The 275,482-nt window shown below is 32.5% G+C and overlaps 7 protein-coding genes across 13 annotated transcripts; 4 read left to right on the top strand and 3 right to left on the bottom strand.

The window, feature by feature from the left end:
- Positions 1-2,161: 2,161 nt before the first annotated feature.
- LOC126777293 (stress-associated endoplasmic reticulum protein 2) lies at positions 2,162-5,034 on the bottom strand. Its single transcript, XM_050500305.1, has 3 exons — positions 4,884-5,034; positions 3,795-3,909; positions 2,162-3,056 (listed from the first exon to the last, which is right to left on the bottom strand). Exons 2-3 carry the CDS (start codon positions 3,879-3,881, stop codon positions 2,949-2,951), a joined length of 195 nt encoding a protein of 64 aa, XP_050356262.1. The 5' UTR covers positions 3,882-3,909; positions 4,884-5,034; the 3' UTR covers positions 2,162-2,948.
- A 51,704-nt stretch (positions 5,035-56,738) lies between these two features.
- LOC126777231 (ethanolaminephosphotransferase 1-like) lies at positions 56,739-69,240 on the top strand. 2 transcript variants are annotated; one of them, XM_050500221.1, is made up of 9 exons: positions 56,739-56,988; positions 58,442-58,510; positions 58,928-59,129; positions 61,384-61,537; positions 62,784-62,892; positions 63,982-64,139; positions 65,565-65,745; positions 67,647-67,823; positions 69,145-69,240. In XM_050500221.1, the coding sequence occupies exons 1-9, from the start codon at positions 56,932-56,934 to the stop codon at positions 69,208-69,210; spliced, it is 1,173 nt and encodes a 390-aa protein (XP_050356178.1). In that variant the 5' UTR covers positions 56,739-56,931; the 3' UTR covers positions 69,211-69,240. The 2 variants fall into 2 exon arrangements, with proteins under 2 accessions (XP_050356178.1, XP_050356179.1); XM_050500222.1 differs by lacking the exon at positions 56,739-56,988 and adding an exon at positions 57,228-57,235.
- A 549-nt stretch (positions 69,241-69,789) lies between these two features.
- LOC126777179 (eyes absent homolog 2) lies at positions 69,790-113,175 on the top strand. Of its 3 annotated transcripts, none has more exons than XM_050500139.1 (15): positions 69,790-70,026; positions 92,520-92,742; positions 98,244-98,281; positions 103,195-103,535; positions 104,114-104,228; positions 104,884-104,988; positions 105,499-105,643; positions 106,002-106,155; positions 107,639-107,738; positions 108,189-108,360; positions 108,541-108,630; positions 109,036-109,247; positions 110,112-110,234; positions 110,379-110,500; positions 110,949-113,175. In XM_050500139.1, the coding sequence occupies exons 2-15, from the start codon at positions 92,671-92,673 to the stop codon at positions 111,128-111,130; spliced, it is 1,971 nt and encodes a 656-aa protein (XP_050356096.1). In that variant the 5' UTR covers positions 69,790-70,026; positions 92,520-92,670; the 3' UTR covers positions 111,131-113,175. The 3 variants fall into 3 exon arrangements, with proteins under 3 accessions (XP_050356096.1, XP_050356097.1, XP_050356098.1); XM_050500140.1 differs by having other exon boundaries at positions 69,790-70,174; XM_050500141.1 differs by lacking the exon at positions 92,520-92,742 and having other exon boundaries at positions 69,790-70,174.
- A 944-nt stretch (positions 113,176-114,119) lies between these two features.
- LOC126777220 (intraflagellar transport protein 52 homolog) lies at positions 114,120-119,428 on the top strand. Its single transcript, XM_050500203.1, has 9 exons — positions 114,120-114,232; positions 115,233-115,450; positions 115,916-116,051; positions 116,537-116,685; positions 117,025-117,173; positions 117,356-117,503; positions 117,740-117,843; positions 118,068-118,209; positions 119,204-119,428. The coding sequence occupies exons 1-9, from the start codon at positions 114,120-114,122 to the stop codon at positions 119,371-119,373; spliced, it is 1,329 nt and encodes a 442-aa protein (XP_050356160.1). The 3' UTR covers positions 119,374-119,428.
- A 648-nt stretch (positions 119,429-120,076) lies between these two features.
- LOC126777194 (transmembrane protease serine 5-like) lies at positions 120,077-124,887 on the top strand. The gene is made up of 7 exons (XM_050500162.1): positions 120,077-120,888; positions 121,078-121,225; positions 122,594-122,755; positions 122,846-122,939; positions 123,139-123,297; positions 123,730-123,800; positions 124,644-124,887. The coding sequence occupies exons 1-7, from the start codon at positions 120,150-120,152 to the stop codon at positions 124,825-124,827; spliced, it is 1,557 nt and encodes a 518-aa protein (XP_050356119.1). The 5' UTR covers positions 120,077-120,149; the 3' UTR covers positions 124,828-124,887.
- A 1,758-nt stretch (positions 124,888-126,645) lies between these two features.
- LOC126777156 (nucleolar protein 4) lies at positions 126,646-266,205 on the bottom strand. 4 transcript variants are annotated; one of them, XM_050500085.1, is made up of 15 exons: positions 266,128-266,205; positions 265,022-265,629; positions 199,882-200,016; positions 198,345-199,190; positions 135,403-135,454; positions 134,990-135,064; positions 132,549-132,676; positions 131,578-131,748; positions 131,220-131,465; positions 130,749-130,895; positions 130,040-130,284; positions 129,789-129,869; positions 129,459-129,532; positions 129,275-129,364; positions 126,646-128,573 (listed from the first exon to the last, which is right to left on the bottom strand). In XM_050500085.1, exons 2-15 carry the CDS (start codon positions 265,538-265,540, stop codon positions 128,347-128,349), a joined length of 3,036 nt encoding a protein of 1,011 aa, XP_050356042.1. In that variant the 5' UTR covers positions 265,541-265,629; positions 266,128-266,205; the 3' UTR covers positions 126,646-128,346. The 4 variants fall into 4 exon arrangements, with proteins under 4 accessions (XP_050356042.1, XP_050356043.1, XP_050356044.1 ...); XM_050500086.1 differs by lacking the exon at positions 266,128-266,205 and having other exon boundaries at positions 130,785-130,895; positions 265,022-265,678; XM_050500087.1 differs by lacking the exons at positions 134,990-135,064; positions 266,128-266,205 and having other exon boundaries at positions 265,022-265,677.
- Positions 235,726-237,200, bottom strand: LOC126777237 (uncharacterized). The gene is made up of 2 exons (XM_050500233.1): positions 236,777-237,200; positions 235,726-236,697 (listed from the first exon to the last, which is right to left on the bottom strand). Exons 1-2 carry the CDS (start codon positions 237,116-237,118, stop codon positions 235,993-235,995), a joined length of 1,047 nt encoding a protein of 348 aa, XP_050356190.1. The 5' UTR covers positions 237,119-237,200; the 3' UTR covers positions 235,726-235,992.
- Positions 266,206-275,482: the final 9,277 nt, after the last annotated feature.

Genomic DNA, 275,482 nt, shown 5'->3' with positions numbered 1-275,482 from the left:
AACCCACATAATTAATATATATGTTAGGAATATGACAAAACTATAAAAAATAGTAAAATTTGTCTACGATCTCATCTTGATATCTTTCATATTATTATTTGTATTGACAGTCCGCCTCAAGGCTACGTGTGAGCAAGGTTTGTATTAGTTAGCTCAGTGACAATTAATTGTTAATAGTATGTAGTGTATAAACAAAGACAAATAATATTTATAATACACTGTAGTTAGGAGATTCCTTGACCCCTACAACAGCGTTGTTAAAAAAAGGCGCGCGCTAATTTAAAAACCGCTATTTTTTTGGTGGACAGAAAGGTGAAGTAATTAATGAATTGTTAGCGCGACTTGTGATTTTTTGAATGTAATAAAATGTGTTATTTGGATTTTTAAGAGTAATTGCGGGAGTTATTATAAAAATACCAATTCGGGGTTTTTTCTAATTCAGTTTCACTTCTGGATTCTACTTAAAATAAATGAAAGATTTTCTTTATTTTATTACGAATAAAAGTTATGATAACATGCAATTAACAAGATTTTTTTTAATATTTGTTACAAGGTCTGTTTAACTCACAATTTCAAAATAAAACATACGCAGCGGTAAGCAGCGAAGCGATACGTCCTATGTGAAACAGTAGGAAGTTTATATACTCTTTAGTATTTATGTTATATTCATACCAATAAAGACTGGTGGTGCTTTGTGTAAGCTCATCTGGGTAGGTAGCACCCACTCATCAGATATTCTACCGTAAAACAGCAGCACTTGGTATTGTTGAGTCTCGGTTTGAAGGGTGAGTGAGTCAGTGTAATTACAGGCACAAGGGACATAGCATCTTAATTCCCAAGGTTGGTGGCGCATTGGTGATGTAAGCGATGATTAATATTTCTTTCACTGCCAATGCCTATGGGCGTTGGTAACCACTTACCATCAGGAAGAAATATTCATTCAGTTTTTGATTTATGACATTTCAAATACCTTTGTAAACATTAAGAAACTTTTTATTTATAAATAACGATAAAAAGTATTGTCGAATATACTGCAGTAGCTGCAAGTTTGAAATTTTTAATTTCAATCGAGCAATACCTATGTTAATTAATTTCTTACTCTACGTATATATTTCGTATTGGTAGTAAAATATCCAATAAATTCGTGGTTTACTCAAAAAAATTAATACTATTTTTAAATCTGGTAATTTCCTTCGCTGTGAAATCTATTAACTATATACATGAAAAACTTTAATATAATTCGAATTATACTTACTGATTTATTGACTTACAAGCCATTGAATTAGCCTAGCTAGGATAGCCAGTGCTACTTAATGACCTGACTGAAATCAACGACATCATGTTCAAATATGTATTTTTTTAAGAAATAAATAAATAATTAATTAATTATAATTCATGGCTAACCATAAACAAAAATTTAAACATGAATCCGAAAAGAATTTCGTCTGAATGTTAAAATAATTCAAGTATTAAACGATGCTGTTGCAAATTGCTGTAACAGTACAGTAACAGCCTGTTAATGTCCCACTGCTGGGCTAAGGCCTCCTCTCCCTTTTGAGGAGAAGGTTTGGAGCTTATTCCACCACGCTGCTCCAATGCGGGTTGGTAGAATTCACATGTGGCAGAACTTCAGTGAAATTAGACACATGCAGGTTTCCTCACGATGTTTTCCTTCACCGTAAAGCACGAGACGAATTATAAACACAAATTAAGCACATGCAAATTCAGTGGTGCTTGCCCGGGTTTGAACCCACGATCATCGGTTAAGATTCACGCGTTCTTACCACTGGGCCATCTCGACTTTTTTTTCTCGATATCTTCGCCGATTGTAAATTGTTAACAATGAATCGCGTTAACGAATAATTTATAAATACATAAAAGTAAAACATACATGAAATTAATAGTAATAAAAACATATTATTACTTGTACTTGTACTTGCATGTAAATTTGTAAACAGATTCGAAAAGTAACTGATTAGTGAGCGATTTTTAAGTATTAATGTATAAGTTTTAAGGTTTTAGTGTGTACTGTCTTTTACATATTGTAATTTTTGTTTAGTCCTCGAAGTTCTTAAAATTATGTTAGGTGGGATTAATTAAATATTAAGCATTCATCAATTTATAGACACATCAGTATTTATTTTTAATTAAAAAAAACACATTGACAAATATACTGTATTTAAACAAATAAATTACATTTAAAATTAAAAATAGAACCGACAAATAATTTCATAACGATGGCGCGGATTAAAAATAAAATAAAATTTACTAATATTATACAAAAAAAATAATAATCCACAAAACATAATTTTGCTGAACAAAGTTATGATGTTGTGCGTCTTTCTTAAATTGGTCTTATATAAAATAATTCAGGAATGGAAAAATAATTTCATTAATATATCGAAATGCTTGGTTATATCTTAATATTAAGGCTAGCAACATACTGGGCAACTTCATATGGTAAACTTCAGCACAAACAACCAAAAATAATGGTTAATTTTTGATTTAGGGTCTTTGGATGAGCTAAAAATTTATACAACAAAATTGCCAAGTATGAATCTAGTCTAATTAAATTTACACTATACAAGAATATAGTACATTTTAATGTTTTTTGAGATTATATTTAAACCTGCGCTTAGACTAAACACAATTAGATGCAACTATGAAAGCTACATAGGGGAGATGCGCAGTCACCTTGTAAGCTTAAACAGTTTGTTTGACAAAATATTTAATCATTACAAGGGGTTGTGGTGTTTTGTAGAAATTGTGGCACAGTATATGTAGAGACGTAAAGGATGAAACATTAAAGTCGACAAACAAATACAGTAACAGCATTATATTTAAAAGACATTATTTACATACTAACTTCATTGTTTAAAACCATGTAGAGTATGCCACAATTTCTTATGTTACTAAAATTATCAGTCGGGAAGGAAATCACAGAGGGTTTAGGCCAGTCGTATGGACTGTATGATTTGGAAGACAGCAGAACCACAAACTACAAATATGAAGAGAGCTAGGAGCCATGGTGCTACTGGATATTGATCTTCCTTTTCCTGAAAATAAAAAAATAAAAAACTATTTATAAAAAAAGGTACCTGTAATTTTTAAACCATATTACAAAGCTGTTAAAATGATTCTATATTTAAAGCTAGCTTCATTAACCTATTTGCAGATTTGAAATTAAATAACTTTTCTTGGACTGGTAATGAATGACTTATTTTGATATTTTTTTATTGTTAAGTTATATTTAACTTTATGAACAATTTGTATTATTTTTAATTCAAAATCACTTTAAATCTATCAATTTATATTTATAATCTAAAAATACTAATTATGAAGAAGATTTGTTATCAATGATAAGACAAAGATTGATTAATTTAATCTGCAATATAGAAAATATTTATTTAAATTAATAAATTTTAGGTGAAATAAATATGATTTACACTAATTTTAAAACTTATATATTGTATAAAGCGGCAATCGGAGAGTTAGTTCCTAGTTAGTCTTAAAAACCAGCTTGTTGAAGTAGTAAAATTCAGCAAAATATATAAATAAAATCACCATGCAAATTCAATACCATTATTATCATGACCTTGCATTTCAAGTTAGTTCACGCTGTTTGCATTATATGTGAAAAATATTTTGTTTCAAGTATGTATATTATCCGTGACGATTATTTATTTCCATAGTGTGATTATTTATAAAAGTCAATTTACTTAAAATTTATTAGTATAAGATAATTTATTTTAATAATAGTGAGATAATATTGTGACTTTTTACATGATGTTTACCTTTGTGGTTTTGGGAACATTGCCCCTCATTGTGATGTTTTTGCTGGCAATTTCGTTGGCGATACGCATTCTCTGTTTAGGTGCCATTGTTCTAAATAAATCAGTGATATTTGTCCTGAAAAAAAAATATACAAATTATAGCATAATTATTCACTTTTTGCATCATTTGTGTGTTGTGTACACATAAATCATTTAATAAAACACTGTCATATTCATATTATTCACAAAAGTGCCGAGAGCAATAATTATTAAATGTTTTTAAATCACACAATTAATGCAACCATACTATAATGTGCGAAAAATTGCAATTTCACCTATGAAAAAGCACATTAAATTTACACAAAGCAATAATAATTGACAGTTTAAATATATAGAAGTATTTTAATATATAATATTTATTCCAATAGTCATAGTTATTTTAAGTTAATAGTGTACCACTAATGTAATTGTCCTAATCACTTTAATGGATACACGAACAAACAAAACTAAATTACCCAGGCAAATAAGCAATCAATAAGATAAATTGAAGTGTACAGATAATATTTCGACAATCTCAAATATTTTTAAAAATTTGAATTCAATATTAAACAAATATGTCGATGGCAGAAAAGTAGATACGGACATCTGTATTTTTGTGAAAGTGCTTATTTATTATATGATATATATATAAACATTATATATCTTATTTTTAATATGATATATGATATTTAAAAATATTATAAATCTTATTAAAAGTACTTTCACAAAAATACAGATGTCCGTATCTACTTTTCTGCCATCGATGTAGTACTCTACATGCACAGCTGTTAACTATATAGGTAATAAATCGAGCATGAAATAAAACTATTACAAGTCATCACATAATGAAGTTTAACAATATTATGCACTGGATTTGTATAGTGCCGTAGTTTATAAGTTAATTTTACAGTAGATTAAGCAAGTACATATCGAGAATATGTTCTAGATTTTTCATAACGTAAATATTATGTTTTCAATTTGATATGCTGAATTAGCAATAATTTGAAACGTAACTTAAACGTTCCTTTCAATAAAACGCAAGGTTGTTATTAATAATTGAAATATACTTACAATTGTCTTAAAATTAAAGGCTCTAAAGCCGAACACGCACAAGCTCACTTGACACGTATGTAAAAGTGAAATATCCAGCGAAGCAATATTACAAAAAACGTCAACACGTCGCGTCGGTACGTCACTTGAGGAAAATTTCTATTATCTATCGCGCAAGCGCTAGCTGACACGCGTCAGTTTTGTGCTGCCATCTTATTGTATACACAATTGTATTTTCTTCTTTCTTCTATTTGTAAATAAGAAATATTGTATATTTATTAAACATAATTATTGTCTATTATAAAGTATAATATAAAATAAATATGACAATATTATATATACACATTAAAAAATAAGTGTTGGTTAGAAGCGCCATCTACATAGAACGGTTTCATTTATATGGGTAATATTTTGGCAGTTCTCTGCGTTGTATTTCCTTATTTTTATCTCTAGATGGCAGTAAACGTCAATACATTGTTTTTTTCTTAGCTTAATAGAATATAAAAAATGACTATCCCAACTGCGTCCTGCACATTTAAACAGTGTTATTATTTCTGTGTTCCATACTGCGGCAATTTGCATTATGTTGATATCATGTTTATGCTCTGAACAACAATTAATTTATCGACAATTTTTTCGAAAAGTTAACTATCATTGAATAGTCAACGTTGCTAATGTAGCTAACGCTTTCGAATCTGTTTATTATTTGGCATTACAATATAATAATAATAATTAATAAAAAATGATGTAATATTTTAAAATGTGCAGATTTAATAAGATAATGTGATACCTAATGAAATGTAAAAATGTACCATTTTATACTTTGCTATATATAATAACATAAATATATATAGCTTAGTCTATTTTCGTATTTTCACTCGCACACATAAGACAGATTATCATCAGAGTCATGCAGGTTTTCTCTGGATATTTTCGTTCGCCAACGAGCACAAGTTCAAAAAAAAATGAACATTTAGTGTTAGGGCTTGAACCTGCGCTCTTCAGTTTAGATTCACGTGTTCTAACAACTGAAGCTCCAATTCTCCAGAAAAGGAAAGGAGAACTTGGAACTGCTACTAAATGGGATGTTTGCAGACTGTTACTAGGAAGAGTGAGTTGGCTATCATTCGACTGTTGCTTTTATACAATTATTGATGTTTCTCGATAATTGGGATGACGCAAGATGTAGGGTCGCAGTTCATGCCGCTCCTTTCGCAAGGCTAGTGTAACGACGATCGTCATTACGGAGTGACGTATAAACAGTATGTAATCAATAATAAACATTAAAAACTGTAACTATTTATATTGTCCTGTTATATGAATTTGATTATCAGCGATAACCAATTTTTTTTTACTTAGTACCTAATACTTCTGGCTCTTTATACTTACATAATTGAACGGCTTCAATTAACTGTTTTTTTTTAAACATATTTGACAAACAAGACAGTATTATATTGTAAGTAGTTGTATTTTTACTAAATAATACAAAGTTTTTCTTATTTTGTTTTGTTTTAAAAATTGAACTAAAATATACCTACTAGGCGAGCCGTATTAACATTGTTAAATAATTTATTTAGACTGAAATTCTGCAGAGCTGCCTACTCGCCAATCCATTCATATCATGTTATATGATGCTCCATTGAAATTTGTCGTCAATAATAATGCTAAGTAATGCAATATTCTCTACTGGATCCAGATCATCTCTCAAATGGCGTTGGCGTGGTCGGTAGATACATGCCTTTGGCGCCGCCGTGGGTTCGATTCCCACTCAGGACAGACATTTGTGTGTATAAACATGTCTGTTTGTCCTGAGTCTGGGTGTAATTATCTACATAAGTATGTATTTACAAAAGAAAAGTAGTATATGTAGTATATCAGTTGCCTGGTTTCCATAGTACAAGCTCTGCTTAGTTTGGGATTGGGATGGGCACGGTGGGAATGCCTATAACACTACCCTACTAGACCCTGGGATCAATAATGCCTATAGGACCATACGGGCAAACCTTGGGAAAGGTCCGCAGGGGCTCCATAAATTTTTATATTTCTCCATTTTACGAGTAAATTGCAATGTATCAATCTGTCCGCAGTCAGACTCGTACTTGGTGGATTTTCGGGTGGCCATGACCACAGTCTGTTTTGAGAGCTGGATCCACGCCTGGAATAGAGAGTGAAAAATCGACTTTTTCAAATGGTCTTGTAACTATACAATAATTTGAACTTAACTATATGGGTAATTGTGTAATGAGTTATGTATAATAATTAAAACCACGTTTAAGTTATTACACGCTATGCCATGATTTGAATAATAATAATACGTTTATTTATTCTCTCCCACGGACAATAATGTTTACATTTTTTTAAATATATATATAAATACAGTTATATGTGGGAGACAGGAGCCCACAACTAGGTTGCCCTGTACTAAGGGTCTCCTGGCTCACCCTCTTGGGTAAGGAGCTATTTGAATTATTCATAACTGACACAACCCCTGACGAGGTGGTTATTGCCCATCTTCCTCAGTAAAATTTAACGCACAAATAGGTACTCGGTTATTATTTTAATTGGATCTGTAGTTTCTGACTGATTTATACAAATTTTCATTTTAATTTTTTAAAGAGTAAGTACCTACTGAGTTTCTTGTCGGTTCTTCTCGGTAGAATCTACATTTCGAGCGGGTGGTAGCGCTTGACGATTCAAATGTACTTGTAAATTTCTATTTGAATAAAATATTTTGATTTGATTTGAGATTATAACTTTCAATCATATAAACTTTTCAGCTTTATTATATAAATAGCTGCCTGTTTCGACTTCGTGCGATAAAACTCATACAAAGTTAAGCCTCCTTTTTCCCACTTGAAGTTGTATTTCAACATAAACAGAATTTTATACAAATAATTTTTCTTAGCGGATGCTTACGTTATAGAGTTAACCTATGTTCCAAGTGTCAACTTTTTAGACTCAGTAGTTTTGGCCATCCGTTGTTATTCAGTCAGGATTTATTGTTTTATAATTATAGTTTGGTTTGTTTTTCGTTGATTTTTACGACAAAATACATTTCAAGGTCTTAAATGGTTTTTAAAGTTGGTACTTGATGCATTTTGCGAATGTTTTTTGTTAAATTTTAAGTAAAATAAGGGTATAGATATATGGGTAATATATAAAGATGCAAATAACACAAGTCGTAACATTTATTATTGAATGTTCAGTGGTATATACTTGGGTACTTATATCGTCCACAGGTTCGAATCCAAATACGATTTTTTTTTTATTTTTAAAAGTGCAATGCATGTACCTATATACCTAATTAAGTCCGTTTAGGAAAATTAGTTTAAATAAGAAATAAATAGAAAAATTTCATGTCATACGGGAAACACAGTTTCTTATGTTTTGAAGTCGGTTAATAATAAACAAACATTTACTTTTAACATAATAACTATAAATATGTACGAAGGCGTTACACCACAAGAGGAGTCAATAACTTACATAACATACAATTTATAGTTTATTCCTTTAAAAGCTAGATAGAGACAGCCACATCACAATGAAACAATAGAATGAGACGACTATACTGAGGATGCCAGGACATAATAGGTGTCAGCGGGTCAACCAATCAGATGATTTTATTATCCTGCGAGGGTGATCCTTGGATTCCGATTGGTGGGATGAGATAACGCCTAGCGTCACGCCTCTAAATAAAAGCCATTTGAAATCGAATGTCGAAGGGAGACGGTTATTAGCAGCGGACAGAGAATGTATCTATTTAGAAATCAAACCTTTCCCGGATTGATTGCAATGTTTGTGAGGAAATTATCGATCCGTATTCGTTTATTATGTGTAGTCAAAGAAGGATGACGACAAAACTTTTTTTCGAAACGATTTTTTTTAATGGGTATTTGAAATTTAGATCAGAAGGTTTTTAATTTGAATATTTTAAAACATTACATATGTCCGTCATTTTTTTTTAATAAATAATATCAAGACTTGTTTATGTGCCATAAATCTTACGGTTATGATATGAATAAAGTCTAGAGGTAATTAGTATCGAAATATAAGTACCGACGTAATTGTTATCGTTATCCGAATCAATTCCAATTTTAATTATCTGGTTGATAAATGGTTACTTGAAGATAAAATCACAAACGATAATCAACATATTATGGCAACACTAGTATTTTAAAATTAGCGAAGTTTGAAAAACGAACTATGTTCTTAAAAAAATCGGCGAATATTACTTTAAATCTTGATGACAATATTATGATGTTTTCTAATAAGAATATGACTACAAATATATTAAGTAGGTACGTTAGTAACAGTTAATCACATACCGTTTTGTTAGAAATAAAACTTATCTTAGTAAATGACTGTAGGGTAGCTGACAGTTATGTATTTTCCATTTAAGGAGATTTAGAAATTATGCCATTGTGTTATTCCAGTGTGGTTCGGTGAGAAACATGTCAAAATGAATTATATAGTAACGAGATTATTTATAAACACAAATTAAGCACACTAAGTCAATAGTGCTTGCTCAAATTTGAACCCGCGAGCTTCGTTTCCACGTGTTCTATCTACAGGACCATCACGGCTCTTCAGTCTGCCATCGGATAAAACATTAGGTACATAAAGAACCTCTTTTAATTATTTAATTTTATATGTCCATGTATGATTCCAATTAGATATGCCTTTAATGTATTTATGCAACATAATACCATCCATATATTGCTAGGTGATAGGGTGTTGTGCATGCCCGTCTGGATAGGTACCACCCACTCATTATATATTCTACCACTAAACAGGAATACCGAGTATTGTTGTGTTTCGGTTTGAAGGGTGAGTGAGCTTGTGTAACTACAGGCACAAGGGACGTAACATCTTCCTTCCCAAGGCTGGTGGCGCATTGGCGATGCAAGGAATGGTTAATATATCTTGCATAAGTCTATGGTCGGTGGTGCTCACTTCACATCAGGTGGCCTATTAGCCCGTCCGTATAACAAAACTTACCACAGCTTTTGACGAGCCGGTTGGCGTGGTTGGTAGATACTTGCCTTTTGACGCCGAAGGTTGTGGGTTCGATTCCCACCCAGGACAGACATTTGTGTGCATGAATATGTCTGTTTATCCTGAGTCTGGGTGTAATTATCTACATAAGTATGTATTTACAAAAGAAAAGTAGTATATGTAGTATATCAGTTGTCTGGTTTCCATAGCACAAGCTCTGTTCAAGCTTAATTTGGGATCAGATGGCCGTGTGTGAAAAATGTTCCAGGGTTCCACGGCTTCAAAATTAATCATGCTCTACTGTACTGATATATAAAGGTTATTGATCTCTAATATACCTACTTTTAAAAACTTTAAACATTTTTACAATCACAATTAGCATTTGTTGGTTAAATCTTACAACTGATTTTTTAGCAAGTTCCACCCAACCGATGAGCTGATATTTCGCACACCTTTGCTGCTTTATGCAAGCATAAAATAAAAACTTGTTTTTAAATGGTTTTCATTAATTGATAATATTTTAAATACATTTTAATTTAATAAATTAGCTTAAGCTTAAGCATTATTATATTCACCGACGGTATTATTTAAAATCGAAATTAAAATCTAATATCTCCTTTACCAATATGCTTGTATTTATGTACTAACGTCTTTACAATATAATAAGCATTATCCATAGCACAAGGATATATTCAGTACTATTTTCCGAACGCGGTTTTGCCCGCGTGTGGAGAAGGGCAAATCCATTTCTGTAACTCAAACAAATGCAAAATTTCATGATGATCGGTTGAAGTAAAATGTGAAAGAGTAACAAACATAAAGAAACTGGCTTTCTTATTTATAATTTTAGTAAGGATTTATGTTATAAGTCGTATATACTTGTAGGCATGTAAATAGTTAATGTGAAAACAAAGATCATAAGCTGGACTGGATAAAGTCTTTTGTCTCTGGCATTGCAAATAACATGGCTGCGTGAAGCCGGGTAAAGGCCTTTTTTTCTACGTGAAGGTGGGGTATGTGGGACTTACCGGCGCCGAGTATGCGCCGGAATACCCACTAAAAACCAATGGTACCCATCGCGATGCCTCGATCCGCGTAAGGCCTATGCAATGCAAGTTTTATTTGTTTTTTTCACCCTATTCCACTATTGGGCTAAAGCCTAGAATCTTGGAGACTTGGTGTTTGTGTCACCCCATTATTCCAATACCCGTATTAACTGCTTGATAAATTGTAAACAGAAATTATAATTATACACATTAAATCGATGACGCTTGCCATTTTAACTCGCGATCATCGCTTTAGATGGACCCTTTTCTTATCACGAAAACTGTGGCCTAGTTAGTTGGTTAAAGCACCCCGGTGTGGTGTTGAGTTTTTATGAAATAATCGCGCCTCTGCCGCTACTTTTCACGGTGTTCATATTCAAAAGCTGCTAATCATAGAATTTTCTTTTGTCTATTTCTTCATAAATGTCAAAAATATCACATACCAACAAGTTATATTTTAGAATGGAATTATTTAATAAATAAATGTTACAATTGTTCTATTTTGAATATGTTGCCTCTAGGGCCCCCTAACCGTCAGGGGCCCTGGTGCCTGCGATAGCTGCGCCAGTGCACGAAACTATCTTAAGTGTTCCTATCCACTAGATCTATCATAATCCAATCGTTTCACTCGGCTTGCATTGCTTAAAATCTGCTGCTGCTGCCAGACTCGCGTGTTACTTAAATACGTGAGAGTTAGCCATTTATAATTACCCGGCTTAATAAAAGAGCATTCAGACCGCCCCTATCCCCACAATGGTTCAGGATGCGCATTTATTCGTAATACGATATTTTATTAGTGCATTGTTTAAACAATTGCGTAAGTGAGTACGGACTATGGCTGCACCTTGCGGGGACGGTGTTATGCGAGAGAGACAATATTTTGTTTCATATTTATTCATACCCGTATAAAATTTATATACAAGACGTTTATAGTCTATACTTAAAGCGGTTACAACTATGAAGCGCAGCTTTTATAGAATAGGAAGGCGGACGAGCATATGGGCCACCTGATGGTAAGTGGTCACCAAACGCCCTTAGACATTGGCATTGTAAGAAATGTCCACCAACCTTGGTAACTAAGATTTTATGTCTTTTGTGCCTGTAATTACACTGGCTCACTCACCCTTCAAACCGGAACACAACAATAATAAGTACTGCTGTTTTGCGGTAGAATATCTGATGAGTGGGTGGTACCTACCTAGACGAGCTTGCATAAAGCTACTTATGTGATAATGTTATATACTAAGACAATCCCCGAATGCGCTGCATATTCTGGTATAAGTTTTATTTAGGTTTATTGGTTTAGTATTTTTTTAGTTAGGCTTATCTAATTATTAGTTATTACTAATATCTCATGAACAGTGCTGTACTTTGTATTTTGTATTTATAAAATTATTACTTTTTTCACTATTGATGCGGCATCTTATTAATATGTAGCATAGGTAAAAAGGCAATGTATAAAATGTACATAACAACTATGAGAATGTCGCTGTATTTCATGTATTATATAAATAAACACAGAGAATATATGTTTATAGTGAGTATTGTAAAATTTTAAAGTGGTAATTTATAAAAAAAAAACTATTACTAAAACACTTTTAAGATACAAAATATAAATAAAAAACTTTCACGTGAAAATATATAAGTACCTACGATTAATAGCTAACGTATAATACCGTCCAGTATTCAGTATTGAGCGGCATACGTTCCGCGTTAGGGGAGGTGAGGTATCGAGTTACCCCCACCGTCCCTAGTTTGTATAATTTTAGATGCACGGGTAACAGGGATGCTGTTAGTTTAGATGGGAAATACTATGACGATAGCATCTGTCTGAATACCGTTTAAGATAGATCTTAGTTAAATTGGATTGTATCTTTGTTCGTATCGGTAATGCTTGTATTGATATGTCTCCTATTGTATGTTTGTGTGAAGATGTCCTAATGGATAGAGTATGGTTTTAACAGATTCAAATCTGTTAGAACTATTGAGTTTTTATAAGTTATTACTTTTATACATCTTGGGTTGAAGATAGCTACAAACAGACTATGCAGAAAAGATTAGAAATGATTAATGATTAACAATTACAACGTGTAATCATCAATCACGATTACATTTAAAATTTGGTATTATATATATTATATGATATAGATGTATGTCCAACGGCTATGCCAACTCATAAATATTCATGAGAGCATCTAGACTTAACATAAATATAAACTAATCTATAAAAGAAATGGCTTTAATATATAAATAAATTTAAACAATAAACAAAAAATTGCCAGCTAAAAAAATACAGAGCAGTTCACAATTCAATTCAAATAATATTTTTGATTAAAAAAATGATCGGCCGATCGACACCCGCAGATTACGGCCCACACAGATTTTCACACATCGATAGTTAATAATAAACCATTAAATTGGATTTCGGTTAATTTTCCGTAGCCCGTGTGGTCGGTGCGAGCTCCTTGCATTACGTCCGACCTCTTCACAAGGCAAATCAGGCAGAATGAATGAAAAAAAAAAATAATTTCGCGCGTATTTTATGGATTTTTAAGGATACGTTTTGTTGATATTCAGAAGATATAGGTATTTTTTTATTTTTTGTTAATTATAGAAATTATTATTCGTTATGTAAAATTGTTAATTTTTTGTATTTATCTATGTAAGTAGGTGTACAAATTTTTATGTACTGAATATAAGCATATACTTAACCAATATTTTTCTTGTGGCTTTATAATGTTGATTTTAAAAAAAAGTATACGTGTTAGTAAAATTTTGATTATTAATTTTCTTAAATACGTAATTAAGTATTAAGATTATATAAGTTTAGGTAAATATTCCAAATTGACACAGTTTTGTTCTATTCCTTTGATAGTTTGTTATTTTAAAAGTTTCTGTTGATTCCGATTACGTGAAACTTCTTCATTCGGAGTTAATACGTAAAACGTAAGTAAACTTTTTAGGCCGTCTGGACTAAGTTATTTACAATTGCAAATGGCGTCGCTTTGGCGCCAAAATGCCGACCCTGTCTATGGGATAATCCGTATTTGTTGTCTATTGTTAATTTTATTTATTTTTAAAATACTCACGCGCGTTTGCACGGATTACATTGATTACTGATGAACGTTTCGAGATAAACAAAATTGTTTGTTCGTTTTGTTTCTGGTTTTATGACACCAGAAAAGCGTATGACGTGGTTTTGTATTAGACAATACAACTGTTATTATGAACTAAGATAACTTAAAAGATGCTTTTTACAAATCCCCGAAAGTTATATTTTGTTGTTTGTTAAATTATTAAACATTTATTTTTTTATTCATCGATAAACCGATTATACGGTATAATCGGTTTATCTACCTACCTACCTACACATATAACTTAACTATTTCGAATCGGTGGTTAAATTAAAATTCCTTTAGGAAAAACAATCAATATTACTACAGTAACAATTTTACTTTTTTTTAATCTCTTGGAATTTACGTTTAAGGATATATCTGTATTTTTTGTTGTTATTTATATTTTTAATGTCTCTTTAAAATCGTTAAAAGTGTTAAGATATGATCTCAAAACTTCAATATCGGCTGACATTAAAAAGATTATCCGCTTGCCCGCGTTTATCTCTAAATCCTACGACAATAATTCAAACATTTTCGCTTTTAAGAACTTTCTATGCATGTGCAAACATTTGCTTTTGTTCGGTCAGTTCAGTCATTTGTATGGAACTGCTTTTAAATTGCTAGATTTGATCCACATGTGTAGCTGTCGTTTAAAGGTTTATAATAAAGTAAAATATTTTTTTTTAAATAATTTAAAGTAGGTATACTTTTTTCTTTTTTACTTAAAAGAAAGCAAAAGTTAATCTCGTTCCGGTAAACGTTTTTGCGAGGTACGGCCAGTCGGCGCCGGTCGCAAATACGTCCTATAATAATATCATTGACTTCACATTTTAGCAGAGGGTAACTTTATGTATTCACAACAAAAAGAATTTACTATGTTTTTTTTATTATTCAACTAAAACTTTATATATGTCATTTTAACAGGAAGCTAATTAAGTGATGATTTGTTATAGGTTCAAAATAATAAATATTGGTGTCAAAACAAAATAGTTAATTAATTGTCTATATCAGTTTTCATTATCTGTAGAAAATTAAAATGTCTGTTGCTTTGTATCGAAGTATTCAAAAACAGTATAAGATTTAAATAAAAAAGTATACTGCGTGGAATTACTTCTTAAAAATTTGGCACAACATAAGTACATTTGCCAATAAATACTTAGAAATTTAAATATACGAGATAAACGTCTATAAACATCATAATTAAATAACGTAGATAACCGTGCACGACGCTCCTTGACGTAAGATTTGGCGCCAAATAACAATACCACCATTTTGAATTGCATTATTATCAAATGTAACGGACAACTGAACTCATTCTATTTGAACAAAGATACTTGACTGAAAAAAATACATCTCTATTCAGGGGATTTTGAAACTTAAAAACTGTACATAGAGTTTTATTTAGCTTCTCGGTTAGTCACTATCACTTTTATTACACAATCTGTAAAGGTATTTTTCAAATTGATTGCATGTAACTTAAAGCTTACGTAATAAAGATCAAAATCGCCTAAATATTTTATAGTTCTAAATATATTTTTTTTAAATTTGAAGTAAACTTCAGTATCACTTTTACTCAGTCAAGAGTTCACGAGCGGTTGGAGATGAAGAAAAGTGTCCTTTTAAGGAATTTTTGAATTATTCTGTACTTCCATTGTATTATTGCATGTTAAGGCAATTTGGAACCTGATATCTTATTCACTAAGCCTGTAGTTGACATTTTTTTAAATATCTCCATTATAGATGATTCTTTAAGTTTTTCTGATACTTTTTGGTAAAAGTACGTGCAATGTGTGTGTACGAAGCGTAAGAGATACCCATCTACATATCTAAACTGTCAACTGAGCAAATGATGACGATATCCTACTAACCGAGGCTACGGAGGCGACCAACAAATACAAGGCCCTAGATGTGTTAATTACAAGTGAGTGAGCAAGCACAGTTGCACTCTATATTATTTTCTTTTTCTTATTATCCAATTTATTATGAATTAATATTTTATAATGAAATATGATTTTTAAAATTAAGTCGAATTTTAAAAAGTTACAATATCACTGTCTCATTAATGATCGTCAGTACGGGTTTCGACCAAAACGGTCCACAGGTGATCTTCTAGCGTATGTAACACACCTATAGGGTGAAGCTATTGACAGGCATGGGGAATCGTTGGCTGTCAGCCTCGATATCTCCAAGACTTTCGTCAGGGTCTGCCTGCTCAGCTTTGCACTTGGATTGCCAGCTTCCTACACAAGCGTAGCCTTCGTGTTTTAGTTGATGGTTGCGCTTCACAATTCTATGTAGTGAATGCTGGGGTCCCCCAGGGATCTGTGCTATCTACCACACACTTTTTTTTGCATATCAATGATATGCTTTCTTTTGGGAAGATATATTGCTATGCAGACGATAGTCCAGTGATAGTGGATACCATGGACGCGCAGTGGCTGAGCGAGCGGAAATTGAGGAGAGGCGGGAGGATCTTGTCATTGAACTCGATAGAACGTTAAAACTCATCGTCAAATGGGGCTGTGATAATCTTGCGGAGCTTAATGCCAAGAAAACACAGGTATTCGCTCTCACGGCGAAAAAGTCACCACTTTCCCCTCTTCCTTCCCTCTGTGGCACTCCGCTGGTGATACAAAGCAAAATCGCCATGCTGGGGATTGACGTTCGCTGCGACCTTAGTCCAAGGGATTACATCGAGGCTGTTATAAAAACAGCTTCACGGAAATTCGGAGTTCTGAACAAGGTGCGGCGTTTTATCACGCCACAACAACTGTGACTGTTGTACAAAACATAGGTACGGTCTCGCGTTGAATATTGCTTACACCTTTGGGATGGCTCCACTAAGTACCTACTAGAGGCCTTGGATCGGTTGTAGCGATGTGCGTTCCGCATTATTGGCGACGTAAAGGTCACAAACACCCTCGAGCCTTTACAATTGCGTCGAGAGACAGCAGCGCTGAGCGCTTTCTATCGACTGTATGACGGCGAGTGCTCTGAGGAATTATTCTTTCTAATTCCTGCTTCCGCCTTCGCCGCCTAACTATGATATCAATTCCATCGCGCACAAAGAAATTTGGCAACTCCTTTATTTGTCGCACTTCCAAAAAAATTTAATTCTTTACCAGCTCACATGTTCCCCTCTTCTTACAACCCGGGTTCCTTTAAAAGAGTCGTGAAGAGGCATCTTGAGGGCCGGCAAGGCGGGGGTGGCTAGTGCAGAACATTCTTCCCGACTGTACTGGCCGCCGTCGCGTTTGGACTCTACTACCACTTAACACCAGTGATCATGGGGTAGAGTCATTTGCACTCCCGGAAAATATAAAAAATAATAATAATATGTCATTATATATATATACCTATATACGTTTAGGACAGTTATCAGAATAAACAGTTATGTAGGTATTATAACTTGGAAGAGTTTCAGCGAAGTAAAAAAAATCATTCGTCCATGCAACGCGTCGGCCTGTCATTTGCATCGAAAACATAAACAAAGAGGAAATATTTTAATCTTTTAATTTACGCCACAAACATGGGGCCCATACAAGGTTTCACTGTCGCCGTATATTTTTCACTGTTTTCCTTTTGAAGGGGTTGTGAAGCCGCACAAATTAGTGGCTCTTGTCGTCGAGTTAAAAAGTTAAGTTATATTGTTTTACGGCTTCTTGTTTAAAGTTCTTCATGAAGAAAATACGAACAGGGATGAGTATCGTGTTTACTTTTATATTTGTTTGAATTTCATTGTTTTATTTTTTAAATAAAATTCTATTTTAATTGAGCGATTTATTACGTTTTCGGTTTTGACGTCCTCTCGCTATGATACGTTAGTTAATAAACATAGTGGTTGTTGATAAGTGTTTTATAATACATACACGCACAAATCGAGCACACATACACACATACACTCATACCTACACACATGCGTTCGGTCGCACACACAGATCATTTTTTATAATCCCTTATTGAAATATTATTATTTATTTATATAACATTGGAAAAAAAGACAAAGAAATATATTTATAGTTAGTAGTTTATAATATTATGTATTTAACAAATCAAATATATAATATGTGTGGAGGTCAAGGTAGCTGTATCACAGCATAATTATATAACATAATATTTGAATATTTTAACAAAAACCCTATTAAAACTTAGGACAAGTCATAAATGCATAAAATTATTTTCAACTAACATTATGCATAAAAAACTTTCAATATTGGTGTACAGGTTAAAAGTACAGGTACAAAAAAGTCAAAGCTTAAACTTTCTCGTCTTCGCTTTAGCTGTTTAAAAAAAAAGTAATCATAAACAGTGAGCCATCAGACGTAACAGGTTTATAGTAAAACAGTTCGTAGCGTGTCCGTACCGTCACGCCTCGCTATTGAGTGTCGTTTTACTCAACTCGTAATATGATAGATTTTGTCTCGGTCTGTGACTAAGAATTAGGTAGTAAGCTGAATAGGCAAGCTACTCTAAGAAATGGTCTGTGATAAAGTATTGTAAAGGAAAATCTCAAGTCAATTGTACTAATTCCTATTAAAATTTAGTCACTGAGTAACATGTCCAACCTGAAAATCTCAAATTCACCAGTTTTCTACCATCAAACAATTTTTTTTTGTATTGCTGTGTTCCGGGGTGAAATTATAAATATAACAGACGTAGACGGAGACGACTTTTCATGGTGGTAGGTCCAGCATTTGGGTACCACTCATGCTCTCATCAAGTATTGTACCGCCAAATAATAACAATCAGTATTCTTGTCTTCCAGTTGGAAGGATGAGTAAGCCAGTGAAACTTCAGGTATGGACAAAACATACTCGCCAGGCCGGTTGGCGTGGTTGGTAAATACTTGCCTTTCACGTCGAAGGTTTGTGGGTTCGGCTTCCACCCAGGACGGACATTTGTGTGCATGAACATGACGCTTTATCCTGATTCGGGGTGTAATTATCTATATAAGTATGTATTTACAAAAGAAAAGTAGTACATGTAGTATATCAGTTGTCTGGTTTCCATAGTACAAGCTCTGCAAAATTTGAGAACTTCAGATGGCCGTGTGTGAATCCCCACAGGAATCCCAGAAAAAAATGGTTTTCAAGGAGGGCGGTGCATTGGCAGATGTAAGGAATGGTTACTATTTCTTACGCCAATGTTCATGGGCGGTAGAGACCACTTACCTTCATGTGGTCCATTTTTCCGTCCGCCTGTCTGTTATAATACCATGGTTGGTGGCGCATTGATGATGATGAAGAGGTTTACAGTGCAAGTGTCTATGAGTGAAATGACCACTTATCTTCATTCTGATCTTTTTTTACCTTTCTTAAATAAAAATAAAATGCGATTGGGTCTAGTCGGTTCTATAAATTGTGAACATTCATCAACCGTTACTTGGTAACATCTCTAATGAAATATATGCAACCTGCTGTGGAGCATTTTGACGGATTCTTTAAATCTTTGCCAATCATTTGACCAGAAACGTGCTTACCTCTTATTTGAAGTTTTCACCGCCTTATACAACTCTAGAGGGCGCTCTATGCTACGGTAGCGGACCCGCGGTCTTCATTATAGGACTCGTTTGCTCCAACGAATGCCAGGGCAAGGTGTCAATAATGAGTGTTATATAACTTTTTCGTTAAAATTACATTATCACAATAAATAATCACTATCGTTCTTAATTTAAACACAATATTAAAATACACTTTATTAACGCAGGCTCGTGTTTTTAATAATTATGTTAAAGGATTGAATTGATTGTATTTATATTGTTATTAGGTAAGTACGTGTATATGAAAATAAATAAAGTTTCGCATCGCATGGAAAGGTAGAAAAAAGTTCTTATATCATAACAATATTTTTGTTAAATATCAAATTTGCATATCTACATGGTTTTCATCATAAATCAAACAACTGTTACTTGCGTTTTATTATGAAATACGACTTGATAGATACATTTTATTTATATGAAGTTAACTTATTATTTATACGACTATAATGTAATCAACAAATAAGTATATAATATTTAATAAAACTTTCAAATTATTATATTATAATTAAAAGAAATCTGCTTATTATTTTATATTTAGATAATGTTTCATCTAATTATTTACCGACGGCACTCTTTCCGAGGTTACTATATTAAAAATAAATATTTAGCATTCTTTTTTTAATATACTACGTTTTTTTTCTTGCATTGTCTTCCAATTTCTAGCTCTATTCAAAATTTAAAGTCTCAAACTCATCAGAAAGCTAGTTAAAAATATAATTGCGAAATTCACAGACATTGTCCGAATTGTGTGATAAAATTCTTTCTATTTTTTTTATTTTCTATTATTATTTACTATATGTAAATAAAATGGGTTATCACGAGCTGTGTCTGTTTCAAGCTTATCAGCTATTACAAGCAACAACAACCCGTGTCTGGATACATCAACAAACACACATAGAATGATGACCCAAGTATACTAGAGGACTAGAACTGCCGTTTGATTATAAAAAATATTTCTGCATTTATATGTATTTTTGTTAAGATTGTATCGCGATACGTGGTGTGAACCATTTGTGTTAATACGCCGCGCTTTAGATCAAAGCCGTCTGTCTGTGTCTATTACATAAACTGTTCCGTAAGAAGCAAATTTGACACTCGATGATCGATACGATCGTAAAATCTTGTCTATTTTGAAGCGTGTATCGTTTTAATATTCAACCGCTAAGCCGGTTTAAAGAGAATGTAATTACCCACAAAGTGGTCCTAAAATTCAATTAATGGTTTCATTAATGATTGGGAACTTCTAATAATCTCGGTTGGTTGCTTGGAACTTTTAGCTGTTTACCATGCGACATAAGACATAATATTTATTGATAAAAAAAAAAAATACTTGAATTATTTCATGAGTCTTGGTTATGTTTTAATTTATCCTTACTTAAATTTATTTTTATAAATGTAACATATAAGTAACTTCTCTAACAGTAGTTTAGAGAAAAAAATATCTTTAATGTAAATAGGAACAAAAATTTTGGTTTGTTTTTGTTCGTTTGAGCGTTTGTTTGTATGCCCGCCGGTCCATTGTTCTATGAGTTAATCTGTTTGCTTCCATGTTTGTCACCGCGACTTCGATCCCCAGCGCGGTCAATACCGCTCCACGTAGCCCGTGTTTGTCTTTGTGTTCCGGTTCTTACTGAATTTTTGGACATTAAGATGTGCTACGGATTAGAAGATTAAATATGTTTTTGTTATCTGTACATATTTTTAACGTTTAATAAAAAATATAATCAAAAATATAGTTATTACTTTTAAAATAATTATATTTAAAGTTTCAATGTAAGGAGTTTATTATTCAATATATAATATCAAATATAAATAACTTCATGACTAATAATATAATAATTTATAATATAAATACGCGACTAAATGTCTTAATAAAAATATGTTATATACACGCATGTTATGTATGATGACCATACGCATTAAAAATTTCAAAAAGAGAACAAGACACATAAGTAGGCGAACAGTATTACATTAAGTATATATAACATTTTAATTGAATTACGACATAATTGAACTAATAGGTTGAGATACTTGTATATCTTAAATTGTATTAAATATTGATAAAGATGTTATAATAAATTATATACTTATTATTTAATATTAATTCTATATTTGAATTTCAGTTTGTTTTTTTTTTTTATTATTAGTCACGGGTATTAAAATGAAATGCTTTATATGTTCAGGCTACATTTTATGCACCCGTCAAGATTAGGTATTTTTAAGTGCGTGTACCTTGTGTTTTGTTTGTCAGCTCCAAACTGATGGTGTTTGTATTGGATTGAACGTATTATATTATTTCAAGTGGTAGTGATTTGTGGACTTAACTGTAATGGCTATTACGTTCCGTGAATGTTTAATTCTTTTTTTTTGAAATAACGCATTAATTTTGGCTAAATTAACTATGACAATTTTTACTACATAAGCCTAAATACTACGTGCTACCTAAATGGCCAAGAGATCAAAACACGATAATCTTAACCGATGATTCCGGGTTCGAACGCGGACTGGTACAATTTTAAACTCAAATTGAGCACATGGGACCTCAGTGCTGCTTGCTCGGATTTACACGGATGGAACACGTGACATCTCTTATTTTATCCACTGGACTATCTCGACTTATTATTATTAGTGTCTAATATTTTTTTTTATCTGTGTGGCTTAATATGTGATTATCTTTGCTATTTTTACGATTATCGTTGAATTTTGAACTTTTATTGTAATGTTTGGTATCACTGAACTAAAATTTTGTATAAAGAAACAAGTGCCTGAATCACGTTATCGTTTGGTTCAATTCAACATAGGTCTTGACTTTTTGAATATAGATTTCGCATTTTGTAACACTTTTTGTATTATAGCAATTACCACGTACTTGTAAGAAATGTCAATTGGAACTACGGAAGTCGTTTTTTGGATCGCGATTGTACAGCGGTAATAAAAATACTTACTGCCAAATAAATAATAAAATTTTTACTGGTGGTGGTTTTACCTACTCATCAGATATTCTACGGCAAAACAGCAGTACTCGTTATTGTTATTCGATTTGAAGGGTGAGTGAGCCAGTGTAATTACAGTCACAAGGGACATAACATCTTAGTTCCCAAGGTTGGTGGCGCATTGGTGAAGTAAGCGATGGTTGACATTTCTTACCATGCCATGTCTATGGGTGTTGGTGACCACTTACCATCAGCATATGGGCTATATGCTCGTCCGCTTACCTGTACCATAAAAAAATGAACTACTTAATAATAGTTAACTGGTTGCCATTAATGGTTGGATTTCTTCTTAACATTATAAGATTCATCAATAATTGAAATGAATATTTGCCAACTAACCGGTCAATTTGCACTGTACATATATAAAATTAAACGATATTTACCAAGAAGCAGGTGGTACAGCAAATATTTGGTCCTTTTTAAAAATGTATTTCGTCTGTAAAGAGTAAATATGAAAAAAGTTTAAATACATTACTAATGAGGTTTTAATGTGTTGCCTACTGACCATTGTTAAAAAAAATATTAAGTTGCTATATTTGCAAAAGGATTAAAAAGTAAATAATTTTTTTTTACGTAATTGAAATACCTAAGAGTAAAATGAAAGAATATGAGAAGTAGCCTCTTCATTAGTCTTATACATACTGTACAGATATATATAAATCGTTTTTAATAATTAGCTTGATGACAAATAAAGCTAACTATTGCTTGTAGTAAGTCTATATACGAATTATTTAGTAAAATATAGGTATGAAAGAAAGTGAAAAAATCACTACACCTCTTACTCAGTCCAGTTTATTTCAAGATGCTTTTGTAATTAAATGTTGCATTTAAATCTCGCCTGAAGAAAGATTAGAGAGACTAGCTCACTAGGCCCGGACTTAATACATGGTTTCTAGGCACTTTGACATTTGACAAATTATATATTTTTGGCTGGAAGGGCCTCCTCGATTGGGTCTCTACCAGCCATAAACAACAATGGCGCATTTGCATGCAACTTTATTTTATATTTTTCTGTAAAAGTTGTTATTTTTGTAATCGAGTTAATAAAACTCTACTGCTACGTGTAACTTTTTTGTAATTTTCATACTTTCAGTTTAACAGAAATCAACTTTTAGCTAAAGCAAACTTCGTAGTTAATCTGTCTCTTGTGGTTTGCCAAGCTTTAGATATAGTCCTACTAGGATACCAGACAATAATAGAAGTCGAGGATTAGTTTGTAGTTTGAGCAGACCACATAGAGAACGCACGAATTTTGGTGCGAAACCGGAAATTCGAAATAGCTTATAGGTGATTTGCAAAGGCTTCGTTATTGGACAGCCTAGACTTCAATCTATACATTTACCACAAACGAAGCAATACTATTTTGATTAATCAAGCAAATTGTAGAAGTCGTAAAATTTCATTTTGTAGTTATATCACTCACTTTCTTGCAGAATCCAAAACAGAACGACTGAAAGTAACAGATAGATCATTAAAACATTTTTATTATATAAACCTGACGTGTGGGTTAACAGCAATAAATATTTTTGTTTTTTTTTTTAAACATTTTAACATATTGCATGCATTATTGTACAAATAAATAATTGTATATAATCTGTCAGAGTAAACAACGTCAATTCATTTAAGCTCTCAGCTTATGTTCACCTTAATGTCCCGTATAAACTCGACGAATATTTTCTCATTAATTATAACCTTTCATATAAAAGTAAGCCACGTGCCTCTTAACACATCTCTTTTGTTAGCGTCGAACAAAGCTCTAGTTTTATATAATCTGTGGCGTTATCTGTTTTATGTCTGTATTCGATTTTATACTTTAAAGCAAAAATGTATAAAGCGTAAATTTAATTAACTAATTAATTACCTCTCTCTCTCTGTTCTCTATTAAAATAATAGGGACATTTTCAGCCTTTTGCAGTGATTAAAGATTGTTTATGCTCAAAATTAGAAAATATGCCGTGCGCTGTGTGTCCTGTCATACGTAACAAGGTCACGTGACTATTATAGTTGGTTCATTTATATGAAAGAAAATAAGTAATTTATTATATTATTTTAATGTAAATTGATCTCGTATGACAATACTAAAAAATACTAAATTTGTCAAATTTAATTAAAATTAAGCAAACAAATATTTATTCTAAAATATTATAAATAATCAAATTCTTGGTAAAATTTTTTAAATAAAATAATGACTCATGAACTTGAGACTTCCTTTATATATTTTTTTTAATTTAATTTATGTAAAGTCTGGTAATTATTTTATTAATAAAGTGACAATTTTGTACCAGGCATCCATAAGTTAAGAGACGATTAAAATAAAACACTCGTTTAAAACTGCTCCAATTTCCACAAAAACCAGATGCACTGTAATTCGATATACAGGCTGCGTTTTTTACGTGTATTTTCGTACGCTTCCGCCCTCGTGGAATTTTTTCGACGAAATTTTTACCTTATTTTTACTTTGTTTAACATCATTGAATGTTCTACTTGAATAAGAAATTTTAGGATGTATAACAGTTTCGCCTTTAAGTACAAGGATTTACGTCTTATTCTTGGGATAGGTGCGTAATATTGTGGAAGGTATTGATCAATACTGCGAACATAAGTTACATTGTATACCTTGTTTTAATAAGACTAAGTATCTTAACATAAGTATGTGTACACATTTTCCGATACGCATATTGTAGCAGGCAATAAGTATAAGAATATCACAAAATTAAAAACAATATTAAAACCGAATTATATTTATAACGCTATGAAGAACATTATAGGCTTAGTTTGATCCACAAGTAGAACAGATCGTAGCATGGCTTTTAACTATTAACTGGTTATTTTCTACTGGGCTATATTGTATTGTATTACTGTATTTGGAGCAAGGATAATAACTCAAGCCGGTAGCGTATAATAAATACTAACAATACCAATATTAAGAAATAAGAGAAGGCATAATAATGTGACCCATTTTCTTGTTTTGCTTCCTCCTCTAAATAAAAAAAAATCAAAGAGATGCCTAGCCCCGGAATCTTACACGTATCAACCGCTAGATCGGTGTCATGTTCAGTTTACTCAGATCCCGTGACCGCGTCCGTTAGATATCATAGCTTTGGAAGGGTTTGAAGTTATCAAGACAGCTATTTAGTAAAAGTGCGAGATTACGAATATAGAATTCAGTCATTGTGAAGTTCGCAGCATTTGTTTTTTTTTACATTTTAGCGATCATGACGACTTCAATAAAAAAATACAATAATATATCACATAAAAACAGTTCATCTTTGTTTCCTATCCTTTAAAAATCCTAGGACGATATTGAATAAATTAATGAATTTCATAAAAGTATCATTTTATAATGACACTAGTATTATTTTATTAAAATAGTTAACATTCCATTTTTAAAGTTTACTAAGCGGTTTTTAGATAGTTACTATAAAAATCGCTTTTAATTAAACAAAAATATAAATAGACTTCCACTTTGTGCTACAACGAGTTTTTATCGTCCGCTAGTTAATCCTTATATATAATTATTTTTTGTTTCCTTCCCTACACTGATTCGATCGTGTGACGACCCGTTGTGGTCGCTTTTGCGGTCGCGGTAAGCCTGCGTAACTTAGAACATACTGTATATATTTTTATATAAGTTCAAATATTGGAAAATGATCTCTAAATTACTGTCAGTAAGATTCAAAATCATTTCTTACGAATTGACATCGAATCGATGTCAGTTTAAGTCGATATAGCTGTTTGGTTTTTATGATACCCTAATGTAGTGATCTAATTACATAAATTAATTTAATTAAATTTACTTTATTTTGGGTATTTAAAAACTTTCGCATTAATAAAAAAATTCATTCTTCGCATTATTTATATTTAAATTTATAAGAAAATATTTACGTATTTTTAATATTGATTATGTTTTTTCACTCATCGGAACATATTCGGCTCCCGAAGTATGCACAGATCGAAAAGGTTGTGGGATCGTTTTAACATTATGCATCTGTTGCTCCCGTGCTGTATCTTCATATACTTGGCATAACTCTTCATTCTTCATAAAAAAAAATATTTTTTAGGAAAACACTGTTTAAAATCCGAACGTATTGGCAATGTTCCGCACGCAATCGGTTAAAAAAGACTAAACCTTCTAAGCGTACTTCTACTTCAAGGTATTTTGTACTATAGCGTTCCTGGCAAAGTCGACTTGCTTTCAGATTTCAAACACAGTGGTAAATCTCATGTACTTATGAAGATTATGTTACAAAAGTACTCTCTTTTCCTTCATTCTTATCATACAGTGGGACGTCAGTCGGAGACGATCGGAAGAAAATCGGAAAAAATCAGGTCATTTAAATTAAAATAATAAATATAAATAGGAAATTTCTATCAATAAGTCTAACGCAATGATTATATCCATACCCCACGACCAGTCAAATTAAAAATCACAATTATGCGCCACGCGCCGCATGATGGATTTAATTATTCGAAATCCGATTCCTTTCCTCGTTACGATAATAGCATAATTTGACATGCTCGTCGGCTATGCGGCCCTGGTAACTATTACCTATAAATTAAATGTGATGTGTCAGTTTGGAAAAATATATATTTAATTGTAAGTTAAGAGGTAAGAAAGAACGCGTGAATCTTAGTCGATCTCTCTCGCCTTTATTAATTAAATAATACTAGAATTGTTCCGAAACCATATTTTCGTAAAATCGCGGGATGCGGTTTTAATGTGCCCGCATCTTCCATCGTTTTTTAAGTATGTTGATAAAACAATAAGCAACCGCTCTGACAAAATTAACACACAATCTACTGTTAGAGATCATTTATAAATAATGCGTATTTTTTGCAATTTAAGAAAAATATACAATGATGGCATTTATTGTGCGTAATGCTATGTGGTCGTTATATCGTGAATCGTCTCGAGTCCTCCCCAAACAATAGGAAGGGTCTGTTTGTTTCCATTGCCCCTTTTAATAGAACAAACAGGGTAATGGCTGTATTGACCTCCATTTTGGGGCATGATTTGGTTTTTAATTTGATCATCCATTAACGAAATTTATAGCATTGCATACATTAAATATGATTTTCTATGCTATGACTATAACTGTTTTAAGCCACGTACACACTACCAATATTTTTATCATATAATTTTATCAACTCAACTCAATATTTTTTAGCAGTTTTTTATTAGTATGTGAGTAACTTCTGCTAGTTATAAGATTACTTATAAAATTATAGCAGATCTTAACAATAATACTTTTTAAGCTGTGAATAGACTCAATTTTATTACCCTTTTTAAGAAATAAAAACGAAAGTAGTTCAGTTCTTATATTTTGTTTAAATCAATTTCTTTTATTGATAAACGTCAAATCTTTTAAAAAGTTAACCCTTGAGAAAATATGACCCCTATTGTGCATCAATAGAGTTAATTTGGTGACCTTCTGAAGTTAATAAAAATACAATTGTGACTCATTTCATTCTAAAGGAATATAAAATATGTTGAGGTAAATTGGTAAATTATTTATTTAAGCTTTTTTTATGTGACATTATTTTGTAAGTTGACATTCTTGAAGCGATCTCAATAAGTTTTAGCTAACTTTCACAGCTATATTTTTTTCGCCAATCCTCCCACAATGTTTGTTTTCCCCAAAGTACTAGGGCGGCAAAGAGCGAGGGCGGTCGGGAGTGGTCCGCAAACAATCGGCGCCGGCTTGCCGCGGCCACCTGCCTGAATGATGAAGATGACACTTTGCTTTAAAATTTTATATTCATATACGTCATAAAAATCATTCTATAAAGTGACATATTTACGAGACTATTATTATCATTATAATGAATACATGTGTTTTTATTAAAATTATTCAAAGATCCCTGTACAAATTTTTGATTACCGAATATTGTTATAAAATGTATACCAATTATTATTATACAATTAAAATTAAGGTGATTTTATTTATTTCCATTCAAATTTTAAATCCACGTGTTCAGCATGTTCTTTGACATGTCTGTTTTTTTTTTAAAATATAAAGTTATAACATTATCTATCTGCATATATATGTATGTATATTTCTGAATTTAGAATAATGAATTCAGAAACAAAATAAAAAATGCAATTAAAATTTCACTTATAATCAGATGATTGATATGAATACAATAAATATTTAAAATTAATTGAATGAATCTTTGTTATAAAGGCACCGCCAAGAAGTTATTGCAAACCGTAAATGCTCTACATGTGTACATATGTAAGTGTCATCCATCTTGTTGATTCTAATAATAACACCGACCTAAGTACCATTGGTCCAATCGAGAATCGAAGATTGAATGAATTTTGATAAGTCATATTCTGTAGCGAATGAAAATTATTTAAATTTAAAGTAATAATGATATTTTAATTGCACCTCATATTTTTTGAAATTTGAAAATAGAATATTGGGATTCTTTTCTTTTATTGTAACAACAATGTAATTTAACATAATGCCATTCACTTTTCTGTTTCATTTGCACGATGTCTGCATCGAGATTAACTTCTATATATATAAAAACGGCTGTAAAAATAACGGAAGTTACTATAAGAAGGTCAAATAGTGTAATTGAATTTAAATCCAGTCTCACAAAATCGAAATAAATATTACACATTTTTTGGCACTAGCAACTTCATATTCTTAGTCAGTAAAATCTATTTCAATAATATATAGTATATAAATTAAGTACATTTTTTTAAAACTTGATATGTTAACTTGTACAATAAAAAATTGGTGAAGTAATACTGTTCTTCATGTTATTTTTAATATAATCAAAATTGTAAAATCTTACAATAATATGGGTAACATTTGTCAAAGTTATTTGTTAAAGTTAACCCTTGAGAAAACGTGTGACCTCTATAAATACAATACAACAATTGACTTAATTTGTGACCTTACGGAAAAATCCCCTTGTAGTCAAACTCACGACCCAAATATTGTATTCTCAAGGAAAAGGGTTAACAATTTAATTCTTTTCGCCATTACCTTTTTGGGTAAAATTTATTATTATTGCAAAAATGTTTTTTGGTTAAAATAAATAGCGATATTCATACCTTATATTTTTTTAAGCTAAGTTTATTTATAAAATTGCAAAAAGTTGTTCTTTGTCTCTTTTATTTCAGTAACATTAACTTGAATTTTATACGAAATGTTATTAATTTATGGTATGGGTATAGACTACGACGGAATTATTATTATTACACAGAGAGTGCTACGTATATAATTAATTACCGATTACGTTGAATCAAATAATAAACTAATATATACTAATTATCCGGAAAAGAACCGGAGTCACCGACATAGCTTGCAAAATTAGCAGGCTGAAGTGGCAGTGGGCTGGTCACGTATGTCGTAGGACCGATGGCCGTTGGAGCAGACGAGTCCTAGAGTGGAGACCGCGAATCGGCAAGCGTAGCGTAGGGCGCCCTCCAGCCAGGTGGACCGACGACCTTAAGAAGGTGGCGGGCACCAACTGGATGCGGAAGGCGGAGGACAGGGAGCTTTGGCGCACCTTGGGAGAGGCCTATGTTCAGCAGTGGACAACGATTAGCTGTTGATTGAAATAATAGACAATAATAATATGGCATGTGTCGTCATGTTGGTAAATACGAGTAATAATAATATTGTCATTTCCATAATTAAAATAAAATTAATTGGTAGATTATTATCAGGTCATAGAAACACAATCTTATATTCTTCTAGACGCGTTCAAATGAATGTAATAGTTAAGTGACGCGTGTTGTCGTCATTTGATCAATTTAGAAATGACGCTGATAACGTCAGCATCTCGTTCAATTAAAGTGAAACAAATAGTTACATTGTTATCATTCATTGATCGTGATTTACAATTGAAATTATAATTAAATGTTTCACATTTCGTAACATTTCGGATAATGATGATTTTATTATTTCGTACTGGTAACACAGTTGTAATTTATATTATTTTTATTATACTATTAGTTGTGATAGGTATTAAGTTGAATTTAGAAGAAAATCTCTTATAATATAGAGCTATAACAATAAATATTGAAATAACTATCCATGCGTGAACAGTCCGCTAGAAAGTCAGCGATATTCGTGGGATCATGGACTGCGGACTGTGGTGAGCCGCGAAGCATAGCATACCTGATTACCTAGCCTAGTGAAATGTATCTGAGATACTATATGATATACTTATATCTATAACGAGTGCTAAATATAAAGTCAGTTAACTTTATTATTATATACATCAAACTGTTCAACTATTAATGAAGTCTCCTGAAATTCACTTAGTTATAACACGAACAAAGCCCATAACGAGACTAGAGCTATCAATTTATATTATTTTTTTATATAATTACAGACACAAGGGACATAAAATCTTAGTTCCCAAGGTTGGTGGCGCATTGGCTATGTAAGCGATGGTTGACATTTCTTAGAATGCCAATGTCTAAGGGCGTTGGTGACCACTTACCATCAGGCGGCCCATATGCTCGACCGCCTTCCTATTCTATAAAAAAAATCCAGATAGGGACAGAAAACTAAGATCTAAATGGATGATCGTGGCTTCAGCAATAAGTGAGTTTCCGTATCCTTAATTTGTGCTCCCAATTGATATATTACCACGATTAATGAAACCATAGTGAGTTAAATGTTGTGTCAAATAAAATGCGTTTCTTCTGTGGAGTAGCGTGGCGAAATAGGTTCAGAAGCCTTTTCTTACGAGGAGACAATACCTATTCTCATCACCGAGATATTTACTAAAATTACCTATCCTATCAAAGTTATGATAAGCACTATAAAGACTATTATGAAATCGACTTTTTCGCAAACTATAATTTAACTTTTGCTATACGCGTAAGTCTTGCTACTTGATTTTTTTGCGATTGCGATCGAATTTAAAAAACACTGTTGGTGCCGGTAAATCAGCTATGAAACATAAAAACCATTGGGGCTTTTAAATCTTGAAGATATCATGAAAAGAAAAATCTTTTTGTACGAGTTTCATATACAATCGTTAAATAATGTTTTACGTTAAGGTTCATGTTACTGTGAACTGTAAAAAATGGGATTTTTTTTTTAAATATTTGGTATCGTATGATGTAGGTAACTAAAAAATCAATTACGGTCCATACTTTTAAATCTTTTTTTATATTTAAGAATATATACAAATTTTAATATAAGTTCGCATACCAAAAAAATATTGCAAATAACACGTCAAAACGACGAGTCCGTCTCGTGCTCGTCACGTAATCATTTAAATAATCCCGTCCCAAATCCGTCTAAATCCCAGTACATTATGAGATACAGTACTAGGAGAGCATGGCGTAGCGGAAAGTCGTTGACAGCTGATTGACGTCTCACTCGACCGACGGCGGGCATGTTTATCTCATTTCTTTTTACCAATTTAATTTGCTATTTAAAAATATATAATATCCACTAAGGAAGTGTATTTAAGATTTAAAATTGAATAATATTTGACTTCAACGAGTTAAAATTAAATTTGGTGAACATTACTAATGTATGAATGACTAACAAGACAGAACTAAAGTAAATATCGTAGAAACGCACCAGCTGTGTCCGGTGGCTTGCTTTAGTTTTAATTCTAAATGGGTTTTAATTAAATGTGGACGTGACGATGTTACAAATGTGTATAATAATGCAGGTGTTAACTCATATTTCACACTTATTTATGTTTTGAATACAACAATAATTTTAGGTACTTATTACTATTTCTACATACTATATTTCTACTTTTATTTTAAAAATGACTTTTATTTGATTAAAAAAACATAGGTGTCTTAATACCTACAAAACGCTACCTACCTACAATAATCAATGCTACTAATAAATAATAAATAAATATATATTTTCAAATTAATGAACAAAAAAGAATTATAATAAAACTATCATATTACAATTCATTTTGATAAATTGATCTTCAAGTAATAGCAACCCTTTGCACCCTTTGTTTAAAAAATCAAGTAAATGTTTTCATGGTTTGGAAAAACACGATCCCCATTTCATATCAAAGGTCACATAATAGTTTATTGAAATTGTAAATTATTTCATTGTCACCACCTAAAGGGTCATCGACGGCACACAAAGGACCAATAATTTTTGACGTTTGTGTAAAATGTATATTGACCCTTTCTTCAATTGTTCATTGACGTGTAATAATAAAAAAAAGTTTTTTCAAATTTCGAACGTAACTCAAAACCGCAACGCACATGCGCGAGTGGGTCTAAGAAAAATAGACTTTTACAATATTCCCAAATATCGTGCAAAAATATCGAATTTCCTACATCTATTCGTTTGAATACAATTTTTCGGTCGACGAGCTACGGTTTCGAGCATGTGTTCTTGATAAAGGTTTTGTCGAAAAATAGATACAATTTTTAATGAAAACAAAGGAAGCGGCAACAAAAAAATATTTTTTTAGTTATAGCTCTTTTTTATGTAAAATCCTAGTTGTAATATCGTGCGGAATAAATACAACTATTAAAGCAGTTCTGAAATAAAAAAATAATTATTTATATATATTTTTTCGACATTCCACAGCCGTCCACATCACAATTACTTGTAAAAAAATTTAAAATAAATCACTGCTTGAAACCGTATTTTTAAAAATACTTACGAACAACACATTACGAACGTCAATTTAAAAAGTAAACGTTCTAATTTTAAATCGCTCATTAAAACGGATACGCAGAAGTGTCCTGTGCAGCTTTAACATGTTTTTAAATTAACACGAGGTGTCGAATGGCAAAAATATTTATCATGTCAAAGGGTTTTGGTTTTCTTCGCTTGTCAGGGACGGGGCGGGGCGTGTTCGCTAGATTTAGACGGCTTAATTAAAAGATAATACAAACTACTTTTATTAGGTATGGTGATTGCAAATAACTTTGATGTTTGATAGTCTTGAGGTTTTTAATAGAATTCTATTTTATAATTTTAATATATTTATATTGCTGTGTTAATTAGGTTCTTTTTAATTATAGTTTTGTAGTGCAAATTATTTTCGTAGCATCAGCTATTCGTATATTTTTTAAACTGTCTAATTTAACAGACCAAGGTGTCTAGGTCATCTGCCTTATTTAATTATGATTTATTGTACACATTGCGGGGCGTTGCATGCAGTCATGCTTTAGTCATCCAGCTATCAACTCATTAAGATAACTATACTGTGTGATATATAAAACCTCTACTCATAATATTTAATTTGATACCACATAGCAGAAATGTTTTTTAGTTGTACTTTACAATGAATTAACAACATTAGCTTTTTATATTGTAGTTTTAATAACAGAATAGATGATGCTAAGGATATCTCAGAAAAACTTAAATGTGTATTGATCACATATCTGTCAACTTTATAAATCAGTAACACGATAATAAAATCATTATTAGATCTCTAGGCATAAGCATTTTATAAATGTAACTACAGGAAAGGTTGACAAATAATACTTAACCTTTTTTATTTTATTTTTCCCATTAACAAACCTACAAGGAGTTGACATACGCACACGCTTAACCGACTCTTATAATACTGATACACAACTACCACCAAAACAATTCGTTCATCAACCGACGGATCACACACGTTACAAAAAGGTTTTAATAAAAAAATACAAAACGGGCTCCAAGATAAAAGTCCTTTGACTTTTTCTACAAAAAAAAGGAAAAATTAAAAAGAAAACTTAAGGCCGCGCCACACTGTCTGCTATCCGGTTTCCGACATATTGGGTTACAGCTCACTCGACTGATGGCTTTACTTTTATTCGGTGACGTAAAAAATTATAATTTTCTTTATTGAGATAAATTATACGCGTCGAAGACATTTTTCGAGACCATATTAAAAATAGGCATAAAATATTGAAAAATAGTGTATGAAAAAATATAAGAACTTTTTTACACTATTTTTATGGTTACCTAGTAGTAACCATAAAAAATATGTCATTATAAAATTAAAGTAATAAATAAAAATAATTTCATTAATAATTGTTTCATATGTGCATTCTATAAATAACGGTAAACGTTTTAAACCGAAGTATTTTGACCTTTATAATTAAGATTAGGACACACACTAACACTAACAGCCTGTTAATGTCCCACTGCTGGGATAAGGCCTCCTCTCCCTTTTGAGGAGAAGGTTAGGAGCTTATTATAGCTATCACGCTGCTCCAATGCAGGTTGGCAGAATTCCCATGTGGCATAATTTCAATGAAATTAGACACATGCAGGTTTCTTCACGATGTTTTCCTTCACCGTCAGGCACGAGATGAATTATAAACACAAATTAAGCACATGAATTACGTATGAAGTACGTACCCGGGTTTGAACCCACGATCATCGGTTAAGATTCACGCGATTAAGATTAGCATTAAAAGGCAAAATCAGAATCATTACAATCTCTTTAAATTATTAAATTGTAGATATTCGATGCCTTAATGACATGTTTTTGTAGTTTTCAATCGATACAGACTAAAAAGAGAACAAATAATTTATGATACAAAAAAATACTTTTTTATATTTTTTCCCAAAAATATAAAATATGTATTTTATAAGGATATAATATTAAATTAACAAATTAAGAAACAAGTATTTTCTACCATACTAGTTAAATAATTAATATAATTTTAAAGCCCATTCTTAAAAAGGGTATCATCGACTGACTACAACAAAAAATATACAAAAACTTGACATACTTTTAAGCATTCTTTTGACTTTCAAAGTACCAGGCAACCATGAATGCAACGTAGGTGTTATGGTACATTAGTACGTATTCATTTCTGATAACAGCGTGTCAGCATTCGACAACACTGACGTAGCGGCGCCTGCTCGCCGTGATACTGTTTATAATTTATGTTAACCTGGTGTTATATTATTATTATAATAATTATATAAACAATTATGAAATTAAAAAAAATATCCGAAGACGAAATTTATAAACAATTTATAAAAAGAGCAAATTTAATCGTTTTTCACTTCACATTATATTGCCTTATTTTTATTGCCTTAATGTATAAATTATATATTATTCAAATCATCATTCATCTAAAAATGATAAACAAAATTATCGGAATGATATTTATTGAATTCTTATGAATAACAAAATAAACCTACTTATTTAATTTGGTAATTGAGTAGGTACATTAAAATCTTTTTAACTTCAAGAAATAATTATTATCTCATTATATATAATTAGGAAAGGGAAATAAAGCCACATGTCATATTGTAATGTCAAGTCAAAATATTGAGTAAAATGTGGCTCTTTATTAGTTAACAACCGAGTCTAATTTTTGTAATCTTATATAATGTATTATTTTAAATATTTCTTGAATATTTTATAGTAAAATATTTTTTTGCTCTCTTCCGTCGACATTTATACCGTCATGGATTAAGCGTTGCCAATAACAATAATCAAAGAAATAGCATTATAATAAATCAAATTAAATATATATTTTTTATTTCAATTGTAGGCTTGAAAAAAGTGTACACAAATTAAAAATATAAATATTATTACAATAATAACTCTATTATTATAATAATAATTAATTCTATTATAATCATAATAATATAATAATTGATTTTTATTTATGTTCATATTTCTTTAAGACGCTGGCGCAATTGGTCATAAATTAAATTATTCTAATAGACTTCTACTAAAGGTACCACTTTTCGAACAAAAGTGGTCAGGCTTCTTAAAGCGGCATTCTGAGCTTGACATCCGCATTGTCGAAGCCATGAAAGCAGTTACGAGTAGCTCAGAAGTTTTTATGGTTTCGATAAGGAAAGAAAGTAAAATTTGCCTAATTTTTTACATAGTTTAGACATGTTTATTTGTTTGCCTAAGAAGGTAATTCGCGAAGTGCTATAAAGTAACAAAGGAATTAGAGGTGTACAGAAAAATATATTTTTTTTAAAGTATAGACACAATACACAATATTGTATTTAAAAACCCCAGGGGCCGTGACAAATAAAAATTCTTTATATTGAGGAAATTAGTCCACAAATTCAAAGTGCTATGGAGCGAGCGACTCAGAGTATATTTACAGAAAAACCGAAGAGTCGACGTAGCTTGCAAAATTAGCAGATTGAAATGACAGTAGATCGATCACACACTTCGGATACCAATGGTCGTTGTGACCAGTGGAGACCGTGGACCGTGAATCCAATTTATTAAGTTAACACACCACATGTTCGCTCTACATTCGCGGCGTGAAAGCCGTAAACGCACCTTCAGATTGTTTCGCGGCTTCGCGTTCGCGCTCCGGCGCGTTTCCCTGTGGGTGTCGGTTTTTAGTTCCAGGACAAAGGGTTCGAGTTGGAGTAAACTTTTTCACTGTGAATTAAACCGTGGACATTTCGAGTGTAGAGGGCCATGTTTTTCGTACAGAGATCGCGGCTACAGTTCGCGACTTGGGCGAGAGATTTTTAGAGCCGGCTATAGAAAGTCTGTCTAAATGTTCGACAAAGATAGAGCTACCATAGTAGCTATCAAATTAAGAAGAAACTCGAAACTCACGGCGGAACACTATTGTGAAATGCTAGAAATGATATGCGATATTGATTATTAATATTTATAACATTTGACAGATATTATGCAACAAAATTGAAAACATTTCACGAGTGTGATACAGAGTTCTTATAGAATAGTAATGCAAGAGACAAATGTCCAATATGCGAGTTTTTGTAGTAATATACAGGATCAATTCTAACGAGAATACGATATACGTCAAATACGATCCGGAGATCTGGCTGGGTAATTGCATCATCTGATATTGAGTAATTGCTGCATTCAAATTTAGTGCATCGTAGTCGATTAAAACGCACGAATTTTGCAAATGCAAATAAACTATATGGCAATTTATGCTATCCTAATACGAGTATTGCGAATTCTTTGAAATTAATTGAATAAGTAAATAACACTTTTATGTACCGAAAGTTTCGCAATAAGGCGTCTTGCGTAGTCGTAAAAACGTAACCTTGACAATGGTGACACGATTTACATATAGATTATATAAAATTCAGAAATACTATCAAAAACTATTTAAATACCTACGTAAATAAAGTTACAATATGTATGGCTGAAAATGAAATGTATTTTTTTTTATTTTGTGGTGAAGTAAAAGTACAAATTTGAATTCCTAGTAAAACCTTATATAGAACAATATTTTTACTGTCTCGTGTACGTCTTACAATGACATAATATGTTATTGTTAGATTGAAACATCATATCAAAGCTTAAAATAATACTATATTAATAATTCCATTATTATTATTATGCCTATTTCGGTAGTATTCATTATAGTGAAAGATTTTTTAATCTTTCGGTCTCCATTTTTTTTTTTAATTTTGAGTCATATGATCGTAGATATAATATGCCTTAGTGTTTTTTAATTAAGGGAAATTGGGATTGAAAACGTCTAATGTTACTGTGTTTTAAATGTCAATCGTTGTAATTGTAATGTAATCGTTGAAAAATCTGACAATTGCAATATGATTTACTATAAATGTCTAAAGTCACCAACAATTTCATCTCATGACGCATTTACGTCTTACCGAGGGGAGCTCGCGAACAAAGTGACCTGGTAGCTGTTGCTACCAAAGAAGTAAGGTAGAGGCCTGGGTTAGGAGGGTAACCTCGATGTGGGTAACCCAATCTGAATATCACATCGGAGTAAAAGACAAATATATCACATCTGTGTGGTTATTACTCTTTGCCGTATAGTAGTAGCTTTGTCGACATTATCGTAATGAATAAGAAGAGTCAGCAATGAGCGTGGGAACGTTTGCTGTGTCACTTCACAGTTCGTTATTTTTTATTATAATCTATTTTATACGTATTCTAAATTCGAATTTTATAAATGGAATTTTTCGCTATTTCTAATGATACGATACTGAAGAGATTATTAGTGCGCCTTTTGTAAATTTGATACATGATTCGAATTTCGAAATATCCTATTGGCTAGAAAATCTGTCACTTGGGTATCTCAACCCGCATTGAAGCAGCTTGAAGGAAAAAGCTGTAAGCCTTCTTAAAAAAAAAGAGAGGCCTAAGCTCTGATTTAATCAGTCTTAGTTTGATAGCAACACATCACCAATATTAGAAACTTCGAACGCAAAAATTAATAATCCGTATTTTTCAGTAAATCGTGTTTTATATATATTTACAATATTGCTAAAAAAATATATCAATAAGGTCAAAAAAGATCACTATTGTATATCTCGATGCTTATGCTTACTAATGCTTTTTTCTTTGATAAAACCTGACAACAGCAGCTGTATAGAACGAAATTCTTTATCAGATAGATAATATAATTTTTAATCGGAAGTCTTGTGTACTTCCGCGATTCAAACGTAGTCGTATGTCTTCTCTTATATAATACTAGCGCTTTACCAGCGCTTTCGCTCGCGTCATAACTAAAAACTGCTAAGTAACAATTTCCATAGCTCTTTCTTCAAAATTTTTCATTTAAACTTTCATCCGTTTTATAACCATAGGAGTTACATTTATAAAAATCCTTCCTTAGTGCTAACCTACTATATAAAATAAGCCCGTATGTAATTTTTTTTTTATAGAATAGGAAGGCGGACGAGCATATGGGCCACCTGATGGTAAGTGGTCACCAAACGCCCTTAGACATTGGCATTGTAAGAAATGTCAACCATCGCTTACATAGCCGATGCGCCACCAACCTTGGGAACTAACATTTTATGTCCCTGGTGCCTGTAATTACGCTGGCTCACTCACCCTTCAAACCGGAACACAACAATAACAAGCACTGCTGTTTTGCGGTAGAATATCTGATGAGTGGGTGGTACCTACTCCGACGAGCTTGCACAAAGCTCTACCACCAGTATAGTATTTATATGTAATTAGTAGCCCCAGTAGTTTGGGCTGTGTGTTAATATGTTAGTCAGTTTTTCTTTTATATATACTTCGTGAAATAAGACTATGTATAAAAAAAAACTTAATTCAAAACGTTATATTTGAAGCAATATAATTGCAATCACTTGTTTTAAGTCACTTTCATTATCTTATAGTGTTAAAGTATGCAAAATTTTAAAGTTCTAGGTTCGCTTTAAAACACGTATTCCTCACGAGGTCCGCACGCGGGGAGCGTTCAATACTTATTACGATTATCATGAATATCATACAATATATACAGTACAGTAACAGCCTGCTAATGTCCCATTGCTGGGATAAGGCCTCTTCTTCCTTTTGAGGAGAAGGTTTGGAGCTTATTCCACCACGCTGCTCCAATGCATGGTAGAATACACATGTGGCAGAATTTCAATGAAATTGGACACATGCAGGTTTCCTCACGATGTTTTCCTTCACCGTCAAGCACGAGATGAATTATAAATACAAATTAAGCACATGAAAATTGAGTGGTGCTTACCCGGGTTTGAACCCACGATCATCGGTTTAAGATTCACGCGTTCTAACCACTAGGCCATATAAATGTATTTTATAGGATATGATTGAATATGCCCCTCACGTATCCCTTGCAACATTGTCGGTTTGTTTGTCCGCAATATAACCGGGCTGTTGTAAGGATTCCGTCACTTCCACGCCGATGAGTGACGTAGTGTAATATGGAACGAACTGACGTATGTGAAAATTAAGAATAAAAAAAACTCTATGGTTTTATTTTTTATATTAATATTGGCTAAGGCAAACGGACAAATACTAAATATACATTTTATAAAAAATATATTTAATCTTTTTATTCAATACTGTTTTTTTGGTAAAATAATAATATTATTTTTGTGTATAAATAATGTTATATGCAAAAATGTGAATATTAGAATCTATCTGCAAACTGAGTCGTCTTGGGCAAATATATTGCAAAATTTAATATTATTAGAGCGAGCGAACATTGTAGATCTAAACAGAAAGTTGAGTTGAATGTTAATAGGTATGAAAATGAAGGGCATATTTATTTATTATTATTATTATATGAATGTTTCGTTTCGAGGCTCTGTCATAGAGTTATCAATATAGCCTGACAACTGTCTTGGGCTCTTACGAGAGAAGCTTATATAAAAAATATGTTTAGTAATTATTAAAAAAAAAATTCTTCATTTTAAGAAAGATCCATGCATGGTAGCACGATAATTTGATTAAATTAATGAAAAATCATCAATGTACGGTGTATTTTAGGCAAGCTATTATATAAATCAAATATAATTCGAGTATTCTAAATTCGAATGTCCGTTCCATGTGACAGCTGTCAAAACTGCGTCACGGCGTCGCAACATAGCGTCCGGTTACCGTCGCTCGCGCGAACCGTGAAGCGCGAAATGTTAAAAAGATCATTTCCGATATTGAAATAGTATTTAGAATGTCTATTATGACTAATTTCAGAAATTTTATTCATACTGTAAAGTCATAGAGGTCGTGTGTCTCGATTATATTACATATAATGTCTCTATGAATAGTCAAAAAAAAAGTAGGGCGGAAAGAAATCTGATGACCAATTTTTGTTTTGTTAACATATTATGTTATCGTTCAAATAATGGTAATATAATGATTCCAGATTCACGTTGTGCGTAATATATTATTATATTGATCAACTATTATGTTTGTTGAATATATTTGATGGTTAAAATATTTAAACTGCCTTCGTAATAATGTTTTTAATTGTGAAGAAAAAAAATAGCAATTGGAAAACTAAATTAAAAACGACTTAATTATTTCATCTGGTTACAAATACAATGTGAAATTATCCGAGCACTAGGCAACATATTAAAAAAAAACATACCTTGTTCGAATTTATCACAAAATCTTCTTTTTCATTCTGTTTTTCTTTCGAATGTCAAATCAATAACATTTATATACTTTTATCGGTAATGCTGTTGAGCTTTAAGTACTAGAAAGTAAAGAAAAAAATGATTAAGTCTTTTGTAATCGAATTTCATTATTTTAATAGACCAAAATATTACACAATAATGTTATTTTTAAATCAAAACTCGTTCCATTATTATCGATGTAAAAGGCTTAATTTAATAATATTATACCTTTGCCTAAAAATGCTTGTATAAAAAAATATTTTATTTAAAAATTTAATATGAAAAGTAACGGGCGCTATCTTGTTAAATATTTTCATAATTTTGAATCGCATCGGAAGTTGCTTTGTTGTGTTTATTTTACCATTTTAGTATCGCATAGACTTAGTTTATACTAATTACATATGACCGAATGAGACAGCTAGTTAAATGTTGCTACGTAACATCAGCATTAATTAAAATTTATACTTAATATACCAAAATGGTACGGTATGGCACGGATATACTGAAATGGATGAAAATTATAGCTGAATTTATGAGTTTAGTAGTCAATTATATATGATTAACAATGATTACAGTATAGTAACAGTCGGTTATTATTCCGCAGCTTGTCTATGACCGTTTTACCTTTTACATTCATTTAATTTCACCATACTATATATAAAACAGTTATGTAAAGTATTGAGAAAAATAATATTGAATTGCGTAGGTTATGGGAACATTATATTTGAAGGGCTTTCAATTACAGAAATAATTTGATACATATAATTATTTTAATTTTCTATATTATAAAAATATCTGTACTTAGTTTCAACAAATATAATATATATAAAATATTTAAATTTTTAGATAATAGTGGTAGTTTAAAATAAATTTATATATATTTTTTGGTTTTATCGCAACTAGCCATATTACAGACATTTTAATAATTATTTGCCGAGCCTAAAACAGTGCACAACAAAGATACGTAGGAACGTGAACTTTAAGTTGTTATAAATTTTAATAGACTGAACCGGTTTTGATGAAATAGAATCCAAACGGTACGGTAATTCGGTATTTTTATTAATTCATAGGCATTTTTAGCTGATTATGAGAGTTAAGGAATAGAGAGTGCGCTATGATTGGACACACACTTGTGCATTATATTATATTATTATTAATCCGTATCAGCCTGTGAATGTCCTACTGCTGGGCTAAAGGCCTCCTCTCCCTTTTTGAGGAGAAGGCTTGGAGATTATTCCACCACGCTGCTCCATTGCGGGTTGGTGGAATACACATGTGACAGAATTTCAGTGAAATTAGACACATGCAGGTTTCCTCACGATGTTTTCCTTCACCGTTAAGCACGAGATGAATTATAATCATAAATTAAGCACATTAGAATTCAGTGGTGCTTGCCCGGGTTTGAAACCACGATCATCAGTTAAGATGCACGCGTTCTTACCACTGGGCCATGTCGGCTATGCATTATGATATGTAGGCTTATATATGTTGGCTAATCTCTCTTAGGATTAGTCGCCGTGGCCGAAATCGGTCTGGAGGACTATATATAATATATATTATACGTATGAAGGGCCCGATAAACTCCGCACATCCGATGCGAGATAAATAATAATATTGATTTGTTTCAGTATTTTAAAATATTTTATTATTTGCGTTTTGTTTGCTATTTTTTTAATAATATAATATAAACATGTATGACTGCGTGGCTTATTCCAATCACAAGATGAGTAAATACAAATAAACTACTTTGACATTTAAATTACGTGATATCATTGGTTGAGATCTTGAATAATCCATGATCATCACTATGGATTAGCAAAAACAGTGGTTTCTTGAATGTTGGTGAAGTTATTATCGGAATTTTGACATAAATTAAGTAACTTACGTGGAATAAGTGGTGTCTTTTAAATAATGATATATTAATCAGGAACTGTTTGTAGTATATCATATACTCGCTACGAGTTTTATATAATAGCATGACATACATAAATCTAATTGTAAGGTTTTGTTTTTCTTCTCCTTCTTCGATTGGTTTATGCTATAGTTAATACGACACGAGTTCATATGACAGTTCATACGACATTGCGTTGTTGTCAAGGACAAGGAATTGTTATTTCAAGTGACTGATACAAACGTATTGTATTACAATCCGCTGCACACTTGACGCTAAAATGATTTTCGGGGAACTAATAATTTACAAACCATAACAACTAAATCCAATAAACACCCCCCGTGTCGATATGATGGGGTATAATGATGTTCACCTCAAGGGACGTTAGGGGGATACTGGGTGCTAGGCAACATTACGGTAGGGTGTCCATTTGTCGGGTTTTACTCGTTTTTTTCTAGTTTTAAAAGGTGATTCGGAGAACATAAACATTAGAAATAGTTAATTTATTCTGAATTAAACGTAACAAATCTATATTTTTCTTATCTATCTAAAAAAAACAGTATTTATGATAAATTTTATTTTCAATCCGTACTATAGTTTAATTTGTTTGTAGGACATTTATAGATTCATTATAATAATATAAAAGAATGTCTGAAAAATATCTACGACTGAAGAATTAATATCAGAGTTCGTAAGGAGAGTAGAAAAATACTTTGAAACGCATTAAAAGAAAATCCATTTCGTTCTTGTAACTAAACTCTTATCAGCAATGTTTGTTATGTAACGATTTTTTTCCCAATTAAAGCAATCAATTAATGAATCTTTAAGCAATCTCTACCAGGATATTATATCTAATATTAGGTTCGGAAGCATTCGAGTGCACTGCGTAAATATTAACAGCCACAACGAAAACCGATTTTAAAAACAGATATAGGAAATACATCGTACTGGTGGTAGGGCTTTGTGCAAGCTCGTCTGGGTAGGTACCACCCACTCATCAGATATTCTACCGCAAAACAGCAATACTTGATATTATTGTGTTAAGGATGAGTGAGCCAGTGTAATTACAGGCACAAGGGACATAACATCTTAGCTCCCAAGGTTGGTGGCGCATAGGCGATGTAAGCGAGGATTACTATTTCTTACAATTCCAATGTTTATGGGCGTTGGTAACCACTTATCATCAGGCCCATATGCTCGTTCACCTTACTATTGTATATAAATAAAAAACATATTTATATTAAGGTCAAAATTTTCTACTATATCTTCGCAACAATGAATTGCAGTGTATAATAAATACTATACCAACTCTTCAGATAATATAGTATTAATTTACGTTCTAAGAAATATTTTTTATCATGTCTATATATATTCAGAGCTTCTGGGTTGTGTCCTGGTTTAAAGGGTTAACAAATGGCAGCCCTTTGTTATAGTGTTATCGCTCTAGGGACCTCATTATTTTTACAATGTTTTAAGTGATGTAAAGGCATTTCATACTTTGCGTTTTTGAATCACTTAGTTACATTACTTTTTAATAAGAAACTATCTTTTACACGCGGTTTCGTTGACGTGCTTTTTCGGATTAAACAATTGAGTTTGGTCGCTCTCATTCATTCTTTATTCTTGGAAATATAGTTCAAACTACGTATAATAATAATATTTAAACAAAAAAATATTCGAACAATCTTTATGTGCTGTGAATATCTGTACTGACCTGGCAACCGTAATCACTGGAGTAATTTATATAGACCTCTGAGCTGTTCGATCTTTAAGAGAATGTTTTTAATAAATTCTAAAATTAGTAAACAGAATTATCGAAGAAAACAGTAAGCAATGTATTATATAGTGCAGAAATATAATAAACTAGCCAATAAAATAGTTTAGGAGATCTCGTGATGAGTTTTATTTCGCTTATCTTCTCTTCTGCCTAGCGTTTTCCCGGCCTAGTAACGCCAGGGTCCGCTTTCCTGTATCTACGCCTCCACTTTGCCCGATCTAAAGCGTCCTCCTTAGTGAGTTTTATTTCGCTTATATATATAGATAAACAACGTATTTTATTATGATTTCTAAAACATTTTATGTTAAAAGTAATTCAAAGAATAATTACAACACCGAAAAATTCATTATAGGGACAAAACATATTTTTTGCCGTCATTTCCATTCCGCCTCATTACCATATAAAGTCATTACACGGTAACATAACGTCATTAACGCCCTTCATTACCGCATCGCATCCACTCAATTACGGTCACTTTGTAATTTACAATTTGACGCGATTTGTGAGATACCATCCCTTTTATCTACCCTTGTATGTTATTTGTCATTCGCACCTCTTTTTAGGGTGCGTTTGTGATAATAATAACGCTGTATGTAGATAAAAAAGCGTTTGGCGACTTTTGTTAGAAATAATTTTAGGATAATTTATAAGATGAATTAGTTGGATTATTTGTTAAAATGAAATAAAAAAACTGGAACTAAAACTATTTTTGCCCTACGAATGTTATAGAAGTTTTTTTTTTAATTTAGTCTAAATAAGTTCTTAAAATTAATAATTTCACATCGATGCCAAAAATAAAGTTCTGCACTAATAAATACAAAAAAAAAAAATTAAATATTTTGCAAATAAAATAAAATTTTACAATATTCATTATTACAGCACCACCTACCTCATATCCTATGAGTTATTACTTACACCGTTGGTTGCCTGGAAGAGATCGCTATGTAGCGATAACGTCGCCAAAATCGTATGTTACTTTTATTTAGGCCATTTCGATGTTTTGCATTATTATTTTCTCTTTGTGGTGTATAATAAAGTATAAGGTAGTAAAGTAAAGTAAAGCAACTCATTATTTAGTAACAAATATCGACATATTTGTTACTAATTCATCACGTGATAATAAAACCCTTGACATAATCAATTATTATTATGAATTATGTCATTTACGGCGTTGTAGATTACGGTAATGACAATCCCTCCCATGGGCGTTCACGTACATACCGATTTGTCGGACATTTTCAATTTTATCCCTTGTAACCCCACACCGAGGCTCCAGGGTATAAATTAAACTAAAGTTATAACTCGATGTTGGTGGCTATAATATGATATACTTAATATATAAAGTGGCGCCTTTTTACGTTCAATATTGTTTATTAGCTGATGTCCGATAAGGATTTTTGTAATTCTTTTGTTTTTAATTCGTGCTCGATTCGATAGCTATTATTCGATTCGTTCGGAGAACTTCGAAGTATTTTTATATACATATGTATTTAAATTTATATCGATATCGAATTGTTTTACGACACGACTGATTATTATATGAGTATTGTAGAAATGATTTGACTACAGACGATCAAATTTTTTAATATAATATTATACAACCACACCTGAATTCGTAAAAATGTATAAAATTTAAATATAATTTGTTTATTAATGCTTACTCTAAAATAATTAAAATTTGAAGGAAATATAGTATAAGTGTATCAGAATATATATTTCAATTGAAATTTTCACGAAACAATATGATAGTATCGCTATGCTAAAATCCCCATTACATTAATTAACATATAAAACTCCACACTCGTAACATAACGCTCGACTACAAAAGATTTATAAACAAACCATTATATAGGATATCCCGTTACTTCCAATAAAGCTTTAATTAGTAAAAATTAAAACAATAAACAAAAGTCAGTACAAGGGCCGTTAAATTTAGACGAATTGAAAACAATCACGGTTTCCGCTAAATAATTACCGAGTTTGAGCAAAAAGACAAACAAAATGTTTTGTTATTGAAAGCTAATTTGTTGGCTTAGCGAGTAATTGGCCGACAATGTAGCCTAGGGCTGATGTACTTCGCGACGGTGAATATTATGTATACAATATAATCGATTTTTTTTTATAGGCCACCTGATGGAAAGTGGTCACCACCGCCATAGACATTGGCGAGGCGAATGATGAGAAATAATAACCTTATTCCTTACATCGCTAATTCGCCACCAACCTTGGGAACTGAGATGTTATGACCCTTGTGCCGGTAGTTACACTGGCACACTCACCCTTCAAACCAGAACGCAACAATACTAAGTATTAATGCTTAGCGGCAGAATATCTGGTGGTACCCACCCAGACGGGGAAATGGGCCTTCACAAAGCCCTACCAAGAATTTAGAAACGATAAATATTAAACTTGAACATCGATTTAATGATTTTGGTATGTTGTAATTAATCTACAAAGGGTTTTGGAAATGTCACGTTGATCTCGATTTTGTCATCCCGTGAGAAATGTGTAAAATATTTTTTTAATTTGTATTTGGCGATTTTTCTTTTTACATATCGCAATAGGCAACGTGTCGCTAAGCGTTTTGCGAGCGGACGAAAACTAAAAACCCACGAACTGTATACTTTAGTATTCAATCACACATGCTTACCAGAATGGTCACCAGTTTCATTGTTTCTACAATGGTGTAGGATCGTAATAAGTATAATGTTTTTTTTTTATGTTAAGAAAACATGTTTACACATGAATAAATAATAATAAACGGTACTTATAAGCGTTGTTTAGCGGTTCATTCGTTAAACAATGCTGTCTTCATCTTTCGAATGTCAAATCGATAATGACAGAAGGAGAGAAATCAGTGTTCAACTAAACAGACGCTTAGCAACGTTTATAAATAAGGCCCAAAGATTCTGGATTTGAATAAATCAAAAATAAATACAAATTAAGAAATCATTGCTTATAGCTTTTATTAATATTTTGCGTATATTTTATTGTAATAAATTATACATGGTTTATTTAGATTTAAAAAATAATTGAATGTTGGCACATCTGGCATGTTTCTGGCGTGTATTTGTGATGCATTTTTTTTTGAGGGTTGTCACATAGATAATTAATCTATTTGAAACAAAACAAGTTCGACTGACAGTTAACATACGATTATACTTTATATTATTCTATGTGAGCACACATAGGTTACACCATCACTCTAATAATAATCCTATCGGTTGTCAATCCATATTTATATAACAACGGTACCAATATTATTAACTAAAATAATATAAAAGGTACAAGATTTTAGATACCTCTTATAATATTTTATTTATTTTTCAAAATCCATAGCGATTTTACAAACTTTTACAACGATTTTGAAAATCATATCTTAAGTCAGTTTGGATTTTTTTATTCTTAGCCTGATTACTAAAGTAAGTGAAAAAAAAAAATTTAAACCGACTAAAAAACGGGATATTGGTAGAGAAAGATATTCCGTCAGTGAAACGTTGTCAGCCCTGATCTGTACGTGTTATCGGTTCGCTCAATGCAGTCTATATTTTCATTTCAGACTTAGACACAATACATTTCTCGATGTTAATTCGATTGTGCGTTTAAGCATGCAGACACTGTGAACAATTATTACCAATTAGAATACTGAGAATGATTATGCTAAATAGAGCAAAACTTAAATGGAATATTATCTCGAGTTATAGTTATGTCGCCAAACGTGAGGATTGTAGATTATTTAGTGAAGAAATTTAACCTTAGAACGTAATGTTTAGGAAGAAAAGGGGAAGGTTTTTTAAATATTCAAAGTTCAAAAGTTGTAAGCTGCAGTTAATTTATAAAAAAAAACCTGGTTTAGGTGGTTTTAAATCATATTTAAATGAATACTCTAAATGATGTATTTATTATTAAATTTTTTAACTTATAAACTTAATATACTTTAGATGGTTTATTACTTTGAATTTTAGTACGAATTATAAAAAAACGCTATATACACAAACACATATTTGCTTTTTATTTCCTTCTTTATATTACGATAGGACGAAAAATTAGACAAGACCGGTAAAAGTTCAGGCGCAGGACCAACGGCTTTACGTGCTTGAATGAGACAGTGAACAACCAACTTCCAAACTGCAGGCTGCTTCTCAATTATTTTTTATTCACATGACCCTGAGTTTGAACCCAAGTCCTCTGGATCCTCAACTTTATAAGCTAGATGATGACGCAGTTAATATAATCATATCTGCTATACCTTTGCCAAAAAAAAAAAATGTTTGGAAACATAATTTCGAAAAACTATACCAACATCGAATATGTTTTCACAAAGTCCCAAAAATTTACAAATTACGCCCATCATTTCGGAAATTTCAGAAATTGTTTCTCATACTCTCGAAAGTCTAGAAGTTACTTTAACCGCTTCCCATCTTATTATTTAGAACAATGATGTATTTATTCAAAAGACGCTCAGTTAAGTGTGAGCTAACGAGCGAAGCATTAGTTTAAATTAAAACAGCAAAGGCCGTTTCCATTTGCATTGCACGTGATCGTCTGTCACTTCGTCTAGCCGGCTCATCATCGCGACTGAGCGATTAATTCGTATATTGCGGTGTGATACATGAGCGGAAGCGTTTAGCAGAACAACTGAATGTTTTGTCTACTTAATTAATTAACATTTAGATTACACGATTAAGTAATGAAGTGATTGTGAATAAGAAGTGTTATCCGATAAAATATTTCGTAGATTTTTTATGTCAAATAAGCGTAGAGTTAGTTAGTATTCGTATTTTCATTCAGGAAAATAATATTTAATTTGTATTTCATGAACATAATTATGTAATTAAATTTTAGAAAAGAGTTTCATGTAAGTTCTTTTCGATAAAATGTACATACCAAACTGGTGTTAAATTTAAAGTTTAATCAAAATTGATTCTTATAAAATAACATGATAAATGATAATGACATTGAAAACTACTTATAAGAACCTTCTTTAATAAAGTACAGTATTTTGAATATGTCATTGTTTTGCTTCTTTATTTGTATTATACGTAGTCTTCCAAATAATCGCATAATACGTACGCCACCTTAACTTACGCTTACCAAATCTGACTCACAAAAGTGACTAGTTCGTGTTTAGAAAACCAGATTTCAATGTACAATTTATGAATTCTCCTAATTTATGTATCCTCTGTGTCGATAACAAACTAAGATTGATTATCGTTAGTTATCATAGATAAACATTTAAACAGCGGACATAAGGTACTAAAATGTAATAAATAATAATTGTTACAATAAAGCAATTACGATTTCAACTCATCCTATTAGTTGTTTCTTGTAGCGTTGTGTAGCGTTGGTATCATTGGCTCTGTGAACCCTTGGTTTTTGGTAATTTGCTATCAAATTCTCCGAAATTGACAAATTTACGATAGTTTTGAGATTGCGATTTTATCAGTGATTTTTGTTATTAAAATAGATAGGCAGACTGGCAAATTGGCGACCTGATGGTAAATGGTCAGAAATGGGCCACCTGATGGTAAATGACATAGACATTGGCAATGTAAGAAATATTGGCCATGGCGTACAACGCCAATGCGCAACCAATCTTGGGAATTAAGATGCTATGTTCCTTGTGCCTAAAGTTACACCGGCTCACTTACCCTTCAAAGCAACTATAAAAAATATTGTGAGTTTTTGTAAATTAGTGGGTGGTACCTACCCAGACGGACTTGCACAAAGATCTACCACTTAGTATTTATAATAGAAAGGTAATCATTCAAATCAACCAATTAATACAAACATACATAGCCAGCGGAATAAATACATTTCATATATAAATTGCAAGCATAGCTCAGTATGACCAGGATTCTAAGTCTTGGGCCATTTGCTTATCATTAGCCAGTCGGGCCGGATGGTCTCAGTCTCACACCTATTTACGCTTCCTCTTAGTCTGTCTAGTCTCCTGGTACATTTTATATAATATAGTAAAGTTACTACGAGACTGCATTGACAATAAAATATAGTAAAATAATAATAATATAATTTATATAATGTTTAAAGAATATAAAATATAAGCTGAGGATATTATCTGATTTTGTTATTGTTAATTATGATAATATTTCTATAATTATTTCTACGTATTTCTTTATTTGTATGTTTTTTTTTTCTTGGGTGTTTTGGAATAAATATATTCAAGGAAGTGTCTTGTTTTATTAACAAAAACCCTCTTTTGGTAACTTTTTTATTTCTGGAAATTAAATATAATCTGTGTTCTAAAGTTTGTACGTGGTAATTATGTAATTTGTACGTTTAAAATTGGAATTATGCGGGTTAAGCTAATTTATTTTTATAAAAAAACCTGTTTACACGTGTACTGTACACGTGATTGAAATAAAACTTCTTTAATATGTATTCGTTATCTCTATCATTCAACTTCTCTTCTTTCTGTCAGGAATTGTGCTACTTGACGCGTCTTTAAAATTTTACTCTTAAATCTCGTCCACCTGATTATCCAATAGTCGCCTAAGAAGTTTTACATCAAAGAAAGCGTATTTAAATATTTCTTTTCGTTTTTAAGTTATACTTTTTTAAATTCTTCCTGTAAGAATAAATATTAAACTATACCAGAGCAACACGACAGCGAGAAGATCGATCCACCTGCGTTGCCACGCGACGCGGAGGGCGCTATCCGACACCGGCGCGTAATTTGAAATTCGAACCGCGCCGATAATGTCTGTGTTGCCAGTTGATCTCGCCCCAAATTATCCGCAATTTCGTATAGGGATGCGCCTTTTTATGCTACTAGTTGTTTAACTTTGCACTTATTTAATTAGGGCAATTATACACGAACTAAATTATAAAGTTTTAATGAAACGATATAATATATCTAAAGTTTAATTAATAACAACTAAATATATATGTTAACCCACAACACACAGTTCAACCAACCCGTATTTGAGCAGCGTGGTGGAATATGCTCCATATCTTCACCTCAAAAAGGGACAAGAGGCCTTAGCCCAGCTGTGGGACATTCACAGGATGTTACTGTACTGTATATATGTTGAACACCTATGTATTTTTGAAATAATGTTTTAAATTATTATTTATAGTTAACAATAAAAAATAATCAACACTTAGAAACGGTCCCCGAGGAACCGAGTCGCAGTTGTAAAATAATATTTATTAATATATGCACCAATATGTTATGTGTTTTACCTACATACAAACAGACATTTCAATTGAGCAATAATGTAACTCCCTAGCACAGAGTACCTAATCAAACAATTAAACATTTTAAATATATTCAAATACTTAAATATATGCTATCGTCTATATATGAAATATATGCGTCCAGGCTTCGCACGTGTAGTATAAGGGTGTACATAAAACCTTTCTATTGAAGGACAAACATAGGAAGAATTTTTTTTTTTTTTTGCTAGCTTAAGCGGAACACCTCACCAAAGTTTTATTACAATTGGTAGTTTTGAAAATCATTTAAGACAAACATACAAAAATATCTTTTTTTATAGTATAAGTAGGCGGAAGACGAGCATATGGGCCACCTAATGGTAAGTGGTCACCAACGCCCGAGAACAGTGACATTGTAAGAAAAAGAACTACCGCTTACATCGACAATGCGCCACCAACCTTGGGACGGAACGGAACACAACAATACCAAATACTGCTGTTTTGCGGTAGAATATCTGATGAGTGGGTGGTATCTACCCAGACGAGCTTGCACATAGCTACCACCAGTACCAGTACTATTTATTAAAAAGTACAAGATATAAAAGTATTCCATTGTAAAAAAAAAAACTTATGTTATTCATCAAAGTATTTTTATATGACTTCCTCCTTTTAACAAAATCCAGCGATTACGTTTATTTTAAAGCAGTCTTAATTGTTCCATTGCTAGTAAACAAACCTTTCCTTACCAAATTCCTCAAAAAAGGTTTTCACTAAGCCTTTCTACCGCTGATTAGTAAATATACCCGTAGCTAAGTTCATGCAAGTTCTCTTACGATGGTTTTCTTTCATCGCCTAATTATAAACACAATTAAAGCACATGAAAACGCACTCGTTCTTGACCAGATTTTATAAGATTTAATTATTTACTTATTCTAGTACTACTAGTAATACTTACAAATACATACAAATGGTCATAAATATCTAACATACACACAAACATTTAAAATCTAACAACACGTGGGCCAATATCGATTGAAGTGTTTAGAATGTACGTCGTAACATACAGATATGCAAAGCTAGTTTCTATTGTCGTGCAAATAAACTTCGTCTCTGTGTAAATATAATCTGTAGTCAATACGCAGCGCATCAAATTAACAGCTGTCGGTCTGGTTGTTTGTCACGACTCGCACGGGACACAATTAATGCGCTTAATTGCACGATGCACCACTGCGCTCAATTACTGCAAGCCTGCTGCGTTTTAATGCGCCCGAATTATTTTACGACCGATTAAAAATCATGCGTTATGTATATTAATAAGATAATCGCTAAACTGAATCTGACTACACAATAAAATCCTAAATTTACGAAGGACTAGGGTATGTCTGTTTTTTTTTATTTGTAGTTGTTGAAGGACGGTCGTCAGATCATCTCTCCTCATAGATATTAGCACCTTGAGGTGTTAACTCATTGACCATAATCACAATTGGTGGTAAAATCAAAATATTATTTATTCAAGTCAGTTATTGCTAGAACTCATGACGACTCGTCATTTTACAGAATAAGTTATTAAAGCTTCCACCGGTTCGGAATTTAGATTCTACCGAGAACCGCACAATATACTTTACTCTCACCGTTCAAACCGGAACACAACAATACCAAGTACTGCTGTTTTGCGGTAGAATATCTGATGAGTGGGTGGTACCCAGACAAGTTTGCACAAAGCTCTACCACCAGTAGAGCAATGAATTACTATTATTTATCTTGCATGGAAATAAATGAAAAGAATAGTAACGATGCAGATGAAGACGAAAGATACTTGGATTATATTACTCAAGAAAAAAAAATCAGAAGTGTATTTCATACCTACGATGTGTGCATGAGAAACAAGGAGCAAGGCGCTTCGTATAATGGGCCACCCCATAGTGATAATATAAGAGTTTAGGCCCTCGCGTTGTTGTTAATGGTGAAGGTATGTATGACTTCACTCTTATAACTCCTCGACTTACAATAAATGTTGGGGTGACAAGCAGGTGACAATCCTTCGATACTCATAATGAGAATTTGGTTTTATTGTAGGGCGATGCATTGGCTATCAGTCTCTGATCACATTGAATGCGACGATCCACCGAAATCAAAGATTTAAGCTGATGTTTGGGTTGAGTCATCACTTACTGCCCCTCCACTATTAGTAGACAGCGTGAATATGCGTCGCATGAGAAAAGTCCTTTATTCTGTCCTTCTTTATTCTGCTACAAAAATTTCTTCTTTATTTTCAACTAATTTAAATATAATTACAATAGGAAGTTATGGATCAGGTAAAAACTCACTTGGTCACGGTTCGCTAACAACTAACAAGTCAAATAACAAGTTAATGTTTTAAAATTATTAGTAAGGATTGAGTACCCGACAATTTTAATTTTAATATTATCATTTTATGTCAGAAATTTCATTTAATTTATTTCATAGAAATTGAAAATCAAGCTGACTGAACTTTCAAGTGGTTAATTTGTGTTTATAATTCATCTCGTGAATCTGCGGTGAATTAAAACGTCATGAGGAAACTTGCATGTGTTGGATTTAAGTCTGCCCACATGTGTATATACCAATCCGCATTGGAGCAGTGTGATGGAATATGCTTCAATCCTCCTCAAGAGGAAGCAGCCCGGAGTCTGGAAGTGTTTACACTCCCACACCTCGCAAAGTACGTAAAGCCGTTGGTACTGCGTCTGAACTCTTTCCGGTTGTGTCGAATTGCCGTCCCATCGCATTATGAGAGTTAGGGAATAATGCACCTGTGTTTGCGCATACACTTGTGCATTACGAGTATAATATCTCCTGCGCAGTTGGCTAATCTCTCTTGAGATTGGCCGCTTTCGCCGAAATCGGTCAAGATGTTATAATCATCAACATCATGACGTAATAATGTAAAAGATAACATTATATCTTAATGTGATAAAAATACCTTATTTTCTGGTAACTTTTAATTTAGTTTAAACTGGTAACATTACTTGTAAGCTTCGAAACTGCTTGTAAAATTCTACACCAACAAAGTACGTTTTAGTTGATTAAAGCCAAGTTACTACATATATTAAAAAATATAGTTAATATAGTTTTTTTTTAATGAAACACTATTTTTGTAGTCTTCTGCTCTGTATGTAGCAAGCCAATGGAAACTTTTGAATTACGTCTCGTAGACTATCGTAGAACAAAATGCAAGCCGAACTGTTTCATGAATACAATAAAGTCAATTGATGATAACTAAATTAATCCGTAATCGCTGACGTCGCATTCCGACTTCCGGATAAACTGCCATTTATATAATATTTTTTTATTTCCAAATCACGCAAAACTATTAACCTCATTAATAAATCTTATCGAATGACTACAGTTATCTATACGATATAATGTGATTATTGACTGCTCGTTGATCCAATATACATACTGTGTTATGTATAGCTTATTTAATATCAAAAGAACATGTAAAAGTAATTTAATTTTTGTAAATTGCTTAAAATTTTATATAATATTTTGATCTCAACAAATCAGGGACTAATGTTTGTATTTTTTTTCTTTTTGGGCATGTATGATTTCCTTATACCTAAATCAAAAAATATATAATGTAGTAGTTAATTTTTAAATGAATTATTATTTGGTCCATTTTAAGGAAAATAAGTTTTATATTCCTATTTACTTACGAAATACCTAATAATAATAATAATAATATAAAAAATAAGGGTAAAGCTTGCGTTCGGAGTGGAGACGACAATTATCCCACACAGGATTCGATCCTGTGACTTGACATCGCAAGACGGCTCGTAAACCATTGCGCTATTGACGCTTAGCAAATAGTTGACAGGGCAATCACATCTCTAAAGAACATTTAGTAGTATAATGTAGAAGGGCTTTGTGTGTTCGACCTCCAAATACATTTTTACCGATGCGTTTCGGTTTCCTTTGCACCACGAGTACGTCAGCCCTATCATAAGATTAAGGGACATGACATTTTAGTTTAAATGGTTCTCGGCGAATACGTATTATAAGAATACGCCAGCATTCCTAGTGCCGATGTTTGTAGTATCCCATGTATATAAAATATATAACATACACAAATATAAAAAATACTCACTCATAAATACGAATGATTTAAATTAATTTAGAATTCTGAGAATTTATTTTATTTAGTATCTCATATGGCCACTATTTATTGTTGTCCAAAAAATCATTAAAGATAAATGATATTAAAAAAAATGATATTTCAAACTGAGCCCACAAAAGTTAGAACGATAATACCATAAGACTTTTATAAAATCAATTTTTATACTTTCAATTAGATGGACAATCTGTTCAGATGGTCTGTTGATTAAAATCGGCTCGTATGAACGCGGCTTAATATAATAATACTACATATAAATGGTTATAAATTTGATAAGTAATTGAAATATGTTTTTTAGTACTTGCAATAACAGTTAAGTAATTATCAAAACTCTTATCTGCCAGTGACTGGACTTTATTGTTGAAACAAAATAATCGTATCACGTTTTACGCCATTTATATTATAACTTCTCGTGTCTATAACTAGTTTTGAGTAAGAAAAAATAGCTGATAAATATTTCAGCAATTCAATGCCTTATGGACTTAGAATAAAAATGATTTTCGCATCTTAATATAAATAATATAAATTTATTACGGAAGTTTTTAAATATTTTTGTCTGTGTGATTCTAGTTCTACAATAAAAATGTTCAACTATAAATATTTAACAAAGGAACATTTGAAGGGATTCGATAATTATAAGGTCAGTTTATTAAATGTAATAAATATTCGGATAACATTTTATTGTTTGGTTTTTTTAATGTTTCTTGTTGGTTAATTGTAAGCGTATCTGTGTTTTATAACTTTTAACCTGTACTACAGATATGCAGTTGAATGAGAGGTTACCAAGCGTTAATGAGTTACGTATTCTGCCAGTAATTATACTGGCTCACTCCTTAATAATTCCTTAATACCAGACAACAACAATACTTCTTATATATGTACAATTGGTCAGTTATACTTATGTATGAGTTTCTATCACCAGTTAAACCATCTAAGAACTGCAGTGCTATTTATTATAAGGACTCACTTCATATCTAACATGTGAAATGTTTATAACCGACTTACGTTGATACGCTATTTTGATCTTTGTATCCTTCAAATGTTATAATTGCTACAGTCAATATCGCATATCATTTTTTAACATTTAACGATTATGTTCCGCGATAAACTTCGGGTTTTTTCTTACAGAATAGCTTTATGATTGCTTGTTTTAAAGCAATAAATCCTAAAATATATAGTCGCGATATACAAGCGTTTTTATTGCAAATTATCTATTTCGAATTTCAATGTCATGAAAAATAGCTAAGGATAGCGAAGTGCGAGCGAGCGAGCGAAATTTTTTCGACTGTATTCAAGCAACGTAGTATTTTAATCTACAACTAAACTAATAAAATTATTAAATCTTATTGTGTTAATATAAATCTGCAACATTCGTTGTTATAATTAATTTAGAAATTAAATAATATATAATATTTATTTTCATTTATAAATATTGTTCATTATTTAATGTTAAATTGCGTAAAAAGAAACGCGATTTGATTTTTTCAAATTTGTTATTTTATTTGTACAAGTACGAGGCAGAATGAATTGAAATAGTATAAATATTATGGAACACCAACTGTTCCTACCTGTAGATCAATTACAGTTTCCGATAAATAAAGTAATTATTATGGCTTTATTATATATTTTTTTAATGACGATCAGTCATGGAAAACCAAAGATTATTAGTAAACAAACGTTATAATAAGATGTTTGTCGACTGTGATACAGTTAACAATTGTGGTCCTCATCTCTCAAAAAAAAATTGACTTGTTTGTTGGTGTGGTTGGTAGATATTTGATTATTGATATTTGATGATTTTCACGGCGAAAGTTGTGGGTTCGATTCCCAACCAGGACAGACATTTGTGTGCATGAACATATCTGTTTGTCCTGAGTCTGGGTGTAGTTATCTATATAAGTATATTTACAAAAGAAAAGTAGTATATGTAGTATATAGTTGTCTGGTTTCCATAGTACAAACTCTGCTTAGTTTGGGATCAGATGGCCGTGTGTGAATAATGTCCCAGGATATATTTATTGCTATTGTTCCCTTAGATCAAGAGGTATTAGTAAAATAATAATAATAGTGTTAGATAATTAATTTATTTTCAGTACAATGCAATCGACACGAGTCCTCTCAGCCGATATGTGATGCATCCTACATGGAACTTCTCTGTTAAGGTATTCACACTCTAAATAAGAGAAAAGACGAGAAAGAAATCACTTTTCGAATATATGTTTTTGTCTCAGAAATTTTGACCACAGAGGCTCATGTCTCAAACACTAGATTCGCAAACACAGGTGCGCTTTCTATCCCATCTCATAGACCAATGGGGTGGCAATCTGGCATAGCAGAAGGCGCAGAAACAATTTTACGAGACTAGTAATCATGGGAGCCGGTGCGAACATATCATCTTATAAAGTTATTTTACAAACATTCAATTCGCAAATGTTTTACTTTGTAAATGTGCTTAATGTTAAATTTTAACTAATAATATAAATACAAATATAATTATTTGTCAATTAATAACTCTGTCAAAAGTTGTAGGTAACACTTTTTTAAATTTTTTAACAAAAGGCAGGATTCTTTTGTTTTAGTTTATACCGAAATGGATAGCACCAAACGTCCTGACATTCGCTGGGTTTCTTTGCATGGTGCTGTGTGCGCTGATAGTCCTGGCGTACGATTATGATTGCACCGCGTCGGGTCGTCCCGGGGAGAACGAGATAGAAGAGTCGATCTTGTCACGTGTTGTGTTCACTGTTTGTGCGTTTCTGATATTTATTGCTTATAATTTAGGTAAGTTGGCGTTTTTGAAGATTTTTATTACATATAAGACACAATTACAATTTTAATAGTGGTCTATCTGTATTGTTTTAATAGTTCTAGCTCATACACGACGTACTGCTAAAAGAAATAACAATACCTATAATACCATACCATATCATAGGCAAGCGTGCTACATCTTAGACCGTGTCCATGCTTAACCTCAGGCAAGTCAACGGTCAAATGCTGGCCTATTAATTGTAAAAAGAAAAAACCTCCTTTTAGGAAAATGATATGGAGCCTAATTGTGCCTTTTAGAATTTAAAACAACACATTTCCTTTTCTTCGAATAAATTTTAAACAAATCTTTGAACTCTTTAAGAAATATATTTCGCAATATTCGTTTGATTCAGTAGAAATATTGTGTAAGAACTAGATTAAACTCACTGCAGAACAAAATTAAATGTCAGAAAGAGATATTACGCGTGTCTTTTATAGAATAGTTTTGAATCATGCTGTTAGAAGATAAATTTAAATCAATTACATTAAATTAAATGTTAAGGTACCATAGATTTTTTTTTTTTAGAATAGGAAGGTGGACGAGCATATGGGCCACCTGATGGTAAGTGGTCACCAAACGCCCTTAGACATTGGCATTGTAAGAAATGTCAACCATCGCTTATAGCCAATGCGCCACCAACCTTGGGAACTAAGATTTTATGTCCCTTGTGCCTGTAATGACACTGGCTCACTCACCCTTCAAACCGGGACACAACAATATCAAGTATTGCTGTTTTGCGGTAGAATATCTGATGAGTGGGTGGTACCTACCCAGACGAGCTTGCACAAAGCCCTACCACCAGTAAAATATTGATGATTCGGAATATACAGTCTACTGAAAACAGCCACGAATAAAAAAAAACATATAGTGTATTTTTAAAATAACGTAAATAACACTAATAGAAAAGACACACCAAAAGCACTTGCATCACGATTGGAGATTTGATTATTTGAGAAGAAAAATAAAAACTCGGTAGGCTCTAATGAAGCAAATAGTAATATACAATGAAATGCATATATATCCTTGGAAGTATCCGTCCGTAGTTGCAGGACATTACATCAGTTCGTATAAATCAAAGTAGATTCATCATCACCAAGGTCGTGGTAATGAATCATCTCAATCTACGTCGAACGTTAATATGTCCACGTAATATTATGTTACATGCCTTCGTACGTATGTGATTCAAGTCTACTGAACACTTGCACTACCTCTACTATCGCCAAAATAATAACCCAATCTTTAATAGTTTATTTAATTTATATAAATGCGATATAGACCCTCGTGATAAAAATGAAAATTAAAAGATTATTTATTTAAGATAGAATTATTACATTCATTAGGCTGGAGGTTATGTCAAAAGTAATAAGATTAAAATAAAATAGTTACCACCGGTTTGGAATTTAGATTCTACCGAGAAGAACTGGAACTGAATCGATTAATCAGTCACTCAGATTGATATTGTAACGGATATAAATATGATAAATGTATATTTATTTGAATTACCAATGTAGCTATTGACTTTATACTTTGTTGAATAAAAAAATAAAAAAAGCCGAGATGGTTAGTGGTTAGAACGCGTGAATCTTATCCGATGATGATCGTGGATTTAAGCCCGGGCAAGTACCACTGAATTTTCATGTGCTTAATTTGTGTTTATAATTCATCTCGTGATTGACGGTGAAGGAAAACATCGTGAGGAAATCTGCATGTGTCTAATTTCGTTTAAATTCTGCCACATGTGTAACCCGCATTGCAGCAGCGTGGTGGAATAGCCTCCAAACCATCTCCTTAAAAGGGAGAGGAGGCCTTAGCCCAGTAGAGGGACATTAACAGGCTGTTACTGTTACTGTACTGTTTGTTAATTAGTCATAATGCTATCGGTTAGGTAAGTATGTAGGTAATTTATGTTATGATATATAAGATGATGATGTTTTATTTGATTTGAAGGCCTGATAACCGTTTTTGTTGGCTACATCAAATTTAGTTCAAGTACCAAGGCATCATAAATAGTGTGGCGTAGTTTATGTGTGGAACAATATGGTTACCGAAAGTACCGTTACGATTATAATAACCCTGGTTCACTTACTATTAGTACCTTTCGATCGAGGGTACGACACTTGTCACTAGATATAGCCTTTTTATGAGGGCCATAAAGAAAGTTCTGATGGATAATGATAATTAAGCAATTTAATAAGAGTCGATAAAGAAAGTATAGTTCATATTCAGATGGTATGGATGGCAAGCAAGCGAGGCGGCTGGGCTTGTCTGGTCCTTTGGGAGAATTATTCGACCACGGTCTGGACTCCTACATCGTGTTCCTCATACCCTACTGCTTGATCTCCGTGTTTGGAAGGGACCAATACTCGACCACCGTATTCAGGTGATTTGATATATAAACAATGTTACATAATATACTTCTGTTATTGAATATCTAAGGAATGCAAACGAGCCAATAGGCATAATGATACTATGCGTTCATCTTCCCCAATACATGTTAACAATACCAGAAATATATAACCACCATATACTCCTTAGAAAGGTCCACCTGAACACGTATTCACCAATTATTCTGAGGGTGAGTAGGTTGAATAGTACAGACTCTATTGTGATCACAGATACAGGAAACAGCATCTTAAATCTCTCGGATCGTGGCACATTAATAGTGTATGAAAGGGTTTTTACTTCTTACAGTACAACAAGGGGGGGGGTCTAGAGGTAAAGATGACCACTGATCAGGTGGCCCATTTGCTCCTTCTTTTAATATCTTATCTATCTATAAAATACTTTGATGATTACATTATTTTTATATACTTTTAAATAAATTGTATCAAATACACGAGTGCATAAAAATTTATGTAACTATACAAATCAATAAATACATATTTTTTGTGTAAAAATGTAATTAAAAACTTTGTGTGAAAAATCATGACCGCGAGATGCCTGCGAGGGTATCGAGACTACGCTACTTTTGAATATTTTTCTTTTTTTTAAAATAAATATCAAGTAACCGTCAAAACAATTTTTGAAATAATATTATTTTCGTAGACAGTACTATCGAATACAGACATAAAACAGATAATGCCACAGATTATATAAAACTAGAGCTTTGTTCGACGCTAACAAAAGTGATGTGTTAAGAGGCACGTGGCTTACTTTTATATGAAAGGTTATAATTAATGGGAAATTATTCGTCAAGTTTATACAGACATTAAGGTGAACATAAGCTGAGGGCTTAAGTGAATTGACGTTGTTTATTCTGACAGAATATTTTTGAACTTTTTTGATCGTAAGTAAATCGTTGAATTTAACGTTGTCTATGTAACGTTTGTGGTACGCTCTTTAATTCAACTTTTGTCTATATCTGTCTCTGCACTGTGACAGATATAGACAAAAGTTGAATAAAAGAGCTGAGATACAGATATAGATATTCCTAGAATCGGGAAATCCCCGTTGAATCGCAATTCCGATCTGACAGAAAAATGAGCCAACCCTCGTGTCAACAATGGAAGCAACGAAACGAGGTGTTATATCGTATGTATATTATATATATATATATATATATATTATAATTTCTTGTAACTGGAAAAACTTCAATCACCAAATCTAATATAAATGTACTTTTTCAGAGCGTACCTGATAGTAATGAGCATTGTGCTCAATTTTTATGTAAGCCATTGGGAAAAGTACAACACGGGGACGCTGTATCTGCCATGGGGATATGATCTCAGTATGTGGGTGAGAATACATGTTTCCTTAGCTAATATACATATAATACATTTTTATTTGATTTTATTTTCTAATAATTTTAATAATTTGATAAAATATAGAGCCATATTTTTTGTGTGCTTATCTAAAACTTTATGGATTTTATAATTAATATTGCAACACTGTATTTATAACATTTAAAATATCTAAATAGATAACATTTTCAAATTAAAATTAATTAACGTTGACAAATTATTATTTATAGTCTAATTATATATACTATATCCAATAATTAAAGTTTTTCCCGTATTTCATTTCCTGCATACATTAAAGATATTTGAAGCCGGCGGTTATCGCGATCAACATCTTCATGATCATTAACTTTAGTTATGACGAAATCATTTGAATCATTTAATAGTGACAAAATATATTTCAATATAAACTTTAAGATAAGTATATAAAGCTATTGTCTTAATTAAAAATATACAACACCGAGAGAGTTTTTATATTCTTAATTCGACGGTAAAGACAAACATCGTGATGCGAAAAGCATAAAATTCTACTATATATGTACATATGTATCAACACAGTGGAACAACGTGGTGAATGAAACTCCATTAGAAAATATTTTTTGCTCAACAGTGCAGACAATTAAGTGTCGTAGGAGATATAAAAAAACTGTTTTCTATAATTTCATACGCGCTGGTTTACGCGCGTATGAAATTATAAAATGAATTTGTCATTCGCTACATGTCTACATACAATTTTTTATACTCAAATGAAATATATACTGCAGTAACAGTAACAGCCTATGAATGACCCATTGCTGGGCTAAGTCCTCCTCAATTTTTTTGAGGAAACGGTTTGGAGTTTATTCCACCACGCTGCACTATTGGAGGTTGGTGGAGACACATGTGGCAGAATTTCAGTGAAATTAGACGCATGCAGGTTCCTTACGATGTTTTCCTTCACCGTCAAGCACGAGATGACACACAAATTAAGTACATGAAAATTCAGTGGTGCTTGCCCGGCTTTGTTTCCGCGATCATCGGTTAAGATTCACGCATTCTAACCACTGTGCCATCTCGGCTTCTTTATCCAGTTCATTTTTTTTCCTAGGCTTCCTCTCTGCTATTTCTGCTGGCTGGTATCAAAGGTCCGGCCGTGTATAAAGTGATCTTGTTCGGTAACGTTAAATTTGTCGACGCGTTGGAAATGACAATTCACGCCACGGGTTTGTTCACCACGTTACCTGTTGCCATATATAATGTATATCTGTGAGTATTATATTATAAATTATATTTTTTTACAGTACAGTAACAGCCTGTTAATGTCCCACTGCTGGGCTGAAGCCTCCTCTCCATTTTGAGGAGAAGGTTTGGAGCTTATTCCACCACCGCTGCTCCAATGCGGGTTGGTAGACTACACATGTGGCAGAATTTCAATGAAATCAGACACATGCAGGTTTCCTCACGATGTTTTCCTTCACCGTCAAGCACGAGATGAATTATAAACACAAATTAAGTACATGAATATTCAGTGGTGCTTGCCCGGGTTTGAACCCACGATCATCGGTTAAGATTCACGCGTTCTAGCCACTAGGCCATCTCGGCTTATATTTTTTTAAGTTGAATATTAATGCAACGTTTGAAATGTTCTAACGCAAAAGCGTTCTTTTTCTTGTGTTACGAGTTGCGCGTAAAGCATGACTGTTCTGAAGTTTAAAAAAAAATTTGTTCTAAAAAAAAAAGAATTCAATTATACGACTGCAAAAAAAGAAATGTTTTCAGGGTATGTATGTTTCTTTATTCTATCGTAACCTTTAAATGCCTGAACATATTTGGTTGTATCGTTAGAACGTTTATTATATCGTCCCGAGTAACATTGGATATATCATCTTTCTTTTCGTTCGTACATTTCGTAGGGCAGTCGTGATTTTAATTCAACGATTATTATTATTATTAATTATTTTTAAACAAGTTTATTGCACACTCATAAGGAAAAAAAGACAAATACAAGTAAAAAAAAAGTAAAAGAAAAACAAAAGCTCAAGAAAAGCGATGCTATATAAACATAATTGCGGACCTCAACATGATGCATGCAAAGGGCGGTCTTATCACTCAAGTAGTGATCTCTTACAGACAACCCTGGAATTATTTTAAAATATTTTTTCATGTTATTATTTTTTGTATAGTGTACAAGTATCAATGAACTGTATTTGAATGATAAACAGTGAAAATATAGACATAGGAATATAATATATTTATGTACATCACGTTTGTACGTTCTCGATGTTCGAATCGTTTTTAATAAATACTCCGTCCCGGTAAAAAGTCTAGATGTTTGTTTGATTTTTTTTTTTTGTATTATTTTTTATTTTATTTTTTAATATTATAATACCAAGGAAAAATAATATATATACATAACATGAAACTTACTTTTTTTTATTGTTTCCATATTTTCAACAATGAATTATTAAAAACAAGTCTACCTGTGTAAAAGTGATGTATAATAGTTTTGGACTTGGTTTATAGATAATTACAAATGCACAGAATATACAATAAAGTTGTTCATATAACAGTAAAATACAGATAAAATATGTCAAAATGTTACTGTTACGTTGCTAAATAAGGTATTTTTATACTTACCGGCATGAATAAATTTACTCTCGTTGCGCAATTCTTTTTTTTATATATTTTTAGATCATACAAGAATAAAACCGGTCACATGTACTCGTTGCCAGAATCTCTTCGACCTATTTGGGGGATGTTAATCATGACCGTCACTATGACGGTGTGGGTTTTGTGTTCACCAAACGATATCCTCGAAAAGGACCCTAGAATGGTTCTTCTCGCTTTTGGAACACTATTCAGTAATATTAGTGTAAGTATTATCTTTAAAAACAAGTAAGGAGTTGGTTGATTTGAGCCCATTCATTCGTTAAAATATTTATTTGGTACATGGAGCTTATTAAAGAAAACCACGGGCCGGTTGGCGTGGTTGGTAGATACTTGCCATTCACGCCGAAGGTTGATTCGATTCCCACCCAGGACGGACATTGCGGGCCGGCAAGGCGAAGGCGGCTAGTGCAGAACGTTTTTCCCGTCTGTACTGGCCGTCGTCGCGTTTGGACTCTACTACCACTTACCATCAGGTGGAGTAGAGTCATTTGCCCTCCCGGCGATATAAAAAAAAAAAAAAAATATCAGTTGTCTTGTTTCCATAGTACAAGCAGATGGCCATGTGTGAATAATATCCCAGGATATTATTATTATTAAGAAAAATAGTAAGTACTGAGTACCGATTCATCCGAGTAGAATCTAATTTCCAAACCGACTAAATAGGGTGCTATTTAAAAATAATTTTGCTGCAATTCTTAGACAAGTTCTTTCTTATTCCGAAAATTCAGTGGGTGATTTTAACACAATTACGTAGTAAGTGAGTGATGATTTTTACTTTAAATTAGCACGAAATACGTATACTGATTAGAATAATTTCGAATGTCACTTAACAATAAGAACACTGATATACGCTTAATTATTGCATGCATTTGAAGATTTTTTTTATAGAATAGGAAGGTGGACGAGCATACGGGCCACCTGATAGTAAGTGGTCACCAAACGCCCTTAGATATTGGCATTGTAAGAAATGTCAACCATCGCTTATAGCCAATGCGCCACCAACCTTGGGAATTAAGATTTTTTATCCCTTGTGCCTGTAATTATACTGGCTCACTCACTTTTCAAACCGGAACACAACCATATCAAGTACTGCTGTTTGTAAAATATATAATGCCTAAAACAATTTCATATTTATATATGAAATACTAATATAAATACTAAAAATACTAGATAATACATATATATATATATATATATATATATATATATATATACATACAAATGAAAGAATGTAAAGCAGTAATGTTTCTGTTACCAACTTAAGAAATACAAGAACATTGGCGCCAACGTCGGATTTGCTGACTTAAAACTTTTGCAACTGTAAAAAGACACTACAATGCAATACCGTTGAGAAAACAGCGCTATGTTTAAAATTCTTAATAAATAAATAAGGAGTAACGTAACCGTTAATGCCAAAGGTGAGCCTCTCCTATTAAGGAAAAGGATCAAATCAAGCCTGGACTTAGATAACTTAAAGTTTTTAGGCACTTTGACCCATTCCGAAGTGGTTAAAAGAAAAAAAATATAATTTTTGGCTTGGTGGCACCAAAGCAAGTCCCCTAGACCGATGCCATGTAGGCCTAGCCATCAGTGGATATTAAATATACCGACGTATGTCATAAAAACCTCGTGTTAATCGAAAATAATTCGCTTAAGATTGTGTGCTCCTCATTTTAATATATAATTAGTACAAAATACGTTGATTATATTATTTCAAGGAACCTTAATCTGTTTATTAATGAATATGTTGTTATAACGGAAATAAAGCTAATATTACTGTAATTGCCGTATACTCCTACATAAAGATAAATCGATATTTAAAATTGGAAATTGATTCATAATCAAATAAAAATAGCATAATTGTAAGATAATTTTATCGGTTATTTACTAACAATAAAATTTATAACTTCAATACTTAAAAAGCGATTCTTATAATCTTAGTTGAAAGAATATTTTTATGACGATTCTGATGTGAATACTTAACTTATATATATTTATTAAATGTTTAAATTAATATTAAAAATTCTCAGCTCCTCTAATGTATCAGCTCACGGTATTGGAGGCAGGACTTATACGATTTTTCAATAAATATTTTATTTTCAGAGTCGACTCATAGTCGCTGAGATGAGTGAGCAGAGATGCGACACAATCAGCTGGATTAATATACCTCTGATAACTGCAGTTGTGATATCATTCTACCTACCACAGTTTGAGATCACTGCGTTGTATGTGATCCTAGTATTTGCTGTAGCAGCTCATGTACATTACGGTGTTTGTGTGGTGAGCATGGTTTATTTTAACAAACATTTAGAAATTACAAGATTCATTATATACCTAGCACGCTTTACTAGGTATATTAGGAATACATAAAATACTAGCAGGTTGTAGTCAAAGTCAAAGTCAAAAATCAAATAGAAGAAGCGTTGCACTTGCTTATTGAACTGTCATAGATCTACCACCGGTTCGGAAATAAACACCTCAGACCTGAGAAGAACCGGCGAAAGAAACTCAGCGAGTTTTTTTTTTAAATATTTCATTCTATATATCACAATAAGTAATATACAACAATAGCAGAATCATATATATATATATATATATATATATATATATATATTTTTATTATTTGATTTTTTTTACATTTTTTTTAATTGAAAGTTTGATGTTATATAGTTTTACCTTTTTTAATAAATGAGTTATCGAACAGAAGGCTTTTTTCAAATCGGACTGCTAAACTATTCAGCTAAATATTGGTATAGATGTCATTAATCTAATTGTATGAAGAAAAGCCACTAGCTCAACAGTGTGGCATGATTGATGTGAAAGTCGCTCACAACCAATACAAAAATAGAACAATAAAAAATAGAGAAAACATATTTTCGTACTGACCAAGCCCATAAAACTCTTGTAAATGCTAATTATAGTACTATATTCGAGAATATTTTTAAATTAAAAAGTATTGCTAATAAAACCAGTACCGTCTTCTGTATTGCTTCTTCAGGTTGAAATTTTAAAATGGTATTTATATCCTTGGACAAAATTTTATTCTAAAATGAATAGTTTTCGGTTAAAATACATTTCAATCCTGAACTATATGTCTATTTATATAACGGAACTTGTTAAACACTATATATTTGATCACTAATGTTCTTCCGCAGGAAATATCATGTGAATGATACCTCGCGACTATTATTATCCGCGGTGTGGTATAAAAATATTTAGCATGAAAAAAGTTAATATTTTAAGTGATCGTGATAGTAAATTTTAAGTCGTCGAAATCCAATTGAGTTAAAACTTATTCAAGTAAGTTTTGAATCTAGTAGGAATTAATTGAATGTAAAAGCTACCATCGTAAAATCCGTAACTTTCAAGCACGAGATGCGAGAACAAAAAATAAAATAAAGATTATATGTAATTTAGTTTTAGCTCCACTTATAACACTATTTAAAGCCTATAAATTTAAAAATAAAAAGATAATTTTACTTTCGAGATAAAATATCATAGAAAATAATAATATTTGACCTTAAATTCAACCGACACTCTATTTAAAAATAGAAACCTAATTTTTAAAAATAGAACATTAATATATTTTTTTTATTTACAGGTCCGTCAAATGTGCGAGCACTTCAAGATTAATTGTTTTATCGTGCCAAAAGAAAAACGGAAATGATTTTCAAATTCAGTACATTTAATTAAAAACACATAGAATTTACAAGAACTCGTTTTTTCATTTATTAAATTTTGAATTATAAAAGTTTAATTAAAACATTTTTTCCATATTGTACAAAATAGGACAAGCAACCTGCCTACCCACTATCCTTTTAAAAAACACCAGGTAGGTACTGAGCAAAAATATGACACCGCGGCACAATCTAATTCACGAAATAATACGTAATTCAATACAGAATAGCAAAAAAATGAGCAACGCGACATCGTCAGGCAAAAAGCTTTACCGCCTATTCAATACGAGGGAGAGAGACGAGTATATTTACAACGTGAGTCAGCTAGCTCCGTCTTTAAATTATACGTTCTCATAGCCTTGTAGCGGCCCGGGGGTTTTGATGAATGCCGGATTTGACTTTATGCACTGTAGCAACAAGGAGCTTAATGTAATACCCTTAGAGTTCATTTTTAAATGGTTATATTTGTTAGTTTAGACCTTTTAGATTCGATTGGAAATTTAGTAATGGGGGGTGCTGGACACAGACACCGAAGTCGGGGTTTAGAATTTCAGTACAGCTTCGGATAGCTGCGAAGCACTGCTTTTGTTGAGCGTCCAATTGTTTGCCGAGGAATTCTTTTTTTTTAAATTTCCTACGGCCTATTATCGGGTGAATAACAAACCGGAATTTTATAACATGTCTTTTAACTGACAAAGCTCGTATTAAATAGTATTACATTACAAAACAGTGGACGGTTAGTGATGGTGTTTGTGTAATTATTTCATTTAATCGGGAAATGTTTGCTGAATTAAATACTTTATCGGGTAAGTGAGGTGAATGCAAAGATTAACCGGTTTTGATGAAACTGTGGTGGTGTGGTAAAACAATGGCATGGTCGATATCGTAGTTTAAAAACGCATGCAAAAATGATAAAAAACCAAATATAGCGGGATGCAGACGATACGCATTGAGGTAAACTGTTTTAAGAGAAATTTTATCTATGAATAAGAAATTGTATGGATTCGAATGTTTCTGATAAGATTTTAAAACGAAATTCCAATTTATTTATTTTTTATTATACTTATTTATTCCAATGATTAAATATATTATTGTTGATATGAGAGTGCTAAAAGTTAAAAATAGAACGTTTATTTTGAAAATAGAACACATTGGTACAATAAAATTTATTATTTGCGATATATTTTGATTAAAGATATTCAAATAAGTTTAATTTTAATACTTCTATTAATGTGTTCAAAAAATATTCTATGAGCCTTGAATATGAAAAATTTTACAGAATTGTGGAAATACATTAATCGTTTCTATGTATGGTAGTTATACGTTTACTTAAGCTATTCTAAGTAATTTAAAATTTTCATACCATTTGTTGTAATGTACTTCTTTAAACTGCTGCGAAACTTTTGAGTGCTCTATACATTTTCATTTTAAGCAAAACAGCGTGACTTGTGTTTGGTTTAATTAACAGGCTGCTTCGACGTTGATAAAATTTTAGTCAATATTATTTAATTTTAAAATAAAAGATTATATACTATTACATGACATAAGAGAGTTTTACGCTAAATTTTATTAAATCCAGCGCAGACTTTTGAGCATGATCCATTCATACAGAAAGTGTAATATTTATAATATTTAAAAACGAATACTTTTGAAAAATGACCATTTTGAAAAAAAATGTCTGTAAATTATTTGTTATCAGAAGTCGTTTTGATTTTACTTCAACTTTAATCAAAAAATCTACTTACTCACTATTTCTAATAACACCTTGGTTCCATTAGAATTCCAAAAACAAAAAAAAAATTATTCTTTTTTTTAAAACTTTTACGATATATTTTGAAACTTTAAAGTTTTTCAAATCGCAAAGCATCAGAATTGGCTTAGCAATTTATGTAATAGATAAAAATCAGTTGAAATATGTATTTAATATGGTATTTCCGTTTAAAAAGTACAGTGTTGTTTAGTGATGCATGTGACTAAAAAATATAACCACGTTTTTATTATTTTGTAATATACAAATACGACTGTGATTTATATCTATTAAAGATGAATGTATGTTGTCGTTGACCTTTTTTTTATTTTAAAGATCTGAACATCTTTCACACAAAGTTTTTATATATTATGAATAGTGTTAGCGTTCGCTTAAAAAGCGCCGTATCGGAAATTTCTCCTCTGACTATGCTGACATAATAAGATATAACTCGATATAACCTGTCATTATTTGAAAGTTGCATATAATTCCGTCCCTCGGAAAGCACGTAAAGACGTTGGGCTTAAGCCTAAACTGTTTCCAGTTGCGTCGAATTGCCGTCCCATCGGAATATGAGAGTGAGGCAAATACAGAGTGCATCTTGCACACACTTGTGCGTTAAAATATGTCGTGTGTAGTTGCTAATCTTTTTGAAGTTGGCCGCCGTGGCCGAAATCGGTCAGAAGAACATTATCATCATAAATAACAGTTTTTGTATGAACAAACGAACGAAACTAATAATATTAGTGTCATATTTATATATAAGGTAATTTCCTTTTTATCATAAAACATATTACATAAGTTAAAAATATATAAGGAAAATAAAAATATGTATTGCACAAGCTTTATCTCGGTTTTTTTTTTTTTTTATAGAATAGGAAGGTGGACGAGCGTATGGGCCACCTGATGGTAAGTGGTCACCAAACGCCATTAGACATTGGCTTTGTAAGAAATGTCAACCATCGCTTACAGCCAATGCGCCACCAACCTTGGGAACTAAGATTTTATGTCCCTTACTAAGATTTTATCAGAAGAAATTTTGTAATTAGTATAGTAACAGTAACAGCCTGTTAATGTCCCACTGCTGGGCTAAGGCCTCCTCTCCCTTTTGAGGAGAATTAGTATAGGTTATGTATCAACTACATAGCAATATATAAATATAAATTAAATAAAGTAAGCGTTACAAAGAATTTAAATTATAATTTAAAAATTCACTCAGGTCAATTACTGTTCAACGAATTCATATTACAAACATATTAATAATATTATCTTTTGCATATAAGAAACTTTGCATAAATAACATAGAATTAAACTTGTATATAAATCTGAAGCCGAGATGGCCCAGTGGTAAGAACATGTGAATCTTAACCGATGATCGTGGGTTCAAACCCGGGCAAGCACCACTGAATTTTCATGTGCTTAATTTGTGTTTATAATTCATCTCGTGTTTTACGGTGAAGGAAAACATCGTGAGGAAACCTGCATGTGTCTAATTTCACTGAAATTCTGCCACATGTGTATTCCACCAACCCGCATTGGAGCAGCGTGGTGGAATAAGCTCCAAGCCTTCTCCTCAAAAAGAGGAGAGGAGGCCTTTAGCCCAGCAGTGGGACATTCACAGGCTGTTACGGTACGGTATAAATCTGATAACTATTTTACAAATGTAGAAATATGTCATCATTTAAAAAAATGATCTACTTATGATACTACATAAGTAGATCATTTTTTTAAAACAAAATTTAGGTAAAAAGATTGTATAATCTTATTTTGTTTAAAGATTTTAAGAATATTTATATGTAATATATGAATACATAATCAAAGATTTAAAAGTACATATCGACGCTCCCATGCAAAAATACAATATTCGCGAAACTTTTAATTTTCCATTTTACAGGAAAAATCATTTTTTGTTTTTTGGTTATATGTTTTGAATATATTATGATAGCATTGATGTTTGAAATGCAGCAATAAATTATGTACTCACAGAATTTATATAAACTTATAAATTTATAAAAAAAACTGTGCTTACTTCAGTCAAGATTTGAAATGTATTGCGGTAAATTTGTTACTGCTAATCTTTGCAAGTGCTATTCTGTAAGAACTCACTTCATTATCCGTGAAATGTTGACAACCGACTACTATGATGCAAATTTTCTAGAAATGCTATGATTATTATGCTATAACAGTTCACTTAACATTTCACGACCGTTTTCTGCGAGTTTCGAGGTCTGTTCCGGACTTATTGCAGTACAATCGAAATAGTCATAAGATGATTATATATTGATAAATGTATCTTTCTCCTCGTTTTTAATTTTCCTATTTTTTTATTTGTATTGCAAATGGTATCATGTTAACGTCGCCGTTGCACCATATGTATATTTTTTTACAATTAACTGCAATAAACACGTTATCGCTACAACCAGAAACTTAAGAACTATTTAACATTAACGTTACTAAACCGAATAACAAATACAAAATTTGAAACGAAATATTTCCTTATTTTTGCCGCAAATAAATTTAGTAAAGTTCCGTACAACAAAAATGCCATGAGGATTTTTTAAACAAAAAATCGTAGAAAATGATATCCCCGCTCATTGGTGCTAAATCGGGTTTAAAAATAATTGCCAGAACATTATTGGGTTATTATATACAGTACAGTAACAGCCTGTTAATGTCCCACTGCTGGGCTAAGGCCTCCTCTCCCTTTTGAGGAGAAGGTTTGGAGCTTATTCCACCACGCTGCTCCAATGCGGGTTGGTAGAATACACACGTGGCAATGTAATTTCAATGAAATTAGACACATGCAGGTTTCCTCACGATGTTTTCCTTCACCGTTAAGCACGAGATGAATTATAAACACAAATTAAGCACATGAAAATTCAGTGGTGCTTGCCCGGTTTGAACCCACGATCATCGGTTAAGATTCACGCGTTCTTACCACTAGGCCATCTCGGCTTTTCATTATTATATGGGTTCGTCGATACAAATTTACAAAATCGAAATACATGCACACAGATATTTTACAACAGAATAAGATTGAGAAAATATCTATACGGCATAAACAGTAAATATATTTCTTTAAAGACACCAAAAGTTAAATCAACGGACGATGTTTTACCTTTCTACCGGCAATTTAGCCGTGTGAACGTAACACATAAGAAATTTTCCTGTGTAACAATATATACTAATATAAATGCGAAAGTAACTAAGTCTGACAGTTTTCAAGACTAAACCAACTTTGATAGAATTTGTGAAGCAAGCTTGAACCCCAAGGACGGACTTGGGATACTTTTTTTTACCTAATCCCACCTCTCTCCTAACGCGATTGTAGCCGCGGCCGAATTCTAGTATGTCTATATTAATAAAGTAATATATTTATTTGTCAACCCTATGGAATATATTTGAGTACATTACACAGTTCTCAAGACCTTTTATGTATGAAGTGTACTTGTAAACATACCTCGACATATTCGACTTCCAAAAGCACCACTAATGATGATAGGGCTTAATATCTTATCTTATATATACATCTGCCGAATCCAGCAGTACTTAGTATTGTTGTGGTCCGGTTTGAAAGGCCAAAGTAAGCCAGTGTAACTAAACAAGGTACATAACATCATAGTCCCCAGGTTGGTGGTGCATTGGCAATCTAAGAAATGGAAACCCCTTTCATCAGGTAGCCCATTTGCCCCTCAACCTATCAATTTTTTTTTTAAATTAAAGTTCACTCACATGTGTACCATTGAAACAGCGTGGTGGGATATACTCCAAGCTTTTTAAAAAAAAAAGAGCATTAAGATAGTATTCAACGTTGGGACATTTATGGGTTGTTCTAAATTTAATATTTAAAAAAAAACATATCGAACGAACGATGATGTTTATGCACAGTTCGTGTATTGTTTTAATTTTTACTTCTGTAGTACGGAGGTTATTACCAAATACGAAGGAATTTATTAAACACGCTTTTTACGTGCGGAATGTTTATGGTTTTGGTTTTAGAATTTTAATTACAAGTTAAATAGGAATGAACTGTAAAACGACTTGTAATTATGAGTTTTCTTATTAAGTATTAAGGATTTTATGTTTAAGGGTGATTGTACGGCGTCCTAATGGCGATTGCAATATGCTAACAGGCTTTGATTATTATCTCTTGAGATCGTTACATTGCTGAAGCCCGGGATACGTAGTGGGAGATGTTTGTCGCCCCAGATAAGCTATTTTGTGATTATTGGGCTAAAGTACCAAAAGTATTATATTATTTAGGAATATTTAAATAAAACAATGTCGTGAAAATACATCATCAGATATTCTACCGCAAAACAGCAATACTTGATATTGTTGTGTTCCGGTTTGAAGGGTGAGTGAGCCAGTGTAATTACAGGCACAAGGGACATCAAATCTTAGGTCCCAAGGTTGGTGGCGCATTGGCTATAAGCGATGGTTGACATTTCTTACAATGCCAATGTCTAAGGGTGTTGGTGACCACTTACCATCAGGTGGCCCATATGCTCGTCCACCTTCCTATTCTATAAAAAAAAAATACATATTTACAAATACATATTTACAACTTTATTATAGGTATTTCTTTTCATCCGTTTCGATAAATGCAATCTTGCAATTTTATTGTCAAATAAATTCCAGATTTTATACGAAATTAGCAAACGCCCGGCATGCGTTGCATTGCTTTATTTTTTTTAAATGAGTATCTGTTATGTGGCGCCTAATATTAATATTTTACGTTTATAGTGCTATGTCAAAAATCTTTAGGCAAATGTCAATAACGTCTGTACGTTCAAAGTTTCATCTGATCGGATATACATTGAGAACATAATATAATATTACATTTTATATATATGTATAAGATTGTCGTCAAATATTTAATGAATAAAACAATTAACCAGATATGCATTTTAATATATGTTGGAAAATTGAAACATTTAATAATAGTTAACAAAATGGGTAACATTTGAGATTAAAAAATTGAGCCGTGGACAAATTGTCAGTATCAAATAAAAAAAACAAGTATGCTCTTAATGAATACAAAGTATGTGTAACACAGCAACTATTAATTTTTTTTTAATTTCGTCCTGAATCAAATATAACTTAACTGCTATTTTATTTTTCTCTAAAGAGTAGAATGCGTAGATATAAATTAATTATGAGTGAAAGTATATCTTTAATAGGCTCGATCGGATGTATAACACAGTAGGTGTTATACTCGTAGTTAAAACCAATATACGTCAAGTAACAAAATTTAACAATATAAATATCACTTGAATAAAATGATAACAGTGATAAAAAAGAGTTATTTCAATCGTATATTAAAGTATATTCATTGTATAATAAAAAAATTTCGACTATTAAGTAATGATTACTTAAATAATAACTATTTTTAAGCCCTTGTGTTATTTATTTTCTTAATATTGATATATATGCAATAAAGAATATGATATTTGAAGAATTCTTAATTATCCTAACTCTATGCATAGTTCTAATAAAATATTTCAACAGAAACATTTTTAATAGACAAAAACTTTACAGCTTGTGATAAAAATTGTTCGAATTTCGAAACGAACATTCTTTTTCTATGAAAACAACATAACATATTAATGAAAGCTATTAATTATTGTATAATGTCATAAAGGAATTTTTTTCTTTGTAATGAATTTACTAATATGATAATAATGAATTATTTAAGGTTGTTTGTTTTGAGTCGCAAATTGTCGCTAATAAAATGTCAATTAAAACCATGTTTCTTACGTTTTATTTATCTGAAAACAATTTGCACAATAAATGTTAAACTATAAAGTTTTAGATAAAACATTAACGACTGTACCATTAAAATCTCAGAGAGAGAAAAGTGTGGTGATGTTAAAGAAAATACAATAACCTTCAAGAGTCGCAAAGCTACCGTCGACGCATGAAATACACGTACACCCACCCACTCGACACACGTATGAAATACCATTCAGACGATAATAGCTGCTAACTTAAACAATATAAGGACCGAAATGCTATGAATGTTTAATGCATAAACGATAGCGTCTGTAAATAGCAGGGCCTAATTAAGCAGAGATAGTGAAAAAATGAAAAAAAAAATAACAAAGGCGCACAGTCTTTGTCTACCGAAGCGTGGTCTGGTGGCGATTTCTGCGAATTCCATATTGTTTTAAAACCCTGCGCGTCGGGATTACTTAGCTTATTCATGCGTGTTCATGGAGTAGGGATGCTTGGACGTCGATAGGTTATTGGCTTTGGCAATTAAAGGGTTATCGATGAAATGTATAATGATGGGAGACAGCCAGTCGCGGCCGTCCCATAGAAAACGAACACCGATTCTGTAATAATTAATTTGTATTATAATCTTAATGTAACGTACATTTAGATTCGAAACTTCTGATTACTCTCGTGCAAGAACTCGAGTAGACCACGACATGACTTATTGAATAAATTATATTTCGATTTTAAATGAAAGTCCTCGAAAACTATGTGTGGCTTTTCAAAATATTTCAAATTAACTGAGTTATCAAAATAATATTTTAAAAGGTCTGTATTAGATTCGGCACTATACAATTACGAAATATACTTTACATTTCCTATATATTTATTTAATAAACTGTCTATTTCGTGGTTATTATAGAATTTTATGTGACTACTTAGACAACAATCGATATATCGATATAGCCATCACTAGCTAGCTCGTGCCCGTAAAAAGAGGACAGTGTACACTTCATTAATAAAAGGTTAAATAATGTCGAAGACGTCGTATTGGCTTCGTTCGTTATGAGATAAAATTTCATATTCTATAGTCGAATGTTAAAAATTAAAAAAAAAAAAATACACGAAGGTTACTTTTGAAAATGTTTTGCATAAATTTAATTTCATAGTGTCTCATAGTCAGTCAAAGTTTCTTAATTAGGAATATTTTTACTTATAATAATAAAGTATTAATAGGCTATTGCTGTTGCGCTTCTTCTTATCTTTAGAAGACTTGGAGGTTTGTTTACAACGCTGCTTCAATGCGAGTTGGTGGGTACACGTGTTAGGAATTCATCAAACCCACGCTGACCAGTCAAGACCTATACAGGCAAAAGCTGAACACGATGAATGAGACAGATTAAGCACAAAACCTCAAGGATATTTTCCGGTACTGAACTCGCAATCTTTTCTTAAGATTAGATCCAAATCACAGATTATATTTAAATCATTAACCGTTATCATTTAGAAATAGATTGTCGGATGTATGAAAACGTCTAAAGACGAAAGAATGACTCCATAAGACTCGTGATAATACTGTAATTGTTTTTTTATTTTATGAGAGACCTAAGACACATCAAACCAATCGAATGGAAGCCTTTCTTTTTAATTATTATATAGACAGACCGGCAATCGGGCCATATTTTCAATTTAAGAAATATTTACCACTTCGTACATCGCACTGCACCTTGGGAACTTTGTTGTTATGTCCCTTGTGCCTCTAGTTACACTGGCTTACTCCCTTCAAGCCAGAACACAACAGTGTTGCTATTTAGCGGTAGAATATCTGATGATTAGCCAGATGTGCTTGCATACCACCTACCACCAAGTATACATACACATTTCAAGTTTGTGTTTTAATAATTATCGTTAGTAATTATCAACTAAAATATAATATCAGGTATAGGGAAATGATACATCGAATCAAATCAAAATAACCGAAAGATCATAAGCAGTAAATAGACTTTTGCAAAATATTCTCGGTCACCGTGAGTTACTACAACCGATCCACTATGTAGATACCTGGTAGTGTGGTGGTACTATTTTTCTGTAGATAGAAAGAACTAGGTACAATAAGGATTCCTATTCCTTTTTTTTTTTTATAGAATAGGAAGGCGGACGAGCATATGGGCCACCTGATGGTAAGTGGTCACCAACGCTCTTAGACATTGGCATTGTAAGAAATGTCAACCATCGCTTACATATCCAATGCGCCACCAACCTTGGGAACTAAGATTTTATGTCCCTTGTGCCTGTAATTACACTGGCTCACTCACCCTTCAAACCGGAACACAACAATATCAAGTATTGCTGTTTTGCGGTAGAATATCTGATGAGTGGGTGGTGCCTACCCAGACGAGCTTGCACAAAGCCCTACCACCAGTAAATAATAAATGTTTCTGTACACTGATTGATGTTCTATTAAATACTTAATAACATTAAATTGAAAAAAAAAAATGAACGATTAGTTACTTAATGATATTTAAAACCATTTTTATTCAAAGAACACCGATTTGGAAAAGAAAATTCCGTGACGTAATAAAAAGCTAATGACACCCAGCATGTTTTTTATTACCAAAATTTTTGTAATAGTTTACAATTTCGATTAATTTGGTTATTACCTTATTTTTTATATAGCTTTGCTGGAATGCAATTAACATATCGATTTAAAATTTAACTCTTACTGCCCATGATCCCCCAGTCGGTATATAAAACAATTGCAAACAATAATTGTTACATCTATTACGCTTTAATAATACCTGCGAATCGATTTTGATAAAATTTGGTATTAAGCAAACTTGAATCCCAAGGAAGCACATAGGGGATTTTTTATATCTAACACCAACAACACCCTCCCTAACACGTGGGCGAAGCCGCGACCGAAAACTAGTTTTAAATAAAATTCATAAAAGGTACGACGCAAGTCTGGTAATAAACTTGTTTGTTATTGAATTTAAAAACATGTCGCAAGCATATCTTAGCATGCGGAACTTAGCAACTGTTTTTATGTTATAAGACACTGCTTACCAGATATAATATTGTAAATGTTTAGAAAGGAAAGTATTACAATACATATCTTAATATCCAACGTTTACAGAACCGCAGTCACAGCTAGTTTTTTTATTTTTTCATTTCAATGTAATACTAGTGCAAAGACATCAAATAACATTTTTATTTTTAACACTTCTTGTTGAACAAAACTAAGTTCTAAGTAAGAATTTGAGCGATGGTATTTATATTACAATCATTTATGTATTTCAATGAACTTGCAAACTAAATAACTATGCATACATCGTAGAAATTAAACGAAAAGCTATTTAGCACAAACCAACCGGCGCGCACGATACTTTTTTTTCGAATTTGGAATTCGTGGCCACAACACCCGCATTGTGCGCGTGCGCTGCTCCGGCACTTCCAAGAATGATTTCGTCGAACGAGCGAGAGAGCTATACAGATCTTGATGAAGCTAGAGAGAGACGGAATGTGGATATTAATTTTGTTTTTCTTTTAGTTAATCTGTGACCACATGTGGCGATTGTTCTTGGACCTTATGGTCATTCGTCCTGTCTCGTTTATTTTGTCCCTCAGTTTTTTAGGACATGGTTAGTGAACTTTTGAGGGCGTTATTTTAATTAATACGTTTCCGACTCGAGTGGTATGTGAGATATTTGATAACGTTAGATGTTTGACTCTCGTGTGGAATGACGAAAGTCAAATTCATTTTAACGAGAATTAATACTAATTGTCATTTATTACATTTTCATGATGCGTTTGAATGTATGAATGTTTAAATTTGTATATTGTCTTAAATTCAGTTTGCTATTATTTCTGTAGGCATACATAGCTTCGTTTACCGAGCGTATTGCTATGGTAGCTAAAAAGTTGCGGCAATAGATATACTTAAAGCTGTACATATAAAAATGTAATTGGTATAAATTTGATATAATATTATTAGAATGTTATGTATATATATAATAAATCATGGAATTTATTCAATAAAAAATTCACACCTCAAATCTTTAATATCGGCGATATTTTATTCCTTTTAAATTAGTTCCAAATTTGAATCAAAACTGCTAGTTACTTTTTATAAATATAACGAAACAAAGAAAGCAATTGTATATTATTTACAAATAAATTAAAATACCGATACCCTATGTAAACATTTAACTTCTGATAAATTACTTATATGCAAAGCAGTATATTGCAAATAATTTATTTGTGTATCCGGTGATTATATTACATATTATGCTAACTTGTAAGGACTAAATTATACATAAGATATTTTTGAGGACTTTAATATAATTTAATACAACAACAATATACAACAGCAACAATATCATTTATCACAATTTCAATTAAACTCAATATTTATAGCTCTTTCTCCCGAGTCATTCAAGGGATAATTGTTATAATTTTACACAGTTTTTCAAATAATATATTTAGTTCCATGAAATCAAATGATGACGAAATTTTTTTGATTTTTAATGACGTCATTAGTTATTTATATTTCGAAGGAACGTATTCGAGATTTCATTGTGTGCGGTCGTCCTTAGCGGATGCATTGTTTAAGACTCGGTATTTTCGGTCATTTATTTCGTGAGTAATCACTGTAAACATTATTTTTAATGTTGCTATTCCGGTAATTTGCTTTTTAATCTAAACGTTTCATTTGATATAAATGCTTTGATTGGTACTTCAGGATGTTTTATACAAAACTACCTTTACATTTCTTAAAAGCAACGACAGTAATTCGTAGTCAAATCAAAAACCATTAATTATTGAAAAGTATTGAGAGTTTATCTTGCATGTTTAAAGTATTCGAAAATTTAAATAACAAATTTACAATTAATAAATAGTTCTAGCGTCTTCGGTACAATGTCACAGGAAAATCTTTGTGACAGCGTGTTTTTTCTGTAAATTTATAATGCGTAATAATAAATTCTTTCCTAATTACGTAGTCGTAAAAAGAAAAAAGGAAAACTAAATTATTATAATTAGGCTTTTTTTAAACTATTTATGAGCTAGCTTGAAATAAAAACCATTAGAAAATATTTTATTAAAAACGTTTTTTATCTGTGTTTATTATAAAAAGTAATTATAAATAAAAAAAGGGACGAAACGAAAATGGAAGTAACGTTATTAAAAATACTTTAGGGTCAACTTTAAAATAATTCAAATTGATAAAAAAGTCTGCATCCATCTCGCTCCCTCTTAGTCTATCTGTCTGTCTAACAGCAGTCAGTCAAAATAATTATAAATTCATACTTTGTACCAGGAACGCAGGAATGTGTAAGAGGCTGCCTGATAAAAATCTCGGTCCTTTCAACGTCCCTTATCTCTACGTATCAGTTCGAGCGACGAATTTTTGTTAACCGTATCTCGATCTATTTATAAAAACTGACGATTTAACGTGGATTATGTTGGAATTAGACAGATGAATTTGTAGCGTTTCTTTTGTTGTTTACTGCATCTTGTATATGAGTGTTAATATTAAATACAAAAATTGTAATACCGTGTTAGCTTTTAATCATAACTAATATCGCATTTGTTTTAAATCTGTCCATTTTCTTATTATAAATGAAATATTATAAAAAACGATTTGATATGCAAAGCCGTAAACCATTACTATTGCAATCACAAAGTAAATAACTTTTTATTATTATAAAAAGCTGGTCAAATGAGCAGCTGGTAACCAAAATCTTGACCAAAGATACCGCGTCCAAAATCATTGATTTCATCCATCTCGTACTCAGCATTAAAGGAAAACATCGCGAGGAAACCTGATGTTTTGCTAAATCCACTAAACATTCAATCCTCCAAGCCTTCTTTTCAAAAGGAGGCCTTAGCCCAACTCTGGGACAATGTCATGTAAAGCATCAGACTATTATATTTAAGATGTCACGATTGTGCTTATAATTAAACTGGCTCATTCACCTCTTAAACATAATAGGACTAGGTGTTGTCATTTGACTGATTATTATCAGTACGCACCTAAACGACTTTTTACATACAGCCTGTAAGGTTGCCTTACCACTTAACCATGAAGTTCCATATATGGCAAAACATCTTCCTCGGAAAAAGTCAGTGCAACAGTCAAAATTATTATAGATACGTAGGTTAGGTGGTGCCATTAATTGAAACTAGTTATTAAAAAATAAAACAGACAATTTGAAAAAAAAAAAACAGTTGTTATTCTTGTAGTACTTAATTCATTATAACTAAAGCATATTAAATAAAGTTTTTATTGAGAAAGTGGCTTATTAAACTTTTTCGGTCTTACTTATAAACGAGCTACTTATAACAGTTTAACGGGGGATTAGTACACTGGTGGTAGGGCTTTGTGCAAGCTCGTCTGGGTAGGTACCATGCAGTCATCAGATATTCTACCGCAATACAGCAGTACTTGATATTGTTCTGTTCCGGTTTGAAGGTATTGCACTTTATCTCTCTCTGGTGATATTGGATCGTCCTTCTATCGAACTATTGTAAGAGTGAGGGTAAAGAGGGTTGCATTTTCGTGTACTCACTTAGACATGGCTAGATGAAGGACTAAGAAAACATAACCACCAAATAACCATGCCTCTACGTCATAGAACCGTCCTGTTGCTACTGTAATATTAAATCTACAATAAATAATGTCGAGATTCTCGTCTGAGTCGTAGCAAGGTAGAGTTTGAGCAGAAAACCCCTAAAAAAACCTACAAATACTAATCCCATATCTGTTTGAATTGCGTTTTATATTTGATTTCTGTTACTAAGTATTCCTTTAATTTGTCCACATAAACTATGCTTTAAAAATATTTTTAAATAGTTTTCAAATAAGGAATTGTTTATCTATGACGGTGCCTACGATAATGTTGCAAATTAATCGAAATTCAATCGCTTTAAGTCGGTGCTTTGATATGGACACCTTAGTCAACTTAACTTTTGCAAAATGCAAACCCAATCTATATTATCTTTTCTGTGTTCTGTACGGAAAACATAAAATAACAATGAGTTATATGGACAACAGCCATACTAAGCTTGAATCAAGAGATATTTTTGAAATGTTTGAGGATATCATTTTTTTTTAATTGTACGTGACCGCGCTGGTGCTGTACTGAATACATCTTAAGTTTTGATAATTTAGAATAAAGTTTATGAAGTGTAATAAGTTACAAGTTGAAGGCTATTTGTTATATTAAAAATGTCATTATAAATTGGTATTGGATAATACGATTGATCTGTAAAATATTAGCAAAATAATGAATCAATGAACTTAAAAGGATAAATTCAGTTTTGAGACGTTTTTTTAATAATTTTCTGTTTATTTTGGAACGTGAGTAAATCTTTTTTTATTTTATTTTTTCGACATGAATTTATTAAATAGTATATAAATCTAACAATTATCTTAGGCACTACTTATGTTGGTTGTTACGACTACTTTACTGTAGGCATTTTGTTTCGTAAATATTTATTGCAAAACGATGACATCATCGTGTTTGGCGTATCGCGACCACCAGGCGAGCATAGCGTAAGGTGTACTCCTGATATGGGCCCAATGTAAACAGCAAAGTGCAACGTCTAGCATATTCTGATCGCCTGGTATTTTGTTGTCACTACGGAGGCGAAAGTTGATAAAGAAAAAAAATATTTTGAATAAGAAGAAATTTTGTACCTTTTTTGTAAGTCTAACTGAAAAAACGTCTTACTGTTTATATCAGAAGATGCAGCGCGTTTCGGTTTTAGAATTAAATATTATTTAATAATAAGTAACTAGTAATAATTGTTAGCTCTTCGCTTGTTCTGCTGCCCGCCTTAAATTTAAACTATTGACGTGACAAGCGTAAATTTCATGTTCGTACATATTTGTCTTTTTTTTTTAGCTTATTTAAAATTGGAATTACAAAACGAAACATTCTCAACATATGTAACTTATTTTGAATTAAAAAAAATTAATACTTATTTGTTTAATTTTCCGTTAACCGACTTAAAATTAAAAAAAAAACCAACGTACTAAATACAAGCTACCTTTTGACAATACAACTACCAAATTAAACGAATTTTATTTAAAAGTAAACATAAAGTAAACCAACAAAAGAGCGAAGATGAATAAGACATTAACTGTGCGAGATAATACATAATAAAAAAGAATATTTATTCCCATATCCATAAAGTTTAGATTTCGGGAGTCATCCTAGTTATTCAATTGTTCGAAATTCAATTTAGCGGCGAACGGAAGGGGCGTGGTTTGTGCTGGGCGGGGCGCGGGAAGGAGATAGGACGGCGCGGATGTTCGAAATTCAAATTTCGCATCTGTCAGTGGCATATATATATATATATAGTTAGAGCTGCGCGGTTTGTAGGCAAGTTGTTCAAAAATAGAAAGAGACAGTAATGTCGGCTTTATCTCTTCGACATTGTTAGATATATTGTTCGAAAGCTATCGTTAGTTCATGTTACGAATTTATAGTATTTACGTCTACTTTATACAAAGGAATTGCAACCACCCTTATACATCTTTGAAAAACGAATAGCTTATACTTTTATACTATTAATGTAGTAATTTAACAGCTTATTAAGCGTAGCAGAAATAAAATAAGTAGATACAGATAATCTCAAAAGAGAACTAAGCATTAACACCAAGGTTAACTTACCTTCTTATCAATTCATATTATCAAAAATTTAAATAAATTAACTAACTTTAGAAAGCACAAAATTTTAATAATTTAATCAAATTTTAGTAATTTTATGGGGAATGTTAGAAACATGCGATGGTTGTATCTCGATTCTACCGACGGCTATCCATTCATGCATGGAAATCAAAACTACTAACATAAAACTATATGTTATGTTATTATGACTGCCTCGTTGGTTTAGTGGCTTGATATAAGGCCGCAGACCCGGGTTAATAAGGTAAGGGGAAAGTTATTGGGTTTTTCTGTCAGAAAATTCTCAGTAGCAGCCCGGAGTCTAGAAGTTGTAAGTGTGTACATTCCCTTGCCTCGGAAAGCACGTTAAGCCGTTGGTCCTGCGCCTGAACTCTTTCCGGTCGTGTCGGATTGCCGTCCCATCGGATTATGAGAGTTAGGGAATAGAGAGTTCACCTGTGTTTGCGCACACCCTTGTGCACTATAATATCTCCTGCGTAGTTGGCTAATGTCTCTTGAGATTGGCCGCCGTGGCCGAAATTGGTCTGGAGGACATTATTATGTTATTAAAATAATAAATAGAATATAAAGTTTTATTTATATAAAAACTACTTGTAGCAAATGATAAGATATATTTAAAAAATAAATACCGATAAGTACAGCTTTTTTTGCAATTGCAATGTCCCCGCCAAGGTCGAAATGTCATCGGAAGTAAAAACAACTTGAAAGCAAAACGGTTTTATCGCTTTGTTAACAAAATTAACGCAAACAAAACCTACTTTTACGTAATCGATGAGCGAAACTATGCTAAACAGTATCCGATACAATTCATAAGTAAATAAGTATATATTCAGATATTGCAATCTTTAAAATTTATTATAAAAACATTCAATACCTTCCAGACCTTATTATATATTTTTTTTTATAATTTTGAAAAAAGAATATATGAATGATCGTAAATTAAAAAAACAAAATTGTACACAGAATCAAACATTTATTACAATATTAATTAACGATGAACCAATCATTATTCAGATTTTAATCAATTCACATATTAACGTTTAAACGAATATCCATATGTGCGACGTTTAATAAATAAAATATACAAAACCTCTTCCGTCTGAACATTAAGTAAATCCGATTACGAGTAATTTGGCGAAGGCATCGGATTAAAATCGATTAATTTATGCCTAACGTCGCGCAATGTTATCTCGGAATCTTTGTGCCGTTTTGTCGTCGCCACCGAGTGTCATGCCTCGTTTAGCTTTTACGGGATAGTAAAAAATTATGAATACATTAATTAACATTACACAAATTACAAAATAGGGAATTTATATTTTATATGCGGATATTGCTTGTTAATAAACAGAAAAATATTATAAGTACATTTATATTATAACGTCAATTCTCTTCATAATCTTTTGAAATATATACTTAAAAGGAACTTATATTCAGAAAAAAAGTATCTCTTTATATTTACATAAAATTATATTATTGTAACTAAGAATAATAATTTAAAAAAAAAAACTTAATATTGATACAGGCATTTAAGACAAATGAAATTAGATTTAATCGACAACATTATCAATAGCGAGAAGTTTCGTATAATTATACAGTACAGGAACAGCCCGTTAATGTCCCACTGCAGGGCTAAGGCCTCCTCTCCCTTTTTTAGGAGAAGGTTTAGAGCTTATTCCACCACGCTGCTCCAATGCGGGTTGGTAGAATACACATGTGACATAATTTCAATGAAATTAGACACACGCAGGTGTCCTCACGATGTTTTCCTTCACCGTCAAGCATGAGATGAATTATAATCACAAATTAAGAACATGAAAATTCAGTGGTGCTTACCCGGGTTTGAACCCACGATCATCGGTTAAGATTCACGCGTTTTAACCACTAGGGCATCTCGGCTATGTGGACTGTATAATTATGTCTTATGAATATTTATTAACAAATTATTTTGACGTGTTGACTTGTACTGTACATTTGAAGTTTTTTGATACGATATTTTAAAAAAACGGGAGTAATTTGCCGAAGCGTTCGTCGAGATAACTCAACGAGCTTGCTCAGTAATTACAATTCATCGACTCTGTTGCGTTGTATGAAACTTGTAAGGCTTAAAATATATGGCATACTTATTTCTCTTAATATAAGAGTAAAACTTGGCCCATTAAACCCCATATAACTACTCCGCCTTTAAACGCAATACCTCGATTAGTAATAGCGCATTTACAAATTAACAGTCTTATTTAATTTATAGAATAGTTTTTATTGGTATTGATCCGTATTTTAATATTAACAACAAAAACACATATATAATAATATATACGTACAATAAATATAACTTATAGCAGTAAAAACATGTCAACTATTTTTAATCCATTCACAAATCAACTAATCCTTTTTTCTTATACAATGTAGAGTCAATTCAAACGAGCCTCCGCGATCACGAGCAATCGATTTTAATTCGATCGTAAACACTATCACATTATCGACTCGCACAGACGGCGTGACGTATTGCCATTTATTTAAAATTCAAATCGAACAAGTTTTTAAACACGAAAAAATATATTCATGTTTAAAAAAAGAACATTAAAATTAGACTGCAGAATAAAAAAATAAATACTATTGTAACATCAAGGAGGTTGCACTTTGGTTTTTTTAATTAAAATGTGTTACTTTCGTATATATATTTTTTTTAATATATTTTTGGAAGATGTGTAATTTATTTATACAAGTTCAGTTTCCTTAAACCCGCAGTAAAGTAACTTGGTGAAATAAGTCCTTGCCAACGTTTGACAAATTGTTATTACAATTTGTTTACGTAGTTGATGTCCCTCAAAATTCTTTCGCTATAAAATAATTGTGAATTTAAAAAACCAACATCGTTGCCAGTAAAAAGAAAGATGGTTTCGGCTGAGAGGAATAGAGGCACCCAATCTTAACCCATGGGTGGGTGGGTGGTATTAAGAGCCTACAGCCTCTGTCTATATCTATTCTTGGTTAAGTGAATCTATCAACCGAAGACGTACTCGTGATTAATGTTTAGGAAATGATGATTTTTTCCTGGGTGATTTCAGCAACGGCGCTTATTGTGAAGGCAGAGTAGTTAACTGTGCAGTTTTTATTGTATTGCACAGGCGTGCATATACACTATTCATTCGCTCTCATAAGTAAGAGACAAAAATCGCCTTACGTGCTTTCCGAGGCACGAGAGTGTAAGCACTTCTAATTTCTCAGATAAAACCAATGCATTGGCCTTATCTGGCCGTAGAACTCAGGATCTCGGGATCTATAGTCTTATACTACATCTATATTTAGTACATCTTTGTATGTTTAAATGAATTTACAATTTTTTATAGTATTACCTATACGGACTGCAGGCGCGGATGACCTGATGGTAAGTGGTCACCAACGCCCATAGACATTGGCATTGTAAGAAATGTTATCCATCGCTTATAGCCAATGCGCCACCAACCTTGGAAACTAAGATGTTATATCCATTGCCTGTAATTACACTGTCTCACTCACCGTTCAAACCGAAACACAACTATATCAAGTACTGATGTTTTGCGGAATACCGATGAGTGGGTGGTACCAGTACATCGCTCTATTATATGAATAAGAAGAAGTTTGTATGAGCATCATACAAACTCATGCTAATATAATAAAGAAGTAAGTTTTGTTAGAATGTTTTTTGCTAACTTAACTACATAAGAACTTGTAAGGAATAATAAAAGAACGATTTAAGTGTATATAGTGATGCATACAATATGTTTAAAAGTAAAAAGTAACTACAGAGTTTCTTACCGGATCTTCTAGATACATTCGAAACCGGTGGTGGCTTTGAATCGTATTAAATCTTTTAAAATGATTCAAAAACGCTTTTTAAAAACCGACACGAGTAAAGTACATTTCGACTCAAACGATTTATATGGGACTTTCATTAGGTAGGTTATAATTTAATAATATAAATAAAGTATATAACAGATTTATATGTTTTATATTATTGTGATATGTGTCTCATGTCAACCTCATCGTGCATCGGGAAGTAAATGTCACTGTGAACGCTTTCTGTATCTACGTCAATATCAATCAGAGTTCGCTTCCTTAGGAAAAGGGTAAGAGACACGATAACTTTAGGCCCAATTCACTTGTTACAGTACATATTTATAAAAATAAATAGTTCATTTATTTCGCTCGATGTATAAAATTGTTTGTTTTGAAAAAAATAATGTAACAAAAAATGTTCAAATATGTTTCAAAATAATATCGAGTTCATTCCAACTTAAAATAAATGAAATGTCAAAAAACTTTGATATATATTTCTTTTTATTTCACATCTTTTATTTTTACTTATTATCAAAAATATAAAAATTCGTAATAATTAAAGGACACGCAATTGAGAATAAATATTAAAATGTATATTTTAAAAACAAACCTTTTTTTAAGTTTTTATTAATACAAAATTTCATCTCAATCGGTTGTGAGGAACTGGTTTAAAATTTAGTAACAAGATTTCACCCACACACAACTACGTATAAATAAGGGTTTTAAAAAGTAAACACAGTAATGTACCATATAAACTTGCGACTACCTTTCAAAAATAATTCTTATTAAATAAAAACAAGTTTCTATTAAAACGACTTAAGATATCTTCGTAAAATAATTTTAAATTTCCCGAATGATGCTCATAACGTCATGCGTTAAAGGAATTCCAATTAGTTCTGATTATATATTACCTAGGAGACCACAGGACATAACAAGCAACGAGATTTTAACCTTTTCAGTCGTTTAGCTATTTATGTCCAGTTACAATATTCAAAAAACATTTCATTTCGCTTGGTAGAATTATCTATGAGGCGTCATTCAAAAGCGCTACGTAAGTTTCTTAGTATATTTAGGTATTATCGCAAATGGTTAGCGATCGTCTACTTATTTTAAATATTAAAAAATAAAAACAATATAAAGATTACATTAAACAAGTTTAAGTTTAAAGTTTTACTCGTAACGTTTTTGAAGTTTTGTTTTTTTTTTTATTTGACTTTTCGCAGACGAACGAATTATGCTATTCATGATTAACTATATTATTAATTTTTTTTTCTTTAAGTATGACGTCATTAGATCCCAATAAGATTCGAATAAATCATAGACGCGACAGATATTTTAAAATACACAAGGACACTTATAAAATAATTATTAATTAATTAAAATAATCTCGGTTCTAAGAGATTACAATTTAAACACGCTTGTTTTAATGATATGACTGTAGGCCCCCCGGTGTGATGGGGTCAGGCGTTCTAATTGTCGGGTGACAAAGATTGCGATTCAAATAGGACAATATAAGAGTCGTCTGTATATTACCCAAATCATGCCTTACTTTTATGATATAATTTGACTATAATAATATTTAATTATACATTCGATGACATTTTAACATTCGAGTTTACTTTATTACATAAGAAAGGTTTGCAATATAAAGTGATTGATTGAATATTTCTTGTTTGGGTGAAAATAGACCATTCATCTCGTAATCTACTGTGGTGGATAGCATCGTGAGAAACTTGTTTTTTTTTTATTTTTTATAAAATAGGAAGGTGGACGAGCATATGGGCCACCTGATGGTAAGTGGTCACCAAACGCCCTTAGACATTGGCATTGTAAGAAATGTCAACCATCGCTTATAGCCAATGCGCCACCAACCTTGGGAACTAAGATTTTATGTCCCTTGTGCCTGTAATTACACTGGCTCACTCACCCTTCAAACCGGAACACAACAATATCAAGTATTGCTGTTTTGCGGCAGAATATCTGATGAGTGGCTGGTACCTACCCAGACGAGCTTGCACAAAGCCCTACCACCCGAATGTTTGTTTCGAATTAAAGTCTGCGCCATGTGTATACATCAATCCATGTTGAAGCAGGGTGGTGGAATAAGCTCAATGCGTTTCCTCAAAAGCAGAGCCTTAACTCGTCATGTGGATCATTAACAGTAGCAGAGAGCGTAAGCCCAAAACCAACTCTACGGATGGCCACCCTCGTTGCGTCACGCGGCGAACGCAACGCTACCGTAACCCCCCACCGGCAGACCCTCACCTGTTTTAAACCACACTATTTTATAATACAAAGTAGCCTTAGATTAAACATAAACGTCGTTTACTTCTATTTCAAATTTTGAATTTCAAACGAGGAATTAATTCGAAATGACGTTTTTTTTTTAATACCAGAAGCCTCTTTATGGAGTCCTCGTCAGTTTGAGTGTAACAAATGTGGGAAAAAAACATGAAGTATTTGAACGATTCATATTTAGATAATGTATATATAGTATGAAAAATATATTGCTTGTTTGTAATAATAATGTATAAATCATTATGTATTGATTGACATAAGTGTGAGCTCAATTTTATTTTAACGGTGACCTGAGAAACTGTTTTGCACGCTGTATGTACCTACGTAGCGCATTTCACTAACCAGTAGTAGTAAGTGCGAAGAAAAATTTGCAAAAGCAAAACCACAAAAGACTAACTAGTTAATCTAATTTAGGTCAACTCCTCAATGTGAATGAGTCATTCCAACTTTCATGGCTGACTCAAGAGATCAAATTTTCAAATAAAGAATAAATAGAATCGAAGAAAAAAAAATCATGACCTCTTCAAAACCTCTTATGACTTTGCGGTTCTGCGTCTCGAGCTGTTTAATTAATAATTTACTTTACAACAGAAGCTGCTAGACCTTAAAAAAATGCAATAAAAAACATTCCGATTACGTCAAATCCGATTTGACAACTTGATGAACACGTTCCATCGACATTCGAATTTGAAAACCGTGTGGGTGGTCTGAGCGTGTAATTTTTTTCTTATATTTTTTTTCTTTTGTTTTTATTTTTTCTTTGATGTAGAGCGATGACTAACAGCCTTTCAATAACTAGCCACCAGCGTAGCGTAATGATCGATCTTTTTAGCGTGAAATTCGTAACGGATATACATGTATATCATTAAATTCTATTATTACTCCAGGGATAAAGGAATGTCATAAACTAATAATTAAGTAGTCATTTTATTTTTAGTACTCATTTCGATTGACGTTCTAATGTCTAAATGTATTTCACTCTATATTATCAATAAAATTTTAATTAACATAAATATTTTTTTCTAAGGTAACAGTGACGAATAATGGAATACAAATACAAAGCAAAAACATTCCGTGTTTTTTAAACTAAGTGTGAAATGTCTGAAAAACTTTTCCGCGCAAGAACTGTCAAAATGACATAAATAGTGAGTGAATGGAATGTTCGGTTCGGAAACAGCATGGTGACTCTGATGCCGTGTGGCTACCTCGGCGGCGCTTCACCGCGCTGCAACTTGGACCACGAGCCTAAGGTCAGAATAATACAAAGAGCCTTAGACGTAGTTGCAATTATCCGATTGATCCCCTTTTAATTTAACGCACTATACACACTGGCACATGCACTGCTTAATCTTTTTGCACGATTTTATTTGCATGCTTTTTTAAGCAATTTAATTGTGCACTGAAGCTTTTCAATTATTTTTCATGAACAGGTAATTGTAGTAAGTAAGTATAGTGGAAAATATATTCAGATGCACCTGGTAGAGGGTTCAACGTAAGAAACACCGAATTTTATCGTCCGGATACACACGAACACAAGTGCGGACAAACTGTTTATGTTTTCCAAGTTGAACGGCGTCAGATCTCATGTTACTCATTCATACGTTAATCTTTAGGGCCCATTAAAAAGTCGTAATACATCGACTGTGGTGTCGTCGTTGGTGTACCTACGGGACAGTACGTCGTTAGCCACCCGATACCAGGCTATCATAAACGCGTAGCGTTAGTTTTCAGACAAATGATGCTTGGTGATTAAATTTGGAATGCGGGGCACCATATAGGTATGATAAATATTATTTTAGGTATAATTGGATCAAACATAGATAATCATCATTTATTAAAAAAAGGTGTAAGGTTACAAAAAACCTCACAAATGAAAAATTACTCTTAAAAGTTTTAACACAAAGTTTCGACAATGGTACAATGGTGAAAATAACGTATTTTTTACTTAAATCGTTTATCGCAATATAAGTCTGAATACTTTCCCAATGACCAGTAAAAACAATGTACGCTTAAAAAAGTAAAAAAAGTAATTCATCGATACACAAAGCCACCCAGAGATAACACCAATAAAAACAAATTTGTACAAGTTGATAGCCGTACACGAGGCGATTTATCGAGCGAGATGTCTCTCTTGATAGTACTCCTTAAATTGTTAAGTTATTTAGTTCGATACCGAAACGTCGTATATCACACAATTCAACGACAATCAATATTTTGAATATTGATTTAAATGTCGTATTGTATGTACAATTTTTGTATATAAAAAGCGAATAGATACGTTTATGATGAGAAGGATGGTATATTGTTAATTTTTTTTACGCTTTATACTAACTGTTACCCTGGTACTGTTTATGCCAAATAGACTTACAAAATAAACAAAAATAAAACAAACTTATTTTCAAATCTCTTTTTTCTTAAACAATTATTAGCCTAATTTTAAATATATTAAATCTAATCTTAAGTGAATTTAATAAAATTTGATTAATCAGTATAAAAAATTTATCGTTAATTTAACACATTTAACAATTAAAATAGCATTTTTACATTAAATTAAGGGAGTAAAGTGTAATATAATAATAAAATACTCTCTGAACTGAACTGAACTCAACTCAACTAATTTATGCGATGCGGTTTAGCACTAAAACTGGTACATAGATCTCAATCGGATAACTAATAAAATATGACTGACTACATCTTCAAAGTCGCAGTAAATAAAAACAGACTTAACAAAATTAAGGATATATTTAGTTATATTGCAATAATAAATTACGTACAAATAAATCTTGAAAATGTTTTACACTAATTTATAAACAAAATAACGTTGAACAACAATAAAAATTAAAAACATACATGAACTCAACCCATTCAAATAAATCACTATTAAAATTGACATTTCACACGATTTATAAAAAAATATGTCGAATTAATATAACACCAATAAGTATCTTTCGAATTATCAACGATAAAAATAAATATCGTGGACGATAAATTTGAAAATTTATTTCTCGAGGACTCGGGAGCGCGACGGGACGAGACGAGGAGTCCCAAATCGTAAATAAAATGAGATAAAACAATAAACGTATTACGTATAAATAAATAACAGTTTTGTTCGATGTGTTTAGATTACAGGCTGCTCCAAAGATTAATTGCTTTTAATATATCATTTTATATGGCCTGTGACATGTTTTATGTAAGCTTCGGGGAATACGAAGAATCCTGTTTATATTATTATTTCATGATTTTTTATTTATCTTTTAAGAGTAGAGTACTACAATGTAGCCAGGACTAGAAAATAACAGGTCAATTATTTAAAAATATAACGAAAATCTACACAATGCTAAATAACGTAACATAATTAAGTATTATAGAATAGCTAATTCTTTAAATAGATGTAATCTATATTAATTTAACCTTAACAACCGAGATTTTTATTATTTTTTAATTTTGATAACCAACACGTTGAACGTCCCATCAATATAATGTATTTAAAAAGGAATGTATGGAGCAGCCTGTGTAACAAATGATCACGAAGCGCGCGGGCGCGTTGTCGCCGCGTAAAACGTATAAATTAAAGGCCTATCGCGAGATCGGCCGGCCTCACACCTCGCGTTATGCGCACGGTGATTTACGTCTTCTCACACGCGACACCTCCTCGGTGCTATGTGACCCTGGTGGCTGAACGTGTGTAGTTCGCATAGGTTAATTCTATTTACTATGATCAGTAGGCAAAATTTAATTCTACATTATATACATACATAAATAATTCATCATACATCATTGTGACGGTGATACTTAAAACATTAAAAATGATGATTGATGATTGATTTTTCATGGTGTTAAGACATATTTGACTGCCTCATTGGTCTAGTAGCTAAGATGTAAGGCCGCAAACCCGAAGGTCTTGTGGGTTCAAATCCCAGATCGGGCCAATAAAAAGTTATTAGGTTTTTCTGTCGAAAATTTTTAGTAGCAGCCCAGAGTCTGGAAGTTGGAAGTGTGTACAACACTCCCATGCCACGATAAGCACGTAAAGCCGTTGGTCCTGCACCTGAACTCATTCCGATCGTGTCGGGTTGCCGTCCCATCTGATTATGAGATTTAGGGAATAGAGAGAGAGAGTGCATCTGTGTTTGCGCACACATTTGTGCTCTTATAATATGTCTTGCGCAGTTGGCTAATCTGTCTTGAAATTGGCCACCATGTCTGAAATTAGTCCGGAGGACATAGACAAAAATTACACTAACAAAGAAGATGATGATAATCCTATTTATTATTCGAATACATTTAATTTCATAGACAGATTTCGCAGTTATAGTACTTCATCCTGATTCAGACGTATATTTTTCAAATAAAAATAATCTCAATTGCTATATACCTATCGCTTCTCTGCAAATATAATACTACACTACTCTTTATATAAGTATATTGGCAGTACAGTCTAATGGCAGTATAAAGGTCTAAAACAAATTCTGATTGAATGTGTGATAGGAGAGCACATGAGAGCGTAATAAGAATTAAAATGAATCTAGGATGTTTTTTTTTCTAAAATATTTGTAGTTTACAAGTTACATTACATTTGTAATGTTTTGTAATACTCCTAGGGAATCATTATCTTATTTTACGGATAACAAAATATATTTCTTTCATTATATTACAAAAATACTTGTTTAATTACATACATATAATTTTAAAATAATTTACCAACTGTTCCTTGGCTCGTTTTATTAACGACAATCAATCAATACACAACGCAAATTACCTACGACATACATACTGGACAGTCAGAAATTAATAAATGCGTCACACAGCAAACAAACTCCAATATAATTATTATTTACCTCGCAATACATACAGCTTTTTAAGATACTTTAAAAATGAAATATTTATTAACAAAAAAACACCACTTTAATATAAAAGGTAAAAATAATTAAGTAAAAATATAATAAATTTTTAAAAACCTTCAAATATGGTACTGAAATGGTTAAAATAGTTACTACAAATGTGTACCAAAAGTACCAGGCAAACATGATTTTAAAGGACATTAAAACGTGTTGAACGCTGCACAAAAACGTTTTAGTAATTGATAACAAAAGCCAATCGAAACGAATACGTGAATCGTATGAATAAAGTATATTTCAGTTTAGACCCATCTTAATATATATTCCTAAATCAAAAGAGACACGGTGGCGCCCTCTCGGTTGTAAAATAAATTCGGCTTGATTTTATTAATGTTGTTACTCTAATCTTGATCTGAGGTAGACATTTAGAAGTTTTATTATTTATAACATAAGTTTTATCTTGAATCTCTTGTAGGTTAGAAAAGTTGTGTTTATTAACCGCTATGGGTTTACGTTGACTTGTTAGACATTCGTTTTATATGGGAATTTGTGAGAACGTTTTTTGGAACTCTAGTAGAATCAATAAACAAATTTAATGGCCACAGTGATATTTTTTTATATAATAAAATATTTTATCAGAACAGCCAGGTAACTAACAAAACAACTGTAATTCTATTACTTAGCATCTTTTGAATTATTAGTACTTATTATTATTCTTGATCTTTTTATACTATTTTTTCCTTAAATAAACTTTTGAAGCTTTTGAAGCTAAGATAAGAATTTGCAACAACCTACGACGTTTACAAGACACGTGTATACATACAAGTAACTTTCTTAGAAACAAGATGCTTATACAAAAAAGATAAATCATAACGATACTATGCAAGAGAATTTACTCTCGCTCCTATATTTATGATATCCTTGTACTTTCTAAATATCCTAGAAATCAGTCATATCATCATCACCATCACTCCCTCACTCTTGCAATGGCTGGCTAGTCGAAAGATAATAATAATAATTGAAGTAATATTATTGTAATCAAATGATTAAAATTTTTCATATAAAAAATAATACCAAGGAACTATTTGGCGGTAAAATTATTTTATATCCATTAGAGAAAAAAGGTAAGAACGTATGAATCTTAACCGATGATCGTGGGTTCAACCCGGCCAAGCACCACTGATTTTCATGTGCTTAATTTGTGATTATAATTATTCTCGTGCTTTACGGTGAAGGAAAACATCGTGAGGAAACCTGCATGTGTCTAATTTCATTGAAATTCTGCCACATGTGTATTCCACCAACCCGCACTGGAGCAGCGTGGTGGAACCAGCTCCAAACCTTCTCCTCAAAATGGGAGAGGAGGCCTTTAGCCCAGCAGTGGGACATTTACAGGCTGTTACGGATTACGAAGAGAAAAAATATATGAATGTTTATTCGAATGAGAATAAAGTTTCTGTCGCATGAATTTTGGAAATAATACTTTTTAAACTATTGGATATTAAGCAACTTACTTTTATTTTATTTTGTTGGTGTTGGTTCAATTTATGAATTAATATAAATAAAGTACCCATGCATGATTTTTACGGTGAGGGGGATAAATAAAACTTTTGATGTAGCTTAAGGCATCGTAATTATAAATATTTGTCCTTTTTTGTTTAGCGGTAGCAAGCCCATTTTATACAAAAATAAAAATTTGTTGATCCTTTTGATTCCATTACATAATCATTAAACAATCCATTTATTTTTAGAGATATTGTCTTGTCTTGACCCAAACTAGATCCAGAGCATATCAATTACTGTTCTTTGTTATTCAAGAAATGTTTATAATCTACATCTACAGCTACATCGATATCTAATAATGAAATTTTAGTATATGAATACATAAAATAAAATATTTTATATTGTTACAGGCAAAGCGATCCAGACCCGATTCGGGCACTGACGTACGGTAAGTGTTAAAATATAAATAAATTAGGTTTAAAAAAACATTATATGAAAAAAATAAATATGATATATATTAGTATAAATAATATACATTACTAAAAACATAAAAAAAAAGAAAAAAATGTTAATTATACTTAAATAAAACTTAAACTTAAATTTAAGACCATAGAAATAAATTAATATAAATTAAAGATATGGAGATAGATTTTGCGGCTGTATTTGATTCCTAGATTATTTTTGTTAGATCGAATATTAATAGGAATAACTGTAAAATATATTCATCATTTCGTTGTTGCTTGAACGACTCATGCTTAAATTATTTCCTTACATTTGCATGTTCGTAATGTTGGCAATTTTGATTGTCAGCTGCGCGTGTCGTTTCGCACGTTATTTTATAGCTGCGTTCAGTTTAAATGACCTTTTGACGGGGACCATTTCGAATTGTACAGGCTATTTTATTTTAAAATAATTTTATGTATTTCTTATAAATATAAAAATGTATTAGACATTTTTTTATATTATATACATTTGTTTGTACTATACTGTTACATTACAGTATATTATATACATTTTTTAAAATTACTTAGTAGAAAATTACATGAATACTTATTTCAATTTGATTACACTTATTTCACTTAGATTCAATTTGTTCGAGTATCTGAAATGTACATAACTATTATCCCAATAAATGCTACTTCACCTTTCCACTACACCAGTTTTTAAATAAGCATCACACAAACAGTGTGCGTCACGCAGAGCCTCATTCATATCACAATAAAAAGGGTCCATAATCTGCGTGTAATCCCTATATTGTAGATACACAATTGCCGTGAAAAGAGCTACTTAGTAAAATTCCCGAATGGGACACTCCCTTTATCGAGAACTTCACAAATTATCACGCTCTGATCAAAGGAAGTGATTCAAATGCACAATAGGTTTTGTGTTACAACATGTCGATTTTGAAGATGTTCGGAGATTGGATTTAGTTTGTAATTCACTGAATATCACAGTAAAATAGTCTTTGTATTATAACTATAAATGTTCGCTGAACATTGTCAAAATTATTCATTGTTTACAAGAGAGTTATAATTTCTTATGTTTTATTACTCAAATTATGTACTCAGTGTTTTTTTTTAATTAATATTGTAAAAGAAAAACATACTTTTAGATACTTAGCGTATACAAAAATGGTAATTATACTAATATAATGTTTTTATCCACTTTCCATTAACTAATAATTATTATTATTAATGTATCGTAGTAACAGATCTACAAACAGAACAGATAAAACAAGCTATTCTTAATCTATAATCTTCCGTTATCATTGATATTTAAATCATTAGAAAAGACTATAAAAAAACTAAAATCAGTTCAAACTATTTAACGAGCCGCATTCCAACTTAGGACACATTTGTTGGGTTAATTAGTGGTTAACACGACGTTCCAAGAGTTTTTAAGGATTCGAAGGGAATGTATTAAAAACGGCTGATGTTTTGTATGTAATATAATAAATCATTTTTTACGCAATTCCGTTTCGTTACATGTTATAATTTTTTTAACGTTTTGACAGACAGGATTTAAGATATCGTATGACGCGTTAGATGTTTAACGGAGTTTATTTTTATTTTTCTGTATCTTGGTCTATGTCATCTTTGATTGTTATTGCCGGTTTAGCGTATAAATAAAAAAAAAACATTTATTATTATAAAAAAAAACGTTATAAAATTGTTAACATGAAATTATAGTCTTATAACTTAATAATGTTACAAGATAAAATAATAAACGTGAAATAATAGTAAATGGGTGAAATGTATTTAGAGATGAGCTAATGATTAAATACTTGTCTACATAATGGCGAACTATTATATAGTAAAATTTAGATGATTTTGATAACATTAATATTTGAAACATTAAAATTTTTGTGTGTATGCTATCCAATGAAAATTTGAGAATCAAAACTTAGAATTCAAGTAAATATATATAATATAGGCCTATTACTTAATAATGTTATAAGATAAAACAATAAATGGATTAAATGTAGTTGAGTTTTATAACTGAGAAATAATTTTTTTATAGAAGACAAAGTACTGACAAAACATATACCATTAATTATATTAGAGACATGAGTGTTCATGACATTTAATAAATATAATATATTGTTTGAAAAAAATAGGAATTAGCAATTAATATTCTAGCAACCGAAAGTTGACACGTGGACGCCAAATGGCGGTTGCTAGAGGGTCTACACTTTAGGATTCCGCTCATACAATCTTCAATTGAAAACAATAACGCGAGGAGTTCAAATGTAACATCTACAAACAGTCTAGGATTACTTAAACAGATGTATTGTTATAATAGTTTAAAAATCAGTAGTAAGGCTCTACCTTACGATATTATTATTTAAACGATTACATAAATTATAAAACAGTTGAATTGAGAATTGGGTTAGTTTTCATTGATTTATATAATTTTATTTATTTATTTATAATAGCACACTTACAACATACATATAAAGCATTGAAAAGATTAATTTATAAAACAATAATAGTATAACTTACATGCATATCAATTAAAAGTGTACATAGCACTTCCGGATTCATCTAATCAAATTCAAATTAAAAGTAACAAAAAATCATCAGTAATTTAAAAAAAAATGTCAAAATTAAATAATAAATAATATGACATTATTTACATATTATAATAAAAAATCAATCGGCGAAATCATAATCAGTGAAATGTCTCAATATTTACTTTCCTATCGTTTCTTTGATACGGTGGTAAGTTTACATTTAATTTAATCTTGTTCATTGACTAATCGATTGTATCGAAAATGCTCGTAAAAGTCTCTTAAAAATGCTCATCTTAATTTATATTGGATATAAAAGAACTGTGAATCTAATATAATAATAAAATCTTTTAATAATTCAATTAGTTTCAAATCAGTTATTAATTCAACTCTGTGTCATTAACACTATAACACAAATCTGTTTATATATTTCGCTTAACCTGCGGAACCCTTAGCGTTTGTGCTGCTTACAACGAGCACCTATTATTTTTTCTTCAAGCATGGAGTGTGCCGACCATTGTGCCCTTGTCAAAGGGCAGCGAGAGTTTATTGTTTACGTTTCATGTGCTTGTATAGGATTAGTCGAAATAATAATTTACATTATGTTAAAAAACCTCCTTTAAATCGAATATTTATTTAAAATTAAACAAATAATTTGTAAATCTGCCTCTCACCCGCGCTTCGTAAGAGTAAAGTGAAAAAAGGCACTTATGTAGTGTAAAACAAAACGAATATACCTAATTATAATGTTAGTTCAATTAGTTCGTTCAAACATATAAAATAACATACAATGACGATAGTTTTATCGTTATAGGTGAAAGAAGATATTTTAAATTATAATATTTAAATTAATAACGATATTAGATTATCCGGCTTGTAGTAACAACGATAAAACTTTAATTTACTGTACAGTAACATCACAGTTTCACTCACAGAACGTAAAACTAAAAATGTGTCAAGTAAATCATTGTACCATATGGATTGTCATTCTTTACTCTAGGACGGCCAACTATCAAAACCTTTGAAGTCTTTTGTTACGACAATTTAAAAACAGTTTTACGACGACTACTGCAAGTAAAAAGACTGTGAAAAAGAGCCGAAACATTAAAAAAAGCTTTCAATTAAAAAGATAGTGACAATGCTGCCAACATTAACAGCGATTCCGCTCCGGAGCGTTCTTTTGATATACGATAGTGTTGTTTTGAGGCAACTCTTGAAGTGGCGGCAAAAAGCAAAGTGACACTTGAAAAAAGGCGCGAACTAATATAAACAGGGGTTCTTTTTTCTAGACAAAGGCTATGGTGTTCGACTTCTCGACCGACTGATGAATATTGTAAATACTCATTGTGTTATTCATTATAAGTAATGAATGGCTAAAGAACAGTTTGTTTCCTCTCGAAAATAAACGTTTCAAATATTAGAAACTGAATTTTATATTAACTTCGCCGCTTCATAATGACTTTATAGTCAAATGAATTATAGATATCTATAAATTATGCTTATAATTCGTATTCGACATAAGTATTTTGAGAGCAATAAAACAGCTGGTATAAAACAAAAAGTTGTCATATCGAGCTATTAGTATATATTTCCATTAATTATATTAATTTGATTACGTAGTATATTTCACATATTTTAATTATAGGTGTGGCATTATTATTAAATTATTTATTATGTAGTGCTATTGATATCGGAAACTTCTATGAAACGTAATAAAAAAGTAGATGAATTGCAAAAGAGACATTATAAATTTGTATAGTTTAAAAAGTTGCTATTTGAATATAGAACAAGTGTATAACCCGTGACGTCACACTCCAGCTGTCAAGTGTGACAGAAGGGAGTTGATTAAATGGCGCGAGCGCGTTCATAGGCGTTGATAACGAGCTAAATTAATCGAAACACGTGTAAACATTTTGTTAGATAAATCCACTAAGTACATTATATGAGATATGAGGGGTCTGTTCAGGCATCTGCTGTTTGATTTTAATTATTACATTTTTATGGTTTATAATTTAAAACACACAGAGCGTGATTTAATGCCAGAAATCTGTATCTTAATTGGTACAATCAATTTTGTACCGATCCCGAAACATGTCTGATTGAGTTTTTAAATAGAGATATTTGTTTTTTGTAGCCGAAGTTGTGTCATAACTTTTTTACAATCGCGCTTAGAGTTGTTTATTTACCTTCCGCTTACCGAAATTAAGACATTTTAGACAAGCGAATGTTTATAAAAGACGCGTCTTCGTAAACAACTCTGGTTAATGGATTTTTATACTGATACCGTGTTAAGCCAAAGGCATTTTTTAAATATTTTGTTTTTTTTCTCAATTATGTCTTTTCGTTTAAAGGTTGTCAGGTGAAGTCAATACAAGTCCATGCGAATCGGAATCGACGTCTGACTCCCCGCCATCACTGCTACAGGATGCAACGTTACCAGCGCTTCTAGTGTCAGGAGCTACCACACTATTTCAAAACACGACGACATCGACTAATAATCCTTTAAGTTTGAACTCAGTGGACGGCTTAAGCTTACCGAATAGTTCAGAAGTGGAGAGTTGCAACTTGGCTAACGGATGCGCAACGAGCTCGTCGCTAGCCGGTCTGGCTCTACCTTTGACTTCGACTGGTGGATTGTGTTCAACGACATCGTCGTCCGCTGTCGCCTGGTTGATGAATGAGGATAGCACGGGTAAATATTAATATCATAGTACGTATATATGTACTAAAAAATCTTACGACAAAAAATTATGACAAAAGAATTGAAAGACGGAAGTCTGTCCGATCGAATTTCTGACACAACAGCCAATCTTAAGAAATATTCAATTGAATAGGAGATATTAAGTACCTATATACCTATACACAAATGTGTGTGAAAACATAGGTAAACTCTTTTTTTCAATCCAATGAGTCGGTAATCCAATACAACCGGAGAGATATTCTGTGCAGGATCATCGTTTTTTATTTGCTTTCCTAGGCCTGTATCACTTCCAAATTTTCTGATACCTTGAATTTATTTTCAGAGAAACTGAAGTAGTAGATTGGTAGTTGGGTTAGAATCAGTATTTCAGGATTTGCACCTAAAAACCTAACCTAAAAACCTAACCTATAAACTATTTAAATAAAATATATATCTCTTATCAACAGTTCAGATAAAATACTTTTCAAAGTTTTTACGTTCACGGAATCCCCATAAAACAATAAAACGATGTTACCATAAAGAGCTTTACAGTACTCTTATCCTAATTCTTATTTTACATGTGACATCAGGGGGTGGTGTCAAGAGCGAGGTGCGCAGCCCCGGGCTGTGCGAAGCAGACGTGGCGTTGTACGGTGAATCGCTTCCGTACGACCAATCCACGCTGCCTTACCAGTATTATAATAGGTAAGTTACGTATGTAGTATGTTATCCTTACAAATAATGGCACGGAATAAAAGTAGCTATAATTCAATTGCTCCTTATAACTCAATGTATCGATCAATATATTTATGTCTTGAATATTATTTATTAAAAATCAAAATTTATAATCGCAAAGCTTCGAATTATCGTAAACGAGATTCTATAATATATTTTAAATTATAAACTCGAATCGATTATCGTTTCAAAAAGGAGATTCTACTATTATATACATATTACGATAACTGTATTAATGCATTTTAAAACATATAACGCTAATGTTACCAGTTAAGAAATTACAGTACGTCACAACAAATTTTAAAATAATCACTGATGGACAAGTCTTATTCGAAACTACTCGATTCGTTTATCCAATAAGACGTTAATGAACGCTAGGGGATTTGCGAGAAGCCTCAAAAAGGAAATACATCAAAACTTTATAAGACTTAATTGTATTAATGTGCTAATTAAACTGGGCTATGTTATCAGTGGGCGTAGTTCATCGCTACTATATATTACATAAAATTGTGATGACGTAGTTGCGTCAAATTATTAATGATCAAACGAAAACAGTGACAGATATAAGAAAGGTGATCATTATTTCTTAGTTATTAAAATTATCTTAAATGTATTGCTTTTTTAGTATGCAGCAATATGGAGCCGGCGGAACGGCTTCGTCATACGTCGGTTCAACATTGTACAATCAACCATACGCGGCCTACCCGGCACCGCACAACACTAATAATAGGTTAATAAATTTTATATATTTTTTTATAATATAGGCACGCAGACTGGCTGGTTGACCACCTGATAGCACTTACTTTCAGGTCTTCGCCACCCATAGACATTGATGATGTAAAAAGTATTACTCCTTACATAAATTAATGCGTCACTGATTTTGGGAACTAAAATTGTATGTTCCTTATGCCTCTAGTTACACTGTCTCACTCACCATTCAAAGCGGAGCTCAATAATACTTATTGCTGTTTGGCAGTAGAATATCTGATGAGTGGGTGGTATATACACAGACGGGTTTGTACATAGTCCTGCCACCTAAAAAATTTCGTACCTTTTCAATTAAATCATCCTTAATATTTTTATTTACACCGACCTAATTTGCTTTGATGATGAATAAATAATATACAGTTTAACTGACACAGAAACTAGTTTCACTAAATCATATTGCCATATTTATGGATATATGCCATAAAAATTGTAATGAAATTGTAATTAAATGAAACTATTCCAACTCATTTAGATCATCATGTAAAGCTACACCGACGTATTTGAGCTATGGTGTCGGCAGCGTTGGCTCAGTACCCGGTAACTTCGCGACTCAACCATCACCGTACTATCCATCCTACAACGGTGGCCTGACGCAATCATTTACAAATACACAACAGGTAGGTAATAATGATTGAAAACAATCAAATAAAAAAAAAACAATTTCTCAATTAATCGTAGGCATCTTAAAAATCGAATATAATTTTATAATAAATTTATATTTATAATAACTGAAAATTAATATACGAGTCTTAGTATTGTAATATTTTATTAAACCGTTTTCGACACTTTGAAAACTGTGAATAGTATCGCCATCTAGCGTTGAAGTTTAAAAACGTTTACTACAAGTCAAATGAATATATAAGTTAATCACAACTTTTCAATGGAATAATACATTTTAGATTAAAAATCGATAAAATATTCAATTTTGTATTACTATTATAACATTATATCATAAAACCCATTCATTTTGTACAGGATTACAGTAGTTACGCAACAGGTTACGCCGATCACAGCGTCGCCCAATATGGCGGGTACTACGCCACCCCAAGCTACTCACCCTATGTTAGTTCCCCTAGCAGCAGTGGTAGTGCTGGGCATACATCATATCATCTTGGAGGGACTTTGTCAGGTAATTTACTTGCCTGCTTTTAATGAATTTATTTTATGAACTTTGATAGTGCTATTATTTTGAACACATCCATTATTTTTTACATCTAAAACAAATTACCTGCTCTACATCTCATTAAAATGATATTTATCGTAACGTCAGAAAACACATTTTAGGACGTAATCGTAGATGTATGGTATTGTTCATCGAGAACAGACTTGCTGATCGCTGTCATATTGGAACTTAGACATTAAATTGACATTTGACGTTTTGTTTTCATTCGTGTGCTGCTTGTGTTTTTATTTACTTCAATATTATTTTATTGTGATTATTGTGATTTTTAACCTTATGCTTTAGATAGTTCTGATTTCGTGATACTGTTTCTATCACATAATTTGAAAAAAATATTTATTCCATCGACTATTTTCAAAAAATCTAGTGTTCAACGATGGTTAAGGAAAACTTACCAAATAAGCGTAGAAAGCTAGAGAATAGCCGAACTGAATTAAAAGAGAATCATGATGATAATTCAGACTATTGGCCTGATTCTGACAGTGATCATGGTAATTAACTTATTGAAATAAAATTATTTTATTGTTCAAAACATAACCCTTATGTAAAGTTTAATAAATTTATTTTAAAACAAAAAATATGCTGATATTTCAGTTTTAAGATGTCTGATCAAGTTTATTAGGAAAATGTACTATTTTTTGTCTTTTTAAGAACTATTCCTATGAATATTGTCTCATAAGAAAACAAACAAGTTGTGTAAACTGTGTAATAATTTTTGCCCTTTGTGTCTAAAATGATTCGAAAGAAATACAAGTCTGAAAAACCATTGATGATTGATAGATCTTATCTATACTTAATATTATAATTGTGAAAGTAACTCTGCCTGTTAAGCTAGTTTGGAATGAGGCAAACTTGAATTCAGGAAGGAAGGTCACTTTTTTATTCCTAACATCTGAAAAAAAGATTGAAGTAACATGTATGCAAAAGAACAAAATATCATAACAATGTGACCTTAAATCCATTCAAATCAATTTCGTTATTTAGATCAACTTGTTATGTGAAATTTGCCCTCTTCTAATCCCTGGAGCTTTTGATGTGCGCACTCTGTGACCAAACATACTAATTGAAAAGAGGTTTATTACGTGAAATACTGGATCTATTCTAAGCTACCAGTTCTGCTGATGTTCCTTGTATTTATGTATTTTTATTAGTTACACAATAAAGTTATATATAAGAATTCTATCAAGAATATTCAATGATAGGTTATTTTAGTCATGCTGTGGTTATTTATAAATATGGCAACTGTTAGATTTAGACCTATTTTTTACAATTCTTTATTTTGTTATACTCACTGTATGTCATGTTGGTAATCCTCAAATAAATAAGCCGCATTAATGTTGCTACTTGAAATAATTGGGATTGATTCGAATGCCAAATATGATTAAATTAATAACTAGCGTAAAATATATTTGTTTATTTCTACTTATTATAGAATCTCCATCATCTATGCTGCCAACTCTAAATGATACCCCGCTGTCTCCAATTAAGAATGAGGTGCATCCAGCCAGTCGAAGATGCAGAGAAAACTCTGGGTTAGCTAATTTTAATATTTTCTAGTCTTTTTGCATTTGTACAACTAAATACTGTATTACAATAGTGATTTAGAAATCATATCATTTTTTGTTAGTATTCTGCTGTCAATGTTTGTAAAATGTTCATCTATCCTCTTAATTTTTTAAGAGGATAGATGAACATTTGACACTTATACGAAGTGGTAAATTGTATCATTTTGTTAAATACTCATTTCAAATCTACACAGCATATATATATAGATATATATATATATTACTTGTACACAATTAATTGCAGACACGATTTAATTGCATGTTTTGTCCTAATATTTTGAAATAAATCACCAGGTTTGACAACTTAAGGACTTAACAGTATGTGAAGAATGACCGGAATATATATATTATATTTTGTGGTAGAATGAATATAGTAAATAAGTAATAAAGTTTGAAATATAGTTTTTTTGTTCTCAGTGAAAGCACGGCAAGCAGATCACGGGGTCGTGGCCGTCGTAACACATCATCATCACCAGCACAACATGTCCCAGAACCTACAACAGAGAGAGTGTTTATATGGGATTTGGATGAAACGATTATAATTTTCCACTCACTTCTCACGGGCACATACGCAACTAAGTACAATAAGGTAAGTAGTTTCGTCATCTGCTGAGATTTAGTAGAAACATTAATATAATGGTGACAATTTTATTTGTGTCTGTAATCGGTATTATCTTATCATACTGATTCATTCTCTATTTTTGTTTATTTAACATTATGATAATATCATTGATTTAATTTTTAATAAAGATTTCAATTGTCTTTCCAGGATACACAGCAAATAGTGCAATTAGGCTTCAGAATGGAAGAGATGATATTTAGCTTGGCTGATACACATTTCTTTTTTAATGATGTTGAGGTAATATTAATAATTTTATCATGTATTTTGTTATTAAAAAATATTTTATATATTATCAATTGACAGTAACTCTTTTGTTTGGTACAGATAGATGTACTGATAGCTTTTTTAAATTGAGGATCCTTTACTTTGAATTTTTAGGGGGGATTGTTTAAAAAGTGCTTTGTTATCATATATTTTTATGTATATTATTTTTAATTCATCTTCCAAATGTCAAATCAAATAAGACAGAAAGATTTACTACTATTTACCTGAACAGTAAACAGCCGGTAAACAATGTTTATATAAAAGTACTTCTAGTTGTCTCTTTTACAATTTAAATTGACTTTATAATAAACCTACATAATCAATTAATTATATACCTCTATCAGTCAGTCTATGTAATATATAGATATTATGTTACAGGATTGTGACCAGGAGCACATAGATGCAGTGGCGGCAGATGATAACGGTCAAGACCTGTCCGCGTACAACTTCGCCTCGGACGGATTTCACGCGAGCGCCGCACCTAACACCGGCTTATGCGCTCCTGGTGTCCGCGGCGGCGTCGATTGGATGAGAAAGCTGGCTTTCCGATACCGAAAGATAAAGGACACTTATAATAATTACAGAAATAGGTATATAAAATGATTGTTCAGACTTTAATTATTTTTATTTATCATCAAAAATATATATTTACATAATATATGTTTTGACAGACAGACAATTATTGGCAAATAAGATATTGTCAAATTATAAAAAGTAATAAAATAAGTATATCAAAATTAATATGCTAATAAAATTTCTTGTTTGTTATTAAATGAAATTTACAATAATTTCAAATAATTATTCAGATAATCAAATATAATTTTTAAATAATATTGAATACCTTTTTTGACATTTGTTTGTTTTGTGACATTTGTGGTCATTATCAGCACATTATTGGCACCAAAACCTTACCATCTTATTATAATGGTCTTAGTTTTAAGTAAAACATATTAATGTTTAAAATGATGTTAAAATTTAAATCAAAGATATAAAAAAACCCTACGATTCCATCCGTTATGTAAAAAAACAAGTATTTATAATTGCTTGAAGTACCGACATACTTCGGTGAATCAAAATAAAACATAAGTTACAGTACAGCATTACTTACATTCAGCATTCACATTACAAAATAAAAGAGTAACTACTGAGTTACCAGTTCTTCTCGGTAAAATCAACATTCCGAATCAGCGGTAGTGCTTCATGATTCAAAAGTACTTGTAAAAGTCTATTTGAATAAAAAATATTTTGATTTTATTTGACCGATTTGATATAATTACTGAGCGTTCAATTATTTATAATGTTGCTATTATAAAAAGTGATAATTGCTTAGGTAATTTTTAATTGGCTATAAAAATCGGAAATTGCAAGTTATCGTTAGATCTTCTACTGAAATTGAAAAACTTTAAATATTACTTTTTAAATTAATTTAAAAAAAAATTATATATTACTTACAGTGTGGGGGGTCTATTAGGTCCCGCGAAGAGAGAACAATGGTTACAGTTAAGAGCGGAGTTGGAACAAGCAACGGACAACTGGCTCACACTTGCCTGCAAGTGCCTCAACATGATTAACTCAAGGTACACAAACAAACAAATATTATTTTTTAAAACATTTTTAGATTTACTTATTATTATTATAATGTATATAATTTCGTTCTTTCTTATATATTATGTATTCTATTCGTTTCGTTAATTTTAAAAACATGATGTTAATTATTGCAGAGAAAACTGCGTGAACGTACTAGTGACGACGACACAACTAGTTCCAGCACTTGCCAAAGTTCTTCTGTTTGGTCTTGGAGGCGTATTTCCTATTGAAAATATATATTCCGCTACAAAAACAGGTAATTTTTATCAGATTAAAACATAATAAGGATGGGTATTAAAAATAAAATATCATTCATGCATAGTATAAAATAATAACTATTTGTTTCTCAAATTAACTTCATTTTAACTGACTACAATTTTAAAGCTTCTTTTTGCGTTGAGTTGCGTTAGTCCCAGATTTATTTTTTGTAATATAGCTAGCTGAACAGGCAGATAAATCGACTAGTAAGTACGTGGTCAGCATCGCCCAGGAATTGGCACGAAATATTAATCTGTTCTTAAATAACCAATAAGCCAAGAACGAACCTTGGACTAGGTTATGTTATGTGCCTTGCGCCTGGAGTTAAATGGTTCATCTCAATTTTCTTTCCATTAAGTCCTTTTATTTTGAAAAAAAAAGTATTAATTATAATTGAATAATTATATGAATATTAACGTATACCTAACAACATTTTTTATTTTTAGGAAAAGAAACATGCTTTGAAAAAATTAAACAACGGTTTGGGGAGAGGTGCACATACGTTGTCATTGGGGACGGTCAAGATGAGGAAGCGGCAGCGAAAGCTAAGAACTACCCCTTCTGGAGGATATCCGGTCACTCGGACATCGCTGCTCTGTACAACGCGCTCGACATGGGCTTCTTATGATTTGCTGCTGTCCTGGTACTCGTTCTGCGTTATGACTACGACATAGATAAAGTTTTTTGTTCTGTGAATGCAGCAACTTAACAAATTGAATGCACACTGCCGGGAGCCAAACTTCTTACATGTCACTGCTGTCCTGGTACACGTGTTGTCGATATTCGGTATTTATCCTAATAATTAATTATTAATTCCTATTGTAATTTGCCTAATTTAATTATTTATTTATCACTGATTTGAGCTTTTCTTTTCTTTTAATTACTTTATTATCTAAACCTTTGGTATTAAAATTTGATCGGGTTATTTTTACATTATTAAATTATTGAATAATATATTTTTTAACAATTCATCAATTAAATGCCATATTCGAAGACATTATAATTTAAATTTCGAATTCATTGAATAAAATTTTACCTGTTTTTTAATATAGTAACTCCTTTCTTCTTCTGAATGCTTAGTACTATTATTCCCTTGGTTATTTTTAATTCTTTAAAAAAAAAAGAAATAAAAAAAAATCTTTAAAAGACAACTTTATGCATCGCTTTTAACAGTTATTATTATTATCAATCCCGTATACATCTGTAACTTAATACAAAATCATATCAATACTTGCTTAGACATAATGGCTCACATTTAAGTACACTTTTGTATTAAATGTAAATTGAGAGCTCTATTCAATAAATCATTTTCAACAGTAACATTAATGTTTTAGTTTTAAAGCTCAAAGTCAGCTCAAAACTTGCGAGAAATTTCTTTTAGATTTCTTTTGTAAATATTTATCAATTGTATGTAGAAAAAAAATATTAATTAGATTTATTCTAATTCCATTCCTACTACGTAAGTTTTTATATATACTATACAATGTACAGATAATTAATATTTTTAGTAAAAACTTTTTAGAGGAATGTTTATTATATCAAAATAACATTTTGGGGCATTTTATTTTTATTTTTTCCATATTGTTACGTTGTATCGTTAATAAATTGATTTGATCAATTCTATACATTTGCTGTAATTATAATTTTCTGTTTTAAATAACTTTATAATTCAATATTAGTGATAATTTTCTTATCACGATTATAAACTGTATTTATGTTCCGTTTATATCAGACGATGTGAACGAAAATATTACTTTAGTAAAATAACTGTCTGTATAGTCGTGTTATGACAATATACTTACGAAAATGTACTAAAATTAATGCAACTGCAACTACACGCGGTACATATGACAAATGATAAGCATTTTAGTGTATGAAACATTTGACTAAATTGTTTTCACGTAAATTCGACCATGAAATTTTACTTATATAGTAAAGAAGTTTAATTTTAATTTTCTTTTATAATATACAAGACGAGCACGATATGTTTTGTAAACTTTATTATATTAAACATTAACGAAATCCGACAACGAAAAATAAATACAGAATATGTACAACAGAATGTAACGTTATTAAAGTCCTTAAATAAGTTTTCGTTGCTAAAAAATTTATATTTATAATTAGCCATTACTGCCAAATAGCTATCAATATACTGCAATATTTTTAGATGATTTTATTTTACTGCGCTAAATCTTAAATAATAGTGCTTTTTGATACTTTCTTTACGATATCAGTTTTAGATTTTATGTACAATTTAATGTTATAACGAAATAATATAGCCATTATGATAATGAACTTTCATCGCTAAAAATAATTTTCGAGCTGAAACCAGATGTGTACAAAATATAATTTCTAACAACGAAATTTAAATGGCTTAAATAGTTAGATGTAAACGCAGTCTGATCGCGTCGCACATGTTTTTAAATTCAACGAACATGTCTTTCTACATGTACATGTATGTAGACATGTAGTTTTTAACTGTGTCTTGGAGACGAGCGTTTTGTGGAAATTAGCAATACATTATATATATATAAAATTAATTAATTGGAAATTGTAAATACAGAGTAATGTTTTAGATGTAAAAGATAATAGCTTATACGCTAGTGATATGAAATTTAATTCGAAAGTTACGATTAATCGAAGTGTAAATAAAAATATATTATTTGATGATTATTTTTGTTTTAATTATTTTTCCCACGGAAATGTTTAATCATCGTTCAAAATGGAACACGACAAAACTAATTATTGCAGCTTGTAGAATCTGATAAATGGGTACCTAGTACCTGGTTACTAAACAAACGGGCGTGCCCTACCACCGAATGAAGAGGATCGAATGATATCAAATTATTACATGAAAGAGAGACAGTAATCTTTTCTTGTGTAAAATGTTTTTGTAAGCTAGATACTAGTACTCCAGCGGTCGCGAAGAGTTAAGTGCGGTTTTCGTTCGTTATATTTGTTAAATTTCAAAAACATATGTGGTTAAATTTCCAACAAAGTTTCCACTTTTACATTCAAACATGGAGTGAACCTAACAATAACAAGTTATTTAACAATTAATTAAAATGTATTGAAAATTCAATAAAAACTCATGAAATCCTTTACTGATGCGCTTTTATCTTACTAATCAAAAGTTTAATCTAAATTTGAAGTCAACGACTATGTCTTATATATTTGGATAGACAGACGAAATCAAAATAATTTTGTAACGTTTTATTTCTGAACTGGCACACATTCCCAGTTAATGAAGAAGTTATGTGGACTCTACGGCGTCAAATGCAAACCATTATTGCAAATGAATACCTTGATCATTTATTTAAAACTGAACCGTAGATTATGTCGCTGGTAACAGGCATGAATATTAAAGAAATATTAAAACAGATTAAATATAATATACACCAAAGGCACGGATACCACGTCTGGTGGAGATAACAATACGAGAAAAAAAATATATTTACTTAAAAAATCTATTTAATCTACACACCAATGCCAACTGCCAACTTCACATCGTTAGTTGATTAGTTGCCTAGCAACGAAAAAAAAAAACAAAACAAGCGTCATTAAACTTATTGTCATGAATTTCATATAAACTATAATTTTAAATTTAGTATATAAAAATGAAAGCCGCAGATACTATTCTCTTCGATATATCAAAAAATGAACTTTTCAAGATTAATGAGAACTATAAGATGCTTCATCGGAAATTAAAAACTGCGTGGAAGGTCATGATGTGAGTTTATTTAACTATATATTTAGCACCCAGAAGTGAAACGTTTTTCTAAAAACCTTGAATTAGTCTTTATAAAAATAGAACACGAAATCATACAAATTAAAGTAAATTATTTACTCAATCACTCTTAAAAATCCAAAAAAAACATTTGAACAAGTCACGCCAATTATGGATATTTACTAATAATTAATTAATTAACAATAATAACTTTACCTTTCTGTCCATCAACAAAATGGCTGTTTGAAATTATGGTGCGTCTTTTATTCAACAACGCTGTTGTAGGGGTAAATGTATTTGCTAATTTCGGTATCAGATGTAATATTTTCCAAACCGCGGCAGAAATTTGATAATGGCGGCTGGCGTTCTCTATCCCTAGGTGTTCAGAAGTCGACTATATATTGTAACAATATACGATTTGTACCCGTGACACTTCGTTTAAGATCCACGTGTTCTATCCATTGGGTCATCTCGACTTTATATGTATTCTTAGAAACCAGATCAGAAGGGATTTTTTTTAAAAACAAAATTACAGAAAACTAGATAATAAATTTAATCAATTTTACAAAATCACAAACTATTCAACAATTTTTACTAATGAATTTATGTAACAACAATTCTCCTAATTTAATTCAAAACTAACCCTAGCAACACGACACTAACAAACTTAATCGCAATGGATTACAAAAATAACACAGTATGACACCAATCGACCGAACACACGATAGCAAAAAAAGCCCTGTCTACCGTCCACCCTCCTTTAAATACACTTCCTCCCACTACTACCCTCCTATATTCCTACAGTATATAATTATAGATATAGTATATGTGTAGGTATGTTTTATTAGTATATAATTTCTTCGCATAAAGAAAACTTTATGCGAATATAATCGCAGTGTAAACTGCACAAACGTGAACAACTGTGGATATTTTTAAAATCTGTCAATTTAAGAATTAACTCACTAACTTACTTACTTAGTTTAAATTTATTTTAAAATTTTAGTAATCGTGACGAGCTATCACCTAACATACTCCAAGATGTTAAAGTATTGGTTATACCAGGGCCACAGAACGCGTTTACAGATGATGAATTGACTGCTCTCAAGACTATGGTGGAACGAGGAGACTCGGTGCTGGTGATGATGACGGATGGGGGAGAGGAAAGGATGAACACTAACATAAACTTTTTCCTTGAGGAGTATGGAATTGTCGTTAATAATGGTATCAGTGACATATTTACCGTTTTTAGCACAATGACGAAATACAACGTGGATGTGCTGTCCCGGGTTCGATTCCCGAGTCAGGAGTTGTTGATTTTTTTTTTAGGTAACTCAGAAGTAGCCAGGCGTAAAATTTAGGCAGTACATACACTAGAGTGCACCTGTATTTCACGTGAACACTATTATATCAGTTGCACAACTAGCGCGTAGTATTTGAGACTGGTCGGTGAGGCCAAAATTCTGACAGGACAACATTATTAAAAAATATTGTAAATATGTTACTGAACAATTAGTTCAAGTTCCACAAATTAATATAAACTAATACCTAGCCTAGGAACCATTGGTTTACTTAATTGTTTATTTCTAAGGCTACATTATAAATATTTATTTCTCACGATATTTAATATTATTGGCATTTTTACAAATATCTATACACTCTTTGTATCCAGTTGTAATTTACTTTTAGATTGTGTTATACGAGCTCAATATCACAAGTTTTATCACCCGAAGGAATGTCATATATCTAACGGAATTCTAAACAGAGCTGTCCAAAAATATATCATGAAAATGCCCAACTACATCAGTGAATCAGACGATTTTTTGTAAGTATTATATCGTTATTAGATTGGAAGAAATCAACTTATTTTGCATGGACATATAATATATTTAATAATATAAAATATTTAATAATAAAGATAGATGGACGGGCAGATGGTAAGTGGTCACCAACGCCCATAGACATTGGCGCTGTTAGAAATATTAACCACTATTTATATCGCCAATGCGCCACCAACTTTCAGAAGTAAGATATTATACCTATAGTTACACGGAAAAGGGTTGGAATTATTAAAGTATTGCTGTTTAGATACCCGTAGAATATGTGATGAGTGGGTAGGACCAACCCCGACGGACTTGCACAAAGTCTTACCACCAAATGGTATACACTTTTCTGTCAATCATTGAGTACGCTCTCATTATGAAGGACATCTTACGATGCGGTTATATCAACCGTACTAAAACTACTTTAAAACTGCATTTTTCAGCATTACTGTAGGCTACTGTTACATTATTATTTTTTATATTTAAGAGAAGACCCACCAACACCTAATTTTGTGTATCCGTACGGAGCAACACTGACGGTAAAGAAACCGGCGGCAGCAATCTTATCCAGCAGTGACGTATGTTATCCTATGAAGAGACCAGTCGCTGCAATGTACATTTCAGAAAAGAGTGCAGGTGGTTTTAAAAATAAATTATATTCGATAAATCGAAATTAACCAAAACGTTTGTTAAATATTTTTCATCAATAAATACCCAAAATTAAATATTGCAGTAATTAGATCGTATTCGAATAAATATATGCACAAATACATATTTTTTAATAATCCTGTCTTTATGCATGCTGATCGTCAAATTAATTAATAATGAAAAAATTTACAAGATTTGATTCGTTTATAAATATAGCAATATTTTTTTACTATTTTATTACTACTACTGGTTTGAAAAATTGATTTCAAATCAGTAATCCCTGTTGACCGTTCTGGATTCGTAATAAACAGCTCAACTATCCAACAGGTAAACTCTTCGTCATCGGCTCTGGACATTTTTTTGCCGATCAGTATATAGAGAGCGAATGTAACGACTTCATTCGAGAACTGATCTTCAACTACCTCGGCGGTGTCGCTGATATACACTTAAACCCTGTGGACGTGGAAGATCCTGATGTAATTATACCATTTGTTTGGTTTATCATGAAATCCTGTTAACGGCTCATAATATAATATACCGAAATTATGAATTAGGCTATATTTAAAGCAATCCCAATACCATCAATTAACGAATGCAATTAAAATATCATTTAAAGGGAATAATTTCAAGATTGCAACCAAATTTTTCTGAATTTCAGATTAACGAATATCGCACATTAGGCGACACGCTTTGGTTGAGTTCCATCGTACTCCCAGAGCCAGCGAGCGTTCCGCCTCCTCGACTAGCGCCCTTACATCCACACGCACTCTTCACTTGGAGACTGTTTTCGCTAAATCTATCACATCGTGTGTAGTAACAATACATTTGCAGGAATCATCTTCTTTCAATAAATACCCTTCTTAATAAAACAACTTTTGGTTTATTGCGTGGAAATAAAATATTTTTAAAATAGACAATCTTAACCAATGATCGTGGGTTCAAAGCCGGGAAGCATTACTGAAGTTTCATGTGCTAAATTTGTCATTGTGCTTCATTTGCTAAAGTAATTATGCGTCTTGTAATTTGTTTTTCTTATTTTCAGTTCCTGAAGTACTAGGGCTGTATGGAGAGTTAGGAGTCAAACACGAACCTCTCAGATTAATAGCGCCTCAGTTTGAAACACCATTTCCGCCATTGCAATTAGCTGTAAGTTGTAGCAAATTTGAACAAATAATACACAAGAATAGCCTAAAGTGTTGTAAAACACCGAAAAAGCGATTTTAGACGACATATTTGAATAGTCTTACAGAAATTCTGCTAACTCAAAAAACAATTACTCATTGATCTATATATTGAAGTTTTAACTTGACAATAATATCTTCTTAATCCTGTATTTCCACCAGAAGTAAATATTACGGTTAATTTTAAAGGTATTTTCACCAACGTTCAGAGAACCTCCGCCTCCTCCACTGGAACTCTTCGATCTTGACGAAGCTTTCAGTTCCGAGCGGTCACAGCTGGCTAGACTTGCCAATAAGTGCCTACAGCCACTAAATGTGAGGATGGGTCAAGGTATGGTTCAATTGAATGTACTGTTCATAGTTAGCGTAATGTATGGATAGTTCGATCCATGATTACGCGTGTCACACTTTATTTCCAATCACTGCAGTGCGAGGTGGCAATGTAATGTATAATAGTGGGGCGCGACTTTGAGGATTGAACTAACTATAACTATGATCTATGATCGATCTAATATAGTCGAGATTACGACCAATATATACGATAGCGGGTAATGGATTCTATGTATCAGTTAATTATCCACATGTGTCTCTTGTCTCGGTTCACATTTGGTACCAAATACACTATAATAAATAATAATAATGTCCTCCAGACCGATTTCGGCCACGGCGGCCAATCTCAAGAGAGATTAGCCAACTGTGCAGGAGATATTATAGTGCGCAAGTGTGTGCGCAAACACAGATGCACTCTCTATTTCCTAACTCTCAGAATGCGATGGGACGGCAATCCGACACGACCGGAAAGAGTTCAGACGCAGGTCCAACGGCTTTACGTGTTTTCCGAGGCACGGGAGTGTACGAACTTCCAACTTCCAGACTCCAAGCTGCTACTGAGAATTTTCTGACAGAAAAACCCAATAACTTTTTACTGGCCCGACCTGGGAATTGAACCCAGGACCTCCGGGGTTGAGGCCTTACATCAAGCCACTAGACCAACGATCATATAATAAATATTACCCGTACTATTTATTATATGACTGTGATTTATGTATGGTATACGTGGTATACCCAACATATATATAATTACATACATGAGTCTGTAATCAACTTAATTATTCTTCTTTAATGACGAATAATATATAACATTATGAGTATTATCATCAAACAAATACATTATAAATAAGGAACATTGATACATTTATTTAGAAAACTTTTAGTAACTAAAGCGATGCGTAATCGAAGTTTATATTTTTTTATAAATTCACGTTAAAATGCTTATAGGCCTCCACCATAAGTGTATTAACCTTTGTTTATATTTCATGTCAAAGGTGATGGTCGTCAATTGGACAATGAATTGGAATATTTCGTTCGTGAATGTGGTCGCTCTGTTCGTCTCTCCCGAGCGATATCATCCGACGATGCGCCCGCCGGAAAGCAGATTTTACACCAACTTGCTGTACAACTTGCAACTTTCAAGAAAATAGCACCGAGAGATTGAAGCGACAGCCTGTAAATCGCCCACATCTGGGCTATGGCCTCCTTGATTAAGGAGATTTTTTTAGAGATTAGTGTCAGATTTTATGGTGCAATTAAACAAATAAATACATTTACGCAAATTTTCAACTGTTTTTGGATGGCAAGAATAAAGTACTCTACTCATAGGCGTAATTCTCATTTCAGATATGTAATGGCAAAGTAAACTTAATATGAAAATAATTAAACTTGTAAATATGTGGTGGCTTAGATGGTAACTATTGAAGAACAAATCAATTTGCTTTGCCAAGCAAAAATGATTACACGCGGTATCATGTATTAGCTATTACCCGACGACCGTTATATATCTTCTGTATGGTTTATCTTGGTATTTATAATTCATAGCTATAATTATTATATGGAATTTAAAATATCAATAAACAAACATATTTTGCATTATAATATATAAATTATATATTTAAATTATCTATTTTTAAAATGTTTATGTAAATTCTTATGGAAGATTTCTGTAATATATAAATTTACCATGTATGTTATAAGTATAAGCAACTAACGGTAAGTATAGGATTAATAACTACCCATTTTATAAATATTGTTAACTTGAAATAGTAAACCAATAAAAACAAATGTTATTTTTTTTATTTTAAGTGCACCAATAATAAATAACAAATATTTCAAATAAAGCTAGAAGTAAAGTTACTGTAGAACGAAATAAAACTTATCTTTCAATCAACGACTTCTTCTAAGAAATACATAAAAATGTCGTAAAAGATTTATTGTATGAACTTGATGTTGCATTTCAGTAATGCAAACATGAAAACATTACTTGGTATAGTAATTCTTCTGGCATTAAATAATACAATAAAATGCGAGAGTTTGAAAGAAACGCAGATTATAATCAAATCATTATCACCTCCGAAGAAACTGGTAAAACAAAGTAATATAAAAATAATGAATGCTAGAAAATTCGGGAATTTACACGCACTGGAAAGTCGCAGAGCGAATGTCGAGAAGAAACGTGAATACAAAGAATCTTACACTGTCTTCCCACCTATACCAGACAAAAGATTACTTGAAGATCCCGATAGTACTTATTTTGTTGGAGATGTCTTATCTGACCGAAAGGCAAGAGTTAAAAAAGTTTTACCCGAATATAGTTCAGTAGTATTCAGAAGGAAAAGATCCATCAATAACGATACAAAATTAGAGGAAATTGCAAATGAAAAGGATTCGAATAGAAGAAGAAATCGAAAAACGATTAAAGATGATCGTAAAAATAAACCGAGGCGTATAAGGAAAACCAAAAAATTAGACAAAGTAAAAAAATTGGCAAGACAAGGAAACCAGAAGGACAATATTTCGGACGTCAAAAAAAATAAACAAAAGAAGCGATCGACAGTACAGCTAAAATACGCAAAAAAAGTCAATAACACGATGAAAATACAATCAAAGAAAAATGTTGTAAAGAAAAATAAAAAAGCGAAAAGAGAAAGAGAAAACCGACATCAAGAAAGAAAAGGTAAATTCGATGTATTGTTATCATAATAAAATAATAAGAAATGTATTAGTGATTTTACTTTATAATTGAAAACTTTTAAAAGAAAAAAATAACAATCATCTACTATGTTAATTTGCGAACCAGAAAAAAACAGTTAATAGATTTATAGAAATATCAAAATTATAAGAATTTTTGTATTCGTTTTAATAGAAATAAGCAGACGCTTAATAGCTGGAAGGGACGCCATGATACAGGACTATCCGTACGTGGTTTCCATTCAGAAGGGTAACGAGCACTGGTGCGCGGGTGCATTGTTGAATCCGCGTCTCGTTATCACAACTGCGAATTGCGTTTGGAAGTAAGTCACATGAGACGTACGAATATGTTAAAAATGTTTTTTTTTTTTAATTCAGTCTAATTGCAAGCTATATCCGGTATAGTTTTCGGAACGATGAAATAATTCGGAGAATATGCTCAGGAATTACATGAACTGATTCCTCCAGCCCCTTTTTACTATCGAACGGCCAGGCAAACGCGACCAAAGCACCATAGGTACACAGGTGAAATTCCCCGCCTACGTACGAAGCGCTTTGAGTCTACATTCATCATTCGCACTGCGAAATGTTGGAATGGTTTGCCTGAGTCCGTATTTCCCGATAGGTACAATGTTGGTGTCTTCAAATCCAGAGTAAACAGGTTTCTTATAGGCAAGCGTGCTACATCTTAGACCGTGTCGATGCTAACATGAGGCAAGTCAACGGTCAAACGCTGGCCTATTAATAATAAAAAAAAAATAACCAAATTTAAATTAGAAGGCTAATTGTCAACTATATGAGTAATAAAATTGTATTGATATTGACATCTATTATAATAGACAAAGTGCATTTGACTGTTTTTTACTTAATCTATATAGTATACGTATCTATATAGTAACAGCCTGCGAATGTCCCACTTCTGGGCTAAGGCCTTCTCTTCTTTTTGAGGAGAAGGTTTGAGCTTAATCCACCACGCTGTTAATGCGTGTTGGTGGAATACACATATGGCAGAATTTTAGTGAAATTAGACACATGCAGGTTTCTTCGCAATGTTATCCTTCACCGTCAAGCGCGAGATGAATTATAAACACAAATTAGGCAAATGAAAATTCAGTGGTGCTTGCCCGGGTTTGAACCCACGATCATCGGGTAAGATTCACGCGTTCTAACCACTGAGCCATCTTGGCTCAATAATTCATTGAATCTATACGTATCTATACTATAATCAAAGGAAAAAAATAGGAAGGTGGACAAGCATATGGGCCACCTGATGGTAAGTGGTCACCAACGCCCATTGACATTGACATTGTAAGAAATGTTAACCATCGCTTACATCACCAATGCACCATCAACCTTGGGAACTAAGATGTGTCCCTTGTGCCTGCAATTACACTGGCGCACTCATCCTTCAAACCGGAACACAATAATACCAAGTATTGCTGTTTTGTGGTAGAATATCTGATGAGTGGGTGGTACTTACCCAGACGAGCTTCAACAAACCTCTACCACCAGTAAATGATTAAGAACATCTGGTTTAACAGTAACAATGGCTATAAAACTAAATGCATTACGTGTATAAATGAGCCAACAGGGCCCTACTTCTTTTCTTAATCATTTATGTACATTAACGAAGCCGTGGAAAACACGACTGTTAAGAACATTTTCAATTGATTCCTTATATTTGTGACCAGAGCTCGTAGTGTTAGTCGTATGCGAATAAGAGCCGGCACCAGACACATGGCGAGAGGAGGCCAAGTCGCAAAAATCCAAGAGGTCGTGAAACACCCCGGCTGGAGTATCCGAAGTCAACCAGATTATGACGTCGCATTATTACTTTTGGATAGAAATATTAAGTAAGACTAAAATATGATAAATCGGAGCATGGTTGTTTTTTTAAATATTGGATACACATATATATTTGTGTCTGTAATGTGCTATCCCAGGTTTTCAGATAAAGTCCACGGCGTAGATCTTCCAAATCGAGCTATGTGGCCAGCTTTTGAAGATGTTTGGGTGACCAGCTGGGGATCCGATAGAGTAATATTTAAATACAACATTTTTAATTACAGCATTTTGATATAATTTTTGTGATATTTTAATTCTGTTTCAAAGGAAATCCGTTTCAAAATTATTATAAATCAATTATAAATATTATTCGAAACTGAGTTATGAGTATTTTTTTTATATTTAAAATATTAATCAGGTAAAAAACACTAATTGCAAATAACTTCAACAGCGAGACGGTATATTTCAAGGAGTTGCTGTTTCACTACAAGTGTATCACGCAATACTGATAGACCACGACAAGTGTAACAACATCACGCAACGCTTCGGGGTTGCGGTTACGCGCAATTTTATATGCGTTGCACAGACTGGGCGACGAGCGCCTTGTACGGTGAGTGTATACTCAATATCCTTAAGGTTATGAAAACTGCCGAAGTTATATGCTGAACTATTTGCCAGCCCCTTAAGCATTAACAGTTCAACTATACTCTCAAACATATGTGAACGATAGCATATTGCAATTTAAGCTTTAAACATTTTCTACCGTAAATAAATAACTTAATGGTTAATGGCTTTGTGCAAGCCCGTCTGGGGTAGGTACGTACTCATAACGTATTCTACCGTCAAACACCACTAATTAGTACTATTGTGTTCACGTTTGAGGGTGAGGGAGCCAGTGTAGTTACAGGCACCTCGACTTATCCTCAGGTGGATCAATTGACAGTCCATTTACCTATTATAAAAAAACATAACCGAATTTACATACTATATTTATAGATGATTCAATATAAAAATAAAGAATACAAAATTGTTATTTTAACAGCGCGACACAGGAGCACCGGCAGTGAGTGATGGTATTTTATGGGGACTTGCGTCTTGGGGTATCCGGAAACTGTAAGTATAATACATAACTAAAGCATAAAATGTGGTGTCTGCGACCATTGAAAGAGAAGGGCTGCAGATATATCAATACCGCACATATAACGGTCAAATTAACCATAATTAAAGTGTATGCTAAATTTTTTTTTTTTTATAGAATAGGAAGGCGGACGAGCATATGGGCCACCTGATGGTAAGTGGTCACCAACGCTCTTAGACATTGGCATTGTAAGAAATGTCAACCATCGCTTACATATCCAATGCGCCACCAACCTTGGGAACTAAAATTTTATGTCCCTTGTGCCTGTAATTACACTGGCTCACTCACCCTTCAAACCGGAACACAACAATATCAAGTATTGCTGTTTTGCGGTAGAATATCTGATGAGTGGGTGGTACCTACCCAGACGAGCTTGCACAAAGCTCTACCACCAGTGTTAGTATTAAATTAGTTACGATCAGTTGAAATTGGCATAGCCTGGGGAGGGAAAAAGTCGAATTGCTTAATTAATGGAGGTAGGGCTTTGTGCAAGCTCGTCTAGGTAGGTACCACCCACTCATCAGATATTCTATCGCAAAAAAGCAGTACTTGTTACTGTTGTGTTCCGGTTCGAAGGGTGAGTGAGCCATTGTAATACAACATACAGGCACAAGGGACATCGTACACCTACTTAAATTATATTTAAAAAAAAATTACAAAACCCATTTATATCACTCTTGGTTATATTTCATAATTTTGATATGATAATTTGACAATTGATAAATAGCTTGAATTTAATCATTTATTTCTAGATAAACCATTCGATTGAATTGTAGCGCTTATTAATAATTTACTAAATATAAAGTACTTAATTTCAGATGTGGTACAGAACGCTTTCCAGCAATGTTCTCATATCTTGCGTCACGGTCAAATCTTGACTTTATAACGAATGCCACTCACTACTTGATGTCGGATAAACGCTTCTACCCATATCCGGACCGTTATATTCCCGTGAAAGCAGAAACTACCTCAAGTCCTGAAACAACCACTTTTACGTACTAGATTCGCTTTTCATTACGTATATTTTTTTAAATAATAATAATAATATATATATATATATATATATATATATATATATATATATATATATATATATATATATATATATATTGGTATTGGTGCCGCACATGGCTTAAACGACAATGGAAAATTGAGTTAGATTACGAAAATATTGTATTGTGGTTGTATATATTGAAATATTTTATTATTTAAAATAATTGTATATTTAAATAAAAAATATGATAAGAAATAAAACAATTTTTATTTGTATATGAGCATATTTAATATTTTCTTTTTCAAAATTGTAAAACTCACATTTTGAAATTGCAAAAATTATAACTAAATTTCTCATATCGTTTATAGTAACAATCGCCATTTTGTATTTTCTCCACATCTGTATTACTATCAAATTAATAATAATCGTAAACCATTTATACATCTCTAATAATAATATATTTTAATGTCTAACAAATTCATCTTAACTTTTTCATCATCCATTTTTCGTTATCCAACATCAACGTTTACATATTTCTAATCAACTTTTTTTATAATATTCTAATCATTATTTTTTACATTCTCCATTTACAAAGACTACTGTTTTTCTTTCTAATGCACCGAATGTTTTAGAAAAAAAAATGGAATGATTGACAACTAATTCAAAATTAAACTTACAAATAATTAAGAAACTTAATAAAAAAAATATGTATAGAAATACAATGAATTAAAAATCAATTCGTTTTCTTTGGCAATTTTTCGTATTCAAAAGTGAATTTACAATTTTATAAAAACTTGCGTAAGCTTTATTTCTATTGAGATAAACTGGCAAAGTGGAAAACGTATTGTACATCCTGTTTAGTGACTGCAGCATTTTTGACGTAACGAATGTGTGTGTTACAGTTATTTACGTGCTTTTATATAGCTTGCAATGTTCGGTTGTTTGACAAGGTTAAATGCTAGCTGAATGAACCACATCCTGTTATCCTAAGGAGATTAAATTATGCATGATGGTTCAGTTTCAACGCCAAGTCCCAATTCCACACCCAGTATTACCTCTAGACGAAGGACCTCAACGGTCATTAGCATAGACAATAAATTTTGTACAAAACTTGTTTTTTTTTCTTACTTTAATTTATTTATTTGCAAGGATTAGGTTTTAATAGACATAAGAATTTAAATTTCACAAGAATATTGTACTACTTAATAACAATATCTAATATATATCTACGCTGGGCGTGGTGAAATAACCTTCGAATCTATTATAACTGGTCTTTGCCCAATAATGGAGCATATATGGGATGCTACGTTTTTAAGTTCTCAGGTGTTAAAAATATGACGATTCAAATTTTTTGAAATACCAATCTTAGTGAAGTTTGAATGTAGAATAAAAAAATGATTATTTAATGTCAAAAAGTTCAACCAAAAGAGTATTTGTAATTATTTTGAAAATTAGCTTCATTTATTTTATTCGTTTTCAAAAGATAAAGATAGATAAAAAAGTCTTAAAAATTTTAATATTAAATAGCATTAACTATAACTGGAAAGAAATAATGTGGTACTCGCCACTTAGCTATTGTTCAAAATTTCTATGATTCGGCTCTTACGTCACATAGTCAAAAATTCACAGTCACCATTAGCAAAGAAATAAGCGTTTATCATTGAATTATCATCTATTATATTGTATGTATTAACTTATTAACGAAAACTATTGTCTATTACACTATTGCATGAAGAGAAGATAATAAGAACTGGCCGGAAATTAAATATAATAAAATTAAATTACACGAAAATGTCGAACTTATCTAACAACGGAATCGAATAACGTTACGAGGTATCTCAGAATTTAAACAAAATTTTAGGCCCAAAATCGTTTTTTTTTTCACCGAGAAAGAGGTCTGATATTTTTGTTTTTTGTTTTAACAATAAAATGTTAAACCTTATTTTGTACACTGTAAGCAATATCTAACTTTAAACCTACCTAAAGTACCTGGCCATATAATCTATGGTAACAAGTAGATATACTAGATCAAAATATTGTTTATTGTACTGAGCAAAGCGAAAACATTGGCATATTTAATAAATTACAACTAGCAACACCATAACATAAACAGTGTCTTAGATAATAAAAAAAATTAAAACTAAAAATAAAAATCAGTGTTGCAATAAGGAAATGCTATAAAAATAATAATTTTGGATGGAGCCAATCACGATACAGTGTTTTGAATAATTTTATATATAGATATATAAGAAATATATTAATCGTTTGTAAATACTACAGAACTATTAGTATAATACAAAACAACAAATAAATTCGTGCTTCTTAAATCTAGAATGCCATTTAAAATCTAACTTTAGACTCTGTTACACTAAAACTTATTATTAAAGAGAAATGTTGTATTTCGATCACCGAGATTATTTAATTTCAAATATATATCCAGCTGCCCGCTATTTACTTTTTTAAACACTAAACTATCGCACCAGGCAAGAAAATTTTCGACCTTACGCTAAAAACTCCCTGATTTTTTTCTTACATCTAAATATACACAAAATAATTTTGTACTCTTCGACGAGTTTAGAATGGCAACACTTTTTACAATATGGCAGCTTTGTACGAACGCCGAATAGTGATTTTTTTTTTGTCAAAACTCGTAAATCTAAGTGGAAATTAATTATGAATGATAAAGAATGATTTATCTATATTATTTTAGAACAACAAGATCGAATAGGACGCTTAAGCAATCGAATAAGTTTTAAATTAACTTTAAATCCAGATAATTCATATTAATTTATATTTTTGGACCTGCGTCAGGTCGCGCGAAGGACGAGATAATAATATAGTACTTACTTAACATTCAATTCATTTTTTTCTTAGCGTCAATTTAAGGAATTTATTTTAAAAAAATCATTACATTTGAAAAAAGAACAAATATTTAAAAACTTTTTTTATACTAAATTTTAAAAAGTAATTATAATAATATCTAAAATGTTCTGAGATACAATGAAGAAAAAATAGAATCCTAATTTGGAATCTACTCATTAAAAATTTTTTAGTAAACAATTCGTATTCAATGTCCCATAGACGAACGTCATAACAACACAATAAAGTCATTTTATACTATTTAAGACGATTGCAGATGCCATTCTATTAACGTATCTCAAACATTGACGCAATTCATATTCATATAATATTATTGTTAATAGAATAACAATTAAAATCGTACAATAATATGATAATATTTTCGTGATGGGCGCGAAAGTTGCAATGCAATACAATTTTCAAATCCATATCTTAGGATTTACATTGTTTCACTTCGATACGACCACAGATATTTAATTTAACTTTGACACAATAGCTGATTTCATTTTGCTTATGGTCTAGAAAGTTGTCTATTCAAACAGATAAATAACCGCCGAAATCACTTGAAATAGTTCGTTAAAATAATTTATCCGCACATTGCACATTATGTCCGTTCAGAAATATCCGAATTTGAATCCGAATAAATCCGAAAACGTTTTAGGTGTGTCCTAGGGTTGGTTTAAAAGTAGAGCCTCTAACTCGTCAGCTGATCGAAGAAGAAACGCAGCAGATTCACGATATCCTGTGATCAGTTGTCGTACAGCTCCCACTTCTGCGCCGGATAGCTTGTGGGAGAGAAGTGACTTCTGCGATCCTGATCCTGAGAGAGATGATGAAGTGGATGTCGCGTGTAAGGGCGTGGATACGGATGTTTTCAGCGACAGATCTGTTGGAGCTGGAGAAAGAGAACGAAATATTAATATATGTGTTTTGAAATAGATACTCCAATTTATAAGATTAAAATTTAATTTTTTCAATTCGTTTAAAGATGATCGCAAGAATTTACCTCTTATTTATTGCATTGTCAAACATCTAAGGATGATAATATGTGGGCTCGTCGGTTGTAAGTAAAGTGTAATTTAAAAATATAAATGGAATCATAAGAAGATTGTGTATGAAAAAGAAGTATAAAACAAATCATATCTATAAAATTAAATAAAGATGGTATTTTTATAAGATAAAGATTTTATTAGAATAGAAATTTAATTTAACAAACAACGAAAACATAACAGCGAAAACATTAGCTTATTGACAAATTAATCGAATGTTATTTTTTTTTATATAATATAGGAAGGCGGACGAGTAAATGGGCCACCTGATGGTAAGTGGTCACCAACGCCTATAGACATTAGCATTGTAAGAAATGTTAACCATCGCTTACATTACAAATGCGCCACCAACCTTGTGCACTAAGACGTTATGTCCCTTGTGCCTGTAATTACACTGGCTCACTCACCCTTCAAACCGGAACACAACAATACCGAGTACTGCTGTTTTGCGGTAGAATATCTGATGAGTGGGTGGCACCTACCCAGACGAGCTTGCACAAAGCTCTACTACCAGAAAGATTATTATTATTAGATTTAGTTAGATTACCCGTCAAATTTGGGAATGTATGAGTGTGCGCAGCCATTGCGGATAACAAGGCGCTTTGGTAAGCGGCCATTGCAGCGTTTACTCCAACACCTATAATATAAATCAATTTAAAAAATGAACATTTCGGATATAAAACAAAAATAGCAATAATAGTTTAATTAATTAATGAGATGTTTTCATATACCAGTGGGTGGAAGAGCAGTCAGTGTCGAAAGAAGAGCAGTACTGGAAAGTGCTGATGTTGGATTGGTGTTTGAGCTGCAAAAAGTATATTATGTAATAAGTAAATATATACTTATAAAGATAAGTACATAGAGATATACAAATGTTCTAGCAAAGTTAAGCGTATCTTTTATGATTCCTCCTCAACGGATAGTTTAAGCTGCTGTATTTAATTAAAATTTTCACGTTTTCATAGACAAATAGCGCAAAAAGTCACTAATAAAATTAAAAGTAAAAAATATTTATTAGATATAATATTTGCTAACTAATTTTATTAATTAATTTGTATTACCTCTGTCTCCCAAACGTTGGCGGGTTCCCGAATGTGTTCGGAAACGTAGGTCTGAATAATGGTGCTGGGGATGACGCAGGACTGAAATTATAATTCCTATTAAATTATATAGTAAAATTTTGTAAAACAAAAATTTATATTTGATCAATACTTTTGCTTCAAATAATAATTTAAAAAAGTGTTAAGTCCTGTGACTTAAAATCGTTAACAAGGTACCAGAGAAAAAAGTATATAAAAGTTGCCACGCTCACCTGGCCGTCTTGCTGCCAGTATTCCCATTGGCATTGTCCAGCTTCAGGCTGTTGTTGTTGAGCAGCGTGTTCTCGAGCGTGGGGCTGGCGGACGGGCGCGTGGTGTCGGCCGGCGCCTTGCTGTGCGCGCTCGCCAGCGTCGTGTTGGCCGAGCTCGTCACCGACGTGGCGGGGCTGCTCATGGCGCCGCTGTACAGGCTCAGGAACGACGACGCCACTGCAGACGTCGCTGTTGTGTCTATTGCCTGTGACGAATAAGGACATTTTTAGTTTAAATAATTATTTTTTAATTTTTTTTTTAAATTAATACGTGTGTTTATCTCGAATATATTTTGTCATTAAGCTTCTTCGTTACTTAAGCGTGATACCAGATTCGATACCCTTATAAAATATTTATTTGTTTCATTGCATTTAGAGTATAAAATACAAGTTTATATAACATTAGATATTTATTTCTTGTTTTAAAAATATACTTTGCCATTGCCATTGAACTAAAACATTAAACACATTAAAAATTAAACATCTGGCTCATATGCCTCTGCCATTAAAAATTGACGTTTTTCGTTTCAAGAAATAAGCAATAAATAACAATATTAGCAAGCCATATGCTTATATATTCACGTCAATTCATTAATAATTAATTCAAGTATTTATCGACATTAAAATTATAAGGGTCTTTTTTCGCTTTACAAATCGAAGTCAAACTGACCATAGGCGTAGGCACAGTGGGCATTGGCTGGCTTACAGGGTCTAGTCCGAGACGCATGCGCTTCGCGTTCAGGCTCTCGTTCTCGCACGCCTGCGCCAGGATGTGCTCCGCCTGTACCGACGTCAGGTGCGCGGGAGTTGGACGTACCTGTGGAGTAATATGTTGTACATAAGTCACTATTTCGTTTAAATTGGAAATCTAGTGAGATTCCCTTTATTGTAAAATTTAGAAGGCAGACAAGCAGGTTAGCTTAGGCCTATAAGGACTATCTATAAGGACGTTTCTGTTCTTGAACAGTGGTTACATAAGCAAAGTTAGAAACCGTATTAACGTGACACAAGCCGGGTTACATTAGTAGATCATTTTTTTGAATTTATAAGTAATAATAAATTTTTTATCAGAGTTTTCTTTGGATAAATAAGAAATAAAAATACTAAGGTATCATAAATCAAGCAGAGATCGGACCCTCACCGCGGTATCCCAGGCATTGCCAGACGGAGTGCTTCCCCCGTTGCCAGTTGTAGGTCCGTCACCTCGCACCTTCTTATTCCGCCTACAACTCTTTAAATACGTCCTTATGCGCTTTCGGGCACGTTCGGCGAACTCCGGAAATTGTCGGGTGCAAGAGTCTATTATAGCCTGAATTTTCTCCTTTGGCTGTTTTGAAATAGGAACTATTCTGTCTAAATTCTCGTCGACGAAGAGACGGACGAACATCTAAAACAAAATGACTCAATATTTTACGTTTTGTATAATATTAACAGCAGGTATATAATTTTGTGAAATTGCAGTCAAAAAATATTTTTGTATTTAGTGCAGGTAAACTTACATTAAACGCTTTTAGTCGTTCCGGGTCATGGTGTTGAGGATCAACTCTATCATCACTGTCATCGTCCGATGCTCCGCCGTCGTCATCGTCTTTTGTCCGATCTGATGATGAAGTCTCATCGTGTGTAGATGCTGGTTCCATAGGTGTTGCTGACCCAATGTGGATTGGACTCTGTGAATATTATTCTGCCGTGTTATAAAGAGATATTGGTCTTAATTAACAGTTACGAACGATGTTTCGATTTCAGAAATAAAGTTGTAAAAACGTCGTAAACCCTAAAATTAACGGCTAGATAAATGACGACATTTTTTTGTTTTTTATTTTGATATCACGTTATCATATTTATTCTTTTATCTATTACGTAGCAAAGGTTTCTTTAACTAAGAAATCATTTCATTTCTATTAACCGTTATAAATATGGGACTTCTTACAGATCTCTCAAATAATCATATCTCAGACGTGCGGTGTTGTTTGTCGTGTTTTTTATGTATCATTTATATATCTTATATATATATACATTATTTTTTCATGTGCCTGCACATTTTTATTTGCAGGCAACGTCACAATTGCACATTATGGGTTTCTATACACATTTGAACTTTGGCTCTTCGTTGCCTCGGAATGTGCCATTTGTCTTCCTTAAAGATTCTTAAATAACTATAGTCGGTTATAATTAGCTTCATAAAAATCAAACAAAAAGAAAACATCAATACAGACAACGCTGTGCTATCGTGTTCTAATAATCAATATTATATCGCCAGGTAAATTTTCCTAGAAACGTTTCAATGACAAGAATGGATGAACCCCTATTATTTAAAGATCAATACGACTTGGTCATAATACCTTTTTCGTTTGATCGTGTGATTTACCATCAATATCCCGATCCTGCTTATCTGCCTTCGATCTCCGTAAAATAGAAACCTTATAAGTATAAGAAAATATATGAAACGTTGCTCAACCTTAAAACTCACCGAGTGTCCGGTAGCGAGAGGGGTAGGCGGTTTGGGGGGCTTACTGCCCAGGCCCAGGGCGCTGTGATAGGATGCCCATAGATCAGCCATGCTGTCTGCGCCGCTCTCTGTCATGTCACCGTTACGGCCTGTAAGAAATTGTAGAGTTATTGTAGAGTTTTGTCGTCAATATAGGTAAAAACAAAATAAAATACTTAATAAAAGAATTTTTTTATTAACAAAGTATGAATCATAAAAATTAGAAATAATTGATATGAATCGAAACATATTTTGCATGTTATTTCAATTATTTGGTTTTGTTTAAATTTAAAAAAATAAAATAATTCTAAATTTTGCAGTTTATAACATATATTTTTTATCTATTATGTATTTAATATTATCAAGTTCTTTTAAAATACCTACTGATTAAAAAGAAAACAAATACATATAGAAAACTACAACAATTACATACATAATCATTGGAATTTAGAGTAAATAAAATCTTGGTATTCGTTTTATTTTCCTACATAATTGTATGCAGTCAATAGACAGTCTAAAAATTACTGTTAAAATATTGTTACATACATATAATGATAACAGTTTAAGTCTACGTTAAATTATTTAATTTTACTGTAGTGATAAGTCCACGAGTTATAATATAGTGCGCAGGTGTTTGAAAATATATCAAAATTAAATAGTGTTTTATATTAGGGACTATTTTAAAAGTGTTTTTTGCAATCAGTAATCCACGGACCTATTCATATTATAGTTTAATATTTTTATAGAAAGATTGATAGTGAACGTTTTGTACGAAAAATATTTTGTTTTTACGTGTTAATAAGTTATATAATATACAGCGAAATTTTTAATTCTATGCTCAAAGAATTTGACTGGAATAATCAAGATAACTATCGACAATTATATCGACAGTACATAATAAATTGTACTTCAAATAGCTAAATAAGGTGTTTTTAACATTAAAAAAGATATAGATTAAGATAAAATGTGAGGCTCCATACTAAGCATTATTATTTTTATCTTCCTTTCAGTTTAAAAAGTCTTTTTTATAGTGAAACATGCAATTCGAAGTTGTAGAATTCAACCTGGAATACGTATTTAACGCGAGTATATATTCTGGTATAAAATTTTTAAAAACTTTATTACTGAAATTTTAGTTGTAAATCTGTTCTGTAGTAAAGTCAGCGTATACGTAGTAAATGTTGGATGAATGCTTGTAATTAGGGCTTCACGTACAATAGCAGTAGCATGTTAGGGTATTATTACAAATTTAATTACATTCAATTACTACATTAATATATTATCCAAAGAAATAGTTAAAACTTTTTGCCGAAAATTTGTTACCTACTTCGATTTAAAAAAAAAAAAAACTTGTCGATTATGTAAATTTAGTCTTGTTCTAAAATTAGTATTGATGACATTTCATATTACACTTACACTCTGAGTATACATTCCAACATACTCGCTACCTCTTTACAGTTAAATATAGGATACACAACTCAATATTTCATTCCTCAGAAATGTTGCTTTACTGCTTATAAGGAAAACCGTTAACTTGCGTAGAAAAAGCCTTAATTTTCGTTTAAAATTATTACGTATTCATAGTCAGTCACTAAGGCGGCAGAAATTAATGATGGTGTGCAGGAGGCACCCGAGGGACCGGTGCATCTGCTAGCTAAATGTCAACTCAAACGAGCCTCGCGCCTATAAATAATTTTAGGTGCCGCAGACCGTCTACGCCCCTGGTACCTACGGCTCTCTCGATATGGCTTCGCGAGCCAGTAAAAATAGCAACGGGGCTAGGAAATTATGCAAGTACATTCAAGTAAAAAAACTGTTTGTAGATCATGTTTTAAAATATGGATTTTGTCAAGAATATCTTATGTTTGCAAGTAGTACATATGCACGCCATTTTCTGCGTCAGCTTTGGTTATGGAGATAAAATATTATAGCAAAATTCAACACAAAAATTATGACTTACACCTTAAAGAAATCTTAAAATATTTCAGAGCTTCGTCAGGTTTAATTATACTTTTTATTTATGATAGTATTTTTTTCTTCTTGAAACTTATAAAAAACGTTTGTTTATAGAGCAAGCTCAGCTAACTTTAAACCTGTCACCGAAAATAGAAATTTATTTTTATTATTTTACTCATTGATATAATTGATATAATGGTTATTGCAATAATTTAAACAAGTCACAACAAGTTTAGTAACATTTTCCGTTACCGTTTATTTGAAATGATTGTTCGCCATATTTAATTTATGGCGATGGACGTACTTTATCATTATCATGCTTGAATTACCTCGTATCTAATGCCTTACTTGTGTGAAACGTATTAAAACACCACCTATCTTTTTGCTTTGCCGTAATTGGGTCTAAAGTGTATTTGGCATGTACATGTCGTTGGCAATATACTAAGTTATTCTAAATCGTGATTTACCTTGCGCCTGGCTGTGATAATTCCATGCCAGCAACATCATTTTCAACTTCTCAGCGTCTTTCGCGTAGCCATGACCTGCACCAGATCACATTTGCCAATCAATTTTCAAATTTGGAATAATCACATAAAAATGTTTTCAACTAACAGCCAATTGGAGGGTTCTTTTGACGAGACACAATTTTGTTTTAGTTTTAAATATCGCGTGTGTCTCATAAAATACCTAATATTGATTTGATGCAAGCCAGACAGTATTTCAAATTTGGAACTTAAAATAGAAGAACTCGGTCACGATAATAATATTGTATATAATTTTATATAATTTTGATTTCTCTCTTGATTTGGCAATTATTATTGTGATCGATAATCGTAATTAATAAAAACCTGTAAAATGTTTAAATGCGTAATATACTCACTAGAATAGTTGTCATCATCGTTCATATCAGCCGGTTCTGGAGTTAGATTATCCTGTAACAAAAAAAAAAACTACTTAATAAATTAATTCATGTCTTTATACCGATTTTGTGTAAAATAATATCAATAATTTTATTATTGTGTCTCCTCAATACGCTGTTCTCCTATTCACCTCTCTCCTCATGAGCAGGATATTCTGTGATGATGTCCGGATACGCGGATAACCAGGCGAGCATGAGTTGGTTAGTGTTAAATAATTAATAAATTAGCGAAACGGCCGTCGGGCCAGGTCATCGCTCCTGCCCGCGGACGCGAATCGATAGTGTTTCAAATGGACATAGGTACCACTAAATATAACTTCACGTAAGTGCTGAACCCCTGGTATAGTTGACATTTAAGGTCTATTTGGGTCCTGGACTGTAACGCTTTATTTATAGAATTTTTCCCGGTAGCGCCAGCGAAATTATTTAATTCTTTTTCTCTTTCTCACGTTGTGTTTTAGTTGGGTTTATCTTTATAATGATTATAGAATAATACAATTAATACATTTTATGGAACATTATCGAAATTAGTTTATTTCATTTTTTACACCTAAAACAACTACATACATACATATTTATAAATATGAAAGAAACCAACAAAGTAAATAAACTTAAAAAAAAGTTAAATTATCGTTTAAGAAAATCATTATAAATCCACGTTACAAGATAATTTCGCTATAAATTATTAAAATAATGATTTCAAAATACTAAAATAACGAGAAAAATGTTGATAACATCACATTATTTAGTATTTTGACGCAACGCTCGACAAAGCCTGGTTAGGCAGCTGGTGCGGGGACGCCATTATTTTTGCCAAGCAGGCAAAAACACTGCATTTACTATTTGCTGCTTATTCACTGGCTGTTTTAGGGCTTCAACGTATTTTTAGACGTAAAACCGAGGTGTATTTTACACACTATATTTAAACGTAAATAAGAATTCTTTTTCAAGTATATTGTAGTTAAATATATATTTTGTATACGTAGACGCTTCTTGCGGTTTTGTCCACGTGGAAAATAGTACTTACTCTGTTTTTTTTTTAATAATTAAAATGCAAACAATTTTAATAGTCCTTTTATTTAGTTCGCATTTTGTTTTTTTGCGAACAAAACTAAACCTAGAATAAATTGTGTCTCTCTGTGTGGGTGTGTGTGTGTGTGTGTGTGTGTGTGTGTGTGTGTGCGTGTGTGTGCGTGTGTGTGTGTCTGTGTGTGTATGTTTTTAATTCTGTCATTTATCAATAAATAAAAGATGTATTAAAAAGGTTTACAAATTAAGAAAACCTTCTTAGTATTAGTATTCACTGTTCATAAATGAACAGAACACTATCAATCACAGATAAACGATGACTCGATGGATTGCCTAACCTCTGCTCCATTTACATGAGCATGTTAATCTGCTAAAGGCCAGTAAAATGCCACTTCACTTTGTATAAAAATATATACGTATTCCTATCGAATTCAAATTCATTTCGACAGTACTTTGTCCAAATCAAAATAATTTTAGATATATATATTTTTTTAATTTAAAAATACTAACAGAGTATTTTAAATTTACAAACATAATATATAGACTTTTCACCTGCACCCTGGTACTAAACAACATATATATGTATGTATATAAGATAAATTAACATACTTCAATCATTTAGAAAATTGGTGATGCAGAAAAACTTTTAAACACTATCCTAATGAAAAATGAAATAAATCGCATAAAGCTACATTTTAGCACGCTTTATATCACAGCTAGCGTCAACTTACGAAAACACACAAAGACTTAATTCAACAAGTGGCCGAACTCAATACAGTTTGAACATTGAGATACGTAAGATTTTGATATTTATGTCTATTGGAATAAGGTCGAATTTCGATATTCATTTAAAGACATATTTTATAAATTTACTTAAGATCCGTAAATAATAGAATCGGCGATTAATAAACAGTTCTTTCGTAAAAAAAAAGAGAAATGAAAATATTTTATTATTTGATAATGGATTAGTAAGCAGATGACTCATTGGCCTGTTGGCCTGTTGGCTTGTTGGCTGGTTGGGCGTTGGTGATAAGTGGTCGTTAAGTATTAAATAGCCAAGTAGTAATAGCCATCCCTTATATTGTCTATGTACAACTAACCAAGGGATCTAAACAGCTATCGACGTGTCACTGTTCACTCATCCTTGACACAGCGACAGTATACTAGCCGATCTGTAATTATACAAAGTATTTTATAATATAATGTACGGGATATATTATTGGTTATTTAGTTTATAGTATGTAGTCTATTAGTACAGTACAGTAACAGTAACAGCCTGTAAATGTCCCACTGCTGGGCTAAGGCCTCCTCTCCCTTTTTTGAGGAGAAGGTTTGGAGCTTATTCCACCTCGCTGCTCCAGTGCGGGTTGGTAGAATACACATGTGGCAGAATTTCGATGAAATTAGACACATGCAGGTTTCCTCACGATGTTTTCCTTCACCGAAAAGCACGAGATGAATTATAAACAGAAATTAAGCACATGTAAATTCAGAGGTGCTTGCCCGGGTTTGAACCCACGTTCATCGGTTAAGATTCACGCGTTCTTACCACTGGGCCATCTCGACTTTTAGTCTGTTAGTACAAATTTAGTTATATTTTGCAGACATGCCCCGAGGACTTAAGACGTTACGTAGTTCAGTAAATATTATTCACTAAACGAATATATTACCTTACATTTAATTTAGTTGTTATTCAAATAATAACATCGTTTAAACATAACGCTCTTATCATTTTATAATTTGACATCCATGTTCTACTTATCTATGACAAAATAAAAAAAATAGCACTTAGGATTTGTTAATGTGTCGTTCACAGTTCCCGTGCTTGTTTGAAAAAAAAAAATCATATTTACTGTCGAAACAAATATCGATTACTTATTATTTATTGTTTAAAATATTACGTATTACGAATTTACTTGAAGTATTAATTTAAATAGAAAATAATTGCGTGAAAGGACTTGCGGTCACAGCTTGTTTTTATATAAAAATAATAATTAACTCTGATGTTCCTTGTACATATAATAAGGACATTTATTACATCAATTACTGTCAATATCGATAATATTATAATGTACTATAATAATCATTAATTTTAGTATAGAATTTTAGGAAGATACATATTTTTTCCATACAACATAAGTTTTCTTTGTACATTAGTTCTATCTATAAAATGATTGTAACATCATTCTGTACAGTCAGTCAGTTGTCGGCTGTAGACAGATCATTTCCTTACATTGCATATGCATCACTGACCTTTTCAACTAAGATGTAATGTCCCTTGTGTTTGTAGTTAAGCTGGCACACTCACCCTTTAAAACGGAACACAACAATACCAAGTATTACTGTTTGGCCCACTGATTTTAATATTGTATAGTTTGCCTTATATAGTGTATGACCTTTTGAGTGTCTATATTTGAATCCATAATTATTCCGTTTTGAAGGCGCATTTAATCTATAGTGGACATAGCTGTTTGAGAATTTTTTTAATCCACGGAAGTTCTTTGAAGAATTTTAAGTCCAGACCAGAGCGGAGTTGTAAAAGTTTAGGAATCTCTTCAATGTCTTTCAGATACTGACGAAAAGGTTTCAACGATTTAATTAATAAAAACATACGAAACATGCGTTTTAAAACGTTACAACGATAAATAACTCCCTTGTGGAATAATAAGCTAATTAAATAATAAACTAAACTTATGTTCTATTATTATTACTTAGAATAATTATATTATTTTACTTATAAAATTACTAAAAGATTATAAATTACATTCGAGGTATATATTAAAACAATTTATTAGACAAATAAATACTGTTACTATTTTTAAATGATTGTTATGAAATTATATTTTGCACAAAGTTTGTAAAATTGTTTGCGAAACAAATAAATTTTTAGGTGAACAGAATTCTTAACCTCAATAAATAACGACGCTAGTCATTTACGTATTGCTTACGTTATAAATAACAAAACCGAAGTTTTGCAAGATAATCGATTTATTTATTGAGTTTTAAAAAAAAGTGAGAAAAGCGGTGAGCTGGCAGTAGTTCGAATAATAAACACTTAGATGTAATCGTGTCACCTTCTCTAAGTACCAGGTGCACATAGACAGTTAGGAGTTAGGTGGGGTGATATCGACCGTCTTAGGGCGGTGGCCAAGGACCGCATCTGCTATGCGGACACTAAATATCCGTTGACCCTTCCGCACTTATGTATACCTAGTAACGTATGCCCATTGCAATTTAGTCGGTAATTAATTACACCTCAATGACAGATAAGGTTCAGCGATGCGTGTGTACATAACGGGAATACATAATTACTGTATGTATATGGATATCGGAAGCACTATTGATAGATTATCTATTTAAAAAAAAAACTAATTTTCCTGGTCGATAAATTATGTCTAAAGTTTAAGGGACGTACGAGTACATGCTGACAAGTACAGTTACAAAAATGAACTCTAAACTATTTTATAAAATTTTAAACATCTTCTAACAATAAATTAAATAGATACTTTTAGCTTTTCAATAGCAAGCAAGCTGCAATCATTTTCGACAGTTAAGTTCAAAAGAAATATACTCCTGGATAGTGTTTTTACTCGTTCTCATCAGCTTCGCCAATTCATTGCAATTTTACGCTTTAGAGTTTTCGCTATAATTTCGTTTATGCTTTAGTAATTCATTCGGAGCTGCATTCAAACCGCTATTCCGCGACAACCTGGGATGGGTCATCTGTCGACGGGGAATAAATTGTGAAATAACCTAGTTTCCGATACAAAATAACTGCAAAATTCGGCATCCACCGCTTATATACCTACTGACTATGTACTGATACATAGCCTATGTACCGCAGCGCCCCCTCGTGGACTCCCCGTGTAGTGCCACCCCGCGAATAGTGATGTGTTTATCGGATCCATCGATACTCGATTCTCGATAGCACTGCAGCAGTGTAAATTATACAGTATTCAAATTTGTAAAAATATGAATTTTTTTATATTTTGAAATGAATAAATTACGTATGAATTAAATCAATTAAAAACCTACCTTCTTGTTACAGCTATACAATCTAATAAATAAATATATCTAGTAAAAATTAATGCAATCATTTCAAAATAGTTGGATTAAGGAAACAGAACGTTATTCTTATTTTCCTTATTGAACTTACTAGAAGTCTCCTTGAACCAAAAAGATAACCTTGTCAACTTATTATCAACTACATCGATTTCAAAAATAGAATACATATTTTTACAAAATCTAAAAATAAGTTATATAGTAATTTATTTAATAAATTACGAACAAAAATATAAATTCCCACATCAATTAGTTTTATCGATAACTGTAATCATCGCACGGTGCGGCAATCAGGTGGCAGTCAGCGTATAATCATTAAATACCCACGCGGGGTGATGACGCCCGCGGCACCACCCGGCCCGCCCGCGCCCAATTATGAAAATACGAACAAAATACATTTAAATTTCAACGTCAAAGGGTGCTCCGATTATCGATCGGATGTATCGATAATATAGTCACATCCTTATTCTTTGTTTGTCATCAGAATCATTCATAAGTATCTTACGAGCTCAATTTAAGTATTTCCTAGATATTTAATACATTTAAATAATTTATATCTTCGTAAATATTTAAATTTGCTGCTTGCTTTATCGTACGGAAATTTATGGGTATTTATGGTCTATTTTTAATTTTGTTTTCTGTTAAAGACCAATTGCGTTTTGCGTAACCTACCAATTAGTTTTTAAATTAATTGAAAAAAAAATACAATATAATCTATATCGTTTTATAATTACCATATTGTGTTAAAATTTTATCAAATAATTTCAAATATAAATATTTTATATTTCGGTATATTTGTTGACAAAAATTCCTTCACGTCCGTCAATTATTAAATGGTAAGTGATTCATATTTTATGGAAACATAAACAAAAGTAAAATCCATTTACAAGATTCAAGACAAAAGTTATTCTCACACAATTAATAATTAGTACAGTATAGTAACAGCCTGTTAATGTCCCACTGCTGGGCTAAGGCCTCCTCTCCCTTTTGAGGAGAAGGTTTGGAGCTTATTCCACCACGCTGCTCCAATGCGGGTTGGTACAATACACATGTGGCATAATTTCAACGAAATTAGACACATGCAGGTTTCCTCACGATGTTTTCCTTCACCGTCAGCACGAGATGAATTATAAACACAAATTAAGCACATGAAAATTCAGTGGTGCTTGCCCGGGTTTGAACCCACGATCATCGGTTAAGATTCACGCGTTCTAACCACAAGGCCATCTCGGCTTCTCTAGACAATATATAATTGATATATTATATAATTGATTTTATATAATGCAAAGCTATTGTCTAAATTACAAGACGATCCAGAATAAAATTAAACTTAGTAGTTTATTTTTGTATTATTATTTTATTATGCGTACCCGAATTAGAATATATATCTAACTTACCTTATTTAAGTCCTCAGTGCATACTTCTTATGTAAGAAACATGTGTTTTGTACATCGAAAATGTCCATTAATATTAAAATCCCTAGCACTTGTTACCGTTCTAGATTAAATATATTTATTTATTTAACATGCAATAACACAAGGCTTCTCTTCTGTTTTATGGTTATACATAAACTATCACGATCTAATGTCAGCTAGCGCATTATTGAATTAACGAAATATGCAGGTCTTATTACGGTTAATCCTTACATCACTGAGTACAAAATTTGATTGTCAAAGTTGAATTTTCTCTATACATATTATACACAAGAATTACTAATAGCCGTACTAGCCGAGAGGACGTTGAACGTATCGGGAAACGTGGAGATCGTGTGTACAATTCCAGTCAACAACTTTTTTTTAGTCTAGTGTTTGACAGTGAAGTTTAACATTGTGAGGAGAGTGCATTAGTCGTGTGAAATTCTGCCAAACACTGCCGTGTAAATCCAACCTGCATTGGAAACTCTTTGATGAAACTTCAAACCTCCTTGAAGAGGATAGTCATTTTATTTACTCTATATTTTGCACATTTATAAAACTTTTACAAGAAGATGAGCCGAGTTCCTCTTTCATTTGCAAGACGGTTTCTATTAATAAAATGACTTAAATAACTAAAATAGCGTTAAAGTCTAGGATGACAGATATATCTACATATAATACTCAATATGTCTTATATATATTACTTTATATATAAATATATATTTTTTGAAATCATTTTATGAAATCATAATATTTATATGTATATATGCACGACTTTGAACTTGCTACCCACAATGAGAAAGTATTATGTCCATTGAAATCCATATTTAAAAATATCTTCAGACAAGTCCTACACTACAGTAATACATGGTTCTAGATTTATAGGTCATAAGACGAATTACTTTATTAGAAGTTATATATTCAACGTTTAAAATGATCACCGACTAATATATTCACATCCTCAATATCACCCATTGGCAGAATAATTTGTGTCTAAGTGCAAATACTTGTATTTAAAAAAATAATAATTATCATCATTATTAAAGCAATCTTTAAATAAATCTCAAAATCTAAACATTTAGTCATTACCGTCATATTTTATTAATTGTTACATTTCCACGTCTAGTAATTAAGACACATGAGCAGTCGAAAGTCTGAACTAATTGTGTTTCATCTGGTTTATATACATTTTTTAACTAAAACTATTTATTACCTTATCACCATAATTATACATATACTGAAGGGAGTCATAATATATTTTAATATTACAGGCAGGGTTCTATGGAAGAAGTTATCATCACTTGGCCTACCTTTTTTAACATCATCAAATAAAAAAATATACTTTATTCAAGTAGCCTATAACTTTTTAGTCATTTTATAATTTTAATTAAATCTATTTATAGTTTATTATGGCTATTTACTAGATACCGAAACCAAAACAAAATTTTTTTGGTTGTTCGGCTGCCTGTTTGTCCGGGATAATCTTAAAGGGGCTAAAAAATAAAATAATGACACACACTGAATCCCACGCTGTGATGTGATTCATGTGTCTAATTTCATTGAAATTATGCCACATGTGTATTCTACCAACCCGAATTGGAGCAGCGTGGTGGAATAAGCTCCAAACCTTCTCCTCAAAAGGGAGAGGAGGCCTTAGCCCAGCAGTGGGATATTAACAGGCTGTTACTGAACTACTGAACTAAAATCGATTTAATGTATTTTTCTTAGATTCAATCAAATTGTATTTATATTTTAGTTTTTAAATATATCCGAAGTATAATACCGGTACGAATATAATTGTTATAAAATAAACTGATATAAAAAATAAAAAATTAGTCAAATGTTTCATCATTCCTAAATGCCGACTACAACTCACAAGAAATTAAACTATAAATATATGTACAATATTATTTCAAAATCAGTTACAAAACAAAATGATGTAAGATGTTATAACAATAATTTTGTTGTATTTAATAAAAATAAAGAATAAAAGAGTTTAGTTTCTGTTCCAATTAAATCCAGCGTAAAACTTGTGTTGAAATGGGTACCACAATAGCCCAAAGGGTCGAAAGCCAAACTGCGTCACATCGCTGCGACCTGTGTAACGTTGAGATATTTGCTGAAGCTTAAAGGTTTCAAATTCTCTTTATGACGAACAGTTTCCATTTAAGAGGAAAAAATAAAATGGCTAAAATTAAATCTTTATGTAATCATCGCTTCATTGATAATATTTAAATAGGTAGCATTTAGAACAGATATTTCAATATTTTTATTACTGCTGTCATCATAAATCATATTTTTTACTTTGCAAAAAATATTTTCCTGACTACTGAAAAATACGATGGCAAGCCCCGAATAGTTTACAAATTAGTAGATATGCAATGAAAAAAATTTACAATTTGTTAAATTTAAGTTTCATGAGAGTCTTTTAAAACCATTCGAGTCCGAGCAAAAAACAAGTATTGCGCTACGCTACGCTAATAGCTCGAATAAGGTTTTTTTTCATTTGCCATTTCCAGAACTTTTTACCCGTCTCGACCAGGAGTGCAGCAGCGGGCAGGAGTCTTCGCGGTCTTTCAAAATAAACGGCTTCCTTTAGCATTCTGCTGGCTCGGTAGTTTCGTTCGCTCTAGTATTTTTAAAGCGGACAGCGCCCCCCTGCGGCACACGCGGGGAGACCCCATCACCCCACGTACCCCTCCCCCACACCCACACACAGTAATACCATAACGGGTGCGAGCTATGACGAGATTATCTACGTACGCGTATATACCCATACAAACGTTGCCTATATACCAGTAGTACATAGGTACATAAGCGATGACTTGTGTACATAGCAGCATTGATTTACTGGGCCGGACGCGGGCTGTCATCGGTGCGATGACAATTACAACATATGAAGCAAAAATTAATCACACCAGATTATATTTATGTTAATAGAAGGCGGTAATAAATAACGCTACAATAAACAAAATCCATATAATGTTAACATATTAAAAATATTTAAAAAATTAACATTTTACTGAGCCTAGTCTTAAAACTACCAAACAAAAGATGAAATAATATCATCATTATCATATAAGATCAACTTTGGGAAGTCACATGTACGTTTTAATAAAAATAAAATAAATGACTAGATTTTTTTTTAATTTTTGTATCTAAGGATTCAAATTGAACCATTAATAGGTGAATTAAAATAATACTTTACCAATGAACAGTTTCTATGGAGAATATGTCTTTGTTTTTCGGTGTCTATTAAATGGGTGCTCCATGGAATAAACTAGCATTAATTAAAGCCATAATACTTGTTTACTGTACCAGATCCCGTTATATTCACGAGATGGTGGCAAATTAATAAATAATTGAAATGCTTGGGGGCGCTAGGTGCCTAAGAATCACGCTCGTACGCGCTGAAATGTCGAATAAGATGGTATATTCATTGACTATTCTGTATTCTTACACGATATAAACATTAAAAAAAAAATCGAATAAAATATACATAGCATATTTTGTTACGATCGAAATATGTATAATATATATATATATACATATATGTAAATATATATATATATATATATATATATATTAGCGATCATGATATTTTATATTTTAGATTTACAAAAATCCAAAAGATTAATAATCAGCGAACGATTGGTATGATCATATACATATATATAATATGCACTACTAAAGACTTATATTCTGGAATATGACCTATTCATTGTTCATAGCGCAGTACAGTTGACAAATATTTAAATAAAAAAAAAGTAGATAGGGTATAGAAAATGGGCAACGTAATGGCGAACAGTAACTATGTTTGCTTGTATCGCCAATGCCTTAGCAACATAAAGGGCCGTTGTTGCTGTCCCTTGAGCTTTTAATTACGCTGGCTCACAAGCTATTGTCGACAAATGGTGTATAAGATACAATTTTTAATAACAAGATGGTACCTTACAAATGAATCATCAACACAGCCCTATCTAACTAAGAATCTACTATTTTAATTCTAAATTAAATACTAAGAGAACATAACTACTAAAGAGGTCAATTTTAAATCCCAAAGGTAAGCCCTGTGCCAATATATTATTAGTTTTCTTAAAAGATATTCCAAAACCTGTATTTACATCCATAGTTAGTACTAATTCGAATGCAGTCAAAGGCAAAGTAGCTCGTTTATAAAATGATTTGCTTGTATGCCATGTGTATTTGCTCTCTTACAGAGGGAGGGCGACCTCGAAAAACCGAAGCGGGCTACGTACCGACGTCGTGAAATTCTCAAAGCTTCCTAGTGACTGGTATCGCGGGGAAACGCGGTCGCTCTTTGAACAGCGCTAAACTTATACAAGACGTCATTATGTGCTGACTCTGGGTTGACGGTGTATTTTGAATCTTGGGTTCGGTCGGTGCTCGGTTTGCAGAAGTATTTTTAGTTTTCTTTTTAGAAGTTAGTAGAGACGATTGTATGGCTCAACGGAATCTGATTGCCTAATCGCAGCGTAAAATATATCTATACTCATGAAGTATAAAAAAATTCGAAAATAAAAGACATTTAAAAATAATTATACGATATAGCCTTCGCTTAGTTATTTGAAGTTATCCTGTATTTTTGAGTCATATAGAGTCTTGTTACACACCCACATCCTTAAGCAGATATTTAATAGCAAGTGCTCTTTGGACTCTCGAATAGAAAATTTAAAACAGATATGTTTAATACATTAGGTATTAAAAGATGACATGATGACTGGTGGGAGGGCTTTGTGCAAGCTTGTCTGGGTAGGTACCACCCTTTCATCAGATATTCTACCGCAAAACAGCAATACTTGATATTGTTGTGTTTCGGTTTGAAGGGTGAATGAGCCAGTGTAATTACAGGCACAAGGGACATAAAATCTTAGTTCCCAAGGTTGGTGGCGCTTTGGCTATAAGCGATGGTTGACATTTCTTACAATGCCAATGTCTAAGGGCGTTTGGTGACCACTTACCATCAGGTGGCCCATATGCTCGTCCACCTTCCTATTCTATAAAAAAAAAAACATAAAAATGTAAATACTCGAAGATACATATTATTAGATCCATGATCGGTGACCCTTTGACAGTGTAATGAATGGTTAATACTTCTTACAGACCAATGTACAAGGACGAAGACGCCCACTTACCAAAAGGTGACCCATTTATCGTCTGTGATCCTGGTATAAATATTTAAAAGACGTGACTAGTTTAAAAGAAAAAAGAAAATTGTGGTGACCTTCATCTATCTATCTTTATAAAAATATATAATATCTAAAACTTTTATCTATGTATATTTTCGTTGTTTAATTACTCATAACAGTTTTAAAACTTGCTTAATTCTATATGTATTCTTCTAGTTAGAAGTACTTTCTAATTTCTGTTACTTCAATAATTTACGTAAATATTTTTCCTAAATTCAATTGTTGAATTCAAATTTATAATATTATTTATTACTAGGGATACTAGTTAATAATTAAAATTTATTTCGTACGAAAATATAAATTTTCTTCTAATTCTATTATTAAGCTCGACGATTACGGTCGTAACTAACAGTGATAACGAGAGATTTATGTAAAAGAATTGTAAAATTATTAAAACCATTAAAGCACGTGACTTGTACTTTAAGCTAGGTGTTTGTAGTTCAGGTTGAAAAGGCTTATTAATTATTATAACTCTCCTAACTTTCAGACATTTCGGATCTGAATTCTCTGAGATATGTGATGAACATTTTAGAATGATTTATTTTTTGATTATAGAACTGGTTTACGCTGATCTACTTTTACTCGTATTTTGAACTAATAATAGCGAGTTGGATTACCGTTTGTAACAAATATTTGTGCCAAAACACATTATTGTACTAAAAAGATTATACATATATTGCCATTGTGCTGCCAAATCGGAAATTTTTGTTAAAAAGGATGTTACTTACAAATAAAAAAGGCTCTCGTTTTTTATTCCTAGTCCTTATTAGTCTTTACTGCTATGATTCATACCTTCAAACACTAGGAAATTTAAAACATTATTACAAAAATCTAAATTCTATATACAGCCTATTCCAATCACGAGTGAAAACTACTTGTGGTTGGAACAAGTGAAAACTTTGACATTGAATTAACGCGATATCATTGGACGAGATCTTGAATAATCTATGATATTTACTGTGGATTAGCGAACAAATGGCGTCTTGAATGTAGGCGAGGTTATTATCGGAACTTTGAAGTAAAATTAAAGTGGATAAGTATTTATGAGGAATAGTGTTGTTTTATAAATAAATATATATATATTAATCAAGAACAGTTTGTAGTGCAAACATAGCAGAGTTATTAGCAAAACAAATATTGAGAAAAAAACATCTACGCGGAACATATTATAGCGCACAAGTGTGTGCGCAAAGACAAGTGCACTCTCTACTCACTGATTCTATAATCCGATGGGACGGCAAATCCGACACCGCCGGAAAGAGCTCAGTTGCAGGAGCAATGGCTTAACGTGCTTTCCGAGGCACATGAATGTAAATACTGCCAATTTCTCGACAGAAAATTATTAGGTAATAAGTGGGCCAGTGGTTTTTCAGTGGCCCGATCCGGAATTTAATCTCAGGACCAAGGGATCTGTGCCCTATAAGGGTACTAGAGCAGTGAGGAAGTCGTAGAAAAGTATTATTCATAATAAAAGAATACGTTTTAAGTTACCTTGTGCCTTAACTTGCTTACCATCATTCCTTGCAAGTATCCTGAGTACCAACGTTCAGGATTACAATTTATAATTGGTTTAATAATACACACTTGGTTTGACTAGTCAAAGTTAACGTGTGTTTAAAGCCTAGTCTGTAGGAATAAAAACGAATGTTCCTTTGTCCGTATAGTATGCGTTCCTAGGCCACTCATTCGATTGAGGTGAAACTATGTACAGTTGTCATTGACATTTATATGACGTTTCTTAGTACCATAAATATAAAACAGATGACGCGCAGATCGTCACGCCAAATAGTTTACAAAAAAAAATGAACGCATGGCAACGCATGCCGGGCAATAGTTAGTTTGTTATAAATACAAAAAGATGGATATTTAATTCACTAATTACGAATATACAGGATATTTTTGACGAAACGATCAAACAAATAATCAAACAGTCAGCTCTGTGTAATGTAGTGTATACATAGTACACTACGTTTCAAGGATCACTATCCCCTAAAATGTCACTTTCGGTGGGTTGCTTCGTAAAAATATTGTTTTTACTTATCCCGAGGGTGTCAGGGGGTGGTCGGAGGTTCTGGGGGCGTAATTACTTGAAGCAGACGGCCCACGGGGCAACGGGGCTTCGCTGCGGCCCCGTTTTTGTGACGTACAAGAATTCCTCTTAATCCGTTGTGTGTCGTTTGGTTCTATTTGTTATTGAAAAGTATCGTGTCTTATTTATTGTTATATTTTTAACGGTAGACTTCTTAGCAGCAGTTAGTTACATAACGAAATATCTTCTAGTATTAAACTTCGTTCGTTCGAGTTGTAAATATTTTTCAGATGGAAATACAGGGACAAAGTTATCTTTATTTTTATTTGTTTTATAACATATAAAATATATAATCCATAACGTAAGTTATGCCTTTTCTTCAGCTAGCAAATCAACAAATTAATAAAAACAATACCAGGGAATAAGAACGCAATTGCAACTTGTACAACAACCTTGTAAAACCAACAAATCGATACAGCAGATCGTATTTCCAATGCTCCAATTAATTATTATTATTAATGTTATATTATTTATTAATAGAAAAGTTCATTTTTTTTGTCTAGAAAAGGCTCAAGGATCGGTAAATAAGTCGTTACTTTGAATTATTTTTGCCTTCATACTTGTATAGTAATTTATCAGAGCCTTGAATTAACAATTAAAAATTAGTTAATTCCAGTCAAGGCGCGGGACCAAAGTCTTAATGTGCTTTCCTGAATATAGAAATGCAAGACTGCCAATTTTCTGGTTCCAGGCTATTAATGAGGGTTTCTTGCCAGAAAATCCAAATAACCTTGAGCGATCAGATACAACATAACAACTTTTTTTATCTCGCTGGAAAAACCAGGTATACTTCACCTGGTTTCCCCCAGGTGAAGTATAGTGATAGGGTATGTGGGACTCGCCGGATCCTGGAACGTCCAGTGCACCGGAATACCTACTAAAAAACCAGCGGTACCCTCACCATCTCTTGGGCGGGGGGCGTCACAGGATCGCTTGCGTATACTACCATGAATCCGACATAACCACTACACTAACATACAGTCTTCATCAGTCTCCGAAAAATTCTGGATAAGCTGTCTGAATATTATATACAGACAAAATATATACATACAGATAAAATAAACTTGTTTTACTCATTTTAAAAAGTAAAAAGTTGCCAACTTATAAGAATTATAAGACGGCTATTGTCAAACGATCCAGTTTAGCATTCAAGTGCTAAAAACAGATCAAATTCTTAACATTACAATTTCTATTTCTTAGAAAAAACATTCAATACCAAGTCAGTAATATTAATGCGACTTTCTTTAGTTAAGCCAATCCACCAATTGTAATGCAACGCACCAACAACCAATGCATTCCAAATACATTAACAACACCTACATTTTGTAAACAGGAAGACAAGACGTTGCATAACGATTTACTATATTTTATTGACCTTGGAGATGGTGCAATGTTGGAGCCAATGTTAAACTTTTAGCTAGATAACTAATAATTGGTAATTTCGCGATTACCATTTATTATTTTTGAAGTATACCTTATGTTTCTGAACTTAGTCAACAACTATTTTTCTATAACCAAAAAGTCACTTGTTTCACACCCTTAGGGGATTATTACAATATATACTTTTATTTTTATTGCAATAAAGGGGCACGATTTATGTGAGCTATGTCTATGGTGTTATTATCATAACTTGTTTATAAGTAGGCAGATTGTTTGAAATTTGAGCTACCGCCAATATATGTATTAAGGCGGAAACGATACTTAATAATTATGATTCCTTTATAAAAGAATTGTAAAGGCCTAGTGACTAAAAATGTGAATCTTAACTGAAAGCTACGGGTTTAAGCTCGGGCAAGCACTCATCATCATCATCATCTACTACTGAATCGTAATGTGCATTTGTATTATAATTCATTTCGTGTTTGGTGGAATAAGAAACTGTGACGAAACCTGCATGTGTCAAACGAATATATACCCGCTTGGACAAGGTTCCTGGAATAAGCTAACCCTCTCCTCAAAAGGAGAACAGACCCCAGCTGTGAACCATTTTTGTTTTTAATATTTATTATCATTTGTGATATTAAATCTTGGAGCAGAGAATGAATTTATTCACTTATTTTGAAGAAGTGATGACATTGATACAACATAGATGCATATACTGTACAGAGCATTAATTATCTCATAAGTGGTTATATATAGTATAACGTTTAAGTAATCACGATTATTAAAATTTAGCTCAACAAGCCTAACTACCGATTTAATGTAGGTGTGAGGTTTGATTAATTAATCACGAATTAGATCAATCAAAAATATATGTATAAACTTATGGCTTTAAATATGTAATTTAATACTAAGTAAATAATAATGAATTATTTATTTTGTAATCTGTGCTAATCCACCAATACCTAGAAAAGACGAAATATTCCTAAAAGCTAAAAATTATTACAAACTTGAATAAACATGAAAGTTAATTTTTTACTCATTAACAAATGTTTTATTGAATTTTTATTTAAACAATTTTGATATTCGATTTTTTCAAATATTTTTAATTTATTTTTCTTAGTAATAGAAAATCAAATTCACACAATATTTAGGAGTAAGGCGTTCTTAGTTGGTAACACTGGAAGTTATTATTTCATTTTTCATAACAACTTTATATTGCTTTCATGTAATTCACTGGTTGTAGGGCTTTGTGTAAACTCGTCTGGGTAGGTACCACCTACTCATCAGATATTCTACCGCAAAACAGCAGTACTTGATATTGTTGTGTTAAGGATGAGTGAGCCAGTGTAATTACAGGCACAAGGGACATAAAATCTTAGTTCCCAAGGTTGGTGGCGCATTGGCTATGTAAGCGATGGTTGACATTTCTCACAATGTCAATGTCTAAGGGCGTTGGTGACCACTTACCATCAGGTGGCCCATAAGCTCGTCCGCCTTCCCATTCTATTAAAAAAAATCAACAGAGGTGAAGTATCAAGGTAAATATAATATCTCTATTACATATGAAAATAGAATAGTTGTAGTATTTAATTATATAAGCCGATGTACGTGGTGGGTATGTAGCTGTTTTTTATAATTTTTTATTATGGAGCAAAAATGTAATTAAATTTAACCAAACAATTTTATCTAAGACACGGATGAAGATATCAGTTGAGAGAGAGAGTCAGAAAATAATAATAAAAAGAAACTGTATTGTATATTATTATAATATATAATTGTAGCACATATGTGAATTGACAACCGACTTACGGTGCTATACTATTTTGATGCGTGTTTTCTTGAAATGTTATAATTATTGTGGTCAAAGTCGCGTACCACTTCTGCGTTCTGACATTTCACGATCGTTTTCTGCGGTAAGTTTCGAGTTAATACTTACAGAATAGCGCTACTGTTCAAATAAGAAGATCAACATAAAAAATCTCCGTATTGAACGACTTATTATATATATATATATATATATATATATATATATATATATATATATATATATATAAATGAAATTTCAAAAAAACAAAAATATTCGAAGGAACTTTTTTCACGAGCCATCAAGTTTTAGCGCAAATGAATGAAAGGCAACGAAAATTAACATTCTTAATTATTACAGGTAATATATTAAAAGAGACAGACTTCATCAGTTTCATTACCACTGGAATTTATTCATCTAGTTTTTTTATTTAAACCGGGAAGATACTTGTTTTGAAACATCTGATGTTATTATAAATATCACCTTAGCACAAGCGGGTTTTGATACTCAGGGTATGTCAGGTGGTGCACGCGAACAACGGTATGCGTCGCACGCTTTGAATAATGAACACGAAAATGTTTCGAAGTCTTATTTATAGCTGCTGACTATTTCGGATCACTTCGGCAATAGTAATTAAGGTTGGAAAAAATTACTCAACATAAAAGAGGTTCAGTATATTGTTCACGAGAATGTTTTTCTAAAGTTGATTTATAATTGAGAAAAATTTCAAACGAGTTTTCCATGTTACGAATAAAGAAAACAAAATATAATCTTGATAAATTCGTATATATTAAAAAATCATATTAATACTCAGTCTAATCCAGTAAAGTCCGTACATAATAATATCAGACATAGCTCAACTATCCTATTACTTCGGATTTTGGATTAATCAGTATAAAATATGTCTTTAAATTCTTCTGAAGTTAATAATAGATATTACAATTGCTTAGAACTAATAAGAGGATAAAAAATCTTAGTATTTTAAAACAAATATATACGTTTTAACAGCACTGTGTTTGCAATAAATAATGTATGAAAGAATTAATAATTATATAATATTTTTATTTCTCAATCGTCATAAGTGTATCGATATAATATATATTTATCAAGTTACAGTAGGTATATGAATAAGAATTATTTCTATTACATAAAATTTAACTCTGATCTATGTATTGTATTGAATTACAAGATAAAAATGAATAAAAGTGCCATAAATTATACCTACTTAGAATGTTTTCTCTTTTTCCGTCATTATTGATTTCACAATCGAAAGAAGAATATTTAAAAATTACGGTATTGTTCAACTAATCCACTAAGCAACATTTATAAGTAAGACCGTAAATGTAAGTAAGTGTAATGTAACTTACGGCATTTAAAAGCAATGAGTGCAATAGTGGATCATAATATTAGAAACGAAACTTTAATTCGCTAAAGAATATACTGACTTAAGGTCATTGAGCTGGTACCGCCAACTTATTCTTATGCCAAACACCAGTACTTTGTTTTACTATGTTTCGTTTTAAAAGTTGAGTGAGACGGTGTAGTTATAAACATCGCATCTTAAATCACATGGCTGGGATCGTTGGTTGGTTTGTGATGACCATGATGCTCTGATCGATTTCACTCTCTGGACATCATTAACGAATAACAGTCAATAACGTAAGAGATATTACAATGCTCGAGTGCATGCGAAAAGACGGGTGCACTCTCTTTTACCCTCACACGCATAATTTGATGAGATAGCAAACCATACGATTGGAGAGAGATCAGGCGCGTTCTGAGATCCGGGGGAGTTAACAATGACAAATCCATCTTCTGGTTTCTACTGCAAGTACTGATGTAAATAGTTACATTGTTGCTTAACTGAAGATATCAACCACACTCTAACCTTGCTGACCCACAAATGAATAGTTCAGTCTTTAGTTTAAAATGCATCGGTTCATTTGCATGTGTTATTACAGTCAGGAACATTGAGTACTGTTAACGATAAAATTATATCCGGAAGAGAAATTACTTATTAATAATTTGATGTGAACTGTTACATGGCAACGTTTTACTTGGTCCATAAATAGGAAAAGTAATATTAAGTATGTTCACACTTCTCACATTCAGAATGTATGAGGAAACTATTGCAGAAGTCAAGTTCATAACTTAGTCTAAAATGCGTGTCTATTTCCCGACGGTGGTTTGAATCTTCAAAACAAAGAGGCTAAGAATATTTTGTCTGTAAAAGTTCAATAAAATTGTTCAAAATTCGAATTTAAAACCATAAGAAAATTAGTACGACGATTGAAGTCTGCCTTTCTTGAATTAATCCGACTGACGATGAGGTCTCTGTGCATAACTGCTATATTGATCTTGTGGCTAACTTTTAAGGCTTATCAGGCTTTGACCCCTGGGACTCAGGACCCCGTGTTGGTCTAATAAAAAAACTAATTGGGTTTTTGCCGTTCTATCGGATTATGGGTGTACAGGAACAGAAAGTGCCTTTGTGTATCACTGTATATTCAAACACTTGTATACTGTATATTTGTCAAGTCCTTCTGATAATGATCAAAATCAACATACTTTATTCAACATTAAAGTATTACAATTACTTATTGATATAAACAAATTAGAAACTACCACTGGAAAAGAAACACTCAGCCTTGAAAAGAAACTCAGCGTGTGATGAGCATCATCCATCATCCTAATGTGATCTTGAAACCAGTTTTATAAATTTGGTATAACATTAAAAATGATTTTCTACAGTAATGTAATACGCTAATGTTCGGGCGTAGACAAATCTTACCTTTTTTTTTTCACTGTGCAAATGAATGAGGGTGAATTCGAACGTGGCGAAATCCTGATATTTGACTTTATAAGCCGCACGAATGTGTTCTACATTGTTATCTTTACATTGATTTGCCAGAATTTATTATTTAAGATGCTTAGTATCACTTTTGCATACCGTGGTAACCCATAAGTATGGCAACTTTTACCCTTAGACCTATTAGTTTGTAAACTTTTAATTTGTAATTATTACTGTATGCCATCTCGGTGAACCTAAATAAATAAATAAATAAGAAGTTTGAGACGTTCGAAATTGTTCAGTGAGTAACGATTCCTAGACTAAATGAAAGTTATCTTTAAGTTATGTATGCTTGCAGTGTATTACAGTATGGTATACATCTATTAATTCGCAGTGTTATTATATGGATCGAGGCTGATGAAGAAATGTTCACCACAAATACATGGAACACCCGTTAACATGATTCAAATCAACATATTAACCGAAATTAAAATTATCGTTAAGCTCAGAAAGGCTCGGATACTACGTAGAAGAACCGTAATGAAACTCAGTAGTACTCTTTTCTTTTATTGATAATGTGTCCAGTATGAAAATATAGTAGAGCTTTGCATTTTATTGATCTTGTCAAATAACAAAAATTACTTGAATAAAGCATTTTTTAATTTTAATGACTTTAGTTTTATCTTATCTGATAAATCTATCATTCTAAATATGCCGTCGACTGTGGGATCAAGCTGTCACTTGTGCTTGTAATGACACTGGCTCACTTAACTTTCAAACCGGAACACAACAAAGCAACACTTGGTAGCAATAACGCGAGTACCTACAATATTGTTTAGTACGAAGAAACAAAATCCTGAATCGCGCTTACGTTTGGTTCGGCAAAATGTGTATAGTCTCGCTTACACTAAATTTTCGGTGTTCTATAAATATAATTTTTTTAGCGGCCCGTCTACTTTTATCACTCGTTATGATAATAATTATAGCGTTAAGATAAGCCGTAGGTATACTTTACAAAATTTGCTTTAGATTAAATTATAAAAAATAATGTACAATGGATTATTTTCTATATAATACTTTATACATTTAAACATACCTTATACCTATGTATTATCTTTGTTATATTTATTGTGGTGTTAATGTTGATACAAAGATAGAAAGAGAAATTTAAAATTTTAGTTTTTTAGTCCCTTTTCTACTTCAAAGAAAATCAACTAAATTTAAATAAAAAATCGGATATGTATTCTGTTAAACTGTTCATAATTCAATTCGAAGGGTTTAATTTTGATATAATGTTATCAAAAACAACAAACCAGCATCATTACACGGAACTGAAATAAAAGAATGAACGAAAACGCATAAAAAGGGGAATTCTAAAAAAAATCTTGTGTCACTAATGAAGCAGCGGTTCTAATCGACCCAGTAACCTCAGTTTTGTCGGTCCGTCATTTTGTCGGTTTTCATACCGTCCCATCCGTCACGCTGAATAGCATGCATCCATTCACTCATTCACTCGCTCTCTCATTCAGTCGGCCGCGGAATGACTGGGTTACTTTAACCGTCGTGTTCTTTTATATTATTTTGTACTAAACATTTATTGAGGGACTAGTTTAGGGACCGCGACTTTGTTTGTTTCGGTTTTGTTCTATATTATAGGATAATTTATCGCCCTGGTTATTATTTTATTTCCATGTACAGAAATTATTCTATTTCGACCGTAAATACAACATCTAAAAACGAAAATCCATTGGCCCTCCTCTCGTTCTAAACGCCACAAGTCGAATGTCTTCATTTAGTGTTGCCAGAGATCATTCATTTAGTGTGGCCATCAAATAAAGGCTCAAGGTCACTCAAAGAGCAATGGAGAGGGTCGACACCGTAGACCAACGACATTGCAAGGGTCGCAAAAGCCGTTAGCGAGCGATAGATGGATAGCTGATATGATGATAGTAATCCTGTTGATCTGTGTATACATTTTCTCAACTTTCATAAAATCACATCAGCATATATACACCTACTACTTCATATTTATTTAATCTTACCACTTAAATGAACCGTCTTCATGACATTGTCATTCGTTATGAACCATCCACCATATTATTTGCGAAACATGTCAAGTGTTAATCGATAAATAAAGAAAGTGAAGTCGGAGTTGGTAATAATAACAAAGTTAACTTCGAGTTATTATTACCGTAATATTTTTAAATGAATACGGTGTCTTGTAATTTTTTTATCATTTTTCAGAATCTAATTAGCAAATTAGTGCTAAAAATACGTTCGAGAATAGCTTAAGAATCGGAATAAAATCTGTCACATTCAAATCGCTAATATAGGCTGTTATCAATTAACTGTAGATAAAATTAGACGAGTATATTATAAAATCACGTTAATTATCTATACCCATACATCTATTAATAACAGAAAGGATATGATTTTTTTGTATGTTTACTTATAACGAATAAACCCAAAAACAACTAATGCCATTTTGAAAATTGGTAAAATAATGTACTAACAGTAACAGCCTGTAAATGTCCCACTGCTGGGCTAAGGCCTCCTCTCCCTTTTTTGAGGAGAAGGTTTGGAGCTTATTCCACCACGCTGCTCCAGTGCGGGTTGGTAGAATACACATGTGGCAGAATTTCGATGAAATTAGACACATGCAGGTTTCCTCACGATGTTTTCCTTCACCGAAAAGCACGAGATGAATTATAAACAGAAATTAAGCACATGTAAATTCAGAGGTGCTCGCCCGGGTTTGAACCCACGTTCATCGGTTAAGATTCACGCGTTCTTACCACTGGGCTTAATCTCCATCTCGACTTAATAATGTACTATTTGTTAATATTACTCATCATTACCCACAAAAAGTCCGCGAGACTATATGTCTATTATAGTTTACTCACAATATCTGCCTTTTGTCTCCAATATTTGTGTTAGCTTTTTTTGAAGTACATATAATATATAACATAAAAAACCAATAAACGGTTATTTCTTTTTCTATATATATAATAAATCCCAACCATAGATTTTAGGTTTCTAAGGCGACGGTTTAGTCTAGACTTAGTTGACTAGACACTTGACAGGTGGCAGACCTAATAACATAATCCTATACCTCGATGGGCGATTAGATCTAAGAGATTGGAGCGGTAGCTATTTAAATATTTGTATATACTGTATACGTACGTTTCCGTAATTTCATTTTGTCTCGTAATCAATACTTTCACGTACAAACTTCAAAAGCTTTCAATGAAGTGCCCGAATATTTCTTTATATTTTTATAATATCTTATATAATTGTTATATAACAAATCTTACCTTTCAATTGACAGATAACAATATAAAAAAGACTTTACAGATTTTTTTGTAGGTTTTGTTGTTTTTCTTCAAGCCGAAACTAAGTACCTACTGCTGTTTGGCAATAGAATATCTGATGAGTTAGTAGTAACTACGCAGATGTACTTGCACTAAGACTTACCACCTAGTATAATTATTATTATAACAAACGTGACAAGCGCTGCGTTATCGAAATCAATATTTATGATGTACACCTCATCGATTTCGGCAACGGCGGACAATCTCAAGAGATATTAGTCAACCGCGCAAGACTTAGTGCACAAGTATATCAGCAAACACAGATGCACTCTCTATTCCCTAACTCTCATAATCCGAAGCGATGGCTATCCGACACGACCAGGAAGAATTGAAGCACAGGACGTTGGTCCTGCCGTTGGACTTTAAGTGCTTTCCGATACAAGAAAGTAAACACACTTCCTGCTACTACTGAAATTATTCTACCGCAAAACCCAATAACTATTGGCCTGACGTGGGGTTTGAACCCAGGAACTTGGGATCTGCGGCTTTAAATCTAGCCTAGACCAACGAGGCAGTCATATTTTTTATACTTGTTATGAAGGACAAGAAAATTCCTACAACGATATTTATAGACTTTGTGGTAGCGAAATGTCTGGTTTCATTAAATATCAGATATTTTTAATAATATTAATAATTTCTCATGCTATATTTATGTATACTTGATCAAGGTCAATATCAATTAGTCAAAGCTGGAAGCAAACTATATCTTGAATATTAAAGGAAACACACACACATACATCAAACAGAATTACTATATATAAACAACACCTATATATTCACTAATTCTAGAAGCTATGAGATTACATAAGTAAGCCTAGGTACAGCTAACTTTAGACGTAAGGTAGGCTGCAAGGTCGCCCGGCGCCTCATTGGTCACTCCTTATCAGATTAATATGGATACGTTAGAGAATATTACGAATGCAAAAGGATGGAATGATTCTGTATTTCCGTTAAAGGTAACTCATTGAAAAGGCGTGGCGATAATGGAGTATAATAAAACGTATTCACTGTTTACATCTAAATAGCATTGGCGTATGAAGTTTAGCAGTACGTTTTCTAGTCAAAATAATCCATTGATGAAATCAAAATCATTAAATAAAAATACAATATTTTTAATTTAAAAGTGGAAAGCAGACGAACACAAGCCACTTGATATAAAGCGGTTATAACCGCCCAAATGTCAATGTCACCACACTAATCATGGAATCAAAGATTTCAGTCTCTTGTGTCTGTAATAACACCAATAAATAGTGATGATGTTAGGCGATAGAATAAACGCGTAGGTGGTACCTAGAAAGTGGGTTTACACCGAGTAAAATTACGTGTTAAAATGAGATTTAAATAGTACTAAATACTCTTAAGAGAATTCATATTCCGAACCGGTATCTTGAATGGAACTGTCTGAACAGATAATAAGATCAGATTTTCAAGAGAAATTTAAATGTTTCTTTTATTTGAACTTGAGTATTTACTAATACTAGCTCCAAACCTTCTCCTCAAAAAGAGGAGAGAAGGCCTTTAGCCCAGCAATGGGACATTCACAGGCTGTTACGGAGTATTTACTTTAGCCATTTCTCAATTACCAAGTCATAAAGACTGCAATCCCGGGACAATTCTTAGGGATAGAGTCGCAAGATAATATGTGATACCAACTAGAAGAGTTCTTCTAAACGACCACCATTAAATTAAATGTTACCCTATTTTGTAAACGTATTAACCAAGAAATAGGTTATAAAACATATTTCATTTATAAGGTACGTCAATAAATAATATAGATATTATTACAATACAAGCAAATGTTAGACTTAATGTAAATCATTGTAGGGAAGTGTCTTTATTAATATATTTCCATACAACGATTATGTCTCGAGTTAAATTTAAATAAGAAGTCTTGTCCATATTAATGTAGTAGTCACTGCGTGTCATTCGAGACTCCGCCATTTTGCAAGGCGAACCGCCCGCGGCGGGAAAACTGACTTTGGCGCCAATTTCGATGCGGCAACGTCTGCTACCCGACCGCATTCGGATGGTGACAACTTTCAAGGCTTCTTTATATAATATTGACCATACATTTTAAAACGGTTGGGCTATCATGGATGTCATTATAAATTCCTTTAATTATACCATTTTTACTGCGCTTTATAGTAGCTTGCTAGAACCTGGCCACATTATGAGTGCCATCGCGGTCAGCCTTGGCATGTTTAACTTGACCATTCACGTTGACCTCTACGACGCAATCAATCAGGCAAATCGTAGGTTCAGAATTAGCTGGTGATAGACTTACTGCCTAGTTAAGGATGCGTAAAAAATTGTTACCTTTGGTAGAACGTGTTGCAGCAGTGCGCCGGCTTTTCTCTTGGCCGCCATCTTGAATGTTTTGTTTTATAATATACACCACTTTTGTATTTGGTTAAAATTGACACTGGTTTTAATGTTCAATAAATTGACCCCATTTTTATAGAAGGTTAAAACGCTATAGACAAAAGCATTATTATTATTAAAAAATTGTAGTGCTTCGATTATATAAACATTATTTTAAAAAAAAACATAAAATAAGTATGAAAAGATGCTATCAAAATATACCTAATATAGTTGTTGCCCTTGCATCTTAAAAATGTAAAAAGAAACTACAATACGTCAACATTATATTTTCTATAAAACGTAGAATGCAGGACGAGACGACGAATAAATAACAAAATTCGCAAAGGGGATAACTCAAGTTGTACGAGATTGCGTAGGTCAGTCATGCAGGGTTCCGCATAACTTGTTAAGTAGAATATTGTCAAATTTAAAATAAGTTAACGTTCAAAGATTGCTTTAATACTGATGCTAGATATCAGGCAATAGTTTTACTCTACGGTAAGAGGACGTGACGTCTTTTTAATTCATTATGATTTGTCATCGCATACAACTAGCGCGCCACCTACTGATGTATTACATATATTGATGGTGCTGTACCAGAAACCTTATCACAAGTGCCAACAATGACTGAATTCAGTTGCGCCCCAATCGGATAAATGATGCTTGAATGCATATAATACACACAAATACAATCATTATATATATGTATACATGATGAGATTTTTAAATGATAGAGGAAAAGTCCTTGATAACATAGTAAAGGATTAATACGAAGCAGTAATTTAGATTTCTAGTATAACAATAAATCAATGTCATCTCAGAAAATCAGAAAATTCTTGCATTTAAGCGACTACCTCGCACTTGAATACGCGTTTCTTTCATGCATCTTTCTGGCGTAAGACGCGTATATACGGGTTAGACGTCGCTTCGTATATTTAATATATTCTCTTTATCACTTAAACTTCTCTATCCTTAACTCGAGCGCCGCACATACGACGCAGCCCAACAAATTAATATTTAAAAGGGTTTTCTAGCGTTTACAAAGACACGCACTTGCTTTTGCAGCCTCATTTTCAATAATGTGTAGCTCTTGCAAGGCAGCATAATATCGTCATTCTCTCTCTAAGTTTAAGTTTATCTCTGTTTTTATTAGGAAATGAAAGAGTTAAATTGAAGAGCCCAAAATTGTCACTAGGATTATCTAACATGAATTTGAAGATAAAATAAAACGATCTCCATTTTATTAATAGTAACGAAGTTAACAGAATAATTTAGGCTGATCGTTAATATTTGTTCTTAAGCGTCCCGTCTCCATTTTGCCAACGGCACTTTCTAGAATAGCTTGTTAATATATTATCACTTTCCAAATGTCATCTATGTCAAGCATACGTCGATTTTATACATATATTATGTATTTGTGAACAAAAAAGATTTTAGCAATGACGTAAATCCTATTCCGACTATGGTGTTCTTTTATAATCAATCAACAGATAAGTAGGTGGCACTTACCTAGATCTTGGGTCCTACCCAACGTTTCATTTGTAAATAGTATGACATCAATGAATCTACCATCTTTTACACGAAGTGGATATTGTGATGAACCCTAGTCTAGGGGACCAACGTCCGTTATATTCAAAAAGAGGCTATTTTTTACAAAGGGTGTGCATTCGCCCCTATTTGCACAATACTTCCCAATGATCATTGTTTGTTAAACACACAACTATCTATTTGTACCGAATAGGATGGGGTGATTACTGCACGGTTGGTTCGATTGTTTTGACTGATTACTTTTTTTAAAATACTCAGAGGTTTAAGTGTAAAATTTGTTGGTTTTTTAACATATAAAAATGACTACCAGTTAGTTTGATGTTAATTAATTACACTATGTTATTTTTTCTTGAATTTATTCTTATTTATTTAGTCCTGTATACAGAAACATTAAATTTTTCTCGCGTAGACACTTCCCACGTTACACACACAAAGCAAAATTGGCAAAGATAAGAAACGAAATGAATAAAAAAAATTGCACGTAGACTAAATTCTGAGAAAAAATGGTACTAGGAGCGCAAAGGCACCGAGGAGCTTTGAGCAGATTACATCGCAAAGGGCCTCTCATTCTCATGCGCTGCGCGATAACGGCACGGACGTTTTCAATCTCGAGTGCAGTTTTTGTGTGACAGCTCGAGTTACATAGACTACTAAAATATTATTATAGTCAAGTGTTTTATTTGTTATTAAATTATTTTGTTATTTTTCGCAAATTTGCTCATACAATAATTGCGCAACTAAACTGTTACGCAAGCCTAAATATATCTTTGAATCAGCATAATTATAGCAAGTATTAATAATATTTAACATAAATTGTGAGCGTTATAAATACCGTATATCGTAAATTAAGATGTTTTTGTTCAAAAGTGATGATGTTTCAACTATTTATAATAATAACAACTAGCATTTATTACCTCGACTTCGTTTAGATGTAAAAATTATTGTTAATGTTTTTCTTAATCGAGAATCGAAAAGTTGAAATAATCCGTTTTTTCAAAATAAAACCTCGAATGACCTTGAAATAAGGTAACTTCATTCAATCCTTATAAAGAACAAACAACTCTCAAGTAATAAGCCTACCCGCACATAATCATCGAAGTCATGCGTGAATGAACGTTTAAAATTACCGGTCGTTTTGACCAACTTTTTTGATAGGAATTTAAAACGAAGAGACGAAGGCAGCTGTGTTGGAATGGCATTCGGCCAGTGCACTAGGTATTTTCTTTAGCGATAACAGCAAGGCCACGTAATGGCTTTGGGCACGGTGGCCTGTTCTTATAACCGCTGGCTTGCACGCCATGAAATGAATTTGATCCTTCGGACTCAAGAAACGTTTGTTCATTCGTTTTAACAAAACATTTACTTGGTGACTTTATTGTGTTCCTAATCGTCACTATTGTTCTGTTGTTTTTCTTAGCGGTTTCTATTTAAATATTTTGTGTTTTCATAATACAAGAGCAACTCTATCTAGCAGCTCTAGCATATACATTAGAAATAGTTATTTTCATTTAAAATATCATCAGAAGTTAATCTAATAGAATATGTAAATTAATCGCATTGTTGGTGTGTTGAAGGCTCCTAAATGTATGTATATCATGTAATAATCAAGAAGTACTTCAGCCATTTATTTTACGTAAATTGGTGATAGCATATCATCGCATCCTCGCGTATAATTAGTTCCGAAAAATACTGTTATTAAGGTTTTATTGCGTAGAATTAAAAATCCAAGACCGTTTATGAAATTTATGATTTTTATAAAATCAAAAAATCAGAATCATAACTTTATATCCATTTTTATTTGTAGATTTAATCATCAAAGATGCAGTTAGAATTTTCTTTATTTATTAAGTATATAATAAAATTATGTAAAACTTGAAACAAAAAACCAATGTTCAGTAGTGAAAAAAAATTCTCCCGTGGAAAATAGATCTCATCAGGAACACAGCAGACATAATTCATAATTTTTCTTTTGCATACCGAAACCAAGAAAACTTTTTTAGTTACCAGAGCTACATAATACAGTAGGTAGTCTGTTATCAACGCTGTAAAGACCGTGAACGATTTGATTAGTTCGACGCGCGCTGCACTCCGAAATTACTTTCGAACTTGGCTGCGTCGATACACCAAACTTCTGCTGAAGTCTGCAAGCCTGATACCGTTATGTAAACTACTCAGAACCCTTTTGGCTCGTAGAAGTACAAACTTTAATTCATAATTCATTTATAAAAAAATATCTTTAATATAAATTTATCTACTTTAAAAGTTATTTATTTGATTACAAACGCACGTTAACAACGAACAAAGTACACATTGTTAACAACTTCCAAGTGGAATATTTAAAACTACCAGGAAACTAACTAAGAATACTTAAGGACCAAGTAAGGCCGATAAATTCAAAAACAATGCCTTGTCACTTAACGTCTTAGCGTGACAAAGGAAACTTAGCTAAGACAACCTCATCGATGGGCTAATTGCATTTTTTGCAGTCACCACCTACTAATGTCAAGGCTCACTTACTCATCGCAAGTAACTATGTCCATTCCTGACTATGCAAAACGTAATTGCACTAAAAGTTGTTCTAACCAAACTATAAAAAGTAGATTTGAGTTGGAAACATAACCGAAGCACTACAACAAACCTTATAGACACTGTTATTAATGCGATTTTTCTTTTCAGGGATCGAGTTTCGCGAGTAAGTTGTGGGAGCGCTACGTACGTCCACACCGTACGGCTTCCAAACGCACACTGATCCGATGGTTAGTGCGTTCGGTAATACTTGTCCGGCCTGCCTCCATCCCCCCGGCCCCATACCGAAATGCATCAATGACACTCGAAACACGCACATTGGTTCGCGGACAATCGATGAAAAAAAATATACTGCGTGTAATAAATATACCAACGCTAGAATTATGAGGCCCTGGTATATTAAGAAACGTGAAAGATTATTGGAAAGCATAAAAATATGTTTTTACTACCCCATTTAATTAAAGCTTTACAGTAAACATAATTTCAGTGATTTACAAAATTTATATATATCTACGACATACTCAATTTAACATAGTGATTCTATTAAATAAGCCAACCTTACAACTACTAAGTATTAATCACCAAATAACAGTTTAATAATGACATGACTATTTTTTTTTGCAAGTCAAAAACATTTTCTCTGCTTCTTTATGATTAACAGAATTTATGCCAATTAGGAAAATCAATTCAACCGATGCACGCTTGATTACGAACTGATAATGACGTAATTACTGAACACACACAAGCCTATAGAACACTACTGAGTATATAAGAACATGGTAGAACTATGTGTAGCATACAAAGATATGTAGTGATGATATATAACCGAATTGACGCGTGCATATGTTTTCCAATTGTACACGCTGTGTTGCAGTGTGCATTGGTTCACAAATCTGCGAATATGACTCCATGTGTAAATACGAGTTTAAACTATTTTTGATCGCAGATAAGCATGCTTCTCTTACTCTACTCGTGGGTTTATTCTCAACTAAATTTCTTACCGCTGCTATTTATTACTTAAATTAATTATTGAATTGCAAATTATCGAATAGGCAAGTAACCGTATGGTAAGTGACCGCCCATCGAAATTGGTAGTGTAAGAAATATTAATTATTCCTTACACCGTTAATGGGCCGCCAACCGTGACAGCAAAGATGTTACCTTGCCTGTAATTACATAATTACACTGGCTCACTTATTACAGCAACACTTTGTAATGATATAACAACGGAGAATTCTTGTTTAACAGTAGAAAAACAATCAATGAGTACCTACGCCGGAAAGCTTGCAGATATCTGTACCACTAGATTAACAAATTAAAAATTAATCCTGACATTAATAGAACCTTGTTTCATATTTGTAAGTCTATTAAGAGCAATATATATAAAAAAACCAATGTCCGTAAGTCTCGCCTAATTGTACATGTTGTATAATAATAATACGGTAGTTGTACTACTACCGTAGCCATTTAAAACAAACATTTTAATATTAAATATTTTGTAATATTGCAGTTACTGATGAAAATTCTAGGTGTTATGTAAAAAGTGTTTCCAAAAATAATGACGAAACGTCCAATAACTCTACACTATTGACACGCTTGACTTTGGTCAGTTATCTTAGGAGTGCTATTCTCAATCGGCATAGGACTCAAGGGGCCAATCAGTAATTAACCCTCACGTTCCACTAGTTAGTTCCTGTATATTCTCTGAAATGTATAACCCTATATCACGTAAATAACTTTAAGGTACTTTTGAAGAACTGAACAAATAAACAAACGTGAAAATTATAAATTACAAATGATAAGAGTTTGAGCGAAGTAATAAATTCTATGAACATTTAAGACGATTTATTTGTGAAATATTTTATTAACAATAAAATAATTATTATGCTACATCAGTAGCTAATGCCTGATGGCTTAAGCGTCCTTTCCTTTTGAGGGGAAGATTTGTAGCTTTATCCATCACACTTCTCCAGTGCGGGTTGGTGGATACACATTCGGCAGATTTACATCCATATGTAGAAGTTATTGTGTTCAGTATTAAACGGTCACAGTTTTTTTTCGTCGCTTCATATATGGTTTAAATAATTATATTCTAAAATAGTAACAATGATTGCAAAATAGCTTCATAATAATTATAATATTGAACCGATATAAAAAATTATACATATATGATAAGTACATAGACATATAAATTGCGGTGTCTGGTGAAAAAATATATTTAGTCAGGATGGAGTCAGAAGTAGGAGAACAGCTGGTATATTATAATGTATTAACATTTATTAATATATATTACATTAGTTATATAAATAAATTATATAAAAGCACATAAGTCTTTTTCCTGGGCTCTTGGGATCTTCTCCTGTTAAACAGAATTACTCAGAGCGTTTTCCTCAACGCTGCTCCAATGCGTTTGATTTCTTCCGACATAAAGGTTTTATCGCTATGTCTTCCTCCGCCGATGACAATATAAATTTATAAGCACGAATTTTCAGTAATAAATCATAGTGCTAATTCCGATTTTAACTAAGATTCAAATTTATTTGTTCAATATGCTTACTTATTAATAATCAAAAAATCGACCTCAAGACTGATAAGAATTGGAGACCAACAATTTTCAATATTAAAAAGAAATGGACAGAAGACGGTCGTTTAATTGCTGAACCATTAATTGTGTGAGAAAACATTTGTTTTTTTTATAGAATAGGAAGGAGGACGAGCATATAGGCCACCTGATGGTAAGTGGTCATCAACGCCCATAGACATTGGCATTGTCAGAAATGTTAACCATCACTTTCATCACCAATGCGCCACCAACCTTGGGAACTAAGATGTTATGTCCCTTGTGCCTGGAATTACACTAACTTACTCACACTTCAAACCGGAACACAACAATACCAAGTACTGCTGTTTTACTGTAGAATATCTGATGAGTGGGTGGCACCTTCTCAGGCGAGCTTGCACAAAGCTCTACTACCAGTAAAGTTAACAAAAGGTTAACACACAAATAGTTAAGTTTTTTAATTTAGCAATAGACCTTTTCCCTAAGACACATATACTATCAATCGGATATTTAGATTCAGTTAATATTTACAAAATAAAATGTGAGCCTAAAGGTATTATTAATTCAAATGCTTATTTTACAATCTTCTAAGTTAGTTTTCGTCTTTGGCTGTCATATTAGTGAGGCGTAGTGTATCGATCCCGAGGGGGCGATCAGTGATTAGCACTCACAAGCGCTAGCTAGTTATATGTATGAGTATTCTGAACTGCGTGCGTTGGATCACTGTGTACTGTATGGTAACTTAGGGTTAGATAATCATGTTAATAAAATAGGGTCAAAGATTATCAGGGAAATATACCTAACACAGATATCAAACCTGTTATCTTTTTTTTCAAAAACGATGTTCTATATTAAATCTGTATGTATAATACCAACAGAAAATTAATGATTTTTTATTAGTAGTAGTTAGTAACAGCATGTGAATGTCTCACTGCTGGGCCAAGGCCTTCTCTCTTTTTTTGAGGAGAAGGATTTTTGATTATTTAAGTAATTTTTTCGAAAAGATGCGTCTGACGATAGAAATTAACGGAAACGAAAAAAATAATTCCTGAAACCATTTTAGGCAGATAGACATGTTAAATATATGTGTACATACATACACGCAAATATGATAATTTACTCGTCACCCACTTTAGACGGATATTAGGAAAACATACCATAATACGATCATCGTTTTTAGGTAAGTTCATCACTATACTTATATCGTCAATAAGGCGTAGTGTTCACTAACTACGTGAAGGGCGCTATATGTGATTAGCGTTGACGGTGCTGTCTTAAGTGGTTTTGAACTGCGGGTTACGTGCTCCATGGAGTACCATGTCAACTTACTCTATTGAATATTTGACTTTGATATTTTTTCTGATACATTAAGATCAACCTTTATAATTTACTCGTCTAGTAGTAGTTTTTCGTTTTTAATAAGTATATATTTAAAAATACTTAAAAAAGTACATTAACACCCTGCAAAAGTCCCACTGCTGGGCTAAGGCTTGAGGGTTTGAAGCTTAGTCCACCACGCTGCTACATGCAGCTCGGTGGATACGCATGTCGAAGATTGTCATCCGACTCAATATGTAGGTATCCTGGCGATGTTTCCCTTCACCTCTGAGTGTGATATCCGCATAAATTAAGCACATGAAAACTCAGTGGTGTTTTCCCGGGTTTGAACCAATTTCGCTTAAGATTCAAGAGTTCTAGCCGTTGAGCAATCTCGGCTCTTACTGATTGTCAAAAAAATTCTGTTCGTAAAAATAAACACTTCACATCTGAGAGGAACTGACGAAGAAAACTCAGCGGGAATATCGTGTTTTTTTTTCGTGGTCATGACAGCTTACAATTTTCGATTTTCTATGAAAGAGGACGGTAGCTATCGTTTTATTTCCAAGGGTGTCTATCTATAAACTCGCTTATCTTATAATAAACTGGTGTTTTAAAAACGCTTCTTGATTAAACATTTTTTAACGTTATTAGGATTCTTTACAATAATATTGTCTTTTACAAATATATTTGTTGAGTCAACGAAAATCCTAAAATTTTAATTATATAACGACCTGGAATTAAAACATAGTCATATTTAAAAATAAATCTTTAGAAACGATCTTTTTAAAAAAATAAAACGATTTTGAATAAATTACGAGACATAAAAAAAATCAAATTACCACCCTTAGAGGTGGTATCTTTTCTTCAAATTTAAATGGAATAAAATAGAATTTTAGCACCTTACCACACCCTCCTACCCAATTTTAACATTATAACGGGCAAATAAGCCACCTGATGGTAAGTCCTCACATCACCCATAGACATTAGCACTGTAAGAAATATTAACCGTTCCTTAAATCGGTTGCGCTTATAGTTAAGCTGGCTCACTCATTTTTCCTATCACAAATCGGACCAAAACAATACTCAACACTGCTGCTTGACGTTAGAAGTGGTGAGTCATGAGTGAACCTACCCAGACCGGACTTCCACAAAGCCCTACCACCAAGTACATTATATATAATCGAAGAACTGAGTCTATGTCCAAAGCTCACACACATAGTTTTGAAATTGCATATATGGCTCTACAACAGTAAGTTAAACGTACAATTTTACGTTACGTAACATATTGTTACGTTTCCATGGTTCATCTATCGCTTCGGATCTCAAGGGTGTAAGCGGTAATTAACACGGATTCTGTCTCAACGGTACAGAGTAAGTCTTGTTGCGTGTATAGCACAAACAACGCTTGTATAATGTGGCTACACCTTCAATCGATATATCAAAACTGACGTGAATACGTTTCTATGAAAAATACTAAACCTAATTATAATTTTACAGATTAATAATAATATACTTTTATAAAAAACACTATTATGGTAGCTCCGTCTATGTAATATAATTCATCATTACATCTTAAGAACTCTCTTATTTAAACTTTAAAAAAAAACCTTAAGCCCATATTATTACTATAAAACTAGATTATATTAGGTCCTTACATATGAAATTCGCGTTTTGTACTGGAGGAAAACATTGAAACCAAAAACGTACCGTGCTTTCTTTTGCGACACCAGCGCCGTACACATCATTAACCCTTCGAGCTGTTTCTGCAGCACTGGTGCCACGGTAGAACTCGTACTCGTAAATATACCGATATTTCATGTTTTCCATTGTGCGGTCATAAGTGAAGCCACAGAAAAAAATAATTAGGAACAAACAAATGAATTACTATTTTCAAAACTCAAATGTACCAGCTAAATGAATTTTTAAATTTGAATTTGGAATTCTTAATCAAAGAGGAGATATTTCAGATCAAAGTGGTCAGTACGACAAAATGCTAATTTCATTCATATGTAAGGACCTATTATATAAGCAAATCATATAGAGTTCATTGCCTCAATCCTATAGTTCGCTGACGTTTCAAATTTCAAGCATATCAACTTGATAGTCATAGTATATAAATCTGAAATAGATATAGTACGATTCGTTCATTGTATGTTATATTTACTTGTTTAAATAAGGTATTTAATATCTAGCAATATTTATAAATATTTCTTAATGATTAGATTTTAATAACGTTGTTATCTATGGCACTCAGAGTTGTCATCACTTAAGAGTTAATATAAAACCTGAATGGGCCATTCTATTCAAGTAATAAACTTAAGTCTTTGGGGGTCTGTGAATTGTACTGTTTATTCTCAACTCTTTTAACCCGATGGCAACGCAACCGTTTGCGTAAGTACCACCAACCACCTATTGATGACAACTATACTATCGCAAAACATGAACACTGTGTTATTGTGATATTTCAATTTTAAGGTCGACTGAACCGGTGTAATTAAAGGGATATAACATCTAAGATCCATTGATTGGCAGCTTATTATCAGTGTGATCAGTTTATGCTTCTTGAAGTGCCAGTGTCTCTGAGCGAAGGTGACAACTCACCATCGAGTCACCCGTTTATCTGTTTTCCCCAAAAAAGAATATTCGCCAGTCAAATATTAAATTTCAAATTTAATTCCTTAATTTATTTCCGACATAGTAAAATAGAGTCGTGCTGTAGGATCTTTAATCAGTTCCAACCAGCAAGGCAGGATGGCGTCATGCAGTCGACCAGCTAAAATTGCGTCAAAATTACACTGCGTCAACCCTTATAAATGGTCATAATGAAAATTATGTCGTTACTGGTATATTTAGTATTTGATATTTGTTAAGTTCGTTTATTTATTTGTTTCTTATCTTAAATAACTTGGAGTGGATAATCACTATAATAAAGGACAATAGAAGTTGACTGACCTATTGTATGCTAATATTTTATATGTTACTAGCGGATCCGGCAGACGCCGTTCTGCCATTTTTTTGACATTTTCTCATTTGGTGACATACCGACAGCAGCGCCACCTACCACCGATTTTGTTTTCAAACCAATCAGAAATCCATTGAAATATACACACAAAATTTCACTCAAATCGATCCAGCCACTTAGGACGAGTTAGGTGACGAACACGCGTACAGAAGATTTATATATATTAACATATGTAGTAATTTTAAAACAACCAGATAGTGAAGTTGCCTCGTCAGGCTGCAGCGCTGACGGTCTTCGGTTCAATCTTCGCTACGTTATACGATATACGACTTATATTTACGTTGGTTTAACTTCTGCATTTGTGATGTGTTTCCAGTTACTGAGCCGTTGAGAATGATAAGTGTATTCATTATTAAAATTAAATAATTAAGGCGCTATATTTAGAAATTGCTGAAATATATTTTGGTTGCTCCCTATATATGCTATATGTATGTACTATTCTAGAATATAGTGCACTTACATTGTCGCGTAAATCCCTCAGGGGGAATCAGTAATTACCACTGAGAAAACAGTCTCCGATGGTTACAGAATACCTACCTACGTATATCTTGTACATTGGGGAGGATTATGTGCTCATCAGTACATTTTAAAGTCAATACATGATAGCCAGTATGATGACATTTCATGCCTGCATAGTTAAAAAGTCTCATGTACAAATGGAAGTGTGAAAAAAAATCTGTTAAAAATTTTGTTGAATTTATAATCTTGTGACTTCGTTGTAATATTCATTTTTATATATAAGCTATCCTTTATGTAAAATTTACTTAAATTTATATTATATATTACATACAGTACTGAATTCATTGTAAAAGTTATCACCGTCCAAATGTTATTTTCCTAAATTTGTTTCGTTTTATAAACTTTTTTAACGTTCGGTTAAAAGTACACATATAACGTTATGTATTTTGCATCGCCGTTAATTCTAACGCCTTTCAAAACAGCATTTGACGCGAGTTGAGAACACGTGAAGCTTAGTATTGTATAGGCGTATATGATTAAATATACGATCTATATATCTAGCGTCAGTGTATCGACCATGTCAAAGGTATGCTGTAGTTTTGGAAATTGCGACGTTTATCAAAGTGACTGGATAGCAAACAGTTTAATTATTTAAATATTGGCAAATGCCAGAGATAAATAAAGATAAATATCTATATAGTATATCAGTTGTCTGGTTTCCATAGTACAAGCTCTGTTCAAGCTTAATTTGGGAACAGATGCCCGTGTGTGAAAAATGTCCCAGGATATTATTATTATAAATTTGAATAAATACTTCTTTACTTGTCAATCTTATTATAACTAATACACATTTTTCTATGTAGCGACATAGAAAAATGTGTATTATTTACACTAGAAAGTTAAGAGATAGCTGAATAGAGTATAACACGTTACTCTTTATAGTAAATCATTACAATTCGTTATTGAAGAAAACATGGTTTTTGCATAATAGTAATGATGGCGTGACAAAATATCACCAAGCAAGTTTATGCGTTTTATTTAAGTATACTTTAATTAATTGATTGATACGAAAATATATACTTTAATATTGTTTGTTTTTGTCGATTTTATTTGTGCATAATATTTCTTACAGAATACTGATTTATTTATTTTAAATATGGTCTTATTTATTTATAATTTAATATGAATTACTCTCAGTAACATACACATATGTAACAGATTATTATAATTACTGCTAAGGTGGCTTATTCAAGACGTGAGTGCGTATAATCGTAAGAATTGCCAACAGCATCCTTATCTATGAGAGCTAAGATTGATATTCTATTGCAAATATAGCTATTTATAATGACCGCGATTCGGAAGTGTATGGAATCTAATGTTATAAGTGTGTATATTGATACACTACGGTATGCGTATATACTAATTACTTTATTGCTTACTATGGCTAAGTAACATCGATAAGAAGTTTCAGTGATGACAAATTTAGCATGTAGCATTTAGCTTCATGTGTGAGAGAGAATTTTTCTATAAATTAAGCAATTACAAATTAAGATTAGCCAGTTATGCTGAACGGATTCGTTCATGAGATAGTTAGTTGTTGGCAACTTTTTTATTGAGGTTCTTTTTTCTGCAAAATACTTTTCAATTTAGAAAATAAGCACCACCCTCACAGGGGTACCAGGGTGACATAACGCTGCGACAGTTAATTAGTAAGAGGGCGCGGCGAGGCAGGCGCAGCGCGGGCGCGGCGTTTAGAGGAAATTGTCGTTTTTATACGGCCTCCCCCTACGAACATTCGAATAATGAAACAACATAGTTAGATGTCTTATAAACACATGTCGCCTTGGTAATAAACAGAAATTAATATCTCAGCTCGACCGTTTCGGTATACAGGACTATCAAAAAGGGCTAGCATAAACCATAACGCACCCACACACACTCAGAATTTGTCGTAGTACGTCATGATGTTTTAGTACCTATGCTATGAACAGTAAAGACTAGAACTGCCTGCATTCTCGCAGTATTTGACACTTACCTATTGTACGAATGAGGCTAATGGGATCCTCTAATGTTAGTACCAAGCTTAGTATGTATTCTGTTCTTATTCCATTTACTACGAAATATCTAAACAAAATTCGTCTGCACTGGCAATAAGAGTCAACTATTTAATCAATTTAAAAAAAGTCACAGCGAAAAAAATATTTTGAATAATAATCATAATAATTTTATAGTTTAGTAATTTTCTATTCATTTAAAACATAAATCAGCATACTTTGCTCATGATCTGAGAGCTACTTTATTCATAGTAATATTGCATATTTTAATATCTGATAAAAGCACTAAGAAAGGAAGTTCCTGACTACGGTAAAACCGTTTCTTAATTAATAAATTAGTATTACAGTATTGACAACAAGTATTGTCATAAATAAACACAGAATTAATATTTTTAAAGACAAAGCCCGATAAAATGTAATTATAAAACTATAAAAAGGAGTCCTACGGCTAGACAGCGGCTTTTTTTTAAGATAAATTTGTAAATTATTTCATAACACTCTTACGCTGTATTTATGTGTAACATTCGAATTTTCGCATCGAATAATATAAACAAAAAAAATAAAGATTATGAAATTATAAAAATTAACCACATAAAATCTTTGTTGTTCTAGTCCGGATTTGAACCTGTAGTCTTCAGTTAAGATTTTCGTTTCATATTCACAAGCTATCATCTCATCTCGGCATTTGTAAATTATATTTTTATTTAGCTTAGACAAAAGTTGCTTTATCAATATACAAAAAATATAGTTTGGGTACATTCATACCAGATTCATCACATCTCTCTGTTTATTATTATGAATTGTTATCATAAAACTCAGCCATTTTTATTTTATTGACCCTACGGCCCTACTACTTCAAACCAATAAACACAAAGCCATAGCCGAAACATTGTACTAAAGTACCAAGGCAGCATAACCACATCAGATATAGTCTCGTTCATAGCGTAATGCGACCGCCGTCGGGCCCGCTCGTAACCGTCTAGCGCAGCTAAAACCGGGCGATTCGGTTTTATACACACCCCCTATAAAAGCAAAAGGACCGGGTATGGTCCCGGATAAGTGGGGGCCTGTATCTTTATATCTGCCCCCTTGCAGCCCCCACTAGGGCATTATGACCGGGGGGTTCTTTGGACAGCTAAAAGAAATATCCGGTTGCTTACCCGGGCAGCAGCGGGCAGGCGGTAATTCCTCTTCTAAGTATACTTTGCTTATTTACGAGAAGTTTCTCTCACCTCCCGTCGAGTATTGGCACATACGGGTGCCTTTTTAATTAAGGGAAGGGTGTTGTGTACTAAAAACGCGTTTAACTAGGATGTTCATGCTTAGTTTTTTAGAACGTGAAAATGCTTTCACACTACTTTAAAAAATGTTCAAAACTATTATTTCTTTATTGAATTTGTCAGTGTATCTTTTCGGTATTTATAATGTAGAGAAATAAATAAATTTAAATAGAAATATTAAATAAATATATAATATGTTTTGTCTAATATGGTTCGTTTATAACAAAATACGTATTCAACAATAATGAATTTATCAAATTAAAAAATTCACAAATCTTTTTTTAGTATATTAAAAAAGGTTGCCCCCAAAGTCTCTGTGTTTTAGAATTATAACGGACATGTCTTTGAATTATTTTTTATACACATATACTATTTATATTATAATTCTAAGGATCTTTTCTGTATCGTCAACAAGAACTTCCTAGAGGTGACCATTAATTCACATTCATGAATTTGCTAGAAAAACTATAATTTACTTAATAACTAAAGAGGAAGTAAATAATTAAAATTACTATTTATAAGCTTAATCAGTCAATTATTATTAAATATATTCATTACTTTACCTCACCCTTAAAACCGGGTACTAATACGTACTGTATTAGTACCCGGTTTTTCAGTATTTCAGTAATAAAAAATATATGGTAGGGTGCTTGGTACGTTCCAAAATTACTTCCTACTCTGCCATAATAAAAAAGGATAAAGTTTTATTCCCATATTATTTTATACTGGAGGTATCTATAATTTTGTTTATTATTAATTGTATATAAGAACTCTAGTATATTCTGTTTCCCTAGTACTATTCTTAGTACCGTGTGTTTCTGGAGATTCATAAGCACCTGGTACTTTTTCGTATTTGTTTTTGTTGTTTTTTTGTTGAATGTTGTGCTTTTTTAAAATAAACAAGTAGTATCGGTTCTATTTTGTAAACGAAAAAACGTTAATGTTTTTAGTCTTCCGTAATTGCTTACGTACATTTTCCCACTAAAAAGAAAAAGGCTAACGCGGCAGGAAGAGTATGGCAATAACATACTTTATTATCAGTAATTGAGCTCCCGTGGTTCCTGTTGTCCTAGTGTTTTATTAAGCGTTCAAGAAATTGAGTTTGCCCTGGTATAAAGGAGAGAGAGGATGTTTTAACCTCTCTCTGTCTTCAGTAAAATTATATTATATAAAATTGCATATACTAAATTTATTATAATTACACGTTTTATTTCAAAATATGAAGCGAATTGTGTGGTGTATTTAAGTAAAATAACATTAATATTTAATTAAATTTTAGTAACAGGCCTATAAAAGTTCTACTGCTAGCTAACATCTCCGTCATGTTGTGGAGGAAAGGTCTTCTAACCATCATGGCTCATGGTGTCTTACTGATTACTATTTGTTATAATGATTATTACCTTTGTGTATTGAAATAACTGTGCCTTGAATGAAATATTAAAAAAAAATCATTAAAAATAAATACATCCGTTCATAATTTTTAATATTGTTTCTATCGTTTTTATTTATTAGGATACGTAACTAGTAACTTAGTAGTAACTACTAAATAATATTTATACTAAGTTCTTTAGTGAGAAAAGATTTCACTTTTTTATAAAGAAATATAAACAACAGCATTACATGAGTTTAATTCAATTACAAATAAATACGCTACGTAAATACAATATGATTGATAAAATAAAAAAAATTGAAATAAATATATTTTAAAACAGCATGTTGTCTTAAAATAGTTGTCAAGGAAAAGACATCAACGTGTTACTTAAAATATATAAATCTTTAAGATCGCTTTTTTTAATTGCTTGGTTTAATTTTGGTTGTATTTTTTTATTAAATTTTAAAATATTTTTCAGTTATACGAAATAATGTTACCTGAATGAATATTTTTATTTGTTTCAATGTATCCGATGTTGATTTTTTGATCTGATTTATACAAAATACTAAAACATTTAAAAAAAACTTTAATTTAAGTAAATTATTATAATTTCTCCTTCAAGTCGAGAATTTAGAAAATATCGCAGGAGCCTTGGACTCTTGACTCTGTATTTAAAAACTTTATATAGACTATAATAATTATAAGATCTCTAAAAGTTCTCAACGCTAAGCTTGAGACAGGCGACAACATCTTTTTTTGATAATAATTCACATTTACTGCTCTTTAGTTCATATGTATAAAGAAACAATAGCGAATACTGCTTATTTATAAATTAGGTCAATTTTCTGATAAAAATGTATGTATATGTTTATCATTATTTCTTACAGTTTAAAGAAACTGATAGCGATAAAACCTAAGCCTGGCAGCACGTCGCGAGTAGTTGTAGTTTTTTGTAAATTTATTTAAAAATATTAATACTAGATTTTATTGCTTGATTTTATATATATGTATGAATATATATATATATTATTACTACGGTAGAATTTCGACCAGTGGGCGAACAAAAATGCAGCATTTACTTATTAGTTAAATATAAATAATTTTATTTTAATAGCAATTGGTTGGATTGGTTGGAACAATGAAAAAAACGTTTAAGTTGAATTTTGTACTAAAAATTTAGTGGCTAAACTTAAACTGACCTCAAACACCAGGCTAGCAGAAATTTCAAAGATAACAACTAATCGGGACGTTGAATTTTGGGGTTTCCCCGCTAAAGTTCTCAAAGACGTCCTCAAAGGAGGGTGGCGGGTACTAGGGTGGCAGAGCATGGGTGGAGGTTACGGCAAACTTTGCCTCCGTGGCTATTCGCAGTAGGCGGGAAGGCTGCTACTTTCGCCTTTTGCTGTCACGCGGCACTTTAGGGACGTACACACGTAATGTTAAAGTAGCGTTATATGCCAAGTTTCTAGTGTAGGGGGTAGTCATATGCGATGTTTATAATATCTGCATCGCTTACTGTGCGCTTTCCACAATGTTCCTATGTTTTAAAACCATTTTCAACTATAATAACGACTAGTTCTCGTAACATTTTTATTCGGTTTATAATTTATAACAGTGACTAATAACAATGTCATTATTAATGATATATTTTTCTGTAACTAATCTCAGTGTTTTCATAACGAATCATAAGAACTCATTTTGTCTTTCACTCAAATAACATATAGCGGCTTTAATATGACATTATATTTTATAACTGAATATAGATCTATATTTTTTAGACTATTTTTAAAGATTTTTAAAATGTGTAAAACGTAACAAAAATATAACTTTTTAAGGTTGTTGTAATATAAATTAAAAAGTATTTAATTCAGAAATTAATTATATGCCTTTGCTCTTTAACAATAAAACATAACATTTAGCAATAATACATAGCAATTAATATACCAGAATGTTTAGAGAAAAGCTCTCTGGAGATCTATTTGCACGCACTACCCGAGCCTAATCCACAAAGTTTTATATAACCCTAAGTCTACATAAAGGTCAAAACGCTGAAAATGGGTTATATAGGCCCCTAACATCGAGGGCCTCTAAGGGTCTAGCAGACCCAAAAAAGTATATAACCCGTAGGTACCAGGGGTCCATATAAGAGAGGCGTCTTGTGCCTTCGAGCCAGGGAAATGTTAAGAAGGGTCTGGGGTGGAACCCTCCCTTCCGGAGGGTGGTTGGGTGTTGGGGAAAAAATTCAGACGACCGTACCCTTGGTACGACCCGCTGCCGTCTGCGTAATTAGTGATGCGGCGGGCTGGGTACGTGTCGATGTATTACATCGATATTTTTTATAAATTGATAATTTTTATATTTCAAGCTAACTGTGATTACCGTTATTAACATTCTTCAAATTTATTATTCTACAAATTTATAGATATTTTTTTTATAATTATAGGTTTAACTTCATTAAACAATATAACAATTTATAATTATTCAGTGATTTAAAATGTTAAACAAAAGGTTTCATTTGACTACTAAATGAACCGTGATTGTTGAAATTGTCATTATTTTACTGACTAAACCGGTTTCACTTCCATTGCTTAACGAGGGATAATCGAACGAAGTCACGTGTAACATGTTCTGGGAAAACGAGACGTAGGGAAATTTAAAACTATTTATATAAAAAAATTATAGATTTTACAAATGAAAATGTTATTTAAAATTACATTTATCGACAGCCGCCGTTGACCAGCCCTAGAGATTATGACAAGATACAGGGCAGGGCTGCTAACGACGAGCGGAGAGCTGTCAAAAGATCCCACAGTAACGTTATTATAACTTTTTCTAGACTGTACATGTATGCTGTAATAGAAATCGCTTTCCACACTTAAACCTTCAATATGAATGCTTGTATATACTTATTCGCCTATTCGCCTATTAAATTAAAAATACCCTTTAAACATAACGAATAAATTTGGGAAGAAAAGTAAAGTCTCGATAACAAATGACACTGATTATGTGCAGTGAACTGTCATATTATTGTGTGCTGTACCACTGCAGGGAATGTCACTGGCTTCTTTTCTTAATGTGAAAAATCTATTGGCGCGCCTTGGAGGTAGCACCGAACGGCATACCATGACGGCATGACGATCTCTTATACAGCAACAGCCTGTGAATGTCCCACTGCTGGGATAAAGCCTCCTCTTCTTTTTTTTGAGGAGACGAAAAAATATAAGAAATCAAAAAAAAAATACTCAAATAGACTTTTACAGTACAGTACAGTAACAGCTTGTTAATGTCCCACTGCTGGGCTAAGGCCTCCTCTCCCTTTTGAAGAGAAGGTTTTGAGCTTATTCCACCACGCTGCTCCAATGCGGGTTGGTAGAATACACATGTGGCAGAATTTCAATGAAATTAGACACATGCAGGTTTCCTCACGATGTTTTCCTTAACCGTTAAGCACGAGATGAATTATAAGCACAAATTAAGCACATGAAAATTCAGTGTTGCTTGCATGGGTTCGAACCCACGATCATCGGTTAAGATTCACGCGTTCTTACAACTACTCTTTTGGAGCTTATTTCACCACGCTGCTCCAATGCAGGTTGGTGGAATACACATGTGGCAGAATTTTAGTGAAATTAGACACATGCAGATTTCCTCACGATGTTTTCTTTAACCGTAAAGCAAGAGTTGAATTATAATCACAAATTAAGCACATGAAAATTCAGTGGTTCTTGGTGTTGAACCCACCGGGTTTGAACCCACGATCATCGGTTAAGATTCACGCGTTCGTACCACTGGGCCATCTCGGCTCTTTTTTCGATGCTATTATTATAATATATATAAATTATATATATTATTATAATTATAACAAAAACATGTTTATTGTATTAAGTAAATGCTGCATTTTTATTTATTTTCCTACATATTAGTTTATTCATTAATTATAAATTGGTTTAATTACTATCAATTTCGATGTTGTTTAATATACGGTACGATAGTAGCAATCTCTAGCATTAGTAAATATATATTCAAATAACATACCCTATCAGTCGAGTTCTCGTTTCATCTTACCTGAAAAAGAAAATGCAGTGTTAATTAATGCATTAAATTATTATATAATATTATTTTCATGTGATATTTATATATAGACAGACATAGATAACTAATTATTTTTTATTTTGATGCCTTAATGCTAATGTGTATATTATATTTCACATAGGAAATTATTAGAATTTTATTCTTTCAATGTGAAAATCTCTTTAAATTTATTTGTTTACATAAATTAACTATAAAACAGTTTTTTACATACTATGTAGTATGTATTATTGTATGTTAATATATTATAAGAAACTATAAACTACAAATTAATATAAAACATAATGACGATCTGTTAATATTCCGTTGGTCTAAGGTATTCTCATATAAACGTTTGCATTTATTCCACCACACTGCTCTAAGCCGGGTTGGTGGGTACACAAGTGGAAGATATTTACCCAATACGTGCAGGTTTCTTCACTTTTTTTATTTTACGAGAACACAAGATGTGTTGAGAACACAAATTATACAATTTAAATTTCAGTGGTGATTGATTGAGAGCATTTGGCCAATCATATAAATTCATTTATTATTTGTATATCAAGTTTTTATATTAATTCGTTACATGATTTGTAATACAAATCATTCAAATATATATTAAACACGAAATCCAAAAAAACATTCATTGATTTTTCTATCAAGGATGACTAAACCAATAAAAGTACAACAACAGTGGACCAGACAATCCAAGGAGATTTAAAAAATAACAGCCTAAAAGCGCAAATGCCCCCACCCTTTTTCTTATCTACCTTCCTACCATCAATTAAATAATTAGCGAATCAAAAATGTTTTTATAATCTTTGCGTCTCCAAGAAAAAACAACAAAATTTTCAACTCGATTATGAAACCTTATCTAAACAATTAATAACCAGCATAACAAGATCTCCAAGTCCATTATTTGAATAGGATACGTTTTCGCATTGATAAGAGCGGTATTATCCAACCATTTTATAATTAACACTTATGGCTTTGGCCGTTACAATTTCGAGGGTAACAGGGTAGCTAGTTAGATTATAGTATAAGCTTATTTTTCGATTGGACTCGGTTCTATCGTGTCTTATTATATAAGTGTTTACAAATTGGATAGCTCTTATGTTTTTTGGGAACGAATTCTGAGCCAACGAAAGCCTTGCCATTTGCAAGATTACTGCTTGAACTTAAAGGAAAAATTCTGTCTGAAAAATCAAAGTTACTTTATAGTATATATAGTAATTTTTTACACTCGCCCAAACCAAAGCCCTTTAAAAATGTAACAATATTAAAGCTACCGATGGTTTCCATATAAATTTTACCTTAAAAATCCGCAAATACGGACGGACCGGTCCTTCGAAAGGGTCCGAAAGGGATTTGCCTTGGGTTGGGCCTTTCGAGCCCACACTTATACAAAATGTCCAATATGGATTCGACCCTCGGGCTCTAAACATGCCTAAGAGAACCCAGTAAACAAAGAAGTTTCTTGCCTCTCTGATACGAGTATGCTGTCCTGGTGCGATAAACATCTTTCCTTTATATATAATTGTGTATTCGTCTCTCTTACTTACTTACTAACCTACCTTATTATATTATACACATTATATTGCCACCGAATATTAAATAAATGGTGACTAGATACATAAGTTAAAAATAATATATATTAAATTAAAAATATATATATCGTGAAAAATATATATATATATATATATATATATCGTGGTCGAACTACAAAAAAAATTTTGTAAATAAAATAAATATCTTGGGAAATTGATTACACGAATGTTCTTTTATATACCAATAGTTCATATAAGAGAAAATCAACACAACAAAGTTACAAAGAGAACACGCTCGAAAACAAAACACTAAGAGAAATATTAGGAAAAAAACTCATTACAAAGATCATATGCGGCCTAATTGGTTCCAGCGCGCGAGAACACAATCCCTCATTCGTATTACGTACCTACGGACGTTTGTTGTGATACAGTTTTATATTATAGTCAGCTATGCGACGCGATACTACAGCTAGGAATTCACCTTACAATGAATATTATAAATCCATATTAAAAAAAATATGTTAAATTTGTAATGTGAAATTATGAAGTATAAATAAATAGAATAACAAACAGATAACATTTTATTCGAAATATAAATATAATGTAGTGTTAGTTAATAAAGTGTTAAATTTTTGTTTATTATATTAAATCGTCACAGAAATCAGATCTTTCGAAGTACCAGATATATAACACGAGTTAGAAATAACATGCATTGATTTATCTATCAAGGATGACTAAGCCAGTAACTATAATTGAGAAGAACTGGCAAGGAAGTTAGTTCTCAGTCTTATCCATATAGCATTTACATTATTTCAATCAATGTATTTGATGCATAAAATTTATGTATATCTTGCCCTTAACTCAACGAGTACTAACTACGCTTTTTTATTATCTACATAATCTTGTGTTTAGTCGTATGTATGACTTACGTCCTTTTTTGTACACAAGAAAAATATAATAATTGCTAGAGTTAATATTTTATTCAAAATAAGAAATCTGATATCAAATGAAAAATTTGATCATAGTATAATAATTATTAGTTTAAAAAAAGATTTAATCATAATATTTTTTTATACATCGAATAACGTTACATAGCTTCGACGAAAGTATACGTTGTTTTGAAATGCAGCTACGCGTCATATTTTTACCTTCTCGGCAAAAAGTCTTCTTTGATATAAGACCGGTACTTTATCGTGAACAGTTATAAATAGTGTGCGGGGCACGCGAACCTTCTATATACCAGTACTAGACCCTTCGTACCCTCGTCTCTAACAAGATAACAACCATATCGGGTGAAACGAAACTAAGGGAAAAGTATTTGTAGGAAGCCGGCATTAGGACGAAATTGGGTCACATTATATATATAAATTAACTTGTACGTATGTTTTCGAGTTTTGATATACGGTGGAATTATTTCTTTCTTGTATTGTCATAGGCCATGAGGCGCGCTATTATAACCAGTCATACGACCGTACTTGTAAGCGTCGCATAATTTTCTTTTTTTTTACTTATTTATTATATCACAAAAGTTCAACTTCCAAAACTAAGATGGCATAAAATCAAAACTAAGTTACACCTCATTCTAGTCAAATGCTTGCTTACAGAGCTTTTTTCTTAATTAATTAAGTCGCAAATTGATTACTTTCGACAGCAGGAAGGAATAAAAAGCGGGTAGGTACTAGGAGCGCAGCGGGCGGTTGGGGGTGCCGCCTTGCGAGTGGGTAATGTGAAAGCAGACACACGAACCCTGCTGCTGGCCCTGTACTCGCTACAGAAAAGTCAACCTCATTTTTTTACCGCATTTTCTGAACTATGTCGATTCTGCAGTTCTGAATATCCACGGCAGGTTTTTTTTTCGTCTTTCGTTAATCTTAACTAACTTTTAAAACCAAAAACAACGTAATTAGGTTTGAATTGTTACATTTATAGAAAAAACTTTGAATTATATACCTCTTTAACGATGTACATACAATCTTACGTTGATATAAAATTAAACAATAAAGAAACTTGTTATAATAATTATCGAACTCCGAAAAGTACGTTAAATAATAAGAAAATAACTTCCATATAGGAAATGATGCCCTAAATTTATTAAGGTAAAAAATGTAGAAGTGCTTTTTTTTGCGCACCGTACATTTAGACGGCCGGCGTGCCCGGCGTATAGCAGTTATTATTTACCGGCTTTATCATTTCGAAAATTTCATATTCCCAGTACTTGGACGCTTGAGGTTTAAAAGCGTAAGCGTGGGGGGTGTACTTTTTGCCTACAACTCGGTAGTTTACTCGCACGACCAGGGGGTCATGGGGTGTTCGCAGCTAAGGAATAATAAACCGCACTTGCTTAGAACTGCCGTTCGATGTGCCCTACTATGTTATGTCGCCTTAGTACTCGTTGGTAAAATAAGTTTGTATTTTTGTAGGAAAATATTGTGTGTGAGTCACAACTTTTTTTTATTACTTAAAACATAAATAAAATAAAGTTGGCTGTCGTCAATTGTGTTAACTCTCTAAACCACACTTTAAATGATAAATAAAAAAGATCAAATAGACAAAATGTTTTCTATTTATTATAAATAAATAGAAAACAAGAAACAACAACTTCCTAAAAAAAATTAAGCTCATCATATTCGCTAATTTTACTTTAATCGGTTAGTGTGTATGGTACAGTAACAGTACAGTAACAGCCTGTAAATGTCCCACTGCTGGGCTAAGGCCTCCTCTCCCTTTTTTTGAGGAGAAGGTTTGGAGCTTATTCTATATTTGGTGTATGGTAAACAAGCATTTAAAGAGAACATCGTTTGTTGTATACAAACAATCCTATATATATTCCAATATATATTCCTTAGGTCATATAGTAAAGTAAATATCATCTAGACACGACCGCTGTCTGTAGCTTTAAAAAGAGAAAGATAGAAAGTGCACTCGGAAAAAGAAGTTTTAGAAACAATGGTTCAAACAAAGTAAAGCTAAATGAGCATTTTCTGAATATGTGCGTGAGAAAATTTTCCTTGTAGAGTTTGTTATAGCAATAAAGTTAATATTTCTACTATAATGTTACTATGATTGATATGTGCAATCATTTGTTGGTTCTCGTTCATTAATTCCGGTTTTTTTTTTATCATAATTGTAATAAATGTCAAATCAGATTCACCCTTTACTATAAACCTATCCGTTGACTACGCTTTCGATACAAATAAATCAGGCAACGCGTTGTATTGTTGACCCTCTCTTTTTACGCTGCATTAAGTGGATAGTATGCTATAGCTGAAGGATGACGTCTGACTATGAAAGATAAAATTTCAATTAAATATCCAGGCATAAGACCTTTTGTTAATACAGTCTTCCCTAATTCACACCGTAATTCCTTTGTTATGTATATAGTCATACAAGAAAATGTAAATAATAACGACAGTACACTTGGGAAGATGTTCCAATTATATTTTTGAACGAAGTCAATATGTATAATATTTTAATAATAATGTATTTACATTTAAATAGTCATTTACCTTTAAATCATTAAGTTAAATAAAATTAATATTAATAAACTAAAAAGGTAATAAATTATAAATAAATTGCGTGAAAGAAATATGAACATATATTACAAATTTGAATTACATGCATTATTGTCAATGCTGAAATCATCTAAATACGAGTATCGAAACGTATACCAATGACAATATTGTAACACTGTACATATAGTATAGCGGATCTTAATACAAGTCGGCGCCGGCTAACCCATCGGGGTCTCCAGTATTTTTAATGAAAGCTGCGGCGTCGGGCGGGCGTACGGTGCCGTATTAATCTTAGCAACGGACGTCCTAGCCTCCTGTGCGCCCCTACTCGCCTGGTAGGTGGCAAGAAGGATCCCCGCAGAGGGGGAAAGTTTTCAGATTTTTCTCTATTTTTCCCTATTTTTTTTCAACATACATCATCATACATACATACATTATGCAGTCTTCGAAAATCGAACGCTAGTCGGTTAGAATGAAAAATCTTATTAGCTAATTGCATTCAAACTTCGTTTATAAGAAATCTCATTAAAATACTAAATTAAATAAATAAAGATATAAATAAAATAAAGTCAATCATGTAAAAACACATGTCTAAAATGTATGTCTCTATATATACGAAAAGAACAGATTAATAAGATTATATTTTATAATTAATACAAAAAAACTTATATTTCATTCAAAACAGAATTTTCTCTTCCAACTCACACATGTCACATGCACCGATGCAACTACGTATGTATGCAGAAATGTAAAAAAAACTAGAGCAGCTTGTCAGACTAATCAAGGATCCGTATTAAAGGAAATAGAAAAATTATTTTCACAATGGCATGACGTGTCCTTTTAGTAATCATTGTTTTTTAATGGACACAAAAACAAGTGGCAATCTCCGCACGACGTCCGAGCACGGAATCACGTGTCAATAGAAGAATCGGCCGTTTATTTTTCATTTCACTGGGAAACGAGGAAATTACGAGCGGGTAAAAAATACGTCTCGATCTTCGCCGACAAAAAAAATCCGCCGAAAAGGAAGCGAGCGACCATTAGGGTATTATCGGGGTAAAAAGGGCGGAGGGGAAAAAATCAGAAAAAAATTGCTCGGTGCCCACCCTTTCCTTTTCGTGAGCGTCGCCTGTACCTCCCCCGGCCTTACATTAGACTCCCCGGCCGCTAGGGGGCACCACATGTATGGTGGAGGCGAATTACATAAACGGCAGGTGAATTTGGAAAATTAAAGTTGGTACACTATGACGTTTGCAGAAGTGGCCACTGGGATTATCACGTTTGGTGGGTCAGATAGCGGTCTAATTAGCCAACGGTGATTAAAACAAATCGGGTTAAACTTGTTACAAACTATATGGTGATTATTTATTCAACTTCTCTTTTTACGGTAGCCATTGAAGCCTTAACAGGTAAAATTAGCAATGTTTAATTATTTTTGTTTTAAATGAAAAATCAAAAGTGACTTGTGAAATAAGTTTTTAAACTTAAAAAGGTTTCAAGCAACGTACATGTAAACTTAATAAACAAATGAATGTTGTATTTGTATTATAATTTACTTCAGAGCTTAATTTTCAAGATCTCAGTAACCCATGAAAAAAAAAATTATTTATTACAATATAAGTTATTATGATAAATGAAATTTGTTACTAAAGTTAAATTATTACAACGTTTAGCATTAGTACAACGAAGACTCAGGGCGTCAATATCAAAATAATTCATATGTGACAATAATTAAGAGGTTTCTGTCCCTCCACCACCCTCCGAGGGTGTCACTTCCCTCGTAAGCACGAACGTGGATGTGCAGGTTCCTTATAAGAGATTATATTTAGGCATTGGTATTTCGATGCATTATAACAACGTGGTTACATACATAGCGTGCAAACTCATCTCTAAATGCAAAGCGGTACAGGCTATGCTGTGCGGTTTTAACATTAGTGAATATAACCTAGGCCGATGGAAAACCTACTTTGCTCATAATAATAAACTAAAAAGTAACTCATATTTTGTACTATCTCAATAAACATATTTATTACTAACCCTTTTTAACATATTTTATAACATCGTTTCTTAATAATTGTTAAAAAGAAACAAAATTTAAAAAATATATATATAATAACGAACGTTAAGTTAATTCTTAATAATTTAAGACCGACATTAAAAATGGCGTAAACAAAAAAAAAATGCAAATTGTTGTGTTGTACTATTATGTCATTTTAATGGTTACGAACCAGGCACGCATAATGCACGAGGAGCACTAATTTGAGGGAGTAAATAGCGAACGCACCTACGACGGGTCCGAAATGATTATTTAATAGTAACCCTCCCAGCCCCACAGCCGCAAGGGGGAATCGAGACCCTAGAAAAAGTTTTGCCACCGCGTCTATCAAACTAGAACCCGAACAATGAAAGGCGTGGAACGGCACACAAATATTTCCGATAGAAGGAGTAGGGGGGGTGAGACAAAAGTATCGAAATTAGCGGAGACGCTGTGTGTGATAACTGCCTAATGGATAACGTGAAAATTGTGACTTTGAAACTAATCAAGTTCTTATTGAAAACCAAAATATTTTATAATTATATTTGTAAAAGTGGACATGAAAACATAATCTTTATAAATTTTATAATAAAAGATCAAAAATATCGCCCATTGATATGTACATTTATTTATAAGTATTTTTAAATATTTACTATTATTATTATTATTATTTTCACTCTTTGTTTCTTTCTATCGTTATTATAAAAACCAAATCAAACAAAATTTGAATTTTTATTTTACCAGGAGCAGGGATAGGTAAATTTTATCCATAGATATCTAGCAACTAGGATAACATAAGCTATAAGATATACAACATTAGCAAAGGCCGGGTCGGCCCGCGACGCTGTCAGTGCAGATTATATGGGGTTGAGTTGTACCAAGGGCTCCCGCGGGTGAGGCTGGGACCGAACTACCAAGAGATCATAACTTTAAGAGAGAATTAGGATGAGGCAAAAGTAAATCACCTCAACAAACTAGACTGTACTTCGTTAAAATATATTTATGATAATGTAACATTTTGTATATTGTTATTAAATTTGAAACAGTTTAGAGACATGTTTTATTTTATTCCTCTGTTATGTAGAGGTATTTTAAAATTTAAATATCAAACTTAGTATGTTTTTACATTCGTATTATAACCAAATAAGTACCATATGACTTAAGAATCAACATCTTGCATCTCCAGCTGATCACTATACATTCCATAGCGTCGCTGACATTTGCGGTATAAATAATTGAAATTATCAAAATAAAAGATAAAAGAATGAAAAAAAATCGACACAAAATTTACTTACCTCATACAATTCATTATAAACTCGCATAAACCTAACATCAAAAACTCAAAGAAAACTGACTACATTCTTTTTTATCCTCTATATTTTCTTGTATAAATTTGTCGTTTTTGTTGCATTTTTTTTTCTTATAAGTACTAAAATGATGATAGCATTAAAATGGATTTAACTTAATATTTGAGATACACTCGTATAAAAAACTCGTATAATTCGTATAAAAAAATTAAATGTCGTTACCGCATCTGATTTAACAGTGATCTCCGTCAACGAGCCTAGTCCGTCGGGTCGGGTGCGCGCCGTAATGATTTACGCACCCTTAAAACATTTATTGAGGCCCTGAAACTCATCCGAGCCTGATTTTTGTCTGCCCTCGGTCCCCAAACAGATGTGGGTAGAGCATCATAGTTATTTCTATTTATTTTATGAGGTATATATAAAACTTTCATTTTATATAACACAATTTTTATGATTTATATTAAACATAACATTTTAGAAAAATTTAATGCAGAAAAAGGACTATTGAAATATTTCCACGATGTCTATTATAATTGATATTACAGTTGCATGAAGGAATAGATATCGAAAAACAAAAAAATAGTAGCATACGTAAATTATCTATAAAATTAAATTTAACCATAAAGGAGTATACAAACACACACCGTTATTATTACCCTTCTATCATCGGATAAGATGGGTCCACTATTCATATTAACCCAACGCACATCGTACAAAGAATATTGAACCTTAACACTTATTTGTAGAGTTTCAAATCGTAAACACTTTAAATAGGTCAGTACATAAAGGGCAGTAAATAGCCCCATGCATGAACACAAGCACTAAAATCGTTCACCCTTCGTGACATGTCGACCTAATCACGAACTAACTTTTCTAATGCTTTAAAATTGATTTCATTTAAGAATAATGCTCTTTACACATGTATGACGTTACCAACCATAAAGCCTTATGTACATTAATTACATATCAAGACTCATTTATTGTTTGCGATACTTTTGTATAAATACACCAAAACAAATGACTGTCAGAATTATAATTTGTCGATTGTTTCGAATTACAATTCAAAAAACATGAAATTAGTTAATCGCTAAAGTATGCGTAATGCATTTGGCTACAAAATAAAGATATATGAACAACTTATATTATTTACACTGTACACTTATGTTTATAAAAGATATCATGATTTTACTTAATTAGGATTTCTTTAACAAAAATGGATAATAATTTCAAATAAATCATTAAGTAAATGTTTATTAAAATCTATGTTTTATTTAAACAACTTGAATCGCTAAGCTAGGTTGACGAACATAGTAAACAAAAGTTTCATGTAAATATTACCGATATATAGACATTGCAAACTCAACCTCGAGATAGTCCATAAAGTATTTTTAGCCTACTAGTGTAAAGCAGCAACTACATACAACCGCTGCAATGCCTACAATCTCAGCCATTACTGCGACATGGCACCGAACCTCATTCCTTTAAAGTCGGTTACCCTTATTTTCGGTTGGTTAATTCTGTTGCGTGTAGACACCTCGCGAGTTACTAGGCGCTAAAACTAGGTGTGGAGGTGGGCGGCAGCTCCTTCCCATCGCTCCTAGTACGGTAGGCAACATTCTTACTCTTTGTTTCACATTTTAGCCTTTATGCATAACATGATAAGGAACAGGGGTTCATACCAAGGTGGAATGTTGTACGTGCGGTGAGTTACTGCGGCGCCCTGCAGGCGGGCTCGCGACTAATTCCGTTAAAATTCTCAGTACGCTATGCTCGCCTGGTAGCGGTAAGCAGGGTAAACGAGGGGGCTGGCATCCACCCGGGTCTTAAGGTAAGGGTTACACAGTAATGCTATACGACATTTAATAATTAATTAACCACAGATAATGAAAAAAATCTAACTCGCTTAATTTATTCATTGTTTAAAAACTGAAATATATAAAACCTCGGCGATTCGATTTAAAATTAAAAGTCAGATGGCTTAATATAAATGATCAATTCAAAAGGAATTAGTGCAGATATGTTTCAGAATTATAAAACAAAAAATATAATAATTCAATTCTATGTGCTATTAGTTTTCATGAAATTTCCCTAATGTCCCACTATTTGGCCGCAGCCTCTTTTTTTATAGAATAGGAAGGCGGACGAGCATATGGGCCACCTGATGGAAGTGGTCACCATCGCCCATAGACATTGGCATTGTAAGAAATGTCAACGATCGCTTACATCACCAATGCGCCACCAACCTTGGGAACTAAGATGTTATGTCCCTTGTGCCTGTAATTACACTGGCTCACTCACCCTTCAAACCGGAACACAAATTGTTGTGTTCCGGTTTGAAGGGTGAGTGAGAATCAGGTATTCTACCGCAAAACAGCAGTATTTGGTATTGACCAAATACTGCTGTTTTGCGGTAGAATATCTGATGACTGGATGGTACCTACCCAGACGGGCTTGCACAAAGATCTACCACCAGTAGTTTTAAAGATTATTCAACTACTCTATTCCAGTGCGGGCTTAAGGATAATAAAAATATTTACATATAAAGGAATTTATCCAACACGAGTTGTCGGGATTTTCTTCAACACATTGCATTGCACTTAACGCTCTGGGTTATCTCGACTTATTAATAATATTTAGGTTTAAATCATATCATCATAAAAAAATTACACTACAAACGAATACATTAAAAACAACATTACTAAATTTATTGATGTTTAATGAACAGTTTTAATTGAATAATTGAAAATCTTTGATAGTAACAATAATTATCCTTGTAAAGTAATTATTAAAGTGTAGCGTGAGTGCTTAGCCTTAGTGAGCGTTTTGTGACTTAGCCCCAAGTTGGCAACGTGTGCTAGAGATCCACTCGAACCTTAGCTCTAATATATCCTCAACATTTTCATTTATTACCCGAATACGCCGCAGCCTAAGGAAGGACTGCATTAACCTATTCTTTGTTTATTTCTGTACGTTTGTGTGCTCCATCTAGAGCCTAAACACGACGCAATTGGAGACAAAGAAATGACCTTTATATTATAATTAATAGCATATTATTAGCACGCATATTCTTTCCTCTTAATAAATCATTTAGAATATAAAAAAATCATCATACACTCTGCTCTAGTAACCAAATTCAACATCTGATAATTTTTATATTAAAAAGTCCTCCTTTAAGAATAAAATTTAGAACCAAGCTGACGTAGAAGCTAGAATACGTAAATCTTGTAAATAGCAGGTTCGAATCCGGACGAGCAAAACTGAGTTCTCATGTGCTTAATTTGTGTCGACATTTTCATGTTATGCTTAGTGGTGGAGATGAAATTCTACCACATGATTACCCCATATCCATAAAACCGCATTGGAGTAGCGTGGTGGATTAAGCTCTACTAGCCTGTTCTGATGAGAAGGCGATACCCAGCAGTGTAAAAATTTAGTTATACTATAACATAAAAAATAAAAATAAATTAAATATAATACCGTCTCTTAAAGTGACAGCTGAACAGAAGAAGTCAGTTGAGATATCTCTTATAATAAGTATTCAACAATTTTGTATCCAGATTTCAGTCATCAAACATTTGTTATTGTATATATTATACATATTAGTAAACTTTCAAATGAAAGTTATTGCTCAAAGTTTTGTCTTCAATTAACAAACTATTTAAATCGTGCTAAAACGATATTTCGATCAACTGATCACATTGTACTGTACAACTTAACTTAAGTATTCAGTCATACAAACTTAACTTCACATATACTATCCTAGAGTCTAAAAATTCGTCGTCAGATACAGTTTTTAAGCTATATCTTATAGTAACAATATCTTAACGCTAATAAAATCAATGTCCCAACTATTTTAACTTTACTGAATATAAAAACAAACAAAAACTCGACCAATTATCGCTAATTAAATCTCTTCTAGAGGCTGATTTCCTGGTACACGTGTCATTATCACCTTATTCAATAATTAATTCTTAAACAATTTGGGAATTAATTTTCAGATAGCACAAGAGAATATATATATTAATAATAATGGTTATATATATATATATAGCTTAATGACTTAACCATTCGCTATTGAATAGCTTACCTATGATTAGATATTATTTTCTATCTTTCTAAATATTAGTTACCCATTCGCTAACGTGTTAATAATGTTATCAGCAATTAAAAATAGAATATCACAAATAACGAATGAAAAATTTCATGGCAAACATAAAAAAAATATTTGCGAGCTTAATAGAAATTTGTTATTATATTTTGCTACAAAAAAATCACAAATAGACTTCAAACAGCGGAAGTTTGTGTACGTTTTATAATGCCTTAATTTGATTTATACAGAATCGTTATATTTTTTTTCCTTATCAACTAATATTCCCTTATAAATTAATATTCGAATCTCACGTCACACGCGTTTAATCCTAACAAAGAAACAGCTGATTTTGACAGTTGTGACACGGTTATTTGAACTTTATAAAAATGTAGGTCATTAACAACATCATAAATGGACAATAAATAAACTCTATAGCCCATTACAATGAGCACGTGTATCCATAAATAAACAATTACCGAATTCAAAACGCGTTTCATTTTTACTCTTATTTTAAATGAAATAGGTTTTAAATTCGATTGATTTGTTGCAAATCATATTTAATAGGGATAACTAACCCTAGCAATGCCGTGAGGGCCAAAAAGACCCTCTAGTTAACGAAACGCTGAATCGATCGCAAGGGGACAAAACTTAATTATGTCATCGTTCAAGGTCGACTGCGATGCATTCGTTCGTAGTAAATCTGTCAATCGATTTGGAAAACTAAATACAGTTAATGTTGAGTGTGAAATTCGGCGGTAAATTTTCACGCTACAAGTTTAAAAGACATATTATAAACAACGATACGTTAAAATTTATTAAATTCATAATAACAAAGCTACGTTTTTTTTACTATTTTTAATCAACGATTATCAGTTGTTGTTGAGGTAGTCTAGGCAAATTGATCTAATCGTGTAAAATAATAATAAGGAATACCGCAATTAATTTGACGAGCCGGTTGGCGTGGTTGGTAGAACACTTGCCTTTCACGCCGAAGGTTGTGGGTTCGATTCCCACCCAGGACAGACATTTGTGTGCATGAACATGTCTGTTTGTCCTGAGTCTGGGTGTAATTATCTATATAAGTATGTATTTACAAAAGAAAAGTAGTATATGTAGTATATCAGTTGTCTGGTTTCCATAGCACAAGCTTTGTACAAGCTTAATTTGGGATCAGATGGCCGTGTGTGAAAATGTCCCAGGATATTATTATTATATATTATTTATAGTAAAACTAAATGGAATAAGCTCCAAACCTTCTCCTCAAAAAAAAAAAAGGAGAGGAGGTCTTAGTCCAGTAGTGGGACATTCACAGGCTGTTACTGTGATAATAAAAAAAAATCACATGCAATTACTTATATTATTAAAAAATCTGCTACAAAATCTATATACTTGTTACAGTTTCGAATACGCAATTTCTATCTATCTTTCTTATATATTATACAAAAGAATGACTGACTGACTGACATATCAATGCACTGCCCAAATTACTGACGCTAGAACCATGAAAATTTGCATACATGGGTTTACATGACCTTTAAGTCACAGTAAGTTAACACTAAGGTAATTTTTTGAAAATGTAACCCCTGTAAAGAGGTGAAAGCTTGTATGAACGGCATTAATTCTAGAAGAAAGCGTTGTCTTATATCTTATTTTAGTAATTCATCCATCATTTTATAAGTATTAATGTTTATTAGAAAAAGCTCATGCAATCAAGTACATAAAAACGAAATGAACATCTTAAAGGATACCGGTACAACTCTAGACATATCGTTATTTAGACAAAGAGCTAGGACAAGTGAAGATTATCAAAAGGAACATTTTTTTATTACAGACGAAAGCTGAAACAATACACATCAAAAGCTCCATTTGTACGTACAATAACATACTGAGCTAGAATTAAACAAACTCCTAATCTCTGACATCAAAGCCGTCGCACGAGCCGCAAGTGCCGGCCGACGAATAAAATAGCCGGTCGTGTTATTAACAGCCCCTGTAGGAGAAAAAAGGGGGGTGGGTGCGGGTTTAGGATCACTGGATGTGACATTCAAGCCCAAGTTAAATATTTTTTGTATATATACGTGTATAGTAACATTAATTTCTTATTTAACATTATTGTAGTCTTAAAAAAATATGTAAGAACTTCTTTGTTTTTAATATTCCTTTAAATACAGTTAATTTTGTCAAACCAATAATGTAAAAATAAATAATGCATAATATTTAAATATTAAAGCACATTTCATTTTAAACAAGCAAATATATATTAAGCCAAATATCTTATCAAAAAATATCAGTCACGTTAAATCTCTCCAAAGGTTTCCTAAGCCAAGTGACTAATCCATCCAGCGATCCAAAATCCTTGTCTTTAGTATTCGAGAAAAAAGTAGGGAGGGACGAATATCCCACAGGGGGGGCAGCAATGGACTGAAGGAGCCCCAATCAATCTTACAAGTCGCACTGCGATGGGGAGAGGCACTTTCGGGGGTCGAAGGGACCGTACCCTCTTACGGTCTGCGACTGACCCTTCGGGAGAAACGCGGTGGAAAAGGTCGGACCTAAACTCTGAATATTACTGGGCTTAATGTTTGTGATTAATGTACCGTTTCCAGAGCTCTCATTCAGATGAATCAATTTTAAATGACAAGAACTTAAAAGTGTCTTTCCCTTTAAAAAAATTAAAATGAAATTTAGCGTCCTTTGTACATCTTGTTATTACACCAAGACATAACAAACGTTTGTTAAATGATACACTTTAAAATAATCAAAAATGCAACAAAATATTGTATTTATTTACCAACGCAAAATACATTGCTCGAAAAAAATATAATTTTGCACGGACTACAGGCTCATTATATGAACCGCCCGTCCGCTTCATAATTCCCAACAAACATTATCGTTGGAACGAAAACGTATCGCAAAAAACCGTCAGAAATTGTACTTGCTCAGTTCTCCGTCGGGCATCGTTTTTGTGTCTTGTCTAATACCGTGACGCCCCCTTTGATGAAACCTCGTACCTCCCCACCCAACACCCTCGCCTCAAGCGAGAAAAATGAGTTAGAAAAGATGTGGCGCCCGATTATAGCGTAACGCTCGTCCTTTGTGTGGGACATTCTGAATCAATCGGTCGCAAGGGCCGCCGCTGGCGTCACACGGTTACTTGTCAGGTGCGACCGCCTATAAATCCCGATGGCCTGGTAACGTGAAAAACTTTACCAAGAAATCTCTCACCATTCGTCAGATGAAATCAGTTTTTTTTTACCCTTCAATTTCGATAAGTGTCTTCTAATGTGCCCGCATTGCTATTTTTACTAAAGAAATAGTTCTTAGGAATCTTCAAACGTTTTATGCGCTACAGCTATTTAAATAACTATGCTTATTTTAAAGCTGCATAGTTTTTTATAACTCATGCGATTGAAAAGATGAATAAACACATTAATCGTTATGATATAATGAATCAAATTAATTCATTGACATTTCTCGATACTGTACTGACTGCAAAGGACGGTTATATTTTTTACAAAATTATTCAAAAAAGGAGTGTAATGTTTTCAAGGTTCACGTATGTATGTAGTCATCTTTTTTCCACTGTAATAACATTTAAATGTCTAAACAGATTTGTATGTAGGAGAAGTATCGTTAGAATCCTTACACACCTTCGCAAGTGACATTGGCTATATTTTTTTTAAATTTAATTCGTTACTTGGCAGGGCATATATTTTTTTTTAATCGTCATAATTAATTATTATTCTAATAAATCCAATAGTCAAAATTAGCTAAAACAAACATAACGTTTTTAAGAGTCCAGTAATGTTTTTGAAAACAAACCTTATAAAATAAAAATATTGAATGATTACTTCAAACGTTTACGAAAGAGACAAAAAATATTATTTTGCAATTTTAAGCATAGGATGTGCAGATTACCATATCAGTCAAGTTCGACAATGTTTGTTTGGGCTATCTAAAAACAGTAGATATTGTATGTTTTGTTGGTCATTGTTTAAAGACAATAGTTTAGTTAAAAAGTGGAAACAAAAAGACTAAACACTTTGTTTATGTCATTACCGCATATTTAAAAATTAATAAAATAAGAATTAAAACCAGGCGTAGGTAGTTATACTATAACCTCAGTACGTATTGAAGAGAGTTTCCAAATCATAACAAGGGGCACGAGTTCTCTACAAAGGCGCGTTTGTGGGTCGAACAGACCGCCGGCTTTAGCTAGTTCGCAAAGTTTAAGCTAGGGTTAAACCCGCTCGCAATTTCGCATTATGTTTATTTTCCTAAATATTTATATGGAGAAAAATACATTTTGCGGTTTAAAACCGAAAAGGGTTATTGCTGGGAATTTCGAGTTTTAACGAGTGGTTCAGATACATTTATATAACTGATAGATCGGAGTACATATTATATATACTGATAGATAGATATTTACTCATAAAATTGTCTTGAAGAAGGTTATGATAAATCGTGGAGCTTTACAGCGGGTATTTTAAAAATAATTATTAAGTAATATTTATTTTTAAAAAAATCACAATAAAGAACCGAGTTAACTTATATATTTAATAATGTGCGATTGATTAAAATCGATAAGACTGAACTTAAATAATAATAATAATTTTCATAACATGAATGCGCGGAGTTAAATAAAAGTTTTATCCATTGCAATGATAAGTAAAATCAATTTAACTGACCTTATTGTCCAAGTCCATGCGATCATGACACCCCATGCTGCGCATATGCTTCAAATATGCTGTGGTAATTGGCACGCTGTAGTCCATATCATCGCCCCCATAAAACACACCGCCGTCAGGCCTCCACGGTTTTGGTAGCCTCCCATAGGAATGGAGATAGTCAATACTCGATGGTAACAACTTTTTTCGAGGTGGCGACCTCGACTTCGGTGGATCCTTTGACGTTAAATTTGCCACGTCCAACGGATTGTATTTCTTTTCTCTTTTGCTATCCGTATTATCAACTTCACTATCTTCTGCCGCCCTGGTATTTTCGGTCTGCACTTCTTCTCTCTTATTTAATTCTTCTTTCTTCTGATGGATAAAAGGAGGTGGACTGTCAGATCTGACATCTTCAACATCGATGACGCTATCATCTTTATCTATTTCAGGGTCAGTTCTTACTGGTTCTTCTTCTCTGAAGGGTTCAACAGAGGAACTTCTATTAAAAAGTGTGGTTGCATCAAATCCATTGCTTTTCTTTGAAGTTAACTCTATATACGTTGGTTCTTCTTCTTCGGGGGCCTTAGGACTTTCAACTTTCTTGAGAGGTTGTAGATCAGTGTAATCGAATTTTGGTTCAAATGAGTAATTTTGTGCCGCATCGATTTCGGATTCCCAATTTCTAGTATAGTCCGGCGCGCAGTGGGGTAGAAATGGCAGGTAGGTGGGGTGTCTTGTAGGCGAGGGTGAGGGTGTCGGGAGAGGTGGAGGAGAAGCACTGCGCGGGCGCCGTGCACACTCCGCACATCCGGTCAGGAAACGCGTGACCGCTTCTCGAGGGAGAAACGCGTACGTCTCCGTAATCTGTTGGAAAAATAACGATATCTTTAATTAAAACGACAGTTATGTATATTTGTTAAAATATATTATATTTAAATTATATATTATAATTAAATATAGTATACATAATTCATAATTCTATGTTTTTGTTTAAAATTATTAAAATGACTATTGTAATTTGTAAAAACGCTTCTTGTGACTTTGTCTCCGAGAAAAAAATGTAATATATTTTCTGCTAGGTTCATAAGCATCAATACACTTCATTATATCAATAAATATGTCAATACCTAATCATTTTCGTTAGCATTTTTTTTGTTAGCTAGACATTTTAGTTAACAATACGCTTGTGTGTAGCATTTATGTCGTTATTACGAATTTTTAAAAGTTTTCCTTTATTGTACAAAAAATCCAAAGAATTAACTCAGTTTAGTAAAATAATAATAATAGTTATAATGATATTTCACAAATTACGATGTTATAATTGTCTGACACGAAAATACATAAAGTAGCATAACGTGCCATCTGTTTACGATCTGTACATCCTTGAACAACTAAGCGACATTTAGAACGTAGTTCCGAAAGCATTCGCTAGATGTCAGCTGAACATAAAATAACTCACAAATGTTCATTTGGAAAAATACATTATTATATATGTAATATTTGTCTTGAAAAATAACTGCATTTTATTAAAAATAAATATTGAATAATGACTTACAGTTCTGTATGTTCGCTTCTGTCCTGCATGTTTGCCTGGCCTTCCTTCCAACTCAACATGAACGGTGTAGATTATGTCAAAAAAGTTTTCTACTATCGCCACCTTCCGATACACTGGTTCTTGGTTGGGCGCGTTCTGTAACAAGGAAATGGAAATATAAATAAAATAAACTTGACAGCGCCATCTTGTAATAAGTGGCAAAAACAGGACAAGCTTCAGTGATAGTTTAAAGGTACTATCAGTAATTTCCTCTTTTCGACGCTAGATGTCTTTCCTTACAAATTTTATTTTAACCTCATTATTTAAAATAGTATTGTAACCTATGACGTATTTTTTTTTTGGTCTGAATATTAGTGACTTTCTTTTACTTATAATTAATATGTACCATATTCAAATTAATAGTATATATAAATGAAAACGAATGTCGACTGTTACGCAACACAACGCATCGCAATTAGCGTCATAAATTACGATTCAAACATTAGGTCGCGCGGGACGGGCTAACAACTGACCCAGGAATCGGGGATTCTGGAATAATTAGGGGACTCGATGCAGAATATGATTGCGGGATCAGCATCCCTGGTGGGCTTAATCGGGGGTTGTTTAATTACAAAATACTGTTGTTTTTTTGTGTCCCAATTTTTCATTGTGTTAAATTGTTTTGTTGGTTTCTGGCTCGCACTTTAAAAAAGAAATGAGTATATTCTTTCTAAATATTGAATTATTATTTTTGTGTATAAAAAATGCTTTATACAAAAATTACTATAATTTTTTTCCTCCCCTTAGATATAAGGTATATTAATTTTACCTGTCCTCATATTTATTTGTTAATTTAAAACAGTTAAAAAAATATATCAAACATAAAGTTACAACATTACGAAGTTACCTACTAAAATTATGAATTCTATTTTGAATATCGTAGAATTTTTTGTGTGCCTTTGTTTTTAGAACAATGATTATTTTTTAAAAATTTCCCCAATGTTTCCATTCCTCAATTCTAAATATTGAATGAAGACTCCGTATTGCATTATTCGTTATAAATATATTTGAAAAAATCATATACTAGATTGTATTTACTAAAAATAATTAAATTGTACTTTTTTATTGCAAAGATATCGGTAAGTATACAAATTTATTTTCAATAAATATAAGTAACTGATAATCTGCTAATATATTAAGCAAATTATACAAAAATACTTTTACGGCACTAATTCCTAAGCTTGAAGACTAAACTGGTTAGCCGACCAGACGTACAATTTTCGTTATTGGAAAAAGAGCATAAAATACTTTTAATGTTTAAGTTAAGATATATTATTAATGTTCTATGTAATTTAAACTTTAATTAAGAAAAGTTAAGCCTTTCTTTTAATATGCGCCTTTAAATTAGCTCAACGATTTTTCGGCCCAAAAAGCCCGCCATATTTTCCTTAATTTTAAAATAAAACTCTCATGTTGATAGCCCTGAACGAACCGCGTATCATCACGCGCCATTCCGGGATGCGCGTCCCGCCGGGACTAATGGCCGCGGTAATTACACGCACTAGTGATGTAACCTGCGTTTTATTATATTTACTGCGAATAATTTGCTACAAAAAATTCTAAGTAAAATATTGAATTGATGAAATAGAAAAATAGTATGCAATAAACATATTTAATAACATATTTTCCCGTCTTTCTGTTTTGATAAAATATTAAGAAAATTTTCTCTTCACTGACATTAATAACATAAATTTAAAGCTCGGTTAATACATTGTTTAACTAATCACCCGCTGAATACAATTTATCGCTAAAAACGAAAACCACTAACAGTTAATGTTCACTAATACTATATACCTCTTTTGCCAAACCAGTTATGTTAATAAATTGTTTATTAGTCTAGTTTTAGCTAAATTAATAATAATATCCTGAGACATTATTCACACACGGCCATCTGATCCCAAACTAAGCAGAGCTTGTACTATGGAAACCAGAGAACTGATATATTAAATATACTACTTTTCTTTTGTAAATACATACTTATATAGATAATTACACCCAGACTCAGGACAAATAGACATGTTCATACACACAAATATCTGTCCTAGGTGAGAATCGACATTCGGCGTGAAAGTCAAATATCTACCAACTACGCCAGCCGGCCCGTCATTCTAAAAAAATCTAAAAAAATTTTAGGATTTCGACCCGAACTCCAAGCCTATTCAAAATCGAAATATTTTATATTCAAATAGACTCTTAAACTTATGAATCTTCAAGCGATACAACCGGTTCGGAATGTGGATTCTACCGAGAATAACCGGCAAGAAACTCATAGTTACGCTTTTCTTTTAACAAAAATACAAATTACATATACATACATACAATTTAAAAAAAATATATCTGTGACGATGAGGAGTGGATTATACTTTTACTTGTAGAACTAAAATGTTGAAGTAATTATGTAACAAAGTATGAGCCGAGTTTCTTGTGGGGTCTGCGTATCACTCTCTAATGACTGTGCGATTACACGAAGTAGTTACTGCAAAATAAAAGAGATTCTTGTAAATCGACCTCCCTCCGACCATTTCGCTCCTAGTAAACTTCTCTAAAGATCAAGAAAAAATGTAAATTCCGCTTAAAGCGTATCATTAAAAAGTAGTTTAGTTTTTGAAAAAGGTTTTATATCTGATTAATATATATACATATATATTTCTCTTATTTAATAAATAATTATTCTATGGAACTTTATAATTCTTATTGAACACCATTTCGGTTTTATCAATAAAAAAATACGAATTTGCAGTCAAGGGAAAAAGACACAATGCGTATTATTAAAATAAAGTTATAAATAAGTACGAACTTCCTAGAAATCGACTGTGTTATTGAGTGTTGTCACATAACTGTCAGACATTCGCGATGACTTATTCAGGCCGGGATCGGCCTAAATGGGACTAATGACAATCGCAATTACTGGCGATGAAGAGAGAACGTGATCGGTTACTTGTCATAATAAGCCTTATTTATGTTAAAATAAATTAACAAAAAATGTTAAGGAATATTATAAGACTAATGACTTTAGATGATGCACCATTCCCTGTGTGCAAACGATCGCATCTAGGCTGATCCAAACACAAATATATATTATAATTTTATATAGCAAATAAAAAAATCTCGCTGAATTTCTTGCGCCGTATTTTTCGGATCCCGTGGTAGACTTCCATCATAGCGGTAGCATTTTATAGAGAAGAACCAACGAATGTATTCGAGATTATTGAATATGTATAATTTGAATAATAATATGAATAATTTCGTTTGAAGTAACGTTTTTATTATTTAAACTTAACTTGGTTGTGATCTTTTCATTCCCAAGGTATGGTATCATCTATATAAATAGTTTTTCAGTGGCAATGAAAACTGTTGATCGGGCCTTGAGATTGGTAAACCGCTAAGCGACAACGTTTAGCGTTGTTCCGGTGTTAAGCGTGAGTAAGTCAAGGGTATAAAAATTAAGCCCACGGTTCGCGGCGCGTTGACAAAGAACTCAAACACTTACTACCAGGTTGCTCATTATTCTGAGTTTTTACTTCAAGTAAATAAAAGAAATGTCAAATATCTCCTCCAATGCAATCACATTTAATTGAACGTTATAAAAAGAATAAAGATAAAAAGAATTTTGATCCTAAGCCCTCCCTCTCAACAGTGGGTGACTTGAGGTGCTATTACTTTTTAATCGTTTTCTTTATTACTTATATTCGTTTTTAAATATTCGTACGGGCAAACTTGGCATCTGATTGTGAGTGACCACCGCGTATATTTCAGCTCTGTCAAAAATATTAACCGTTCCATAAATCGCTAAAGCGCAACCAAATAATGTTATGTCCCTGACTCTGACATTGGCTCACTCACCCTTGAAACCTGAACACAACAACAATTAGTATTATTTTAAATGATTTTTAATACCTATACTTAAAGCTTATATGTTATATGTGTTCATATAAACGTAAAATATATATAAAACTATAAAAGCGCAATGAAAACGAGACGTCTTAGAATAAATCAGAAGTGAAGTTGACAGGCACGAGGGTCGGGATGAAACAGGGCTATCATCGTTCGCTTATCCCGACCGAGATCGCCCGGGGCGAGGCTAATGGCGATCGCAATTACCTACTAGCAGAGCACGTGAGACGGGCCGAGTGGAGTAAGTGTCCGCGACATAGAAAGCTTTTATCAAATATTTTTGAGATTATCTATGTATTCTATTAATATTGTTTGTGCTGACAATATCAACGCACAGTCTAGAAATCTGTTGGAACATGGGTTTATTTTATAGCGTAAGCATCATAACGGCTTTTTGGATAGACGTATATTAACGTTGCTTGAACCATCGGGACGGGCAGCTCTATATAGTTTAAACCAAAAATAAACCAAATATTTGTTGATGAATTCAAAATCTAAAATTCCGGCATAACATGTTGATTATTTATATTAATCGAGATATATGATTTGCCTTTTTCTTGTAAATCAAGCCTCCTTTCTGATCTAAAATATACATATATACTTTTGACAAATATTTTATTAACTCCAAAATTATATAAAATTATATTTTTTGAAAATTTGTGCTGAAATTATTTGAATAAGTATTGAGGAACTTATGAGTTTTCGTCTGACTTTCTGGTAAAAATCTTCATTCTGAACCGTTAGTTATGCATACACCATTTGAGATTTGTAATTTTTGTTAGAAGTGCTAGAATAATATATTTTTATTTAAGCAATTTTTCTCCCTTTTAATGTGTTGTTCTACTTACATACTCAAATAATGAAGACGAGATCTAGCCATGATGGCCTAGTGGTTACAACAAGTTAATCATAAATGAAGATCACGTGTTTATTCCCTCAAGCAGCAGTAAGTTTTCATGTGCTTAATTTATGTTTATAATTTGTCTCGTGCTCAGCGGCGATGGAAACATCGTGAGGAAACCTGCATGTGTCGAATGAAAATGTCACATGCGTATCGGCACAAGCAACAATGGAAGGCGTGGCGAAATAAGCCACATCTCCTCAAAGGGAGAGGAGGTCTTACTGAGCCCAGCAGTAGCAGATTTAATTTTTACTTTACTGTAATTAATATTTTATTTCCCGTTTCTTTCTAATCAATCAATTTTATCGTATGTGCGACAGGGATAAAATTAAATACATTTAATACAAACATTTGATTTATAGTAAATTGGCGTGCTCTGGTCTAGCAACAGGTGGCTCTATCGCAAACTGACAGACGACTTCCGAAATAGCTTTGGAATAAGTTTAGATTATATTTACATATAAAGTCGTGATGGATCTGTGGATATAACGAATGGATTTCAGATAAAGGTTACGGATTCATATACTTACAAACTTTGTGTCTTTGAAGGTAACGTTATTTAATTTTGAGAAATTATAAACTGTTTCGATTTTAAAAAAGCACAGAAAGAAAAATGTATTATTTATAATTATGCATTTACATAAGAAGAGGTCAGAATAAATATGTATTTGATCAATATTTTATAATCGTAACATTTTATGTCTATGGCAGTATGTTGTAGTCTTATACACATATATAATTAAAAAAAATTAAATATCAAAAATTTTAAAAATTTGAATGAATTACTTATACTATATGTTGATAAGTGGCTGTTTAGTTAAACAATGATTTCGCTCTTTCTGTCATTATTGATTTGACAATCGAAAGAAAGAGCACACAGCATTTTTTAACAAATCACCCGCTAAACAACATTTATAAGTAAAACCGTTATTTATTAATACTCTCATTGGTATAAATATTAAATAACTAAACATTTTGTTTATAGAAGATAAAAATAGCGTTATTATCGAAAGTGACTATGTAATGATTACATGACTTTTAATCGATAATATTTTTATCGACATTTCGATAAATAATCACTCGGTATTAATCAAAACACAGTTCCATATGATAGAAATAACCGCAATCCATCGTTCCATTATCTGACCCACTTGATCAGAACGTCATCGTCATTAAACAGGGATGTAGCGGCGGCAAAATATCGACGTTTGTGCTCGAGCGCGTCGATAATGATTCAGTCGGGCGCGGCGCACCGTGGAACTCCCATCCGAGCTTGAGGGATGGGAAATTATTTTATATTGTTATCGAAAAAACACTATGAAATATCAAAATTAAATAAAACTGCTTAATTTTTTACGATCGTGGCGTGGTTGGTGGATGCTTTCCTTTCACGCCGAAGTTTGTGGGTTCGATTCCCAACCAGGACAGATATTTGTGTGCATGAACATGTCTGTTTGTCCTGAGTCTGGGTGTAATTAGTATATATTATTTACAAAAGAAAAATAGTATATGTAGTATATATACAGTTTTCTGGTTTCCATAGTACAAACTCTGTACAAGCTTAATTTGCGATCAGATTTTTAATTTGTAATAAAGTTGAATTCCTTAAATCAAACACATACAACAGATTTTTTAATTCGGTTTTATATTACCAGCAGCAGTTTAACTATTAAGAATTTAGTCGAAATCGCTTCTGTGACTCTATAGTGCTCCTGCAGCTTATTTGTAAGAAATATACCTTTATTGTAAACAGTTAATTTTTATTTGCAATTAAAAACGAAATAATTTAATTTTTATCCATTTTCTTTAATATTTAACTCGCGTTTATATTCAAATACTATAAAAATTAAACATTTTGAAAACCTTTTTAAATTAAATAAATCTATAAATATTTCAAACATTTTGATGTACATTTGTTTTAATTATTAAAATATAATAATGTAAAGAGTATCGATACAATGCAGAAACGTCCCATCACTATCGCCGCTCGCCGCGCATTAATCAGCTGTCGTTTGGTCTCGCCGCGTGCCAGCGATCCCGACCCGCACGCAGGGCTGCCAACCGGCTAAAACTTTCCTAACAACTTTGTTACGAGAATAAGTTTTAGTTGTTAGAAATATATACCCTATCGCTATATGCAAGTTATATATGATTCTTAGCCTCTTAAGCTCTAAAGCCTTTTAACTGTATTGTATATAATATAAATAATAATGAACAAAAACAACACAATGCAATGCATATTATAAAATTCTATGAACACTATTTATATGTGTGTTTAATAATAATTGTTTTTCCTTAATTAATATTTAAATAAATGTATATTATATTATATAAGATTGTGCATTTATTTTTTATATCCTTATATGATTATTCAATTATCATCAAAGTAGTGTAAGAAGATATGTACATATTTTTTAATTAAATATATGTAATTTGTTGTAAAAAACAGTTAGTAGGGCATTTTATATTATATATAAGTAGATATAAATTATCAGAGATGTCCTCCTGACCGATTTAAGTCTCGGCACGGTTCTTAGCGAAGACTAGCCAACTGCGTAGGAGACAGTAAGTGTGCGCAAACACAGGTGCACTTTCTAATATCTGACGGTGATAATCCGATGCGACGGCACTCTGACACGACTGGAGAGAGATAAGGCGCAGGCTTTGCGTGCCTTCCGTGAAAAGGGAACGTAAACACCGACTTCTCGACTGCTTTAGTCAGTTTTTTTTTTTAACAGAAAGGCCGGCAACGCACCTGCAAGCCTTTGGATATTGCAGGTGTCCATGGGAGGTGGTAGTCACTTTCCATCAGGTGAGCCTACTGATCGTTTGCTCTCTCTAACATAAAAAAAATATATAAAAAAAAAAACAGTGACCGTGATTGTTAGCTCATCTCAGAATATGAACCCTTAACCTTACAAGCTATGTGTTACACCTAAAAACATTTAAGTAGCATATTTTTTACATTTATAGGTACTATTTTAAATTATTTGTTATCTTCAAGCGATGCGTTTTGAAAAAGAACTAATAATACCTACCTATTTAAAAAAATGTAATTCAATAGATAATTGGATACCAACATGGAAACTATAATATGTAGAAATTTATACACATATATTGATTATTTAACTTTTTAACATAATAAAGTCAAAATTAATGTATTCATATTTTTCAAAAAACGAATAAATAATATATATATTTTAATTTATCGATATTTAATGCGTACAACACTATCGTGGAGTCTCGCTTGACAAGTGTCCTTACAGGCGCGCGTTCGTGTGGCATACGTCGACCGTGTCAGGGTCTCATTAGTGAAAAAAGCATTTTTTCCAAATGAATGAACGAAACATTACTACGTCATATACATACATAATTAATGATTCGTATATTAGTTCCTTGTTATATACTTTAATGTTATTCTGATTTATATATATAATATAGTATAAGTAGTTTGTGATTTTTTTATTGCGTAGGTAGGCGGACGACCAAATAGACCACCGGATTTTAAGTGGTGACCACCGCACATTAGCATTGTAACAAACATTAATCATCCCTTTGCAAATTCGTCACCAACCTTGAGAACAAGATGCTCTCTCTCGTAATTACACTGACTCACTCACTCGGAACACAAAAATCCTTAGTATTGCTGTTTTGCTGTGGTATATCTGATAAGTGAGTGATACCTACCCAGATGAGCGTGCACAACGTCCTACCACCAAGTAAATATAATATAGTAGAAATTGTTGTTTGTTGCTATATAAGTTTGGAACTTCTAGAAGTTTCTGTTATTTTTATACAATAAAAAAAAACCGAAATTTTTCGTTTGAAGAATATCAACAATTTGTAAATAGTTACATACAAAAGAAAATTGCTGTACAGTTATATCGTTGAAGTATTAAAAAACGATTTAATGTTTAATACAGCTCAATAAATTTTATCGATAGTCGAGAAGCACGGGCCTATCCATCCGCTATGATCGCTCGCGTTGACGAGTGGCTCTCAAAGGGGTCGTGATTCGGGGGTTGTATATCAAATGTCACGTCGACATCTCATTAGCGATACTGGATGTTAAATGTACCTACAAGTTTACGTTTCTATCGATAATTTAACGATATTTCTGCAACACTATTTTTTATTTCATAATTTAAAAATATTATTAACATTAAAATTGTTAAAAACTTCAAAAAGAGGTGAGTCGCTCAAAGAAAAAAAAGAGAAAAATCTTCAAAATATTATGCAAACACGTAACGGAACGAAAATTAAAATATAATAAAAATGTGAATTTAAGCTAACGGACATCGAACCTTCGAAACTACAGCTCATTCTGAAAATCGATTTGATTTAAAACGCACTAGAGAATCAGTACCTACATATATGTTCACAGTGACATCACGTCTTTATATTTGATAATTCGATAATAAATTATATAAAAGCGTATTGTTTCTTCAATATAAAACAGTAACAGTAGTAATAACAATAATAAACATTTTATTAAAATCTAAAGTCAGCTGAAAGTGAACGACTTATTAAACTAATCATATAAATGTCTAAATATTGACAAAAACAAAACTATGGAAAACTATTTAAGTAACAAAAATTATAATATATTACGTTATACTTAATTTATAACCAACTCATATTTTCGCTGTTTTAACCTATATTGTAAAGTCATCAGAATTTCTAAGATGTTTTAAAATGTTACTTTTGAATAATTGTAATCATTATTTGGAAATGGCAATATGTTGAAAATTCAGTTTTCCTTTAATTTTTTACATATATAATAAGATGTATATTATTAATTTATATACTATTATACAGTAACAGCCTGTTAATGTCCCACTGCTGAGCTAAGGCCTCCTCTCCCTTTTGAGGAGAAGGTTTGGAGCTTATTCCACCACGCTGCTCCAATGCGGGTTGGTAGAACACATGTGGCAGAATTTCAATGAAATCAGACACATGCAGGTTTCATCGGTTAAGATTCAAGCGTTCTAATCACTGGGTCATCTCGGCTTATGTACACCATGTATTTATTATATACACCACAAGAAAATGGTAAAGAAAAAAATTTATGATACATAAATTATAATTTTATTTTTACATTACGAATACCAAAATTCGTAGTAACTTCATAATCTTGTTAAAGGTGCGATATAATACTTTAATACATCAAAATACCTTCAAAATTACAAAAATATTTTCGAAAAATTCTATCAACACCATTTTAATATACCTATATATAAAATATATTAACTATATCTGGTAATATAATTTACAAATTAAGTATTCGAAATATAACAAGAGCGTGTTCTTTCTCCACGAACGATCAACGACCAGATACAATGCTACGCAAGATTCACATCCGACTGGAAGTCAACAACGGGAGCGAAGCAATGAGATAAATAATGAGCGACTCGATTCCAATATCTCTATGATATAACGTCTTTTACAGCTCAGCTGCTCTTTTGAAGTCGGCGCCAGTTTCAGAAATATAACTGAGCGCGCGTCTTCGTAAGATTATTATTTCTGATGTCAGAAAACATTTAAATGTATCTATTTAGAAAACTTTTATATTACCGTAGAATATGTATAAGTTTTTTTTGTTGTGGATGTTTATTATTTGCTTCAAAACAAATAAATTACAGCTCGATTAAAAATAGTACAGTACATAGTACAGTATACTTATATATAAAATTATATAGAATACGCCATACATGTATGCGGGAGGTTCAGTGCGGGGTGCGGGCTAGCCGCGGGCTGTTTGCGCGCCGTGTTTGCCGCGTGGCCCGCTATTTGCACACCTAACAACACATTCGCACGTCTCCGAATATTAATACGAGTTTTATTAAATGTTCCGTTGCCTGTGCGCTGTTTGAACTAGACGTGTTCAATATTGGCATTCGGGTCGAGCATTTATTTTGGCTCTGACTGAAGGTGAACCCTTGAATTGAAGTCAACTGCGACGAATTATCTATCAACGAATATATACATACTAGTGTTTGCGTTAAAACTACAAATCAAGCGTAAATATGATTTTAAAAAGAAACAGTCCTTTATGCTTCGATAACCCTCCGTTTAAGTGATTTGCTAATAATATTGCATAAAAATTGGTTATAATAGTGGACTCAGGTTTGACGAAGAGCATTTCTTTAAATGGTTAAATTCAAATTATTCAGTTTGAATTGCAACTTTTTTTTTTCAAAATAGGTATTGTCATTGAAATCACAAGACCTGATTCAATGTGTGGTCACACGCCCGCATGGCCCCCGAGCGACCGCGTAACCGCAAGCACTGAGCGCTCTACCGCTTGCCCTATATCTTTACTTTATAGTTAGAACCTAGGGGTCAAAGAACTATTGGCCTTAAGTGTAATACATAGTTAAAGTTCAAAAGTAAGTGTTTTTTAGTTGGTTATGGACCTTCGAGAATATTCTTGTTCAAAAAAAAAAAACAACTAAACAGCAATTGGGAAACTATTAAAGAGTTTTTACAAAAAACATTAACTAATGTTCATCTAGTTACTTTTTAATTTATCTGAAAATTTATTCTACTGTAACCGCTTATTGTAGTTACATGTTAATTTTAACAAAATTTTACTTTTAATTGTCCCTTAATGACAAGCACGATCGTCTAAAGCTATGGACTTTTTTAATCTGTACTGTCTTACCCATTTCAGATTGACAAATGTCATCTTAGATTGGCAGACTGTTGATGTATTATTGCTTTAAATAATATAAAAAAAATCTTGTCAAACAATTTAAACGTATTCGAATATTAAATGTCTCCTTCCTAAGTTCCCAACAGTCATCAAATACGTCATAACGGATGATACAAACAGCAGCGGCGGGACAAACGGCAGGGGATGACAGGAGCCAGGGGAGTGACCGCAGGGGACGGATGCGAGGAACTTTATCTTCCAAAGAGAAATGATCAAATTATCGTTTCGTATTTCGATGTATGTCTGCCCCCTTTGTTTAACGTATGATGTGAAATATATGGGGACATATAATATATGAAGCTAGAAAGTAAAATTATAATTATATATATATTATAATTATAGAAAGTAAAATAATAATTATGTACCAAAAAATACATATTGTTTTATAATTCTGTTTGATGTCATCAATACGAACTACTATTTACTTTACTTTTAAAAATTGTAATTTTTAGAAATATTTATGTGTGTCTGTGTGTGTCTTTATATATATTATTCGGGTAAATACAGATGGTCGTATGTATCTTGAAACCAAATGATATCAAGTCTAAATTAATTTCATGTATGTCGAGTTTTTTTTTAATATTATTAACAGCATAGTACTTATCACAATTGCAAAGTATACCCAATACTTTAATTTATTTTTAATAATTATAGTCTGACTGTCTTGTTGGTCTAGTGGCTTGATGTAAAGCCGCAGACCCGGAGGTACTGGGTTCAATACCCAGCTCCGGCCAATAAAAAGTTATTGGGTTTTTCTGTTGAAAATTCTCAATAGCATCCCGGAGTCTGGAAGTTGGAAGTGTGTACACTTCCATGCCTCGGAAAGCACGTAAAGCCGTTGGCCCTCCGCCTGAACTCTTTCCGGTCGTGTCGGATTGTCGCCCCAACGGATTATGAGAGTGAGGAAAGAGAGAGTGCTCCTGTGTTTGCGCACACGCTTGTGCACTATAATATCTCCTGCGCAATTGGCTAATCTCTCTTGAGATTGGCCGCCGTGGCCGAAATCGGTCTGAAGGACATTAATAATTATAGTAAGTAATATTTATTCTTAACTTTCTTCAAAACAATGAATTTTCTTTTAATAGCCAATGCTACTTCTAAAATATTTTTAGTGTATTCATTCGAATAGCTTTAAAGATAACTGATACTGTTGGCTGAATAAATCACACCTAGACCATTTTTACTCATTATATAATCTGTGCATAAATAGTCGAAATTTAGTAGCAGAGCGCGTGACATAATTAATGTCATTTCACGACTCGCCTCTGGCCACACGGTACCACAAAACGTATTAATTAAATATAGCATACAACATTATCTACTCACACAGATAAAACAATGTGGGAGATGAAATAGAAGATTTTATGATATATTCAACATAGCATACACAAAAGACGTCAAAAACAAACGTTCTTAATGGGCTTTAACGGCTTAACTTTTTAAATATCGAATACCATTGACAGTTGAAATAATAATTAAAAACTATACACAATTATTTTAATGATTCATTGTCAATAATACAGACAGTTGTTTCTTATTTAAATTTTTTCATTTTTTTTGTCATATAATTCAAGATAATCTTTTAAATTTATGCCGCAAAAGGCTTTTTTTTTGTTGACTCATTGTCGGTAACATTGTACAAACGTATAATTCCAAAAAAGTATGTATTGGTCGACCTTTGCAGTTTTTTAAACGTATAAAAAGATCGTGTCCGTTTTAAAACGGGTTTCCAAATTCGTAATTCGTTTTTCCCATGAAAGCATATCAACAATCTACCATGAAGTAGCCAAATACAGGCTCAGCGGGGGAAAGATAATAGCACGATACGCTGTTAGTATTCAGTTCAAAGCGAGCAGCAAGTGAGGCGTGGGACGGATGACATCTCGTGAACAGCAGTGACGGCGTCGAGTCTTGTTGCTCGTCTCTAGGTCATAGGGTTGTCAATTACGCGTCTATTTAATCACACATTATATGTATATTGTCACTATGTACAATATGTATGTATTACAGGTGGTGCTTTGTGCAAGCTCGTCTGGGTAGGTACCACCCACTCATCAGATGTTCTACCGCAAAACAGCAATACTTGATATTGTTGTGTTCCGGTTTGAAGGGTGAATGAGCCAGTGTAATTACAGGCACAAGTGACATAACATCTTAGTTACCAAGGTTGATGGCGCATCGGCTATGTAAGCGATGGTTAACATTTCTTACAATGCCTATGTTTAAGGGCGTTTGGTGACCACTTACCATCAGGTGGCCCATATGTTATGCCCATATGCTCGTCCGCCTTCCTATTCTATAAAAAAAAAATAAAAAATAAAAATGTAGCTTTAATTTGATTAAAAAACGTTACGATACCAGGTTAGATAGATTGAAATTTGAAATATTGTTATTATTATATATTTTTATTTGTATTATTGCGTCCATGCTATATATATGCTATGCATAAAATAGTCAAAATAGTGCTTATTTTTTTTAGAATAAGAAATAAATAGTCTGTATAACTCTCTTTAAAATGATTTGAATATAAATAAGCTACTACTTAAGCTTGTTTTATGTCAAGCAAACCCAATTGAACGCTCCAATTAAAAATATATAAAAAACTGAACCTTCGCTTTTAGTTCGAAACCTTCAATTAATTATTTATTCAGTTACAAAATACATTTTTTTTAAATTTATATTATAAAATAATGCCAAGAACTATATCTTATTATTTATAGGTTGTGGCAGCCCTGGTAACGGGGCAACAGGGGGCGCGGTGGGAGGGCGGAAGTGTCGTGCGTGCGATTTAATTCCATCGCCTCGCCTGGGACGGCGACTTGAGTGTACTTGAGCGATAGGGAAGCACCGAGATATCGATAAATTTGTTATAAAAAATAAAATATTTTTTTTATTATAACTCATATTACGATGCTGCTCTGTTATATACTCGACCGATAAATGTAGATGTAAGCTTTGACGACTTTCTTTAAATTAAAGAAATTTTAAGTTTAATGATTCAACTCTGATATGACAGAAATATTAGTATTTTCATTACATTAAATTACAATATGAACAATAATTAATTTGATTCGCGCATTAATTTTTTTTTCTATAACAATTTTACCCGATAAAGTTAAAAGTATACCGTTGCTTAATGATTTTTTGCTTTTACTTGGAGTTGCTAATTTATAATAATATCTATATAATATAGAATGAGATTTAAATGAAAATCTTTTCGATATTTATAATGACTGGTACATCACTCGTGAAAGCTAGAAGCGACGGCGACCGACACAACGGCTGCTCGTAAAATTGCGAGCCCAGGTGATTCTGTCGGCGGCGCTCCACACATACACAGCCTGCTGACATGGACTTAGGGCTGTCGATTAAATTTTTTTTTAAAACTTATATTTTAAATTATGAATATGTTACATAGTTAGGAGATTATTTTACACTTACAACAGCTTTGCATAGTAAAAGTCCCGCGCTAATTTAATTCGCCGTTTTGTTAGTGGACAGAAACGTAGAGGAATTAATTCAATTTTGCTATAATTTCGATTGTGTTATACGGATTTTTAAGAGTAGTTGAGCGAATAATTTAAAACAATTTGGAGTTTTTTTTTAAACCAAATCGATGTTATTATAAAATCAGTTTCACTTCTGGATGTTAAATATTTAATGCAGTGTCTTAGGGGTTTAAAGGAATTATTAAAACGCGAATCTCGTGCATATTTATATATGTATATATACGACCAATCTTAATTCAAATCTTAAGTTAAACTTTTACTGCCTTGCATATGAACATTTTTCAGCGAGTGATTAGTTAAGCAATGCGGTGTCTTCTTCTTTCGAATGTCAAATCAATAATGACAGAAAGGGAGGTTTTTATTTTTCACACTTACTTTTTAAATTAAAACATAATTTATTAATAGGTTAAATAACGTAAAACCAATCTGGCTCAAGTAGTCTCATGTATTTTGTTTAATAAATAAAATTAAATCTACGGTTGTGACAACCCTAAGCCAACTGGTAAATATGGCATCCGCCTCCTACTTAGTGCCCGAGGTGGGAGCGTCGTGAAACTTCTGCTCTCCGGGTCTCAACGCCTATCGGATAAATAACCTCGCTATTTTATGTTCCATAGTGACTGCTTTTGTGTACGAAATACAAAAAGTATCGACTGCAACTCAATATATGACAAACGTGAAACTTTGCTTTAAATATTACATGAATAATCATCTCAACTAATGGAGTTCCAATTTCAAATTATATTATTCCATTAAAATTTGAATAAATGTTTCTCACGATGTATTTAAAAATACTTATTTGCATATTAAATTGTTTTTTTTTTTTTTTTAATATCGGCAAAAGCCTGCCTTTAATCGCCCAAAGGAACTAAATATTATATCCAGTTGATTATAAGCCGCTATCTTCTAAATAATGTATATAGCTATCCACCTTTCATTTCAAGATACCTAGATTGTTCGACTCCTCAAACACAGACAGCCGAAGGATTTCATTACGCTATATTCCCATGATTATTACTTGGTGTATAAATGGCCGTGCATAGGCAGACCAATTAAGTTACTTCGATTATAATATGACGTAGACCTTCAGTCGTATAAGATTTTAGTGACGTCATAATATAGTCCCAAGACAGTACCGTACCCGACTTTACGCTGTACCCACTCACTAATTATTTTACCGCCAAAAACCAATACATCCGGTTTCAATTGTGAGTGTACTTGTATACCCAAGGGACTTAACACCTTAGAACCCACAATTGTGACGTGGTCACTTGCTGCCTGCCTTCATAAAATATAAAAAAAAGAAATTTACCTAGTTAACACATATTAAAACAATATGTTTTATTAACTTAATTAATCACATTCGTGTTACTTAAAGTATAACATATTTTTTTTTTATAGAATAGGAAGGCGGACGAGCATATTGGCCATCTGATGGTAAGTGGTCACCAAACGCCCTTAGACATTGCCATTGTAAGAAATGTCTACCATCGCTTATATAGCCAATGCGCCACCAACCTTGGGAACTAAGATGTTATGTCCCTTGTGCCTGTAATTACACTGGCTCACTCAACCTTCAAACCGGAACACAACAATAACAAGCACTGCTGTTTTGCGGTAGAATATCTGATGAGTGGGTGGTACCTACCCAGACGAGCTTGCACAAAGCTCTACCACCAGTAAAATTTTACTTATTTATAGAAATAAGTAAATGTATATGTATTATTAGAAACAAGGTTGATTAAAAAAATACCATTACAACTGAATATGTTTTTGATTATTCTTAAATTAATTATCCGAATCAAAGACCAAATACAAAATGGGTTTTAAGCGATTCAAAAGCCGAACAGATGTGGAATCGGCACATAATAAAAGCTATTTATTACGTCAATAAAAAAGACTTTAAAAATAAGGTTGTATATAATTTAATAGATCAGTTTTCGTAAAATGATATAAAACAGGTTAAATGGTTCTAAGTCCTTATTTGTATCAATGATAATAAATAAATACTATATAATATAATAACTTAGGATAAAAAAAAATTATCAACATGGTTTAGCGTAGTCATGTAGATATTGTTTTTAGAATTGAATTTTGGCGGTGAAGGAAACCTGCGTGTATTGAATCAAATATGCCAATTGAGTATTAAGCCGCCCACCCGCATTGGAGCAGCAGAGTGTAATGAACTCCAAAAAAACCTTCTCAAAAGGAGAGAAGCCTAGCAGTGGGATTTATAACAGGCTGATATTTTAATTTTACTTTACAGCATGTTGTTAACACAGAACCACAACTTCTCAACTAAAACTCGGATGGCGATTCTTCCTGCTAAGAGATATTTTTCAAACTGTAACTCAGCGGCCAGCGCTTATACCCGGTAGGGTGACAAGAATTATAAGAATCATATTGTAATTCTTAATTCAACAGTTTGGTGGATTAGGTTTCTTCTCATTTGGTTAAGAAAATAAACGACGATATGTAAAAATCTTTTTTTTTTCTTTATAATTTTATTTAATCACATTTTCTGTTACTTTAATTTGTAAAAAAAATTATTATGTTCTAATTTTTATGCTAGTCACATTTAAGCTGCTGTTGATTTTTTTTTTATGGAATAGGAAGGCGGACGAACATATGGGCCGCTTGATGGTAAATGATCACCAATGCGCCACCAACCTTAAGAACTAAGATGTTATGTCCCTTGTGCCTGTAATTACACTGGCTCACTCACCCTTCAAACCGGAACACAACAATACCAAATACTGCTGTTTTGCGGTAGAACATCTGATGAGTGGTGGGTACCTACCCAGACGAGCTTGCACAAAGCTCTACCACCAGTTAGTTCTAATTAAGCTATAGTAAAATAATAAAACATTCTTTTAAAGTGACCTAATAAATCCTTTTTATTTGTGAGTCATGGTAGTACTACAGAGGAAAAAAGTGGAGTTTGCCCTTCCGTCTGAATGAGGCGTCTCCTCGACTTCGAGTCGAGACGCATTGTTCTAGTGGCGCCGAGTAGCGACGCAGAATAATAGCTGAGCTGCATATTCCACGATTTCGTATTTTTAAGATTTTTTTAGCAATTTCACTTTTCATTTCATAAGTAATTAAAATATTGCTCTTTATGTCTCTTGATTGTGAACACTGGGTTTGTTGGGTACTTTGAGCATGTTACGCATAAAATTACTGACAAATAATTCTTAAGATTAGAAAAATATTGTGAAAATATAAATGAAGAGAAGAAACACAGAACAAACAAAACCCGTACAAGTTGATTCGAAGAAATCTTTCAAAACAAATTCGGTGAAAAATAAAAAGGAGATCCGGATCCGCACAGCCTTCGTTCGACGACATTTATTGGGGCGCGGTACTGGGGCATCATAAATTAGAGGGTAGCGGTCGGTCAGTAATTGCATGGAAGCGCGGAGTGTGGCGCCGGGCGAGGGCGTGTTGATTACGTGTTAGAAGCACGCGATGTTTGTAATATTGTTATTATAAAACTCCTTATCTATTCTGAGCTCCTATTAATAAGGTGTTCCATGACTTTGTTGCTTGAAATATTAAAAAAAAAAATCGACGGCGAATTTTTTTACAAGTAGTTTTAATTAAAATAAATTTAAAGTTAGTTTTAGTTGCTTATAAATCTTCAACATTCCTCCTCATAAACCTCTTCATAGATTAATAATTTCTATAATGTGTGATCAAATAAAAAAATCATCATCAAAAAAGATTTGTACATTAGACGTTGGCTATTTGTATCTTGGCAAAGACCATAAAACTACTCCACAATTCACAGCCATAAAAACGACCGCATCGGTACAACACCATAAACAGGGCGAATAAAGATATTTTCCCACAGAAACGAATCGTAACTTTCTATGGAATAAATTTAAGCACCTGTGGTTATAAAATTATTCATCGCAATTCGTTGGTTCATTTTCTGACACAATTTTTTTAAACCCATAAAATGGTATATCTTTAAGGTTTAATATAAGTATTTTTGTTTCTGTTCATATTTTAACGAATGTCCATGTTTCAAAAGTATATCTAAATGGCTGTTCGATAGTAAAAGGGGGCGGAAGGAATTAGATCATGTAATTCCTGTGCACATTCTCCGAAATATTAATATTTATAAGTCGTCGCGTTTGGACTCTACTACCACTTACCATCCGGTTGAGTAGAGTCATTTGCCCTCCCGGCAAATATAAAAAAAAAAAAAAAAAAGATGTGTAATATGCTCTATAAAATTCAATCTCATCTTCTCTAAACATATACTGTCCTATGCTTAATGCCATACGTTAAAATGATTAAATTAATTTCATCCCATACTTTGCAACAAAAATTGTTGGAAGGATTTTTAATAAAAAAATTGGAAATGGAAAGTTGATAATTTCACTAAATATAAAAAAAAAAATTGGCAAAATCAACTAAACATATTTATATACTGTCATACTAAATGTCTGATGTAGAATAAGTAATATCCATATTCCCTGTAGATGTAACTATTATCCACACCATGGCAACCCCAAAATTACAGAACCTAACTTGATAACAAGGTATGAGCACTTATCGTAGCGGCCCGGAATGAATCAATCAATCAAGGGGAGGTGACGGTAATGAGGGGCGCTCAGAAAGGGGGACTGGGTGATTTGGCCCAGGATTGTAAGCCAAGATGGCTTATACTTGTCTTTTCGCTGTATGTTGTTCTTAGGTTATGGTTTCTTACCTACCTTATTTGGTTGTGGATGATAGTGGTTGATTCTTGCCTACCTTATTTACAAACCTCAAAGCGTTAGATTGTTAAAGTAAACATTTTTTTAATGAGTAGCACATATTACTGGCGTACCTATAGAAGCCAATTTTGTGTATTTCCATTTCAAACACAAACTAACATTTCTCGTATTGACCTACAATAACAAGGCATGTTGCATTAATTTTCTAAAACCAGTTAGATTCTGGATACAGATAACCTACATGAAATATCTCATTATACAGTAGCAAGTTATTTGCTGAATACCTCGACATGCAGATAATGCATGTGCCTGCAAAGGACAAAGCTTAATAAACAGATTTTTGGAGGTTCAAATATTACTCATTAATTTGAACAGGCGAGGCGTGCTGATTGCTTCGCCTCCTCCATTAATAAACGAAAATGAATGAAAATTTGTTTGAAGCTTTTCAGATCTTTTATCTGTAAATGTTGATCCAATATCAGTGGGTTTTCTGCTTCTTGAGTCCTTAAATCAATTGTTGGCTGAATTAAACTAACTTTTATCACGATGAAAATATTTTTATAGAAATGTATCAGCATCCTCAGTATTAAAGACATTGTGGGTTTTTTATTCAAAATAGATAGGCAGGCTGATACTTGGGTCACCTGAGGCTAAGTAACTGCCCATAGACATTAGCAATGCAAGAATTATTAACGATCACTTATATCGCCAATGCGCCTTCAACCTTGGGAACTTTTTATTAACTATAAAAACTATTAAAATGATAATGTTATGACGTAGAAACTACTTTTCTATTATTTGACGTCATTGTTCCTGACTTAAAGCAAACCGTGCTATTTGACTTAGACTTCTCTACTTGACTATTATAACATAATAAAAATACGGCTTCCCTTTTATTTGTGCTAACGTTATATTTTCAACACTACTGAAGACTATCGTCTTAAGTTATTTATTAAATAATTCTCACTAAAACACAAAAAAAAAATGTAGCGGTATTGTAATTTGTAACACCAGCATATAATTTCCATTACAAAAGATACGCGACACACCTACACTTTACACTAATTCGATCGCACCTTAATATCCAGTTTCTAGTAGCTATTTGTGTTGTGAGAGTTTAGAATAAGGTATTGAGAGAAGCCAGGATAAGTAACAAGGGGCAACTTAGAACTACTATATTGGAAATAAACAGTATACACTTGATTGTGTTCTAAATAAAGTTCACCGACAGTTTTATTCTTACTTGTAACCAATCTACTATTCTGCTTAGCTTAAGTTATTATTCCCTGGTACAAATTTTTGGGTTAAAAGTCAATTTCACAGCAATTACTTGTCGCAAGCTGGTTATTATTATTATTAGTATAGTTAAGTAATGTAAGGTTCTTGTGTGAAACTTCGTATCAATCGTGAAATGTTGACAACTGAGTTTAGCACGCTATATTGATGCGTCCTACCCTCAAATTATTATAATCAATGTCGCTTTGACATTTCACGATTGTGAATTTTCCTACAAATAAATACGTACGTGCTTACCTAATAATAATAGCTAAACATACTTAATAGTAAAGATTTACGTGGGTTTAGTGAATGAAGTGATGCAAGCTGTTGCTAAATTCATTAAAATGGCATTTATCACCCTATTGACATGATGCTTATTATTGAATAAAATAAAGCTAACTGGAGAACTGAAAAAAATATATTCTGAGAATGCAATATAGAAAAAGTAAAAAAAAATACAGATAAGAAAGTAAGAAAAAATATTATACTCAAGCTGAAAAGTTCACTCCATAAAAACAGCTATGTTATCATCGATCAAATAAACAATGTCCCGGAACGTCGAGACTGTGGATTAGGGGGATAAGTGGTCGGAAAAATTAGGGGGAGCGTGTCGACGATTAAACGTCTTCTCACCGAAGCACAAACGGGCGTTTGCACTTCGGTGCCGGAAATATATTCATGTTTAACTTATATGCTTAAACTTCTGCAGACGAAATAACTCGTATATACTAAACATTGGTCAAATATACATATTAATATATATAAAAATATAAACAAAAATATTCCACAGTACTACCTTAGTTTTTTCAAACAATTAAGTAAATATTATATTTAAAATATTTTATATTTTATTTATAGATTCTTTATTGTTATTTCTAGTTTCGCCCACGTAGGAAGGGATGGGGAGGTGTGACGACGTATATGCAAAATTTCATGATGATCGGTTAAGTAGTTAATACGTGACAGCGTTAGAAACAAACACACTTTCGCATTTATTATTATATTCGTTCGTAGTTGTACAAACAACAAAACACTAAAGAAAACATGTCGATATAAATGAAATGATGTCTGTGGTGCACCTAAAACGGTCTTCCTAATCGCCTGCGGTCGCTGTGAATTTCTCTTATATTTTGACAAAACTTTGCAACTTTTAATAGAAATGTTTTTATCTTCAATTTTTTAACGAAACACATCGAAGAGTTCTTAACCCGACCTCTATAAAGATCGAATTTTGCCGGCTTCTTTTAATGAAAAGACAAATTCAATTAATATAATATCATTACTAGCTACTGCATTATCTACGTGTAATTTTAAAATTTTATTATCGTAACAATAGTGACGTTACAAATCGAATGGAGAATCCGTTTTACACCGGCTATCAATCAAACACCTACTTGGTAATGTCCTCAATTTATACCACACTTGGGTAGCTACGTGTTAGAACATTTCACTGCTAATGGTGTATACCGTCATTATAACTAAATTATATAGCTGTGACGACGCTAGCGCTACTCGCTGGCGTTCATGCGCTCCTAGTATTCTAGGCGAACACGGAATCGTACTTTGTATCATGAGTACATGAAGTATTTTCATTATTTCGGAAATTCGTCTCTCTTTTCTCTTTCTACAAAGTACAAAAATATTGTGGTCAAAAATGTGGTTTGTCTAAAGAAGACATTAAAAATTCAAATATTTTAAAATACAAAAATAAATGTTTAGGTATTATGTAGGTATGTATTATTTTAGTATTTAATTATCTCAGGCCAAAAACTAAATAATTATGTTTGTCTAATCTTAAACTGTACTTGACAATTTATCTTTACGTTCAATTATATAAAATTAAATTAGGTATCGTTCGGATATTAAAAATTATTTCTTTCTTATCTGATCTTTAACTTTTATCTTATTTATCTACATTAAACACTTACGTCTTTGTACGTTTCGAACGCGCGAAAATGATACCAGGCGATCATATCTCATAAGCGATCGCGCGGCATCAACTTGCACATTGAATAATGTGAGATGTTATGTGAGATGACTTATATGAACTGAGAGAAACGCAGCCATCTTCTTTCCTCTAAGAACTTGTCAATTCTATAAACAAACATTACTAAAACGTAACGTATTTAAAAATCAGTAAAGTTGCATTTTAATATGAAAATCATGAAAACATTTTGAACATCTGTTTTGTTAGTTATGTTATTATTTATAAATATATACTTTTTATAATATAAAGAAATTTTTTGGCGAGGTGGTCTGGAACTGGACTCTGGACTTGACTGGATTCGAAAAGAGTAACTACTGAGTTCCTTGCAGGTTCTTTTCGGTAGAATTTACATTCCGAACCGACCATCGGCTTACATTTAAGCTTTACATTTAATTTAATACAGTAAGATGACAGTTCAAATCTTTATGAGCCTACTTGTATTAAGAATATTTTTATTTGATTTGTTTTAACAGAAACAGTATGAAATGTGCTTTAAAATGATATAATATGCTTTTAATTAACTTTAAAGCTAATCCGTGTTAAAAAATAATTCAGGTAGTATAAATTCCTGTCATGCGGTATCTTCAGCAAGCCTTAACAGTAAGTTAAAAAGTAAAGATCAAATATTTGATTCCCGCATCAGATTCAGTATTATAAAAAGCTGCACCTCGTACACCGGATAATAAATACGTAATAATAAATGATATAAAATCTCCACCGCCACGGCTGTGTCCAGAAGCGAACCGGCCCGCACGTACTCGCACGTCCCGCTTTATATCGCGTCCGACATCAACAAATGTCTCTTGAGACAAGGTTGGTAGTCACAGGGAATTAAAATTAAATGACAGTTTAAAAATGTTTTTTTACAATTATATCTATAAACAAAAATAAAGAAAAGGTAACTAGAATACCTACTCAATGTGTGTATGTGTATGACGAAATATATGATAAAAATCTAAGTTCAAACTTACGATTTTATGTATTGTTTGCCGACTACTCCAATTAAAAAACGAGTAAAAACAATTAAACGTTGAAATTCAATAGGAGAATTTGATTGATCGAGTGAATAATCTATGGTACTCATATTGGATTTGTGAAAAAATGGCGTATTTAATGACGCCGCAGTTATCGGAACTTTGGATGTAAAGTTTAAATGAATATAAGTAGTTAAATGGTATTATCATTAATAATGATATATTAATCAAGAACGGTTTGTCTTGAATAATATAGCAGAGCTAATAGCAAAATGCGTGGAATATGTAAATCTAAGCTATGTTTATCCATACTTCTTCGATTGGATTCTTTACCAATATTATAAAGTAAATTTGTTTGTTTGTTCCGCTTACATGTCTTAACTTTACAACTGATCTGCTACAAAAAAGGACATAGGTTTTATACATGTCATAATCTTCTCAAAGTGAAGCAATGTTTAATTATAAAGTCGGTTTTCATTCTTATTTAAAAAAAATATTTTATTAAAATATTGCCAGCCCTACTGCCGGGCGGTGGCAGGCACGGCGTGACATGGGGATCAGTCGACTCGGCCCGTCGTCGCGTGCTGTCGACCGGCGGTATACTGCGACCGACGCACTTATATAATATATCATTTAAATTTAGTTTTGTTTTAATTTAAATATAACCATAATTATAATAATGTTTGAAACGAATAAGACGTAATATATGTATGATTACAATAAAAGATTGTGGTTTTAATGTATTTCACTATAAAAATTAAAATAAAATATTTGTTATTTCACGATCAAAATATCTGATTACATCAGTATTTTATAATCACTGTTATTAATGTCTTATACACTAGTTTTAAACATTAATTAACACTTACGGTTTTTTTCTGATGATTTATCATACAGAAGTATGTTTACCTGTAACAAAAAAATATGTTAATAAATATTCATTTTCAAATTATAATTTTTATATTTTTAGTCAGAAACTAATTTATATATAACAATACGATGAAAGTACTGAACGTTTATGAACATATGAGTGGGATGTATAGCTCAGCGCAATATCGAGCGAGGCGAGCATCACGACAGGATACGGGCCGCGTTATCGCGCCCCCGCGGTGAGCACGTCACCTTGTCACCGAGCGCTTTAATGGGTTGCCGAGTACCTCGTTCGGGACGGTTTGATGCTTAAAAATTTTTCGTTAAAATTTCTTACTTGGACTTAAATTCATATTTTTATCAAACCGCATTATTCATAATTTTTAAGTCAAACTTTAGTTATATAGTAAGGTTATGTTACTTCGAGATATATAGTTTATATCGATAACTACACTTAATATACAACATAAGTATGTACATTTTTCTTAACTACAATTATAAATATGAACAAACAAAACAGTTCATAAGGAATATTAATAGATTAAGCTGTGACCTAGATAAATGATGATGTTTTGCAAAAACTTTAATCATGAATAAGATAATAAAATTCATCATTATAGAGAAATATAGATGCAAAAAAGAAATCAATGGATATTCATCCCCACAAGGTGAGTATCATTAGACCGATCCTGCTCCGCGTTAGTTCACCGCAATATGCTGTTGAAAAAAGCCGGCTTGTGGGTTGCATAAAAAATGTCTGGCTTGGCGGCGGGTCGCTAACGCCGCCTCTAATGACGGCACACTCGCCGCGCTCGTTTCCTGCATAGGGTCGCAAATGATTTTATTTGTGGTGCTTTATAATATTTAATACTAATACTGGTGTGCTACTACAACATAAATGGTTAGTTTATACTACGATACGATATAAGTATGGTTAGTTATAAATAACTCCGTTGTATTATTTTAGCCCTAATTATATGAATAATATAAGTATTTCACAACAAATAAGATTGCAATGCGATGTGATTTTTTACTCAATGTAGTATTCAATCTATTTCAATTGCGCTTTTTAATTTAAACAAAATTTTTGATTTGCATAAGTAAATATTACACTACATTTTGAATTATAAGTATTAAAACAAAGGAGGCGTGTATAATATTACCATTGCAATTGAATGCAAGTGTACATTTAACTGAATAAAAATGCATATAATCTTCATCAATTTAGACAGCAGCACGTTTTAATTTAATAATGAATAATGACTACTGTAAAATACTCCAACATTCCCAACCCTGATAGCGTGGGTGCGAGCGCTCGCCTCCTACATATTTAATTTGCTCGGACTGGTTTCTGTCCGGGCGCCGCGCTACGCTTTGTGTTTCGTTATGGCTCTATCGGCTTGCGACTATAAGGCTGCTTGATTGAAGCATCGCTACTTTATTGCTTACTGTCCGTTTTGAATGCATCGCTGAAAAGTTTCAGCTCATACATATGACGCTGTATCTTGTCGAATTTATTCATTGTGAACACAATTAAAATACAACTTTAGATTTTAAACAATTTTTTCAAAAAAAAAATCATAAATATAATAACTCAAACCAAGAATAAAAGAGTGTTACTTAAGAGAAAGTCTCGGAGATAGAGTAGAGTTTCATAGGGCGAAAAATATATAAGCCAAAAAATATAATCCCCGTCACGAACTCACTGGTTTTGCGGATTGAGCAAACCAGGATTATATAAGGGAAAATTCTCGAGGCTTTGACGGAATAAGAGGCCTTGTTAACTTTGTCTCAGAAATTGACAAAACAATTTATTTTACATTTTATATAAAATAATAATAATAATATATTTCACTTATGGTTTCATACATTTACTTAGTCTAGACAAGAAATAACTTATGCAATAATTAAAATTTACGAAAAAAATTCAGAGTACAGTATGGTCATCCTAGCTAGATTATGAGAATAATCTATGCTAAGGATGGCCAATTATCTTCCTAAAAATGCGAATAATTAGTTGGTAGCACATATAACTTTTGTATCATTTATAGATGTATAAGCAATTGCAATAATATTTAGAATAAGCTTTAAGAAGTTAATTTTAAGTAATTATGTGTGCGTTTGTGTGATAGTTTGTTTGTATAATTGTGGACGACGTTTATTTTTACTTTAACAAAGTATAAAAAAAATAAGTAAAAATAAAAGTATTTGTGATTATAATTCATCTCGTGCTTGACGGTGAAGGAAAACATCGTGAGGAAACCTGCATGTGTCTAATTTCATTGAAATTATGCCACATGTGTATTCTACCAACCCGCATTGGAGCAGCGTGGTGGAATAAGCTCCAAACCTTCTCCTCAAAAGGGAGAGGAGGCCTTAGCCCAATAAAAAAAATAAGTAAAAATATGAAATGTATGATTTGTAATTCACACGTAGTGTAGCTAAACAAAAACTTTTTAGAGCGCAAATAAGTACAAAAAATAATAATAATACCTTTTGACAAAAAACATTCACAAAGCATCCCCCTAGTGGACGTACTCATATCTTAATTCATAATTCAATATACACTTCGCTGTCGCAAAGTGCAAGTTCGCGAGAAAAAAGCTAGAGCAAGCGAACAGAGATGTGGGTGGCCCTATAGCAGTATGGAATGGGGAGCCAGGGCGTAATCCCTTATCGGTGCCGCCGACCGCGCATCGGCAATTATTATTAAGAGCCGGTGTAAACTAGTGCTGTGTAAAGTTCAAACCTCTAACTTGTATGGAATTATCTATGTAACTATGGATTCCGATAATGAGTTAAATCATAAATCATGATCTCTTATGAGTTATGATTTTATAAGATATTTATATTTCTTTTTATGTATTTGAAATATAAGTTTTAATTATAATTTAGATATTTACAACTACTAGAATAAAACATAAAATTTGCAGTATTATGTAGACACTAAATATTTTGTCTACTCGTAAATTTCTACCTCAATCTTAACAAGAATTTCTAAGAGTGTTGCCGTGCCAAAAAAAAAGATAAAATGTTTCAGCTTCCTTATATGCCCTATTCTCGGTCTTGGCATAAAGTCTAGCAGTATTTTAAATTCACGGAGACATATTCAGTGTTCTTTCCAACCTATATTTCACAATAATTGAATATAACTGAACTAAGAAAATATGGTTAGTACATTCATTTTTTAAATAACTATTAGTTTTTTAAATTTATAAATAGTTTTGATCAATAAAGTTGAAACGTAAAATCGGCCATGCATCAAATACCAAACCGCATCAAATGCTGTATACAGGATCGCGGTCGTAAGCTATGTAAGCCGTCGGCCACCACGGCAGGCCCGTTGGCTACGGGTACCGCTGTGATGTCCACCTTTTCTAACATATAGCTCTGTCTCGCTCACGCGTAGTAACACCCGCTTTGACACGTCCCGTAACACGCGAGAGCTTAAGTTAAGCCCTGAGCGAACGAATTTCATTCTTCGAATAAGGATGGTGGATAATGGATGGTAAGGATGGTATGAAAATTTAATAAAGACAGCAGTAACTGGTATTTTTTTATCATCTAAAAAAAAGTAAGTAAAAGTTTTTACACTATTGCTATATTAGTTAAAATATGATAAGGGATTGTAGACTAATTTCTAATAAATTAAAGTCGAGACAAAGAGAGTCTGGCTATTCGTCAAACTCGTTTTAAGCATTTGGGCTATTAGCTACTACCACTACAAACATACTGACGATATCACATAATCGATAAGGACACCTATCATTTGCCTATTAGAATTACAAATACAGGTTTTTAATTGGCTTCGTGTAATAGATAATATAAAAGTATAAATGTGCGGGACATTTTCAGGCTGTTGGGCTATCACCTCCATTCCTTTTTGAGAAGGTTAGGAACCAGGAATACACACGTGGAAGATTTTCATCCGACACAAGCTTGCTTCCTCGCGATGGTTTCACGGCTGAAATAAAATATAAACACAAACTAAGCACATGAAAATTCAACGCTTATTTGAACCAGGTTTGTTATTACAAATAAGTTTTAAATACTTCTATTTTAATATTCCGTTTCACGCAGATTTTAATCACAGTACATAATACGAGTGCAAAGTCGGGACAGCCAGTAGTTAATAATAAAATATGCATTCTATTTAATTCATTTCCCGCGCGTCATTTCGCTCCGTGTCTCTGCAATTATGGCAGAACTTTTCAGAGCATTTTGGCGGGAATATAAACTATTACGTACGAACTATAAATGTACAATTGTAGCATTTCGTTCGGAAATTATCCGAAAATTTGAAGCAAAGAAATGTGAAAAGAATAAAAGCGTCAGCGTCATGAAAAAAATATATTTATATGTTTGTTGTTTGTTTTTTTCATTAGTAACTATTCAATATAGGATCAGGGAAAAGATTTTTTCGTATTTTATATATATAAAGTCAATATATTTTTTATCATAGTTTATTTACATTTGATTATATGTGTGGCATTTTGTTTTATGACTTGTTGTCATTCTGTAGGTATTGTCATAATCCCATTGCTGTAGAAAATGTTATGACGAGAAGAAGTTATGATAGTACTATTTACTTATAAAATACAATAAACTATTTCCTCAACTTATTATTTTAAAAGCAAATTAATTATCTTGTAATTTTCGCTAACTTTCTATTTATAACATTTTCCCATCGAAGAAATAGAGATTTAAACAAACTTTAGATCCACATATTGCATTCGATTTACTAATAATTCTACTATATTATGAAATACAAACAGTTAAAAAACTATATACATATATATATATTTATAAGTCAACACCATTCTACTTAGTTACTTATACACTTTAATTTCACATCTAACATTCAAAACGCCTTTTTCAAAATCCATAATGAATACCATAGATAATTGTAAAGGATATTACACAACCAATGACTTTTTATATAATGATGATATAGAATGGGTAGGTAGTATGTGGGCCATCTGATGGTAAGAAATGTTAACCTTTACTTACATCGCCAATACGCCACCATCCCTGGGAACTAAGATGTTATGTCCCTTGTGCCTGTAATTACTGTAAATACTGGTGGTAGAGCTTTGTGCAAGCTCGTCTGGGTAGGTACCACCCACTCATCAGATATTCTACCGCAAAACAGCAGTACTTGGTATTGTTGTGTTCCGGTTTGAAGGGTGAGTGAACCAGTGTAATTACAGGCACAAGGGACATAACATCTTAGTTCCAAAGGTTGGTGGCGCATTGGTGATGTAAGCGATGGTTAACATTTCTTACAATGCCAATGTCTAAGGGCGTTTGGTGACCACTTAGCATCAGGTGGCCCATATGCTCGTCCGCCTTCCTTTTCTATAAAAAAAAAAAAATTAAACTAGCTCACAACCTGGCAACAATAACAAGTACTGCTGTTTTGCGGTAGAATTTCTGAAAATTGCACACCTTGGGAAAGAAACGATCGCAACTTTAAATAAAAAAAATATTATTCTATTATTGTGTATTGCCTATGATTATAAAATATGAGATAAAAAAAAATCCCCCTGAATTTCTTTCGCCGGTTCTTCTCAGGTCTGAGTTGTTTATTTTCAAACCGGTGGTAGATCTATGAATATCAATAAGTGTAACGCTTCTATATTGAATTAAGATTTTTGAGTTTAACTTGTGAATTTTAAGAGTGAATCTTGGTCTGTGTACGTCAATTCAATGTCACAGCAGTTTCTTTGTCTTTACATCTCCAGTCATTTAAATATGCTACAAGTACTTAATTCATGTATTCGTCATAGAACAGCGTATATAACGACTCTAATACCAAACTTGTACGATTCGACCTCGTGATGGCAAACGGTTAATACCTTTGCATTACAAATTGTCTCTGCCTATGTTCTCTACACATGAACAATGTATTCATTAAGCGTGTCCCTAATCTCGCTAATGCGCCGTGACTTAAGCCGTTATCTCTTCGTGCCTATATATCAACCCTTCACACAATATAATACAATACAATACGAGAAAAAAGATCAGTTTTATAAAAATAGCTTTGCTCTGCGATTTCATTTGAAAGTATTATACAGACCTTGCATGAAACTTGCATGTGTCGAATGAAAATTTTGAGCGATGAGCATTGGAATAGCGTGAGGAAATTAGTTCCAAACCTTTCTCATCATAAAGAGGCCTTAGCCCAGCATTGGAATTTTAAAGGCTGTTACTTATGCCTTGATTGTATATTGATTGATAGATAATACGATGAGTATTTTCTAAGAGTTTCTCAGAATTATAAATTCGTAGGCCTAGAACCTTTCTAAGTATGTAGGCTACCAAACTAAGAATAATATCTTTAATTGGACTAGTAGTTCTGGAGATTAAAGCGTTCAACCATACAAGCTCTCCAGCTTTATAAATTAAAGGTAACCCAATCATATAAAATTACAACATATTAATATTAAATACGGCCGCCATTTTAAACTTCCAGTGACGTCATACATCACAAACGAATATATTAACGACAATCTGCTGTTCGCAGTACTTTGTTGGCAAGGATGTTGAATATGGAAAACTGAACTGAAGTATGGAACTGCTTTTTGTCCATACTATTTGGAATACTTTATTTCTCTGCATAAAAGTATTCAGTACTTAAGGCCTATGGTTATGCTTCTTGTAGGCTTTTTCCAGATCCGTCTGGCCGTTTATCCACCTTTCAATGATTCAACCGCTAAAAATCAATACTTTGTATGGCTGCATTCCCTAAAAACACTATCAAAAACGAAACAAAATTAATGGTAATTTTGTTAGCGGAAATCTAACCTACATAATCCTCACAAACAAGTATCAACAATTTCCTCGCACGCTTGACCAATTACAAGGGGTTTCCTCCTAACACTGATTAAAAATCTATAGCATCGTTACACTGTACTTCCGGGTGAAAACGTGATTCGAATTTCGAAAAATATCAAGTAATTTAAATGTAACATCTGCTTCGAGATAGTTTTAAAACTTATTCGAAATTAGATACATACAGAAATATTTGATATTTGACGAGCCGGTTGGCGTGCTTGGTGGATGCTTGCCTTTCACGCCGAAGGTTGTGGGTTCGATTCCCACCCAGGACAGACATTTGTGTGCATGAACATGTCTGTTTGTCCTGAGTCTGGGTGTAATTATCTATATAAGTATGTATTTACAAAAGAAAAGTAGTATATGTAGTATATCAGTTGTCTGGTTTCCATAGCACAAGCTCTGTACAAGCTTAATTTGGGAGCAGATGGCCGTGTGTGAAAATTGTCCTAGGATATTATGTTGTCCTAGGATATTATATCTCTAAATAGTATGAAACAAAATCGCTATCTGCATCTGTCTGTATTACCGTTTACTTCTTCTAAATCACGCAACGGTTTTTGATATTAATGTACATATGACTTGTAAATGTTATACGAAACGGCTAAACTAAAAAATAATTAATAAAATATGTTATACAAACGTTGCTCTGACCAAAAAAACAGTTTTCAAACGCTAACGCTAAACGTTAGGAGATACATCGAAACAATGTTCTAGAAAATTGTAGATCTTAAAAAGGTACAAAGGTCACAGAAAAGTTCGTTCCTGTATCTTCTAAGGTACATTCAAATTAAGTGTTTTTATTTATTACAGATTAGTAAAAAACTATATTTTCTCTACATTTACTCGAATTCATTATTAATCGTTATATAGATAATTAATCTTGGGCATTTAAAATAGATAAAATTGTATTTTACTCTATTTCATTCGAATCAAAATTCTTGGAGATATCACAGTTCCCAAATTACATTCATACGCATTACACAACCAAAAAATCGTTAAAAATAAATAAACGTTATTAAATATATATACCTACTTAATATTTTCTTGCAAGGCGTATTTCTCATTTTCTTTATTAGCAATAACGTGCGAAGCCGGAGGGGATCGCTAGTATATAGATAAAAAATACGCTATATAGAAATATATAGTAACAAATGGGTTCTTTGAAGCTAGTCCAATTATGTAAATAATTTTCTTTAAAGTAATTATTCGTTCTGTTGTTGCATAAAGTTGTATTGAAACATATAATTAAAAATACAGGTTTATCTTAACTGTAAGCATAAACATTATTATATATGCATATCGAATACGACCTAAGTGTGCTTTTGTTTTCTTTACCCCCTAACTCACACTTCTAATGTCAAACTCAGTCCGATTTTGTTCATATAAAAAGCAGTATATGCAAATACTGCAGATGCCGCCATAATAAGAAGCTGTAGTAAACAGGAAAGCACTCGGAAGCGATTTTATTTCGCCATCGCGTCTCCAGCTATTCTAAGTTTACGATTACGACCACAGCTGCAAGTAAATGGGGCTGTTAAAAGCAAAATAAAATATTTGCTGACCGATACTGATAGATATCGGCACCATTTAAGTGTAATACGAAACGCGAAAACGTTTTTTATTAAGACGAGCCTATTTCTAGAATCAACGCTTCCCATCGCATAGTCTAGATATTTGTTCAAATATTAAATCTAGTCTATCAGCCCTTGTAAACTGTCTCTAAATCCGATTAAAACCGGATCAAAAACATACAGTTCGTTTGAGTTTAGTTCAAACAGTCTAGCGAATGGGGGGGAATGTGTTCTATATACTATATAGCGATGGCCTTTATTGTTAGCGAACACGCATAATCCCCTTGTAACGTTGCGTATTAGAGCCATTTTGTCAAGAGATAAAAACAGTATATGCAAATTGGCGATGCGGCACTTGCAACTAGCACAGTATATGCAAATTCTGCAAATACAGCTACAACAAAAAGCTAGGACGTATAATTGTGTAGAGTTTTATATTGACGCGTTTCAACCTATTTAAATTTTATTATTATTGCAGCAACTGTGACTTGAAATGACCAATTAAATTCTCGAATAGGTGGAGTAAAGTCAGCTTCGAAGTATGTCACATTTCTTTCGTTCGTCTGTGCTCATTTCGTTCGTTCTGTACGGCCCACAACAAATGATGCTATCAAGATATTTTATTTTGCAAGATGTGACCCAGGAACATAACTGGCGAGTATTTGTTAGAAATTCTTTCAGAAAGCACAATCGAGCTCAACCTTCACTACATATGTACTGATGGTGCTGTACAGATGAGTGAAGTAGTGCTTTCATCTTTCAAGGCAATTATACCAAATGTAATTTGAACTATTTCTATCATCGTCAAGCAATGGCAAACAAATTTTGCTTGCAGATTTCAATAAAGTGTTGAAAGATTTCGATTGGTGAAAAATACTATTAAATGCAACGCTTTTACACAATACTGTTTCGGATTGTATGTAATCATTTGAGCCGGTTGGCGTGGTTAGTGGATGCTTGCCTTTCACGCCGCAGGTTGTGGGTTCTATTCCCACCCAGGACCGATATTTGTGTGAATGAAAATGTCAGTTTTTCCTGGGTCTGAGTGTAATTATCTATATAAGTATGTATTTACAAAAGAAAAATAGTATATGTAGTATATTAGTTGTCTGGTTTCCATAGTACAAGCTCAGTACAAGCTTAATTAGAGATCAGATGGCCGTGTGTGAAAATTAAATTCTCCCAGGATATTATTATTATTATTAATTTGGGTGCAGTAAATCAAAAGCTACTTTATCGTTTTAGTTTGTATATCACGTCCGAAAACGTTTCGAAATATTAATGAAAGTAAAAACGGAACGAAAGCTTCAAAAAAGTTTTTAAAGTTTTCGTAAAAAATAAAATATTTTTCCTGAAATAAATTATGTAACAAACTTGTTCGCTTGTTTATTTCAGCACTTAAAAACAAAAATCTTTTATGAAATTTGGTAACCTTAAATAGCTCGCGAAGCCCCTCGAACATGGGAGCGAACCTCGATGAGGTTGCATAACCTTGAAAAACAAAAACATTAATTTCGTACTTATTTTTTAGATATTTAAGATTATGAATAGTAATAATATCTATAGTTTCTAATTCTAATGTAATTCCACCCGAATTTTAACAAATTTTAAAGCTTAAAATAAACTAAGCGAACTAATTCGTAATCGGTTCTAAAACTTTACGCTTTCAATGGTATGGATATATATTTTAATTTCAACATTGACGAATAATTAAAAAAATGTATTTAAATTGTAAATAAAACACCAAAGGCACATTTATAAAATATTTATTTTTTTAATAAATCACATTCCATTTATATAATTGTGGCACATCGAACAACAGATAAAATATACTTTACTATTTATCAAATCTATACTATAATCTATATTGAGGTATTTTTTTTCTTTTCCTCCATTACCTGCTATCACACGGAAAATAAATTCGTAAATATCTAATATACACAATAAGTATACTTTTAATAAATCGAAAAAAAAAAAATATTTTTAAAATATTTCAAAATTGAGAAATCGAACGATACTTAAATAATAGTTCTGAAAGAAATTATTCAACCACTCATAATTTAAGAATAATTTAGTTTATGTAAACTAATAATAATAACCAAATAACCTAAACACAGCCGACCATGAAAATCAAACAACGAATCAAAGACTAGTAGTAATCTTTGTAATGTTTTGATGTCACATTTAATTATTATTATATTCTTCTTTCACGTATATAAGTAATTCTGTATATAATTTGTACTTTGGCATTTCATCACTATTACATGTATATAAATCGCGGCTTATTTAACATCTATCACATTTATAGAAAACATCTAAAACACATACTTGAGTTTATAATGTAGTCGCCGCTTTAGTTCTATGCATGACTTCTGCAAATTATATTTGATTATATTTTATCTATATTTCGTATATTATATATGGTACTCGTTATGAGCTATAAGAAACTTTAAAACCCATAGCGCTATAATTCTTGGAGACATATTAGGCACTGATTTTGTTAACGATTTGACAAGATAAATAAATATTTGGATTTTTAGCAACATGCTAATCAATATTATCGCAGAATTAGCTCTCCAATTTGCTTGGTCTAATGTATGTATCATATGTATCTTTCTGCACCATAATATATATGTTTGCGTATAATTTATTTTTAAATTCTAAGATAAGAGAGAAAAATGTTTTGACGTCATAGTGTTATAAGTTACGGCAACTACTTAATACTCAATATTTTTATCGATATACATATGAGCAGTGCTACTCTTTTCTCCATCCGAAGACATTCATCATATTTCAAATTCATCCACTAATCTTCCACTTCGGATCCTACACAGTATTCCGTTTTTAGATCTCTATTCAAGTCGTCGGGCGAATCATTTCTCATGTCCATTACACGCGATGCATAAGGGCTTTGTGAAGCCATGCTCGCTAATATACCGTTTGAAAGAGCCTGCACAGACAGCGCCTCCTGCGACGGGCCCGCGTAGCTATACTGCTGATATACAGCCTGTATTCGCGCCGCATTCACAAGCGTTTGAATCTTTAACTGCGTATCCAAAGCCAAGCTCAAAGGCAATTTGCGAAGTTGACTCGCAATCAATTTGCCGAACATTTCGAATTCATTCTCGTTCCCGTTCTCAGAATGCTGACTCAAATCTTGCGCCGTCTCGGACTGGTCGCTACGTTCGTCGAAATTGCTCTTTTTTTGTTTTGCCGGCACCGGATAAATCGTTGCGAGCGATGTAGTTAGCGGGGTTGCTATACCGACAGGGGGATTAAGAAATGGAGCGGACGTCGAGGTCGGCAGGATCCCGAACGGGGACGAAGTTTGATTGAGCCCGAAGGGCGTACTCGGTCGAGGGGATGGCGTATTTAAAACGTACGGAGTCGACGATCGCGTTGAACTGCGTCGTTTTCGTGGACTTTTCTTTTCGGGCGATTTTCTTTCGCTCAAATCTTGAACGGCATCGCTGTCGTCGCTCATTGGTATTTCGAGAAGGCTGTTATCCACCTAAAACAAATAAAGTTTAGCTACAAAGTTAGTACGATAGAGCGCATGTCTAAACTATGTAAATAAGAGAAGCACTCACAGAGCTCGGAGTGACGATCGCTCGCAGAAACCTGTCTGCGTGCTCGAACCACGTGACGCTCGGACGGTACGCATGCGCGCCGGCCTTCCTCGCAGCGCGAATTTTCTTCAACTCGACGCTGTACGACGATCGTATATTCTTTATCTTATTTTTCAGTTCCTTAACCGTTATGTCAACTAGATTCAAGGTTTTTATTATTTCAACGTATCCTTGTTCGCGTACTTTCTTGTTTTTGTAGTTTTCGGACACCGGATTCCAAAGATACTCGCGCTTCTCGTACTCAATTATCATTTGGATGGTGAGGTCTTCGCTCCACTTGGGATTGGCCAGTATCGCAACCATTTCGTCTATATCATTTGTGTTTATTTTGTTTGATTTATTGCGATAATATTTCGCGTGTTTACGAGTCGAGCTACTAGGAGCGCAGAAGGGTGCGGGCGTGTCGCATGCGCGCAGCATACTAAAAGCACGTCGATGGGCCGACACCCCGCGCGGGGGGACTATTTCGGGAGTAGCCGATACGCAGCCGCGTGCTTTCAAGCGTGCTATTTCCTCTCCGCAGCGCGTCGCAGACGAGCCGGAGTGAAATGGAAGATTTGTGACTGGCGACCGGCGACCGGAGAACGACCGGACACATTCGCACATTGAAACTTATTCGGACGTCTTAGAAAGTTTATACTAGAAATAGAGCGGATTTTTATATTCGTCAAATTCACTTGTCACATTGTGGCTACATTTTTTAGCTTTAATTGTTCGAAACGATACTGTTTAATTAAATCTGAGTAATAGATTTATTTATTTTTATATTAATGTTGCAAAATATTAAAAAGAGCACATTTCTGTAATTTAAGTTTTGCAGTTTCAATTACTACTACTATTATAGTAATAATATAAAATAATGAGAGAAAAAAATTACGTTGTTTTTTATAATTTAGTAAATAAATCGAATAGGTAGTTTCGATGTACGGGTCTAATATCTTACGTAAGGATTTGATTCAATACAAACAAAAGTACATAAAAAGAAATACGTCAAAAAAAAACAATTAATTCTGTTAACAACGACATCTTGATACTCTTTATAAAATATAACGAAAAAGTTTCCAATAAAACACAACTCTGTAACAATTATTATCTCCTAGTACAAAAAAAATAAAATAAACAACTGTATGAAATTTCAAAATGCAACGAAAACATTTTATCAGAATACAAATCTGGCGGGAAACATGCACAGACCATTTTCTCAATCTAGTGGCTGCCAAGCGCCTAGCATTTCACGTATCACATATTTCTTGTTTGCAACCAAACGATGTCTGTGCATGCTGGCGATTTGTGAACTTTACTTGTAAAAAATATATTATACATACTACGTACATTTTTTTATTCCGTCAGATAAATATCTCACTCGAGAAACCATTTTTAATAAAGGAAATTATGTTTCTTAAATAATGTAAATAAAAATTAAATACAAATTAAGCTTAAAAAGAAAACTATTTTTTTATATTTACTAAAGTTGTTTATTAGTTCTGTTTATTTTATTTTTTTTAACTTTTTTTCATTATATGATTAAAGAAAGATTGGTTTGTTTCTAATCTATATTCCCAAAATTCTTTCACCATTAGAAAGCTACTTCATTCAGAAGTAACATGGGGTATATTTTATTTCAGTAATATGTACGTACATACATATGTACCCTTAGAGCCATAAACTGAATTTCACTCGGACGAACTGTTAATTGTAGTCATAACTTCTTATTGTGTTTATCCTCCTTTCCTCTATATCTCCTCTATGTTTGATAAATTTTAACATTATTAATTTAAAGAAAAAACTATTTTTTAAGCTAATTTGTCAATTTTAAATCGAACGTTAAATAATTATAATATAAACATAATATAAGTATATAGAAATATTGAATATAATTTCATTTATAAACAACGTAATATTTTCGTAAATTTCGGTGAAACATCGCAGCTCATTTTCTGGATCTCGTGGCAACCGCGAACATTTCACATATTTCTTGTTTGCCGGCGCTCCATTCTAGACCCGGTAATGGAGCCGAGAATTGCGGGCTGCTGGTTTTTATCTTCGTTAAAATATTTTTGAGCGTTGAACGCTATGAAGTTAGATGGTTTTCGTTTGTAAGGATATATTAAACATAGTCTTATGAGATAATTTATTAGTAACAGAAAACAATCATGCAAAATTGACTATTATAATTATAACATTTAACGGATACACGGATCAAAATTGCATATCACAGTAAATCGGTTTTCAAGATTTCACAAGTGAAATACGAAGCTAACAGTATATAACAATGTATTGTTCATCATATTATTCTATACTTTTGCTATACTTTATACTTTATTGTACACCACAAAGAGAAAAAACAAAACATGTATACAGCCTAAATAAAAGTACAATTATGGCGACCTTACCGCTACATTGCGATCTCTTCCAGGCAACAAAGGGTGTAAGTAAGTATTCTACTTATGTAGGTATCATTTTTCAATTACCTCGAAGTTAATTTGACTCGGTTCTATCAGTTCTAAGCAAATACTCAGTGTATACAACTATGTCAATTAATGTGAACTGTTGAACACAGCTCCTATAAGTTATTGCATTCATCATTTGCATACAAGTGACGGTGCTGACTAAATATTTAGATACAAGTAACATTCAACAAGATATATATATATATTACACATTTGGATTATGTAGCAAACATTTTGCTTTATAAACACTGTATATACCTAAGTACAGCTTTTGTTTGCAGTCAAGAAACATAACAACAATAAGAAGTTTTTTTTTAAAAATTATTATTACTTATTTATAATAAGATAAATGTAACTTTTCTAGTTTTCTTATTGCGCTCTTTCAGCTAAACCACTGAATTGATGTTCATGAAATTTTCTAATGACGCAAGCTTGAGCCACAAGGAGACATACTTTTGTATACCTAACACTTTCCACCCCTCTCCCTAACAACGAGCGAGTACTAGTATACTATATAATTATGTTGTTTGTACAATATTCGAAATACATAAATATATAAGTTAACAAAGAGGCGTTAAATAAAATCTTTGAAAAAAGTATCTCCCAACTGCAACTGATAAAATTCATTAAAGCATTTTAATTGAAATTTTAAGAAATTATCTCGGAAAATGGGGGAGATAATATAACAATAACTAATATTTTAAATTATGTAGATTGCCGTAAATTATGTTTCTCTTCTATATGTACACTAAAACTATTTATACAATAATTGAACAGCACAATTACGTGACAGCATGTAAGTATCCCACTACAGTACTTATACATTTTCTCTTTTAAAGGTTTGGAGATTTTTTCACCACGTTGCTTGTATCTTGATTAATGGATACACATGTGGCAAATTTTCATCAAACCTATGCAGGTTTTCTCACAATATTGTCCTTCACAGCCCATCTCAAATGAAATATAAACATTCGCTAACATTTCGGGATTTGAACCCGCAATTTTTTGTTAAAAGTAGAACTCACTTGTTCTAACCACTAAGCCATTTCGAACTAAAGGTGGTATTTCTCACAAACTATTTTACGTTTTGAAACTAAAATGAGAAGCGGTTATTCTAACTCAAAATGGTATATCAGAAATTTTTAAACCGCACAACCTAAAACGGGTCACGTACTGGTAAAGCATTAACAGCGAAATATTGTTACTGCAGCGTCCCTTAGTTAATGCAATTTGAAGGCAGCGCGCAACGGTTATCAAAGCTAATATCTCACTTGGTCTGTAAAATTAAGTGATTTAAAAACCTATATAACGAAAGAGTCTGCATAGTGATACATAAAACATAGGTATCATGTTTCATGAATTCGAATTACATTCATAGTTTAAAGCCGTGATGGCTCGGTGGTTGGAACACGTGAAACTGAAAATTGCAGATTTAAACACGGGCAAGCGTCTCTGAAGTAACTTTCTCTAATCTTTTTTATAATATAGATAGGCAGACGGACAGATGAGCCGCCATATTTCTTAAAGTGCCATTGCCCACGATTATTGGCGCTATATTAAATTATTGGCCATATTTAAGAAATATTAACCGTTCATAACATGGCCAATGCGAAACAAGCCTTGAGGACTGAGATGTTCTTTGTGCCTGTAGTTATAACATATTCTCAATTAGTGTTTATAATTCATCTGTTGCCCGTCCTAAAGGATAACATTGTCAATCCTGCATGTGTTGGATAAAAATGTACCACATAGCTATCCACGAACCCACATTGGAGCAGCGGTTAATGGTCTAACCCTTATCTTGTAAAAAGTAATTAGCCTTAGCAAATCAGTTTACATTTATAGGCTGTTCCTGACTTTCACTTTACTTTTAAAATAAAGTATAAGACTGTCAATAAAACAAAATCTTAATATTTTTAAGACAGAACGCCTATCAATATTCCAGCAACTTATTTCTTAAAATCTTTCGTTACCGAAAATAATGAAAAGAAAGTATTTATTGTAAACTAGTTTTTGCCCGCAGCTTCGTTCACATTTTAGGGGAGGACGTATTATTGGGGTTCAAGCAAACTTTATAGGACAATAAGTTCGGTTTAGTGGTGTAGCAGTGAAAGCGTTACAGACACTTATTTTCGCATTTATAATATCAGTAAAGATAGGCAGAAGAAAAAATGGCCTTTGTGCCTTATGCCGGCTTATAGCCTTGCAATTGACCGCGGAGAATAAAAAAAATTGTCCCGAAATCAGTAATATTGTTATATATATATATATATATATATATATATATATATATATATATATATATATATATAAATTTCATGTTATAGGTAGTAGTAATGGTCACCACAGCCCATTGGATTGGTTTAGCGATAGAATATCTGACGCGTGGGTGGTACCTACCCAGACGGGCTTGCATAAAGTCCAACCACCTAGTTATATATATAATGGTATCGTAAATTTTATATTTCATTAAATATAAATAACATATTAATTTTGATAAAACAATCTGAACATGAAATATTTAATCATTTAATTCATTTAATCTTTCTACCTCTAGAGATAAAATAATAAAATACAGGTGTTCTGCGATAAACGAATGATATTACGATAGACGTTGAGACACGTCAGTTTGCTTACAAGGTGCTTGCCTGCTAGTGACAGGAAACGGATATTAAGCTTTTACACACAGGATGCATTAGTCTCGATGTGTTTGGTTCCGTACCGTGTAGTTGCAATTTATATGATAGCTCCATTTTATATCTAATAAAGTTTAAACAAGAACATGAAATTCACCCTTATCACATCAACAGGTTAATTTTAAAGTGGATGTAGTAACTTAGTAATCTTTATAATAAGTACTTATATGCTAAGTACCTTCCGCCCGCGTCTATGCCTACGTGTGAGGTGACAAGTGTTAGGTTAGGTTAGCCTATGTGTAAAGTCCAAATTTCATCAAAATCTCTTCAGTAGTTTTTGCGTGAAAGATCAACAAAGATCCATCCATCCTCAGAAACGTTGGCGAATATTTTAGCAGTATATAATATAGTATATAACAAAACCTTTTTAGAAATACGATGCATCTTCTAATATAGGTTTCAAGTATATTGATTTTAGTTTTTTAAGTTAGACATTATAAAGGAAAACGTCTCCTCATTTATTAGTGTTGATTAAACCTCATTTCAAAATCATGACTGCAAAAATATATTATTTTTATATATAAAACGTATTCTATTTAGACGAAAGTCTTCAACCAATGCGTTTTACCTGCCATGACATACGGTGCCGAAACGTGGACACTAACTGCGGGACTAGTCCACAAATTCAAAGTCGCTCAGCGTGCTATGGAGCGAGCTACGCTCGGAGTATCTTTGAAGGATAAGATCAGAAATGAGATTATCCGGAAAAGAACCGGAGTCACCGACATAGCTTGCAAAATTAGCAGGCTGAAGTGGCAGTGGGCTGGTCACGTATGTCGTAGGACCGATGGCCGTTGGAGCAGACGAGTCCTAGAGTGGAGACCGCGAATCGGCAAGCGCAACGTAGGGCGCCCTCCAGCCAGGTGGACCGACGACCTTAAGAAGGTGGCGGGCACCAACTGGATGCGGAAGGCGGAGGACAGGGAGCTTTGGCGCACCTTGGGAGAGGCCTATGTTCAGCAGTGGACAACGATTGGCTGTTGATTGATTCTATTTAGTTTTTCATTCGTCCCTATACATGGACTGCTTAACCTCAAATATTAACAGCATTTTATTTAAAGACATTTGATTCCGCAAAATCAATTCCACGGGGACAAAGTAATCGTAATAAGATATTTTTAACTGATCCAATAATTATGATGTATTGTATTACTACCTACTAGATATGAAAGCTTATAAATAAATAAAATTTCAAATATCAATACAATTGTGCCACTTATTCGAGTTAAATTTTATATTAATATCACGTGTTTACAAGTCATATATATACAAGATATTATAAATAGATTTATTTCTTAAAAATTATACATGTATGTTAAAAACCTATGACACAAAAATAAAACAAAAATAGTAAAAAAAGAAACGTGTTTGTTGCCCCTTAGCTTTGTTATAAAGTACCTAGTAATATTTTAATAAAAGGTTCGTCGCGTCGCGGGAACGCAATCAAAATCGGTCCATTCGTTTGTGGCCACATACTGACACACAGATAGATATATATATACGGATATACGTATTACAATTATGATACCCCTCCTTTTAAGGTATTTCAAGGTCGGAGGCTTAAAAGTTTCTTGTCGGTTTATCTCATTAAATTCTAAATTCCAAAATGGCGGAAATTTTTATTTAATAATGTTTTAACTAAAACAATTCATGCGCCTTTAAGAGTAATATAATAAAGTTATAATTTATAAATAACAACTCCATGAACTCCAAATCCATGAACGAAATAACTGAACACCACACTCAAATCACAATTTCCATCATTGCGTGACATTAGACTGATATGAGTTGGCACGATTCCTAGCAACCCCGACGTATCTTGCATTCCACATAAACGCGAATATTCCCCGTCCCATGGATTTACGTTGATATGTTGACTCATAAGTCTCAGTCGCAAGATTAGGCGACCTCTGTAAACAGAAAGCTTAAACGCTTGGACGTCTTGGACTATCACCGTGTCTTAAATATTTGATAATCTCTTTGCGTAGGATGTCTGACTTGCAAACGTTGAATGCTTGAGCTCCATTCGTGCTTGATCTAGTAATTTTGAATCGTCACTTAAGTGGTGAAGTGAGGTCGAAACCTTTAACTTAAGAGGCTAAGCTTTTGTCCAACAGTAAGACATTTACGGGGTTACATCACTAGTTTACTTAAGTAGAAATTCTAATTTTTCATTAAAACTGTAATTAATTTAATGCGACGTATTTGCGACAGATTTTTCTTATGATTTAATGCTGACCTAAGTCATCATACATTATTAAGGTCTTCAGCAAGGTCACTCGTTTATCGCAACCTTAAAGCGCAAAGTATCAATGACTTATTTTAAAAAACAAGATAGATAGTCTCACAAATGGGCCAACATATGGTAAGTGGTCACCATCGCTGCTTGGCAACTGTAATTACATTGGCTTTCTGGCACTTACATTTAAACGGGATCAAAACAATACTAAGAATTGCTGTTTGGCGGTAGAATATCTGATAAAAGGGAAACCTACCCAGATGGACTTGCACGAAGCCCTACCACCAAATAAAGACTTTGTTTACAAAATTAAAGTGGAAAATAAAACATAATCATTATAATATTGATTATTTCTTGTCTTCTGAATTCTTTGAAATTGCTGAATTATGTTTGTAAATAAAAACAAATAGGTTATAGTTGCATTAATCAAATCGAAAATAAAATTATTAAAAATGCAACAAAACGGACACCTGTCTCTATAACAAATTAAAGCGAACCGAACTGTATTTGGTAAATTAATCCGAATTGGTGGAAATCGTAAACAGATGGGATTCACCTGTGGATAGCATTCCACGTAAACCATCGGATAATTCTCAATTTAGTCGAACAATGCGTCTAGTTAATTGTCTTGATTAGTATTTTGTGTGAATGGACAATGCTGTGATAGCTTTTTGATATCTATCACCAATAGATACAACCTGTATAATATTTATATTCTTATTCAAATCTAGAAATGTATCATTACTGGTGGTAGAGCTTTGTACAAGCTCATCTGGGTAGGTACCACCCACTCATTAGATATTCTACCGCAAAACAGCAGTACTTTTTATTATACACTTGTTATTATATTGTTGTGTTCCGTTTTGAAGGGTGAGCGAGCCAGTGTAGTTCATCTTAGTTCCCAAGGTTGGTGGCGCATTGGTGATGTAAGCGATGGTTAACATTTCTTACAATGCCAATGACTCATATGGTCGTTCGTCTTCCTATATTATAAAAAAAAATTAATACTTTGAATATGAATTTTCTTGCTTTTGTATCGTTTATTTTACAAATTTAATTTAAATTTAAAACGAATAGATGAACCAGCACGTTTATATACCAGCTCAATGGTAACTTTTTTCATCAATCATATACATTTGTATTAGTTATTATAATAACATAAATATAATATAATATAATATTTTACAAATAGATCACTACCTTTTTCCCCTCTGTTTATCAACCAACTTTTTTTTTAATTTCATAGCTATTATTTAGTAGCTGTATTATCAATACAAAAAATGGAAATATGTACGTATGTTTTCTTTAAATAATAATTATGGTCGCGTTTAAATAACTGGGCGAACTCTGATGCATATAATAATAAATTTCAATTTAATATTTATTATCAGTGGGGCTATTCTGTAAAAACAAACTCGAAATTCACCGCGGAATACGGTCGTGAAATGTCAGAATGTGGTATGCGACATTGACCATTGTCATAGATGATTTCAAGAACACGTATCAAAATCACAATCACAATAATAATAAAAAAGAAGAAGTGACTTCTTAATGAGTAGCACTGCGGACCATTTAATCTTTAGCCTTACCTAACTATCAAGTTACATGTTTTCTCATGGCCGCATTACAAAATATGAAAACGTATAAGTTTTTAAGATCATAATGGATCATTCTGCCCGGACAATACACAATACTGTCAATTACATGATGAAGGTAGGACAAAAGCTAAGCAACAATAAAGGCCTTCGCCAGTATATCATAATGATAAATATACACGGACGCCACTACAGTGAGAGCGAGAAAATTACTGACCGGCTCTGCTTCAAAGGCGATGAGTGTGAAGTGGCGTTCATAGCTGCTGTAATTTATAATGCTCCAAAAATCTCATCTAACATTAGAGATCCTCTTTTATATAACAAATATATATTAAAGTTGTGTATTTTATTGATCTAATTAAATTAAAATAAGTGGAATAAGTGCTACATAAATATGTTTATTGTTACTAGGATCACATAACATCAAAACAATTTAGTTAAATAGAGAGAAGTTAATGTTTAAAAAAGTAATTACTGATGCTATTCTTGTTGCTACAAGACATGTATTTTTTGAAAAATGTACACATAATCACAAAATCCACATGAAAGTGTTTCATCAGTGAAATGGGTAGCATTTTAGAACCGTACCGTTTTAAATCTGGAGATATAAACGGAGCTACAAACGATATTTATCTGTCTCTTGGCCTCGCCGGCACCTATCAAGTCGAGAGCAAAGTCACCGCTTCTTTCACACTGCGCTTGTTCGCAAGTAATAAGGTACGTTTTGCAATGCTTCATATGTAAATACGAAACACATACAACCGTAATCTGTATATATGTTCTCGCAAGTGACGCAACGTGGCCTGACATCAACATTATCTAGTCAGTAAATGTGAGAATATGTCAATTTAGCGAGATACCTGACGCTCAAGTATATTTGGGTATCAGCTACAAAATTTATCAAACAAATATTTATCTGAATTTATTTTAAATATATTTAGACTATTCTTACTATACTACACAATTAGTAATTGTATTTCGATATTTAAAATTATAAATATATTACATACCCTATAATAATAAAGGAGAGAAAATCAATGAATTCAACAAAATCAAGATTTAAAGCGCGTGTATAGTAGTTCAGTAAATATTGGAAATCGCGAAGTGCGTGCAATACATGATTCACACGCACGTAGGAGGGAGGCAACGGTTGAACCTGTCGACTGTCAAACAACTGACAAACAGCTGCGTAACCTGTGAATATTCAACAATACTATGTCTGCTAACATCATCATGCTTAGTCTGTATAGTTATTCAATGTTTTATAAAAACTATTTTTATTATCTTAAATTTTAAATTATTTAATGCAATGGTATATTATAAAAAATTAACTAATTTGATTTTTATTTCTACAATTAAATATTAAGACACGAATAACATACATATTTATTTGAAAAACACAGCTAGACATTTAAATAGGAAGTAAAATGTAATTTTTAATGAAAGTAATTTGTAATACCTAAGAATTAGTGCTTTAAAATCAGACCGATTGTGAACGTTAAGTGCGTATCACACGACGCGTAATGAGGGTGACATGGAGGCGCCCGAGGGGTTTGACCCGACTGTCAGTGAACATCTGGGTGGGAAACTTGTCAGTATACTTACGTATGGAAAATAGTAAGTACCCTATATGTATTCAAACTTAACTATTTTGTAGGAAAATTGACTTTTTCATGTAAGTTTGACGCATTTATTTAATTGTCAGAACTATCAGTAAGTTTCAGTATCTTTAGAATACAGATACAACATATAGAAATATAAATATATCAAATGTTAATAATATTAAATATATGTATTAAGTATATAAAAACTTAAGATTAATGATCATTCCAGTCTTTAACACTGGAATAACAAATAAATAAATATATATTATACTTCGTTATTTAAAGATAACAAAATATAAAATTTGTTATATAAACAAAATCAAAACTGTAAAAAAAAAATTAATCAAGTCAAGTATCAAAACGAATCAGTCGCAGTAAATCCCGTCAGCACCTCGGTCGAGGCGCGGCCCGGGGCACGGCGGCCGTTTCTATAGCACTCGTCTACATAACTACGCGTTCGCAACACGAGTCGGTAACTCTAGATGTGTGGTGTTCACAACTTCACAGAAGTGATGTATAGCGTACGACGAACTTGACAGATATCGATGTAGAGCGATGGTATTGTTAAAGAATTCAAGTTTTATTTGCCACTTTATACGACTTTTTTAAAGAATACTTTTGAAATAAAGGCGCAAGCCTAAAGCTGAAAAATATTCTAGGTAAATTTTACATGATTCATTCAAATAAGCTTTACTTTTTTACTTCTGCTGTAGTTTCGCTATTTCGCTATGAAATACGTTTTTTTTTGCCTTCTATTATTCGTTAATAATATATATTTAATCATACTTAATGTACTTAATTATTTTTATAGTGCATCATTTTAAAATAATTACTTTGTCGTGACTCTTTTTGTGTAATTTTTTAATGCAATATAAATTGCATAAAAAGAGCCGCAAAGCAAGCCTCCTAAGAATTTTGTCACCGACTGAACTAACGAGCGTGAGTACTAGGCGTTCATAACATCAGAGGCACGCGCCATTAGCCGACGGCCGGAACGGGCCCTATTTCCGCGAGGAAGCGCAGGAAGCCACGTCGCGTCCGCCCCGCCCGAACCCACTCCCGGCATGCTCCCGGCGCGCTATGCCCGCCTGGTAATCGCCAATTTTATTACCTGCTCCTAGTCCCTCTACAAAATTTAACGCACATTACATACATACATACAGTTTAAGTTACGATGTACGTCGTTTTTTAAAAACTTTAAACAAAATCAAGAACATAAAAAATATCACAACCACCCCAGAAAGAAGACATCTATTTGTAACACTTATTTTAAAAAAAACTTAAATTTAAGGGAAGCAAATATAAGAATTTGTTACTTACAAATAGATAATGCATCCATTAGCTATTTCTTGTCATTTGTTCAGCCATTTGTATATCTACCTTCCGACTGTCACTGTAAGATTTATGAGACTTGTAATGATACTACATTTTTCAGAATCGATTGACGCGTTTATGATTACATACTCAGACAAACATGCTTAACAAGTAATGTATCACATCTTTGGTTGCGTCATATTGAAATATCAAATTCACAGATATTGTTAATATCAAACCATCATTTAAAAGAATCAAATTAGAATCGAATCTGATACAAAATGTATTGTTTTAATAAAATTCTATCAACTTTTGAAAATTTGTTCTCTATTTTATTAGTCTACCAATCATAGACTGTAAATAAACCTATTCTTATTTGAAATTTAACAAAATGTCAACGATATAACTTTGTTTAGAAGTGAAGTGTAAAAACACATTTCTCGTATATGTCGCGTCCCGTACTTAAAGGCAATGTGGCGGATTTCCGCCGCAGTCCGTGTGGTCCGTTATTACCGTCGCGAATAAAACGACTTAATGTCCTATCGCATTGCTCTTTCAACTTCTGACTTCAGAAGCTGTAGACGAAATGGTACGAACAAAATTGAAACTAGAAATGGCGTCAACTGTACTATATATAAGTACCTAGTATTGGATTAAATTATAATTTCTAAATTCATTACTGTATACAACATTTTTTTTACAAACAGTTAAAAATATACTTATTTTAAATATGTAAATATAATATTAATATTAAATGTCGAGCAACGGCTCGAATTGTTTTTAAAATTTTAAACCTTTTTTGTATTCAACGGCAGAGGATTAGATATTTTTTAAAGTACAGAATTTTATTTTAAAGTTAACTTGAACAGGCGTCTGCCGTGAAGATCAAAGTGCTAGCAGGGTTCAAGAAGTTTCCCCCGGGGAGGAATCCGATATTCTTGCAGCTCTAGGAAAGTGGGGTATGCTGAGGTGTAACATTACAGTGAACCTTAAAATGAAAATATATATACGATAAAGAGTCTGGTATTTAATAATAATATCAAGGCTTAGTATTATGGTAAAACCCTGTTTACTGCCAAAAAATTAATCATCTATTATTACTTACTATTAAATATAAAAAAGTTAAAACACATACAATAAAATATACATCCATAAAACCGGATAAATTTGTGCTGTGACTAGTTGATGAAACGAAAAAAAAACTTATGTTCCTTTTTCGATTTTCGCTGTCACAAGCTAGAGTATTAATCCATTAAGCCGGCAAACAACACCGCGAGAATGCAAAAAGACCTAATTTTGAATTTGGAACGCAGTTCAGCGCTCATGGCTCTGGGGAGGCATTAATCAAAATTAAAAGTGGATTAGGCAGAGGACACGACACGCGGACTTTGGGCGGCCAAATGAGTTGCCTAGTTAATGTGACTTTAGCCTCTTTTTATTGTATACTTTTAGCTTTAAATATCTATAATCCGATAGCTATTCATAGGTCATTCTCTAATGACTGAATAAACAACGAAAAAACAATAACATTTTTATTTTGCTGTGTTATCCTATTTAACTGGTGGCGTCATGCTTTTATTAAATTCAATTTAGTACTTTATACTAAGTAATGCTGTTTGGCAGTTTGGTATTAATTTAAGCTATTGTTTTGCATAGTCCTTACTATGAGTAAACGTGCTTTCTATGAGAAAAACTCTAGTTCTATAAGTGACGTCATGTTTCTCCAGTATATACAGCTATAAAAGTCTTTGAGTGTCTTTCGAACTACCTAAGGACAGCAGGCTACCTAAAGATGTTTATGAAACTATCCTGGGTATAAAAATACATATATAAGGGTCGATTCATGTTTATTTTACTATATCGTAAAAAATACTTAGGAATATGACTAGTGGATGCATATTGAGTATTTTTTTTCATATAACCAGCAGTAAACGTAAAAATCTCTAAAGTTAATAAGAAAGTAATAGAAATTTCGACAGAACAGTAATTCGGAGATGCACGGCAAAAAGCGTCAATGGTGCAATGGTCTATGGGCAGCCTAACGATGTAAAAGTCCTAGGTTCAATGGTGCAGCCATTGGGCTATCCTTCGAAATAATAAAAAATATTAAAAACTATAATGACTATAATATATAATAATTATAATATATTTATGTTTATAACAATAAAACATTTTTAATCTCTATGTATACCGAACTAATTACTAAATTATCTTCATGTATTGTGCGTATTAAATAATAAATAACAAAACAAAACATTTAATAGGTGTTGCTCTACAGCTAACGTAACTAAACGACGTCATTCAAAATAACACGATAAAACAGCTCGAAAAAGTTAGAACAAATAAAAACAAATGAAATCCATAAAACTGAACCACACAAGCACAATACAGCGGCTCGTCAAATTGATAACTTGATAACCGACCCTCGGGAGATCCGCTCCTCGAATCCCGCGATCCCGCGATCCCGCGACCCGCTCCCGCAATCCCGACGTCGGGATTATCGCGGAAAGAAAGCTGGTTTTTAGTGGCGACCGCCCCGTTTATTATTTTATGTAAATCGTAATACGCTCCCGGATGGAATGATAACAGCTACGCCTTCGCACCTACATTCTTTTTTTGTCAGAAAATGTTAAGTGTGAATACGCCCGTGTTTAATATTTTCGCTTTGAATATTATTTTACTTGCTTTGAAGTTATGAAAATAGTTCTTTTTTAGTAAAATATATATAAACTATATTGTTTTAGTAAATACCTACGTGATTAAATAGTAGATGATAAATAAATTATTTATATTAGTTATATTATCAAGCGATAGTTACCTAATTTAGGAAAATTATAAACGAACGGGTAAGGCGAATTGTCATGTTCATGTAACATGTTTGGAGACACGTGATGTTTTCTATAGATATTTCTCAATATTTATCGAAATTCCTGAGCCAATTGCTTTATAAATTACTAGTTTCCACCCGCGGCTTCACCCGCATGTTAAAGGAGGGGGAGTTGTTAGGTACCTTATGTCCTTTTCTGAACCTTGACAATACATACGCAATATTTCATGATGATTAGTTCAGTAGTTAAGGCGTGAAAGCGTAACAAACAAACGAACTCATTTTCATATTTATAATATTAGTAAGGATTATTAAAAAACTACCTTATAAACCAAAAATAAGTCGAAATGTGATTATATCCAATAAATCTATAACATATACAAAAACGTTTACAAAGATATTTTAAAGCTTCTATTAACTGAATAACTAACAAGGAATTTAGAGAAATAATTCCTCATACATCTTCAACATATTCCCATATTCTGAGCTTATACCAAAGGCCGACGTTACCAGTGAGGTCTTTCAAAGCCCGTGCTCAGATTGTTAGGCCTTTCCAGATCACACACACAAAACTTTCAAGGCGTAAAGTAATCATCATTTCATGACGTAACTTTGAGTGAATATTACCCAAAAAACAATTCCATCTCCAGCGAATTGTTTTTAATTTGTCCTAATGCGTAAAAATCAGCCATTCGATACCAAATTCCGAGGTGCCCGATAAAGGGATCTAACGGGTAGGATTAAGGGCGTAAAATGACGCCTGATAGAAATTGACCAGAGCTATTTAAGGATACCGTTTCGAAATTGAACGGTTAATAGATATTTTAATTTTGGGAGAAGTCTCCGTTGGTCGGATCGGGTGTTTAAGTAGATACTTTTATAAAATATTGGCGTTTATGTCTTTGGGAATTGTAATAGCTTTTTTATTCATATAAATGTTTAGGAAAAGGTCCTAGGATTAGAAGGTTTCGAACAATTCGTGGATGTGGACATCCATCCACGCAGTAAGGACTTAGTGAATTCACATTGGACAGATTTTCGTTCGATACGTGCTGGATTCTTTGCGATGTTTTTCTTGACACAAGATGAATTATAATCACCGAAGCACAAGAGAAATTACTTAGCTGTTTGTTCGGGTGTGAAGCCGCAATCTTCGGTTAAGGTACACGTGTTACACAGTGGCTACACTGAACCATCTCGGCTCTCAAAAACCAATTTATGAATTGCCTCCAATATAAATGTAACTTTCTCTTAGTTCCTGCGTAACATTTGATTGGAGATTCTTGTTAGCCATACACATATATTTTAATTGTTCAAATTTTACAAATCATTAGTAACTTCTTAGAAATTCCCTAGTTATCTATACTCATATTATTAATGCGAAAGTAACTCTGCCCGTTACATTTTCACGGTTAAACCACTGAACCGAATTTGATGAAATTCGGTATAAAGCAAATTTAAACCCCGAGAAAGGACATAAGGTACTTTTTATACCTAACACCAGCTCATCCTCCCTAACACGCAAACACTAGTGTATTATAAAACACAACAGAAAATAAATATATAAGGAAGTATTATAATTGGTACTAAAAAGTAGATATTTTAGTACATCAGTGTACCGGAACCCGCAACGATTACGCGCAGAATAGCAATTCGTTGGGGGTAAGAACGGGAAATTGGGGTGCGAATGTGCGGGACCCACTTACTGACATAGTGATTGGAAACAGAATTCTGCTTTACAAAGAATATGTTAGTTTGTTTGTTACACCAACGTCCAAACTGCTAAATGATTTCTAATTTTTGAAATTAAATATGTTATTTAATATTGTATATACACTCAATTTCTTTTTGTTATTGATTTGGAACTAGATTTAAAATCAAAATCATTAATTTCAAGTTTTTCTATAGTTCGTTTTCTTCCTGTATACAAAACCGATTTTGAAAACTTTAATAGTGTAATCTAGTCGTTTAAAAAGATATCAAAATATAGATACTAAATCTTCATTTATGAAAATTAACTTAAAATGAGATGGGATGGAGTAATTTCTTGTTCTATTTTTAAAATACCTATCCGCGGCGTTCGTGATGATTATTGAATCTCTAACTAGATCATACCAGAGGAAACTGCATTGAAACCAATGAAGTACAGCGTAATATTTCATCTCGTCAGATACTGGACCGTGTGACTTTATGCATTATCATACGTTTAATATTAAAAAATTGCGACGCAACTTTCATTAACTTCATATTTTTAGTCTTTTTTTTTATATTACTAGATTAAGGTTACATACGTTTTACAATTGTAATTAAGAGGATTTATAATTATTTTTATATTAAATAATTTGACCGCGTTGATAATGAAATAAAACAGTCGTTCCTACATTAAAAATCTTTTATCTGTTTATTCAACAATATAAATCGAAAATCACAACACTAGTGGCAAAAGAACGCCCCAAGGGACGGACTAATTGGGGTGCTATATTGCTCCGGGATTACGTTAACTCTCCGCTCTCTCTCAGCTCTATTTCAGGCAAACTAACTTTTTCCCAACACTAGTTACGAGTTGTAGAATTTGCAACACTAGTGAAATTTCTAAAGCACCCTTTCAGTGAGGGAACCACTAGAACTTTCTGTAGGCAAAGATAAGAAATCGATATGTCAGACGGAGTTTCGACGTGAGAATTTCTATCGGGCTTCGAAGTCACAAGTCTTTTTACAAACAATGGCATAACTTGTGTTAAGGGGGTACGAATGAAATAGTTTGAAAATCGAACGTAATAACTTCGTATAATACAAAATAATAGTTATTATTTTTTTAATTTTTAAACGATTATTATATATAAAAAATATTATATTCACACAAAAATTATTGAACTTGAATAGATATTTGATGCGTAAAAATAAATTAATTATATTTATAAGGAAATGACGTTATTTAATTAAAATCAAAAAGTATAAAGAGATTTGAAGTTATTTTTTATATATTTTAAATTTAGAACGTGGATGGCTGGTTCGGTTGCGGGCGGCACGTTCGCCATTTTACGTCGCATTTTTACGATGTAGCCGATAACGTTTACGAGGCGCGTTGAGTGGCGTCGCCGTGGCTCGCCCCGACTGATTGCATGCGAGGGTAGCATACGACTAGGGACGGAAATATTATTTTTAACTAATTCGATGTATTTTATATATAAAAATGTTTGGTATTTTAAAGACGAGTCAATTAACTCCATAATCCATATTAAAATACATTTTAATTTAATGTTATTTTACGAAATACATAGTTGAGAAAGTGATTGACCAAATTTTAGATCCATAATAATGTTAACATCATTAAATACACATATATACATAAACATTAACTATGTTTCTTATTTCGTTTTAATAAAATCATAATAAAAAAATATTCTTTAAATAAAAAAAGAAAATCTAAAGAAACTATCGATATCGATAAAAATAAATTCATTCCCAGCCCAATCCGGGTCGTGTATCCGTGACACGTCGACGACATAGCGCGCCGTATTTTATGCGCCCCGCCGCGCACAGCCGAGCGCCTCTCGAAATACGCGCCGCGGTAATGAGCGGCCTTTGACGGAATGAAAAATAACAAGTCGACAACCGGACGAGCCGTTGTTGTAACTTGTAACGCTAATCAGCGCCTTATGAACGTTATTGTTGTTAAATTTCCACTAAGGTATTGTTGTTCATATTAATCTCAAAGATTTACGACGATTTTTTTATGTAAAAAAGTCACGATACTGAAAAACTTTTAAGGACATTCCAAAAATAATATATTCAAAAATCGAATTATTCACATTTCTTAGGTCGTATTATGTTCAATATGTTTTTTATTTATGTCAAAAAAAATAAATTAATATTTTGAACTGAATCGGATACTATCTACGTCATTCTGTTTTGACAATATCTATGAAAAATAAATTACACGGGTAAAGACAATCCTAGTTTTCATATATTTATTTCGATTTTCTCGCACTGTAATTTCTCAAGGTTGTGAACGAATTAATCCTTGTTTTTTATTTCATTACTAGTTCACAAAATTATTCTTTAATATCTACGAATGACAACTTTAAACCACAACGTTTAAATAAAGAAACCACAAGATCGTACAGGCAAACATTAGATACAATAAAAAACCTAAAACTAGGAATATAAAAAACTTTTAATGTTATATTGGTCAACTATCCGTGTAAAGTATCATTACTTGTGAAAACTAACACATTCAACGAAAAATCACCCACGCCAAATCTTCCATAAAGAAACGGTTATATTCAAAAAAGGAACGTGAAAACTTCACAGAGCGACATCGACAAGCACCGAAGTCTCGAAACCGACGCTTCCAATCTGCTGCTCCTACACATTCGCTAACTTAGAACTAGGACATTAGAAATGGCATCCGAATTATATTTATCACTTTCATTATTATATAGGTATTTTAATATATATGAGTAAATAATTGCTGTGCAGTTATATATATATAGTAGGCTTGTAGTAGAGCTAAAATAACATAGATTTATTGCTAATGTTGTGAACAATAGAAAGTAAAGTTCTCTAGAGTGAATTTCAGCTCCAACCACCCATTTCAAGAACTAGTCGACTGTGCAAATTTATTATAGCATATAACAGAACGAGCAATGATAGACACACTATTCCGTCACTCACATTCCGATGTGTCAGCAATCCGACACGACCGGAGATTGAACGAAGAATACACTGAGATAAATTAGTGTGGTCGAGCCTACTTCATTGAATTTTGAACGTTTAACTCAATGCTTTGCAAATGCAAGAATTGAACAAAATAACGGCACACAAATAAAAAAAAAAGATGTCCTTACACATGCCATTTCTGCCACACTGTTCTAAGCACATCGCTATATAGCTATAAAGCTACGTGCTCAACTCGTGGCGGGCGGTAGCGCCGTCGGATGTATAAAGTGGCGCGCCGGTGGCCGCATGACATAGCTATAACTCGGTAGCATGACAAACAGCCGCCGGGGTGGCGTGGAAACGACATGCGTTTGAATTTAGTTTTTTTCTTTTTGTATCGAATTTTTAATTCGATTTTTAAATTGCTAATTGGTTATGATACTTTAGTTGGCGCATTTTTAATTATTTTGCTTAATATTTTTATAAATTTTTTTATAATGGTTTTGTAAATGTAACTTTTTTGAAGAATGTTACCACTTTAGCATTAGTTGTATTTTTCGTAAATTTATTATTCAATTACATTTAATTTATATTAAATTATATACATTTTTGTTAAGGTTATGATCAAATAACTAAGTAATTTTTTTTATAAAAAATGATAAATTCAAATTATTTTTCAGTATAAAACGATATATAAGAGGTTAATATCGTTTCAATTATTTCGGAATACTTTATTAAAATAATTATTGTACCGAAAATAAATCTGTTATACGAAGCTCTACTCTATACATCCCGTTACCCACGCCCGACACCGGAGGGCGCCGTCGCTAAAGCGCGATACTACGGGCTCGCCTCGGGCGGCGCGAACCAATTACCCGCCGCCGCCGCGCGGGCATTTACCCCCCTCCCCACCCATCACCCGTCACCCGTCACCCGTCCCCACATTACTTATCTCTCGCGCGCGCTGCTAGCCCGGTACTCTACCGCCAGCCGAACGCCCGCAATGCGAATGCGTTTGTTGGCTTTTTGTTGCACGTGTGTTCACCATTTGTTATATATACGGCTATAGTATACGTTCCCGGTTCTCACCCACTTCAAAGATTTAGCGAATGCGTTTTTGTTTGATATAGTGTGTATTGAATCGAGCCGGGATTTAGTGTTATAAATATACCCTAGCGTCTTTATCTGTGATAGATTTAGATTTCATATGAAATCTTCAATAACATTAATTCAGATGGTATAACAAACCTAACATACATAACAAAGCATATATTTATTCAAGTAGACTTTTACAAAAACTTTTGAATCGACTTTTTACAATATTACCAGCGTTTCAGATAAATCGGTAAATCAAAATACACTATAATATTATAATAACTATTATCACTAATCTGTAAATATGTGCTATGCATATACTTTACATTATACATTTTAATAATATGATGACCTGACAATATAATATTTAATAATTGCTATGTATATTGCATTTGAAAAAGTCAATTATATTTTTAAGCACTTTACTGAACGAAATGATTCAAAATTTAAGTTCATCGTCCAGTAGCGCAAATTTATAAGAAAAAACTCGAAAATCACCGCAGAAAATGGTCGTGAAATGTCAGGAAGCGTATGCGGTTTTTTTATGTTACAGGCAGGCGGACGAGCAAATGTGAAACCTGATAGTAAGTGGTCACCACCGTCCATAGTCATTGGCGATTTAAGAAATAATAACCATTCCACCAACCTTGTGAACTGAGAATTGAGATGTTATGCCCTTTGTGCCTGTAGTTACGCTGGCTCACTCAGCATTCAAACCGAAAGGCAGCAATACTAAATATTGCTGCCTTAGCAGAATATAAATAAATATTGACTATTTTAATTATAGCATTTTAAGAACACACTTATTAAAATAGTATATCACCATAAGTCGGTTGTAAACATTTCTCGGGTGAGCAATGAAGTGAGTTCTTACAGAGCTGCACTGCTGCGCCGACATTACGCATTTGTCAAAGTCCATATAAGGAAATATCAGTTAAGGGCTAAGTCATAAGAGGCTTTATTGAATTTATTCGCTACAAATTACAAGACGAAGGTACGACAAACGACATTTGGAATAAAATAAAGCTACCTATGAAACTCGAGTTGAAGGTTTACGCGTTTGACAGTTTTGCACGAATGTTGGCACATGTATTTCGTCGGGTACGAAGATTCGATTTCAGGTTATTGAACTTATTGTCACACCTAGACGCCTAGACGCCTAGACCACTTAAGGCGCTATCTATGACATTTAGTTGATTAGTAATCTAAATGAAGCACGCCAGCTAATCTAGGTGTTCAATACGTTCGGCTCGCTTTGTGATTGAAATCGCTTCAAGGTCTGAGAGAAAAATCAAAATGGCTTCCAATGTTTTTTGAAAATGTTTTCAAATATTTGTTTTATATCACATAAGAATTGTTTAATTATATCTTTATGTTATTGTATTTAACGTACTTATGTAAAATATCCCATGAAATTCTATAATATGTAGTTATTAAAATATCTGCTACGCTTTTAACAGTATATATAAAGTCATCTTATTGACTAAAACACAACTGTCGTGAATCCCTTCTGGGCTGCGCGACTACAAAATACTGCTGCACATAGGTAAGCACAGGTTCAGGTAAATCTTCTGTAAGGCGTGTATGTCACTGAACTCTCGGCTGAATCGATTTTAATGCAATATTTATTGTATGAGTGTGTGTGTGGGGGGGGGGGGGGTGTAAAGGGGTTTTTTGACTAAAATATAAAAAAATCTTATTTCAACCGTACCAAGTCGGGACGTTGATATTTTACTGATACAGTTTAAAATGAAACACTTTTGACATACGACCTTTTGCGTTTTGCATCTTAAGACAACGGTCAAGTGTCCTATTTACAAAGAAATCAATTCAACACAAAGCTTTTAAGCGTTGGCAACTGAACAGCGAAATAGTGACACTGACATTTCGTATTTTGATTTATGTGTCGGTCTGTCATTGATACATTTTAAACCAAATCGCATCCCTGCCACTTATGTTAATATTTATACTACATCAGTAGATTTTTTTTTTATTTAATATTAGGACGTATATTCAAACTTAGGCTATTAAGTTAAACACATACTTAGCTCTTTCTGTCATTATTGATTTGACATTCAAAAGAAGAAGACAGCATTATTTAAAGTATGATAAGTCACTAACCTAACCAATTAAGTCTCTTTCTAATTCTACATTTGAAAGCCTTTTTGGTTTCTTTCTAACATGTGTGAAGCTTATATCATCGGCAACATTCAACATTTGGTAAATACACATCTAAAGACATGATTACTAGATTACTGGTGATAGGGCTTTGTGCAAGCTCGTCTGGGTAGGTACCACCCACTCATCAGATATTCTACCGCAAAACAGCAATACTTGATATTGTTGTGTTCCGGTTTGAAGGGTGAGTGAGCCAGTGAAATTACAGGCACAAGGGACATAAAATCTTAGTTCCCAAGGTTGGATGGTTGACATTTCTTACACTGCCAATGTCTAAGGGCGTTTGGTGACCACTTACCATCAGGTGGCCCATATGCTCGTCCACCTTCCTATTCTATAAAAAAAAAAAATGATGCCGAGCTCGAGACGAATTAAAAACAAATATAAAGCATATAACACATATATACAGTGGTGCTTGCCTGGGTATGAATCTGCGATCATCGGTTAAGATTCGCATTCCAGACACTGGAGCATCTCGGCTCTAAAAAACACATTACATAAAACAAATACATTTTTTCATAAACTAGGTTTAATGAAGCTATCAAGATTTAATCATGGTTTTGCTTCCTGCAAGGTGGACGTTAATTTGTTACAAATGATGAAAACCTCAACTCAAGGTTTACGCAACATAAGCTTACTTTCGCATTAATCATCTCTATCGCCGGCTGTTGTCAATTACTATTTTCTCTCACTATCAATTTAACATTGCCGTACAGTTTGTATCTGTACTTTAACACATTGCATATGTGTGAGTGCGCGCGTGTGCGCATATAAATGCGCGCCTTTCTGTGCCCGTATGAACTGTTGAATTATTCTTAAGTAATGACGATGGTCTTTAGCACGAGTTAGGCTGAGTTAAGCGTGGTTGTTTATATTTGAAAATATATTGTATTTTTTTTATGTTCTAAATTTAATCTTAATTTTAGAATATTGAAACTCAATACAATGGTAACCGAAGTATCTTCAATTAACATAGTTCCCTGGTAAAGTAGAACAAAATATATTAAATTCCATATTTGAATTGCTCGATTTAAGAAAGATTCTCAGGAAGATCTTCTTCTACATATGATACCCTAGTTATTTTAGTACTGTTAAATATCTAAAAACGTCTTAAGCCAGCCAGTCTTCGGACACACTAGGTAGGATCTTGGTTTCGTGAATCACATGGTACTGTGCCAAAATCATAAGGTTGAATAAAGATAAAGAATAAAGTTGTCATATCAACTTAGAATTAACATATTTTTTCCTGTATAAGGTATATTATTTAATATAAAAATAATATACGTTATTATACAGGTAAAATCTTGTAATAAGGTACTACCTTATTTTTAAATCTATGTACCTCGTGTGTAGTGAAGACACTTGTTAATTTTTTTTTTTTTAGTTTTGCCGGGAGGGCAAATGACGCGACGACGGCCAGTACAGTCGGGAAGAATGTTCTGCAATAGCCGCCATAATTGATCATCTCTTCATAATCATTGATGTCATATCATTAAATCTTTATAAAGTATGAGTGATTAAACACGTCTACATGACCAAAACGACCGATCAAGGTACGGGTCGGGTCGTCTGTAAAGATAAGGCCACCTTCGGTACCCACACATATATAAAGTTAAGACCAGACATTTGTAACAATGCGAGTTTGCTAAAAAATAAAATGATAAAATATATTAACTTTGAAGGCAAGTTACTCGCAAGGCGGTATCTATTTAGTACAATAATTATTATATTTATTATCATTTTTCAATTTTCTAAAAGAAATAAATAAAAAATATTGGAACAAAACACATTCTGTTCAGTTATTGCATAGCTGCGAGTCGAAGCTATGTAGCACTCTACGACTATGTTCACAAGAAATTCTAAGACACGACAATAAACAAACACTACACTTAAAAATAAAACCGAACAGTGCACACGCGACCCGACGATATTTTTTCACCGCGCCTTTGTGATGTCGCGAACATCCACGCCCGTACTCGTAATTCACCCGGCCCGCACCGACCGCCGTCCCGCCGGATTTATTGCCTCATTTTTACAATGCCCACTGCAGAGCACGAGCGTCCCGGTTTCGCAGATCCGACGAGGTAAGGAGTTTTTCGAATGCATGAACATTTTACTGCAACGAATTATGTATTTAGATAAGAAAAACATGTTAACGCGTGTTCGATTTTTAAATAATAACAACAATTATGTTACAGAAAAAAAAATCTTTTTATCGACTATTTACACGTTTAAAAACCTTTTAATAACCGATATTACTACATAAAAAACCTTTTATTCGTTAAAACTGCGTATTGAACGAAATTTTCGGTCGTTGTGTAGATTTTAACTGGGGTGAGGCAAGCGTTAAATGCCGTAATATCACGATTGTGATGATGCGTGATAATTTAATTGCCGACTACGAGATAGGCATATTTTTTATTTTTTTTTAAATATTGGCTAATATTCATTACTTAGATTAAATGAAGGCTAGGACTCGTAAGTATTTAAAGTACTATTTAATCATTTTAATGTAGAAACCAAAACTATTTTATTAATTGTTTTTATTTTAATATACAAAAGGTAACCGCAGTTTAAAAATGTGTTCAGAGATATTGTGAGTTTGAAATAAAAATTCAAGTCCAGTTCAAGAGTGTGACTCGGGAGACAGCTTTGTGTACTTCAATAACAAAAGCCAAGTGCGATTATGTTTGCCGGTTCGCGACTCGCCCACAAGTCTAGCGGCTAAAGGATGAACTATGTAGTTGTAGCCTTTACGCCAAGAGGCAAGATTCCTAGCCGCTATAACGAACCCGTTTAGTTTCCTTCGCTAATTGCATCATACACACAAACGCCGTTTACACGTTTGTAAAAAATAAACTATTTTTATATATTTTATTTATTTTATTAAAACAAAATGTTGTATTAATTGTATAACAAATACGATATTAATTTTAAATATATCACCATATTTCAATATATATTTTTTATTAATTAAAATTATAAATTTATTATTAAAAAAATCTACTATCACGAGACATCGAAACATCGATTGATGGTTATTGAAAAGATATATAAAAGAAAACCAAACTAATTCATAAACACGGATTAAAATAAATAAGAACACCAAGATCAAAACCGAAAGAAATCATAAAAGATTATATAAACTTGCAAGCATTTTACCGTGTTTTCGAACTGAACATTTTTGTGGGGACAAAGAAAGTCCGTTGCGCTGTCCCGTCAAAACACGTCGTTTGGTCATGGCAGGTAAAAACAAGCCGCGGGCTGTGCGGCATTCATTTTAATCAGACGCGTCACCCGTTGGCCGATTGCCTGATGAATTATACCAGTTTCATTTTATTAATGCGCGTTCCCCGACGGTAGATAAAATTTTTGCTTATGGATTGATCAGCTAAATCTTTGATAAGATCGTCGTATACTGTTTACGAAGTCTATTCTAATTAAAAAATATCTTTTTTTTCTTATTTAATTAAAAGTGGTAAAATAAAAAATTAAGAACAAACAACCAACGAAGAAAAACAAAATCCAACGGTATGGATGATACTGTTCGATTGTGATAATATCGTCGTAGTCGAATCGTGTTTTTTTTTTAAAGAAGAAGGTTCGATGCAATCGAAGTAATTTCATCGATACTTTCGATACAAATTATCAGGAGTGCATAATACAGTAGGAGTTCGCGTCAAACCTGAACGTTAAACATCGATCGCCGCTTATCGCTGGTATCGCGTTGTGGCCGCTGCGGCCGCCCATTGTTCGTTCGGCTCCGGCTCGTTTTTGCTAAAACCACGCGCCGTTTCGCCCGGCGAATATAAATTGAAAAGCGTTTGTTTAAAGTTTCACGCGGCGTTGATGCCGCTGCACGCATAGATATTGCTGTGTCCCGAGGGCATCCTTTGTAATTCCCATCAGCGCATCCGAGTGGAATATACATATGCGATGGATGCTGATCGTTTTTTTTAACAGAGCTTCGAAAAATTCAAACTATAATACTCCTTGTATTATAAATCTTATATTACGTCTTCTATACATGATACCTATTGTTTTTTTTAAGATAAATGAATTTGTTCAAGCAAAGTTTTGCAAAATATAAAAATAGAAGATATTTTTCAAATAAAGAGGCCCAAGTGCTTTTAACTCCGCCGGATAGTCAAAAGGAGTATTAATAATAAGCCTAGTCAGTTCAGGTGAGACCTGGCGGGATAGCCGGCTCTTTAATATACATGAGGCCGCAAATAATAAATGAGCGAGTGAGCGAGCCGCGGACACCAGAGTTACTGGAGTTTACTTGTTACAATTATTCATTTGATTACGTTGCTACAGGCTATGCATTCCTAGTTGTTTCGAATAGTGTGGTTTAAAAATAATAATGACTCATAAAAAATAAAAAGGGATTGAGAGATACAATGACCGAATTAGTTTTTTATATTTTATGTAAAAAAATTATAAGATTTTATTTCAAGACTTATTAGAAGAGATTATCTTAGTAAGAGTTTATCTTAATATGTTTATTGTCAAGTTATGCAAGATGACAATGAGGTACCATTTACTTTTTAGTTATATATAACTGAAAATTTATTTAATAATGATTTTATCGGACTGAACTGAATTAAAATTTATTTTATGTACATTTTTATAAAATACAAAATTAAAATAAAAAGAACAAAATAAACTTTACAAATTACAAAGCAGAAAGCTAAAAGATTGTCCTGTGGCATTAAAATTTAATTTATTATTATTTATTACTATAAATAAAGAGTAAATAGTCTTAGACTTTAAATTTCAAAGTATCACATCACACATCGAAATCATAAAATCTATATACTGTAGGTACTGTATACACATTCATGTACACGTTTATAACTCGCAAAGCAAATCGCTTTCTGCGATAACAATGCTATTAAAGTCTCTGTAGAGATTACATCCTGTTGTTTTTTAAATCATGAAAAATAAAGACTTTAAACGTTAACGTTTCTACCTAGAATAATCTTATAGCAATGCACTAAGATCATACTAATGTGAAGAGCGTTGAGAAAGACTTGCAAGATTGGTAGCCGCTGCGCTTAGTGATGAATGAGCATCCGTCTTAGTATAATGACGCGTAATCTCTTCTATCATTATGCGTTCCTGGTGCCGCAGTGGCACACATCACCTGTTCTTTGATCTCATTGTCTCTCGTTTGTTTGAAGGACATTCGATTCATTTTTTCTAGACACATAACAGAACGTTGCAAATATATAAATAAACTATATAAATATGTATACTAAATACACTGGATTTTATCTGTCGTCTGATGGTCTCATAAATTAGACAACACAGCGTTTGACTGATAGTGGAAGTATTGTATAAATATTATGTGACTTATCTTAAGTGTTATGTTTTCTCAGTATTTCGTCTAAAAATGGTGGCGCTGTTGAAAAGTCAACAAACGAGCTAAGTTTAGCTATTTTTAAAATTTAAAGATAAGTTATTTTTTTTTAATTATTTATCCCTATTTATAAAAATAAAGTTATGAAATAATTAATAAGCACTTATTACATTACACTTACCTTTAAAGGAGGAGTCGGTATATATAACGGAGGATCATTTTGAGATCCTGTATATATTTCCTGACCATCCGGTCCACGGGCGCAACCTTCTGCATCAGCGACGCTGTATCTGCAAACTATGCCGTCGGCAGGTTTCGCATCGTATCCCGTCGGCCTACCCACATGAAAACCCTTGGCCTTTACCCAAAAACGAAACTTGGAACTATCTGAACTGTTACATTCTTCGCCGCGCAGGGTTCGAAGAATTCTAGCGTACTTTTTTAACGTTATCGTTTTTGTTTTTGCCAAATCTCCATATGTCTGGATCACCCACGGCTGGTAGGTAGAAAACAAGTCGACTTTTGGATCACCCGTCTGTATTTTTGGCCTTTTATTATTATTTTGTTCGTTTTTCTTGTCGTTCTTAGAACTACTCGGCGTTGATTTACGCTTCGAAGGTTTTTTAGGTGTTTTCTCGGGTATGGCTTCCTGGGTTAATTTCTTTCGTAGCCCACGGTCCTTTATCATGGCAGCCGCCATTTTTATTTTTAACTTACACTTAACTTTAGTTTTCTTACACAAATAAACCCATGTTTTTTATTTTTTATGTCTAATTATTTCTAACTGCACTACACATATATACATATAAATCTATTTGTACTTTATTTTACTTGCCCGGTACACTTTTTATTGCGAAAAAATTAAATTGCTTGTGAAATATTTTCGACAAAGTTTTGGAGTCCGAAAGTTGGGAGTCTCGCGTGCGTAAAACTTTGAGAACAGGAACTTTTGACTGCCAAGTTCTCGCCGACAGAAAGGACTTTGCGAAAACTTTTCCCGGCGGTGACGGGGGAAATGTTCAGGACAAGAATATCTCTTTAATCTCTGGTTCATTGCAAAATAATTGTGCTTGGTTTAACACTGCATCGCTAATGAGATATTTTTATAAAATTATGTATTGAATCGTAAAAAAATAAGAATATTGTATTTAAAATTATTCCAAAAATAAGTTTGTATTTTTTTTAATTCGTTAATTTAATATAAAAAATACTTAGTGTATTTTTTTTTTTAGAAAAAAAGGCATTAAAAATAAATTTTAAAAAAGTTTTACGAAATAAAAAAAGTACCAGGCGTGTAGATCCGTCGGGAGATCGGAAAAGGCTTCCACTATACGCTATATTCTCCCACACAGCCGCTCGCGTGGGGCGCGCGCGGTACACTGGAATCGGAGGCGTCTGGGACCGCGGAACGGCACGTGCGGGACGGGCCGGCGCTAATTGCCCGCAAAACAATCGGGCCGATCGTCCGGGCGGCCGATAATGCGCCGTGCCCGTCCTTGCGATAGCGCGCTATTGTATTGTTGACTAGACAACGCTTAACGACGCCGACGCTGCGTATAGTGCGTCGCGTTTCTACTTTAGTGTTCCACAAAATCGTTCTTTGTAATAATCATAAAATATTTTATTATGTTTGCTTAGTTTTCGGTACTAGTAATATTTTTTATCGAATATTATAAAAAAAAATTAAAAACCTACTAATATTTAACTGCATTTAAGCTTGAACAAACCTTCAAAATATTTTTTATATAGTGTTAGAAGAGTATATACGAGTAGTGACTTTATAATTATTATTTAAATATAACATACATAATCCGTTATTTCGAAAGTCGTTACTATATATTTAGTTATTACTTACATGTAATGTTGGTGTAATATGTTTTCCTATTTTAATTAAAGGTTTTCCATTGTATTTTAAGAATAAATGTTGAAATAAATTTGTAATTGATAAATAGGTAAAATTTTATGACCTTAATAAATTATTGATAATATAAAACCATTAATGATGAAAAACTAGTGCATTTTGCTAGCTTCGTCTTTAGTTTGATCATACTTTAATGCAGTAAGGTTTGAGTTTACTCTACAGTAGCTGTTTCTATTGCGTTTCTACGTTTTCGTTTGTATATATATATTAATATATCATAAATATATCAACAAGTGCAACTGCCTCGATCAGTGGCTAACTTATAAATCCCGGTTCGGGCGTAAAGATTCTATATCTTTGCCAATAAACCTTTGTAAAAAAAAAACAATAGTTTTTAATTTGTTTATTGCTTAATATTTTTAAAGTGATAGGTAACCTAATATAACAATTTTTTTTATCAAGATTACCCTAATTTAAATAAGATTAAAATAAAATAAACAATATCAACATTTTATTAATATAGATCCTTAAATAAATACAAATAAAAATTGTAAATAGTACAAATCTTGACCTCGTGGAATAGTGGCAAGAAAGCAGCATTTCCCCTTTGAATCGCAATTCTGATTTTCTGGGCGAAAAAGACCCTCCTGTCACCAGTAAGGCAATAAGACGGGGTATAATATTTTTGATGAAATTTTTGCACTATTACTCCAAGGATTACATTACACTTCATAACATTACTTTTATACGAATAATAATTAATAAAATTAAACAGTAGTTTTTATCCATACATACATACATACTACATGTTACATTTCAGTACTGTATTTGTCACCAGAAAAAGTAAGTGTAAAATTTCAGCTCATCAAATAATAATAAATGGCAATCCTAGAATCTCATTAAAGATTAAAAATGATCACAACAAAGGAGTCAGATTTCTTTTAACCAAAGATTCAACAAACATTGCGCGCGCGCATCTAGCACGCGAGAGTTGCGCACGAGTACGCTCGCTTGCGCGAACAGTGCGCAACATACTAGGCGACCATGAGCTAGGAAGATATATTATGATGGTTTGGTATTGGTAGCGAGATTTATCAAAAATAGTCTGTTCGTTAATTTCGTTCAGAGGCTAGCCGTCAAGAAACAAGTATTCTTATAATTTGCTTGTAGTTTGTAAGTTTCTAAATTAATATTTTTTATTACATATTTCGTATGTATGTACATTATACATTGACTTATGTTAGAATATTACTGCGTTCATTATCAATTTTCTTCATAAAAATGATAAAATAACTTAAAAATAACTAAAAATTGACATAACTATGTTGATTTTTTTAGCAGAAAAAAATTTAAAATTAGTTTTATTTAATTAATACAAATATTTATTTACACCTAAAATAATGTAATTATTTATTATTTTAAAAATTTATAAATCTTTACAAGTACATGACAAAAGTTACTAAAACTAAACTAGCTTGTAACTAACAAATACACAACAACTTCTTCTAACCAACAATTTTGCATTCACATTCACATAAATGAAAAGTTGCTTCATTAGGTCGACTTTATACTAGGAATCCATAATAAAGTAGGATATCAATATCCTCGGTGATCTTATCGATTTTTACCAAAAAATTGTACTGATTTACGCTAGATGGCGCTGACAGTTACTTATTTAAACTTAGAATTTATACAATAGGTCGATTCTTAGAAATTTTTTTAAATCGTTTTTTGACAAAATAAGTTAGCCGCAATAGTCCGAGTGTAAATATGCTGTATTCAAATAATACATTTCGTTGATGTAATGACAGTTAGTCTTGTAAACAAGCATGATAGTCAATTATGAATCTTTCTTTTAATATTGGTATAATAGCATAGCGTAGTATTTTTATTATTTATTTAAAATAGTAGGCTGACAAAAGGGCCACCTGATGGTAACCATCGCATATAGACATTGTTACTATTAAAAATCATTCATCATTCACTCATCGTATAATCTTTCGCCAGTGTAACAACAGGCACAAGGGCATAACATCTTAGTTCCCAAGGGTGGTGGCGCATTGGTGGTACATGTGAGTTGTGAAGTGAGTTCTTAAATAATTGCGCTGCTAATCCGTCTATTTATAATATGGGAGCTCGAGATTCCCTTCGAGATGTTTTTAACAAAGTACTATTTACTTACGATTGCGACAATATATAATTTACGACAAAAATAATGTACATTTACAATAACTGAAAATTTTCATAGAATCAGCGACACAAAATTTCTTGAAATAATATTTAAAAAAAAAAATAAGCGTGGAGTAGTGAATGTATTGATTTCCATATAGGACATATGTATTGTACATAGCTGACTATGTAATTTCATTTAAGAAAGAGAGTAACTACTGAGTTTCTTGCCGGTTCTTCGTGGTAGAATCTACATTCAAACCAACAGTTTTACATTATATTTTATCTTGTAGAATGATTTAGAAATGTTTGTGAGAGCCTATTTGAATGAAGTATGTTTTGTTTTTGTGACTGAGACACTAGAGCGTCTTCGCTCTTTGCACTTAGATGCAACCCAACTCCACTTTAATGTGGTTCTTTGTTTTCCAATGAAAGATATATATAGTCTTCTGACGCTGAAAAAAATTGTCTGAAAATTTGATTACATACCGTGAAGCAATGGGGCTTGTATCTGACATTATATTTATATATGTAAATATTTTTTTATATTATTTTTAGTTTATGACATATGAAAAAACGAATAAAGAAAAATGTATCTACTATTTAAACTTTAAATTTATGTAGCCTTAGTTCCAACTGCATTTTACATACATTTTTGTCTCTGTCTCACTCGTACATATACATTTTATTCAATGTATATTTTTAGTGAAATAAAATTGTCCAGAAGAAACATATCAAGTGATAACTAGGCCAAATAACTAAACGCAGGTTTTATGTGCATTTAGCAAATTTATTTAATATAAATCTTAATTTAATATGAAATAAAAATGCTATATAAACTATTTAATTAGTTATTAGTAATTTTATAAATATAGGAAATAATGAAAAAAAATCTGATTACGCGGTGGCTTTATGAATTTGTTCATTTCCTACTTTAATATTACAAAATTGTATAAAATACAAAAAAAAATCTTACACTTAGTTATTTTATACAAGTCAATTAAGTGTCATAACAATGCAATGTTTTTTTTTATATTTGCCGGGAGGGCAAATGACTACTCCACCTGATGGTAAGTGGTAGTAGAGTCCAAACGCGACGACGGCCAGTACAGTCGACAAGAATGTTCTGCGCTAGCCGCCTTGTATGTATGTAGGCAGTGAAGGTGCGTATTTTTTAAAATCAGTTACGGTAGTTATGTACGTAAATAACAAATGCAATGCACCACATGACAGGACAAAACACGTTCTAAAAATTTGAATTTCGAATACTCAATCAACTAGTTCAGCTTCAGACATATTCATTATACAGATTATATCAAAACTATAACCGTTTTTGGCAGCTAAAAACTACGCGGAGAATGCTATGCACGCCGCATAGTCGGTATACGGCTTTACGCTTGTGGTAGAGGTTATGGAGCGCAATGTACGGGACGCTGCGATGTCGGGCCGCGCCTCGGTGAATCATTGGGTAATGCGGCGCGAGGAGGCGGCTGACGGTTTGATACTTGATTAAATTCAAACATTTAACAGTTTTTTTTAAAACTACTATTAAAGGTAACATATTGTTTTTATTTAAGTAATATATTGTTTTATCATTGGTAAAATCGTAATGTACAATTAGTTTTACTTATTAAGGAAGTTTTTGATAACTATTTTTGTACAGCAGTCTTACGCTCGGAATAAATTTGAAATTAGTACATAATGATTTATGTCATTAAGTCATATTCTCTAGTTATCGATTTGTTGTAATTTGTAGTGATTTTTTGAATTATCAATTAATTATGGACATTGACTAAGATTGATTGATTGATTTTTCTTAGATTTGCTGTTGACATTTTGTTTAATCTGACTATGGTGTATTCTCGAATTACTGTATAAAAAAAATAAAAACAGCAAAAATAATTCTATAAAAATACAAATGTTAATTTCATTATAAATGATGTATATATATATTTTAAACTTTTTTGAAGCTCTATATAATTTTTTTATGACTGATATTTAGCTGATTGATATATTCGAATATTTACTGTATTAGGTTAAAATGACAATTGATTGATTTTGCTTACTCTTTCACCTCTTCAATAATGAACCGATCATCGTGAAAATTTACACACACATTCCAGAAAAGGCATCTGCCCCACACACAAACTCAAACACATGAATCCATCCAATTCATTTAGTAAATCAAAATAAAAATAAATATGTGAAAATTGATCAAAATAATTCAATAATATAATAGTATCAAAATGTTTCGTGCGTTGTATACCGCTGCGAACGGTGAGTGGCGCTCGCCGCGGCTGCTTTGTTCCCGCCAGCCGCGCCCAGGGCTGCCGCTTTATTAATCACGCTCTATTATTTATTTTTCATATTTCTATAGCACGGCCGTGTTGGATGTGTATTTCATGGATAGGGAGTTTTTTTTTTGTATTGATTGTACAATTTAAACTTTGTTATCGTTTTATAGATACAACAACTTAAATACAAGAAAATATTTAAAAGTAAAAATATTATGCACTACTTTGGTGCTTTTGAAAACAGAAAAAAAAATTATAAATTGAGTTATACGAATTATATAAAAGAAAACGAAGCTAAGACACAAAATTATATATAATTGTTAAAATTTAAAAATATTTTTACTTATTTATGTATAACCCTGCATTCGAGGCGGGCCGATAGCAATATCGCTGAGTGCGCGGCGCGGCACGAGCGACTCCGCGCCTAATTTACTCTGCTAACGCCTGCCTGCGCTGTTGCCCTAGTACACACCGCGAGAAAATGACTTACGAGTCGGGGAATGAAAATTTTATTTTTTTTACATACGTACGTTACCCGTTAGTTACTAAAAACTTTATTCAGGTATAAAAATAATAAAGTATATTCTCAAATAGTAAGGTTACTAAAATAGTTAGTAACTTACTACTAAACAGTTATGTTTTTTGTTTTATAGGGATAAATTACATAACTCACTGACGAACTTACTTTACGATTTACTAAAATTTATTTGACGTTTTATTTATTTTAACTAATTTTTTTTAAGCAAGTACAAAATACGCATAAATTAATGAGCCAGGATCGTTCAAAAAAAAAAGTAGAGCGACAATTAAAACAAAACAGTCTAAAAAGGAAACGTCCCATCAGCTTATTTTTAGCTATCCATCCAATTTGTAACTTCTGCATTCGATAAGTATCCCTTACTATGCTGCAGTATGCGCCTTTCTTTGCGGATATTATCCGCCACTTTGTTGTTAGTATATCTTAACTTTATTTTATCACATATAACTAACTAAATACATTTTTAAATTGTATAAGTGAACATTAAATTAAAATTGAAAAGATGGTACGCACTTATTTATGTATTTTCAATTTTTTGCATGTTTTGTAATAGAGTTTTTATAGACATAGCATAGAGTTTTTATAAACACAAAAAGAGAGATTGCGAATAGAGAAATATAAAAAAAAAACAGTTTTTTTTTCCTTGACTGACATTTACAAATATGTAACTGGCTACCAGGATTACATGAAATAAAAAGAGTCAGGCTACTGAACTGTAAGCACTGCGTTGCAGAAAAACGTGCCTGGTGGCGAAATGAAATATATCTGCGCCAGGGTTTCGCAGCAGATAAGCCTCGGGGCGGGTGAAGTGGGAGGGGTCCCGGCCAGTAAAGTAGGTGTCACTAGTGATGTATAATTTTTTTTAGGTATCGATATCGACACCGGTATACCACACCATTTAATTAAACATAAAATCATATTAGCGTTCTAATTGTAAGTTATGTTTAAAAATCTCAAGCACTTTGACAGTATATACATTTTTTAAATGCAGACTGACAGATGGACCTATAGTAAGTGGCCAATGTGCCACCAACATTGGGAACTATGATGATCTTTGTTCCTGTAATAATAATAATAAATAGCATTGATTTCAATAATTATTTATCATGTAACGATAAATAAAGACTTCTTTTTCAAAGTGATTAAAAAAATATTTAAGAAAATGTGTCGATAAATAAGAAATGATTCAATCGCTATGAAACGGTATGCGACTGGAGCGAAGCGGCGACGGGACGCATTAGTGAGCCGCTCCGCAGCCGCTTGATTGTATCATTGCTACACACACACACGTAGCTCAACAACAACACTCCAGTCACGCGACGACACTATTAGCTGTTGAAAGCTCGTGATAATGTCTTCTACGCGGTAGGCCGGTAGATAGGTAGAAACAACATGCGTATTCATTAATGTATTTCAGAATTCTTGCGTTTCACGGAAGTTTTCAATGTATCTTGAAAATTTACGCAATCATCTTCATCAGGCTACATATTTAGACTTAGTATGTAAGGATGACATAACATGTCATGGTAATTGTGTAGCGTGATTCGTGACGGTTTTAGTGACCTAGTTGCGCGTATCATCTGTCAATACGCTTGTGCATTATAAGGTTGATATAATCTTAAATATTCTAATATCATATTATACATATTTTATATGTCGGTCTAAATTACTATGTTCCTTTAACTTTAACTGTACTTAAAATATTACTGTAAACATTTAAAGCATTATTGTTACTATATATAACACCGTTGGAAGTCTGAAATATAACGTTTTTTATCCTTAGAAATTTTTTTTTTTTGCTTAAAAAAGTAGCTTATGGGTTAAAGCTTGCTTCAAATCAGATTTTATCAAAATGGTTTCAGTGGTTTAGCCCTGAAAGCGTAACAGACAGATAGAGTTGCTTTCGCATTTATAATATTACATTTCAATTTCGATGCTTTACATCTGCCGGGACGGCCACATTTTTTTAACATACATAATATATTAATGGTGAAGAAACTAAACGTTCATTGATTCCTACATAATTTTGCTTTAAATAACAACGAAATTATAGGAAATACGTATATTTTTAACTTTTTCAATCTTTGAAATAGCAAGATTTTTGATTTTGGAAAATAAATAACTACAAAGATTTAAAACGACTTTATTACAAGTATGAAATAACAAGTATTAAGTACATTGTGTTATAAACTACAAAGAGTGACAAGGATGACAAGTACTTTGCAGCCTGCCTTCATAATAATCTCATGGCGAGTAAATGAAACAAAGAATTTTATTTACTTTGTAACTCACACGCATTCCATATTATCTCTGCAATGCTTATGATCGCTTAGTATTTATTGTGACTATGTTAAGCTCCATGACGCGTATGTGACGGGATTAAAATGTTTATGAAAATTTTATTTTTTATTCAATTAAACATTAATTTCAAATATGTTAAAAATGTATTTTTTTTTTGTATCGAAATCCTGTTTTAAGAGGAGGTACCTTATTATTTCATCACGCCAATCTGTCAAACCAGTTCTTAGTTTTACATGTTTTTTTTTTGAAAAATTGTACATTAAGTTATGAGTTTTCAGCTGTAACTTGATAAAATAAGGGAAAAAACTTACTTACTTTATACATAATATTTTGTATAATTGATTTTAGTTTAATCGTCCGATTCCCTTCTATACATATATATTTTTTTGTTTTTTAAATTTATTCTGTTCTGTATAATGAAAATTACTAGACCACATAAAAATACCGAGATGGCAGCACAGTGGCCAGAACGCATTAATCTTTACCGATGATCGCGGGTTCAAGCTTAGGCTAGCACCACTGAATTTTTTGTGCATAATTTGTGTTAATAATTCATCTTTTGCTCGGCGGTGAAAGGTCAAACGAAGTGAAAATGTGAAATGCCACCTTATTAGAAATGCATGTGTTTATATTACTGATATTCTACGACGTGTTTTTATCAACTCGCATTGAAGAAGCGTGGTAAAATAAGCACCAAACCTTCTCCTAAAAAGAGGAGGCCTTAGCCTAGCAGTGGGACATTTACAGGCTGCTCAATTTTTTTTTATAAAAATATTGCAGGTTCTTTATATATTTATTATGTAAGATAATTCGAAACGATTTTAAAGACAGCATACTAATTGTCCTATACATAAAGTATAGGACGCCATCTATTGTTGAGTAGCATTAAGTCGTGATTCTTGGTTTTCTCTAACTCGGAAATTACATATAATTTTTATAAGTCAATAGATGGCGCCCACACTCGCATTTTCTTCATCGTCATGTCCCTTTTCTCTCGTGAACGTAGCATATCTGGGCATTTTTTTAAAAGTTTGCACTATTGTGGTTTTGGGTGTCCCCTGTTTAAAATAAAAGACTACATGAAATTGTAGTATTTATACGAGTATAGTGTTAATAAATGGTAAAAGTTTAATTGTTATTATTTATATTGATAATATAAACAAATTATTTTATTGTTGTATATTAAAAATAAAATAGTATTTAATGATCGATGAATCCATATTTTGCCATGTCCCATTCAATAGTTGTCAGGTTTGAATACCATTGTGTCTAAAATCTGGTTTTATTACCATCAACTGATAGTTTTATTGAAGAAATAATGTTGTTGGTAAATTGAATTGGAAAACGGATTGTGATATATGTATTATTACCATTAGCTATTCAAAAAATTAATTTAATTATTAAATTTCAACCTAAAAAACCTGGGAAAATGCAACTGAGTTACGTCATTTTCTTAATAAATATACCAAAATATTACTG

The sequence above is a fragment of the Nymphalis io genome, chromosome 22 (genome assembly GCF_905147045.1).
Source record: "Nymphalis io chromosome 22, ilAglIoxx1.1, whole genome shotgun sequence".
NCBI classification, from domain to species: Eukaryota; Metazoa; Arthropoda; class Insecta; order Lepidoptera; family Nymphalidae; genus Nymphalis; species Nymphalis io.
Note: the sequence above shows the minus strand (reverse complement) of the source record. Positions and strands in the feature narration are given on the sequence as shown.

What these genes read in the sequence shown, in the direction of transcription:
- LOC126777156 (XM_050500085.1), bottom strand. Translation starts at nt 265,540, where the DNA reads ATGGCGGCTGCCATGATAAAGGACCGTGGGCTACGAAAGAAATTAACC. An exon ending in TACCGACTCCTCCTTTAAAG is followed by an intron (nt 200,017 to 265,021) that starts GTAAGTGTAATG and finishes TCCTTGTTACAG; the next exon opens with AACGCGCCCAACCAAGAACC. An exon ending in GCAATGCCTGGGATACCGCG is followed by an intron (nt 130,896 to 131,219) that starts GTGAGGGTCCGA and finishes ATTACTCCACAG; the next exon opens with GTACGTCCAACTCCCGCGCA.
- LOC126777194 (XM_050500162.1), top strand. Translation starts at nt 120,150, where the DNA reads ATGAACTTGATGTTGCATTTCAGTAATGCAAACATGAAAACATTACTT. An exon ending in CCGACATCAAGAAAGAAAAG is followed by an intron (nt 120,889 to 121,077) that starts GTAAATTCGATG and finishes TCGTTTTAATAG; the next exon opens with AAATAAGCAGACGCTTAATA. An exon ending in ACTGCGAATTGCGTTTGGAA is followed by an intron (nt 121,226 to 122,593) that starts GTAAGTCACATG and finishes ATTTGTGACCAG; the next exon opens with AGCTCGTAGTGTTAGTCGTA.
- LOC126777231 (XM_050500221.1), top strand. Translation starts at nt 56,932, where the DNA reads ATGTTCAACTATAAATATTTAACAAAGGAACATTTGAAGGGATTCGAT. An exon ending in AGGGATTCGATAATTATAAG is followed by an intron (nt 56,989 to 58,441) that starts GTCAGTTTATTA and finishes ATTTATTTTCAG; the next exon opens with TACAATGCAATCGACACGAG. An exon ending in CACTATTCAGTAATATTAGT is followed by an intron (nt 65,746 to 67,646) that starts GTAAGTATTATC and finishes TTTTATTTTCAG; the next exon opens with AGTCGACTCATAGTCGCTGA.
- LOC126777220 (XM_050500203.1), top strand. Translation starts at nt 114,120, where the DNA reads ATGAAAGCCGCAGATACTATTCTCTTCGATATATCAAAAAATGAACTT. An exon ending in CATTTCAGAAAAGAGTGCAG is followed by an intron (nt 116,686 to 117,024) that starts GTGGTTTTAAAA and finishes ACTATCCAACAG; the next exon opens with GTAAACTCTTCGTCATCGGC. An exon ending in TGGACGTGGAAGATCCTGAT is followed by an intron (nt 117,174 to 117,355) that starts GTAATTATACCA and finishes TCTGAATTTCAG; the next exon opens with ATTAACGAATATCGCACATT.
- LOC126777179 (XM_050500139.1), top strand. Translation starts at nt 92,671, where the DNA reads ATGGTGACTCTGATGCCGTGTGGCTACCTCGGCGGCGCTTCACCGCGC. An exon ending in TCTTGGAGGGACTTTGTCAG is followed by an intron (nt 106,156 to 107,638) that starts GTAATTTACTTG and finishes TACTTATTATAG; the next exon opens with AATCTCCATCATCTATGCTG. An exon ending in CTCAACATGATTAACTCAAG is followed by an intron (nt 110,235 to 110,378) that starts GTACACAAACAA and finishes TAATTATTGCAG; the next exon opens with AGAAAACTGCGTGAACGTAC.
- LOC126777293 (XM_050500305.1), bottom strand. Translation starts at nt 3,881, where the DNA reads ATGGCACCTAAACAGAGAATGCGTATCGCCAACGAAATTGCCAGCAAA. An exon ending in ATGTTCCCAAAACCACAAAG is followed by an intron (nt 3,057 to 3,794) that starts GTAAACATCATG and finishes TTTTATTTTCAG; the next exon opens with GAAAAGGAAGATCAATATCC.
- LOC126777237 (XM_050500233.1), bottom strand. Translation starts at nt 237,118, where the DNA reads ATGGTTGCGATACTGGCCAATCCCAAGTGGAGCGAAGACCTCACCATC. An exon ending in CGATCGTCACTCCGAGCTCT is followed by an intron (nt 236,698 to 236,776) that starts GTGAGTGCTTCT and finishes TATTTGTTTTAG; the next exon opens with GTGGATAACAGCCTTCTCGA.